At 40.5% G+C, this 235,907-nt stretch overlaps 8 protein-coding genes across 26 annotated transcripts in view; 6 read left to right on the top strand and 2 right to left on the bottom strand.

The window, feature by feature from the left end:
• Positions 1-47,311: 47,311 nt before the first annotated feature.
• On the top strand, positions 47,312-65,836 carry zbtb7c (zinc finger and BTB domain containing 7C). Of its 2 annotated transcripts, none has more exons than XM_030742883.1 (4): positions 47,312-47,449; positions 62,264-62,989; positions 63,071-63,738; positions 64,158-65,836. In XM_030742883.1, the coding sequence occupies exons 2-4, from the start codon at positions 62,279-62,281 to the stop codon at positions 64,777-64,779; spliced, it is 2,001 nt and encodes a 666-aa protein (XP_030598743.1). In that variant the 5' UTR covers positions 47,312-47,449; positions 62,264-62,278; the 3' UTR covers positions 64,780-65,836. The 2 variants fall into 2 exon arrangements, with proteins under 2 accessions (XP_030598743.1, XP_030598744.1); XM_030742884.1 differs by lacking the exon at positions 47,312-47,449 and adding an exon at positions 56,377-56,495.
• Positions 65,837-88,281: 22,445 nt separating this feature from the next.
• On the top strand, positions 88,282-91,977 carry s1pr3b (sphingosine-1-phosphate receptor 3b). The gene is made up of 2 exons (XM_030743377.1): positions 88,282-88,417; positions 88,847-91,977. The coding sequence occupies exon 2, from the start codon at positions 88,916-88,918 to the stop codon at positions 90,062-90,064; it is 1,149 nt and encodes a 382-aa protein (XP_030599237.1). The 5' UTR covers positions 88,282-88,417; positions 88,847-88,915; the 3' UTR covers positions 90,065-91,977.
• Positions 91,978-93,941: 1,964 nt separating this feature from the next.
• On the bottom strand, positions 93,942-109,624 carry shc3 (SHC (Src homology 2 domain containing) transforming protein 3). Its single transcript, XM_030742671.1, has 12 exons — positions 108,448-109,624; positions 104,401-104,471; positions 102,213-102,276; positions 100,920-101,039; positions 98,255-98,308; positions 97,908-97,959; positions 97,696-97,825; positions 97,434-97,581; positions 96,804-96,894; positions 96,517-96,708; positions 94,370-94,695; positions 93,942-94,226 (listed from the first exon to the last, which is right to left on the bottom strand). The coding sequence occupies exons 1-12, from the start codon at positions 109,084-109,086 to the stop codon at positions 94,098-94,100; spliced, it is 2,016 nt and encodes a 671-aa protein (XP_030598531.1). The 5' UTR covers positions 109,087-109,624; the 3' UTR covers positions 93,942-94,097.
• Positions 109,625-117,171: 7,547 nt separating this feature from the next.
• On the top strand, positions 117,172-120,845 carry LOC115789271 (cyclin-dependent kinases regulatory subunit 1). Its single transcript, XM_030742611.1, has 3 exons — positions 117,172-117,333; positions 118,952-119,079; positions 120,018-120,845. The coding sequence occupies exons 1-3, from the start codon at positions 117,275-117,277 to the stop codon at positions 120,062-120,064; spliced, it is 234 nt and encodes a 77-aa protein (XP_030598471.1). The 5' UTR covers positions 117,172-117,274; the 3' UTR covers positions 120,065-120,845.
• Positions 120,788-160,435, bottom strand: sema4d (sema domain, immunoglobulin domain (Ig), transmembrane domain (TM) and short cytoplasmic domain, (semaphorin) 4D). Of its 3 annotated transcripts, XM_030742610.1 has the most exons (20): positions 160,305-160,435; positions 152,194-152,310; positions 135,151-135,284; positions 132,489-132,634; positions 132,337-132,399; positions 132,004-132,102; positions 131,800-131,893; positions 131,547-131,663; positions 130,525-130,676; positions 129,893-130,068; positions 129,580-129,736; positions 129,217-129,439; positions 128,871-128,983; positions 128,532-128,704; positions 128,334-128,380; positions 127,492-127,863; positions 124,535-124,756; positions 123,477-123,689; positions 123,213-123,304; positions 120,788-121,471 (listed from the first exon to the last, which is right to left on the bottom strand). In XM_030742610.1, the coding sequence occupies exons 2-20, from the start codon at positions 152,229-152,231 to the stop codon at positions 121,442-121,444; spliced, it is 2,661 nt and encodes an 886-aa protein (XP_030598470.1). In that variant the 5' UTR covers positions 152,232-152,310; positions 160,305-160,435; the 3' UTR covers positions 120,788-121,441. The 3 variants fall into 3 exon arrangements, with proteins under 3 accessions (XP_030598470.1, XP_030598469.1, XP_030598468.1); XM_030742609.1 differs by lacking the exons at positions 120,788-121,471; positions 123,213-123,304; positions 123,477-123,689; positions 124,535-124,756 and adding an exon at positions 145,166-145,224 and having other exon boundaries at positions 125,916-127,863; XM_030742608.1 differs by lacking the exons at positions 120,788-121,471; positions 123,213-123,304; positions 123,477-123,689; positions 124,535-124,756 and having other exon boundaries at positions 125,916-127,863.
• Positions 160,436-163,805: 3,370 nt separating this feature from the next.
• On the top strand, positions 163,806-191,838 carry add1 (adducin 1 (alpha)). 15 transcript variants are annotated; one of them, XR_004020731.1, is made up of 19 exons: positions 163,806-163,945; positions 174,104-174,312; positions 174,511-174,673; positions 175,014-175,165; positions 175,997-176,077; positions 176,272-176,421; positions 176,502-176,645; positions 176,745-176,843; positions 177,229-177,402; positions 177,789-178,139; positions 181,053-181,148; positions 181,291-181,383; positions 182,767-182,853; positions 183,679-183,835; positions 185,551-185,916; positions 186,874-186,963; positions 187,788-187,821; positions 189,254-189,307; positions 189,671-189,769. XR_004020731.1 is itself a non-coding variant. In XM_030743408.1 (18 exons), coding segments are annotated over exons 2-18 (2,433 nt in total). In that variant the 5' UTR covers positions 163,806-163,945; positions 174,104-174,117; the 3' UTR covers positions 189,672-189,810. The 15 variants fall into 15 exon arrangements, 14 of the variants coding, with proteins under 14 accessions (XP_030599268.1, XP_030599269.1, XP_030599277.1 ...); XM_030743408.1 differs by lacking the exon at positions 189,254-189,307 and having other exon boundaries at positions 189,671-189,810; XM_030743409.1 differs by lacking the exon at positions 189,254-189,307 and having other exon boundaries at positions 187,788-187,825; positions 189,671-189,774.
• Positions 191,839-198,860: 7,022 nt separating this feature from the next.
• LOC115789276 (sucrase-isomaltase, intestinal-like) lies at positions 198,861-223,906 on the top strand. The gene is made up of 48 exons (XM_030742615.1): positions 198,861-199,081; positions 199,657-199,756; positions 199,969-200,054; positions 200,311-200,431; positions 201,085-201,194; positions 201,379-201,530; positions 202,286-202,457; positions 202,664-202,763; positions 202,895-203,007; positions 203,120-203,245; positions 204,732-204,863; positions 205,082-205,201; positions 206,359-206,472; positions 206,650-206,734; positions 207,077-207,194; positions 207,709-207,880; positions 208,207-208,323; positions 208,984-209,138; positions 209,805-209,889; positions 210,038-210,094; positions 211,412-211,536; positions 211,669-211,757; positions 212,089-212,138; positions 212,519-212,701; positions 213,119-213,253; positions 213,883-214,089; positions 214,174-214,328; positions 215,386-215,554; positions 216,152-216,248; positions 216,641-216,753; positions 217,428-217,553; positions 217,977-218,105; positions 218,250-218,366; positions 218,486-218,548; positions 218,667-218,783; positions 218,893-218,983; positions 219,118-219,256; positions 219,347-219,480; positions 219,588-219,622; positions 219,840-219,956; positions 220,225-220,373; positions 220,940-221,024; positions 221,118-221,174; positions 221,362-221,486; positions 221,814-221,902; positions 222,318-222,367; positions 223,264-223,431; positions 223,591-223,906. The coding sequence occupies exons 2-48, from the start codon at positions 199,657-199,659 to the stop codon at positions 223,666-223,668; spliced, it is 5,427 nt and encodes a 1,808-aa protein (XP_030598475.1). The 5' UTR covers positions 198,861-199,081; the 3' UTR covers positions 223,669-223,906.
• Positions 223,907-228,493: 4,587 nt separating this feature from the next.
• Positions 228,494-235,907, top strand: part of nop14 (NOP14 nucleolar protein homolog (yeast)) — a 12,286-nt gene continuing 4,872 nt past the window's right edge. Inside the window, exons 1-13 of one of the 2 annotated variants that reach the window (XM_030742567.1) lie at positions 228,494-228,657; positions 229,002-229,184; positions 229,987-230,121; positions 231,444-231,585; positions 232,712-232,863; positions 233,050-233,187; positions 233,295-233,417; positions 233,496-233,627; positions 233,730-234,021; positions 234,180-234,310; positions 234,390-234,475; positions 234,563-234,698; positions 235,905-235,907. The exon at positions 235,905-235,907 is cut by the window's right edge and continues 99 nt beyond it. In XM_030742567.1, coding sequence (XP_030598427.1) covers positions 229,002-229,184; positions 229,987-230,121; positions 231,444-231,585; positions 232,712-232,863; positions 233,050-233,187; positions 233,295-233,417; positions 233,496-233,627; positions 233,730-234,021; positions 234,180-234,310; positions 234,390-234,475; positions 234,563-234,698; positions 235,905-235,907 — 1,653 coding nt within the window. In that variant the 5' untranslated portion in view covers positions 228,494-228,657. Of the gene's footprint in view, positions 228,683-229,001; positions 229,185-229,986; positions 230,122-231,443; positions 231,586-232,711; positions 232,864-233,049; positions 233,188-233,294; positions 233,418-233,495; positions 233,628-233,729; positions 234,022-234,179; positions 234,311-234,389; positions 234,476-234,562; positions 234,699-235,904 lie in introns of both variants that reach the window. The other variant, XM_030742566.1, reaches the window with a different exon arrangement.

Raw genomic sequence — 235,907 nt, 5'->3', positions numbered from 1 at the left:
GAGCAGCATTGTTTTCTGTGAGAGAGAATTACTCAATTTGGTGTGGACTTTGAAACTTTGTAGCTCTTTTACAAAAACGGTTATATAAGACACTAAAGGAACAGAGGAAGAATAAATAACCATGATAATACCCTAAAGAACTCCCCTTTGTTTCTCAATTTCTTGGAAATACATACATAAATTAAACAAGAGCAGAATATATGTATAATGTAACCATGTGCTTGGTGCAGATTAATTTCTGCTACAATTTAACAAACTCGTGCAGCAGTATTAGTGCTAGATTTAAGAGCTGGTGACATTTTTTAATACAAGCTCACAAAAGAGTGTGGCATCATCTGTTAGTTCACAGATTACCTGAACAGAAGTAGGACCCCCTCCAAAAATGAAATAACCAGTGATTCAAATTACTTCAAACTCAACAATGCAGTTGTTCCAGCTGCCAGTAAATCATCTGATCTGATCTTTAAAATCATATAAAATATTCAAAGATTCACCTTGGTCATTTTATGAAGGCACCTGTAAAGATTGTGGTTCATAGGAATGGATCAAACTAGGACTTGATGTCTTTTAATAGCTTGAAGTTAATCAAATCACCCTTGGCCAATCAGCCTCAGCCAGTGACTGTCTAATATCTGTTATAGCCAATAAATTGACTTTACCTAGTTTGTTAAAGATTCTGTGCCAATATAATTTCAAGGAGACTGACACCTTAGACATTAGCTGAGTAAAATATATTTGCTATAACTTAAGTAATCAGTAGTCAAGGGAGTTGTTACCCAGAACGGGCAGGCAAAACCATCAAAATACAGAAGAATTCCACGTACACTCAAACACAAATTACCACAGATGATGCTTTGAATACTTTGAAGAGTCTTTTTTGTGTAGTCATGACCCCTTGTGGAAAACAAAGAAAGTGCAGTCAAAAATAGGCATCTTCTTTGTCAGGGTTTGTGTGTTTGTGTGCGATCCATTCGATGGAGATGTATATATTTTATGAATATGTAGCTGTACAACAGAGATTCATCGGGGTCTTTAGTCAATATGGTACACAGTTGGAGGAAAGAGCCAAAACAGATTGACTGGCAGTTTAATCTGCATAGAGTTAGACACACAGGAAAGAGACAGATGGAAAAACAAGCAATATAAAAAACAGATAAACTAATCTGCTAAAAGAGTGATGTATAAATCTGAGAGTGGATAGGTAGACAGACAGCCGAGTGGAAAAGCACCCTCTCTGTTCCAGATGGCTGCCGACTGTGAAACAGTCAGAAGCTAATTAATTGGCGTGATGGAGACTGCAGCGGGTCATTACACCCTCCTGACCCTATCTTCTTCTGCTTCTTCTTCTTCTTCTCAGTCTCTTGTTCCTTTTCACTCACTCTCTCAGTCCTATGCATATCCTTAGCTGTCCCATAATTACTTTGTTGTCCTCTCCACATCACCCACAGCACTCCAACCAATTCAGCCTTCCATTCCCACCCATGCTGTTGTGCAGCTTCCCCTGTGCAGATGTTCCATTTTGTTTGGTTTCCTCTCACGTGTGCTAAACCCAGAGCTTTCTTGTTTAGATATGTGTTTCAGGAAAAAGCAAAACCTATGATGTGGCATCATGAAATCTGCTCTAACTCACTGTGAGCTGAGGAAAATGTGATAAAACTTTTTCAATTACGCGGTAATCTAATTCAGTCCTGCATCTGTTTTAAACCAATGAGCCTACTCAACATTTGATTTAGGACTTTTGTAAAGTTAAGGTGTAAATACTGGTCAAAGTAATTTGTGCTGTTGCCAAGGAAACCATAATGTTGAACTGGTATGTAATTTAATTGTTCTAAAAATGTCAGTCAACAAAGTCAACAAAGCAAAGTCAAAAGTTGTTTCTATTTAACACAGAGAAGAGACAAGTCCTTTTGTTTTTGTAATTCATCAGATGTGAGTGCGTGCAATGTTATATTTATTTTTAGGCAGTACTAACTGCATGCTGAGTATAGATACATTTAAACACTGTATAATCAAACATATTGGTGGAGTGAGTTCTATCAGTGCTGCAGTGCAGAAATAAAATGAAAAATTCTCGTACAAAATGTAACATTTGGCTATTTATAGAAACATAAGCATGAAAATGTAAAGTACAAAATAAAACTGATTTTATTTGATTAATAAAAGGATTAACTATTACTTTGTCAGCATTACTTTGATATTGAAAATGGTATAAGGAAGGATTTCAATTCTTCAGTAGCTGTAAAAGTAGCAAAATTTGGATGAATCAGTGTACTTTGTTATGTTCCACCAGTGAACACGAGTGTATGAGTTTATTTTTTTAATCTTTTCACTGTAATGAAAGTTGCTCGTGATCTATATTTTGAAGCTGGTTTGATAGTAGTGCAGAAAATGTAGTCGAGTGAGAGGCAAAATCTGCAGCTGGCGCTGCTCCTCAGGTCACCCTGCACAGAGCTAAATCCTCCCCAGAGGGATGGTAGCAAGGCACCAATTAGCAGCAGAGAGGGCGCATGATGATATTTCCGTGTGCTTGTGGCCTGGGCAGCTCCGTCTGTGTGTGTTATAAAAGGCAAAGCCATAAACATGGAATTAGACAGTACAGGCCCCACATCTCTTAAGGTCACAGACGCTCCCCTCCTGCGGCTTCTGAGAGCAACGGTGTGATATAAACAACACCGGCCAGCAAACTGTTAGTACTGTATGTATGTTTTATTTTTTTTAAAGGGCAGCTGATTATTTGTGCCTGTCAGTCTGTGAAGTTCATTAGGCCAGCGGCCCTGATGCAGTGGTCTGCTGCAGCTCTGCTCTGTTATTGTTGGGTTGAATGGCTGCAGGAGATAGGTGTGGGAGAAAGATCACTGTGAACTAGATGGAGAGAAACTAGGTGGGTGGAAGTGACTGAACATCTCTTTGTGTAAAACACACATGCAGGCACACAAACACATACACATTAATGCTCGGACAAATAAAACACACCGAGATTGGCCGGGGCTCAATTTGTTGAGTAACAAAAACATGATAGCTTTCTAACCAGCAGGTGGGGGCAGCAGACAGATCATAGGACTGTGGTGTGAGCAGTGCTATTAAAATGTGCAGTAAGTCACAGATTTACTGTAACCTACATATACAGGGGCGGAAAGTAAAGATGGAATATATTAATGGAATCTAAAATGATCCCTGCTTTATATATTTATATATATATATATATATATATATATTTGACATTCTGTCAGGTAGGCATGTACTCAACTATGGGGCAAAAATTGTATAACGTAAACATAATTTAAAAAAATTCCCAAATGCTTTAAATTTGCGTGGTTAGAGGGAGTTTGGTACCATATGGGTCCTCACTGTATATCTGTTTTAATAGATCTAATAATCAATAGACCACATTTATAAAAGTGGGGCTGAAATCGACAGTTATTGATCTTATTTATTTATCTGGAAGCAGATGCTCCGCTGTGGTGTCCCCTAACAGCTGAAAGAATAAGAACATTTATTTATCTGCTGGTTATTTTCTCGACAAAGCAATTCATTATGTTCTTAAAAAAATGCATGAAACAAATGAGAAGGTCTGCCATAATATCATGCAAATTGCATTGTTTTGTACTAGTTCAAAACCTCAAAATGCCATTGAACTCCTACATTTAAACCAAGCTCTTTTGGCAAATTTACATAAATATTTATTATTTATAATTGTCTTATTTTTCCTGTCAGCTAAACACAGATTACACAGGTTGCAAATTAACAACTCCTTTCATTCATTCTGTATTTTATCCTTCACCATCCCTCCTGCAGGTGCAACAGCAAAGGGGCAGCTCTGCCTTCCCCTGCTCCCCCCATTCTGTCTTCTGATGCCTGGCACTCCCCCTGCTGTTGAACTGCGATAGAGCGCGGAGTGTCCGAGGAGCACGTTGACAGCTCTGGGCCGTGTGTGTGTGTGAGCACGCCTGCATGTATGGTGAGCACCCGTTGAGTAGGTGGGTCTGCTGGAAGGGAGTGGGAGAGGTGGGAAAGGGGCAGATGGAACACAGAAGGAAGTTCATCAACGGCACATAGAGTGTCAGAAAGCAGAGAGGGACGGAGAGGGAGGGGGTCAGAGGGAGCCGCAGGGACAGTAATAGGTAGGGGAGGCAAAAGTGAGAGAATGAGGGGACAGGCATGCAGAGAAAAGAGATAGGGTGGATGGGTAGCAGGTGGTATGAGAAAGTGGAAGAGCAAGACAGAGTAAAAGGGTGGAGAGGGGAACGGGAGGTGAGAGATGCAACAAGCAGTGGGGGCTGGAGGGAGAGTGACAGGTAGGGATAGGAGGGGAGGAATTGGAGTTTAGATGGGGGTGTTAATGATAGGAGGTGCAAGAAGGTACAAAGATGGGTAGTTTGTGGAAGATGGGAGGGGGGAAGAAACATACTTTTGACCTTCAAAAAAGTTTGATGGTTGGTTGTGGGGTAAAAAAGGTTTCTCCTTTACTAAAGGTTGTTATGAAGCCTTAGAGAAGCAGAAATACACAGATAAATGTGCAGAGTTGCTCAATCTGTAAGGTACAAACATCAAAGTAATAAGAAAAACACAGTCTTGAGGCGAGGGGGGGAATAGCATAATTGCTCCATGCTAGGTTTCAAGAAGAAAAATATCACCACTTCAGCCATAAAAACATCCCAGACCTATTCTCATGTAACCACTTTTCAAAAAACAGACACTGCCCAGTACAGTGTAATGGGTTTGTTTCAAACTATTAAACCAAACTTTTTTAGTCTGAGCATTCGTGACAGATGCTGATGACATGTTTCCTGCATTTCTGTTTATTTGCGTCACTCTTCAGGGATTTTTCATTATACCATCTCCCATTGTGTCAATGCACAGTCACTTTATTCTATTCTGGTCTCTGTCATTTATGGGCTATGTAGTGGAATTATGCTGTCTGGACATGAGTAAGTGCTGGCGTAATTGAATCCATTTGAAGACAAAATGAAAGTTAAAAAAAATAAAAGGGTGAGGAATTGCAATTACAGTCAAATATTGAAATACTTTAATTTAAATGTGCACGTGGCAACTTTCTGAAAGCAAGAAGTATTTGTTGATTTGGCTTTCAACCTCTGAGATTTGCCATAATGTCTACACTGCAGAAACCCATCAGGAGCACCTTTTTACCTATCTTAAGACTTTATGAGTAACTCTCACCCTCTCTCTTTTTCCCTTGTTCACAGATATGAACGAGGTCCACTATGTTGCTGCTGTTTCGATAAAAAGTAGCTTATTAACAACAGCTTCACGGTAACTTGCTTTCCCATGCATATTTCTCTGCATGATGTGGATACATTATTTGACATTCACTCTTTTTCCTTATTTGTGTGTGTGTGTGTGTGTGTGTGTGTGTGTGTGTGTGTGTGTGTGTGTGAGTGTGTGTGTGTGTGTGTGTGTGTGTGTGTGTGTGTGTTGAGCAGGAGGACTCCAACTAGGGGTGTTAAAAAAGAAATCTCAGCCCACTTACTGACCTTGTCTGAACTGTACAGTACACACAGTGATAACAAGAGGTGCCTTCGGGTCAGAGAAGGGTGTTAAAATTATGAAGCACAACATCTGTGTGTGTGTGTGTGTGTGTGTGGGTGTGTGTGTGTGTGTGTGTGTGTGTGTGTGTGTGCTTGTTTGTGTCTTGTCTGGAAGGGGGGAAAATGAAAGGAGGGTGTCTGGTTATACTGCATTCATGCCCGGCCAAACTACATCCCACACAAGGCTTAGAGACTGCTGGCTCCTCTGGACTATTTTTTTTAATTAAAACTCCTCACTTTGTGTGTGTGTGTGTGTGTGTGTGTGTGTGTGTGTGTGTGTGTGTGTGTGTGTATGGTTGTATCTATGTATGTGTGTGTGTGATACAATATATATTATATGTTAATACTTTAATCAGTAGAATGCTCAGCCAAAAAAAATGTAACAAACTGAAATATGAAACACAAAACATCACATAAATGTTAGAATGATTAAGGAATAACAGACAAAACAAATGACAGAAAATTCAATTCCAGTATTAAAACATACTTACTGAAATATAAATATTTAACATTTATAAATATTTAATATTTAAAATATAAATATTCTTCAATAATTTTGCATTTTTAAAGCTGTTCGTTTCCTGTGATTTCCATCCAGCTGCAGCCTTAAATATGACATTATCTTTTTTGCCATACTGTGTATTTGTTCTGCCACTCTCTTTATACGAGCAGATATGAACCGTTTATAGCACTTGACACTTAAAGTGGGCTGAATATTTTCTATTTACAAGAGAAATAAAAGTTATGGATCAAGCACTTCCATCAGATGGTTCACTTGCAGATTGAGCTCAGGCAGGTGAGCTCTTAAATCATAGAGTTGCTATGGTATTCGTTTGCATGCCATTAGTTACCGAAATGAGGGTTATTTTTAAAATCTTACCTGCGTCAGTGCAACACATAGAAGCCTATGTGTGTCTTTAAAAAGCAGTTACATTCAGAAATGAGTCAAGAAGTTTAATACTGAGGGATTTTTTTCTTTACAGTAGGTGCACTGATTAATGATTTGTTTCAGTGCTTTAAATGACTTAAACTCGAAGCCAGCGTATGCAAGATTGGTTGAGAAAAACACAGGACTAAGTTGTGTTCACTGGTAAAGAGACACTACTGTGCAAAAGTCTTGACCCACCCCTCATTTTTATTATACTTTCCTTCCAAGGAGCCTGACTTCCTTGTAAGTTTTTAAAGTGGTCTTGAGCAATAGTTCTGCAGGCTTTCTGAAGGTCTTTCAAAGTTTTCCTTTGGACATTGGCTACTTTTTCACTCTTTTTTTTTCTTGTTAAACCACGTAACACTGTTTCACTGAGTCATTCAATTATAAAAAAAGGCACCTAACTCAAGGGATGAACCAACTTGACAAAGAGCCAATTTTAAATTGTATCTCCAGGCACTTTATTACTAGCAGCCTGTTGCAAATTACATAATTTGTTCCCATTTCTTTAGTTGAATCCATCAAAAATGCTGAAGATTATATAGTTTGACAGGCGTAAAATAGGATTTTTGCACCAACAAAGTGATTTTTAAGAGCTGTTAGTCAAAAACTTTGCATATCTCGGCAAGGTGTGCTGTGAGACCTTAAAAAAATGAGGAAATGGAAAAGTGGAGGATAAAAGAACTGTCAAAAAAGATCGGGCAAATATTTATGAAAAAAAACCTGTCTTATACAGTAATAAATAATCATTTGAGGCAGTCCTTTTGCAAGATCATCAAAGTGCGCCTGATGTTGAAATATGCAGAACAGAGAACAGATGTCTATGCAGCACTCGAAATCTGATGCGGTTCGAGATAGTAAAGGTTAGTCAGCACGTAGAACGTTAAGTTAAATAGAAGCCAAAGGCCTGATTGAGATGGTCTGTGGGCCAGTTCTTGACCTGAAGCCGCATTTTGCTCATCTGTGGCTTAGAGAGGCAGTGGATTGGTGTGTGTGTGTGTGTGTATTTGTACGTGTGGTTAGCCTGTGGTAAGGGGTGGTTAGGGGGCTGTATTGTAGCAATGGCTAAAGAAGTGATATGATCAGAACTACAAACGTTTGTTGTGTGTAGAAATATCTTCAGTAAACCACCCCCATGCAGTTAAGGATGGTGCTTAATGGGTCGTACGTAAGGCAAGAATGGTGTGTGGGTTTTTTCTTCATCATGAACAAATGGTACAAAAAGACACCTATGTGGAAGGACACAGCAAGCTGCGTCCAAGTTTCACATTCATGCTTGGTAAAGTAAAATCTACATATACACCAACATAACATGCAAGCAAGCTGATTGGTGTTTATTGCCAATAATCACTAGTTCCAATAATCTGGACAGTCTGTGTTTGTGTGTGTGTGTGGTTGTGACTCATGTTGGAACATGCCTGCATTTCAGATTTCTGAGTTTTTTAGTCAGTCACGTTCTGTGTGTTGGCAGAAGTGGCAGTTTTAACATCGTCGCGAATGCACACATACATAAACAAACGAAGTCATCGTGTTTAAAAGAGGCCACATTTACTTTTCAGTGTATGGAGCATTTAAATTATATTTCATGGCTCAGTCACACAAGAGTGAAAATAGGATGGCAGAGTGAAAATAGGATGGCAACCTCCTTGCATCTAGGAAAAATGTGTAGTTGCCCAGTCATTGCACTGAATATTTTTCCATTAAGCAAGTGATTGCAAATCAGTGTGGTGACCAACTACAACACTCTCAAAACCTGGGTGACCACTTTTAATTGTAAGGTGATTAAACAGGTCGCCTGTCTCCAAACAATTGCAGTCCGACTCAGACTGTCTGCAATCACTCTCAGGCAGATTGGTGAAGTTTTGTAAATTGCCATCTAATTTATAGTAAATGCTGATTGCAAACACTTCATCTGAGCCAGTCTGTGCCAATGAGCTCAACTCGTCTTAGACAACTGCATTTCTTTGCAATAGGGCACTGGCTGTATTCTGGTTATAAAAGCAAGGTTGCTGAGCGCCTATGCCAATTTGCAGTTAAATTGTCATCCTACAGCAATTGCGTCATTATTTGTGGAGAAATTTCTGAGGAGGAATTGCCAACTTGGCCGCGTTCAATCACAAACTGACTTTCTTAGTGTGACTGTAGCCCTGCACACAACATAAGTAGTTTTGATGGACAACTTTGTTCCAAAAACATAGTTGCTATGAAAACTGTTCAGTGTTCCCTAATCCCTCAACCATGCCGAACAAAATTATGTTGTGCGGAATCCAAATCGGACATAAGTCCCTGTAGTTCCCCTTTTCTTTTTATCTAGGAAATAAGTTTCATGCTTTTGAGGATATACCCAGTAGCTTGTTTTAGCAAACCAAATGCCACTGGTGATTTTTGATAGAATTTTTCTTTTTCTTTCTCTTTTTTTTGGACTTTGTAACTCTAAAATGTGTGAACACTAAACTGTAAGTACAAATTTCTGATGATTCTTTCACAGAACTTTAACTTAATTACAATAATAAAGCGGGAATTGCTGCTTTTAACCTAAACCCTTATTCATCTCAAAACATGGAAAAAGAAAGCACACACACACACACTCACACACACACACACACACACACACACACACACGCAAAAAAAAAAACAAAAACACAGTTACTGATACCACTTCCTTTGGCAGGACCATCTAATAAAATTTGAGAAATGGTTTTAGATTGTGAGTGACGCACTGAAATATTTCTTTCACTCCGGGTTTGTGGGGAATGTTTTTAATAGCAGTGGCTGCAGGCCGAGTGGCTGCTGTGGTGAAAAGGCAGCAGTCAAGAGTCCCTTTTTTCATGACCTGTTTGGGTGAGGAGCTCTGCTGACACACCACCAAAAATTGTGCACACACATATACACTCGTGCACGGACACGCCCATGCTGCACGTGCGCGTACGTAGTGAATGCACCGCACCGTGTGCTCAGTTTCATCCCTACAAAACATGTGCGCACATGTGGACAGAAACAAGCAGAGAATGTGCACAGATGGATATAGACATCCATGCTTCTACACACACACACACACACGCACATATTGTAGACACACAGTATTTATTCTAAGAGTGTATCCCTCCCTGATGACCGGTTAGGGTGAGGAGTGCTGCCGGCAGAGCGGACCAATCCAACTCATTCTACAGTTGATTTACTGTCCCACCACCAGTCCACTACTGTGTAATTACCCCGACACACAGACACAGACACACACACACACACACATGCATAATTACAAACACAGTCACATAGCTCAAGCACACACTTACTGTACACACATACAATACGTATACACACGGATGAGACAAACATGGCTGCTACACTGACAGATCTTTTCGGCTTGTAGGGCTTTTTTTTTTTCTGGACTACTTTTGTGTACAGTTTGATTATTGCTACTGTTTGAGTACATGGCACAAGCGCGTTCATCTATTGTATTATTTTAGGTCACAAGGTTTTATATTATGATTTAAAATGGAAAACACTCACACGCCGCCCTATACTGCTGTATAATTTAACAAGTATTTATAAGTATACACCTGTACACTGGCCCCAGCCTGCATTCTGACTCTAATTGGGATAAATGGTTAAAAAGAAAATGCATGGGAAGATGGTATTTATGTACTTGCAGAAAAAAAGTCTAAAAAAAAAAATGAAATTTTGTTTCATATTCAGAATCAAAAGAGAAGGTATTGAAGAGTGAAACGATGAAAAAGGGCCATAATAATTTGAATCTTAGGAAAAGACAGAGTTGTGAAATTTGGAAAAAAAAATTGAAGGTGGTGCTGGGGGTGGGTTGCATAACCAGCCAGTCAAAGGTACACATCAAAAATCCAATTAAATACATTTTAAAAAACAGCACCTGCACAACCACTGTATAAGAAATTTGCAGATATGAATCAGGATGATTCAGACAAATTGTGTGAAAAGTCAACCATAAGCCCACAGTTGTTAAAACTGAATTTTTATTTATGTTTATACTTTGCCCTTTTCCTCAGCTGAGCAATCTTGTTCCTCGCGTGCAGTGTGTGGACTGCAGGGTATAAAACTGGTCAGGAAAAAAAAAAACAACCTATAGATCAATAAAGACAGAAAAACTCTCTCCTATTTGCACTGTTTGATAACAGCATCCACACAGGAAGGATCATGAGCTGGAGTCAAATCCATGATTCTTAAATTCCCATAAAAACATCTTAAATTCTTCAAACTTAAAATAAAATCGCAGCACTTGTGCATCACAATATCTTTCGTATCTTTAATGCTGTGGCAAAACAACCACTCCGCTATAGTGGTTTCCCCTTCTACTCATGTAATTTTGCCCTTTTCCTCAGCTGAGTCTGCCTGCCCCAGTCCGATTTGTCACTCTCAAACCTGCAATTGTATTCAAGGCCAAATATAGGGGTGGGAATGCTAGGGTGGGCTGTCTATGTGTCACACAACAAAGCTTCGCATAAGGGTGTAGCCCTCTCCCTTACATCCTCCCACCTAACCGCCCGGCATGGCCAAGTTGTTTGCATGGAAACGCGTCTGTGTGCATGTGTGTGCATTTGTGTGTGCATGTATGTGTGTGTGTGTGTGTTTGTGTGTGTGCAGCGAGGTCCAAGCTCTCCCCACCCTCCTCTCCTCTGGTGAGGCAGAGAGATTACTCCCTCCTCCCATTTTGTTGCTTTATTTGGAGAGTTTCTCAGAGATTCGTCTCCTGTCACTCCTTCTGTCTACAACGCTGACCTTCACAGTCACAGTCTTTGTTTCGCTCTCACATCCTCTTTGTTCGGCTGATGCAATTTCAGTTTCATCTGATTTTTACATCTACTTCAAATCACCGACTTAAAAAAAAGCAAATTTATGAAAAATCTTTAAGAATTTGAGCTCTTTTTTTTTTTTTTTTTTTTTTTGGTGAAACCGAGGGAAATAAACACCAGCGGAGAAGCGCCAGCTTTTTGATGGGCATGTGATTTGTACAAAGTTACAAGCAGTTGTAAGGCATGAATTGAAAGCTCCCTATTATTACATGGTAGAAAAAACGAGCAGCCTTTAATGTTGAGAAATGGAAAGGAAGATGATTATGGTTTATGTGCTGGGGCATCCCGATTATACGACCACAAAAACCCATGCTGAGTCACATAGGTCAGCATAGGATGTGAATGAAACAGATACACAAAGAAAAAAAAGGCACACAGTAAGAGACAGAGGAGGAACTTCCTCAGTAATAATTTCGTAACATGAGCATGTAATGTTTTTAGTTTCTTACATTATTTACATAACTGGAGTGAGAAAACATTCAAAAAAAATGTACGTGTTCTTTTTTGTATTTTAAGCTTTTTAATCCCCAGATGTTATAGGTTAAAAAAAAAAAGTGAAGTTTGTCTGTGTCACTATGAAACAATTATTTAACCTCAAAATATTATTTTAGGTTTTATTATTTTTTTTTTTCTTAAAAACTCAATAATCATTTGCTAAAAAGATATGATTATTATAGCTGGGATAGTGGAGTCAACATACCTTATTACTGCAGTACTGTCAGGGAAATGGCTGACAAATTTGGACTACAGTTAGACTTCACACAGCTATGTAATATATATTCTTTTTTTTTTTTTAGTTTATTATAATCCATAGTTAAGTTTCATTGTGCAAATATTGACATGAGGTGACACAGCCACCAAAGACTGAGTTGGGTAAGCAAGTCAACAAAACACTGGCCTTTAACATGCAGACAGCTGTTTGTTTTCCATTTTAAACCTGCAATCAACATTTTTTTTTTACCCATGACTCTCCCATAACCTCAGCTTTATGTTTATTATTGTTGCAACAACAACAAAAGCCCTGCATTTCCATTTCCATAAACCTATCCAAGTTGTTTTTGTGCCTTAACCCAATCAAGTAGTTTTTACTGTCTCAAAGATCATATTCAAAGCATCATGGTAATGACTATTATGGTTGTTAATGTTGGACTGTTAATAATAAAACAAGTAGCCAGCCTCCATCTTTGCCTGTCAGTCCATCTCCACCAGCCACCACATATTCCTCACATTTTGCTGCTCTCCCTCCATCTGCTCCCTCTGACTTATTTGGTGCGCTTGAATAAAATGTGAATTATTAACTAGACATCAAGGCCATAAATAACCATATGTAACATATTTCAGATTAAAACATGACCTTTCCACAGTGTGTTCCTGCACATTTCACAGTAAAAACATAAGAAATTAAAGGTTTCTGTCTGCTACAAATGCTAGAACGCTTTTAATTTGAAACAGACACAGGAAATGTTGAGTTTCTTTTAACAGCATAATGCCATAATTAACAGAGCAGCAAAAAGGCCAGTTATTTTCAGCAGCACAGGTAAATAAAAGCCAGTCACCATGACATGCGGTGATATGATATGAAATACAGAGTTCATATGAATGAATATTTTAAAAAAGCAGCAACACTGTTCTTAGTTTTAGTTAATTTTTATTATATTAAAAAACAAACAAACAAAAAAACCCTGAAGTATATTTTTTGCTGCCTTTTGGATTTCTAGTTAATTATGGATAAAAAAAATAAAATAAAATCACTGCTACCCACTGCTTTTAGATGAACCATTTTCTTGCTTGTTTCTCTTACTCAGCAGGGGAATTTCATATCGACAGGCTAAAAGTAAAAATTTGAAAAAAATTCCCTTCTTGGAGAGAAAAGATGTGTTGGAGCATGCTAGGCATTCCGGTGCACTCCAGCCAGCACTACACCTATTATACAAACACCATCCACACACATAAAATTCAATCTACACCGCAACCCAGGACAGATTCAAGAAGTGTGTGGGGTAGTTAATCTGGTGCAGGGAAGTGTTGTACCTGAAATTGCATACTTCCGTTAGTGATTAATACACTAAGTACTTCTTGTGTAGTACGGGAATTTTGGTAGTGTTGCCCAAATCAAACAGCAAGTTTAACACTTTTTGGAAATGACAAGTTTGATAGAGATCTTTGTGCAGTCCTTCTTATTTTGGTAACATCTGCAACTTGCTGAAGTTCTAGCTACACCAAATTTTAATATATAAAAAAAAAAAATAACACGCCAATACGTATAAACTCAAAAATAAAAAATGTGCCGCACACATTTAACATCAGTGCCTCAAACAAAATGTCTAGCTTTAGCTAGCTAGCTAAGTCACAATGACATTGCCATCACTGCTGAAGAAATATCCTCCTCCTGCTGGCTGAAGATTGGTGGCTAACAGGTTGGTTACTTAGCCATGTTAGCGAACACTGTTAAGCACTAACATTTCTTTATTTTCATGAGGACACCACCCATGTGTGCGTGCACTGAATCTGAACTTGCCTGTGCACTCAAAATAGTAAGTATAGATTCATGGGAACCCATCTCCTAACTGGCATGCTCACCATTTACTGTTATACATATCCTATAGAATACTATATGTCATTAAAAATGAACTTGCTACAACTCCAAACATGTCTCCAATCACTCTGGCTTGAGCGCAACACACTGGCACATTTATCAAGTGCAGGTAAATGCGGCTCCACAACGGTCTTCTTCTCTGAAACCATTCAAAGCATGTTGAACTACTTTTCTCTGCACACTTGTCTCTCAACCCAACTAACAGGTCTCACCTCTTCGAATCCACACACCCTGCTCAACACAATGAGACATCAGAATAATTTGTCTGACGAGCAGGGAGGCACATGGCGCGCCCCACGCCCAGGTGCCCCTGTGCACTGTGATGATACTTTTGAAATATGCAGTGTGTGTACGACAGCGGTTACACCTGCGACTCACCTGCGCATTTCTGCACCTCTGAGATATCCCTCACCCATTAACCCCCCCCCCCTCCCGCCCAATAACCCATCCTGCACACACACACACACACGCGCACGCGCGCGCACACACACACATTCATCTACAGGCCACTGACACCAACGAGGGCATGGGCTGAGGTGCAAGACGCCGCCTGCGTGCTTTAATTTTCACCTCCCCCTCCATGACCCTCTGCAACTGGTGACACAAGTGGCCTCCTGCTGCACGTCTCTCCTGTTTTCTCCGTCTGCCCCCTATTCCCGTCTCCTTGATTTGTTCAGATTTCCACCAGGCTTTACTTTTCTCAGCTCTACATTTGCTTGCATTCCTGTTAAAAAAAACACACACACACAAGCAATTTTAGTAAGTGTATACATAAAACAGATGACAAATGAGCAGCAAACACTTGAAATAATAATAATAAAAAAATGCACAAAGAAGGGATTTCTTTGGCTCATGTTTTTCCTCTCCCTCTCCTTTCCTCCCATCTCATCCACTGGCAAGGTTGCTCTTGTGAATATGCAGATAGTTGTTTAGTTTATTATTTTTTTTGAGTGTGTGTGTGTGTGTGTGTATACAGCTGATGCTGATCTATGCATGTGTACCTTTTTATACCTCTCAGATGCACTTCTGTGTTTATGTTTACATACTAGCATCTACATATGCTTTTTTAACGCATGCCTCTGCATTAGTTTATGCCCGTCTTTCATTGGGGTGTGTGTCTTTGCACGTTCCACAATAGTCATGAGTCTCTTCAGCACTATATGTGTGTGTGTGTGGTGTGTGTGTGTGCCTCATCAGCTGATGAGGTGTTTACTAGGTTCTGTCTTTAGCCTGGAGGGAGCCCAAGCACACTCTTGTCCCAGCCACCACATACTAGAGTAATTGGCCTTTTCACACTGTATAAGCTTCATTACCAGCACCCTTATTTGCATTGCAGAATGTAATGTGCCACAGAGTATAAGGAGTGAATGCATAAACAGTTTTGGTTCAATTGATTTTAGGAGGGTTTGGGGCGTGGGGCTTACAATGAATGATTTAGAAGGCCCACCAAGTGCAGCAAAATTTCCCTCCTGCATTTGTCATTAGGCCCACTCAGCTTCTAATGGTTCAGTTTCAAATCATTATATACGTCTCAGTAGGTGTTTGCCACATTTTTACCATGAGTAAGAAAGTCAGTGCGTCGAGGCAGTAATCAGTGAGTTAGTGCAAAGTGGAGTATCGGTGAGTTTCAAAACTGCCATCCAAAGCTGTAGCAAGAATTAATGTTAAGACGAGATAAGATAAAGCTTTACTGATCCCACGCCGGGGAAATTTACTTACAATCAGCTCGGAGAGCAAAAAAAGTAAAGTAAAAGAATAAAAGAGACTAAACAATTGTGACAATAGAGATTTTTTTAAGCAGATTATGTACAAAAAGAAATAGAATATATGTGCATATATATATAAATGTGTGTGCGTGTGTGTGTGTGTGTGTGTTATACTTTTATTAAAAGTACAGCAAGTAAATTAATCAGACTACCTCTGTTATGAGTGAAAACAGGATGGGATCTGTTTCTAACATGATATGATCTTTTAAACAGAGGGGAAAAAGGTATGAACGGAGCATTCAGTCACTTATGAAGTTTCTGTAGGTGGTGTTTTTTTCATTGTATTGTTTGCTCTCTGTCCTTTCTTGCTGCTAGGCTCTTACTTTGTTTGTTCTTAAAATAAACTGTTGATTTTTTTTTTCCGTTTTTTTCCGTGTATATGGCACTGAAAATGTGCTGCCACATTTAGTGAGATATATTGTGAATGTGCGTGGGTTATTATCCTAACACTGAACTTTATACTCACAGTATTAAAACACCATGAACCAGTGACAGTAACCACGTATATCTACTTACAGTAGGCGCAGTACTTTCAGCCACAATTTAAAGGTACTCCACTCCAATACATTTTAATATGAACTTTTGACTCCACTACATTTACTTAAAATACAGTGCACTGTTAAAAATTGAACCAGCGGTGCTCAATCTTCTTGTCTTTCACCACCTTACAAAAATATGTGTATGCTATGTATTGTAGCCTGTCTCATCCCCTCTAACATCCCCACTGGTTTCATTTAAATTCTTATTGCACATTAACTGAACTAGAATCTTTTTTAGCATATCTGTATGCAATTACCCACCCACTCCAATCACCTCCTGCTTCAAGTCATCCTTGAAACTCTGCTTACATGCCAAACTGCAATGCAAATACTTCGACCTCCTGGCACTAACTTAGACTGAACTACATAACTTTGCACTTGTGCAACTAAACAATTAAGATGTGCTTGTATTGATGTAATGGCCTTAGTCACACAGGTCTAGAAACCAGTTGACAACCCCCTGGCAACGTCCGGTTGCTAGGGAAAAATGTGTATTCCCCAACCAGTTGGCAAGTGGTAACCAAACTAGCAATTGAGAGGCAAGACAGAAATGGGGAATGTTTGCCTTCAAAGCAAAAGATGTGTCTGACCACTGAAACCAACATGTTTGAAAAAGGAGCAACTTTTACTTTAAAAGGGAAACAGTTTATTTCTATTTAACGTCACACTCGTAACAATTTCACTGCTTAGCAAGTAGTTGGCAAGTGTTTGCAGACAAGTCTGTGTCTTCTACACAAACTACGGGCAAACATGGCAATCTGCTAGCGACCAAACCAAAGAGATTTTTTTGTGCAACACTGTATACCTCTTTGTGGCCAATTTCCCGTAGCAAGAGCGAACAACCTCCTGCCACCACTTGTCAACTAGCTGGGAAATATATATTTGGTTACCAGTCTTTAGGCCTGTGTTACTGGGACTTCACTTTTAAGACCTATGTATAACACTTACTTATAAAACATTTGATCGTTATGCAAAAACAGGACATTCTAACACTGGTTGTACCTCTTATCGTACTGAACTACATTTGTTGCACACAAATGGAATGACCTACAAAGAATGAGAAGCTACATTCGCTTATCTACAATCACAGTTGTGCGTGCGTTTCGTCATTTCAGTAGAATGCACGTGTTTTTGTACACAGGTCCCGCTTGAAAAGAGATCCTGATCTCAGTGAGACAGCGTGCTTAAATACATTTCATAATAATAAAGATTATAATATTAATGTAAAGGTAACACCACCTGAGTAGAAGAAGTACCTTTATTCTGATATTTTACATTTTGCTGCTGATTCTTTTTACTGAAGTAGTGTTTTTGTAAGGGTGTAAATTTGAAGTATTCTTTACATGACTTTTAGACTCTTTTTTTTTAATGAATCAATGTTAAACAGTGCCTGCTCTGTCCGAAATCCTCCAGTCCTGCAGGGTGATTTGATAATGAAACTTAATGCTCCTTCTCCCTGCCAGACTCATATCTCTGCTTTTGTTACTTTATTATATTCTAAGTGCATACATCTAGCCCCACATGGCTAATCAAAGAGCTTTATCAGAGCACAAATATTTACTGTAAAGGACTTTTCCAGTTACGGAGCTTTCTGCTTGTTTAGTAAGGGTTTGACAAATCTTATATGCTATATTACAGTCCCAACAGAAACTTCTTTTACCAACTCCTCCCTGTTCTTTTCCCCACGTCACTTCATAACACCCCCCTCTTATGTCAAAATTCATTCAGCTGAACTGAGAGGTGACTTCACTCAGCTGTGTCACTGCTTATGATTTGTGGCATTTGCTCACAATTACTTGACTCTTTTCCCAGAAGGTTAAATGTAACTACTTACTTTTGCTCAGGTACTGTATATAAGTACACTTCTGCGGGTTTCTGTCTTGATGCATGCTCAATAATCCAGGTAAGGAAATCCCAGAAAGTTGACTGTTCATCTGGACCCAGCTTTTTCAGTGGGAGAAATTCATCACTCTTTCTTCTTCAATCATTTTTGCTACTCTATATTTAATGTTGCTCGCTACCTTTATGTGACAGCGGCTCCTTCCATTTCAGATTAAAAGTAAAATAAGATTATTAAATACACACACTGTCAAGAAAATAAAGCTAGCTGTTTTTGGCTCATAAACCCCTAAAGAGTCATTTCCTCTTTAGGCTTCTCACATGGTTTCAGTTACATAAAATTAATTCAGTGGCACTGAAAGGATAGTTTAAATTACTGAAAAAAGAGGAAAAAAGATTAAGAAGAATCAGTGCCATCACACCTCTGTCTTCCTGTTTAGTTTTTACCTTTTGTACAGATGTGCTACACCATTAACACTCTACACCCAGGCCTCTTATTAAAACAATGACAGACGGGGGGGCATGTGTGACTACTAATGGGGAGAGGATGTGAAGGCAAATAGCTGGTGCTATTTTAGTGCGAGCAGGGATCACTGGCTTGACTGTAAGACAGCTGGAAACAGTAATGGACAGCAACTCCTTGGGGTCTGAGGGTGAGGTCAGCGCTACCAGGGCATGTCTCTGCTTCTCAGGCGGACAGGAAAGACTTTTTGGAAGGGGAGGGGTTCACTGCAGGGCGGAGGGATGAGAACATGGAAACAGTAAAGCGAAACTGGACAAAATGTGCGCTGCTGCACGTGCACTGCACCTGCAAGAGAAAACACACACACACAGACACACACACACACACACACACACACACACACACACACACACACACACACACACACACACACACACACACACACACACACACACTTATCAGCAGCCTACGGTGTAGTCTGATCCTGCAGGACACAAAAGAGAAACGCTGTCACCATGGCAATAACACTGATCACATCATAGTTTCATGTGCACCATGGCAACCAGTGAAATATCACCAGACATGTGACCATCTTAATCGATAACTCCAAATGTGAGTCCTCCTAAACAACAGTAACAGAGCAGCTGATGTGCATAATTTTCCATAAAACTGTTTTCTGGACACGTGTGGATGCAACTTCTGAAATGTCCCTGTTAACACTTAAGTACTAGCAGCTAGATTTAGGGTGTTTTCACACCTGTGCTGTTTAGCCCATTTAAATCAAACTCTGGTTTATTTTCCCCTTTGGTGTAGTTCAGTTCTGCAGATGTGAACCTGGCAGTCACACCCAGGTGGAAAACAAAAGGTTCCAAATTGACTCCAGAACGGTTCATTTGTGGCAAAAATGTGATCCAACCGTGATCTGACCCAACTATCAGGTGAACGGTGCAAGTTTGAGCCAACTGCCTTCCGGTAGCCAGGTATGTTTTGTATTCTTGGTGGCAGCAGAGTACCGCAGGTGTGCAGAGTACACAAACAGCGACTAGCTCTTGCTAAGATTAAATTCTCCATGTTGTCCACTAGTCCAGAACACAGCACGTTTTCATGTGTTTACCCTTGTTTGATCGGAATTTTATTTTCTTTGTGAAAAGCAACCAAACCACTGAAAAAGGTGCAATTTTACTAACTCATCAACTCATTATAGGTGTGAAAACACCTTAAGACTGATTATTCATTACAGGAGCCTCGATCACTGTGACCTATTATTAGCTAAACCTGTTTTTGGTGATAGAAACGCTGGAAACCACATCACAGTCAAAGTCTGAACACAAAACAACTAAAGCAACCATCACCAGACTTCATAATTAAAATTAAATTGCAGAGTAGTTTCCTGTTAATATTTTTTTTCCTCAAAGGCACCAGAACCTATGCATGTATTAACAAAGAATGGCCCGTTACTATATAAAATTCCCTGTATTTTTACAGCAGATGTTTAAAGCCAGATGCTTTAAACATCTGGCTGGATTAAATTGTTAAGTCCATTCAAAGACATGCCAGATTAATGCTTCCTATCTGGTCCTGTAAAAGATATCACTTTGTGGTTAAATCAAGATTAATAATGTGAAAACAAATAATCAAACAAATATTACAAACATCGCACAAAACACACAAACCAAACACTGAAATTTGCATACCTTTGAGATTTAATTTCAGTTTACTTGAACATCTATACACAACTAAAGAATCAAGCAATAAGGGAAATGCATATATCATCAAAGACACAATGCATAGTAGTGTTTTTCCTAATCTAAAGGGGTCATCATTTACATATGCGCCTCATCTTTGCCATCAGTGTGTGACTCAGACACAAAGGCCCACCTGATAATGGTCTGATATGGTCTACCCACAGCTTTGACCCAGAAAAATTAGTCCCTTTCCATTCATCTACAAAGATGCCCCATGTAGCAAATCATTATACTGATCTTTACAGAAGAAGAAGAAGCACTATCTTAGTTTTATAAAAAAAAAAGAAGAAGAAGAAGAAGAAAAGAAATCTGCAGTGGTTACTTCCTGTTTTTGCAGGTTAAATCACTGTTAAAGTTTAGGAGAGGCAATGAAGCATATAGTGTTCTCGTTACCCACAATAATGACTCTGCGAGTCTGGTAAAAAGGTAAGGAGGTGTATCTAAACAATTTGGGAAAGTGATGGAAACTTTAAAATGTGCATATTTTTCTCCTGATCCCTTTTCTCAGAAGAATATCTTTGCTATCATTTCTTTCACTTTCTTACTTTCTTTCATGCTCGTCTCGCACTATGGTTAACTGCCAGCTGCGTGGAGGTAGAAAGGTCAGTTTTAATAAGTCATTCAGTTATAACTTTCTGAGTCGTCTGAAGACTGTGTGTGTGTGTGTGTGTGTGTGTGTGTGTGTGTGTGTGTGTGTGTGTGTGTGTGTGTGTGTGTGTGTGTGTGTGTGTGTGCGTGAGTGCGTGGGTGTGTGTGCGCGCGCGCGCGTGTGTGTGTGTTTTTTGTGAGTTGAAGGTGGATTGAAGGGTATTAACCTATTAAAATGGCCCAAATCTACAGTCTAGATCGAATTGATGCAATCCCCAAAATGCGTGTGTTTGCACATGTTTGTGGGGTATAGGAGGTTGTTTGTATTTGTGTGTGTGTGTGTGTGTGTGTGTGTGTGTGTGTGTGTGTGTGTGTGTGTGTGTGTGTGTGTGCGCACGCATGTGTGTGTCAGTGTTTTTGTGGTATTTAATAAGGTAGTGAAAGTCCCAAGGAAGGATTTTGGTGGTCCCAGCGTGGCCTTTTGTGCCGTCGGCCAGAGACTGATGCCCAAGGAGGTAAGCTGATTAGGGCTTGTTGGCACTACACAATACAGCACCAATGGCCACAGCAGGCAAAGACGAAATATGTGTACCAGTAAAATGTATGGACAAAACTGCGCAGCCAACTTTTTACAACCACTTGAATGAAATGTATTTTAGTAGGACACAGCACTTACAATATAACATATTTGTAGACTTCAAGGTCATTTCTGACCAGCTCCCTTTCCCCATCACTCATGGCATGTACTCGCTGTGGGGGGGCGGATGAAGAGGAAGGTGAAGCTACGAAGATTTCTATGTCAGACAAGGTATCTGCACGTATGGTATGCGCAGCATGTATAATGCAGCTATAAATAAAAGACTTGGAAAAGCAATGAATAATTTCTTCTTTTCTTTTCTTTTATGTTTTTTTAAAATCCTGTATCATATCCTTTAGAGGACGGTAAGGGGGCTGAAACCTATCCCCGCTGAAAATGAAAACAACGCAGGGTACACCCGGGATGGGTTGCCAGTCAGGCATTTTAGAGTTGCCAGTTAACCGTACATTAACTAGTACTTACATAAAATTATCAGAATATTATCTGCAAAATTTACTTGAAATTTTCAAAATGAAAAGTACTCATTTTGTGGAATGATGGTTTATCATTTTATTATATTATTACAAACAAAATCTGATTTATTAGTTGATAAGATCTAAAAACAGATTACATGGTAAATGGATTGCATTTATGTAGAAATTTTCTACTGTTATCAATGACTAAAAGTGATTCAAACTGCAAACTTTATTCAGAAATTTGCACACATTTTGCTTCTACTATGACAGACAAAGACCAATCAGGGCAATAATAATAATAATAATAATAATAATAATAATAATAATAATAATAATAATAATAATAATAATAATAATAATCAGTCATTTAGATACACAGTAACCTTTTAAGTTTCCATCATGTCTTATAAACTAATCAGATATTTTTAAATATATGCATAATTGCTTGAATAAATTAAGTGCAACTATAAATTAGCTTAAAATGCAAATTTTCAGTTAAAGTAAATTAAAACTAAATGTAGCTAAAATATGTGTGGTTAAATGTTTTTATTCAACATGCACAACATTGACATCACTTGTCAAAGATGGCCTCTGTCCTTAGCCTGTTTCTTCTTGTAATTCAGTTCATTGCTTTTTATGATAACACGTCACCAAAATTCATATGTAGCGAGTAAATACAGCAGCCTTGGTTGCTCTGGTAGAAATGACATTGTCTTTATCACAGCACGGTTGTGCATCCCAGCCTTAGCTTTCCCAATCACTTGTTTTCTTGTCACCACCTCATTATTTAACCCTGGCATTACACTCCGAGGCAAAGTACAGCGGTCAGCTGCACACAGCAGCCACAGCCCTTTCCCATGATGCCCCTTCCTTCCTTCCTTCCTTTGTCCTCAGCCTCTTCCTGTTCTGCTTTCTTCACTTTCTCATACATGCACACACATAAAAAGTACTTTTCTCACACTATGATTCACCCATATGGCAATAAAAACCTTCTGATTCTGATTCTGATTCTGATTCAATTAGTATATCTGTCTGCTACTCCCTTTTTTTTTTTTTTTTTTTTAAACTCCTTCATTTTCACTGATCTCACAAAGCAACACCAGCTCGTTTTCTAGTCTAATGCACATCCTTTTTTTGTCTCTTCATTTCCAGGCATTAATGTGGATAAAGTTATTCGTGTGATTTTTTAAACTATTACTTCCTGGGAATATTCAGTCTTTTCCTGGGATTTCTAGAATTTCTAGTCTACAAAATGTCCTTATTTTTTGTGCTACGTTTTGTGTATAAAATCCTTTCTATTTAAACATGTTCATGCTATTTATATAGTAACAATTGTGAAATAATTGCTGCAGAATGCCACTTCTTGTTCACAGTAAAATATATCAAAATAAACTACAGTTATAACACAAACTCTTGCTCTCCTTTTGTCTTGCACACTAATCAGATTTAACACTGAAAATCATAAAATAAAAAAAAAAGTGAACACTTCACACGCACTCATCCCCTCAAATGTGCACATGCTCTATTTTTCTCACTGAGATAACGACACTATCGTTATCAGAATTGTCCGAAGCCACAGCCATGAAAAAAAAAGCATCATGGCTGCCTTGCTTTTCACGTTGTTTTTCAAGATTTTCATACCTGATACAAGCGAGCCCTGACCTCAGTTACTGTGGGGGAAGTATTGATTTTACTTTGAGACTTCTTCCACCAAGTGTAAAGCTCATGATCTTGTTCGGTGTGTGTTTCTCTCAAATGCATGGGAAATGCACCTTTTTCTATATTTTAGGGCCCCATTGAGTAAATGTGTGGGAGTACATGGTAAGTACAAACCCAGTTCCATAAAAGTTGGGATGCTTTGTAAAACAGCTAAAATGAATACAATAATGTTCTCTTTTTTTCTTAATTACTTAAAAAAAACAACAACAAAAAAACATCTATACCATTTATGCACTACTGCATTCTTCAGGCTGCAACCACTTATCTAATATTGTGCAGTGTTCCCAAAACAAGATGGACAAACTGGAGGAGGAAACAATATAGAGGAATGATCAATGCCTTAGGCGCTTTATTGTGTTCCTTGAGCTGTTTTTGAGCAGTTTTTGTAGTGTGTCAGGGTGCATGCTACTGCTGCTGTTGATGCAGTGCTTGGTTTGTGGCAATGTTTAGGTGGGTGGTACAAAAAGTAGCATCCGCATGACTTCCAGGAACGAAGGATCCCTAGTAGACTATCATGTCACTGCTGAGTAAACACAGGTGTAATTAATAGCATTTGGGTGGGCCAGAGCAGTGGTCCTGTGCTAGCTCTGAGGATGTAGTCTTTTATCATTTTAATTTTATTTGGAAGTAAATGGAATAATGTTTGTAATGTGCATTTTTTTTTCTTCTTGAGCCCAAGTTTTAAGGATGGTGAAACACATCTGCTAAATCTCACCAAGAATCTTGTTAAGACCAAGCACCCAACCACCTCTGGCTCCATTATCACCAAACACTGACAATGAATGTTCAGCACAACCTATTTCCTGGGCAAACTCAGGGTAACAGTGCAAATATACTGTACATATAATTCAATCTTAGGGGAATTATTCTTTTTTGTCTTACCACGTTTCCACGTTCCTGTTATAGTCAAAGAAAAGGCTCAAGGAGACTTCTTAAACTCCACTGCGCTGGTTGACAGATCATATCTGTAAACGCTGAACCGCCCTGCTGAGTGTGACTTGTGTGATTAGCAAGAGTGAAATACCAGCACCATCTGTCGAACTGCCAAGCTACCTGACTGTAGGGGCATGACGTCTGCGATAGCGGGCCGACATCTTCAGGAATCTCAGTCGACTATTTTGATGATTTCATGCTTGTCTGAGCCCTACAATAGACTTATAACCTGTCTAGGGTCTTTTACTGCCTCCTGTCCATCGCATGCTGAGAAAAAACAAATCAAAACAAACAAAAAAAAAAAACAGTTCTTTTTGACCTTGAACAGTGAAAGAAGGAGAGACATCTCTTCATGGGTTTCACAACCTTGATAAATAGTTAAGGTCTTACAGTTAAGCACAAGCTTTATTTATAATATATTTCTTTTACACGTGTTCAGCTAAATGTAAAGACAACAAACTTAGTGTTTGCATGAAGAGGCGCAATCTCATGAAGGCTACTTGTTTGCTCTGATGAAGAGCCGTGGACGAAGCTTGCTAACGATATTTTGGAGCGTGAGCTGGCAAAACATACACACGTGAGCTGGATGTTAAAACTGTAATCAATGGGTGGAAAAAAACAAAAAAAAAAACAAAATTCAAATGCAGAAAGTTGCTTTTAAAACACTATCAATCATGTTAGACATAAGGTTAAATATATTATATTCTAACAAGCCATAAGCTCATGTCCTCTCTCATAAAACTACCACATAAGACTGGTAACAAGCCCAGAAGGTGAGTAAACTGTTGAGTGTTCAAGAAACACAACAACCATCTGCGATGCAGTTTCCTTTCCACCTCCCCCAGTTCACAGACGTCTTGCAACACAACTGTAAAACAGTTGCTTTTTCTTCTGCACATGTGAAAATGAGGGCGATCGATTGAGCTGGAGCTGAGTTCAGGGAGATGTTGATGGTGTGCGGTGGGCCCTGAGCGAGTTGTTGATAGGTCGTCAGGTCACCCACCCACCTACTCCTCATTTCCCATACTGCACTGCTGACATGGCAGAGCTCAAAATGGTAGGCGGTGCTTTTTAAGGTGAGTTTTGGGGTTAAGATCTATCTATCTATCTATCTATCTATCTATCTATCTATCTATCTATCTATCTATCTATCTATCTATCTATCTATCTATCTATCTATGCATGTGTGTTTGTGTGATTGCTTAAAACACACACATTTCTCTGTTTGTATATTTGTCATCTTTTCCGGTTATGTGTGTGCTTGTGGGCATAATTTTACCCACTTTTGCACATTGCATGGCACCATTTACAGCTCAGTTACTATAAGAATTGTGGTGTGTGATAAAAGTCTCGTCTACAAATGACTTAAAACCTTTTATGCAATGCCACTAAATGTGCCATTACATGTGCCTCTTTTTTTTCTCCAACAGACATTTTGAAATGTCACAGCAGGACTTTTACTAATCCTGCAAGTATTTCAAATTAATGATTGCTCAGTTCCATTGGGTGTCATGTTAACCCATTACAGAGACACAGACTCAATATAATGTGTGTGTGATTTTGTGATTCCCTCTTTTATTTGCAGACCAGTCCAAATTCTGATTGTTTTTTAGGATTTTTTTGAATGCACACTATTGTTAAGATCTTACAAATTTTCTGCATTTTTCCATCTACCCATACAATTCGTCCTTCTTCTTTCCTGATGTGTGCTTCAGCCTTTTGCAGTATGACGTCCGTGATGAGTAAGTAGGCAGGGTTAACCTTTATTACTCTTCTGGGCAGACCCTGCTTTCGAATCGGAGCAACACAGTGAGAACGTGCACCACCACCCTGATTTTGTGTAGTCACGTGGGGTGTGTGTGTGTGTATTTCTGCCTAGCAGACACACATTTTTTTGGCCTTTCTGATCTTTACTTGATTTCTGCAGATCTCCTTAAATGCTATAACACGATGGGCAGTGGAAACTAGGATTGAGGCATGTTGATGCCTTTTTATCGCTATTCCCTGCTTTGTAGGGTTAAATGCACTTTCAGGTCTTCAGTTTGCTCGTCACAAGGTTTTAGAGCCATTTACCAAGTCACTTTAACAATCCTTTACCTCTCTAAGTTTTAAGAAGTGAATATGGTGAAGGAATAAGGTGAAGAAGTTTAGAGAAAAGTAGTACTGTTTTTCCTTTTTTATGAAACAACAGGTGACAGGTCATTAACATTTGAAGAAAGACTCCTTTTTATTTGCTATAGTGTTTGTGTTTTTCCTCTCTTCTCTGCAACAATCAGTAAAAGCTCATTTGCCCTGGGGTGACCAAACTTTTGGATAAAGCTCTACATAACAAAGTTTAAAATGCATTTCCCTAAACTGCCCTTTTTTTTAATTGGGCAAAGTGTTTCAGTTCAATCAGTTTAAATCCTAAACCTACTAGTTGTCATATAAACTTTAAATCCTGCCTCGGTGTGTCTGAATTTGTGCGTGTGCAGGTTTAAGGGGGGAGCGAAGTCTATTTTTAGATGATGGAAATTGCTTTAAGGACACACAACAAAATTGGCATCCACCTCTATCACCGCAATTGTTCTTGCCATATCCAAAAAAGAGCCAATTTTGTCAATTTTGTTTGGCAGCTTCAGGAGGACAGCCGCTACTTCATGGACATTTATTATAAAGCTGACGGGAAGTGCTGAAGCTTTGTCAGCAGAGCGAGTTCGGGGAGTCTCCGAAAAATGTGACTGTAAGAACAAGTTTTTTTTTTTTGTCAATGAAAGACTGAGCATGACAACTAATCCCTGATAAACAGAGCACAAACACTGACTTCGTTTTGAGTATGAGCTGTTGTTGTGTGAGTCAACTCTGTTCTTGTGGATGACTTTTTCATCATTGAGTCATCTTTTTGTACTAATGGCTGATTATTTATTTATACAGTAATTGTATGAGTTCAAAAATAAAGGATGCTAAATGTGATTTTTATAGAGAACTCATGCTCTCAACTCACTGTAACATGCATTTTTGTTAAACAAATGATTAATTAAGACAATAGTCTTAGAATCAGACTTGCAGAATCTAACTGCAACCTTACATTTATGGATGTATATTCACCTCTTTCTGTACAGTGCCAAACCTTTACTCCACTCAGCTCATCTCAGTAAAAGCTGGCATCTTTAAGGAGACCCAGGTAGACCTTTAAATGGAGCTCCATCCATATGTCAACTCATTTTTCTGATGCTGAGACCTTATATGGGATCTGTAGGCTGTGTCAAGGTCCGAAAGTTTGAAATAGTAAGCGAAAGACTTAACAGTGTGAAGAGATTGCATAAAAATGAACACACTGAAAGAGGTGGGTAGTGGGTAACAAGTGAGGGAAATGGATGCCAGAGGGAAGGGAAGATTAGACATAAAAAGGATGGGATGGATGGATGGATGGATGGATGGATGGATGGATGGATGAGGGAGGGAGGGAGCTAGAAAGCGGTAGAAGCACAGAGAGAGAAAGAGAGAGGGATGAGGATGAAGTGTGAGTTTGGCTCAGTGAGAGCAGCTGTATAGAGGACACTGTGGGTGGAAGTGGTAGAGTCGTGGGTGAGCTCAGAGTTTAACTGCCAACCTTCCCTGGTCTCACAAACTGTCCGTCACACACACACATTGCGCACACACACACACAGTCATTCACATGCATACACACCAGCATGCAGAGTTTTAGCTTGACAACCTGGAAAACTTTCTATGTCATTTAGTGTATGCCAGACACGAGCGGAATCTGTCCCTGTAATGAGTCGTGTGCTTTTTGTGTCACCCCACTCACACTGGATGTTACATTGTTGGAGACAAGTTGGTTATACCAACAGTTAAGCCAATATTGGTGCATAAGAATGAGAGAAATACAACTGTGTGCATGGCTCTGCAGGACAGTTCAGACACAGCTTGTTGATGGCAGGATAAATGATTCAGGTGGGAGGGACCGGGTGAGGCGGGGGTTTGCTTGGTTTGTGCCAATTTGTTCCGATGCGTGTAGTGAATTGTAGGTTGCCTCTTCTTGCCCAGACTTCTGCTATGATAAATAATGAGAGCTCCAGATCCTGAAATAGAGTACCCCCCCTTCCCTTGTCCCTGTGGTCCGCTCTTGTGAAGCTCCCGTCCAGCCGTGACTTTTCCAAGTGATCCCCTCCCTGCTGCCTCCTCCGTTATGGTTAGCATGCCGGCTAAATCTGTAGCCGTGCGTCTGTAATTAGGCTTCGCCTTTGCTGGATTGAGTGCTACACACTGGCAGCTGGCAGGCCAGGCCAGTGCAAACACACACATGCACACACAGACACAAATACACGCACGAACAGTGACATGCATGAACGATTGCACACAGACACACTTTATCTAATGTAAAATAAGAGGATAGAGGGTTTGACAGTTACTGTACAGGGTGGAGTGCTGGGGGTTAAAGAGCAAAAGGAGCCAAAACACTGATCATCACCCACCTCTCCTTAGCCTTCATCATCCTGTTTCCCCTTCATCATCGTGATCTCCTTAATGCTTCAACTCTCTCCTCTCTTACTCTGTTCTTTTGTCAGTTTGTCTTTCGCTTTTCATTTCTCCTCTCCTCTTACCTCAATCCTTCCTCTTCCGTTCAACCCCTTCCTTCCTCTCCGTACCCCTCGCTGCCACGAAACCACCTGCCTGCCCTCATTTTCGTTCCCCAAATTCTTTCTATTATTCCCACTTCTCCTCTCTCACCTCTTCCCCTGCTCAACCCATCCCATCCCAGTGCTGTTGAGTGTAGAGTGGGTAGGTTGACCTGGCAACACTTAAAACCACAGTAGTTATGAGAGCTTTTTATTTCCAGCTATATATATTATCAAAAAAAGAAAAGAATGGAAAAAAAAAAAAAGAAAACGTGTGATGTTACCTCACCCTGTTGCCACCCAATGAGGGGGCTCCAGCACAAGGCAGCACGCGCATACAAAAGCACATGCTCATACACTGATGCAGGTATGACTGTAAGTTATAATCCAAGTGAGGTTTAAGTGAGGTCGACTTTGTTTTGTTTTGTTTTTAGAACCACAGGTTTAAGTAACTTTACAGATTGAGATTTTATATATGATCATATCATAAGACCATAAAATAATCTGCATTGTTATAGGTTAAACAATACATATAGTAGTTACAATTTAGTTACAGTGTATGACACTCAGCAGAGCTATTTTCCTACTCAAGCACTTTTGCTTTTGATACTTTTAGCAACCTGTGCATCAATCGCCTCATCTAAATGTTGGCAAGACAAAGAATCAGTCAGATCGGTCTATTTCTTTCTAAATAGACCATCTAAGGTTTCTTAGATGTTCCAAGAAACCTTCTTTCTTGGAACATCTAATAGCATTAAAATGAAGGCTCTGCTGCCCAATAAAAGTGTCTTTTTCAATCAAACGGCCATGAAGATGTTTAAATAAAACACTTCCTGTCCTTTCAGCAGCGTGTGTTTTTTCCCCTCTCGCTAGCACGGCTTGACACCCGTAACTTGTGCTTTTGTGGCCTATAACTGCATGCTTGTTTCTGACAAGAGTCTCTGATTCCTTGTTAAGATGAAAGGCATGAAGGCCAGTCATTTGTGTCAGCGTGTGGTTTCGTCAACTCTGCCAGGACACTCTCAAGTTTTGCCGGACCCTGTAGTCACATTCCCAACCAGCGGCGGGGCTATTTTAGCTGTTCCGAACTGCAAAACCCACAATCCTCTACTGACCAGCGCCCTCTCCTCTCTGCTAGGTATAATGACTATGTGGATATTGATAGACCAGGGGGATTATTATCGTTCACTGAATATGCCTTTATTTTGTCCCACATGTGACCGGCTCTGTCTGGAAAACAGAAAACAAGCAATCTTGTATCTGTCTTTCACTCTGTTTTTTTTCCTGTTTTTGCTTCATTCCTCTGTGACCTGAGGTTGCCCTAGAATAAGTACATTCATATCCAGATTTTTAGCTTAAGAATATGTGAGTATAACTAACAATCATAATCACCAAAACTGTCAACCCCCCCCCCCCGAAATAATCTATATAATATAAACAAATTTTTTCTGAAATGCACTAAATTCGTGAAAATGTTAGCTATAGTCAAGAAACAGCAGTATGCTCATACTTTGGAAAATATTTAATCCGAGTTAATAAAATCATCTGCCCAAATTGGCTGCTCTGCGGATCTGAGGTCAACACCATGCACTTTTGTTTGGAGAGCAAAATATTCACATATTTTTTTAGTATAAATAAACCATTTTAATACAAGCACTCTTGGCTGTAGTTTGGGGTTAATTGGACAGCTATGAGCTGGAATCTGACCTCTTGTGAACCAGCACTGTATGCTGCATAATATGAAAGTGTTGTAAAATATGTTTTAATTCCATTTCACTTTGATGTTATAAGAAAATGTGCATGCAAAATGCAGTAAAAAGTGTCAAAAAGTGTAAAAAAAAAAAAAAGGAAAGTGATTCTTCATGAGCCAACTGTATGTCTTGCATTTTACTGTACATTGTTCAAAAGGTACGCTATAACATAAACAGTTTTAATATCTATGGTAAAGAAATGTATTTTTATTTAGTTTTCCAGTGCCTTTTTTCCCCCAATGGGTACCAAAAACATTTTTGTTTTTGTAAGAAAAAAACAAAATCCTATTTCCAACCACACACAACTTTTTGGTTGTCTGTTCATCTAGTGCTACTATCAGGTTAAAATGCAATGTTCTTAGATTTTGGATTAAGATTAAATAAACTAAGGTGATAATCATATGCTGTCAAAATACATTCTATCAGTTTTATCTTGCTTTTGTTGCGTGCATAACTGGGTTCATTATTACCATACTCATAACGCTCAAAAGGGTATGTATGTAGTGATATATTTTTCCCAGTGTTTGACATCCTGGCTAGGCAGCTGAAGTACCACTATGGGAGTGTTTCAATTTTTTTTTTAATGGTTTGGCACAGAAGTCACCAAGAACAAGGCCCACAGAAAATCTGGTATTTAATTCAAAATAAAATCAGTGCTGAAAATTAGCAGATCAAACACTGAGCCCAATTTTCAGGCTTGTGTCCTATTGCAGATTTATTAAGAGTTTAAACATAATTTTTGTGTGTGGTAACTGTTTTGCAATGCTGGTATTTACTCATTTTACTTAAGGAAAAGTTATCAGATCAGAATCTTTTATTGCCATTATGCCAAAAACGCAACAAAACTGCGGTCCCATTCAATGCCAAGAAAGCAATCTAACTATGGTAAACTTTTATGCTATCTACAAAAATCAAAATGAGAATTTCTAATAAATAAATACAGTTTAAAACTATAAATAAAAATATATGTACATATATATCTATATGTGTGTGTGTGTGTGTGCTTGACTTATTGATTGCACAGGTTGGATATTGCACAGGTTAGTGAAGAGGGACATACCCTTCAGTGTTCATTTATTGTTTATTTATTATTGCAACAGCCCTGGGATATGTGCTGTTTTTCAGTCTTAACTTTTATTGTCCTGTACCACTTTCCTGAGGGCAGCAGTTGGAACAGGAAATGTGCTGGGTGAGATGTGTCCTTCAGGATGCTGCGGGCTTTACTGTGGAAGGGGGACCTTTACAGCCGATGATCTTCTGTGCTGTGCTGATGACCCTCTGGAGCGCTCTCTTTTCCTGAGTAGTGCAGCTGGCAAACCACTCTGGGTTTGTAGTACACCAGTACAGTCTCAACAGAGCATCTGTAAAAGGAGCAGCTCCTTGGCTAGGGGCGTTGTGTTTCAGGACCCTCAGGAAGTGGAGCCAGTGCTGTGCCTTCTCGATCAGTACAGTGGTAGCGGTTTTTCCAGGTTAGGTCATCGTCCAGGTGGAGGCCCAGAATTTTGAAGTCAGAGACCCTCTCCACACAGTCCCCATTGATGTAAATGAGCTGAGGGTCAGATCTGCTTCTCCTGAAGTCCACTATTCTTTAGTTTTTGTGGTGTTGAGGACCGGGTTGTTAGTTCTGAACCATGATGCCAGTTTTCCACCTCGTCCTCGTCTGCAGACTCAGCTCCCTCAGTGAGGAGCCCGACCACTGTTGTGTCATCCGCAAACTTCACAATGGAGTTGCTTGGGTGGGTGGGGGTGCAGTCATTTGTGTGGAGTGTGCACAGTAGGGGACTCTGCACACATCTCTGTGGGAAGCCGATGTTGAGGCTGAGTGTTGGGGAGAGGTGGGGCCCTACTTTAACTCTCTGTAGGCGGTCGCTGAGTGTATGTGTGTGTGTGTAAATATATATATATATATATATATATATATATATATACAGTGTATCAAAAAAGTGAGTACACCCCTCACATTTCTGCAGATATTTAAGTATATCTTTTCATGGGACAACACTGACAAAATGACACTTTGACACAATGAAAAGTAGTCTGTGAGCAGCTTATATAACAGTGTAAATTTATTCTTCCCTCAAAATAACTCAGTATACAGCCATTAATGTCTAAACCAGCGGCAACAAAAGTGAGTACACCCCTAAGAGACTACACCCATAAATGTCCAAATTGAGCGCTGCTTGTCATTTCCCCTCCAAAATGTCATGTGACTCGCTAGTGTTACTAGGTCTCAGGTGTACATAGGGAGCAGGTGTGTTCAGTTTTGTAGTACAGCTCTCACACTCTCTCATACTGGTCACTGAAAGTTCCAACATGGCACCTCATGGCAAAGAACTCTCTGAGGATCTTAAAAGACAAATTGTTGGCACCCAGGTGGCTTAGTGATGAAGCCAGCGACTACGTGCATATGCCGCGTTGCGGTGCGGGCGGCACGGGTTCGAGTCCCGGCCAGTCACCAATTTGCCCACATGTCTTCCCCTGTATCTTTCCCCCGTTTCCACTACTGATAAAAATCTGCTGTGGCCAAAAATTAAAAAAAAAAGGACAAATTGTTGCACTACATGAAGACTGTTATATAAGCTGTGCACAGACTACTTTTCATTGTGTCAAAGTGTCATTTTGTCAGTGTTGTCCCATGAAAAGATATACTTAAATATATGCAGACATGTGAGGGGTGTACTCACTTTTGTGATACACTGTGTGTGTGTGTGTGTGTGTGTGTGTGTGTGTGTGTGTGTGTGTGTGTGTGTGTGTGTGTGTGTGTGTGTGTGTGTGTGTGTGTGTGTATATATATATTAACCATATATTGCATATGATATCTGCATTCAAAATTTTGTACAACTGAAGCAGAAAAAAGCATAACATAGAAATACTTAAAGTGCAAGTGCTTACGCCAGTAAAGTCCTCAAGTAGATATAATGTAAGTTATAGTCATCCTGTCATCCAATGGTGCTGAACGCTGTAAGATCAACAGTACTATAGTCAGTGGCATTGTTGGGGGTGCACCAGAGGGGGCCATTCATATTTCAGGCGAGGCCATTGGTGCTCCATGCCCTCCTTCTGGACATGCCTCTGCACTGCTAACCAAATTTCATCCAGTGGGAGGAGAATATGTCAGCACCTATGGTGATGACAATACTAACTAGCTGACATCAGCATTTATCAGACATTGCAGTTGCATTTATTGTGGCATAGTTTAGAGTTTGTGCATGTTAAACTCATCTTCCATGTAGAAGAACTTAGATGCTGGGGTTTTGTCAAGTCATAAATGTATGTGTAAAGCACAGCAGCTAACATGAGAGAGAGCCAAATGATGCAATCATCATTAGGAATGAGTGCACAACTTGCCTTGCCTTTTACAAATGTTTTAATCAGATTAATCCAACTGTGTCTTTGACCTCTGTTTTTGTCTCCATTATTAACTCCTGACTGGCTCTTTAGCTGCTTATGACTCCAAATCTTCACCAAGTAGTCGCTAACTCTGCTTGTCTGCTATTTCCCGCTGAGCATTTAGCTTAGCTTTTCTTGTATTTTGGGTGATTATAAATGTGGGATAAGCTAAATGTTTTGCATGAATGCTAACTCAAATATTTTGTATGAGACAATGGAAAGAAAGTAGATCAACTTTCCCTCAGTCTCATTCTCAAGAGTTATCACATCTACACCAGGGGAATGAATCTGCTGAGACCCACAGATGGATACTGTTTCTGTTCGAGGGCCATGCTAAGACAACCACAACAGACTGATTGCAGGTATCAGCCTGCTGATAACAGACGCTCGAACCTTTAAAGCTGTCACTCTCTTTCTCTCTGTGGAGAGGAGTGAATCCTGAACCACATCCTGTCAACCCCACATGATCATGGCCTCAACAAGGCTGCTGCAAACATGAGCACGCAACAAAGAGAGCAAAAATGTGGGCCAGCTGAAGGATTGAAACCTGGAAAGGATACTTTCTCAAGTTTTTTTTTTTCAGTTCACTGAAAGCAAAGCGATAGAGTGAGGAATCGTGTTCACATTTACTGCTGTCGTCTTTTTAGTGAAACAGCCACACTGCGTGTCCCTCAGTGATGGCGTTACTGCCCAACCAAAGCTCTCCCACCTCCTCTCTCAGTGGGTCAGCTGAGCCCAGGGTGTGTGGGATGTTGCTGTATGTTGAGGGAGAGGGAATCTGTGTGAACACTGTGTAGGAGAGGCTAAGAAAAACATTACGGCCTGGCAGCAGTGTTGTAGGGAGTGGAGGATGAGGAGGAGATGGGGGGGGGGGGAGCTGGGGGTGTGGAGGGTGTGTGGGGGTGGGCATGGGCATGACAGAGGGGAATGGAGGAGTTTGCATGAGCATGTGTGTGTAAGGGGTGGGGGTGGCTGCTGCTGAGCTAATATCTCTGAGAGTGTGGTTAGATCATATTCTCTCCATGTCTTCTCAGGCTGTGGGTGGGGCTTTGTGGTGGAGCTGGCTGGACGAGAGGGAGGGATGGTAAAAAAAAGAAGGGAGAGAAAGAGGGAGAGGTAGGAATGGATCTGGTGAAAGACGGGTGGAGGGGGTTGAGAGATGGGCAGTGCCGACAATTCTCACTAAAGCAGCACCAGCGTTACACCCCTGAAGTGGCAAGACTGGTTCGCATGAGCTCTTCTTTTTTTTTCTCTCTTTCTTCTTTTGTTGCTGTCTTTTGCTTCCTTGTAGCTTTTAATTAAAGAGACACTTTTTTAAGAAAAAACACTATTTACTGAATATTTCTTAGACTGTGGCAACCCTTATTTCAATAGATTGCATTGTAGGTACTTTAGGGAATTTAGGGAAATTTGCTGTTGCCAAAAAAACATTTCAAACTTCAAATACACTATATAGGCAAAAGTATTGGGCCACACCTCTTAATCTTTGAATTCAGGTGTTTTAAATATAAGCAGCTAGCTATGCAGTCTGCCTTTACAAACATCTATGAAACAATGGGTTGTTCTAAACAGTGCAGTATTGTAGGATCCCACCATTGCAGCAAGTCAGTTTGTGAAATGTATTCCCTCCTAGATGTTCCACGATTAGGTGTAAGTGGTATAGTGGAAGGGTTTCAGAATCACAGCAACTCAGCCACGAAGTAGCTGACCACATAAAGTTACAAGAGTGGGGTCACTGAGTGCGTGAAAGTCGGCAACACTGCTGACTCAACAACTGAGTTCCAAACCGCCTCTGGCATTAACATCAGCAGAAAATCTGTGCACCAGAAGCTTCATGGCATGAGTTTCCATGGCCAAGCAGCTCCTGTAGGTGGCCCAGTACTTTTATCCATATTATGTATATTTGTAGCCATACTGTTATAGTATCACCACTTTGTGTTGGCTATGCAGTCCACCACTTTTGGTACAGATAGATCGCAGCAGCTATTATTTAGATTACCAAGAAATTTGGTACAGACGTTTATGTGTCATTCAGGATCAATTGTAAATAATTTGCTGATACCTTAACCTTTTATTTATGAGTTTCAAAAATGTAGGCATTCCTGGGCTTCCTGCAACAGCGCAAGTGAAATTATCGTAATAACCCTATGTTGGCTGTGAAGCGCAATTTCTCAGCTTTTAGAAACCATATGGATTTTTTCGAGGGGACAAACTGTTGCATGATGCAAAGTGCACTTGCCCAAACGCGTCAGCAGCAATACGCTGTGAGTTAAAGGCGGACAAAGGGCATGTTGGCCAGGACACATGGCACCATCATCAGGTCAAAATTTAGGCACATCAGATACTTTGATTTATGTCAAATTCTTTCAAGCTAATGATCAAATACAATCCCATCAGACTCATATATACTAAAGATGTTAGCATAAAAACAAGACTAAAATAGCAAAACTGGTATTACCCACTAAATGTACACATCTATTAATACAGCTATAGAGTCTAAGTCTTCCTTATGTTCTACAAAAATTAGAAGAATATAGGGAAGATTACTTAAATTCAGCCTGAGATTAGGATTTTTTTTTTTTAACTAAATGCCTATGCTAATACTTATGTGTCTGCTATGTGTAGTGTACCTGTCTGGATATATCCAGTTATTGTGGAGACTGGCACTATAGTTGCAGTTCTTAAATGAAGACTTTAATAAGGAGAAATTAATATGAACCTTTGTTATAAGGATTATTTTATTTAGTAAGAAAAATGTACACTTTTACATTAGCCAGAGCTAACCTAAATGAAGGAAATAACCAGTTTTTGTTGCCTCCTGCTGGTCTTTGTCTTCAAAAGTGGATGGGAGAAACTAAGGCCTGTAGGGTATCTCTAGTTTTACAGTTCTTCAGGAATAAAAAGCAAGTAGAGGAGAGTTTAGAATGAATGTTGAACAGGTAAAACCAAAGTTATATCCTAAATGAGTCCCCATTTACAGCACAGTTACTACATTTACCTACAGAATTTATAGTTTTACTATAAGGTGCCCATGCATATGCCACAGTAGAAAAAGTCTGTACACTACTTTCTGCTAATAATCCCACAATGACACAAAGTGCAGATAATGACTCAAAACAATAATCAGTGACAATGATCGCTCAGTTTTCAAAATCTCACTTCAGTCAGAGGTTTTGCAGACATGTAAGCGCTAACCACACGACATTAACTTATCAACAATGATGGTGACAGGATCAAGCAAATTAGACCTCACTGACACAGGCCTAGAGACCGGTCTGTGACCAACTGGCAGGCAACAGTTTTTAGGGAAAAATGTGTATTCCTCTACCAGTTGGAAAAAACTTCCTTGCAATTGGTTTGGTCACTCGCAGATTGCCACGGTTGCCCACAATTTGCACTGGAAACAGCAACTTATCTGTGACACTTGTCAGCTGCTCTCCAAGCAGTAGTGAAACTGTGAAAAGTGTGATACAAATCAGAAGCAGAGACTGTTTGACTTCAAAGTAAAAGTTGCACCTTTTGAAACATGTTGGCTGCTGCGCTGAGGCACAGCTTTTACTTTGAAGGTGAACGTTCTCCCTTTCTGGTTTGTGTTGCACTTTTTCAAGGTTTACTACCCCTCATCTAGTTAGTTACTTAAGTTGACAAGTGTTTGCAGGTAAATTGACATCTTTCATGCAGACTACAGGCAAATGCAGCAATCTGCTAGTGACCAAAGCAGTCACAAGGAGGTTTTGGGTGAAGCACCTAGTGACAGTCAGCAACTTCCAGGAACCACTCACCAAACAGCTGGGGAATATAGATTTTTCCATTCTGACCTGTTGTTTTATCAGGCCCAACATGGCAGACAGCTGTTGAGCAATGTACACATAATGCAAGAAAAGTCTCTGGGGAGCAGCGAAGAAGGAAGTGATGAACTAGTTTTTGGGTGGCTCCTGTGACTTCTCACCAGTCTTTATTGCTGCATCATCACATTTTATCAAATCTGAAACCACTGGGCATATAGATTAACAAAGCAAACTCCAGATTTCTACAAAATCCTAAGCTGGTTGCTGTGGTAGTAACACAGACTGAAAGATTTGAGGTGTTGTAGTTCTGACTGTTAAAAAAAAAAAAAATGCAAGTATTGACATAGAAAACACAGCAAAGTTTGGTTAGCTGTTTTTTTTTTCTATAGTGTGTAGATAGTGGCACTAAAGACACTAAAGACTTTTTCATTTATACTTGTTTTCATGCTTTTCTGCAAGAAATAGAAGGTGAAGAATCTGTAAAATCACCCACATTGTTGTGCATGTCAGAGTAAATGGATCTGTTGTAATCTCTGTTAAGACAGTTGACATAGTTAAGCCCTTAATTCTCAAACCACCTCTCTCCCATCCTTGCCTTTCCCTTCTTCTTTCTTCACCTCTTTCTTCAAGTAAAGTTGGCTTGCTCCCCATTTCTGTTTTGGTAAGGCACGTCAAACTGGTTTTATGGTGGTTATAATGCACCTTCTCCAGGAGGGTGTCTTGTTTTTTAAATGATGACTAGTGTTAGCCCCTGAACCTTTTTTTTTTTTTTACCTTATCCCACTTTGTCACGAACACTCACACGTCTGGGTGTGTCTGTTTATTGTGTGTCTATTGTATACTCATGACAAAAATGTGTATTTGATTGACTAAGCATGGTTACCTGGGCTGCCAACTGTGGCAGCTCACATAAGTAATCAAAAAGACCACAGTTTACTACACTTTAATGACAAATGACAAATTGAGATCAATGTCAAATGACAAGATTTATGTATTTACATATGATTATTCTTGTCCTATTCTATAAGTGTTTAACACTGAATAGGGCCTGCTTCTCACTGGAGTCCCATTACATGTATTTATTTTATAAATAACAATGTGTAGAGGTTGATCCTAGAGTCATGCTGGCGCTCTCATTTAACATTGACCACACCCCTCGTGACTCTGCAGCTACAGTAATAAATTTAGCTGAGCCAAAAACTTCTTTTGCCTTGTTTTTAAAACTTTTGCCTCTGTTGGAGTGCTGCTTTCAAACAGCACTAGCAGCTCAAGCTAAAATAGCACAGATCAGAGTAGCAAGCTCCAGTTCTGAATACTGGTCAGCACATTGGAGCACCGCCCTGACACTGAGCTGACTTACAGCAGGAAGCCATCTGTTTACACTGGTTTTATATCCACAAGTTTAAGACTATATAAAGATACAGACGGATTAATCGTCAATACAGTTTGCTGTCATTTAAGGGATAACACATTGTAAGCAATAAAAGCTACCAGAGCCTTTAAATATACATTTACTAATACTGACAAAACATGTCAGGCCCAGAATGGACAGTTTCAAAAGGGAGACAATCAATGCAATAGAACCGTAGATATCTTATTTTCATGCGCTCTTCTTTAAAACCTGGTACATTACCCACAATGCAACACAATTGCAGCTCAGCAGAGATTCAGCTGTGTTCTTTTTGTAGCCTCAAGCCTCTTGCCTTAAGCAGAATTAAGTAGCAAATTACAGAGGTCTATAAAATCACCCTCACATTTTTGCATATGAAAACTTCAGACCCAATGATGCTGACTCAGCTGACATAATTTGAGAGAATTTGAGGGGGTAAGTACCTACCTTTCAATCACCACTTTGATCAATCTGAATCTGGTGATCAAAAATGTAATGGAGAATATCTGATTTAGTTTTATTAAACTTACATGTACATACATGGCTACCTTTCTTCTGAAGAGGTTTTGGTGCTTAGTTTATCACAGTGAAACAGGACTCTCCCAACTCATCACATATGGAGTCCTTTAAAGGACCCCATGGGCATCACATTTAAATGCATCATTTTTCTGTGTGGACTGTTAATGTTGTCAAGGAGCATATTTAAATCCAGACCATAATCTTTTTCTAAACCTGACCAAGGACTTAAACATAACCACCCAGGGAAAGTGAAATCCATCCATCCAATTTCTGATGCTTACCTGGGTCTGGATTCTCCCAGGTGTTTCAGAGCTTCCTTCTGGCAAAGTGAAACACTTCACCTAGTAGGTGTGCAGGAGACATCTTGGTCATATGCCTGAGCCACCTCAACTGGCTCCTTTCAATGTGGAGGAGTAGCATCTCAAGTCTCTCTGGAATGTTTCTCACCTTATCTCTAAGTGAAAGCCCACACACCCTTTGGAGGAAACTCATATCTGCTGTATTCATGATCCCTTTCTTTTAGTCTCTACCCAGAGCTTGTGACTATAGGTGAGGGTGGGAACACAGATCCGCTCATGAACAAGATCCCAAGATACTTAAACTCCCCCACTTGGGGCAGCAACCCGGAGTGGGCACTCCACCCTATTCCAGCTGGGACCATGGCCTCAGACTAGGAGGTGCTAATCCCAGTCACTTAACGCTCGGCTGCAAACTGCCCCAGAGTGAGATGGAGGTCACCGCCTGATGAGGTCAAAAGAACGTCATCTGCAAAAAGCTGTGATCCCGAGGCCACCAAAGCAGAACGTTTAGCTGAGACCATAAAAGTTACAAATAGAATTATGAAAGGTGAAGTTAAAAAAAGGGAATTTAAACAGAGCTACATAAACTTCAGTCTTCCTGTTTGCAAACATGACAGCTTCGCTTTCCCACTCTGTCTCTCCACCCAACCTTCAAATGTGCACTTTGTCGCTCTTCAAAAGAGGATCGTTGTCTCTCGGCGTCCAGCGTTAAAGATATAATATTAAAGATGCCAAATATTGTCATAGCCAATGCGTTAACTCACTGAAGGCACTTTGTGTGGGATGAGAACACATTTACCATGCAGTTGGCAGTGGTTTCGTATGTCTAGTGGTTTACTGACACATCTCATGAAGTTTCTGCTTTGAAAACATTGCCAAGCTGTAACATGAAGAGGGACTTAACACGTTTTCACCCCACCCCACCCTCGCTCACGCGAAAAGGTGGAGGAGGACAAAGAAGTGGTTGATGTTTGTACCTCAGGCATCAGGTCATATATGTTTGAACCTTTGGAAGCAAACAGACCTGACAAAAATGTTGATGTTGTTGCAAGCTAACGTCTCCCACACACACCTACTCATCTCTAACCCACTGTTAGCTTGATGGACTAAGTTCACTTTTTACAGGAGGAGAAAAGGGAGGCTAAATATTTGGCAGATAGAAGAACGACAGACAGGATATATTCTAAGGAAATCTTTGTTTATTCTGAGACTCATTTCATAAGTTTTCGTTGGTCTGTGGTTGTTAAATATATTAAAAATCTTTAATTGTAATTTAACTTCATCATTAATAAAACAACTCATTTTCATTTTTGTCACAGTATTCAGTATGCACTCTATATAATCATCTCCACAGATTGTCCACATAATTCAGTTTACTGTTCTTATACTTTAAAACCCTCACAACACACACACACACAAACACACACACACACACACACAAAATCCTATTCATGAAACAGATTTCATCACCCAAAAGATGGCCTGTAAGCAGAAACAGGTCTATGTGACAGATTTGGTGGATAAGATGGTGACACCCACTCCACAGGTGGCAGGATGAAAGCAACAGCAGCATGTGGGTGTAACTTAGAGTTGATGTTCTGTGTACCGAAAGCCTTTTTTCTTTGTTGTATTCAAAGGGGGAAGTTTTGTACCCTGGACCCCAACTTCATGCACATAAAAAAACAGCGGGTAGCAGACGCACACAGAGGCATAATTAAAAATCCAGCTTTTAATCAGTGTTGGAGGTACTATTTATGCACGCCGTAGAGAAGACTTGTTTATACAAAAAAGAGAGAAAAAAAGAAGAAATTTGCACAAGATTATTCACTTTTTATCTGGCGAGGAATCAAAATTCTCAGAACTCCTCTTTTGCTCTGCTGCACTGCCCTTGATGTGTCTCGTCCTGCTTAAGTTTCTCAGAAACCCCGGTAATTAACAGGGTGGTAAACCTTGCCAACGGATTTATGCTAATGAATGTGAACCAACCCATCATGTTTGTTTTAAGTGGCTATGAAAAAAGTGTCGAATTTTTGTTTGTTTGTTTCTTTGAATGCATTTGTGTGTGGCTTTACAGAACTTTTACAGATAAATATTGCAGGTTATGTTTTGGTACATCATCCATAGCCGCTAACAGTACGGGCTAACTAAGCACTGAACAAATCATTTTGAAACTGTGCGGCTGTCATTTACAAAGAAAAAAGTATGACTCAAGATCCTAATAGTTCAACATTTCTGGAAATCCACTTCACTAATTCATTCACTGATATCAACGTTGATATCGATGTGCTAAACATGATGCTAAGATTACAAAGTTTGCAAACAACTAGCATGACACTGAGCAAAGGTAACAAAACCACCTCCAAGGTGGTTATATGTCTTTATCCCTCAGGTTAAAGTGGGAGCTGTCATCTGGACCACCTCAGTACTGACAGTAACCTCTGTAAACTCATCTTATACTACCATGCACCTGTAAAAACAAAGGAAATATAGGCTACATTTACTGGCCACTAATCAGCCAATCACATGGCAGCAACTCAATGCATTTAGGCATGTCAATATGAAGAGGACCTGCTGAAGTTCAAACCGAGCAACACAATGGAGAAGAAAGGTCATTTAAGTGACTTTGAACGTTGCATGGTTGCCTGGTCTGAGTATTTCAGAAACTGCTCATCTGCTGGGATTTTCCCACACAACCATTTCTAGGGCTTACAGAGACTGGTTTGAAAAACAGAAAATATCCAGTGAGCGTCAATCATCTGGGCAAAAATGCTTTGTTGATGTTAGAGGGCTGGTGTGTGATGGTGTAATGGTGTGGGGGATATTTTCTTGGCACACTTCGGGGCCCCTTAGTACTGACTGAGTGTCAGTCACAGCCAACTTGTGCACTGCTGCTGACCATGTCCATCCCTTTATGACCACAGTGTACCCATCTTCAGATGGCTGCTTCCAGCAGGATGAAGCACCATGTCACAAAGCTCAGATCACCTCAAACTGGCTTTTTTGCTGTTCTCAAATGGCTTCCACAGTCACCAGATCTTAATCAGGACCTTTGGGATATGGTGGAATGAGATATTTGCATTATGGATATTTAGCTGGCAAATCTGCAACTGTTTGATATGGATGAAAATCTCTGAGGAATGTTTCCAACACCTTGTTGAATCTGTGCCATGAAGTATTAAAGCACCTCTGAAGGCAAAAGTGGATCCAACTTGGTACTAGTAAAGTATGTCTGGTGAGGGTAGATTTTAACTTGTGGAAAACCCCAAATAAACCCCATATTTTATTTTTTATTTTAAATAATTTAAAGATTATATAAAAAATCAAAACCGTTACTTCAATGTTCCACATGTTCAGGCAATAGCTGTTGCTAGGTATTATGATGAGTGTGTTTTTGTTTAGTTTAGCCTCTCAGTGATGATCTCATAGCGCACCAGTAACTCAAACTTTCTGTCACTTCTTTCTTGTTTTGTTTCATCTCTGAGACAGTTTGGGGAAAAGCAAAAATTTTTTTGCTCAAGCTGAAATGTTTTTAACTCGTGTAAATGTGTCAGTTTTGTTTGCACCACTGCAGGCGATTTCAGCACTAATTATGTCTCGCTGCTGAATTTGCATGCAATTACACCACTGCTAGAATGCGGCGCATACCTGTACTTTTCATGAATTGATACTAGTGAGATTTTTTATTTTTTTTGCTTTTTGTGTAGGGATTGAAATTTCAGTGTTGCCTTTTGAAGAATGATTAAAGAAGAAAAAAAACCTGGGATCTTTAGCTGCACAGACAGATCAGCTCAGTGTTATTTGTGTTACACCTGCTTTTCTGTCCTTTTGTGCCATTTTTCTATGCCAAGAAAACAAGAGAAAGCAAATACTGGATTCCTCATTCCAAAGCACACTACAAGGGACAGGACACAAAATAATCAAACACATGCTGGGTGTGTACCAAATGCTGTGCTCTAAGAACCTGCAAAAGACAATACCAGAGGATGCCAGAGCTATTGTGATCATAAATCACGCTGGTATGTTCTTATGCCTAATTGTAGCTGGTACAAACAGTACTCTACCATGGGAAGCTTCCAATAAAACTGATGTTTTGATTGCCTGCCATTCTGCATGTGCACAACATAAAGGACACGCAGCACAAATATTTTGCCGCCCTAATGGGAAATTGCACGTGATTAGTAACAAATGGGTGATCTTGATTCTGGTTTTATAGGAAGCAAGCTTGTTGTAAACTAAAATCAAAGGTTGTACATTGATGAATTATCAAAGAGTTTGTTAGTGTAAAACAAATCTTGCTACAGATTTTTTTGAGAGCTAAATAGGTAAGTGCAGTCCAAGTGGCTCTTCCTCTGGGACAAAAAAAAGAAGCCAACACAGAAACACTAAAAACTGCACTTCCCCAAACGGCCACTTGGGGCTGGCTCGAAAGTGAGCCAATCTTGACAGGCTCCCACTTTGAAATGCTCAACTTTACAGCTGTAATTATTATGTTTAGCTATTTTCACCCTTTGTGACACCTTACAGTGGATGATGATTATTATTATTCTATAATTCATGCATTAATATTAAATTAAGACTTAAAGTTATGCATTGTGGGGGTTGTGGCTACTTTAAGTGGCTGCTAGCTGGCTACTAGCTGTCTATTCCAGCACCACCCTCTTATCCAAATATGGGCACTCCTTAGTAAAAACAAAACCACACACACACACACACACACACACACACACACACACACACACACACACACACACACACACACACACACACACACACACACACACACAGTAATGACCATAAAGAATCCACAAACCAACAGGTAACATCCACCTTTTGCAGTATATGCAGTTTATGGTGCTAACATTTTCACACATAGCACAACTAATACGTTTTCGACCCATATCCTAAAATCCGAGAAATCTTTTACACTATAATTTATGGATAAAGTTTTTCTAACCGGTATTATACATAATGCATATTCTTTTGGAATCAAGAATGTTGCTCTAATCGGAGGTTCAAATAATACATTAATTGGCTTCTGTATCTTTTCCCTCTCTCTAGTTTCTGTGGTGGCCATGGTCACGTAACAAGCCCTTGCGGCATCTTGAGAAAAGTTGAGCAGTTTGACAACAGAGCCACAAATCCATGAATATTTTCTCACTCTGACCTTGGTGGCACCTCTCTTGCTGTGTATACACTGAAAATAATGTAGCTGGCAACAAAAGCGCACTCTCTATGTTGTTAATCACACAAGATCCTCCTAGTTAAGAGCCACCGGATCAGGGGCCTAACTGTAAAAGAGAGGATTGTTCTGCTTATGTTCAGCTGTCCTTTCCCACCTTCCTGCCTTCCACACGATGTATTTTTGGGGCTCACAGAAAACGTACCGACACCGGGATCACTATTTTTGGTCACAAAACTAAGCAAATTGTGAACATATCACTGACAAATCATCACCTTTCTTTCCCTCTTGGACTCCTGTTAGTTAGTTAGTTATCACGTCTTTATGGGGTTTCTTTGGCAAATGTGCTGGCAAATATTTGCTCATCACACACCAAGCTGTTATTATCTTTATCTTTTTTTCTTTTTTTTTTTTAAGTCTCCACCAATTACGGAAGCACCTGACGCTTTAGCTGCTAAATTCCCCTCAGTGCTCACCAGCTAGTCCCAGGTATGTCTGACTGTCAGTCAATGCATGTTGCATGTTTTTGTTTTTTTTAAGTTTGTAAAAAAATTTTTTTAAAAACCATGCTATGCCAAAAGTGATCCAAAACAATAATGTTGTCAACCACACAGCAAAACAATATTAAACTCACTGCATAAAGCAGAGAGGAGCTGCAGGTTTGGATGAACAATGTTTTTATATCTCATGCTGTAAGAATGAGGAAATCTTTTCACTTTTTCATTTGATATATTACTTTAAAATATGAATTGTTAACACTTTAAACAAGTGATGTGGATGCTTTTCATAAGTGTGACATTCCTTTGTGTTAAATTGAAATGGACTGGACATGCCTGATTATTCACCCATTCATCCGAGCACTTTTTCTACACCTAAGTGCTTTCTATCTGCCATTCACACTCCAATGGATGCATCAGAGAGTATCTTGCCCAAGGATACGTTGACATGCAGACTGGAGCAGCCAGGGATTGTGCCACGAACCCTCCGATTAATAGGTGACCTCTCTTCCTGAGCTACAGCCACCCCTTAACTGAAAAGGAATACAGCCGAGCTTTTGCAGCGACTTTTTTCTGGAGCCTGTTTGACAGACATAGGACCCACTGATGCCTTCTGCCCCGTTAGTGCCCAGCAACATTTACATGACTGATAGAAACCCTCTTATTATATTGCCATTATGCTGCATTATAGGCTTCAGAGCAACACAATGGTTCCTACATCTTGCCAGGTACAAGCTGTTACAGTAAAGCACACGCCCAAATACATTCAGACACTGTCAACGAATCTTAACTACCGTACCTTTCTTAAACTCCTTTCATTTCTCCCCTGATATGTCTTTTGTTCGATACCTGATACGAACCCCCGGAGCTCTTGGTTGGCACAGGTAAAGGCCCACCCACTTTTTCCCCTTTCCCCTGCAGATCAGCCTCAGTATGATTATTTTATTCCCAGCTCCTGTCTCACTGCTTTGTGTTTCTAACCCATTCTCCTGGTTTGGCCTTACCCCAACTCTCCTCCAGTGCCATCTCAGGCTCCAGACCTTCAGGCACTGGTCAGGCCTAAGAGCAGTCTCTCAGCCCTAGTCACCACCACAGCTAAGCGCCGTCATTTCTCAGCCATAATCATACCACCCCGGTCAAACCTGCAAGCAGATTTTTAGGCTTGGCTTGTGAATGTTAGTGTGCATGTCACTCCCCTCCCCTAAGCACAGGTGGACTTGTAGGGAACGTTGCCAAATACTTTTGGTTTAGAGGGAGGGAGGGGTGTTGGCTGAGGCTGGTGGGTGTAGCAGTTTTTGTTTTGTTGTGTTTCTTAGATAACCACTTCGTGGAGCGGTACCTTTTCACTCCCCCAAATCACGGACACACCTTCAGAGCAAATTTGAGTCTGTATCGTGCCTGCTCTCACTTTCACAAGTCTACCAGTGCTGAGACAGTGTTGAGTTTCCTGACAGGGAGTGAGGGAGGAACTGAAATCAAAACTTCTCTTCTTAAAAGGTCAGTAACATCTTGCTGTCTCTTTTCATTTTTTCTGTTCTTTTCTCCGTCACACTATCATTTCTCATCATCCAAAAAGTCATAATGTGAGGTTTGTATTTTCTCTCTGTTCTGGCAAAAATTTCAAAGCATACACAAGCTGCCGGCTACCTACTGTGCACCAGAATCAAACTAACGGATGGCTGACCTTTTGCAGAACCAGGCTCTTCTGTGTGCCCATTTTAACTTGCAAATTGCAAGATGTTTCAAAGTTTTCATGATAGGATATACAGTTTAAAAAAAAAAGAAAAAGGAACTGCTCAGCTATGCAGAAACTTTTCTGCGCATATCTCACAACAGATGTGCGCACAGTGAAAGACTCCCCCCCTTCAAATAACAACCACACACTGAGAAGGAAGCAAGTGAAAGCATGACAGAGCTGGAACAGATTGAAAGACTGATATCATTTTTACTGTTACTTGTTGTTGTAGCAGCAGCTTGTAGAACTACATGAAGATTTATCACACGTGACTTTAATCTTACATCTGCGACTGTAAGCTCAGCCCGAATACAGTCTGAGTATGCGATGCCTCAAATTGACAAGATAATAATAAGCCCATCTGACACATGGGTTAACATCTGTCCAGCAGGAGTCTGTTTAATCAGCCAGCGAGCACACGCTCACATTTAACTGTAATCGTAGCTTCAGATTCAGTTTCACTGCGCAACAGATGTGGGGGCAGAGGTGTGACATTCAAAATTATTTCACTCTTCCTGTGACTCCCCATCAAATGCCATGAATAACTTCAAGAGTATTATTAAAGGGTGATAAGATATAATACTGATATCAAGGTACTGCAGTGTTCTTCAGATGTCATAAATGGATAATTTTGCAATATGTCAACTGTCCTGCTTTCTCCTGTTAGTAGGACAGGCAGTGTCCTAACCGATGAGTCTTGCAGGGTTAATGCAAACTTTCCACTGATTTCAAAGAAACGTGCAATCATTATATGTTTCATCGTGAGCATAAACCAGCTGTGGTTTCATTAACAGTTTTTAACAAATCATTTCAGTTCCCAGCACAGAACTAAAAACAGGCAGTTGTGGTCTAAAGCAGCTTCACAGCTCGTGGACCACATTATTAACAAGTTCTTACTTTAGGTACGCTGTTTGTTTCCGCTATCAGACACAAGGTGGATCATATGAAAATGAATGGAAAATGCGAAAAAAGCAGCTTCCTCAAAATGCAGCTCGAATGTGCTGCAAGGTAATAAAGGGAATGTAGCAAAGCAAAACTTCAAATACAATAAAGCGGCATGTACATCAGCCGGGAGGCTTATCAGCTTTCATCATTAATAAAAAAAATAAAAAAAAAAACCTATAGAGCTTTCTTTCCTGTTACTGTGAGGTTAGATGGGGATAAAAATCAAGTACACGCTACCACACCTATTCTCGTCTGACTACAGCCCCATGTCTGCGTCTTTCTCTCTCTCTCTTGGATTAGTGAATTGAACCTGATCCTCGCTGGTCTTTTGTTACAGGGCCCTGCTTACGTCGGCGTGTTTAACAAACATTACCCGAGACAGATTTCAGCCATGTTTGTACAACCTCACCTATAGTGTGCCGTGCAGATCATAACAAGCCAAGTTACCTTAGCGAACCAGCGTGTAAGGGCATAAAAGTGCTTGACTAAGAGATTTTAACTGTCGTGAATTCATTTGTCAAATGAATGAAGACACGGCTTCATATCTGAAAAAGAAAAATTATGCAATGTGTTCATTGTGAGACTGACAGTGAATGAGTCCACACGCCTTCTTCCCACCTGACAGCGTGTGGGCATGCCCATGTAACAGCATCCACGCGGGGATACACAATCTGATGCTAACCTTCTGTGACACAGATGTCATCATGACAGTTATTCTAAATCAGATTCAGTGTTTTTTTTTTTTTTTAAAAGCCTGCTTGGAAAGTAAGGACAAAAATCTGATCCGTTGGGCGCATACCCACAAAAACTTGTGCTCAGGTTAATGTGCTGCGTGTGTTTGCATGTCTACAATGGCAGAGTAGCCATTTTTGTGTGCATGCGTGCGCGTCCGCCCTCCTCCGTAGGATCGAGGTCCAGGTTTTGTTGTGTGTGGAGCTGGGCTGGGTGAGTAAGCCGCCCCTCACAGATGAATAGAGGATGGGAGGAGGCTTGAAGAGGCTGCCGTGGGTGGGAGGCCCGAGCCCTGCCAAAAAAGCTCCTTCTGTGGGATTTGTGTACTTTTGCGTTCCTCACGAAACACAGCGCCTGGCTCGAACGACAGAAGCAGCCAGGGGAGGCAGGCATTCACGCTCCCAGGGGTCGGCTCGATCACACCCTCTGCTTTTCAAGCTTTAATCCCATCTTTCCGTTTACAATTTCCACCGTTCATTTTCATCTCTGTCCAGTATTTTTCTTTAATAAAGTGACTGATTATGTTGACACACTTTAACTTCTAAAAGACTCACAGTTCCTGCTTACCACCTACCCCGACACCAAACTCATAAACACAATACAATCAAGACTTTCTTAGTTATTACTGAGCCACATAAATGTCAGTTTAGTTTTGAGCTGTGTTTTTTCCTTTCTTTTTAATCTCAAACCTCTCGCCTACCTGCAAAAAACCAAATTCAATCAAACACAGTAACTTGTTTCATGTTATAAAGTTCTATTAATAATGGAACACTTGCTTTGTATTTACTAAATCACAGAGGAAATGTGTCTTGTAGTGGTTTTTATGCTTTCCTTAGCAGGGTCATAGTCATCAGAGAAATATTTTTGTCAAACATTTTAACATCTGAAATGTCAGTGGCAGCCACAATTTGTAATGTGGTTGTGCAGTGAAGCATTTCACATCAAATTGTGGGTGTTTCCTGAATGTTACCTAGATAATACAAAATAGGCCCCTGTAACCACTAGCAACCCACCTAGCTTTAACCCGGTGACAAGAACAAACAGACACGACTCTCAGCAGTTTGGCTATCAGACAAAATGCCTGCCTAGTAAAAATCAGAAAATTAAAGCTCTACTTTGGAGAGCACAGCCACACATGCAATGTGGGAAACATGTAGAATATAGAGCCGCGTGTCATTCAGCGTCAGGGAGTTAGATGAAGAAAAGAAGAAAGGGAGAAAAAAAAAAAAAGAGCACGATTTCATAATGTCTAAAAGAAAGATCTGGGTTGAATAAGTGGGTCCACCCACCTGTGTGTGAGAGGCAGTGAGAGAGAAAGCAGGGCTGGATGGCAGTTTTAGAGACATGAGTGTGTGGGTTAGGCTAGCTGGCCTGCTTATGCTATCTAATCACTGGGAGAGAAAGGAGAGCAACATGCCTTGATCCACCCACCTACCCCAGACAAACAGCAGTTAGCCTGCTAAGTACTATATGTAGTCGCCTGCAGCTCGAGGTTGAACACGGGGAGATAAAATGTGACAGAGTGCGCAGGTAACACACACACACAGAACAATTATGCCTCATTCTGTGCTTCGGAGAAACAGAGACGTGTCAATCTGGAGGCCACTGTGGTTCACGACTGCACGTAAGGCAGCGTTTTAGTGTGAGCTGCCAAACACACAAACCTGCAGATTTCAGGTGGAAAGAATGCTAACGAGAGATCATTCACTATTTTTATCTTTTAAGCAAATTAGCCAAATTTATTTTCACCTGGTTCGTGCAGATTTAAAATCTCTTTGTCTCAGAATACTTGCTTTTCACATGTGGATCATTTTAAAGCCGCACCGTTTCCACTGCTTCTGTTTTGTCACAGATTAGTTACCTGTGTGATACCTGAGTGGGTGGGATGAGATTGGGTTCGCCTCTAAAAATAGCTGACCTATGCATTAGACTTGTGTATTTGTGAGTGCGCATGTGGTTCACTGTGGTCCACCACCTCGTGCATGTGTGTGTGTGTGTGTGTGTGTGTGTGTGTATTCATGTGTGTGTTCCATGACAGGCATCTGTCTCCCCTGCCCTGCAGCCTGACTGGTTTTAATTAGGAGGTGCCAGAGTGCCCGAGGGCTCTCCTGCTGACACACACACGTACACATGCTCTCTCTCACACTCACACACACAAGCATACATGCATACACACAGTACCTGAGGGCAGACAGAGGCTGTCCCACCAAGGCTGGCCTCCTTCTCGTTATCACCATAAGGAGTTGTCTTCATTCACCTGACGACCCCAAAACACGCGCAAGCGCTCACACACAAATACTGACGCCAAACCAATCCAATGAACACAACACAATGCATTGTGAAGTTGCATCTTGCTTGTGGGTGCATGACTCTTTCTACATTTTGTTGGCATTATTAGGGCTAGAATATATTCTTCAAAAAAGTGGCCTCAAACATTAAGAATAATCATATTTGCCTTTAAGAAAACACTCAGTGGGTTCTTACAAAGCAGCGCAGCCAACTGCATAAGACTATATAAGAGTGTGAATGTAAATCTGTCTCTCAGTCCTCGCAGTTCTTTACCTCCCTTCTGGCAAAGCTTCCCATATTTATTAGGGTGTTTGAAAAGAAGGCACAATGGGAGAAAGTTAAAGCCCAAACAGACAGGTCAGCAGACAGGAAACGCCCTCATCTCACTCACCCGAATGGCATGCTCCAAGGTGAGTTCTAATGACCTCAGTGCGATGACAGATGGGTGTGTGTCTCTGTGAGAATTTGTCTGTTACTGAGCGAGGCAGAGCTTGCAGTGGGTTTGAACACATTTAAACCTCCCTTTGTGTTTAATCAACATTGCATCTCCAAGTGCCTTGCTGTCCTTGGACTTCTGGAGGCAAGGGATGTTGACTTGGGAGGCTGCTGTGATGCCGTATCTCCGGACAGAGGGGTGGGGGAGTGGATGCCTCCCTTTCCTGCTTCTCTCCCACACCAGGCCACACCTGGCTTCTGAGCTGGGGTATGAATTTGGGTGGTTGTGTTTGTCTGCCTCTACAGTTTTTATAAATCCTGGGAAGGTCGGCTAAGCCCTTCCTTGAACTGTTTTATCATATTATTGGGCCATGTGTCTGAGTGCAGATTTATCTATAATTGGAAAGTGGTTGGTCACCTTTGCAGAGGTTAAATCCTTATTTTTCCAACTACTTTGGTCACTTTTGGATATTTACGAATCGATGAAACACTATGAATCCCTTCCGAGAGACACTTTTTTTTAAGGGTTGGCCATTATTCCAGCAGGTACTCTAAAGCAAAGTACTTCTAAAAGCTAGTCTGGCCACTCAGCAGCCATCTTTGTGATGCCTCTGCAGAGCTAGTTTAGGTTAAAAATGGTAAGCATCTATCTAAGTGAATGGGGAAAGTATCATAACTTATTGAATCACCAGTCAGATCTGATTTATGAGGGAAAGCTTCAAAGATTTTTCTCAAAACAAGGTTTCAAAAACTCTCCACAACATTATGGTTCAATAAAGGTTCAATCCAGAGTTCTGATAAATGCCTCTGCATCATCCAACAATAACCACCATCTTTGCTGTCACTGTATTCCTCAAAGATTTCTATTCAGGGCACTTAAAGGACAACCTTTGTGCACGAGTTTAAATTAAACAACAAAAAAATCAGTTTGTCGCCCTTTAGAGCAACACAGGGAAGCATTTTCTTATCCGACGCCCATTAACAGCAGGCCACAAATAATTTCCAAAAATCTTTGATAAATATATCCTAAAAATGACAATATTATGTCTAAGGTTTTATTATAAACTTAGTTAGGTTAGTTGCTTCCAAGCATTCTGTATCCTGACCTTTAGTTCTACTTTCGTCAGCTCATCCAAGTGTAACAGAAGTGCTGTTTGAGCTCTGATGGTGCAAATATTTGAAAATGGAAAGCAGTAATACTGTATGTAAAACAGGGGGGGAAAGAAAATCAAAATTAATATGTTTCAGTAACTGTGGAGAAAGGTGGTGTAGACAGGCCGCAGTGTGTGAAAAAACATAACCTAAAAGGCGAGAAGTCTAGGATCACTCTATTTTGTACCACTGACACATGCAGAATCCACTCTGTGGTATGTGGCTGCTGCGCTGCTACAAGACCATCTGAGATATGCTGATGAGATCTTGTCAGACACATTAAGAAGAGCCAATTTTAGTCGAGCTCAGATTCGCTAAAAATCCGATCACCATGTTTATGATACTGCGCAGAAGGCCAAGCTGAGTATAGCACCAAAGTTTTCATGATATCAACTTTATGTAATGATGCTTCACACCCCATCCCCCATCCAAAGTGCCAATCTGGTGCCCTTGTATGTGTATCTTGCTGGGAGCAGCAGGTGGCAGTAAACAGGTACATTGACACACCAGTCAGAGAGACAGACAGACAAAACAGATGACTCTTACTCAGCTCTCATGACTGTGAGCATGCAGACCAGGCGGCGAGATCCACCGCTTTTTGCTGTCGCCACACTCGAGAAAGGGGAGGAGAGGAATCGTTTTTTTTACCTACAGAAACGCAGAAGACTGAAAGACCGAGAAAACATTTGATTGCTCTTTGCAAAACTGTGAAAAAATATTGCCATTTTCAAATTTTGCCTTTCTAAACATTGTCATTAAGCTTTTTTTGGCCTTGATGCACATTTCCACACAAGATTTTGTCATATATGTAGTCATATAACTTTTTATGCATTCATGTACCATCGCTGCAGCACCACATTCTGACAGCAGTTTGTCCTGAAAAAAAAAATTATAGAGCTGAGATTGTACAAGCATTTTTTTAACAGTGCCTTACACCCCTTAAATGAAACTACATATTAATTGAGACATTTACGAATTTTCATCACAAAAAAGAGCTGCATAGCAAACCTGTGTATTTAACAAATTGCATGCCAGCGCCACTAGATGACTGTTTTCAATCTGCAGTTCAAAAGCCTGCAGTTTTTTTCCGAGTTTAGAACAAAGCAATCCGCACAGGTACCACTTACAGAGCGCTGCTGTGACGGCAGCAACGTGTTTGGAACAGATAGTCGAACTTTTAGGAAGACAAATGCTGTTTTTCTGGCCGTCTGGCTGGGCTGCTAGCAGTTAGTGGCTTACCCTGTTTATATATACTAGATGCCAATGTGAACTGGCCTCAGCTCTCACCCTGTACAAAACAGTGTAAACCACCGTGGGCATGGGCTGTGGTTTGCTTTGGTCCATTTTTTCCCCAAGTGGAAGTGGGCACAGCAGTCTGATGTACGCTCTGATGTATACTTGTTTGTCGAGGTTAACTCAACACAATTTGACTGCCTTCGCTGTCTGATTGTCGGTTTTGATATGTGGATGGTTAGGAATATTTGAGCAGATTTGAAGGTCCAGCAACCACCAAGCAAACAATGCCTAAATGCATATTCTACCTTCATGGATGAACATCTGCTCAGATTTGATTGCTACTGCCCGTACCAACAGCAAAACTGCCGCTCTCTCATATTTCTTTGGCGGCACAACTTAAATGAATAAAAACAGTTAAGTATGAAGAAGGGTGTGGTTTAATGATGTCACAGGAAAGCCCAGTGGCTTTTTCGACGCTGTGAATGTGCTTTGTCATAACATTTGGCTGGCATGTGAACGCAAAGGAAACACTTGTTCTTCCCTTTTTCTTTTCTCTCCTTCTTGCCATCACAAACATCTGACTCAACATGCAAAGCAGCTTAATAAGCAATCCTTACTCGATGTTTAATGTCTCCTCAAAACTCCTGCTGAACTGCGCTTCCTCCTCTGTGCTCAAGTCTTTACAGAATGGCTTATTTCTACACCTTTCTGCATGAACTTCTTCCTCCTCTCCACAGGCTGAGGTGGTGGTGCTCACCAACTGTTACCCTGCTTCTGCGCTTTCTGACTCAAAACAGGAATCTAACGTTGGCCGTCTGCTCTTCGCGGCCGGGTTTTTGAAACTTAGTTGAAACAACGGTTCAAAAAAAAAAAAAAAAAAAGAAAAAAGAAAAAGGTCTGTCAACAGATGCTTGTGGTATTTTTTTTTTGCAGTGTTTGTGGTCTAATTCTGTCTCAGATACAGACAGCTTTTAAATAATACAGCCTTTTAAATTAACGCCACTCACTGAATCAGCCAGTTTAATGGGGTTATGCATAGTCTGTCAGGTCAAAATAGGTCAATTTATTAGGTTATTTTTCAGAAATTAGTCAGTTCTTGCTGAGTATTAATTTCTATAGGGGGTCAGCGTGTGTCTTTCTGTGGAAATCCATTGTCCCTATAGCTTTTCATATACTAGTTTTATTACAACTTTCACTTTGAAGTAAAGCGGTTTTTAACAGAAAAGAGCGGGACTCCATTTAAAACAGGTGTAAGACTAAAACTAATCTGATTTAAGTTGCAGTTGCATTTCTGCTTCTCCTCGTCTCAGTTTGAGACTCACCAACTTTTCTCTCTCTCTCTCTCTCTCTCTTTCTCCTTTCCATTTTTACCCTCCCTCAGTCTCCCCAAACAACCCCTTCGGGTTTCTTTGCCCCGGTCCCTTTCTACCAAAATCCACTCTAACACAACTAAAAATTCATTTTGTCTGACCTAAATCAGAGGGTGTCTGCGCCATGGGCTTATTACACACTGCGCTTAAACTTGTGTTGTGGAGGAGGATGGGGTATTATTATCTTCCAGCTACCCACCCTGCTATAAAAACTAGTGGTGCGACATCTCCACAGCGCAGAGCTGCTGCCCTCCCTCCCTTCTTCCTCTCACTCTCTCGCTCGTCCTACATGAGCCACACACAACAGTGAGCCTGACTCTAAACTCCACACAAGCCACTCTGCTACACAGACAGACCCAAGAATCACACTCTGCTCTCCTCTGCTGCGCTGCTTTGCTTCTCTTCATTGGATATTCCTCCTGGGCTGTTTTTTTTTTTTTTTTTAAAGCTTTTTTTTTTTTCTTTTTGTGAATGGGCATCTGAACCCAGTGTGAGGAGCTTGTGAATGGACTGACTGACAGACGGGCAAAGAGCGAGGCAGCTGTGTTTCAATTAGAGAGAGCTATGCTGAGAGGTCAAGTGAGGAGCAGCGGAGCTTCTTAGTAGTCTGGAAATACAAAGACACGTGAGAGGAATTGAGAAACCAAAGGTACGGTAGGTGATGCCTGCTGAAATCTGTGGAATGCTGGGGAACGTATCAAGACATGTGTAAATCTATGTGGGTGCCAGACTTCTGGAACACGCACATGGATGCGTGTCTGTGCGTATATGTGTGTAATAATTTCTCAGTATTACAGAGTGTGTGCGTGTGTGTGTGTATGAATCAGCTTGCACTTTTGGGTTATATGCATCACTTAGTGTTTAAATGAGTGCTTTGGACCATAGAGGCCCGAAAAGGTGCAAACAGGTCAATAAAACCACTTAACGACTCATGTCATTATTTAGGCTGCAGTGTAAACACTGTGCTGTAAAAATGCTGGAAATAGCACGAGCATTTATAGCATCACAACACATCTCGGAAATGCCAAACATAGTAGTTTCGGTGGACTTAAGTGTCTGTTTTGTCTCCAAAAGTAATTACACATTTCAGTTTCCATATCTATATGACATTCTCCATTAAATCCAAAACAAATACTCAGGTAATTCATTAAGTTAAAAAAAAAGGGAAGGGGGGGGTGTTTTTGGAGCGCGGACAAAATAAAAAAACATGTTATGGATTTGAGGCTGAGCTGGAAATTATTGTTTACAGCCAGTCAGCTTATAGACCACTTACCTCATGAAGTTACAAAATGCAGTGACCTGTAGTGCCATTACAACTGTTTACCCGCTGTTGTTTCACTTGCTGTTTAAGTTTTTTTTTTTTTTTTTCTTCATTAAATTCTTCGTTGGAACCAAGAGTAGAAAATTATAAATATAGCTGCAGTAGAACTGATTTTAAGTGGCGTATTATAGAAAGCATTCATATAAAGATGCAAAATAAGGCCGTACTGTAATACTGAGGTGCTGGTGATAAACTACATGCTGCTACACACTGATCAGCGTCACACTGATCTATGCTAAACGTCTGCTTCGTCATTTATTGATCACATCTCAATAATCTTCACCTCCCAGTGTGTAGCCTAATAAAGACATTAAATATCATCCCCTTTAAATCCAGTGTATATACAGCCCGCCTATGCAGGGATAGATTTTACATGGCAGAAAAACACACATAAACATGAATCAATGCAAAATTATGAAACTGAAACTACATTCGAACTTCTGAAAATGCTGTAATTTTTATTATAAACTGTACCACCCTTACCCGTGGTGCTGACGGCAATCTGCCTCCGCTCATTTTTGGGAGGTCTTTACTCTGACCAAATGGAAGAAAATATTAGATGATTTAGAATAAGAAGTTCTCTGCCCATCATTTCACTCTGAATGATTGTGATGGGAAAAAAAAAATCTTTAGTTCTTTGGCAATCAAGTAAACTTTTGGGGTGACAGAGACAATGGCATGTAGCTGTGCCCCCCCCCCCCCCAACAAAAAAGAAAAACCCTAGCTGGACATTTGCTGAATTAACTAAGAGAATAATAAAATATAACAATGAATTTATTGGCACCCCATTTTACAACAAATCTCCGTCTCTTAAAGTTTACGTTTAAAGTGCACGGCTGTAAAAGTCACTGCAGCTCAGAGGCCAATCGTTTTACTCAAATGATAACAATGCTTAAGAAGAAAACTGTGCTTTTGTTAAAAAAAAAATTATCTATATGACTACACACACTAATTTCCTGAAACCCTGTTTGCTCTAAATCAGCAGAACCTGCTGTTAAATTCTCAGTTTTGACCCTGACATTTCACCATTACCACGAAGAGAAAAATAAACCCGTCATGATGTTTAACTGGCATTATGTCCTCCTTCCTCACCTGCTCTAATTGACAGCAATTAAGATAAAATATAAAATCTCCCCCTATGCGGCCTAAAGCCTCAAAACTAACAGTCACCATGGAAGTGTCTCCTCGAGGTGCACTGGTGTGTTTCACTGGCGATAATGGACTAGTTTACACAGTAGGTCAAATGAATGTCTTCCCTTAATAAGGGGGTGAATTTTGGCTGTCAATACTATAAATTATTGGCTGTGCAATTGTCCATCTGTGACAGTTGTTTCGCAGGTGTTTGCTATAGGCACTCAGTGACAGGGGTAAACTCTGGCTGCTGGTGATTTAGCATTTGGGTCAGGTGGATGAACGGGCCTGACAGGAATAAACTAGGCACTGGGTGTTGTAGCATACAGGCCAAATGAGTGTCTGCCCGTGACAAGGGTTGAGATGGACATTAGCTGCTGATTTGTGGCCTGAGCGGTCAGGGTTGGGGACAAGTTAGCCACTCTACTCTGGGCATAATGATGATACAGCTGCAACATAGACAGAGTAAGGTTGAGGAGAAGGAGGAGGAGGTGGTGGTGAGGAGGAAGAGGAGAATCATTAGGAGGAGGTGGTGCTGGTGGTCAGTGCCCGGAGAGCAGATGAAGTTCTTGGGAGGAAGACGACACTGGATGGAGGTGACACATAATTTGGGGCGGGAGTGCTGAGTTGAAAGTGTTAGTGACTAAGTGAGGCATGAGAGGAGATGTGGCCAGTACAGGAAGACAGAAAGCGAGGGAGACAGAAAGGCCTTTATTAGAGGTCAGTTTAGTAAATGAGCTGAACTCAGTATGACCTTATTTTCACACATGGAAATGCTTCCTTTAAAGCAGTGTTTTATTTTATTATTCATTTTTATTTAAAAATTTAGCCACCTCATAATTGCAGGTTGATAAATCTGATGACTACTTACTGAGTTTAGCTTTAATACTAAAAACTTGGACTTGCTTGGAGAAGGGATAGATTAAGAGCCACTCTGGGCCCTTTCTCAAGGCGTCGCCACCCTTGCTACCCTGATGGGTGGGTGGGGTGTGCCTGCGTGCGTGTAAAGGGTTAAGACTGTTTGGCTGATGAAATGTCGCTCCAGGACCTTGTGGTGGGAAAGCAGTGCCCTCCTCCCCTCCCTGTCTATGTGGCACATCCTCCTTAGATCCTCTCCACATTGTAATTAGGGGCCGGCCGCTAAGAGCTAGTGCTAGCTAGTGGCAGGCAAACAGTGGGAACAGGAGGGGAGTGGCGCTCGTTGGTTCAGCGGGTGAACAAACAGCAACAGCAGCACGTGTCCCATAGTTCCAGGAGTGGGTGGGATGGGTCAAGAGCAAAAAGAAAAAAGAAAAGAAAAGAAAAAAAAAAAAAGAATGAGAGACAGTGAGTTTGCCAGGCCCTCCCAGTCTCTTTCTCCTGCTCTTATCCACTCAGTGTTGTTCCAAGCTCTGCACTATTGTTTGCCTTGGCAGGCTGTTGCAGGGAGGGGCCCCTCCGCTGGTGTTTGTGCAACCTGTTAGGGAACTTTTAGGGCCATCTGATCTCTCCCTGCTGGAGATTCTCTCACCTTTTGCCTAGGCTATTACTTTTAGGGATGTTGTGCACATGGTGTGGAATACAATATATTAAAAAAAAGGATATTGTTCTATTCTTTATAAAATGTGAAGCTGTGGTGTGCGCTGCATACATCATCATAATTTCCATTTTAAAAATACCAACCAGTCAGCCACTGTAACTTTCTCTGCCGCTCGAGGTCGGTGCATGTGTCCGCGGACCCATATCCTACACTGCCACCTCCTCTATAGACATTTTAATTATGTCCACACTGTATCAATGGCATGAACATGGCAACAGTTCCCTAGCAACAAGATCGACAAGAATAAACTACATGTAAGATTGGTAAGGTATCCGAGTTGTACACAGGTACATCTACAGGTGAACTCAGGGATTTTCTGAAATCGTTTTCTTTTTTTTGTTCATCTTGTTTTTCCTTTTTCTTCTGGTGTGATTCACTGCAGGAAGCTCAGGAAAGTGAGACACTTGGGTCTGTGTGTATATGTGTGTATGTGTGTGGCTTCAGAGTTGGCCCATTTCGAGTCAGCCAACAATGCAGTTGTGGTGTGTGGGGCCGCTTCAAAGTATTTATCTACACATGCCTCCAGTGACCACCAAGTGCGGATGGCTAAGTTTGAGCTCTATTCATAGATGTGAATGAATGAGCACCCTGCCAGTGGAGGTTTTATCACTAGAACTGTAAACAACAGTACAGTGAATCAACAGGTAGGAACTCAGGCAGCTGTGGAGTGGGAATGTGAAGAAAAAGAGCAAACCGAATGGAGATTTGTCACTGCATTTAGACCTTAATCTCCTGTATCAGGCACTGTGCTGTAAGTGAAATGAGTGAGGATAGACTGCAAGTAAGCATTTTGACAGGATACAGTATCTAGAGTACAATCTGACCTCTTTTGTCGTTTTCTTCACTTCTCACCACATCCCAGTCACACACACTGTATTGTTCCGATGAACGTATCAGCTTGCTTCTTTCTCATATCTGATAGACACAGACAAGAGGGATGGACATTATAAACATTATCACAGGAAAGCTCTCACACACTTTTTTTTTTTTTTCTCAATCACACCTCGCAGTTTTCGAACTGAAAAACGTTTAAAAGCAAGAAAATCAAGAACTGCTTTAGGTTTTATCAAGATGACGGGCTTTCCTAACTCACACGCTTGCTACAAGAAATCGTGATAACACATTCAAGAATAAATATTATCCAACGTGATGTTTGCTCAAAATGAGACATGCTGTATTTACCACTTGTTGCCTTTGCTGCACAGATGGCACGCAAACAAGCATGCCTACAGTATATTTTAATAAAGCTAGACTGTCACTCATTGTGTTAACACTATCGGCCTCAGTGAAGAGCCTCCCCTTATTCGCATATGAAAGCTTTTTGAAAGCCTTCATCTTATGAATGGACACCGCTTGTCACCGGTGACTCGTCGTTTTAAACTGAGGCGCAGCCACTTGCCGCCACCGCTGCACTCTTTACGTCGGCGTTTCAGAACCCTGTCCTATTGTTTTCTTTAACAGGCCTTCATCAGATCCTGCTCCATCCACGTGAATAACTCAGTTGAAGTTTACAAGGCAGAGCCTTTACATGCCCGGGAAGCACGAAACCAGCTATGTGCATTTTAAAAGAACTATTATTCACTGCTTTCAGTCAAAATGAAAGTACATGTGACCAGTCATCAAATGCCAACAGGAAATTAAAACAGGACCCGTTTAAAGCAATCTGCATAATATTTCACACTTCTGTAGCGCGTGTCTCATACACACTTACACTACTCATTTCATGTCACACAGCAACACATGTGGGTTTTTTCCTGAAAGATACCCCCATATTCAAAAAAACACAAAGGGCTCTTCAACACATTTATTAATACTGAAAGCATTTTCTCATAACATCCAATGTGAGAAAAGTGCCAGAGGGGCTACTGTGATGAGTAAATCAAAGTGTTTACAAAGACATTCAATACATGCAGTGCATCTGAAACATAAACATGTACAGTAAGTGTTTTAAATACTTTCCAATATGGGTCATTACTCATTTGTTGTTTTCTTTTCTTTTTTTTAATGATGCATTAATATTTTCTGCTTTAAAAATTGAACAAGTTGTCACTGATGTTTTTTTTAATTAGAAAATAAAAGCAGCACCTTTGGGAAATGTTTTAGAAAGATTTTTTTTTTTTATTGTGCATTAGACTTTTATCCTGAAAATGTCCTCAGAATGCTGCTGAAAAACACACTGTGGTTTACTGAAACATTACCAAATGATCTATCTTTGCCTACAAAGTTGAAGCCACAACATAAAAGATGGAAATTTGAGCAAAACTGAATGTTGTTAAAATAAATATGAAGTTACAAGTTGAGGATAAGAGGATTTCTTTTTTATTATTATTCAGAATTTTCATCAGATTTTTTACTTTGATTGCTTTTGTCTCTATAACCATCATAGGTAAAGAGGGAGAAGATGGTTCACCACAGAGAGGAGGACCTGATCGGAATTCCCTTCCCGAATCACAGCAGCGACGTCCTCTGCAGCCTCAACGAGCAGCGTCGTGACGGGCTGCTCTGCGATGTCATCCTCATCGTCCGCGACCAGGAGTACCGCACCCACCGCTCTGTTCTGGCCGCCTGCAGTCAGTACTTCAAGAAGCTCTTCACAGTGGCCACCACTGATGGCGGAGATCCCAATCACGCTGCAGCTGTGTACGAAATTGACTTTGTGGCTCCTGAGTCTCTCACAGCCATTCTTGAGTTTGCCTACACGTCTACTCTGACTGTGACGGCGTCTAACGTCAAAGAGATCCTAACCGCGGCTCAGATGCTGGAGATACCCTGCATCATCAACGTTTGCCTGGAGATCATGGACAGCGGGGGTGGCGGTGGTGGAGGCAGGAGAGAGGTGGAAGGGGAAGAAGATGAAGAGGAGGAGGAAGATGAGGAAGAGGAAGAAGAGGAGGAGGACGAAGAGGAGGATGTTGGGTCGAGAAAGGACGAGCACGAGGAAGAGGAGGACAATGTCAGTGAGAGGTCACTGCAGTCGTCGGAGAGCAGAGGGGAGCAGACGCCTCTGGGGATGGAGGATTCGCCGCCTCCGAGCACCTCCAAGTACCACCAGCAGTTTGGCCTGCACAGGGAAATGCCCCAGTCGCAGTCTCCAGAATCCATGAGAAAGCAGGTACACTTCAGCGGACACATTTTAGTTGCTAATCTCTTATTTTTTAGACTCTATAACTAATGACATTATCTTTTGTTGCAGGAGGGTATTGAGACTCGAGCTCTGAAAGATTTCTCCATAGAGTCTCTCCTCCAGGAAGGGCTATACCCCCGCATGCCAACACTGGACAGGAGGTCCAGCTTTTCTCCTCTCCTCCCAGGCTTCTACCCCCCAATGTGGGCTGCAGAGTTCCCAGCTTTTCCCCAGCAGCTCCTAGACCCAACCCACCATCCCCACGCGAGAGCTTCACCGCAAACCAGGCTCCCCCACAGCTTCCCTGCCTCCGCACCACTTGAACCTTCCAGACCCCTCGATCTAGCTGTGAAACGAGAGATCATAAAGGAGGAGATGAAAGAGGAAGTCCCGCCCAGTATGCTCCAAGGTGAATTGCTGAAGGAGTTTGTCAGCTCGAGCTTGGACAGCGCTATGAACGCAGGGTCGGTGCCATCAGAGAATCACCCGCTGAGTCAGATTAAGGATGAGGCAGACTTTCGATCATACCTGAGTTTTCTGAGCTCTGCGTCCCACCTGAGTGCGCTGTTCCCCCCCTGGCAGCTGGAGGAAGAGAGGAAGATGAAGCCCAAAGCGTCACAGCAATGTCCAATCTGCAACAAGGTCATTCAAGGAGCTGGGAAACTGCCGCGACACATGAGGACACATACAGGGGAGAAACCATACATGTGCACAATCTGTGAAGTACGATTCACCAGGTATGTGGAAATCAAACCAAGTGTTTTATGTTAACAAGCCACATTATCTAGAGTTTTCATCTTGCATACAATGCACATATGTAGAAAAACTGCAGGGTTAACGGAAAAGTACCCCATGCTCTTTTCACTGAGGTTAATCTGTTTTCACCTCATCTGAATATCAAAGAAGTGGAAAGCCCCCTCTGCTTTGCATTAGTGGTATCTCACTTACTTACATCCTCCCACTTTGGCATAGTTTCCACTTTTATTTTTAGAGCAGAACTTTATTGTTGACACTAAAAGCAAATGATCTGCACTGGCTTTTTAAAAAATCAGTCACTAAATCAAGATGTAAAAGAGACAAAGGTGCAGGGTTTGAATGTTAATCTTTCTCCCCGGTGCATACTTTGTGAAAGCATGTGGTTTTGTTCTTTTCTCAGACAAGACAAGCTGAAGATCCACATGCGTAAGCACACAGGTGAGCGCCCCTACATCTGCCTTCACTGCAACTCCAAGTTTGTCCACAACTACGATCTGAAAAACCACCTGCGCATCCACACGGGCGTCCGTCCCTATCAGTGCGAACACTGCTACAAAAGTTTCACACGGTCCGACCACCTACATCGACACATCAAGAGGCAGAGCTGCAGAATCTCACGCCCCCGACGAGGACGAAAACCAGCGGCTTGGCGGTCAACACCTACAAGCAACTTCTTGTGTCCCCCTACTGCTGCAACCAACAGGTTTGAAGAGAACAGGTTAAGCCCTGCATACCAGGGGGTCAAGAGTCACGGACTTGGGGAGTTGCTCAGCCTCGGGAACAGGGGTCAGGGGTTTAAGAGTGCGGACGCTGCTGGCAGGGAGAGCAGGGAGGAGCTGCGAGGAGAAGGGAAGCATGTCACAGAGGAGGAGAAGGCGGGAGCGGGGAGGCAGAGGGGAGTGTTTGCCTTTGCCCTGGCTGGAGAAGAAGTGCTTACCCAATCTCCATATTATGCTGCGACCTCTAACCCCTGGGCCATGAGACTAGAGCGGGTTCCACCCATTCCCGAGCCGGCCAAATGAACACTGGTCTGTAGAAGACAAAAGAAAAAAACAAAAAGCAAAAGAAAACAAAGAAGATGTTTTTAATCTCTGTGTCTCTTCAGCTCCAGAAAGCTAAAGCACCTTTTTACACAGAGAGAGAGTGACATCAATTAATCATTTGAAGCCTGCTGATGTGGCAAAAAGACAATGTGGAACGCAAACACCAGTTAGATAATTAAATCAAAGACAGACTTTTGTCACCTTGACATGAGTAGTTCAACACAGGTCTCACTATTCACATTAATTACGGTTCTCTTCTAGTGTGACTAGTAACACCCGTGAGCGGCTAACCGTACGATGCCATTGCCGACCGCGATAAAAAAAGGTCTATTTCTTCAGCCCCGTGAATGTTTACAAATTCTTTCATAGCATTTACACAGAAGCAAATATTCTGACTCTGTTTATGAGGAATGCTGTTTCATACGTGTATATTATTTGCATTATTTATTTACAACACTGTACAAAAAAAAAAAAGGTTTTCATTTAAAAATGACATAATTCCATTCCTCTGAAATGAAAAATGAGGCTTTTAAAATGCCGAATGCAAACACATGATCTCCTGTACAAAAAAAAATTGATTTATTGGCAAAAATGTTATTATAATATTTCAGCCTCCCAAGAGAAGAACAGTTAAGCAGATGTAATTAACACAAAAGGAAAATGAAATATAAATAAATAAGTAAATAAATAAACCTTCACTGAGACAATTCCGTTTTATTTTATTTAGTTGTGTTTACGTGTTGGAAAAGAGCAGCGCTCTCAAAATAAAAGCATTTAAAATGCTTTGATTCTTTATTATTTTATAGTTTTCTAAAATAAAGGGAGCCCACTTGAAGACTTAATCAGGAGACCGGATAATGTGCTATTATCCCTCCACCGCCTTCCTTCTCATTTAAGCTCTTTTGTCTGCACTATTGTACATATAGACCCAAACTTTTGGCCATGGTGGTGTTAGTTACGGTTCTGTTGCTGATGTTGTAAAAAAAAAAAAAAAAAGAAAAAAAAATGAAAAGTTCTTTAAAGACTATGAGAATTCCATCCAAAGATGTGTGCTTTGATATTTCAGACTTGAATAAAATTTTGTTTTAATGTTTATGAATATGTGTCTTCAGAGGATGTATATTTGACTAATCGACTGCCGCCCTAGCTACACAGTATGCTTGTGTATTTTTTTTTTCCTGCTGCAACAAATCAATAATTTTTTTTTTCATATAATGTTCATCTCTGATTTGTGTATAAAGAAGTTCAAAAAAAAATTATTTGAATTGAAATGGGAAAGTATTTTCTTGCTATTTATGCGTATTTAAATGAATGAGCCTTGGCTATATTTTGCAAATCTGTTTTATAAAGACACTAAATGCAAAACTTTGCTTTTGTCTTTGAGTGTTTATGGTGGTGGTGGTGGTGGTGGTGGTGGTGGTGGGGGGGGGGGTAAACATGTGTTTGTACTCCTATTTCTTTTAGATCCTGATGACATTTTTGGAAAGCTTGGAAATTTGGGTTTTGCTGCGTTTTGCATAAAGTTAAGATTAGATAGGGTTTGGGTTTAGGTCAAGCAAAGGTTAACAATCAGGCATGTAGTTGGGATTGGCGTTGGGATGGGATTGAATGGAGTAAGAAAAATGCAGCAAGAGAATATAGTAAGAAAACACAGTATCACATGTCGGTGTGGGTCCAGTTATGGATGGTTATATATCAAATGGTAAGTGCTAATTTTGTCTTTTATAATTCTGTGACATATTTTAAGCACAAAGCAACACAGAAACACAGAAATAAACAATTGTACCATAAAATTATCATAAAATGTAATAATACGGGCGCTCAGTCATGAAAATAACCCTATTCCAGATCCATTTTTACTTCTGTGGATGAGGAATTGAACAGTCAATGGAACACCCCCCCCCCCCCCCCCCCCCCCCCATCCCCTCCACCCTCCACCCCCCACCCCTTTCAGGTGTCCGCAGACTCTAGAAACCCCGAGAGGTGCCACCGTATCACAGAATATTTTAGAGGCATGGCTATTTAGGCATTCATCCATCACTTTTATATCAGGCCATTTAATTACACTAACATTCAGCTTCTTAAGAATGTGGTGGTAGTGGGATGCTTTCAGCCTCCTGCCCAAAATTTTAATCGTGCTATTTATGCATCATTTCTGGAGGCATGGCTGCCATAGAAGCTGCTTGTGGCCAAGAAGTTACACAATAATTTAAATGTCTTTATTAGCATAAAAAAAGGGGCGAGTGAAATTAGTTTTATCCAGTAAATCAAGTGTAGGCTTTGTTATCTGCTATCTGCTCTTCATAATCTCTACTGCCACTACACTGTTTATTATTCACACCCACACAAACAACACCACAGAGCTCCTCAGCTGGAGTTTTATAGGTAGGCAGCAGTACTGTGATGTTGGGTTGATATCCCTGCTGAGGTCAAGAATATGATTGTATCCTAAGTAGTATAGATAAAACACATATTTGCCATTAATGAGACTGAAATTGAATGCAAACACAAAGAGTACATAGTAAAATGGATCTTGCAGTGAGTACTGCAGAGCACAGAAACAGAAAAGTGTCACTTGAGAAGTGACAGACGGAGTTGTTTAAAGTGTTACAGGAATGATTAACAGATTAACCCTTGATAAGAAAATGCAGATGACCTCGTCTAAGACACCTACATCCTGCTCCCTCTGCATTCAGCTGAACTTTAATCTTTCAGAGAAAAACATGGGTGCGGTTGACATATTAGAATATGTCTGCAAACGTACCACTGATAGCACGTCACAAAATCTTACACTTCAGTGACATTTTAACCAAACCCATGCATCACTGGGTTGTAAAGTGGTAAAGGCATCAGTTAATTATTCAGTAATATTTAATCACGTGTTCATCATTAACTAATAACTCACCTCACTGGCATTATAGCAGTATTTGCTACATTTTCATGCAGACCCCATGCAGGCGTTTTTAGTATTGATCTCTAAAACGTATGAGTGTCACAAAGAAAGTACTGCAACTTTTCACGAGATACAAGACCCCCCCCCCCCCCCCAATTCCATCCCCTCTCTCTCTCTATAATACTCATAATACACACACACACACACACACACACACACACACACACACACACACACACACACACACACACACACACACACAATTCAGCCTTTAGTTACCACACTCAACTCATGAAAAGCCTCTTCATGACTTCAAGTAAAAATTTCATCGACCGTTCCCTTCCATGTTTCCATATTTTTGCGCTGACCTCTAGTGGAGAGTTAAAGGTACTGTAAAGTGATGGACATCAAAAGGATATCTAAAAGTGCTTCCTTTTAAAATACAAACTGTGTAACATTTAATAAGTCTGACGTTTAAGTCACATATTAGAATGCTACACTGATCCCGTCTCATTTCTGCGACTCTAATTATCTTCCACCCACCGGCCCAGTGAGGAAATAAAATCTCATTGGTTGTTTGAAGCATGCCTTCAATCTGAATGCAGCCTTATGCCTCCAGAGGGCGCCAAAGGTTTAAGTTGAGTCTGCTCTGCCACACGTTAGGCCTGAAGGCAATAAAAAAAAGTTCAACAAAAAAGACCTTTGTGATTTATTCAATCCGTTTTGCAGAAGAAGTGGTGTTCTCTGTTTTATTTTTTAACTTCTAGTAATATATATATATATATATATATATATATATATATATATAAATAAATTCTTGACATGGGTCACACCACAACAGCACAAACCACATCCTTTCATGCGGAGCAAAGACTGTCTGCAGAAACTGCTCTCTGATATATATTTTTATTGAGCTTATTTAAATAATGATTCCCTGTTGTAAAAATCGTGCACCTAAAAAGGCTGCAGACTATTACAGTAAGTAATACACACATATATTGGGGCTTTTTTACTTTAAAATAAATGAAGGTGCTGATTGAATGTGCTGAGATAACCATTATACGATATGACCTCATCTAGTCAGTTTCCTCTTCCTTAAACACATACAAGGCTATTCTAAATGTTTCAATGAATAAAGAGAGAGAAAAAAAGAAGAACTATTTGGATTTCCGCAGCTCACAACAAATGCAGCTGCTCGAATCTATAGTTAATGTTAAGAGTGTGAATAAAGACTGACTCGCAGATTAATAAAAACCATCTAAAATGCTGATCTCATTTCTACTGAACCAATCAGGGTCACTGATATTGCTATTCCTCATCATTTCTTCTGTGAATTACTTGCTCTACGCCAAAAAGAAAGACAATGCTAGTGACTAACTTGCCAGCACACAGTGCAGCACTGAGCAGCCAAAGAGACATTTAGCTGACTTTCTGAAGCCCAAACTTTCAGAGGTGTGACTTCCAGGGTTCCTCTCCCTCCCTTTACTGACTTATTACCCTGATAATCCTCTGAGGCCTGCACTAGCACACGCAGTGACTCTTGTTGCATCTGTGTGTACAGTAGGTGTGTGTGCGCCTGCACACACAAAGCATTCCTAATGGAACATCCTCTGAGGAAGCAGTGTGACAATGCAGCTACACAATGTAGTTACAAGTTGAGTACAGGGGCTGTCGAAGGTAACACAGTCTGATGTTCTCTGTGGGGTTTCTGAGAGGCCAAAGAGGAAACGCCTTGAATACAAAGAACCCTGAAAAATAACTTCTTTTTTTTTTTCAAATACAAGGAACAATATGCATGACGTAGTCAGAAAACAGCTTCCCATTCATGTCGGTCCAAATTGAGTAAATGCTGTAAATATCTGGGTGCTGACAGAATAATTTAACACAGAATTGATCTTATTCTAAAGAAACTGTATTTAAATTTTAGTAATCTAAAATGGTTGTATGTTGAGCATTCACAAATATGCTTTGGGGAGAAAGGTGTGCACATACCACCTGGGTCAAAGGTGTAAGATCTGACAGGGCAGCCCAACCCAGGGCCCAGAATAAGTGTAGACGAGTGGCCCCTTCTCTACACTGGATACTCATATTCATTATGTTTCAGTAAAGTAGACACAATATAATAATTTGACTATTTGTTTAAGTCATAATTCTATCTTGCAAACCAAAGCTTTCCTTTTTTTTTTTTCATAAAGTATACATTTTCCTCATGAATTTAATTTTGGCTGCAAATCTTTACTTGGCCATTTTAAACACCACTGATTAAAATGGACGCCTTTTTTCTGAAAAGTTTTGATGATGGAGGGGCATGCTGGGAAATACATTACCTGTACTTCCTGACCTTTTTCTCTGTCATTTGTGCAAAATGTCTGCAAACCTGTTGAAGGCAAATATGCGATATTTTGGTTTTTGGCAAGTGTCTTATAGTGTAATTAGCCAGCACAGGGACATTTTAAGTTCTTTTTAGCAATTCAGTTCAGTTCAATTCAATTCAATTAAGTTTTATTTAAATAGCGCCAATTCACAACCTAAGTTGCCTCAAGGCGCTTCAAAGACCCTACAATATTTAAAAGAAACCAATCATATGACCCCCTATGAGCAGACACATGGCAACAGCGGGAAGGAAGAATTCCCTTTTAACAGCAAGAAACTTCCAGCAGAACCTGCCTCAATGAGGGACAGCCATCCGCCATGACCGGTTGGGGGTGGGGGGAAAGAAAAGAGAGCAGAGAGAGATGGGATAAAAGAGAAACTAGAAGAAGACAGAAGCAAAGCAAAAAGAGTGGCGCTAAAAAGAGGAAGGAGAGAAGAGAGCAGGAGGAGTACACCGCTGGATTTGAGCAGTGTTATCAATGACTTTGCTGAGCACAAGGTCCAAAAGATGAAGTTCTGATGGGTGAGTAGTTTGTGTTTTTATAAAGGCTGAAACATTGTTAGAACAATCTTTCATCGTGCCTGTGCTCAAGGTGTTGCCCTAACACCTCAAACACTTCCTCAAACAAAAAATGATGTCATGATAGCCACAGAAAATGACAGTTGTGACACATTTAAACACCAACTACCATTACTTTTTACATAGGTAACCACATTTCTTGCAGCAAGTAAACACTTTAAAAAACAGATAAAAATCTACAGGACACGTTGACGAAGCTTTACTTATTTACCATCATCTAGCAGATAGTATGTCCATTTTTTTACTATCCTTCAGACGCAGCTTTTGTCATGGTTCCTGTGGTACAATCATCATTCAAACTAGATAAATTTTGTGGCAACTGCTACAGAACAATTAAAAATCTGTCCACACATTATGGCTTAAGTCAGCAATCATCCAAAGAAAAATATATATTTGCTCCATTTTATTTGTTCTGAAATAAGCCCAAGTCTAAGTGATCTAAACTATATTGCCAAAAGCATTCGCTTGTCCCTGCACATGCATCCCATTCTTAATGCATAGGCTTTAATATGATTTCGGCCCACCCTTTCCAGCTATAACATGATCCTCAGGGAAGGTTTTCCACAAGGTTTAGTGTGTTTATGGGTATTTTTGACCATTCTCACAGAAGCACATTTGTGAGATTGGACGCTGATGTTGGATGAGAAGGCCTGGTTTGCAGTCTCCGCTCTAATTCATCCCAAAAGTGTTCTACTTTTACCACTAACAGTTGACTGTGGAATATTTAGTAATGCGGAAATTTCACAACTGGACTTGTTGCACTGGTGGCATCCTATCACGGTACCACGTTGGGATTCACCGAGCTCCTGACAGCGACCCATAAATGTTTGTAGAGGTAGTCTGCAGGTGCTTGGTTTTATACGCCTATGGCCATGGAAGAGATTGAAACACCTGAATTCAGTGATTTGGATGGATGAGTGAACACTTTTGGTAATATAGTGTATACATGTTCAATAATAATAAACAACATAGAGGTACGTTATGATCTTTTCCAGTATTCAAAAGTACTTTGTAAATTAGGTCTGAAGATTCCTTATAATAGATGGCGGGGCAACAGACATCTAAAAAATTAGATCTAAGTATTCCAAACTTCCTCAGATGTTTTAAATATATAATTTTAGTAAAGGTCACCCAATTGTGGCCACCCCCTTATCTTTCCAGTCCTTCCAGTATAAAATGGGGTTTTACCCAAGCTAAGCTGTTTAGTACTGGCAGAGAAGATTTGGCAAGTTTTTCAAGGGTGCAACCCACATACTCAACTCTGCTGCTCAACACACAAATGCATTTACCTTTCAAATGTGGCACTATTTAGTGGGATTAAACAGGCTTTTCAGCGGCATAAGATTTATTGCCAAGAAGCACAGTTACAACAAAGAAGTCATCAACCAAACACAAATTTCCTTACTTTATGTGCCAAGTTTAGTATGTTCATTTTTAGTCTCCTTCAGATGCAGTTTTTCATGGTTTCCATGGTATCCATTAGTTTTTAGTTTCTGTGTTAGTTATTTTATCTGCCTTCACAATCAATCTCCACCAATCAGGCTAAGCTGTCACATGAATGTGGTTATCAAAAAAAATCAATTAGAGTTTATCAATCTAGCTATGACTAAGTTGGCAGTATATGACCAATCAGAAATGTGTACAGGTCTACTGGCAGCAGAGTACTATTAAAAAAAAAATGAAGAAAGCAAGCACATAATACAAGATACAGCTACTCAGTTGCTCAGTGCTATACAGCAAGAAAGTATTAAAAGGCACTATGAATATGTGTTCCCTAAGCACTGCGATCAGTAATAACAGAATAGTGCTGTATTAATGCTGACTCTAAGTTAGCAAAAGGCTTAGGTGCCCTGTTTTATGAGCGTGTCACTATATTAAGGCTCACAGAAAAATGATTTAAACTCGCTTTAAGGAAACATAAAAAAAGAAGGAATAAATTTGCCCCTAAAAATCAATTTCTTGATTGATGCTAATAACAAAAAGACCAACTTCAAACTGCACCTGTACACTAAGGTCCATGGGATTTTGCATGAATGGACATGCAGAGAACCTAGTGATCAGTAGGAGGTGATTTTGTCCGTGATGCTCACTTATCTTGAACATGACGCGCTCCGGCAAAAGATTAGGACTAGGTTACCATGGTAATGTACCCTAGTAAAAGGTGACCCACCTTTGTAGCACTGAAGACCCAGGGTTAACCCTGAGATTACCTCACTAATCCTGCTCTGTAGTACAGGCCTTTGTACTTTCCCTTTGCTTTTATTAGTTGTTTGTTTGTGCTCTGTGTGTTTTCCTACTGTTCTTTGTGTTTTCAGTACTTCTGTTTTTTATACTTTCTTTTTCTTATCTATCTTTGTGTTTCTGTTTTTTTATTTTATTTTTTTTCTGGTCTGCCAGTGAGGCTCATTTTTTGTTTTTAATTTAGCCTGCCTTCAGTGGAGCTCAGCTCAGCCCAGCCCACCATGAGATCTAATCTGCTGTGTCCTGGGTCTGCTCCAAGGTCTCTACCCTGCTGGACATGCTTGAAGCTGAGTATTGTTGCTGACTATGTCCATCCCTTAATTTCTTTAGCATGACAATGAGTTCAGTGTACTCAAATGGCCTCCACAGTCACCAGATCTCAATCCAGTAGGGGACCTTTGGGATGTGGTGGAATGAGAGATTTACTGTATATCATATTCAGCTGACAAATCTGCAGCGACTACAGACGTGGACAAAATTGTTGGTATAAGCTCTTGAGGCAATCACTGCAATCAAGCCATTTCTGTAACTCTCAATGAGACTTCTGCACCTGTCTACAGGTATTTTGGATCACCCCTCATGAGCAAACTGCTTCAGCTGTCTCAGGTTTGAAGGATGCATACTCCAGACTCTACGTTTGAGTTCCTTCTTCCACAGACGTTCAATATGACTTATGACTGGTGTAGCTTGACCTTGGAGTTCACCTCTAATCTCTTTGGACGTTGTTCTGGGTTCTTCAGTTACCAGTCATATTCTCCATCTCTTCAATTTGTCCTGTTTCAGCCACATCCAGGGAGATCCTGTAGACCTTAAACTTCCAAATAAGTCTCTGGAGCTTCAAAAAAGGGTAACTGGACTTCATTTTGTTTCTTGAAGACACTTCACCTCTCATCCAAAAGGCATCTTCAGTTCTCAAACCAAAAGGTGGAAAGACCCAGGTATTTAAATCCCAGTGGGTATAGTCCCCTGGAGGTGGTTGTGACCCACTATTGCTTATGTGCATAATCACATGCACGAAGGTGTGAAATGAGGTGTGAGTCATTACATTCAGACTGCTATGACCTGGATGACTGAGAACCTACACAGACATACTTTCAAATAAGATGTGCAACTGTAGTCACAGGAACATGAAGCTGCTTGGAAATGGTCTTGTAGCCTTTACCTTTAACATGCTTGTCAATAATTGTCTTTCTCACCTCCTGAGACAGCTCTCTCCTGAGCTTTATGTGGTCCATGTTCAGTGTGGACCACTTTTCACCCTTTAAATAGACAGACTGACTGATTAAAAGTTAGAAGGCACCTGTGATGCTAATTACAGGACATGCCTTATTTTCAGTATTTTCTGGAGGTACCATCATGTGTGTGTGTGTGTGTGTGTGTGTGTGTGTGTGTGTGTGTGTGTGTGTGTGTGTGTGTGTGTGTGTGTGTGTGTGTGTGTGTTTTTAAATAATCCTGTTGAATCACTACTCAGTTTTCAGTAAGTGTTTATTTATTATTACTTTTGTCAGTTTCAGGTTATTTCAGTTATCTTTGTGGGGTTTTCTTTCTTTAACAGAGGGGTACCAGCAATTTTGTCCATGTCTGTATGTGATGCTATCATGTCAAAAAGGACCACAGTCTCTGAAGAATGCTTCCGGCATCTTGTTAAATCTCCGCCATGACAAATTAAGGCAACTATGAAGGCAAAACGGGGCCGAGCTTGGCACTAGTAAGGTGTACCTAATAAAGTGCCTGGTGAGTGCAAATTAACATTAGTGATTATGTTGTTGTATGTAGCATAATTAAATTACAGCAAGTGCTGTATCTTTCTAGACTGCATTTTGTCAGCTGCCCTCTCAGACTTGTTTATCAATACTGTGACTCCCAGACCATCCCTCTACAGTCATCAGTGGCAGACTAAACTATCTGTGTGTGTGTGTGTGTGTGTGTGTGTGTGTGTGTGTGTGTGTGTGTGTGTGTGTGTGTGTGTGTGTGTGTGTGTGTGTGTGTGTGTGTGTGTGTGTGGTCTGAGATAGTCAGGGTCAAGAAGGCACCAGTCATATGACTACTAATGAAATATTTATAGGAATACTACACTACAAGGTTTCACTGTGCAGAACAGCATCCCGGTGGATACCTGTATCCGTGATGACAAGTTCCCACATGTGAATACAAAATGCAGATGTCCACAAGAAAATATAACAATAAGGAGTGTCTTGATGAGGAGTGGTTCTACTTTTAGTTTATTCATATTTATTTTTAACAATGAGGTGATGAAGCCACCTTTCAGTGACAATCCTGTGTGAGGTATTGTTCTCTTTCAGGGAACTAGACCTAATGTTATTCCCTGGCTAAAAAGGGATTTAAAAAAAAAGAAAATACAATTTTGAACCTCTTAGCGATCCACACACTTCCCCAGTCATGGTGGACTAAATAAGGGTTTACTTTATGTCACCCTGTCTCAGCAAATACAAGCTGGACATTTTTTGGTTTTGCTTTTAAATCTAACAAATCTTGACCTCCAGCTCTTGCAGAAGAACAACTGAACTGTTTTCCAGCTGATGACTATACACACTTTTTAAGTAATACCCGATTTACATAGCTTCCTGTGTTGACAGTATATGGTGAGTATTTTGTGATCAGTGTTGTCAATTCTCTGGCAGACGTGGACAAAGAGACCCAACCACCTGACAATTTTTGTGCATGTCTTTTTTTCCCAGTTTCGATCATTAGGACTCAGGCACCTGCTTCAGTGAATATCAAAAGTTTAGCTTTTCAGAAGCAGCAGCTAAAGGGCATACTTAGAGAGCTTAGGTCTGAGGGCATGCAAGCTACATATATACTGGCATGGATGTTTTCCATCCATCACTGAGATACACAACGGGATTCTGTGGTATAATGTCCACCTGGAGTTAATTAGAAAAGCTATAATGGTTTCCTGTATACTTACTATGCATCTTAGAAAGTTGATAGCTAGCTAAAGAGCTATTTTATTGATTACAGCAGGAAGCAACACATGATGCAACATTTCTTCCCTATCTCAATAGGTGTTGTTTTGATTTTTATTTTGCTGGTTTCACTGCGTTAAGGTGTTGTAAAGCTACACATTTTTTTATGGTTTTTATCTTCTATGTTAAGCACATTGAGTTTACATGAAATGAAATGTGTTTAAATAAAATTGCCACTGGAAAGCATCAGCTCAAATCATGCTGGTAACAGCCTGCACGAGAACTGTATTTAATTTGGAGTTTGCTGCTATGGGTTATGAGCACAGACAAAAACACAGAAAAATGGAAAAAAGAAATACTGCATCATATTTTACAGCAACACCACCTGGCTGCTGGAACACCTAGATGTCTGGTGGATGCAAAACATTGATCCAACAGAGCATTTACTTGAGATAATACTATTATATAACACTGATGTTGTCTGCCTTGTGCTTGGAAAGCTATGATGATGCTACCTGAGGCTTTCACTGGAACATTTCAGACATATCTGATTTTAAATATGCTCTTAAGGTAATAGCACTTAGGTTATGAGAAATTAATAAAAAATAAACAGCCATGATGACAACAATATTGATTTGAAATGCATTTTGAGCCTAGTAAACTGGCTCCTCAGTATTGAGTCACCTTCAGTGACTTTTTTTGGAGACTTCATAAACTATTTAAAATTTCTTATTACATAAAATGAGAAACCCTTTAAACCCATTTAACTGTATACTGAATTGATTCTGAACCCAGTTTCTAAACCTATTTGAAATTAATATTTTGGCCTATTATTGCACTGAGTTAATGAGACCTGTAGATGACAGAAGCTTTTACTCATTTAAAAAGTGAATAACCCCAGTGAAATTAGTTTGAGTTGTCATCGTGGCCACGTCCAAGGCACTTGCATCCATTAGGAGTTAGTCCAAAGGTCCTGCATGTGTCACGTTCTGCTGCAGCAGGCAAGGCAGAGGACCCCAAAGTAAGACTCATGAGGCTTGAATAATGTTTAATTTAAACTTTATTAAATAAACTCAAAATACCAAAAGCTGGACGGGAGCCAGCTACACAAGAAAAAAAATGAAAACTCAAAATACAAAGCACACAGAAGTAGCCAACATTTGAGGCTAAACAGACAAGGATGCAACAAAGAACTAAATAACACTGAGACCTTAAATACACACACTAGGTAATCAGGGCAAGTGGAAACAGGGAACAACAGGTGAAACAAATGAAACTAATAACACAGAGGAAGCAAAACTAAACACAAAGCACAGGGAACACGAGACTGTCAAAATAAAGCAGGAAGTAACTAAAGGTGGTACATGCAGACTAAACACACAGAAACCTGACACACAGAGGGAATCTAAACATATGACTAAACAGACACCTACTTGAACACACAGGCTGACAACACGGAGAAGACAGACACAAGAGACTCCAAAACACACGAGGGAAACTAAGGGAAAACAAAGGGAGAACTAAACTCTAAAGCTAAACACAAATCACGGAACAAGGGCCAAGACTTATAACCAAAAACAGCATACAAAACTACAACAACTGAAAACCCAAACAGTGAGAAAAACTAAGAAACACAACCCAAAAAATACAACAAATTAGAACTAAATAAAAAGATACTCAAAACACTGGGCCAGCGGCTCAGGACCATGACAGCATGGTGGTACCCACTGCTTCTAGTTCCCTAACAGGGATCAATAAACATACACTCCTCAAAAAAAATGAAGGAACCCTATGAAAACACATCACATCTCAATGAGAAAAAAACATGCCAGATATCTGCACTGATATGGACTTGGCAATGTGTTAGGACTGAAATGGTGCCACATTGTTCGATGGAAATCAAAATTATCAACCTACAGATTGCTGAATTCAAAAACACCCTGAAAACCAAAGGGGGAAAAAATGACCTGACAGGGTAGTCCATTTTGCCGAAATTTCATTGCATCAACTCAGAATGGTACTCAGTAGTTTGTACGGTCCCCTGCCCTCATGAAGTCTGTTTCTCAGTGTTTGGTCAGAGACATTCACACCAGTGTCCTGCTGGAGGTCATTTTGTAGGGCTCATCCTGTCCCTCCTTGCATAAAGGAGCAGATACCAGTCCTGCTAATGGGTTAAGGACCTTCTACGACCGTGTCCAGCTCACCCACAGTAACTGCCTGTCCCCTGAAATCTCCTCCATGCTCTTGTGACTGTGCTGGGAGACACAGCAAACCTGCTGGCAATGGTACATATTAATGTGGGGAGCTGGACTACCTGTGCAACTTCTGTGGGATCCAGGTATCGCTTCATGCTACCGGTAGTGACAGTGACCCTAGCAAAACGAGTGAAAAATTAGTCAGAAAAGATGAGGAGGGGAAAATGTCAGTGGCATTCCACCTGTAAAAACCATTCCTGTTTTGGGAATTTCCTAATTTCCTCATTGCTGCACCTCTAGTGCAGTCCTGTTGCAAATTTCTAAACACCAAAGCAGCTGAAACTGATTAACAGCCGCCTCTGCTACTTAACTGACCAGATCAATACCCCAGAAGATTGACTTGATGCAAAACTCTGATTAAAAAGTTTTTCGTTACATTTTTTTGAGCAGTGTACCTAATTTCTTCTTAGCATAAAGGCAAAGCTTAAAGATAGATGTGGTCCAACTGATGAGTACAACATGCTGATGGGTTGACTCAAGGGACATACAATCAAATGAAATACAATCAATGAAAAAGAAAGTTCTCACAGGACTCTATGCAGTCCCAGAAAAAAACAGAAAAAAAAAAAACTCTCCAAAACCAAGCACACACTTTTTGCTTCCATTGGAATAAGGGGATAAGTAGCAATGTAGATGCTGCTAATCAAATGCGCTTGATTAACTGATCATCAGTAAGTGTGAACACCTCTATAAAAGCAGATGCTTTGTCAGTTTCCAGGTTTGGAAAATTCACCACAATCTTCCCAGGAATATTCCCAGGAAACTCACCCAAAGGTCAGACCATGCAATGATCAGAAAATCTGCAAAAAACCCAAGAGAAAGATTAAAGTACAGCTTGTTTCGAAGAGCTGCCAGGAGAAAACCTCATCTCTCAAAAAAGAACATAATAGTACAGCTTAGGTTTCCAAAGATACAACTGAACAAATCACAAGGCCTCTGGATCAATGCCCTTTGGACAGATGACACCAAAGTGAAGATGTTTGATAAAAAACAAACACAACATATCAGCACAAACATCTCATACCAACTGTCAGCAAGAAGAATCAAGGTGTTGCAATGGCCCAGTCAAAGTTCAGACCTCAACTTGATTGAAATGCTGCGGTGGGACCTTAAGAGAGCTGTGCAAGAAGAGCGAGTCAAAATTCCTGCTCAACAATGTGAAGGACTTATAAAGTTATACAGAAAATGATTACTTTAAGTTATTGCTGCTAAAGGCGTTTCTCCAAGCCACTGAATCATTGGGTGTACTTAGTTTTTCTTAGGACTGCACAGAATCCTGTGAAAACCTTCTTTTCTATATGACTATATCTGTAAAGTTTTGTCCTTGTATCGTGCACTGTTGCACCAGCACCTCTACATACTGTATATAATTTCACCATTGTCATACTATAAGTTAGGTTAATCAAGACTGTCACATTCTTAAGTCTTATTAAAGTCATCATCTGCTGGAACCCTTATCTGACTGACAAAAAAGACAAGAGGTGAAGCTAGAGGTGGCAGAGTTGGAGATGAAAAGATTTTCAGTGGGAGCAGAGATGAGTATATCAGGGGGACAGCTCAGGTTGAGCAGTTTGCAGACAAAGTTAGAGAAGAAAGGTTGAGATGGTCTGGACATGCGCAGGGGAGAAATAGTAGATATACTGGACAAAGGATGTTGAAGATGGAGCTGCCAGACAGGAGGAAAAGTGAAAGACCACAGAGAAGATTCATGGATGTACAATGGGGGAAATAATAAGTTCTAAGTCTTGTAGTTGGTCATCAGGTTTGCACACATCTCAGGAGGGATTTTGGACCAGTCCTCTTTATAGAAACTCTCTCAATCCTTTAGGTTTCCTGGCTGCCACTTGGCAACTCAAAGCTTCAGCTCCCTCCACAGATTTTCTATTGGATTGAGGTCTGGAGACTGGCTAAGCCACTACACGACTTTAATGTGCTTCTTTAGCCACTCCTGTGTTGCCTTGGTGGCATGTTTTGGATAATTGTCATACTGGAAGACCCATTCCCAACCCATCTTCAGTGTTCTGGCTGAAGGAAGGAGGCTATCATCCAAAATTTTATGGTTCATGGCCCCATCCATTGGCCCCTCGAAGTAGTGAAGTCATTCTGTACCCTTAGCAGAGTAAAACAGCCCCAAAGCATATTTCCACCTCCTTGTTTGACTATGGGGATGGTGTTCTTTGGGTCATACTCATCATTTCTCTTTCTCTCAACATGGCAGGTCGAGTTGATGCCAGCGAACTTGATTTTGCCTTCATCTGATTGTAGCACTTTCTCCTAAGCCTTCTCTGAACCATTTAGATGTTCACTGGCAAACTTAAATTCATACATGTGCGTTCTTGAGCAGGGGAACCTTGCAGGCATTGCAAGACTTAAGTCCATTACGCCGTACTGTGTTACCAGTGGTGTTCTTGGTGATTGTGGTCTCAACTGCCTTCAGATCATTAACAAGCTCCTTCCCTGTGTCATGTCGGGCCATGTGGCAGAAGCAGGGAGACCCCAAAATGCAGAACTCAGAGGTGATGAGATTAGTGATTTTATTGAAAAGAAGGTAATAACAAAAACTGGGTTGGGCTGAAGCCAGAACTAAACTACAGGAGACGGCTCACACGCACGACAGAGGCAAAGACAACAACACGACAAAGAACAGAGGAAAACTGAGGGCTTAAATACACAGCAGGTAATCAGGGCAAGAGGAAACAGCAGGGAGCAACAGGTGAAGCAAATGAAACTAATAACGGGAAGCAAAACTAAACACAAAGCACAGGGAACACAAGACTGTCAAAATAATACAGGAAGTGACTAACCAAGGTGCACGCAGACTACATACTGGGGACTGGCACACAGACACGGGGCAGAGACGCAGACTAGTCACAACACTAGGAATAAACTCAACATGAAAACACAGGAGGTCAGGGTCTAGACAAAATGACAAAACAGACAAGACCAAGGAAGCAGGGACAAAGGGAACAAGAGTTTTAAAATAAACTGAAAATAACAAAACTCAGGGAAAGTAAAGCTAAACACAAAACGCTGGGCAGACGGCCCAGGACCATGACACCGTGTAGTTTTGGGCTGATCTACCACCTTTGTCATGATCATCCTCACCCCACGAGGCAAGATCTTGCATGGAGCTCCAGACTGAGGGTGATTGATGGTCATTTTATATTTCTTCCATTTTCAAATTATTGCACCAACAGCTGTCACCTTCTCACCAAGCTTCTTGGTGATGGTCTTGTTGCCCATTCCAACCTTGTGTAGGTCTACAGTCCTGTCCCTGATGCCTTTTGATGCCCATGGGCACTTTGGTCTTGCCCGTGGAAGTTGGAAGAAATTGATTGTGTGAACATGTGTGTTTTATATGCATAACAAGTTGAAATCTGGAGTATCTGTATTTGATTGACTGAAATCTGTGTACCACATGGGCACACAGCCAACCTGTAGGAGCCAGAATTCTGGCTGGGTTATAGGGGATCAAATATGTATTTGACTCAATGACATGCAAATCAATTTATAACTTTACATGATGTGTTTGCTCTGGATTTTTGTTTGATATTCTGTCTCTCTCCATTAAAATAAACCTTCCATAAATATTAGAGACTGTTCATTTCTTTTTTACACGAGCAAACTTACAAATACAGCGATCAAATACTTATTTCCTCCATTACAGTGAGAGAGAGGACATTGTTGGTGTGAGGAGAATGTTAGGGATAGGGTGAGATGGAGGCAGATGATCTGCCAGTGGCAATCCCTAAAGGAAGCAGCCAAAAGAGGAAGAGGAGGAGGAGGAGGAGGAGGAGTGAAAATGTGTAAGCTATAACCACATGCATGGTGTACACTAACTACAATTAAACTCAATGCAGTGGCATCCTTTTTTGTCATAACTGACACTGAATGGACAACATGTGACTAATTTTGCAGCATATCACATCTAAGTTACAGCAATGGCTGCATCTTGGCAGTTTGCCAGTCCTGTGGTCTAACTGAATTTCTGTTGACTATGTAACTTCAAACCTGGTTTTACAGTGTGTCTCACAGACTACTTTTAGCAGGAACAATTTAAAAAGACGCAACTTAAAAGATATTGAGAGATTACAGATTTATTTATTATTTTGGATTTTGTTTTCTAAACAGAGCAATGTAATAAGGAAAGATACAAGTCCCAAATTAGAGACCTGTAAATAATGAATAAAATACATGCACCACTGAGATATTAGGAGGGCCTATTAAGAACTTTCTGGTTAATGTAATAGCCATCCATTCAGCAATAAGTCAGACAATGACTGACTGTTGGACATCAATACCACACACTCTAAGTACTGTAGATCTAATGGACCTGAGAGAGAAAAGCACTTCCCAGCCTTGTGATAAATGTACTCCTGCATACACTCACATTAACTGTCTGGACAACCAAAGCAACTGCACTCAAAGAAAAAGAAACAGCTTTGCTCACTACCTGATCCAGTTAAAGCACAGCAGCCCAACAACATATCAGGGTCCTAATAAAGTCTCAACAGAGGTGAGGACAAAAAATTAATAGTTAATACTTTTTTTTCTTACAGTACTGAAAAAGTAGTCTTAAAAGCCTACTGTGAGAAAAACCTCAGTTCTGAGGAAAACTGTAGGACATTACCATTCAGGTCCCTTTAAGTTCTGAAAACTAGTATACTACTACTCTCATATAATAGAAAATGTTTTCACAGAGAAACACCACTTGCCTTTAGATGGTGGATCAAAATCAGACGATACTTTTCTGTACTCATAATTCCATCAGTTTTGACGAGATCCCACTGGTTGAAATGCAGCCCCAAACCACGAGAGAAGTTGGATTGATCACCCCAAACGACCTGTTGCCACTGATTTTCAGTCCAATTCTTGTGTATTTTGGCATACCCCAGCCATTTCTCCCTGTTTTTCCCCTTCCTTAAGAATGGCTTCTTGACAGCTACCCTTCCACTGAGACCCTTTCTAATGAGGCTTTGGCAAACAGTAGGTGGATCATCTGAAGGGCCATACATCTCTCAGGTCCTGTGTCAGGTCTTTGGATTTTTTTTCTTAAAGACATGATTTTCAGATACTGTTCGTCTGCTGTAGATTTTTTTTTTTAGGCCTGGCACCTCTGCTTTTTTCCTCCACTTGTCCAGTTTCATCACTTTTTAAAGGACACACCCCATCATGCCAAGATATAAGTTTTCAGCTAATAGTTCTTTGGGAATCCTATTGTTGGTTCAAAAATACTATTTTATGACTGTCAAATTGTGTTATCGTTGGCATTTTTCATTGATTCAACTACAGAAATGGGGAAAGAAATAATATGTTTTTGCAACAGGCTGCTAGTAACAAAGTGCCTAAAGATACAATTTAAGGGCCCACCCTTTGCTGCTATAACAGCTTCAGTTCATCTGGGAAGGCTTTCCACAAGGTTTAGGAGTGTTTATGGGAATTTTTGATCATTCTTCCAAAAGCATTTGTGAGGTTAGACACTGATGTTGGATGAGAAGGCCTGGCTTGCAGTTGCCACTCTAATTCATCCCAAAAGTGTTCTTTTGGGTTGAGGTCAGGAGTCTGTGCAGGCCAGTCAAGTTCTTCCACACCAAACTCTCTCAGCCTGGTCCTTGTCTCAGCCTGGTCCTTGTCTCAGCCTGGTCCTTGTCTCAGCCTGGTCCTTACTTTGTGCACTGGTGCGCAGTCATGTTGGAACAGGAAGGGGCCATCCCCAAACTGTTCCCACAAAGCTGAGAGCATGAAAATGTTCAAAATGTCTTTTTATACTGAAGCATTAAGATTTCCTTCCACTGGAACTAAGGGACCGAGCCCAACTCCTGAGAAACAACCTCACACCATAAGCCCCCCTCCACCAAACTTTACACTTGGCACAATGCGGTCAGACAAGTACCGTTCTCCTGGCAACCGCCAAACCCAGACTCATCTGTCGCATTGCCAGATGGAGAAGTGTGAGTTGTCACTCCAGAGAACATGTATCCACTGTTCTAGAGTCCAGTGTTGGCATGCTTTACAATACTGCATCCAATACTTTGCATTGTGCTTGTTGATATAAGGCTTACAGCTGCTCAGCCATGGAAACCCACATGAAGTTCGGAGGTCTGTAGCGATTGTCTGCAGAAATTTGGTGACCTCTGCACACCATGCACCTCAGCATCTGCTGACCCCGCTCTGTGATTTTACGTGGCTGTTGTTCCCAATCATTTCTACTTTGTCATAATAACACTAACAGTTGATTGTGAAATATTTAGTAATGAGAAGATTTCACGACTGGACTTGTTGCACAGCTGGCAACCCATCATGGTACCACGCTGGAATTAACTGAGCTCCTGAGAGTGACCCATTCTTTCATGCCTAAGTGCTTGGTTTTTATACATCTGTGGCCATGGAAGTGATTGTTACATGAGAATTCATTTATTTAAATAGATGAGAATAGGTGAGGCAATATAGTGTAATTAAAAACGATGTGTGTAGCCACTGCAACATAATTGCATTTGTTTCCAGATTTCCATTCTGGAGCCTTGACTTTGGCATTTAAAAAAAAAAAAAGATGATGAATCAGTGACCTATCCAGGGTGTACCCTGCCTCAATGACAGCTGAGCTCCAGCCCCCCCTTGTGACCCTGAATTGGATAAGCAGTGAAGAAAATGGATGGAGGGACTACTAGATTGATCTTATAATGACATGTTATGGCTTTAAATTATTTTCTGGCAGTTATGCACTGGATCACATTACACTGAACTGTATTATATTTTGTTCCCTTATGCATGTATGTGGAGGTACACAAAGCACTACATGTACACTTACATGGAGCAGAGCTTGCAGCAACCGTGGCTGTAAATCATATAATTAATACAGGGGGGCTTCAATAGAACTATACAATACAAAAATGTGACTTTTAGGGTTTATTTTTTACACATTCAGTGTTAAATGATTTCACTCTGTTAAATTTATGCTTTTATAGTAATGTCAGCCAGTCTGACAATGGATAGCCGTTGAGAACCCACTGTAGTATCACTGACATCATATCCATTGGCAGAATTTCAAAGGAACCCATCAGATTACGCTTGCAGTTGGAAACAAATGAAATGGAACATTAAAAGTGCTGCGCTTAACAGTTAGAGAAGGTAAAAGCACTAAATATCCCTGCAGCCAAAGGAAATGACAGAACTAAAGACCTATTTCTGTCTGTGTGGCCTCCTGAAGTTGGCAGATCCTAGACTAAACTGTGCCACAGCTGAAATTATGCCCCAGAAACCTCTCCGAGGTCTTGTTCTGTTAAGAGACCGCCATGCCTAGAAATACTGCTGCCACAAACCCACAGGGCAGGAGGGGACTGTCCGCTTCAGATTTGCAGCTCAGACTCACGGGGTGTGTTTTTTTGCCTCAAAATGGTGAGGGTGAAATTAAAGGCAGTGCCTTCATGTAATTGCACATGGATGTGCCCACTGCCCATGAATCCGACCCCAGCTCTTGCACTCTAATGAAAGGTTGAGAGCTTGAACAAGGCAAACCCTGGCAAAGTGATGGCTACAGGGATTTGAGCCAAATAGATTTTGTAATGTGCCCATAGTAATATAGCAGAGGGCCCTTATCTTTATTCTATCCGGCCATTTTCATTTAACCATTAGTTCTTCACTTTGAATGAGAGGCTATTGTGTTAGCAGTCAGAACAAACCTGCATTATAATCAATTATGAATGTCTTCAGGATATGTTGTACAAATAGGCATTTGTAAGCATGCTTTGCTTTTATCCAGCATTGTTATACCTTTAATAATGGATGTCTTTATAGATTTTGGCAAGTCAAGTTAAATTGTTAGTTAAATGTTTCATATATCTACACAGAGCGAGTTGACCCTGTGCAAAGCTACTTAAAAAAGAAATCGACACATCAAACCTTTGATGTACGTATTATTATACTGCAAGCCAAAATGTCCAGATGTATGTAAAGCAGTACTAGCTATTGAACTGCCTTCTCCAGCTGCCATGTTAAACTGATGTTATATGGTAAGGTCTCAGTATTTATAAGTGAATAATGTAATAGATATTAATACACTAAAACAGGGGTTGTAAGTACTTCAACAGTGTCGGACGCGCAGCTTTTACCTAAATAAAGGATGCTAGTATTGATCACATAAAACTATATACTATAAACTGTCCAGGGGCCGGCTGTAGCTGAGCAATGGAAACTTTCCCCGAGGAATGGTCTTACCATCTGTGAGGCCAGCTACTCTGCGGGAAGCAAGGTTATACTGTACAGTGCGTTCAAATGATGGGTTGCAGCTTGTAGGTTATACTTAAAAAATATGGCATTATAATAGCAGGAAATTGCACATATCACACATGCTGCATTGATGATTTAGGGGAGTCTCAAAACATCAGATGCTGAACAGTGGAAGATGCACAGACGACTTATTTAATTAGTGTTCTGCACACAAAAAGATGACAAGACGATTCACCCTGGTTTGAATAAAAGAAGCGGCTGCCTACAAAGGAACATTTTAGTGAGGGTGGTCTTGAAAAAGTGAAAAGCCCTCCACCCATGCTCCTCTTCTGCAGGCTATGAATATACATAAACATAGACTCACTCTAACCACATATTATGGGTTAGTACTTGCTGATGGTTTCATATTTGGAACTACGTTTATGTAAATGCAGATGTGAGCCCCACATCACTGCAGTTTGCTGAAAAACCCAAGGTTTTTCCAACCATGTTCCCCGTCTGTTAATCCAGCTGCCTTTTCGTACACCCACTCTGTGATTGGTCCCAGATTTGCTGCGGGTCCGGAGTAACTATTTGGCTTTTTCCCTGAATTTTTCCCATTGCTGCTGGCACAGTGTGACCTGCAGGAAATGACTGCGAATTGTGACTGTAACAATGCTAATGGACCGATGCCAGACCACAGCTGTTTATTTAACCACACAAAACATTCCACTGGGTTAATAGCCACAGACACTCAAGGATATTGACTATTTAATGATTTTGGTCTGTGACACAGTACAGTATGTGCTTGGTTTGGGGGAAAAAATTGCAAGCAGCTAAATGTGTGGCACCATATCAAGTAAAGCAATAATGTTCTTTGCACTGGAAGTAGTGACTCAGTTATTCTGGGCTCAAGCTGCAGACTTTGTTTGAAAATGGAGCTTTGTGTTTTAGTCTTACGTGGTTCACTGTGTGTTCTGCTCTAGTCGGGGAAGTCTTAAAATCACCTCAAAGCTCTTTGTCACATCTGTTTTAAAGAGTCATCATCTGTCAGACTGCCTCTCAGACTCTTTGCTGCCAGCCCTGCCCATCCTTCCTGGATATGAGGTCACAAGAAAAGGACCAGAACAAAGGATGGGCTGCAGTCATAAGCTCTAACAGCACAGCTTTCTCCTTTTTAGTCCACGTCACATAGAAAAAAATGCATCTGTGAAAATGTAAAAATAGCTACTGTAGACCACTGCAGGCTTTTGTTTAAGTCTGATATATGTATGGTGTTCAGGTAAATCTTTAATTTTGTGTATATTCTTTTGTGTAGTTTTTATTCTCCTAATTTAATTTACATTCTGTTCACAGTTTTTATTAGTGGTTCAAGCCTTATTGTTTTTGGCTTGGCCTTTGATTATTTATCTTTTTCTTAATTTTTCTGACAAACCACTGACCTCTCTAGGGTGTACCATGCATCTTATCCTGTGATAGCTGGAATAGACACCCCCCCCCCCCCCCCCCCCCAATTGCTTAATTGGATATGTGGACAAAAATGGATGGATTTTTTTACTTTTCCTGATTAATTTATTGTTATAATTAAAAATTAACTGTAGAAAAATGCTACCAAAGCTGTTTTAAATCATTAAAGTTGGCTTAGTTAAAAGCTAATTAAGCAAAATAACCCAAACCACTTCGATGTGCAGATAAATACTTTGCACCTATAGTTACAGTTAATTAAACCCTTTATATAACTGTTTTGTTGTTAGTATTATAATGAGCATAGCTGAGGGTAAACTGTGAAAATAAATCTTTGCAGCTCGTTTCCACATACAGTACATACCTCCTGGCTGTGATGCTTCTGACCCCTGAGCAGCCTCCCCTGCGCTCGCTGTCCGGACTGAAGGAGGGAGGGAGGGGTGTGACTACCAGCAGAGCGTCGACAGCTCCGGAGTTTCCAGAGCTCGGTTTAAAAAAAAAAAAAAAAAAGAAAAAAAAAAAGAAAGAAAAAGATGAGGAGCTGCTCTCTTCTACTGAACAATAAAGATGGACTTAAAGTTCAACAGAAAATATAGCAGCTAAGAAACTCGGCAAGGAAATGTGTGGCCACCAGTGCGCGATCGACTTTAAACAGAAAGCGACCTGCGAGCATCCAGCGGTAAGTTACGTTAAAGCTGATATTTTGGAGCGCTAGACAGCTTGAAGCTGCAGAAATACTGACCACTTAAACCTGAGCTGTCGATGAGATGAGGCGAAAACTCACAGATCACGACTGTAGTCATGTCATGCATAATTTGTGTTTTCAAATGAGCTTCTTTGCAGCTTCAATTTTTTAAGATTCCTGTTCTATAAAAAAAAAAAGGGGGGGGGGGCAAAGCACAATCAGAGTTTATTTGAAAGTGATGAGTGGATTTTCTTTTAAAAGTAGCCTTTGTTTTTAAAAGCTTTTTTCCTCGTGAATAACCTCTTGTTTCCATAACCAGTGGAACTTAATCATTCAAAACAATAATCTTAAAGTACAATAATGGCAACGTGATGATCTGTAAATTGGCTGCACTCTGTGATAACACTCAATCTCCCTCCGCAGTTGAACACAGTGGACACCGCACTCCCTGCTCAAGTCTGACCTCCAGTGTCGGCAGCTGGTATTTTGACAATGATCAACCCTCAGATAGAGCTCCACTACAACTACACAGGAAAGCTGGCCCACCGGCCCAGCGTTGGCACGAGCCCTGGCACTGTGGACACCAAAACCATAGTTTTCCTCATTATTTGCAGCTTCATCGTCTTGGAGAACCTCACTGTGCTTGTGGCCATATGGAGGAACCACAGGTTCCACAACCGCATGTATTTCTTCATCGGTAACCTGGCGATGTGCGACCTGCTGGCTGGAGTCGCTTACCTGGTCAACCTGCTCCTATCAGGAGAGAAGACCCTGAAGCTCTCACCTGCTCTCTGGTTTGTCAGAGAAGGAAGCATGTTTGTAGCACTTGGAGCCTCCATTTTCAGTCTCCTGGCTATTGCTATAGAGAGACACCTAACTATGATCAAAATGAGGCCTTATGATGCGAACAAGAACTACCGGGTATTTCTGCTCATAGGGACCTGCTGGCTGATTGCCATATGTCTTGGAGCTTTGCCTATTCTAGGCTGGAACTGCCTGGATAACCTCCCTGACTGCTCCACAATCCTCCCCCTTTACACCAAGAAATATGTTGCTTTCTGTATCACAGTGTTCATGGTTTTGCTCTCAGCCATAGCCGTCCTGTATGCCCGCATCTACATCTTGGTTAAGTCCAGCAGCCAAAAGGTGAGCAAGCACAGCAGTTCAGAGCATGCCATGTCCCTTCTGCGCACTGTCATCATTGTAGTTGGGGTTTTCATTGCCTGCTGGACACCCCTCTTTGTCCTGCTCCTGATGGATGTGGCATCCAAGCAGAGGTCCCCTATCCTTTATGAAGCTGACTGGTTCATCGCTCTGGCGGTGCTCAACTCTGCGATGAACCCAGTCATCTACACTCTGGCCAGCCGCGAGATGAGACGAGCTTTCCTGGGTCTGATTTGTGGCAGTTGCTACAGGGCGAAAGTATCTGTAAATGGAAGCGGGAACAGGCAGTCTCTGGAGCCCAGCCGCAGCAGGAGCAAGTCGTGGAGTAGCCAGAACAACCCAAACCAGAACCAGCAGAGCCCCAGGCAGACAGAGCTGGAGACGGGGCGGGAGCCAGACAGGGGCCACGGAGAGGTTTCAGTGGTGGCTGGAGCGAGCAGGGGTACCGCTGAGGCTACGAGTGACAGAAAATATTAAAAGGAGAGAGCTTGTAATTTACAGTAAAATCCTGAGCTTACGGGCTTGTGCAGTAATCACAATGAAAAAATTGATTTAAAATGAAGGATTCTTTAAATGAAGGGCCGATTTCTGACGTTTGCTGCAGGGCAGTGGGTTCTCTTTGCTAAATCTTCATCATCTTTAATGTTTGCCTCTTTGCCAGTCTCCAGTGCTAAAAACTTTCAATTTTGGAGTTACATAGTGTTTTTTTATGTTTTGTTTTCTTTGCTGGATAACAGTCATTGCCACAGATTACTGGTGCTCTTACCCTGAACAGAAAAGACATTTACCTCCGTGGTTACGGCTGTGACCGCCTATGATAAATAAGAAGTGAACGTTTGCCTGCAATTACCACATAAGTGCAGTTACATCACTTCAAAAACAATGTAATGAAGAATGATTGTAGACTATTATTACTGCAATGACAAACAGCTGAAGGTATTTATTAATCTACATAGTCTGTATTTACTCAGTAATCCTACAGTATGCTGGGCAGTTAATCTGCATTGTATAATAACTGAGGCAAGAGTTACACATGTTGAACTGGTGCTTTTTTTTGTTGTTTGTTTTGTTATTTTTGTACCATTTTGTTCACAATCAAAGAACTGCTTTGTAGCAGCCAAAGTAGTTTTAGTGATACTCGGGCTCCATCTGTTGGCCATACTCAGAACTGCAACAGCAGCTCTACATGTATTTTGTTCAGGTTTTGCTGGAACCTTAGAAGCATGAAACCAGTAGGCTTAAGACTTAAGAGGCATGTGAAATAGAAATAGGTAGCTAAATGCAGGTATACATATCAGATTTTAAAAAATTACAGCTTTGACTCAATAAAGTAAAGAGAAAAATATTACATTTACTCTTTAACAACGCTTCATCGGGTCCACCTTGTGGACAGTAGAGAGTGCAGCTCTTATAGCTCTTCATAGGTCAGGATTTAGAAACATGGGTGCAGCTTTTAGCATGCCTGGTTGAGCAGGTGACACGCATGCCGAAGGCTACTGCAGAGGTTTTGCTCTGAGTCTGCCCCCAGACAATTTTCTGCATGTCCCCCCCCGGCTCCCTTTTCTTTCCTGTCCACCCTCTGTGCTGCACCATCTAATAAAGGCTGGAAAAATAAGATGTAGGAATATTCTGTGGTTTTAAGATTTCTGCAGTCAAACACAGCACGTTGAATATGTACTAAATTTTCTTTTGCTTATGTGATCATTAAAAAAAAAGACATCTATTTCCAAAAACAAGTTCCACTTACTGTGGACAATCCACATCTTATTTTCATGGGAACTTTCTTTATTATAATATATCAATAGTGCGGACTGTGGATTACCCAGAGTAACACTTACACAGAGACATGGTTACAAATTCTTAAAGCAAAATCTGAACACTTGAAGCGTTAGAAGAACTCTCAAAGACGAGTATGCGTGAATCTGGGTAAATTAAAGCAACCGGGATTATGAATCATGAGCTGAGATAAAATATCTGTTACTATTACACCAGAGAAACAACAGCGATTCTACACATTCACGGTTTTATTGCCAACAGTCATACAGAATAATGATTAACTAATACAACCAAAAGATTAAATCTGTAAACATCATTTGGACTTGTTTCTATGTTTTTAGTTGCTTTTTTTCTCTTTTTTTTAAATGCCTGTCCCAAAATAGTGAGTTTCTGTGTGATTTCCTCTGACAAAGATTTATATTTAGAATCTGGAAATGATACATTTATAATATATAATAGAGATTATGGGAGGGGGGGGGGCAGATAGTGAAAGGGAACAGTAGTCTCAAGCAGCAACACGCAGCAGGGCAAAACACAACCTCTAGTGAACAGGCATGCCCCATTGAAGATCAGCTATTGCACTTTGAAGGAAGAGAGAAAGAAAAAAAAAAAAACAACATTGTACAAATAAAAGGCACATTTTCATCAACAGAAATCTGGAAAGACGCCATGTTCTTATTTTTACCCCGGCGAGTTTGGTAATTTCTTCAAATCTCAAAGCCGATCTCATGTTATCGCACAGACTCAAGTACGGATGTTTTTGATATTTGCTTTGTTCAGAATTTTGCCAAATTTAGTCTTTTTTTTTTTTTTTTTTTAACATCAGCGTGGTGCTTTTAAATAATTTAGCACATTATTCTTTCTTCAGAGTTGTTAGATTTGATGAAATTATGTCCCAACGAACTGGAGAATGTAAAAGTAAACCGAGGATAAACATTAAAGAGTGACAAAACTCTTTAATGACTCTTTGTGTCCTTCTCCACGGGACACAATGAATCAAACTCTTTAACCAAAACGGATGTGGTGGATGTTTTTATTCTCAGTATGACCCCCCCAGTGCTGTGGGTTGTGAGATGCATGTACTGTACACTCCCTCTTGCAGCAAAACACAGGCACATTATATTACATTGCATCTGTCTCGTCAAACTCATTGAACACATGCTGATTTGGGTTCAACTGAAGTGATCCGGTGCATATCAAATACAATGCCCCATTCATTTGGTATCCATCAGTGTCCTGACATTTGTAACGATAAAAGCATTAAAAAAAAAAAAAGTCTGTTTCCAGTGCTGCTGTGTATCATTTCTATGAGCCTTTTCAAAACAATCTGGATAACATAAATACTAAACTGTTCAGAGGAATGGTTGTGTATAGTGGATTGCAAACTCAAAATTAATAACTAAAAACTTGCTCCTTAAGAGCTGTATTTTCCTTTCAAATGCAGCAATGTTGCATCCTTTCTTACTATTAACTAAAGTGGATGCAACTGACAGTAGGAACTACGTAACTCTATGGTGACACCTTATGGCAAAACAGCATTATTACTACAAGATGTTGACAGAAATAAAACCCAACATCAGTAACTGAAAGCGATCAAAAGCATGTTCGGCACAAAGTGTGAACGCAACCCTTCTCGTCTCGTGTGACACGTGTGAATTAAGTGACCTAACTTTTGTGTTTGTGCTATTCATTGCAGATCCTTCAAATTAAAAATAATATTTAAGGTTTTAAAGGTTCACAAAAAGCTAAAAATGTTAATCAAGAATGTGAGAATATCCGTTGCAAGCCCCAAAACTAATCACCGACTACACACCTAAAAGAATTCAGCGAAAAACCAATTCAGAAATAGTTTGAAAAGCTTTTTTTTTTTCCATTTTTTTTTTTTTTTTTTTTTTTTACAGTGGCAGCATACATAAGCACCTCTTTCAAATAAAGGGGTATCAAGGTCTACGAACATGGCCACAAGAACAGTTGATTTTTAAGTCATGCGACTGCAGTGACACGAGAAAATACTTCATAAAAAAGATTATCTTTAAAGCCATTGACAGCACTATGAAAGGGTGGCTGTTTGCACCCCGACAATTTGTGACAACTGCAAAGCAAAAAACACATTCAGGTCTAAACTCCAATAAAAGCAGCTTTTCGTATAGTGACTAATTGAGATTAAAGGACATTTTTCCCCAACGTAATTTCATTACAAACAGCGTTTCTGTTTCCTCAACATCTTAGCCGACAGTTCCTGTAGAAATGTGGTTGTGCTTGACAGACAAAACTAAAGTTTCAGATTTTTATTCTAAAATACTCTTGTTAACACCTCCTTGAGGTTTGATTTGCGCTTTGTCTAAACTACAAGAACAATAGTCTTTTTTTTTCATCTTTTTAAAACACCAAATTGAGATATTATGTCAAATGCACCTGTCTTCTCAAAAATATAGCATTTCAGTCATCACAACAAAATAATAACAGTTTATATATATATATATATATATATATATATATATATATATATATATATATATATATATATATATATATATATATATATATATATATATATATATCTTTAACAAATCCTGTATCTTCCAGTGACTCCAGTTAAGTAACTGCAGATCAGTTTATCCCAATAACTCTTTGAACTGAGCCTTGAAGCATCGACTCATGTTTCATCTTCAAGTTCCATAGTGAGAGGCCATTTTAGAGCTTCCTATTATCTATGAATCCGGCATTGCAAGCATCACTGTTTCCTTCCCACAGGCTGTAGGAGACACAGTTCACTCCCAGCTGAAACAATCGGCAGATTGTTGTCACGATGATGGCCAATAAGGTGGCTAATGCTGTCAAATATATGGTCTTTTGTCCGTACCTTTAAAAATAAAACAGAAAAAAGGGGAAGAGAGATATTCAGAGTCTTGTTTTAGTCTAATGACAGTTTCATCTTTTTACTTTCATGCATTCACAAGAGAGTTAATGAAACAAACTCTGTATGCCCTGTTACCCCCGTCTTACCGTGCCTTCAGGGTCCACCAGCAGTAGGTGTTTGGCAATTCCATTGTGCATGCCTGTCAGTACGTAGGACCCTGGGTTGGTAGTGCTCTTGCGGACGAGAAAGTCCCCGTCATTTTTCAGAAGTTTCTCAGCTTCGCGGCGGCTCATTTTGCCGTGGTACCACATTTGGCCCTCCAGCTCTTCCTGTGCCCGGAAGGCCAGAGAGCGCACGAGCAGAGGACTTGAGTTATCCACAGATGCTGCCTTGTGAAGACCGGATACCTGGGACTGGGCCTGCCCCTGGGACAGCGGCTGGGACTGCGACTGAATGGCATCCTCGAAGGGCTCTGGCACAGTCAGCGGAGTCCCAAAATGGTGAGTTAAGAGAGGAAGAGTATGAATAGGACATTAAAAATTAAAATCAGCTTAACTTTTATCTAGATAAAAAGCATATAAATGTGTTTCTGACACATAGCTCAGAGTTAACATTTGTTCCATTGACTTCTGTACCTCAGTGCAATTTCTCATCCATCATTTCCCTTTTGATTTGGGAAAATTTAAAGCTTTATTTTTCCAGATTCAGAGTTGATCCCCAAACTGCAGCCATACAGTGCTGTGAAAAAATATTTGCCCCCTTCCTGATTTCTTATTTTTCTGTGTATTAGTCACACTTAAATATTTCAGATCATAAAGCAAATCTTAATAATAGACAACGATAACCCGAGTGAATACAAAATGCAGTTTTTAAATGATGAATTCTCTTATTAACTTGGACCTATGTGAAAAAGTAATTCATGCTCAAAAACTCTCCAACGTGGCTGAATTAAAACAATTCTGCAAAAACGAGTGGCCCAAAATTCCTCCACAGCGACGTGAAAGACTCACTGGCAGTTACCGCAAACGCTTGACTGCAGCTCTTACTGCCAAAGGTGGCACAAACAGTTATTAGGTTTAGAGGTCAATAACTTTTTTACACAGGGTAAGGTAGGTTTGGATAGCTTTTTTTCCCATAATAAATAAAATCTTCATTTATAAACTACATTTTGTATTTACCCAGGTTATCTTTGTCTAATATTAAAACGTCTCATGATCTGAAATATTTAAATGTGAGAAATGTGCAAAATGCTTTTTCATGGCACTGAACGTGCCTGTACTGTGTGCCATATAGCATGTAAACTGATGGGATGATACACTGATGACACTGTTTGACAGTGTGACCAGGTGTCCTAATTCATATGTTCCCATTCTGTACACACATACTATTACTCAGGGTCATGGAGAGAGCGCAGCAGGACTGTCAGCTGCCGAGAAAGTTAACAAAACAATTATTCTAATATCAACCTGACAGGCATTTCTTTGGATTGTGAGAAGAAACTGATGCACAAAGGGCACTAAGAGAGCATCTTCATCTCCGTCTTTGTAACCCAGAACCTTCCTCAGATGAAATAATGGAAATACCGAACTGTTTTGCAAATGTTGTAAATGCACTAAAAACATATTTCTGAAATAGAAAGTTAACACAGTATAGATTTTTTGCACTGTATAGTTGAGTATTCTAAATCTCCAGTTAAATATTAGACATAAGTACTGGTTTTGGTAATTGGGAACTTTTGCTGTTTAAGAACTTATAGTAGGTGGACATTGAAGACTGAATTTTAAATTTCCCAAAAAGAAATATTCACTCTTAAATTGTACAGCCCACGTTTTACATGTAATTTGAGCCATGGTTTCTTCATGTGTACGCCTGTGATCTTCCATGTGTATTAATAGCAAAGCTAAAGTTGATGTTAAAAGGAGGAAAGGGAAAACCACACTCTGCCATTATCGCAGTCGTCCTTTTGTCTTCATGCTGACATGATGTTATTATGACGCCGAGCTTAAGTCACTGAGACACAAAATCTGGGAAACCTCTATAATTACGAATTCTAAAGTCATCTTACAGTTTTATTCTCAAGGTTAAGTGCAGATACTATTCAGATTCTCAGCATACAAGTTTTAAATTAAAGTCGTGAAAGGTACAGAGTGAAAATAAATAAAAATGCCCTGGCAAATGTTAAACCAATATAAATTTTAAAATTTAATATAAATCAAAGAGTACTTCCAAGTGCACTATCCAAAGCAGGTGATAACATGAACTGACTTATCAGTAGAAGGTAACCAAGTCTTACTCATGTCAAACAGGTCCTTCTGTGGGCTCTCTTTGGCTGCAGCTGCCATGCCCTTTGTCACATTTTCAGCCTCTGCCTGGAGTGCTGCGAGCACCTGGGCATCGATCTGCTGGGTGTTCACATAGGTGGGCATTTCCTCTGTATTTGGTGCTTGACCTTTAGTCTCAGGCAGACCACTTATATCAAATGATCCTAGACATTTGGAAAAACAACCAGTCATACTTCTGAAGTGATCAAATTAAGCAGAACTGAATATCTTGCATAGGGGACTGCATGGATGTTCTTACCCTGTTGCATGAAGAATGTCTTTCTTTCATCTCCCCAGCTTTCACAGTGCCGCCCTTGGTAATATGTCTGATCCACAGACCCTGGACCCATCTAATGACATGCAGAAATACACTGGACATTTAAGATTATTTTGAAATAAAAGATGACGACTTGATGCGGTTTGAGACTCATTTAAGAACTGTTGGCTTTTTATACATACTCACAGGCCACTTTATTAGATACCTGTTCAACTGCTTTTTAACACAAATATCTAATCAGCAAATCACATGGCAGCAGATCAGTACATTTAAGCATGTAAATATGGTCACAAAGACCTGCTGAAGTTCAAACTGGGCACCATTGCTGACCATGCCCATACCTTTATGACCACAGTGTACCCATCTTCTGATGGCTGGCTGCTTCCAGCAGGATAATGCTGGATTTCACAAAGCTCAAATCATTCAAACCTGGTAGCAGTAAAGTGCTACTTATTTTGTATAATTTGAATATATTGTGTATATGCTTCCGACTTCTTTCCCGTAACAGTTAATATAACAGGACACAGAATGACACATTCAAAATAGCCCATCAGTTTGTATAAATTTGTTTATGAAAGAAACACAAAATTAACCAGATAAACTGAGCTGTACCTGGCATCCATCTGCATTTTGATTGGTCAGCCGGGTGTCGATGAAGCCTCCAGGGGGCGGCATCTTGCCAGGGACGTTGTTATAATAAGGGTGCTCAGCTGACTCCTCCTCTTCCTCTGTCCAAGGTAACTCCTCCATGTTTAATACCCTAAATAAATACTTTATTCATAAAACTTAACGCTGCGTTGCATTGTATAGAATTATCCCTCCCTGTAAGTGCTTATGTTAGTGAACAGGCACTTTTTTTGTGTGCTACTTTTACCTGTCATGTGTGGAGGACAGCTTGCTTGAGGGACATTGCAGGTACTGCTGGAAGCGAAGGTCAAAGGCCTGGCCAATGGTACTGATGACGTCCTGGGCTAGTCCATCAGAGCACTCCAGGATGTGGCACGCTGACAAGGGTCACAGCAACACATTTTCATAAGCATGACGCTGCAGGCAAGTCTACAGAGCATTTAACAAATTAATACTCACCTCTTCTATTAACTGGGTCCTTTGCTACATAGGCAACATAATCTGTTGTATCCTATAATGAAAGTAAAATTCCACTGATATATAATTCTTGTAAAATTCCACTGATATAATAAAACAAACTATTGCTATATAACTAGAAAGATCTATATAATTATATAATACATTCTACTATAAATAAAATATCTTTTTGGTTGGTTCGTAGTGTAAAGTATGTCAGGAATTATAACTATATTAAGATCATTTTTAAATATATTTACCAAACGTTTAAGGTTTTTTTAAGGTCAAGTATCACTCCATTTTTTAAAATAAAGGTCATTAAATTGTGTTCTATTTTTTTGAGTACTTACAGGGTCTCCACCTGATGCAAAAGAAATGGACTGCATGTGATGGTTGGCTATGATCTGTCAAGAATAAAATATGAAAATAAGTGCATATGTATTATCACATGCTTATGCATACAAGCACACACCGTAGTCACCATATAGTACAATAGAAGCTGTTCCCTTTTTCAGAAGGGGTCACCAGAGCAGGTATTCCCTTCCTGATGTATCCCCCAAAGGGATCTGTGTCTCCACCCAGGATCGAACCAGGGATCGTTCACTTGGTGGGCAAATATGTAAACCACTATACTGTGGTTTCAAGCATGTTTCATGATTCAGCGGTTTGTTTGTTTTTTCTCCTTTGCACCAGCTGTTTCCAGGTTCATTAGAGCATCAGTAGTGGCCTGTTTTCTGTTATCTTCTGCTGCCCACTTTCCACCGTGATCAGCCAGTTGTGAAACAGCTGTCTATTCAGACGCCCAGAGAGAAGTTGAGTTGCACTGCAGTCTGACACACATGACATTATGTGTGTTATTTGTACAGGTTTACCATGGAAATATTCTAGGTACTGCTAAACTGGAGGCGATTTTAGACTTCCCGCTGTGCTCTGCATGCTTTTTTTTTTTTTTTGCTAAATCTCTGGATAATAATTTGTGTATTCTGCGTATTCAAATAGATTCATGCTGCAGTTAATTAATTACAGTGTTGTCTGACAATAGCTTGCCTTTTCCATATCTAACCCTCATAGTTTAATATTTTTCATTGGCTTTCCAAGCTCGTGCATGCTGTTCAGCTGACTTTATTTAAACTTGGTTTGTGGTTGTTTAGACAGGCTGTCCAACAGCCTACAAACAACTGCTTGTTGCTGATTTGGCTAGCTAGTGGGTCTGGATTGTAAAAAAAAAAAACATTTTCTTTAACAAACACATTATGACCACCTGCCTAAAACTGTGTTGGTTCCCCTTTTGCTGCCAAAACAGCCATGGCCCATTGAGGCATGGATTCCACTAGACCCCTGAAGGTGTGCTGTGTCTGGCACCAAGATGTTAGAAACAGATCCTTTAAGTCCTGTAAGTTGTGAGGTGGGCCCTCCATGGATCAGACTTGTTTGTCCAGCACATCCCACAGATGCTCGACTGGATTGAGATCTGTGGAATTTGGAGGCCAAGTCAATACTTTAAACTTGTTGTTGTGCTCCTCAAACCTTTCCTGAGCCATAATTTGCTTTGTGGCAGGGCGCATTATCCTGCTGAAAGAGGTCACAGCCATCAGGGAATGTTGTTTCCATGAAAGGGTGTACATGGTCTGCAGCAATGCTTAGGTAGGTGGTGACCCCCAAGGTTTCCCAGCAGAATATTGCCCAAAGCAACACACTGCTTCTGCTGGCTTGCTTCTTCTCATAGTGCATCCTGGTGCCAGGTGTTCCCCAGGTAAGCGCGCACACTCACCCGGCCATTCGTGTGATGTAAAAGAAAACGTGATTCATCAGACCAGGCCACCTTCTCCCACTGCTCCGTGGTCCAGTTCTGTTACTCACGTGTCCATTGTTGACACTTTCAGCAGGTGACGAGTGGCAGTATGGGCACCCTGACTGGTCTGCTGCTATGCAGCCCCATACACAAAAAACTGTGATGTACTATGTATTCTGCATCAGTGAGCCTTGGCCGCCCATGACCCTGTCGCTGGTTCATCACTGTTCCTTCCTTGGACCACGTTTGATAAATACTGGCCACTGCAGATGGGGAACACCCCACAACAGCTACAGTTTTGGAGATGCTCTGACCCAGTCATCTAGCCATCACATTTTGGGCCTCGTCAAACTCACTCAAATCTTTACGCTTGCCCATTTTTCCTGCTTCTAACAACTTTGAGGACAAAATGTTCACTTGCTCCCTTTTATCCACTTCACTAGTCTGTGGTCATAATGTTATGCCTGATCCTTGTATACGTTCATATTCATCCAGTGCAACAATAATACAAGCAAAGCATTAAAGGTGTTAGGCAGCATCAGCTATTGAAGAACGAGCTCACGTTTCAACATACATTTGCATTGACAATGAAAGCAGACATCCCTGCTAAAATTTCATTTTCATTACACAGCAGGAACCAATGAATCATATTTCATGCTTGGACTAAAAAGCTTTGCTAGCATTTGTCAGATTTGTTTCTTGGATGCTGTTTTTATAGTTCTCAGACAACAATGGCTGTGCAACAATTCAAGGGGAACTCTAACATGGTATTGCTTCACATAGGTTAGGCTATGTTTTTAGTGCCATTTGTCTGTATTACTGGACTACTGGACATCCAGTACTACTGGGCATCTGGTTATGCAGGTAACTCTTATGTATTTACCGCACCTTCATGTGTTAGTCACCATTTTTTTTAGTGTTAAGTGCTTCAATCATGTCCCTCAAAGTTGAGATAAGTATAACTAGACCTGCTCAGAGGTTATTTTGCCTGTCACTGTTACAATTTCTTTGACTTTCACTGGTCTCCGGTTGCCACATTGCTGCTAGTCTCTTCCTGTGTGTACACCCCTTAGCAGTAAAACCTTTCAATAAAAAAAAAAAAAAGATCACTTCCTTGGTGTTATCATCTGATTATTTTCTTAAGCAACAATCATATTATTAGCAGTAGTATCATGGATTTCTTCTACATGTTCTGTGATTGTTAACAGAGGTTGCAGGCTGACCTGTTTGCAGTCAGGGGTCATCAGGTTGAGGCTACTTGTGGAGATGTTTAGGTTGATGGACATGCCGGCAAACTGCAGATTGCTCTTCCCCAAAATACTGGACAGAGCTTTGGATGGTGGCTGCGAGGATCAGACACAATAAAACACAAATAAAAACCAGTTTGATTTCACTTAGAATAAGTAACAAAATCAGCAGGCCAGCACCTCTAAAGCTCACCAACAAACATGTAGGCTCTGGAATATTTAGCATGCTGGTACTTTCTGAAACATCTACTGGTTTCCTTAGGGTTGTTCCCACTGTTTATGCAAAGCTAAGCTAACCAGCTGCTGGTTTTATTCTCTAACCCTGAAAGATCGCTCTCAAAGGAAACATAAAATGGTTCCTTTAAACAGCTCATTGATGCATAAGTGAACTACTGTTGCATAAATTCTGTGGCAACATTATAGTTCAGTGCACTTCTCACAAGCATGTGCACTTCTCCGGCACTGAAACTCAGGCAGATGTGCTGCCAGTAAAAAAATAATAATAACTGGGATTGTAAAGTGTTGTGCATTAAAGATATGGCTGAGAAGGGCAGGATTCAAAGAAGCTCGGAAAAAAAAAAAATAGTCAAACCCATTCAAAATTCTCAGCATGAAGCTGATGTCACAAGTGTGCGTTTGTCACACAGCCTAACCAGCATCACCTGATACCATCCTAAAAGGAAGAAAACCTAGCCTGCTTGGACTTTGTGTTATATACTCTTCCCTGACATTTGAACAAGCTCTGGAGAGAAGAGTAATGCTTCATTTCACACCCCACATTAAGACACAGATCCTCACAGGCTGCAGACGCACACCATGCGAACACACACATGCGCACACACACACACTAGCTCAGCGTCCTGATCACAGATATTGTGCGCTACATGAGTCACTAAGCACTGTGTGCGGTGTGCAATGCATCGTGGGCTGGAGCTACACCCACGCACACAGTACCATACCTCCTCATCTCTCCCTCTTCTCTCCTCAGCCTCTCTTCTCTAAACAATCTCCTCCTCTATCGCTCTCTCTCTCTCTTCATTTTCCCTCTCTTTTTACATGAACGAAGGAGGGAAAAGAACGTACAGAGGGGATGCTATATATAGACTGTGCATGGGTAAATTAATATGTAATGCTGTTTCCCATTTTTTCCAGCTACTATATATCTTACTAACATTCAGGTCTTGCAGTGTGGGCATTACTTTTCCTGTGATCATGCCATTCTTTTATCCTTCTTCCCTCCCTCCTTTTCTGTCCATCCATGCAAGCTACCTTTCTCTTCCGCAGAGCTCCTTTGGTCCCTGGAACAGCCTCACACACCAGGCTGATGGCTTCCCTAGAGGGAGGGAAAGAGGAAGACGAAGCCAAGATGGTAATTTTGGCATTAAGTTGGATTTTATTTACAGTCGCAATCATACACAAGAAACATATTCTGTAACTTGGTACTAAACGCCTTCAAGCAAACATGCCCGCTGTGGCAATGTTAGTGTAAACAACAGAATATATTACAAATACTGTTGAAAGCCATACATTAGAGGGAAATCTAAACATGGGAAGTAATGGCCTTCAGCCATAACCACATGAAGACGTTTATGTGGATCAACTAGCGGCTAAAGATCGAGCGTCTATGATTCTTCTTTGGCTGATTTTGTGACACACCAAGAAATGCTAGCTTCTGTAGCCTATCTGCATGGATAAATCCTATTCAGTAGTAAAAAGTCAAGGTCAGAAAAAAGAAGTATGCTTTCTTTCCCTCTTTTTTTTTGCCATGCCTCTCTTTATTAGAGAGAGAGAGACATGAATACATATACACAGTCACTGAGAAAAAGCCTACTACTGCTGTGTGTTAGCTAATGTTACCAACTTCAGGAAGTCAAGCAGAAAAGTAGACATGACACAAACCAATTTGCTGCCGGCCTTTCCCTCACTGCACACTGGTCAATGATTTCAGAGGGAGAAAATTCCATGTCAACAAACTGTGCATCCTAAATGTACTCTAAAGTCATATATTCTTTAACAAATCACATATTCTTAAATGTAGCATTGTCTTCATGCAAGTTTAATTGTACTAATGGAGAAGGTGGTCATTTTGTTCAAAAGGTGTACAAAATCTGTTTAATACAAAAATTAATACATTTATTAATGAGAAGTCTTGTGATATATTTGGCCACAAGCAACTGCTCAGCAGTTTTATTCTAGATACTGACCGCAAATGTTTGGTCACAACAAAGATTTTCAATCATGAGTTTGAAATTATAATATAACAAAATCTGACTTACAGTCCAATTTTGCTAATATCTGCTGATTTTCCTCTCTTTTTGTCCTATGACTGTATTTAGTTGAATTATTTGATCATTTTAGAGCAGATGACAGCTTATTTTATGCCTGCATACACAACAAAAACAAGTAAAACACACGAGTTAATTTAATAACAATCCTATAAAATATCGAGCATTGTGTAATATCATCAGGTATCATATAAATACTGTGTCATGAAACCACATCAGGGGAATCAAACATATGGTGTGGGAGCTAGACACAGCCCACCAAAAGGTTAAATCCGGCCCACTGGAAGGCTGTGGAGGAGGGCATAAATTTCAGACGTTAAAATGTTTTGGTCAGTTTTACAGACTTCTTACTAACAATAACATAAACCATGGCCTGCCATAAATCACCAAAGTAAGAAAGTACATGATAAACTATTAACTGGCATGACATTTTATTGTTCAAATTGCATTTAAATAACAGAAAAATTCACAGCTTTTCACTACTTCTTTTATACTTAAGTTTTTCACAGTGTGTCCACAGTAAGTTCACAGGACAATCCTATTATAATAGCCTTTTATTTTATTAGGACGTATTGCACTTATTAGTCTTAAGACATGTCAGCGTGCCCACCATCATCAGTTTTATAAATGGATGGTTTATTAAATGTGTATTTAAATGTCTTTACATAAAAGAAAGATGCTATTTACAATTTTTTAAAATAGACTATTAAGCAATAGTTTTTGTGGTCCAGTCCATACAAGATCAAACTGGGCTGCATTTGGTCCACAAAGTATAACAATTAATAACTATTTTTCCATAGATTTATCTGAATTGTTTATTAAAAATAAAGTTGTGGGGGTTTTTTTGGCAAATAGTCTTAAATGGGGAAATTGCTCATTGTTAAACAACTGTTCAAGAACAAGATGTAAAATTTTCTCCACCTGAAACCAAAAATAAGTATTTACAGTTAAGATTTCATATGCATCGTCTGTGATGAGAGGCAACCTAAAAGTACAAAAACTCGAGTGTTACATGATTTTCTATCTACAGGAATGTGTGTGTGTGTGTGTGCGCGTGTGTGTGTACGTGACTGTTTCAGTATTTCATTAAATCAAAATTTAAAATTTTAACTTGTCTAAGACGCATGTTGGTTTTGGCTCGTCCTTGAGGGAATTAAAATGCGTGCACATACCTTGTTATTTGCGACCTTGTAGTGAAATCCAGGGATCTCATCGATCTAAGGACTTCTACGCAGCCCAGATACTGCAAAGTAAGAATGAAAACCCTGTTTGAAATAAACAAAGACTACACATCATTATGTACAGAATAAATCTCTTTGTGTTACCTTTTAGGGCCTAAATAAAAATAACTGCAGTCTTTGAGTGCATACAAAATCACCACACACACACACACACACACTCACACACATGAACACACAAGTTATGACACCACGGGCTTGTTCTAGAAAGTAAAGAAACGGACCCATTGTTAAACATCTGGCGTGACACCTTTATTAAAACTTGTGACTCATGCATGACTTTCAAACTAACTGGGAGCTTTAAGTCAAGTTATCTTTAAATTGGATTAGGTACTCTTTAACAACACAACATTAAGTTTGAGTTGAACAGATTTAATTTGTTTAGAAAGGAAAAATACTGAAAATATAAAATATTGATGTCCTCTAATTTTACTTAAACATTCACTGGCCACTTCCTTAGTTATATCTTGCTAGTACCAGAATGGACCTTCTTTGGTTTACAGAACTGTCTTAATTCTTTGTGGCATAGATTCAACACGGTGCTGGAAACATTCCACAGAGATTTTGGTCCTTAGACCTGACCAGTGATAAACCTGGTCAGCAACAGCTCTCAGACAGGCTGCAGCATTTAAATAATGATCACTTCGTACTAAGGGGCCCAAAGTGTGACAAGAAAATGTCCCCCACATCATTACAGCAGCACCAGCCTGAACCACTGATACACTGCAAGGAGGGTGACTGGAGCCTATCCCAGCTGTCATAGGGTAAGAGCCAGGGTGCACCCCTGGACAAGTCGCCAATCCTGTCGCAGGGCTCCACCTGAATGTTGCAGCAGAAATTGAGACTCATCAGACCAGAAAATTTTTTTCCAATCTTTTGTCCAATTTTGGTGAGCCTGTGTGAACTGTAGCCTGAGTTTGATGCTGCTGTAGCCCATCCGCTTCAAGGTTTTTTGCGTTGTGTGTTCAGAGATGCTCTTCAGCATGCTTTGGTTGTAATGAGCGGTTATTTAAGTTATTGTTGCCCTCCTATCAGCTCGAAGCAGTTGCACCACTCTCCTGTGACCTCTAACGTCAACTAGGCAGAGACCTGCTGCTCACTGAATATTTTCTCTTTTTCGGACCCTTCACTGTAAACAGTAGAGATGGTTGTGTGGTAAAATCCCAGTAGATCAGCAGTTTTTGAAACACTTAGACCAGCCCATTTGGCACCAACCATCATGCCATGTTCAAAGTCATGTGGCATGTTCTTATTAAATGATAAATTAGGATTACACCAGCAGTTAGTTTCATAAACAAGCCGATTGTTTTTCTAGTTAAAAATAGAAACATCCAGTTAGACAAGAAGTTTACAAAGTCTGATGCAAACTTAGAAAAAAAGAAATCAAGTCGATGCTTATTCACCATAAAATGATAGTTTTATAACCGTGCTTATGCCATTATGCCATTTTCAGTACCGCGCAGCCACTCACATTGCAACACCTTTTTAGATTAATACTGCACAGACCAGGAACATTTGGTGCTGATGAGTTCCTGTCATTGTTAAAATCATATTCTGAATCCAGACACATCAATGTTTTCACTCTATCCTTTAAAAAGAACCAAGTCATGAAACTGACTTATTGCAATCATAAATTACCTTTTACAGCTCCGTGTCTTTCCGGCGTTCATAGCATTTTGCCTGCTCGCTCAAACAAAAATATTATTTTTGTCAACGTGACGTTCACAAAATTTTTTTTATGTTCTCTATTTTTATAAGAGTGTGTTTGAAGTACTTGCTTCAAGCAGGGCCAAAAATATATCAAGGCGTTCCAAAATTAGCAGAGCTCTAATCTGAGCACACACAGGGATTATTTTTCCTTATGTTGTGCAAGAACGCAAATTGAAACTGTGAAACTGGACTTTAGATTTTCTCTTAATGATCCAGGAAAAAATAAAAATTGTAATTGGTTGCATATGTTTAGAAGCAAGTCATACTGTTTTGTATATTGGCTAAAGTTGTTCCTGCTACAGTTTTGATCTAGTGCACACTGATCTAAAAATTGCTTTCGTCATGGCAAAATGTGAAAAAGGCTTGAAAAAAGTCAGTTTGTTTGTGTTCATGGACACAAATTGTCCCATCATTTCATGAGAGTCTGCACAACTTTTAAGAAATAGGACGTGTATTTGGTGTGCGCAGCATGTATTTTCTCTTTGGAAGAATCACCCTGGCAACCAAGAAAACAGCTTATGGGATACATCTTCTGCAGTGTGGCCATAAGTAATGATTTAATGTAATAAATATAAAGCACACCAATACTGGCCAAGCACATGTTTGCCACATCAGTGTTGCAAAGCATCGATACACCAGCATTATGTGGTTCTGAAAAAGGTCTAAGAAATGTTGAAAGTGACTAGTTAATTGCAGCTTTACAGATCTGTATTTCTTGTATTGTTTATAGGAACATAGTATACAGTAAAAGCTACTCTATACATATTATTCTGTTAATATTAGTCACACACTGCACCTGGAAGTACAATGGTATGCATAGTTTTGAGTGCTTAAAAGGAAGGCAATCTGGATTTCTTTAGGTCCAATTGCCTTCCTTTCAAGCACTCAAGACTACCACGACCTGGATGACTGAGAACCTACATAGACAGTGGTATGCATAATAGCTCGACCTCTGACCCCACTAAAAACACAATGAAACGGCAGCAAAAGTCCCTGTTAAATGTGCTTGGAAAAAAAAAAAGAGTTGCTACGAGAAAACACTGACATATCTAATGTTAATTTTTTTTAAAAAAACACAAGACTAGTGTGGGTTAAAAGTGAGAGTGTAAACAGCGTCACTGTCAGTCAATGCCGCTTGGGAGTAATGGTGCGTGATGTGCGAGGAGTGACCACATGACGCTAATTAAAAGTGCTGTGAGCAGAACACCACGCTGAACTCAATACACACGGGAGTGAAACCACAGGGAAAGAAGGGGGTGGGGGTGAGCACAGGACGGACCCATTTCCCCCCTCACACAGTGTGGCTGCTTTCAGCTGCATTGACTGGACAAATAAGTGCTCTCTGCCTTAATGCAGTTAATGGAATGTCACGCTGGTCACAGATACTGTAGGCTTTGTTTGGGCTAGCTGTATTAGGTGTCATATGATGTCAATTGTAACTTGATTTGGTATGTAGCACATTTTGCCTGGCGATGCTCTAGATTTTCATTTTTCTCCAAAAAAGCTGCATTTCTCTTTTTGCTTGCAGCACAGTATAAGAAAAGAGAAAAGTATCTTGTAATGTGTTACTTTATTCAGTGAAAATGGTTTGCCCCCCCCCCCCTTCACACCTTAAAGAGCTAGGACTCAGCCTCATCAGTCCTTACGCTTGTGACTCATTGCCGGCATGATGACATTCACAGCTCCTGTAGTTGTGCGCCAACTTGCTCACCTTTAAATGATGTATGATGGTTGAACGACATTAACAGGAGCCAGTGGTGTGATAAGGCAAGCATGCTCTGAATATCTTTTCCCATTCAACCGATTCACTGTTGGCAAGCTAAAGCAGCCACAGAGGTGCACAATGTACAGAAATAACTCATCACCATGGTTACAAAAGCATAATGTTGCCTCTCCATATACACAAGACTGGCCAAAATACAGGAGAAATTGAAACGTTTGCAGCATGTTTACACTGACAATTGCTGTTTTTAATTTGCCATCATGAGCTTTTCTCCTCTACTTTTCCCCTTAATGGTGACCTTCTCCTTTTCCTGAATTATTCAATGTCAGTTTTCTGCTTGCTGCCATTTCGCTCAGCCTTCTGCTTTAGCCAGCCTACATACACCCACTCAAGGGCATGTTGTTATGTGCAGGGGAAACTACATTATCCTTCCCTTTGCAGGTAGCTAAACTCGAGTCATTCAAAGAAAAGAGAGAATGGGAAATGACTGGAAAAAAGGAGAGGACAAAGACCGAAATGAGAAATGAGGAAACAGTGAGCCCACCAACCTTTACAATGTATGTGACTCCTGGACCAGAGATCTTCTCGTTTGAGTGTAGCCATCCTTTGGAGGGTTTGCTCACCAGCCCACCACCTCCACCTGGGTTCCAGTCCTCTCCGCTGGGTTGGTGCTCATCCAGCCTGCTCTTCTTGCTCATGCTGACAGAAGGTTCCAGCTGCGAGCAGGGGGTTGAATGGGAGGCCGAGCTGCACAGAGAGGCACCCACACCAGAGGCTCCTGCCGCTGCTGTAGCTGCACTGGGACTCAGGCCACTGGAGCTGCTTGAGCCTGATCCCCCACCCCCCTGCAGCTTTGACACAGCCAGGTCCTTAACAGCCGAGGGCAGAGCCTTGATGCCGAGCAAGCTGCCTGAGTTGCTGAATTTCAGGCTGGACACCTTGTTGATGAGGGTACAGAGGGTGGTGCCTCCATCTTCCAGGTGGTCAGAGCCGTGGCTGGTGGGGTTGCTGGAAGGAGTGGTGGTGGTGGAGGAGGGCTGAACCTCAGCCGGGGGTGTGTAAGATGTCTCGGCTGCAGACTGGGGGGTGGCCGAGACCTTGGGGTTCATGGACAGGCCGTGAAGAAGCTCATCGACAGATGTTACTGACTCATTTCTGAAGCGGTTGTATTTGGTACGGTGAAGCATACCCTTCTCTCTCTTGCTCTCTCCCCTCTCTCCACCAACCAACACGCACAGCCTGCCTCGTTCACAAGCGTGCTGGCAGACGTGGCTGAGCGGTGCTGATTACCCTCTCCTGTAACATAGCAGCAACGGTACAGGCAGCAAACGCCTTTTAGCAATCACAGGCCACCTGACTGTAATTTTCTCTATTGAGGTTACAGTGCTGGTTGCGTTGAGCTGCTGCTGTCACCAAAGTCCAATCTGTTCTCTGTAAAATCCAGAGCTGCAATCCAATCCGTCAGAGAAAAAATATACAGGCACAATCCATGGAAACAACACTGGAGCAGAGGGAGGGGGGGGTAGAAAGGAGAAAGATCTCTAAAAGGCTTCCAGTGCAGCTTTTAGGTTCCAGCGGTGATGCTGCTGCTGATTTCCAGCCCAAAATCCAAAAAGTAAAGAACCGAAAAAGATCTGTGTTGTTGATGATCACGGACACTGCAAGGGAAGAGCAAATACTCTCTACTGACTACTGCCTGCCTGCCTGCCTGCCGGCTCAGAGCTAAAGCATGACTCACTGATCTGAGAAAACCTTCTCAACAAAAGGCTTGCTGAACACTGCAAATCACTTCCTGTTGGAGGGACAGGAAAAAAAAAACTCCCACTTACAGCACACTAGAACCAATCAATTTTTATATTCCCTAGTCTCATATTCATGCTCCATAATTCTTTGCTCCTTATTTGTTTTTCTGTTAAAAGGAAATGAATAATGAGAGGAAACTTGATTGTCTAACTCAGTAAAATAATCATTCATAATTTGCTGGAATTTACGCCTTAAACGGTGTCATAAAATTGATGATCTAATAAAAGTTTGATAAACAGATGACACATCATAAACTAATCACTTAGATGACGTAAATAAAGTGAAATATGTAATGAAAACATCCTTTTAATTCAAAGCTAAGTTAAAGCACCTCCCAAAATCTTCTGGAGCAAAAAAAAAAAAAAAAAAAAAAAATAGACACTTCTTTCTATCTCTATTCAAAAAAGAAAGAAAGAAAAAGATTCATAAATCATCAAGAGCAGCAATTTTGCAAAATTTTTGTATGATTAGAAATATGTCAAACATTAATATATTGCCCATGTTAAAGTATAATTGCATAATGTGAGCAGACATCAGTCCTGGACCCGTTCTCCAAAATCTACGACCAGTTACCGCACTTGTTGTTTCCACAGCTATTTATATTCAAGCATCAATTTAAAACAAGAATGAAGCAATTTTATCATTTTAAACATAAAACTGTTGACAATCTGCAACAATAAAAAAACAAAATCAGTTCAACAAGGAAGCAGAAACAGATTCACAGCCAGTCTAAAATACCCAGCAACTGGTCCAGGCTGAACTACATGAATGATATGACTCAAACACATTCTGAACGGCATGTTTCTCAGATAAGTCAATGAAATAGCCAGATGGATAACAGAAAAAAAAAAGGCTCAAGAGTCTCCTTAAAACCAACAGCAATGAAGCATCTTTGTCTCCCGGCAGCGGAAAGCACGCATTCATATAAAATGTCCTCAAGAGCATCTAGGAACGCCGAAAGACTGACACTCATTCATAAGCAGCTTCCGCTCTCACTGTGCTGCAGATTTCGCACTGCAGTCCCTCCCAATATCTCCCTTTCCTGCCTGGCAAAAAAAAAGAAAGAAAGAAAAAAAAAAAAGCACGTCTGCCTTCTCGCCTCAGAAACAAAGGCAAACAAAGAAGCAGAGGGAAAAAAAGAAGGCAAGCCCTCGCAAATCAAAAGTGAAGGCAAAAGGAGAAAGGAGAAATGGAGCAGTGCACAAAAAAAACATGCAATATTTAGTCTTTTATGTGAATGAAATAGCAGGCTGGCATACCAGTGTTTCTGTGAATGGAAGCAAGGCCTTTCTGCCTCTGCAAGGCAATCCCTAGGGATGGCATGGTCTTATCCAATGAGGAGCTAGCTGGATGACTCATTCAGAGGAGGCTAGCAGAATAGTGGAAGAGACCATTCTCGACACAGGTGTACGTTCTGTTTTCTCTTAACTGGTCCCTTAAAAAGGCTACGTGCATCATCAGACATGAGATGTTTGCATAATTAAATAAGATTGTGCTCTGTTAACAGGGTGAGGAACATGAAAAATATACAGGAGCTAAAAATAGAAAGAGCAATGCCACTCCCATGATTTTGATTGTCACCATTATCACTTTTTCCCCCTCTACATTCATGACGGACAGCTACCACCTACACATTTAATTAGTAATTGACTGTTATATATATAAATATATATATATATATATATAAATATAAATATATATATATATATATATATATATATATATATATATATATATATATATATATATATATATATATATATATAAAATATATATATATATATATATATATATATATATATATATATATATATATATATAATATATATATATATATATAATATATATATATATAAAAAAAAAAATATATATATATATAATATAATATAATATATATATATTATATATATGTGTGTGTGTGTGTGTGTGTGTGTGAGGGTAGGCAGTACAAATGCACTAGAACAACAAATATATTGGTGCTAACAAATATTTGGACTTTGAAGATCTGTCACCTGAAAATAAATAATTACCATCCTGTTAAATTCTATTTGGGCTTTCATGTTATTGGAATGACAATCCTGATGATATGAATGATGATAATATTTTATGGGGTTTTTTTGTAAACATTTACTTTAAACATTCTATTTTCTTATTTGCCCCCAACAAAAATATTCATCAGATCATCCACTGATTGATCTGCAAATATTACTGGTCAAATACAAGCATTTTTCACGAACTGTTCTTGTTTACATTACTTACTATGAAGAAAAGACTACAGATTTGTATGGAGAAATTAAAGCTTTTGCTTTCCAATTTTAGGCTCCAACCTAACTACTGTTGTATCAAAATTCATGTTTTTTAAATTTGTTTTCAGTTAAACAAGCCAAAAAAAGTCTGTCAGTTAGTATGGAAGTTCAGGAATGCCAATATTAAAATGAAATTAATTTATCAAATTAAAATATAAAATGATGGTATTCATCTACATTTTTTGAAATGTCACTATTAGAAAATGTCACCATATATGTGATGCAGGACGGGACAAGCCAGCCAAAGATGCAGACTGAGAATCCCAGCTACACACAGAAACAGTCAAGCAATGACATAATCATGAACCAGATTTTCTGATTTTTTTTTTTTTTACAGTTTCATCTTAAACTTGCAGTGTGTAAAATGTTCACTCATAGATGTCAGCAGATTGCTGATTGCAGTCAACTGAGCTCTGTTTTCTTTCCCCTCCCAATTCAAGTGCATAATCCTAACTACGGTGGCTGCTAGAGGATAACTTGTTTTTCGTTAACCAAGAGAGATCAAAAACATTAAAATTAGGCTGTACCTCATAACGGCTGTGGCTGGCATGTTTCTACTACTGCATAAAAATTTTTTTTTTTGTAAACAATATATTTAAACATATTTGAATAACCTTAACACTTATATTAGAAATAAATCAGGAAATAAAAAACGGATATGATCAATTAAATATCTTGCCACCCTTCATCTGTTGAGAGCAAGGGTGGCCAACTCCAGGCTTCGAGAGCCGGTGTCCTGCAGGTTTTAGATGTGTCCCTGATCCAACACACCTGAATCAAATGGCTGAATTCAGCCAATTGATTCAGGTGCATACTGAGGAGGCTGAATTACCTCCTCAGTATGCAGTCAAGTTCTCCAGAGTACTGCTAATGATTTCTATATTTGACCCAGGTCTGTTGAAGCAGAGACACATCTAAAACCTGCAGGACACCAGCTCTCGAGGCCTGGAGTTGACCAGCCCTGGTTGAGAGTGTACTCAGACAGCAAAGTGACTCCAGACCAGAATTGACTCAGATGGGTCCAGCCTATTTAGCACAAGCATGGCCAAAGCTACCACAGGTAATGCACAGTCACCACAGTGAAGCACACAGCTGGGAGTGTGATGATATGGGGCTGCAGGAGAACAAAACAGGTTGGGGAGGTGACATTTGTAAATGGAACCATGAATACCTGTGTGTCCTGAAGCTTGGCAGAAGAGGAATTTTCTAGCACAGTAACGATCCAAAACACACCGCCAAAATCACACAAGTTTCACAAGACTTTCCTAAGGTGGAAAAAAGTACCACCTTGCCAAATCTTGTGACTTGAATCCAATAAAAAAATAAATATTTTAGAGAGAAAAGTACAGCAACACAACTGTTTCAGCAAAGTGCAGCTAAAAACTACTCACTTCTGTTTTATACTATAACACAAATGCTCAAATACAAATCCAGAGCTTCACCCAAAGTTCAAAGCATTAAATGGATATAAAAGTCATTTCTGTAAGTAAGAACATTGTTGCAAATAAAATGTGACTTAATATCAGTTTATAATTTTCATTTTTCAGACAGGTTAAGGGTGAAAAAGAAAGGAGACAGAGGAAAATGAACATTCACTGGTGAGAAAAGAGACGTTTCTCCTCCTGACTGCTGTTGCCAGGTTACCAAAAACATTCAGTTATTTTCAGGCTGGCTAGAAGGAAAATATCCAATGTTACAGAAAGGGCAGACACATGCAACTGGTAAAATGCAACAGGCTTTTGCTTTTCACAAACGAGAGCAGGTTCACCCTGAGCACATGTGACAGATGTGTAAAGGTGTGGAGAAGCCGTGGAGAACGTTATGCTGCCTGTAACATCATTCAGCATGACTGGTTTGGTGGTGGGTCACTGATGGTTGCACAGACCTCTACAGGCTAGGCAACGGCACCCTGACTGCCGTTAGGTATCAGGATTAAATCCTTGAACCCATTGTCAGAGCTTACGCTGGTCCGGTGGGTCCTGGGTTCCTCCTGGTGCATGATAATGCCCAGTCTCATGTGGCGAGCGTATGCAGACAGTTCCTGGAGGATGAAGGAACTGATACCATTGACTGACCTCTCCTGACCTAAATCCAATAGAACACCTCTGGGACATTATGTTTTGGTCCATCTAACGGCACCAGGTTGCACCTCAGATTTTCCAGGAGCTCAGTGATGCCCTGGTCTCAATCTGGGAGGAGATCCCCCAGGACACCAACTGCTGTCTCATTAGGAGCATCCCCTGACATTGTCAGCCATGCATACAAGCACATGGGGCCATACAAACTACTGTGTACCATTTTGAGTTGCTGCAATGAAATTGCAGCAAGAAGGACTAGCCTGCTGCATCATTTTTCACTTTTTTTAGGGTGTCTTTGAATTCAGTCCTATGTATGTTGATTATTTTCATTTCATTTCCACAACAATGTGGCATCCTTTAGTTCCTAACACATTACCCAGTCCATATCAATATAGATTTTTTTTCCCCATTGAGATCTGATGTGTTTTGAAAGTGTTCCTTCAATTTATTTTGAGCAGTATCAAAAAGAAAGAGTTGCAGATACTTTTTTACATGATTGCCTGACATGAGAACAGCCTGAAAACACTGACTGCTGTAATATTTCACAGTGACGGGGATAGCGTTAAGTGCCATTTAAAAACGGGTAACAAAGTGCTGACGGTCTCTGGAGAATAAAGCCTGTAAGTCTATTCAAGTGTGTCTAGCACGATAGACAAAAAAAAAAAAAAAAAAACAAGTTTATGAATGAAAGTAAAAACAAGATATGAAATAGCTCATTTCTTTAATGAGGTTGATAGCTAAAGTAATATCAAACTAACAAACCAAAAATGAAACGAATTGAATTGCTGATGATTTGAGTTGTCACACTCATTCATTTGTTTTACTGCTGGTCACATCCTTTTTTGACTTCTGTGACAAAATAGTCAACTCCATCTACATTCAGACTACATACGTGGACCGATGGCACCAGGGCATTTGCTGACAATATAAATAATGGTTATACAATAGTTGCCATGTTCACACTGAATGAAATTTCATTTTCCTGCCCTACATCTATCTATGGTCTAATTCCGGGTCCATTTGTGCCTATATTTCAATAACACTTTTGCCTACAGTTATACAATTGTGTGTCATGTTTCTAAAAAACTCAATGAAACACAAAATGATGAATAGCAGAAGGAAAAAAATATTGACTGCTTGGCTGAAGAGAGCAGAGTGATGTAACAATTTCCAGTGTGACCAATAAAAGCCTTTAGAACTGATTTTCATAATCATGTCAGGGTCATTATTTGAGCTTTTTGTAAGCGGCTCATTAAAAAGCATCAGAAGCACAAGAAGATCACAAGAGTGCGATTGTGTGTGTAGCTGTGTATGCACCTTAAACTTATAAATTTCGTAACATCCGAGCCCCATTCTTGACTCAAAACTCTGGGTCCTGACAGATGTAACTCTTGGGTTTTTGCAGTTTGTCTGACCATTGCACTGCCTGACCTGGGGTGACATCAACTAGGACAGGGATCCTCAAATCCAGGCCTCGAGGTCTGGTGTTCTGCAGGTTTTAGATATGTCCCTGATCCAACACACCTGAATCAAATGGCTGAATTACCTCCTCATTATGCAGTCAAGTTCTCCAGAGTCCTGCTAATGACTTCTATATTTGACTCAGGTGTGTTGAAGCAGAGACACATCTAAAACCTGTAGGACACCGGCCCTCGAGGCCTGGATTTGAGGATCCCTGCACTAGGATGTCCACTACTGGGAACATTGTGGCATTGTGTTAACACACACCTGTATTCTCTAGACCAGCAAATTGCCAAAACATCTGCTTCTATAGAGGTGCTCACACTTGCTGATGATATCAATCAATCAAGTGCATTTGATTAGCAGCACCTGGCTACTACACCCCCCCCCCCCCCCCCCCGCCCCCCCTTATTCCTATGGAAACAAAAAGGGTGGAGTTTTTTTTACAGGACCGCATAGAGTCTTGTGAAAACTCTCTTTATCACATGAATATGCACTATATTGCCAAAAGCATTCACTCACCCATCCAAATTATTGAATTCAGGTCTTCCAGTCACTTCCATGGCCACAGGTGTATAAAACCAAGCACCTATGCAGACTGCTTCTACAAACATTTGTGGAAAAAATGCATCACTCTCAGGAGCTTAGCAAATTCCAGTGTCCTACTGTGATAGGATGCCACCTGTGCAACAAGTTCAGTCATGAAATTTCCTTGCTACTAAAGTGGAAGTGAGCGGGTTTGATGTGGAAGGACTTGACTGGCCTGCACAGAGTCCTGACAGAACACCTTTAGGATGAATTAGAGCGGAGACAGCGAGCCAGGCCTTCTCATCTGACCTCACAAATTGTGCTTCTGGAAGAGTGGTCAAAAATTCCCATAAACACACTTCTAAACCTTGTGGAAAGCCTTCCCAGAACCCAGAAGAGTTGAAGGTGTTATAGCTACAAAGGGTGGGCCTATATCAAATTAAACCCTGTGCATTAAGAATGGGATACCACTCAAGTTCATATACTTTTGGCAGTATAGTGTACATATAAAAATGGCTGTAATTCTTAGTGTCGTGGTCCAAATACTGATGAACCTGACTGTAGATGCAGTACTTTATACCATGTAATTATGCAACTATTAAGAAACAGAAGAAAGTATCATTATAATAATTTTTCATATTACTATACTATGTAATTAAAAAGAGGAAGTACTTCCCGGTTGTGACAAGAAATTTGCCCCACTACAGAGCAACTCTGGGCTCTCCAAAGCTTTGTGTACACGACACATGTTTAGATTTGTTCTATAAAATCTATATATTGTGTATTTGTTCTGCCAGCTGCTGGCAAAAACAAACATTCCTAGCAAAATCAAATAAGATGCTAAAAAGACTTTGTTTGAGGAAAAGTTGGGTACACCACCAGAAATACCGCCAGTGTATTTGCCTGCGCTATAAAAAAGTATATGCGAGAAAGTATATGTGAGAAATAACATGCCTCTTTTGTGTGACGGAAACAGTTACTGCAAAAGAAGGCTCTGAAAACAAATACGACTCACCTGAATTTTTATGATGGGTCAAAAACTACCAACGCAGAAGGAAATTCTGGTCACATGACCCAAATCGTCCAATCAGAACCTTTGTGCAATCTCCACGGAATAAGCTAAACTTGAGTTGTGCTGTCATTCGATAAACTGTGCTGTGGTAAAACTCTTCTAATAAACCTGATTGTTTTTTGGGAAAATGTCTCGCAACCAGATATATTATTCCGACAGGTACAGTGACGACCAGTACGAGTACAGGTGAGCAACCTTTATCACTAGTTATGTGTATAGTTAACTTCCAGCCCGTTTAACTCTTCTAACGTTAACTAACTCTTCGCAACAAACCGAAAACGCCTTCAGCGGCCTTTTTCTAGGAAACGCGAAAAATTGAAGACACTTTATGAAGTGTAACTCTTACCTTTGTCTCGGTTGTCCAAGCTTAAGCTGACTTTGAGTCATGTTAATGTGGCACCTAACCGTGTTTTTTGCTTTAAGGCGTTTTTAAAAAAAAATATAAATATATATATATATATTTTTTTTTTTGCCTATATATATATATATATATTTTTTTTTTTTTTTGTTGCCTATATATATATATATATATTTTTTTTTTGCCTATATATATATATATATATATATATATAGATAGATAGGCAAAACAATATCATGAAGTGATGCCGTTCAATGAGAATACCATCACGAGTGTAACATTTGGATGGAACCATAGACCATATACTAACTGTAAAATTGCCTTAGCCCACAGCTCTGATTAATGCACAGCTGCATTTAGTTGATGTAAAGTGAAAGTTTGGCCACCAGGTGTCGCCAGAACAGTTTCAGTGCTCCGTGGCATTGATTGTCAGAGGGATGGAAAACCACCAATCCAAATCCCAAATTTCCCTGATGTGTTAAAGTGAGTTGAAGTGTGGTGACTGCAGGGCGGTCATAGTGTATGATTCACTCAATTGTCACACTCATCACATGACCCCTGTGGATAGGAAGGGATTGTCATGCTGGCTACAATAACTTTGCCACCCTCATCAGAGTGGAAAGGTTTAGACCTCTCAGCCCAATTTTGTATTGATTTGCACTGATTGGCTCATCCCTGCAAAGGAACAAGTTGACCCAAGCCATCCCTCCAAAATACCCTGCAGAGCCGTAAATGTAGGACTTAAGCGTTTAGATTTTTCCATTAATTTGCCACCCATGTGCCATCAATCCATACATATACACTATATTGCCAAAAGTATTTGCTCGTCTCCTTTCACACACATATGAACTTGAGTGACATCCCCTTCTTAATCCATAGGGTTTAATACGTTCCACCCTTTGCAGCTATAACAGCTTCAACTCTTCCTAGGAAGGCTTTCCACAAGATTTAGGAGTGTGTTTATGGGAATTTTTGAGCATTGTTCCAGAAGCGCATTTTGTGAGGTCAGACACTGATGTTGGATGGGAAAGCCTGGCTTGCAGTCTCCGCTCTAATTCATCCCAAAGTGTTCTATTGGCAGCTGGAGAAGCATCACTCCAGAGAATGTGTTCTTGAGCTAACAGTGTATTTTTCAGTTCATGTATGGATATAACTTTTGAGTTGTGATGGCAAAATGTGTTCCTGGAGACACCTGTGTCACAGGATCTACCTCTGAATCTTTGAATCCATTGTTTACACATCTGTCTCTGGATAGTTTTTGTCCACTTCACAACTGCAAAATCCAGTCAAGACACAAATTATATCTTGGAAAATGGGCGTGGTCCAAGAACTCACTGACACCACCTCTAAGTGTTAGGAATAAATACCTCAGACCTTAATGCGTATTTACACTCTACATGTCATTACTAATGATTATGAAAAATCTTTTTTTTTTCTCATCACTAGGCATGTTGTTTTGCCTCGGGACATGGTCAAATATGTCACAAAATCTCACCTGATGTCTGAAAAAGAGTGGAGACAGCTGGGAGTGCAGCAGTCCCAAGGATGGATCCACTATATGATACATGAACCAGGTAATATATGTAATACCTATAATTGTGCCTTGCTTTTGAGCTGCTGAAACGTTGAGCCAAACCTTTAGAGAGATGTGGTAAATAAGAATGCTGAGTAGAAATCTGTAGGACAGTAGAGTGCCACAGGACTGAGTCTTAAAACACAGAAATGAGTTAGCATTTTGAACTTGACGCATCCAAAGTCGATGGGTATTCTGCATGGTTTTTTGTTAGGTCTGAAATAAGGTCTGGTTAGTACAGACATGTTTCACAATATAAAATATATAAGTAAATACTCCTACCTATAGCCAAATGTTAGTGTTTACATTAACTTGATGCTTAGGTCATAAACGTTGGGGTAACATGGGCAGATTATCTTGTGGAATAAAACCTTCAAGGATCATAAACTTTAATTTTGCACAGAGCTTAACTTGTGCAATAATCTAAAAGCCCACTAAATAATCCAATTTTTTTTAATCCCCCCATCTGCAATTTCTGGGTTTTCCTATAAAAAAGGCCATTAAGGCACTTGCACCCCCAAGAGCCACTGCTCTAGCTAGCTGTGTGTGTGTGTGTGTGTGTGTGTGTGTTGACTGTGTGGTAAGGTATCTCTCTGTTTTCTGGTTGCATGAACTTGACGATGTCCACTGTAAATAAATCCATTATGTTGTGATGTATCTTGTAACCAAACCTTGTAAGTTACATTTGATTGTTGATCCTGTACATGCAGTGCTGTGTCTGGGTGACCAGTGAAGCAAAAGTAATCATTTTCTCCCAATTCATTTAGAGAGGCGCATCAAATTAAATGCCCACATAACTGCCCAGATGTGTCAACTGCAGAGTCATAGGACTTTGGCTGTAACCACTGTGTAGCAGACCACTGTGTTGACAGACGTTTAAACACACAATGATGGCCTCGGGTTACTAACTTCATATATTTGTCTGCCATTGTTTTGCAGAGCCACACATCCTTCTGTTCAGAAGACCTCTACTTCAGAAACAATGACACAACCCGTGGTCACTCTGAAAGATTCATCCTGTGCTATTTTTTTTTAAATACATTTTCTAGCTGGTTGCACATTGCTGCTTATGAAATTATCAGTTTATTTAAGTAATCTGCTTTCTCTGATACAGAAACAACCTGCTACCTACCTTGCGCCCCCCCCCCCCCCCCCTTTTATGTTTTTGGTTTATGTTCCTATGATTGGCCACAAGAGGGTGCTGTGGATCCACTTTTGTATGCTGTGACAACAAAAACTATATTACAATGTTATGCTGAGATCCAGAAATGTGCCTTAGGAAACCATATGTAATATTTTCCTCACCTTTTTCTCATACATTAAATGTCATGTGAAATACAACTATTTAAAGCCCAAGGTATTAATCTTCTTGGTTAAAATTATTAAATGGCCATTAGTCTATAAATCTGTGAGGCTTATTTCTCAAAATCAGTTTAGCGTATTTATTAAATTAAGTTTGTCCAGGAAATGTATTTACGTGTGCGTGGGTATGTACACAACATTCAAAAACAATGCTTGGAGATAAATACAGCGATTATTTCATTAGTCCTTTCCTGTTCCTAAGTGGCAACTGTCCAAAATTTCAGTGAGACAAGAATGTGATGCTTGTGTGTTTAAGATGATAAGCAACAGATTAACCATTTAAATAGTTTATTTCCGCTACAAGATCAGTCACTGTGTGACAGCGAAGAAAAAAAAAACAGTGAATCTGAAATAACTGATGCTGTACTTGGACTGAACTGCATTATTTTATTTTACTTTTTAAGATATGGCTTTCACATTTTGGTGGTATAATCTCAATATTAAACCTAAGAGGCATTCTGTGGTTAAAAGCAAACCTACAGCTGTAGTACCTGTATTCCTGCCATCAAATCCTTTGAATTGGTTTTGGGCTTAAATATTAAAGACACTGTGTATAATGAGTTAAAGTGTCAAACTCCAAGGTAGCTATGAAGGACCAGACAGAAGGTTTTGAAGTGCAAACATCTTAAGAGAAATCTCACACATCTGAACTGTTGCCTCAGTTAATGATAAACATTCCTTATAAGCACTGCTTTCAGGATATTTCCCAGAAACATCCTGAAACAGAGGCAGCCCACGTGTTTTGAGAGTGATGAGCTTCATCTCCTTGCAGAGTTTGGTAGGAGTCCCCACACCATAACTGCAACCAGTTGACTCCTCCCCCCCCTCAAAATCTGCAGGAGGCAGATTGTGAATTTGTTGCTTCATGGTCCCCCAAACTCCCATGTAAGAAGTGACACTGGGGCATTATGTACTCCACTGTTTGATAGTTCCAGTGTCAAAGGTGTGGTCCACCTGAACTGAGGACCATGTTCACAACCCGATCCAACCAACTCAAGTCTTCACAGAGCTCTGTGGCCATCACAGCTTTCCTACGGGGAAAAAAACACAGCTGTGCTACACAAGCAGTGCAACATACACACACACAGGAGAAATGCTGAGTGTGATATTGATGTATTCTACTACTGTACATACAGTGGGGGGAAATTATGTGATCCCCCACTGAATTTGTATGTTTGCTTACTCACAAAGAAATGAACAGTCAAATTTTTGTGGTAGTTTTATTGTAATGAGAGAGGCAGAATATCACCCAAAAAAATCAGAACAAACATTACATAAAAGTTATAAATTGATTTGCATGTCATTGAGTGAAATAATTATTTGATTCCCAAGCAAAACATGACTTAGTAGTTGGTGGAGAAACCCTTGTTGGCAAGCACAGCCGTAAGACATTTCTTGTAGTTGGTCACCAGGTTTGCACACATCTCAGGAGGGATTTTGGCCCACTCCTCTTTATAGAAACTCTCTAAATCCTATAGATTTCTTGGCAGCCGCTTGGCAACTTGAAGCTTCAGCTCCCCCACAGATTTTCTATTGGATTGAGGTCGGCAGACTGGCTAGGCCTCCTTTGTTGCCTTGGTGGTATGCTTTGGGTCACTGTCCTGCTGGAAGACCCATCCGTGACCCATCTTCAGTGTTCTGGCTAAGAGATTCTCATCCAAGATTTTACAGTCTGTTGGCCCCTTGGTGCAATGAAGTTGTCTTGTACCCTTGGCAGAAAAATGCATTATTAGCGTATCAGTATTCTGGCTGGGTTGTAGGGGATCATATACGCATTTCACTCAATGGCATGTAAATCAATTTAAAACTTTTATGTAATATGTTTTATCTGGATTTTTGGTTAATTTGGATTCTGTCTCTCCATTAAAATAACGCTACCATAAAAATTAGTGACTGTTCATTTCTTTGTGAGCAAACTTACAAATTCAGCAGGGGATTAAATCATCATTTCCCACACTGTAAAGCCACAAGGAATGTATTGCATCACTGACTATTAGAAAGCCTGTAAAACCACTACACCCATTTAAATTTTTATCAGCTATATTAAAATACTAATTTATTCAGACTATCTGGCAATAGTTGAGCAAGCGCACCTTTTGGAAACTGCTTTGCAATCATGCAATCTGCAGATATTGTTTTCTGTGTAGTTAAACACTTAATGCACTCAAATCTATCTATGAAGACAAACTGAACAGAGCGGAAAAACACTGCTGATGTTTGTTAAATTAAGAAAAAAATGTTAGAAGGTACGAGACAAATATCTCGTGACGTGCCACAATGAATTCAATAAGTTTAGTTAAATGCCATAAGACACATTCCTGTTTTGAAGGGGGACTCCCATTAGTAACCTTTTTAAAAAGAACAAGTTTTTAGTTAGCCACAATTTGCAGAACGTGGTTATGTGATGCAGAAAATGTAGTTAGAATAATAAAGCAGAAGGCATTTAAAGTTGAAGGAAGGACAAGTGATTCATTTATCTGAACTAATGCACTTCAAAGTTTGCACATCACTTTTTGCAAAGCCCTTAAATCAGACCGTGGAAATCACTCTACCCTCATTTCATTTGAACTAGCTTTTACTTTGTATCCCTCATTATTTGTTGTTGCCACAATAAAAACTGGACTTTGCACTTCGAGTACTCTCGAAGGAAACAAACGGGCAGCCCAAAGCAGAACATGCAGAGCAGGTTAAAACTGTTGCGTAATGCAAGTCAATCCAGGCAACTGCGTAGTACTGTTTACGACCGGGAGAAAATGGCACACTCAGACCTACCCAGGCCTTTTGCCATCTTTTTAGCAGCTGCTCATGCTCTGCGAGTGCACCTCTCCACTGGTTCAAATCTCGGGTTGGAATGTTCTCTTCATCTGTTGAACAACAACACGTATTATGGAAATAAAACCATTGCCACTTATCCACCTTTGCCAGTGCCAGCAACCAGTCCAGGATACTCCATTTCCATTCTGCATGCAGGACTACAATACATTTTATCATCAATCTCACATCCATGTTTTGTTTTTTTTTCTTTCCACCTGATACCTCCAACAGAGAGTCGAAGGTCAACTTCAGACACGTCATTTCCTGTGCTGGCCTCAGCAACACAGTTGTACCGCGCATCCTTGATCAGCGGCCCCTCTCGGAGCCAGCTGCTCACTAACACCTCCCTCTGACCCAGCGGCCGGCGGTACTCCATTATGGGGGTATCCAGACTGTGCCCGTTTACTAGCCAGTGAATGTGGACATCACTGGGACCTGCGGGACAGAATTGATGTTGACCCCTGATTTTGAAGGCACCAATAAACATGTACGAAGTGGAAATAGTCATCAGTGAACATGCATACTGCCTGATCTCAGGTCTGATGTGCAGACATTTTCAATTTAGTTTTCTGTTTTTTTGTTGGGGTTTCCTTTGCATTTATTCTAACTATGGAGGCCACATCTTTTAAAACTGATGACTAAATTAACCAAAAAAAAAAAAGAAAGAAAAACAAACAAGGGTTGAAAACATTTTACACTTTTTTTAATTTTGCCTCCCTACCAAGAGCAACAGCCCGATTTCAACACCTAGTTTTATGTACATCTCCAAACAGTATTTTTCCATATATACAAATTAATTTACATTTGTTTACAGGCACAAAATCATCCCGATAAAGAAAAGTGAACCCATTAAAATTTGTTCTGAGGAAAGATTCTCAGCATCCTGGATAAGAAGGATCCATCTGTCTGTCAGAGTGTGGTTGCACAAAAACTGTGGTTTGACCTGATCACAGACTTCCAGCTAAATGAAGCCCAGCTTTATCTTTTCAAACATTCACATGTGGGTTTTTTCTTTTTTGCAGTACTAAAAATGGAGAGCAACATTTCTCCACAAGCACTTTAAAGCAAAAACAAAGGGGGAAAAAAGCAGGGTGCTAACTCGTTATGAACAAATCCAGTAACAAAACAAAAAAAAAAAACACACTCACTCTCAATTAGTTGATGTTTGCTAACGTGAGGGAATGAGTGAGACTGATGCGTTAAAACGTGAGAGGAAGAGATTTCTGAAAGATTTAGATTTGGGGTTTGAGCTCACACTACGTCGCATGCACCACACTCACCCAGGGCGAGGCAGAAGAGCAGGAAGGCCTCCTGGGCATGAACCCCCCAGGCCTGGTCCTTCAGCAGGGGAGGCAATAGTCTCACCTCTGCCTCCCGAGCCTCCACTCTGTGGGGCTTCGTGGAGGAGGTAGGGGAGGAATGGGAAAAGGAGGAAGGGAGAGCAGAGGGAGTGCTACCTCCAGAAGAGGACAGGGAAGATGAAGTGTCGACAGGAGAGGAGGCTGTGAGAGGGAGTGACGGAAGAAAAAGTACTGAGGAAAACAGGACATTCAAAGAAGATGGCATGCAAACAGATGAAAGGGGAGACTAATGAATGACCTAAAAAGATCAAATCTGCTACAATAAATAAAAATAAAAAGAAAGGAGGAAGATCAGAACTACTTAGACAAAATGTTACCACAGATGTGACCGTCTGTGTAGATTCTCAGTCATCCAGGTCATAGTAGTCTCTGGAGCTTGAAAAAGGCGACTGGACTTCTTTTTGTTTCTTGAAGACGTTTCACCTCTCATCCGAAAGGCTTCTTCAGTTCTCAACCAAATGGTGGAGAGACCCAGGTATTTAAACCCCTGTGGGCGTAGTCCCCTGGAGGTGGTTATGACCCTCTATTGATCATGTGCGTGAACACATGTGCCCAGGTGTGAAGGGGGCGTGGGTCATATTTAATCAGTGGTTTCAGTTGAAACCAATTTAGGACTCCGCTCCATTGTTTCCTGTGGCCTATTGAGGTCACTGGAACAAAGGTGTGAATGGGGGTTGAGACGTCTGGGAAGGGAGCTCAGGACAGCACTGTAAGCGGGGGAAAGTTGGTGACGTAATCCACCTCCTCTGTTCAATGATGGTTGTTCACAGTGGACATAGATGGCTTCTTTCACTCCTCTTTCAAACCATCTGTTTTCCCTGTCCAAAATGTGAACATTGGCATCCTCAAAAGAGTGCCCTTTTTCCTTCAGATGCAGATGTACTGCTGAATCTTGTCCTGTCGAGGTGGCTCTTCTATGTTGTGCCATTCGTTTGTGAAGAGGCTGTTTGGTTTCACCAATGTAGAGGTCCGAGCACTCTTCACTGCACTGAACAGCATACACTACATCGCTGATCTTGTGTTTGGCGGGTTTGTCCTTGGGATGAACCAGTTTTTGTCTTAGGGTGTGACTTGGTTTGAAGTATACTGAGATGTCATGCTTGGAGAAAATTCTTCTGAGTTTCTCTGACAAGCCCGACACATATGGGATGACAATGTTGTTCCTCTTGTCCTTCCTATTCTCTGTAGTTTGTGTTTGGCCTTCATTCCTGTGCATCTTAGCTGATTTGATGAAGGCCCCAGTCTTCAAGAAACAAAAAGAAGTCCAGTCGCCTTTTTCAAGCTCCAGAGACCACAGATGTGACCCTTTATAAATAATAGTTATCTGAAAATGTTCTAAGACTGAAGACTTTATAAAATTACAATAAAAAACAAAAACCCCTCAGATGTGGCCCCTTTTTCCAGGGCTGTTTATCACGTCACACTGTACATTTTTACATTATTAACAAACCACATAAGTGGAGCTCTCCGATAAGGGTTACTACACAGGACGACCAGAGCTGTATCCATGTGGGAATGTTGATTTCACAGGAAGGAAAAAAAAAAAAATAAAAAAAATAAAAACACGAGTCTGCACGCAGGAAACCTCTACAGTGGTACAGACAATATTGTGATTTATTCCAGCATTTCTCCAAAAAAGCAAGTCTTCCTCTTGTTTTTCTGTCATTGTCAGCTCACTGGGAGAGATTAAGGCCCACATACCAGGTGCTGCAGGTGGTGACACTGTGCTAACCCAGGCTACAATATATTGAGAAAATCGTCCCTGAGAAATTAATGTAATACTGAAGCATTAACAGTCTAATAAAGTATACACTGTTAAAAAAAAAAAAAGAAGAAGAAGAAGACGACGCAAATGCTTCAATTTTTTTTCCTCCCCCCACTCAGGCTGTACAGAAACGTGGCTGCACTTTGGAAAGCATCACAGTAACTTACCAATTTGGTAAACAATGTTTCCAATTTGGAATGTAAAGAAATAGCTTTTCTCGCTGGACTAAGCTGAAGGGGTGCAGCTTCCTTGAATACAGTTTTTGCTTGATCATCATTAATCCTAAATCACACAGCGGGGGTTTAAACGCTACAACCAAGCGGGATGCCCAACTTGAGCCTTGTAATGATTACGCTTCACGAATGTACCAGCCAAAAACTGTGCAAATGCAGAAAAATCGCGGCCCCCTGCACTCTCTATGCTAAGAGAAACAAAAGCAGAAACGAAGAAGAATTAGTCTCTTCTGGCCAGCGTTAAGGATCTGGATCTGCATCTGCATACTGAATGTCCTGAGATCCACAGTCCACATCAAAAGGTTTCTCCTTGGAGGGGCTGTCATCTCCAAAGCTGAGAGAAGGGATGCGACCGTTCCCGCACTCCGGCTCGGTCTCGTACCCGGTGTCGCGGAGTGCCCGGAGGTTTTGAGTCGTTTGGCTGCCGTTCTTGGTCAGTTGCTCAGTCATGTTAATTTTATCGATTGCAGATGTTTCTATTAAACCTGCTTCGCAGGCCCTGTACTCGGGCTGATGGGCGCTCTTGGGGCTGCCCAGCAGAGTGGCCCGTAGCCTCAAGCAGGGAGCTGGAAGGTACTGCATGTAGCAGTTGTACACCAACGCAGCCATGAAGAGAAGGAAAAACAGGAGAAAGAGGAAGAGGAGGGCAGCAGTGTTGTTGTGCTGCAAATACTCCGCTGATGGGTCCCGACTGTCTGGATGGGGGACTCTGGAATTAGTAGGAAGAAGATTTGGCTTTGGCTGAAACTTGATTGTGCTGCTTGGGGGTGGGGTTAGTGGTAAGTCAGTTTGGGGAGAGGAAGGGAGGAGGACTGTCTCTGTGAAGCTGGGAGGGGCAAGGGCTGAAGTTAGTGAGGCTCTCTCCATCTCTACTTTACCTTCAGCTGCATGTGTGCTAGATGCCTCGTGGCTGCCGAGGGTGGTGGTGACATGTCCCGCCTGGTGCGGCGGTCTGGGTGGAAGATCCAGAGTCAGAGTGTAACCAGCCAGGAGGCGGCTAAAGTTCTTGCCAGCAGCAGAGGCCCATTCCACGGACCAGCACTCATAGTAACCTTGATCCTCTGGCGCCACACTGTAAATGAGGAGCCCATATTCGGCTATGAGGTGGAAGCGAGATGCCTCTGTGAGAACTGAGCCGTTGGATTTCCAGATCACCTGGGCTAGGTTGGAATGTACCAGGCACGGCAGCTCAGCAGAGCTACCTGGTTTCACCATCACACGCTTGTAGTCCTTCTGAGACAGAAGTGGCACTGTTTTTCAAAAAAGAAAGAAACCAAAGAGGAAACAATGATTTTTACAAAGCTACAGTCTGGTCTAGTGAGGACAGGTCAGTGCAGTGATTCCTAATAAGGGGTACAAGTACCCCCCCAAGACAGCTTCTGCAGTAGTCAGGAGGTATGTGGAAAGATTAGCTCAACTAATCTGAATAGAATTACAGGTTGATTAAATAACTGGGTGGATCTGAACAGGTTTTAGTTAACTGTTAACTTTTCTGCTAACAGTAATGGATAAGCAATAGAAAATCGCAGCCAAAGGCAATTTGTAAATGATTGAAATAGACAAGTAATGGTTAAAAAGAGGATAAATGTTTGACATGGCATGCAAAAATTATGGGTAAGGTAACTGTCACAGTCTCTTCATCTAGCCATAACTCTGCTCGAGTCACAGTTTAAATCACACAGGGTTGTCCACTTAAAATGAAGCTTGTGTTGATCCCTACCTGAAGGACAGACATCTGCATCACCTGTCAGATTCTGGATCAGCCCCCTGCAAAGCATGCATTGCTTTCATGAGTCAAAAACATGCACACGATATCCAAGGCCTGAGACTGTAAGGCACGTCAAGCTGGAGGACGAATCAGTGAGTTTTTTAGCTTTTCCTTCACTGAGGTTTAGCGGTAGTAAGAGTGAAAGATTACCTGAGCGTTTGGCTGGCAGGGTCAAAGATGTTGACACATCTGGCAGTTCTAGGGTGCCAGGCGCAGTAGGGGTCTCGCGCTAGGATGCAGTCTTCGCACAACGAATACCTGCCGCAGAAAGCTGTAGGAGACTGAACTACGCCCAAGTCTGAACCAGCATACAGGGACTGTGTCTGTGGAAACGCACGTTAAATCATACGGTTAATCCCATAAATATGCAAGTGGCTTATGAAAGTGAATCAATGTGATGTATGCCTAACATTCTGTAGTTCCACATTTTCTAATTCTTGTTCTTCACTTGTCTCTTTAAAACACCATTAAAGATAAAAACAAACTGACCTCGGAGGACAGCAGAAGGTTTTTGATGGGTTCAGAGTTCTTCAGGAGCTGGATCTCTTCTACAATATGAACTTGTCCTCTAAACAACACTGATTTGTGTAGGACACCCTTATCTAAACAAAAGAATGCAGAATAACTTAAATTTTTACCAAAGATAAAAGCCAGGAAACATGACTCTCAAATTTATTTATCCACAAATTTGTGTTGAAACGTGGATCTTGAACCGCTGTCGGGCAACTAGCACAGACATTCAAAGTCCAGTGACTCAGATTTGCATATTTGCCTGATAAACATGACAAGGAAGTGCCTGTATCTGCTTCATTTTCATTTCCTCTTAAATGATTACCTGTTCCAGTGAAGATGACATCATAAATGTTTCTGTCAAGCGCTTGGACCCTCTCCACGACAATCTGAGTGTAATTGACATCTTTGGTGATGAGCCGGGGGCCGTTGCCGATAGGCAGGACGGGATCCTCCAGCAGGGGGTGGTCCTTAACGAACTGAAGGGTTTTGTCAGGCAAGTGGAGTGAGTTGTTGATGTTCTGCTGTCGCATCTGGTTGTTAATGCACTGGTGTGGAAGACAGAAATGGCGATATTAGTCATGATGTATTAAATATGATGTGACAAACATGCCATTTTTTTCATGTAATTTAATATGATTACTCCATTAAGTATATCACATCTTGATTACTCATAACATCTACTTACAGCTCCAGGACGTGGAGCAGGAGTGATGCCGTTGTACCGCACCCACTTTGTGTGTGACTGCTCCACTGTGGCCTTCTGCATGTACTTGCCCTTGGAGAAGACCTCTTCCACTGCCTTCATGTCGTAGGCGCACACAGCTGACAAACCCACATTACCCCTGAGCGAACAGGGCAGGAAGACGAGAGAAACAAGAGAAAAAAAATGAGGCAGGGGGGCAAATTTCAAGCCCTGCATTACACTGGGTGTGAATACTGCTTTTTTGCTTGCTTGTTTAATCTAACTGATCGTAGCGGGGAACCATCAAACCACTGACCACTGAGAGGTGAAGACACCGTAGATGACAGTGTCTCTCTGGTCTGTCCCCTTCAGGGTGAAGACGTCATGAACTACGTTGAAAACGAAGTTGAGCTCAGGCATGGAGCACACCAGCTTGGCTTTCAGAAAGGATGTCCATTTTTTCTGCAGAGTGCGCTGTCCTCCAAGGTCACCCTGTGGTGGGATATTGAAGATATTTAGCAGTGAGGGATGAGAGTGGAACTGGAGCAAAGACAGAATTCCCACTTTTTCTGTGCTTTCCCAAATCTGCAGTCGACAGACGTGCTAGAAGTGAATTTAGGTAGGAATAGTACAAAAAAAAAAAACCCTCTACAAAAGCCTCCACTAATTTTGGAAAGATTTAAGTATGTAGGACACTAAGCACTATATTATCATGATACAAGTGCTTGTATTGGAACAGTGTTTTATATTGTCTTAAAGGTCCACGTGACATGTGCCTCTGCATGTGCATGCCACAATTATGTGCTAAAGTTAAATTTAAAATAAAAAATGAGGAAAAGGGAATTGGAAGGAGGAAGAAAAAAACTCGCTCACACACATGCGATAGGAAAACAGTGGCTAAAGGTGGAAAGCGCTGCTATGTGCAGATGGTGCGCAACGTGTACTGACCTTACAGACGCGCGCCACCCTGGGGATGAGCAGCTTGCCAAAGAATTCGTACTCCACCGACACCTCAGTGAAGAAAAAGTAGATTTTGTCGTCCTCGCCATCTGCTCTGTTTTCCCCTTCTCTGATCACGTCGGCAAAAACGAAACTGGGCTCTGGGAAGAAAGCAGAGAAAGTTATTGGTAAGGGAAAAAACAAACAAAAAACAAAAACACTTTTGGCTGTTCCCTTTTTTACCCATGGGGTCGCCACAATGGATGGATCCGCATGTCTCATTTGCTGGATAACCTTCCTGACAACCCTCCCACTTATCTGGGCTTGGGACCAGCACCAGGAGAACACTAGCTTGTGACCCAAGAGAGATAATTTAGGGATCTCCCTGTGGTAACATCTGATGCTGTGTTCATACTACCAGCAACAAAGTCATAAAATAGCCAAGGCAGCGTAGCCAGTTATAGTATCATTCTTCACCCTTAGGCATGTGTGCGTGAACAGGGAAGCACACAGTTGGTGGCTGTGAGCTTAAAAACAGTCGATTTGAGCAGAGCCACGTGGGAATGGGCAGAGGTTTTGCTCGTGGCGCTAGAATTGCAGTCTTGCAGAGAGCACTTTAACTAGTTTAATTGCGGGCCACCAGCAAGTCACCCACAAATTAAGTGGGAGCTCATCGGCTGTTCAGCGCTCACTGCTGGCTGACAATCATAACCTGCTGGCTGAATGTTCTGCAAACAGCTTCTTACAAACAAACAAAAGGGAAGAGATTCTGTGCGTGTGTGTGTGTGTGTTTTGGAGTCAGTGCATTTTGCCAACCTCTCTGTCAAGTCACTAACAAGGATGCTGCAACACGAGGTCAATAAAACGCAACAAAGAAGGGCTCAGATTAATGCAGATCCATTAACATGATCATCATGAAATCTTTTTTTCCAGCCTTTGGAAATACATTTTTAAAAGCTATTCTCCCAACATCCTGACAATCTTTTAGTTGATTAAAATAGAGCACGTGGTCTCATATTGTCTCAACTCACCATTAAGCCATGATGTGGAGTACTCTGTCCTCAGCAGAGACTGGGTTGGGGAGTATCTGGAAATGATCGGCTCACTGCCTAAGAAATTATAAGCTGTCCCTGAGTATAGCACTCCATCTGATTGGAAAACAGAATAAAACGTCAGTAAATGATTCTCCCTCCCCTCCAAAAGATTACAGGGAATTGTTATGCATTTTCCTGCAGAGATAACCTTTGTGGAAAAAAAGCTGATCGAGAGCTGGACTCAACTCACCAACCATGACAGTAGTAAAGCTTTGCGAGGGGTCAAAGGAGCACTTCCCTCTGCCGTCTTCAGGTTTACCCTGAAGTGAAAAGTTGCCAAAGTACTGAAAGGAGAGATTACATTTCAGTTAGAGGTGATGGTGATAAGCAAGTGTAAACATGTTTATTTGTCAAGTACAGTGTGCTGATAAAGAGGGATTGAACATTAATCTACCAGGTAATCACACTGAGGTTGAAAGGCGTGTGTGCCGCAGACGTACAGCCGCGTGTCATCTACTGCTTGGACCACTCGAATGTAGTTTAGGCATTCCCTCTGAAAACAGGGAGCAAAACAAAGGAGAATTAACACCGTGTGGTTGCAGTTTGACATTTTGGGAGGTCACAGTAACCTCTGATCGCTAAATTCTAATCATCTCATCCTGAAGAAATTCCTTTTAAGGGATTCAAAAGACAGATGGATGCGTGCGTGAGTGAGCAACAGCCATGCATGCTCGTCCAGCAGGCAACACTTAAACAAGAAATATACTGTAACAACTATTAAACTAACCTCTTTCGATTTTCCTTTAAGTGTGCACATATTCATGGAGTTGGCTGTAACTTTCCACTGAACCTTAAATAAATAAATAAAAGCATAATTCAGATTATTCAAAGCTGGTTTGTCTTTTATCACTCATCACAAATCTTCTCACATTTAGATACCTTCTTGTTTCTGACTGTCACATTCTTCTTGCTGAGCTCAAAGATGGCCTCCCTTGCTCCCACATACAGCGCATCCCTTTCCTCACTCAGCAGTAACGTGGAGTAGTTGAAGATGCCCGGTTCTGAAAACTCCATAAGATTTAAATCTGGAAAAAAAAAAAAATATATATATATAATAAAACAAGAACATTTGGTCAAAGTGTGTCTCTCATTTTTTACTCAATAACTGTATTTCACTGCAGTCAGAATTTAATCTAAAGCTGATTAAATGAGCGCACTTGTGGTGTAGAAGTAGTTGCTTGGAGCTATGAACCCACAGGCAACTAAATAAATATTAACCAAGTCACAAAACTTTCAGCTTTCACTTTTAGTCACAAGGGACCAAGTGCTAAAACCCACTGTACACGGCTCTGTTTAAATTAGTAACTAGTAGGTGAACACTGCTGAGCATTTAGTAGCTAAAGAGTCAAATGTTTCTTTGGCGGTTGAGGTAAATGGTGATCAAATGGGTTTTCATTCACTGTAGAGCCAGAAACACAATTTTAAGTGAAAAACAATGTTGCTGGATGTATGATCGCTCTTTAAAAATGGCAGCATTGCATTTATGGTGTTCCTGTGGCCAAAAATAGTTAACACAGCTTTAAGCTGCACTTTAAAGGAGACCTATACGTCCAGCTCCTTGTTTTTGTTTTTGGACTCTACCAGAGTCGCTCTGCATGATTCACAGTGCTAAATGATCCTTATATATTTTATCACGAGTCTCGGATGCAGCCCCTCAGTTCAACCACTATCTGAAACAAGCTGCTTTGGCTCCTCCCACTTCAAGCTGACTTTCTTCTGATTGGCTGCCCAATTACAAACAGACTGAGTATACAACATGTGGATGGGACTGCTGCTCACAGCCAGAGCTGGCCATATTAAGTATACCTCCCTCATGAGATACAGAACCAAGAGTACAAAATACTCAAACCAAATATCATTCAAAAAGCTGGCTACATTTCTTTTTCCTTTTTTTTAACTTGTTTGTGTTTCCTAAAATTTCAGAACTTCTAGATTAACATGCAAAAACAGATTTAATTTCTCCATCTTTGTTTCTGTTCTATAATTTTTTTAACTTGAATGTGTAAAACTGTCCATCATTTGCATTGTTACTGAACCACCAAAGTTCAAACAGATGCTCACTTGTAGCACATTCTTAGAAACTCCTCTCAGTTTACAAGATACCATCAAAAGATCACAATATACACCACGTTATTGCCACATGCTAAAGGTGGAAAACCTGTCAGTATCACCAAGGGGACAAATTTCACTGGCTGCCTGGCCAGGTCGCACACCCAGGCACGTGTGGCTGCACTGAGAGTTTTGCTGGATGAGGACCCAGGGCAAAAGGGTGTGTTGTCTATTTGAAGTTTATTCATCAGAAGCTGGCCAAAGAACTTTATTTTTCTGACAGTTTTGAGAGATATTGCAGACAGTGAAGGCAAGATAAATACTGGAAATATTGCAAGATCCTGCTGTTCTTCACCGCGCCCTCATTGGCCGTTTTTGTGCAGAGGTGTGATTCTGAAACAAGATTTGCAGGGATTACCTGCACACATGCTGACCTCTTTGTATGGAAAATTGGTTGTCTTTATCACAAGCATCCACCGCTGTAACAGTATATACACCAGAAAATAAGGAACCACGCTTTAATACGGAACAGAGACATGACGCCAGCAAACACTTTTTTTCTCTTCTGTACTCGACCTTTCAACTTTAGTAATATGTCTGCATATATGGGCTATTCCATCTGGTGATATTGGCAGGACAAGTCATGTGTAACTTGAAAAAAGGGCAAGACAAAAACGAAACACTACATCCTACTACAGATGCATCAGGGCACGTTATCATTTACACTACAAAAAACAGTCAAACATGTTCCAGCCCCACCTTGTCAGCAGTTTTTGTGATCACATTACAGTGCATCCCTACAGCCATTCACCACGGATAGGGTCACAGATTTGGGCATGTTTGCGCATCTCCAGGTACTCCGCATTAGAATTATATAAATGATTCTCTCATTTCACTTTGTGTTGCGATGGATGGGAAACCCAGGGGAGAGTTTGTGTTTGGATGGCTGTGCCAGGTGCAAGTGGGCTCGGGTTGCAGGTGCCAGGTCATAAACAGTGCCATGCTGAAAGCAAATACCCTCACTGACTGACTGAAATGGTGACTGTGACCCAGCGAGTCGAGAAACTTGGTTAGAGGGTGAGCTCTGCTTGTTCTCATGAAGAGACAGAGTTACTTGAGCTATTTCTGTAAACGGCAGCATGCAAGCAGAGCTTCCGTCAGACAAAAAGGGCTTCAACTTGAGAGTCTGTGGTGGGACTGATGGGGTGGTCTTAAGGTAAAATTAAGCAACAGGTGTTAGCAATCTACTGTGACGTAAAGACATTAAGTTAAAAGAGAGCTTTGGTATATTATAAAGGGCTACAGAGAGTGAACTTTGAGTTCACGGTGCACTGAACTGAATGAACTCTAGCAGGTATTCATGTTTCTTGCTTTGAGATTGTGAAAGCTCATAAATACCAGTTCAGACTAACAAGCAGGCAAAATGTGACCCATTTAAATTCGCCGATTACACCACAATAACCAGTCGACAACCTGTTAATTCCCGCCTTACCTTGGTGTCTCCAGGAAGTGCGAGGCACACCGTGGGGCCCATGTGTGGAAACCTCCAGGAGCAGCCCCAGAAACACCCCCAGCACGCCAAAGCCCATATTAGACTCTGATAACTTCGGAACGGTGAAGTTTCCTCTGCAGGGACACAGAAAGAGAGTGAGTAACGCCACGCACTGAAACCCGCAGTGACAAAGCATTTCATCTCATGCCACAGATAGATCGTATCTCTCAACACAGACGCTAAAAAGGAACAGGTGTCAAATCTAGTTCCCTCCTGCTGAATGCTAGCAGAACTCACCATCCTCACACACAGTGCAAGCACGCAAACACGTTGGAAATCAAAAGTAAAAAAATCAGTTGGACATTTTTTTTTTTTTTGACTTGGACAAAATGATTAAGTCAGTCATTTGAAAAAAATAATTTGCAGGTAAATTAGCTGCAGCAGTAAATTACCCTTAAGTGATTATATTTTCTGTGGGAAACATTTTGTCTAACAGCTGGGATCATATGAGAAAGGAAGTAAACTCAGTAAGGTTACTGAACTCTGCCATGCACAACACCTGTCTTCCACTTCAGTGCACAAGTGAAAGACCTTTTTTTTTTTTTTGGTAACTGACTGGTTTCTGTGGGGAAAATGTGGGGTTAAATAACAAAAAAGAAAAACAGATGTGTGGAGCTGAATAAGGTATCAGAGGAGCCAGCGAGGAGGAGGCAGAATGAAGCGGCTGCATATGAACTTACAGAAAACAGCCCACTCCGCTCTTGTTTGTAGTAAGTACAAAAACACACACACAAACACACCCTATCCGGCAGTTTAATAGTGCATGTGGTGTGTGATTTTCTAACTATGCTCTGACATTTTCATCTGTTATGTGTAGACTGACGTGCCACTCTTCACCGTGTTATTGTTCAAGACACAGACAGGCGTATCCGTTTGCCTCGGGTGATGATGATTGTGACAATAACCAGAGTGATGACAACATTCCTGGTAGCTACCAGCTCTTATCACATGCGGATGTTCTTTTCTATTTGTCAATCTGGAGATCACCGTGATCCATCTTCCTCCTAACAGCGCACGCCTGATGCATTCACCTCAGGATGAGCCTGATAAAGGCTCCATTAAGCCGCTCTGTGCCATTTACGCAAATATAAATGTATCCAGGCCTGCCTCAGGTGGCCGATGCTGTCACACAGAATAAAGCCTTACAAATCATATTCTGTGCACAGCACTGAGCTTTGGACGTGACATAATACCCACTGCTTCCTTTCCTTGAAATGCTGTGTCATGCGAATATAACGAATGACATTCTGACGCTTTGGGTCTTTTTGTTGGGATTCATTTTTATCTGAAATGGTTAATATCTGATAGTTCAACAACCCATGTTTCAAAATGGCAGTTTTAGGTCAGCAACAAAGCTGGGGTAGAAAGCATAAGCTTTAAAGCTTAAGTAAAATATTAAAATAAATCTCTAAATCTGTTCTCAATCCTGCTTGTAAAACAGAGCGTTTGCAGAATTTACCGCCCCGCAGAGCACAAAAAAAAGAGAAAAAAAAAGAAAGAAGATTGTCAACCAAACTCATTCTGACAGGGAACACAGACCTGCTTTTACCTTATAAATATCAACACTGAAATGGCAGTACCTCAGAAAGTGATTAATTGACATACTGCATTTGTAAAAGCTCAAGTTCTTCCTATCACAAAGCTGTGTTGAAAGGTGTATGTGCACAACTCCATCTTGGTACCCTGCTTTCTCTCTCATTTAACACTGATGAAGCTGGATTTGACGTAATTGGAGAGGACTGCTTACTGAGCCCTGTGCTGCTCCCGTGTTACCTTCAATGAAGACAATATTATTGTAATAAACAGAAAGCAAGCGGGTCTCACTGGTCAGGTGGTTTGCACGGTAGTTTCCTGAGGAAGTAAACTGATCGGGCACAAAGCCGGCTTTTCTGGTTTTCATAATGACATGATGAATGAAGCGGAAATGCCCACACAACACCATAACAAACAAATTTTAAAAAAAATGGGTGGAGTAGTCACGCAAGGAATGCGATTAAGAGTTATCAGGTATCATGTAAGACAAGGATTAAATCTCAGGTAAAACGTAATGGGGGGAAGGGAAAAAAAAACAAAAAACTCACAAGGCATCATTTTGAGGAAAATGTGAAGTGTTTAACTGCTTTATTGGGTCATTTGTCTTCATTTTTAGACCTTTAACTAAAATGACAGAATACATTGTAAGCTCACAGAACAGATAAATCACTGTCTACTACACTTTAATGACCTACTAGCACCATTATGCCACATTCATCTCAAATATAGGTTAGTAATTAGTTATCCAGAGGAGAGGGGAGATGTATCATATAGCAGCACATACAGACAATCAATGAAGTCCACCTTGGCTGCAGAAAAAGAGGCGGGATAATAGCAGATTATTGATTTGGTTTTAAATGAGAACAAATGGTCCTAAAGGCCGTGACCCTCTTAAAACAAGGATTTTCTTTTTAAAAAGGTTTCCACCGACCTAATCTGGCAAAGATGGAATTCCACCCTGGCTTCAGGCATAGCCATGGACTCCACTCTGCTAAAGAGGGGGTCAAATACACAAGGACCTATTGTTTACTGAAGATGAGAGTAGCCTCCACTCTACTCCCACTCCACCACCCCCATCACATCCACATCATCACTGCAGTGCAGCCAACAATGAATAGTGAGAGAGAGAGCGGAGAGAGACACATCACTTCTCCCTCTCTCTTCTACAGTCTGGCCAATGTCTAAATGGCAGGGCAGCTTACCCATGAGGAAAGCTAGCGTTTTCAAAGATCACAAGTTCAGGATCTTTGGAAGCATCCCATAAAGATAACGCATAAACTGGTGGATGACAGCAGCTGAGACCGTCTGTGTTTAATAGACGGAAAAGGACCGACATGGCAACAATGTGAAAGGATGAGATAACAATGTTTAATCCACGCTGAAGACGCCGAGCACACAGAAATTTTGTTTTCGTGCTTTGAAAAATATGCTCTTGTTCCAAATTCCATAAATTAAAGTCTCCAAATACATTCAGCATCCTATCTGTGCATTCCTGATGCCCTCAATCAGTCTCACTATTCGGATTCTCATTTAGGGCAAAGCTTAAGCTTCAAACCCCAAAGAGTCAGTGTTACAGTAGCAGAAAGAGCATACTGGCAGCTAACTCTCTGCTGCTTTGAGATTTAGAGGAGTGGCCATACTGGCTGGGGACATTTAAGACGTTACCATGCTGGCAGATCTCTTTGAGGCTTTTGTGTTCTCCTCTCAGCTCCTTTGGCTAGGCAGGGAGGTTGACACCTGCTTGGGGCCTTGGTGTTCCCAGCACTGTGCTGCTAAATGGGCAGTGATATTGGCAGGCAGCCCACTGAGGACAGAGAGGCAGAAACTGAAGCTGAACATATCTGTGCATGTGAACTTTAAATGTCTGAGTAAGACTAAAAGGAGAAGAAATAAGCCCCCTTTAAAAAAAAAAAAAAAAAAAAGAAAGCAACAGGCGCAATTGGAATCACTTGGGGAAAACACAACCTACAACCTCCAGGGTTCAAAAATGAAGTTAACAAACACGTTTAAAAACTGCTACATTCCTCTGTCCTGGTTTGGAGTTATTCCTCACTCATTGCCACATGAGTGTGAGTGTTAGCTGTGATTGTGATCAGTGTCTGAGGTGGAACTGAGTCAGCAAAGATCGTGACTCATCCTTCATGATCAATTTGGATGAACAGGCTGACATCTTTAATGAAACGGCAGGCTGACGCAGAAGCTTCACCACTTGCCACTTCATTTCCTGTGCAGAGAGCCCAGACAAGAGGCTCCGCATCCTGCGTGCAGAGCAGCGGGGCAAAGATTCAGAGCGCAGTCGAGAGTGATGTGAAGGAGTTGGACATTCAGTGCCTGCCAACAGCTCCAACCCCTCACTTCTTTTTCCCCTCGCTGGATCTATTTTCCATGTACTCGCCCATCATCAGCATCAATGCACAGAGATGCTCTTCTTCCTTTTGCCGCAGGACGCCAAGAGGCCGCGACTCATTTTCTTCTGCTCCGTTTGATGCTATAATACCAGTGTGCCTAACCACACACAAAAACTGTGCAATGGGAAATGTGCTCTAAGTAGCTCATTTTGTGGGGAGAATGTCTCTTTTGGGGATTCAGTGTAACACACTGTGCTTTTTACCTTATTATCCCTTTGGTACGGGTGCCACATGACAGTCATGGAAACCTTCACTAAGGCTGAAAATTCTCTCCACACCACACATGAAGCCAGCCCTTGGATCAAGAAGGATACCTGGATCCAAATTAATTTGTCATATTTCCTTGAGGATAACAAAATAATGTCTCTTTTTCTTCCTATTTCAATTCTAGAAATTTTTGTAAAGATACAAACATGAAGAGTCCAATGTTGCCCCAGCTCACAATGCTAAAGAATCCCTTGAATAATTCCTGGACTCCAACCACTTCTAATATGGGCCAAGCTCCAACTTTTAGAAATATTTGAATGAATCGACAACTAGCCACAACTTTGAGTATTCCCATTAACAAACAAACCAATCACATAACCTCCTTGACAGAAGCAATCAGCAGGACCATCTGTACAGTATCCACCCAGCTGCGGGAATGGTGATAACGCAGCACTAACCACTCATGATAATGAGGGAGCTTCACTCAAGGCTTTGTAATGGACCTGCTCCATCACTTTATGTCAGCCGGTAACAATGTGATGATCATACGACTGTCAGCACATGTTCCTGCATAAGTTAATCGAGGGGCTGGACGAAAGACCTTATTGTGAATTATTGAGAGGATGATCACATCAAAGCAATGTATGATGTTTTTAATCATTCACGCCTCTTAGAGATCTGTATAAATTGTAGTCATTTACAGATTAAACCACATCATTACACTTCTCAGGTTATTGCCCATGAAACAACACCTTGACCTTGAGTTCGGGTGAAGACCCATTAGGTGGATCACTCAGTGCAACTTTGATTAAATTCTGATCAATACTATAGGAGATGGAGTGATTCTTGACATGTTGTGCTATTGTGAGTTACCATGACTTTTTTTTTTTGTTGTTCTTAAATTTCAAAGTGAGTGGGTGAGCCAGAGGTCCTGCATTTAAAATAAAATACTGAGCCCACAGAGGATGGCACGCTGATGGGGACAGATGTCTGCTTCAATGTCATTTACAGATTAAAGGAGTTTAGCTATAAATGTGCCAGAAACATGAGCTTGCTCACATGTGCACATGATAATGCCATCTGTAAGCATCAAACTGCTCTTATAAAACCTGACAAGGACCATGAGGCCATCTTAAAATACTGCCAGCTGCATCTGAGGTTTGGGTTGTGTCTGCTGCTCGCAGGCTGATGAACCGATTTTGACATTCTGAGATGGCCAAGGCTTTGCAGACTCAGTACTGGCTGAGCTACTGGCATTGCAGCTCCAGCTATTACACTTCCATCAGATGATCACAGATAAAGTATATTTTGTCCCCAGTTTTATGTTCTCCCTTGCCCTGCTAATGGGAAATATCTTAAAGGACTATACCACTGATTTAGCATTACAAGGCTATAACAATCCCAGATAGGTTAAATCAAAAATGCAGCAGAACAAGAAGATCTTCTTATTTCATGTGTTCTTTTTCATTTTCACAACATGTTGCACTTTAAATATATATAATTTCTTTGCTTAAATGAAATGAGAGTATTAAGACTTAAAGTATTCTAGCCTTAGGGTGTTGGTCCAAATCAGTTGATGAGTTTGTAAACTCGTAACTTTTTCCTGTGGTTTGGTTTTTAAGCGAAATAAGGCCAAAATGCGCCACTACAAATCACACGACAACGTTCAGTCTACTGAGTGGTCAGAGCAACAAATAATTAGCCTCATAGCATAATTGCCTAAGTCATAGTTTGGCCAAATTGAGAGATCTGCCTAAATAAATCTAACAAAGTAGTGCTAACAAAGTAGAGCCAGGCGAATCTCTCAATTTTGACTTAGGCAATTATGCTACGAGGCTAACGAAGTGTGAACACAGGAAGAAGGTGCTACTCCTAGCATTTTTATTTATGTGGGTAATATTTCAGACTGCACATGTATGGTACTCCCTGAATGCATCCCAGAATCCAAAGCATAGCTTACTCCAGGAAACCTTTTAGCTAAACGTTGTAACGTAGATCTGGTAGTTGGGTCACATCAAGGTCGAATAATGTTCGCACCATAAAACAAACCGCTCTGGAGTTCGTTTGGAGCTGAAGTGAGATCAGCTCCAAACGAATGTAATGTAATGAGTTCATGTCATTTGTCCCAGTATATTAAGTTAATGTGACGTATCCTTTATGATTATAGTTACTACTCAAAGTAAACCGGCTCTTGTAACTCAATCCAAGTTTGCCTAATTTTTCAGAATCTTTCCTAATTCAGCTTATCCAGCTTATTATGTTTACAGTGCACTTAGTTGACCAGTAATTAAAGTTGAACCGCTGGCCCTCGTGACACGATTTGGCTTTGTCATAAACAGTCTATCAAGTTAGCCGCCCCCCCCCCCCCCCCGCGCAGACAGACTTTGATGTGATTAACTTGGATGCGATTTGCTTAACTTTTCAGGATAAACCAGCACAGCAGTTAAAACTGTAGTTATGGTTCAAACCATCTGGACATCACTGAGGATTGACTTCAGCCTACAGCTCAGACTTACAAAGCCACCTAGTAAAAGCCCCATCAATTGAACATAAAGTCCTCTGAAAGCGCACAGCTGTACGATCTCTGCAGCACAGCTGACTATTGGTCATATGGGGGGGGGGGGGGGGGGGGGGGGGGGGGTCATCTTAAAACTGCAACAGATGATACAGCAGTCATTCTATTTTATCCAGGATGAACTCACTGGGAGGGGTGGGTTTAAGATCAAGGATTACCAGCAGGATCTACTACATTCACTATATCCATTCACATGTAGGCTGAATAATGACAAGGTGTCCACGATTCTCATTTCTGACCCAAAACAGGCTGAAAATCCATCATTTCCTCGTTTCATTTAGTTAAATGTAGAATTAAATTCTAGGTAAACCATCAATAACAACCCAAATGTCTAAATTGAGGAAAAGAGCTTGTGTGAAGGCAACACTATACAGGGGATGTAAAATGGAAGCCCTGCTATATAATTACCAGTTTTAGGGCCCCTGTTGAGTTAGCCTGTCGACCTAAAGTGGCCACAGCAAAGGCAAATGAGGGGTCAGGTCCAGTAAAGGGTATATTTAGTCTGCCGATGGCAAGCTTTTTAAAAACAACACGCCCTTTCCCTTAGTCACATGGTTCTGGAAAAACTTCCCTATAAACATACAGGCAAGTGAAGTAAGCTAACTAGAGGAACAAGGATTACTGTGTGGTGTTCCCTGTACAAGTACTGAATGTGCCTCTGTAGTCTAACATGAAGACATAATCACCAGGCTCTTTTTCTTATAATTAAAAGGAGGGGAAAAAAGTGGAGGAGTTTTACTATTGACATCTGTACTGGCAAAAAGAAAAAGGAACTTTTGGTGATCACTAAGAGAATATACTTATAAATCTAAAATGTACTTTTTTTTGTCACTATTTATGTGTTCAGGAGTTTTTTAAAACAGGGATGCAAGCCTTGCCTAAGTTGCAAATTGCTAATATTAATAATACAGATATATATGCTGCAAAATGCCAAACTAATGAGAAAATACATATAAAATCAAACTTCCAAAACACGTGATACTGCAATACAATGTACATATGTTGCACTGAAAATCTAATTAAGCGCTGGCACTCTTTCTGAGGTGAATAGCTGTAATCCATAATATAGTTCGGGGTCACGAAGATGCCACCACTCTGAGTAAAGTCATAAACCTTTCACTTGATGTAGTTTCCTTGAGGCTGCTGTGATGGCAGCTAGTCCTTGGGGCGCATAATGTGAGACTATTTTAGGCAGGCCAGCTGAAGGTCTTGCTGTCCCAAGCTGGTGAATGGTAGTCACATTGGTGGTAGTTTTTTTTTTTTTTCTTTGTTTGTTTTAAACAGCAACAGCCAAGGCCAGGTGACTTCAGCACCCAGAGTGGAATACACCTCTGCAGCTGGTTTCAAATTAAACCCCCCCAAGTAGTTAAGAAATACGATGAGATAAACTCAAATGATCTTCCAAACTGCAGTTACTAAGGCTTTCCCACCAGTCAAGGAACATTTGAAGGAGCTGTAAAATCACTAAAACCTTTCTATATTTTCTCCCATCCTTTCTGCCTTTAAAGAGGTCTCCTTTCTCTCCTGCTTCTCTCTCAAAGCAGTCTTCAGCAGGCACCGATTTCACGGTGGTAATTTTGGCCCGGGGAGAGACAAAAACCTCCTTTGGAGTACTGTGTGAAAACTCACCCCATCACCCACAGGATGCCACAACACTAACAGTGTGCGCTCCTGAACTTGGCATACCAGTACATAAAACACTCATTTCACTGTTTCCTTCGCAGCACCAAGAGGGATAAACAACACAAAGCCAAGAGTAAAACTTTAAACTCCTCTCACACCGATTTCTCGTGATCTGGCCTGAAGAATTAGGTCAGGTGTTCAATTCTCACACAGCACATATACAGTGAAAGTGGAAGATTAACAAAAGGTTAAACTGTCACCTGCTAAATTATATGCAGATGACTTACAAAAAAAATAAAAGAACCATATAAAAAGGTGTTTAAATATTCAACCGATTGCTACATGCTAAATGCCCCCTGCTCTAGCACGCCCCATTATTATACATACTGTAGATAAGATACAGGGTCTCCAAGCGACTGCATGTGATGCAGTCTGGGGTGGGAAACAAACCGCAGTCATATGATATCGTCATCATGGGGGGAGCTGATGCATCAAAGTGTATTCACCAACCAAACTGACCCTCAGTTCTAGAGATTTGGTAAATAGGTCATGACTGGTTTAAAACTAGCCCTACAGCAATAAACAACCATTTTAATGCAGATTTTTGGTGAGGTGCAGGCTGATGGCTGCAGATGGAAACTACATTATTTTGTTAGGCTTCTACCTGCTGAGAGGAAAAGCAAACATCCCACAGGTGTTCAGATTCTTTGCGTAAGCTCGCGTAGATGAGCGACACATCCTGTACAGCCAGTTTATTATTTCTGCTTTTACTGGTTCTTAGACAAGAGGAAAAAAAGCTTTGTATGTGCTGCTTTGTAGATGCTCCTAACTGATTTTACTACACTATCAGCAGCTTCTCCCACATTTGGTGATTGTGCTGCTCTTAAATATAGCTTTTTTTTTTTTTGCAATGTAGACTGTAACCCCACAAGCTCATAATACACTCCTTGACTTTAAAGGTTGGTTAGAAAGGTAGTGAGCCGGGCACACTAACATTTAAATATCATGGCTCTTTTGTCCATTTCTTAAACTTCTGCTCAAGTTTCAGAAAGCTGATAAAAAAGACGCCACCCTCCACACTCTTTCAGATGCCAAGTTTCTCACTATCTTGAGCCACACGGACACCGCTTTGGCATTTGGAGAAATTCAAAGCCTGACAGACCTGCCGTGCCTGGTTACAGTAGCTAAGCTATGACTGGACAATTACTGTCTCAGGGGTAGAGCCTGAGTAAAGCCAGAGTGAAAAGCATGTGTACACAATGCCTGTCACTATATGGATCATTAGATAACAGTAATTAAAGGCAACACAGACCAATAGCTTGCTTCCAAGCAGACACAGGACAGAAGAATTGCAACTGGAAAAACAAAGAAACACCAAGCCTCATAGTGAATGGCACGGGGAACGATTCAAATCAGAGTGAGGTTGTCCAGGTGAGGTCATGCAAGGGGAACAAAAAAAAAAGTGAGTAAAGCCCCAAAGTGGTTACAGAGGAGAGGGGGGGAGAAGCATGCAGCATTCGTGTTGACGCCTGCAGGCCAGTGAGCAGCGCAGTGTCCATCTGCACAGCAAACAGGGTGGGAAGGAGGGAGGAGTAGGAGAGTTTCTGACCTGTGAATCCTTAAAGGATGCGACGTTCTTCCTCCGGAGAGAATTATAAAATTCTCAAGCTAGGGGAGGGGGGGAAGAAGACAGAGAGATCAGACATGACACTTATGCAGTATGTGTGAGAGCCTACAAGAGGAAGAAGGTTGAATGTAGTTAGTTTTTTTGTTTTTTTTTAGACCATGGTGACAGATGAATCAATGAAAAACATGTTGCATATTAATACTAACAGTAAAGAACATGTACAAAAACACGAAGCAATATTCACAACCTAAGCACGCACGCACACACACAGAAGGTAGATAATCAGTCTCAAAAAGACAAAATAATTATATAGCACCTTAAATATCCACTAAGCCTGTATTATGGTGATATCAGGATACGAAACTATAAGCAAGGGCAGAGAAATAGCGAGCAGCCACTTATAACCACTGACTTGTGTGAGGGAAACCTCAGGTAAGGCATGTGAGCGTTACATAACTTTCCTCTTCCACTTCCTTTTCAGCCTTGCGTGTCAAACAACCAGATGTAAATAAAGATGAAGTATTTGCCCTTCCACACTGAATTTTATTTGCTTTACGTGTGCTAATCCCACAAGCGATCAGTCACGGTGTACAGGGCTGTGCAAAAGTCTTGAGTCACCCCTCATTTCAAGGACTTTAATCATTTAAGTGGTCTTGAGCAATAGTTCTGCAGGCTATCTGAAGGTATTTCTTTCAGTACTTCTGCCTGACCATTTTCAGAGGAATTTCTTTTGTTTAATAAGCCACTTCACACTGATCTTTGAATCATTTATGTATAAAAAAGAGGCACCTAGCTCAAAGGATGAGCCTATGTTGTGTCTACACATAACACAACTTAGCAATCAATTTTAAATAGCATCTTTAGGCAATGTGTTATTAGCAGTCTGTCACAAAAACACAGTTTGTTCCAATTTCTTTAGTTGAATCTATGAGAACTGCCAAAGCTAACACAGTTTGATGGCATAAAATAGTATTTTTGCACTATCAAGGTGATTCCCAAAGACCGATTACCCAAAAACTTGGCATGTCTCAGTGTAGAATGTAATGTGTCCTTTAAAAGTTTAAGCAGGGGACCAAAGAAGAAGTGGCAAGCCTAAAAGATTATCTACAGCAGAATAACAGTATCTGAAAGTCATCTCCTTAAGAAACAGGAAAAAAAAAAAAAATCAGAAGACCTGAAACAGGACCTGAGAGATCCATCAGGGTTTGGAAGTGCTTTGGAATGTCCTTCAAAAAGCCTGGAGAACTATTCCTAAAGTCGGTTAAAAGAAATTACAAGAAAGCAAATATACTTCAATGTATATTTGCACATATTTCAGTAAATCCTGGACTTTCGCACAGCACTGTAAACAGGATTCATCATCTGGGAACAGTAAATGTTTACTAAATATTAACCTGTTGCTAGCGCTACACTGACTGCCTTGTAAAATTATTTTAAAATTAAGTTAAAATTCTCAACTCATCTGCTTTATCTGGACCGTCATCACATTTTGTATCAAGCATTACTACAATCCTTATCAATTCTTTAAAAGTACATAAAATATCCATTCAACCACTGGAAAGAACATAGTCAAAGCAACAAAAACTCCCACAGCTGAAGTAACTTTAAAAAGGGAAAAGCCTGCAGCAGATTTTTTTTTTTTTTTAAGAATTTCTAAAGTTTTGTGCATCGTCAGCACTGGTGTTGTGCATCACTAATGAAACATAAAGCGAACAAAGACATTTGGGAATAATATGCAGCCAGCTGGAAAATTATTTCCCTTTTATTTTTAGTGCAGGAAAATAAGATTTCATAAGTCAAAGGAATGAAGGAAGAAATCTTATTGTCACTGAAACAGACGGGTGGGCCTCCATTCACAACACTTTCCAGTCGGTTCCCTCAGACTGCTTTTCTGAGCAAAATGAAAAACAGGCCGAATTCATTCTTCCTACACGAATGGGCCAGCTTTATTCACACAGTCCTCTGAACTCAGAGGGGAGATCATGGCTTACATGTTTAACTTGCTTTGACTAAAGCTCATTGTGTGACTCAGGGTCAGTTTCAACAGGTTCTTTTAAAGAACCAATCTTCGATTTCTCTTTAAACAAAGATAAGCAAATATCAGTAAAACAATAATAATAATTTTTAAAAAAAGACTAAAGCTATCGGTGCCGGAGAAGCACCCAAATCTGTCCTAGAACAAGGAGATAAATGTTCCACTCAAGTGAATCCAGGTCAACTAAATCAACCCAAATATGCAGATTCATTAGCATTTGCTTGGTAAGCTACTATAATGGAGGCCCCCTACACTACTGTATAAAAGAATAATCAGATTATGTTAAGCAGTGATGACTACGAGCATGGTTAGTTCTCTGATCACACGAATAAAGCTTCAGCTGTGCATGAACATTAACAGCATATTACCACTCTTTTCAGGTTTCACGCTTATTATTATTCAGTATTCTGTAATGAGGTGGGAGATGTCTGCCAATATTTAGACTAATACATTTCTTTCTTCAGGTATCGATTTTTATTTACCATAAATTATAGCACATTACTTCAGATCAGTTTTATGATTCTTGGAGCTCTAGACAAACATCAAGGTCAATGCACAATGTATCACTGTGTTTCTCACCCATCTTCTTCCACTCTTTACCATTCTTCACTACAACACACACACACACACACACACACACACACAGAAAACCCTGTATGCAAACAAGCGACAATGCATGCTGCATCATCTCCCTGCCTCTCTGACAGCATCAATGGAGCGCTGGGAGTAGATGACAGACGTAAGATTGATGAGCCGTAGGCCAAAGGGTGCATCCCCCTCGACATCTTCAGGAAGCACTTTGACTTGGCTTTCCTCGGCTCCCACAAAACCCCCTGACAGATTATACAGAGTTTTTAACTGTGCACCCACGAACCCCAATGACACAAGTGACACCAAGCCTTCACATGTCTTAATTCAGGATGTCCTTAGTGGGTGTCGAGACTGGGTGCGAGCCCAGCAGTGCCCCAAAACACGCCCTTGGTGACACGCTGGTCTGGAGAAGGGACAGAGAGGAAATGGAAATGTCACGGGTCTGGGTTTTTTAATTGATGAGTGGACCTGAATGAGGATGGGGCATATGTGACCTTCTGAAGACTCTTCAAGCCAGAGCAAACGTTTTAATAGCCCTACTTCAGAAACCCACCCTATGGTAAACATACTGACAGGATGGGATGGGCTATTGAGCCCTTCTTGTCAAGCCCTCTAGTTAACAGTGATGAATTCAGGTACTTTGAATAAACTACTTCCACTAGCTGCACTCTTAGATTACACTAGGTTGACAAAAGTATTGGGCCACATATCTTAATATCTTACAGTGCACGTGTCATAAACTTTAAACTGGCAAGAAATTCAACAAGTCAACAGTTCAAGCCAAACCCAAAAGTTTGTTTTAAATGTCTCAGATGTCTACTTTAGCTCCCATTCATGAAAATACGCAGTAACTCACCAGTCATGCAAGCGGCTTTTGGCGAGTCATCACACAAACTTTGAGGCTACAGGTACAGAGCTACTCTGAATAGCTGCTTTCCACATGCTGACACAATTCCCGAAGTAAAAATGTTTATTTTGAGCGGGTATTACTATATTCATCTTCTTAGGTTAGCATGTTAGCCTGCTAGCATGTTTCAATCAGCACAAAGTGCAGCTGAGGCTGATGGAAGTGTCATTAGTTTATGTGATAAATCCAACTGCTGGGCAAAAAATTCTGACCTGACTGTGACACAACAGGGAAAACGAAGGATTAAAAGTGGCTGCTGTTCACCTTGAACAGGAAATGTGCTAATTTATTGTCAATTCATCCCACAGTTGTTGAAACAATTTGCTCAAACCTACAAATGTCACCCCAGAGGGAAGGTCTGGCCATTATTTAACTGATCAGAATTTATCTTATGAGGAGCAACAAATTGGGCATAAATGCCCACGATAATCCATCCAATCCTTGCTGAGATATTCTGGTCTGGATCAATGGCATCGGACACTGTTTAAAAAAATTACTACTGCATGATAATATGACCAAAGATGATGAATATTCCTCATTTTATTCAGGTGGCTGGAGGAGACTAGGAAGTGTGCACTAATTAACCTCCAATAAACAAGTCAAACTGCAGATTTGGAGTGCACTACAAAACAAGGCCTTTAAATATCTTTACTCACAAAGCTGCAACATTTAGCACATTTCTAACTGGCACTGTGGTTTTCACTGTAAGCAGCCGTTTAACACAATCAGCTCCATCCTCACTCCCCTGAGATGTGAACGCATGCATGAGGCCTAGACTGATATAGATAAGCAAATATATGCACTAGGCTGGCAAAACATCTCTATAGCAGTGTGATCATTCTAGTAAATGCCCCCAACCCTGTGTGCATGCACACTGTACAGATACCATTACTGTCCATCTATAAACATCCCAAGTCTCTGACAAGGCTGTCAGCGAACACCACCACAGGTGGGGGAGGGAAGGAAAATGATAGCAACAGATGAAGAGAGAAAAAAAAACAACTTCGATATGTAGAAAGGGAAGAGAGGATGAGAAGAATGAGGAAAAATGAGTAGGTGGAGGAATCTGCTTATGGAAAAAACAAGAAGGGAATGGTTACAGAAAGAAACATGATAGTATGGTTTGAGGGCTTAAGGAACAATGCATTTTTTTGATCATGCTGTCCCTGTTTTCCTTAAAGACCAGAGGCACCAGATGGAGATGCAATTCACAATGAAGAGCTTACACTTAGCATACTTATATCTGTATCTCTGTGTCACTGTGATTCTCTTCTTTCCTATGTGATGTAATATAGTCAACCCTGATGCAACTCTTTAAAGGGGAAAAAATTAAAATAAAAATAGGTGAAATTCCTGTTAATTTAACATTCACGGAGGGTGCATGGACTCTGCACTTTAGCGCACATACATACACACACAAAGCACTGTGTTGTAGAGGATTATGCAGGCTTGAATTTAAACGGGGTGGGAAAAAAAAAAAAAAAAAAAAAAAACTGCCTCCAAGCACCATGGAGCAAATCTGGCTTTAGAACCTTTCCTCATCCCAAAGCATCCTGGTATAAAAGGAAAATCCAGCAACTGAAACATGTTCATGTCTGAGGACACAAGAACACATCTGCAGATGGATAATCAGCTTCTGACTCAAAAACACAACCTCTGATTGGAAAGCACAGATCAAAGCCTCTTTGATTAAAAGAGTGCCAGAAAATTATTGCTAACCCCACAACACCAAATATTCTATGAGTTTCTCATGTTTCCACAGGCCAGCTTGGATTTGGGAATAACAACTGGAATGCACATGTCTGTAGGAATGTCCACTGATAGCCAGCTATGTGTAAATGTTTGCTCATAAGTGAGCTAAGAAAGAGGAAAAAAAAAAAAAAGAAGTAGGGGTCATTAGAGAGAGAGAGAGTGTGTTGGAGAGAAAATAAGTAGCTGTCTTCTTCTGTCTTTGTGTGAATCTTAAACAGACCCATGCAGAGGGACGCTTTGTTCGCCGTTACCGTCGGGGGGCACGTCCTCCAACTTTTCCCCTCACTTCCTTTCAGCATAACATTTATCATTCATCCCAGTCAAACAATCATCCTACAACACAGGCGAGCATCTAGCACACAATAAGCTACCCCCACACCACCACCACCACTACTTTCTGGTTGCTGGGATACCTTTCATCCAGCGGGGCAGCTTGTCAACATCATCATCTCTTACTTAGAAACTCCCATTCCTCACTACAATTGATTCGGTGCAGCCGAGGCTTAATAAAAACTCTGTCGTGTCTTGTTTTCAAAATAAAGTTTCCAAGTATATCTTATTTTCTTTATGCTGCATCCAAATCATTATAAAAACGACTGGCTCTGCAAAAATTGCAATGCATCCTTAAGGGAACCTTCTAATTTGCAAGGGAAATTCCCCTACGGGCAAATATGGGATTATTCGGATTTACTAAACTAGATGCATGATATTTTACGCTGACATTATAGAGTGCCAGTGAAAACCAGGGGAGACACCCAAAGGCCTATTTCATATAAAGACAGAATGATTCACCAGATCCACCCTTTTCCTGTTGCACTCTCAAAAGGGTTAACAGGTGCATTAGCAATAAGTGGAGGGACGCCGGAGGCACTGACTCGCATCTAAAAACATCTTATCAGCTCTGCTCTGTGCATATAAACATCTGTCTCTTTACCAATTCCCACACAAGCCTCATCCATCCTCTTTCTTTGGTTTTGTTACAGGCCAATTTTTTTTTTTTCTCTGTAACTCAAGCACGTAATAGTCCTGGCCTTGTTTGGCCTTTTCTTTTTTTGCAGTTTTTGTGCCTGCTGACTGACCTGCACCACTTTATCTAATGCTGACAGCAGATTGTTTTTCCTACTGCACCCAAATTCTCCATAGATCTCTACAGATCGAATCCCAACAAACACTAGACTGAGAGGCAAAGGCCGAGTTGACAATAGAGACAAAAAAGAGAAAGGAGATAGACAAGTATAGATAGAGACCTGCAAAATGAAAAGGGGGAAGGGAAACGATGAAGAACAGAGAAGAATGCAAAGAATGAGCAAAAGAAGAGGCAGTATGGAATAGGCTGAAAACCCCTTTAAACGAATGTGTTTTGTCGTGGAAATAAAGAGCAGTTAGCAGCAACAGCAACATGCCAGCACAGTGAACGAGAATGCAAATTAGCCCCGATCCAAATGACATACATCTACGGTGGCAAAACAGACTGTCTTTTTACCACCAGCCTCCCCCCCAAACACAACAAACCTCTCTCTGCGTGATCTGAACCCGTTCCTCCTCGACTTCTGCATGACAACACACTCACAGGAACGCTTACTATCTGGTGCAGAGCAAGAGAAGCACAACCACAAGAGCAAGCATCATCTGCTTACTTCATACTCAAACAAAAGGCCAGAATACAGTGAGCCCTTTGCACATCTATACACCAACCAACCAGGAAAATAAAGATAAATCACTTACTTGTCGGTCATGACATCGGCTAGCGAATACTGATTCATTAAATCTTCTTTTCACTTTCCTTCACACGGCTGAAACGGTTGAGCGAGAGGCCCGGCAGACAAAGGTCACAGCACAGGTCTACAAGAGAGTTTAAAAAACAAAGTTGGGTTAGAGTAAATCATTCATTCATTACTGCAGTAAGTAGACAAGATGACATTCAACATGATGCCCCAAATAACTGTTTTCACTTATTCTTTTGTGTATAAATAACAGTGATGAATGCAGGTCATGATGGGGCTGAAAAATAAAGCCAGTGCAAAAGTGCCAAAAATTGCAGTTCTTTGAATGACAACTTGAGACTGACTCCAATGAGTCAATCCCCATAGACTCCTATGTTCAAATATCTAACTTTACAGCAGTAATAAACATTTTTACAAAAATGCTGCTTTGGTCTATAATGATAATTTACCCACCCATGACAACCATACCAGGTATGATTTTTTTTTTTAAAGCAACCCACCCTGTTAAAATGGCATGCAGTCCTGGTCAAGATGACCTGCTGTATTTCAAACTGAGCATCAGAATGGGGAAGGAAGGTGATTTAAGTTACTTAGACCAGTTGGCACCAACCACCATGCCCCATTCAGAGTATTTTACTGATGTACTGGGATCTTCCCACACAACCACCTCTAGGATTTACAGAGAATGGTCCAAAAAGAGAGAGAAAATATCCAGTGAGCAGCAGTTCTTTAGGTGAAAAATGCCTTGTTGATGCCAGAGGTCAGAGGAGAATGGCCAGACTGCTTCAAGCTGATAGGAAGGCTACAGTAACTCAAATAAACACTCATTACAATCAAGGTATGCAGAAGAGCATCTCTGAATGCACAACACATCAAACTTTGAAACAGATGGGCTAAAGCAGCAGACAAACACATGAGGTACCATTCCTGCCAGCTAAGAATAGGAAACTGAGGCTAGAGTTCACACAGCCTCACCAGGTTTGGACAACAAAAGACTGGAAAAACATTGCCTGGTCTGATGGTTTCTTCCAGCAGGAGAACACTCCATGTCACAAAGCTCAAATCATCTCAACCTGGTTTCTTGAACACGACAGTGAGTTCACTGCGCTGAAATGGCCTCCACAGTCACCAGATCTCAATCTAATAGAGCACCTTTGGGATGTGGTGGAATGGGAGATTCGTATCATGGATGTGCAGCTAACAAATCTGCAGCAACTGTGTTCAAATTTGGATTCATTTATTTTTCAGTAAAATTAGCCATCTTGTAAAGTCATTGTCCCCACAAATTATGATCATTATTCCATTCTGTGTGTGTAAGTCAAGCAACTCAATTTCTTTATGAAAAAAGGTTGAGTTCAGCAAATGTTTTAGTTCCAAAAAACACAACTTTGTGGAGATAAAAAAACAAACAAACAAAAAAAAAAAAAAAAACACCTAAGACACCATACTGCAGGCTGGGACTAGATCTAAGTTTTGCAGACACGCTTCACTTGCTCACAATTAGCCAAGCAAGGCCTGGTCTGTTCAGATTTACTGTTTCCATAGTTACCAAAGCAGCCAACCAGCCAGCTAGCTAGCATAAATAGAGTGCACCAAGAAGCCCACCGGGCAGTGAATAGACACCATGAAACGGTGGAGGATCAGTGGGGCTGATTATAAATCCAGCATCAAAGGATGAATAATTCATCAATCATCAATTATGAAAAGGTCAGAACATAATGATCAATATGGTGAGATTATATATATAAAATAAAAATGACACCTCTAATGATGCACATAAGTCATAATCAGCAGATTAACTTCCCTGCCAGGATTCTGAATCTGAAATTTTAATAAGCCGATCAAATGAGGCCCATCCTGCCTGTGTCCCGCTGACTGATGCTCAATCTCCAAACCTGGCATTAACTCCTCAGCTTATCTGACTTTAAAAGATTATGATTGCACATTAGAATTATAGATTATGCTCGGTTATGTGTTAACATAACACAGACTGCAACATGCAAGAGTGGGATTTAGCTGCTATAAGCAGATAAACATTAAAATACCAATGTTAAACAGTTAAACGTACATGAAGAGCTGAGCAGCAAAAATAAGGTCTCTGCCCCACCCTGTCCAATCCAACCACCCTCAAACCCAAAAGATGACCAGCAGCAGCCAATCAGTCTGTGTGCAGACCATGGCTTTTTCCTGCTCCTTTTACCTATGCAAACAGCTACTGTTCAACTCTGTCCTGAACTCTAAACTTTACATCTGCCGGGCTTCTTTTTTCTCTCCGGTGCATTGATTTCATTTACCAGTCATATAGAAGTTCACTGAACTTTTGTCCGTCTTTTATCGGCAGGGCAGAAATGTGCATTATCTGTATACACCCAAGTAATTGATGGTAATCGATTTAGAGGCCATTTCCTCTGCTCCCTCAGTGGCTGTTGTTATCGGAATTATTTTTCAAAAAGGGATAAAAGCCGATATCACAACAAACAGACCTGATATTTAAATGAATTTGGGTAATAATTTTGAATTCATCCATAACACCAGGATAAACCAAATGTCAGCGTTTCTTTCAATATTCAACACTGAACTTCCCAAATATGCAAGAGGCCACTCTTTTGCACACTGTGGCATCCACCCAAGTATGAAACTGCTCCATGCTCACTGTGGTGATGGACCCATTTGGTGTTTTCCTGCAAAGTGAGGAGTTCCTTACCCAGAACCCCAAATTAAACTGCCTTCTCCTCCTCATGCAAACAATGATGGAGTGCCTGGATGCTGGCTTAGTAACTGTGCTGCTAGAAATTTGCAGCTAGTGGCGGTTTGTTGGTTTCCACACGTGCAAAGCAGAGAGAGGACCTGCTCAAAGCTAGAAGAACAGTGAAGGGAAGTGAGAAGACACATTTGATCTATCTACAGCTGGCACTCACAGAAAAATCAAACACAGCATTGTTTCTCCAAGGATTTAATGCCCAGTTAAAGAGACCAACTTGTGGCATGCTACAGGAAAATTTTAAATGTCCAAGGTGAGGCGGGGGTAATACCACTCCTTCCCACCTCGAGGGAGATTTATCAACACCCTGTAAGAAGACAAACTCTTTCCACACCTGACAAAAAAACATTTACATAAAAATATATCATCCTTTTCTAATTTACACAGCCAAAGGGAGACAAAAAGCAAATAAGGTACAGTGGAAACTCCTTTACTGCATCCCTCAGCACACTGAATTATTTACCTCTCAGAGGAAATTTGGGTAAAAATAGCATGCACCGTTTTGGCCACTCTTTCCACCCTAATGAGCAAGCTTTGAAAGACATATTCTGCTATTGCAAAAAAACAAAACAAACAAACAAAAAAAACACAAAGGGGGGGGGGGGTATCATTGTCAGAAGGCAGCTGTCGATACAGTTGTCGGTGTCAACACAAGCTCTGTGCGACGTGCATCTTACCATAATCTGAGTGGGAAGATCCTGCAGGTTGAGAGGGAAAAAAAAAACGCAGTGGGAGAGGCTCTTCCAACCTGGCTCTGTCACACTGTTATTACTGGTAAAGTCATCAAAGGTTTGCATGACAAATGGAAAAAAATAAAATAAAATATGACCATCCAGCACAACTAGTCTGTCACCTCCTCCTTCTCTACTCCCCAGTCAAAAGCTTTCTGTCTCTCTCTCTCTCCATCTAGCATGATCAACACTGAAGGGGAAAAAAAAAAAAAAAAAGAGAGCACAAGATGCTGCAAAGGGTGGAGAGACAGTCCTTGCATTCAAGACCTATTTCACTTTGGCGCATGCCAGTGACAGGCTGTCTCCATCTGAGTGTAACGCGAAACAGCCAGCATTCCCGTTCCCCCCTGTCGTAGCAGTCAAACACTTCTCACCAGCGGAGAGCGAGAGCACGGAGATCGCGCCTCTGGAAAGCATCAATGCACACAATTGCTGAGGAGGGGGAGGGGGACAATTTGGGGGTGGCGGGTAAGGGGGAAAGAAGATGGGGGAAGGGGAGGTTAGGGTAGTGACTGTGTGTGTGCATCTGTGGGAGTGTGTCTATTGTTGAGGAGACATTTTTTTTTTTTGGTCACTCCTTTAAGGAGTGAATGGGGACTGCAGGTTCAGCCAGTGCACTCCTTCAGTGCTGCATTCAGCCTCGAGTGACAGAAACACGCAGGTTGACTGCAAAGACAGTTTACATCCTCAGGACATGAATAAGAGGTGCTGGGACTTCTTCCTGTCTATGCAAACAGTGAACTATCAAACGGTGAGTGACGTCAAGCTGACAAAAGAAGACTATCCTCTATAAACAAATCCTACTGTGCACTTGACAAAAGAACAGCTACTTTGTTACAGATGAAAGATGGACCAAATCACCTCTCCTGTCAGCTGTGTCACACGGTGATATTCTCCAAAGCGACAGAATGTACTGTATGTAGGCTCACTCTCCCATCTCCATTCCTTTCCAGCTCCCTGCTCTCAGCAACACGACGCTGGGAACCTTTTCAAAACATTAAGTAAGCTGTCGATAGCGCGGCAGCGCTGGATCAGTAAGCTTCCTGCTCTCTCAGCAATATCAGTCATAGCTGCGGGGGCCAGCATCTTGGGAATTTTCACAGCTTTCCTGTACAGTTTCATTATCGTGATTATTGTTGCCACACTCCCTAACTTGTAACTAAACGCTCTGGTCCTTAATTCAATTGCTACATTTAGTGAATAAAAAAACCATTACAGCAGCCAAGCCTTGAAGGGTGTGGACTACTATAGGAATATTTTATCAAAACACGCTTAACAAAAGACACGGAGCATGATTTCACACCCAGTGTTTGCCTTCGGCCACGCTGACTCAAAACCACCATTCAATCATGAGACGATTTTGCTGAGCAATCTCTGGAATGCAGTAGTGCATTATTCACGGCCAGTAACATGCATGCAGACATAAAAGTGCCTACACATGCCACTGTCTGCTGCTGATGTGGAGCCAGATGCTACTCTGTAGCCAGAATGAAATTATTCCAGCCTGAGGGATACTAGGGTGTGGCTGGGGGGGGGGTGGGAGGGTCAAAAGGAAGAAGGAAGTGGGGAAGAGGGGGGGGGGTCGCCACAGATGTCCATTTCACTGAGCACACCTCAACATCAGAGCAGCACAAGCTGGCCCCTGACCCCTACCCTTTAACTCCTGCAAGACCAAAACAATGAGCCATACATCAAATGCACCCACCTTATTTCCATAAACACTGACTTATGAGTGTTCTAAGACTTGCAGGTCTCATCCTGCAGCACCCAGTGTGAAGGCTGTGCTTTAAACAAGGAGAATCATGTTTACAGACTCATCTGCCTAAGGACAATTGGATTGCTAATTAGGAGGAGGGAACAATGAGAGTTGCGTGCATCATCAAAGAAAACACCTTTTTACAGTGACATCCACAGCAGGAGGGGGAAGGTGCCACTGCCCAGATCAATTGCAGGTATTTTTTTCTTTCTTTTCAGAGAGATGAGCTGGCAGGCAACTGGGGGCGGGGGGGGTGCTCAGGTCAAATCAATTAAGAGTTTATTCAATTACGTGACAGTTTAGGCATGTGAAGAAAGGTGGCATGTCTAAAAGTGGGGTCTTTAATTTGGTTGAATAATTGCATTTGCATCTGAACACAAACGCAGTATGTGTGCTTAAAGTGAGCGTCCTATATGGAACACTGGATACGCTCCAGCGAGAACCAATTTCAATACTTTTTAGGAGAGAGAAATTTGACAAACAGCCAGAGCTCGGTCTGAAACCCAAACAAGGCGTCCAAATAAATATCCCCTGACATCCAAAACAAATGCCATTTCTGCACAAAGTTCAAGTTAAAACAAAGCCGTCTTTCAGCCATGCAGTCCCTGATTGAATGCCCCATATAATATAATATATATATTTTATTAAAGGACTCTAAAGATAGGTTGTGCATGGTTATCATTAGCAAGTCCTGCGTGATTTCATTTAGCACATGTGAATCTTGTGCTTCAAATTAAAGTGTGTTTAAGTAAGTGAGTGTGTGTGTGTGTGTGTGTGTGTGTGTGTGTGTGTGGGGGGGGGGGGGGGGGGGGGGCTTCTGAAAGCTCAATTTTTCAGCTAACAGGAACTAATCACCCATCCAAATCTGCTATGAGAAGATAAAATAAAATATACTGTAACCTCCCAACTTTTAAGGTCAATATTAAATCTACATTTACCTCTCTTTCCAACAGATGTTCCAAAACCAGGAGGAGCACTGGCAACCTTAAAACACAACTAAAACCTCTAATCCAAGAGAAAGTCAGAGTGACAGACAGAAATGCCTGACCCGCTCAGCAGCAGGCAGCCAGTGGTTTAATGATTTGTCTACTGCTGGTGAATGATCACACAGCAATATCCTGTTCTGGCTAGCTCTCTGGGCCCCCTAAGGCCCTGGCTGACATGATTCTGGCTTCCTCTGATGCCAGCCAGCCCATCATATTGACAAGATCCGGGTGGTTGCCCCCATGCCTAATATGACCCTCCGAGGACCTGTGGAATCAAAAGCGACGAGGCAGAAGAATTACATATTGAAGCCACCAGGGAAGGCTGACATGCTGAACGACAATGAGGGAGAAGGGCGGTGGGTAATGTCACAAACAAAGCGGTGAAAACACCACGGTGGCATTTCAGGGAAAAGAAAAAAAACTACAGGGATGGCACTTTCCAAAATTCCACAGTGCTCATGCAATATGAACCAGGCCTGTATATTATAATATATCAGCGACAGTTCATTACTCTCAAGTGAAGAGCATTCGGTCATTAAAACATTTTCTATCAAATCAAACGATAAAGGGCAAGAGGTAAGACAAATACTGCAATTTATCATGACTTAAGCTACAGCTAACAATTATTATTGATTAATATACAGATTATTTTTAGAGATAAACAGCTTTCAAAAGAGACTAGAGTTATAAAAAAAGAAGGCATTTTTTTGAGCCAAAATACTGAAATGATCTCATTCTACCTTGTCATGCATGTGCAGCCAGTTATTCTTTTACATTCTCCAGTCCATAAAAAAACCGATGAAATTATAATTAAAGCAATAATTACACTAGTTATAAAACTAGTTCCCATTTAGTTTTCTAGCAGACATTTCAGCTCCCATCAAAAGAACAACTCGAGAGGCCACCTGTTCCTATAAGTTTGCCCTTCCCTCCATGCTTACAGAAGGTCAAGAGCAGGAATGGGAGGCTCATGCAAAGAACCAAAAACAGTCACAGAGAGATGCAGTTAGCCAGGTCAGAGGGCAAGGAGGGGCAACACTTCATGCAATCTGCACACTACCTAAGACTAAACAGGCATGCAGGTGAAATATGCTGATGACACCCATGTGCAGTTACCTGCCCCCCACCCCTAATTCTTGGTACAACATGCCCTCAAAGGTAGAGAACTCCTGAAACTCCCAAGAGGCCTAAAAGTGCATGCTGCAGGTATTTATTTCACTCGGTGACATTTGGGTGTTCTTCATATAAACTCTGGTTACGTGGCCGTGCGCTTCGGCGCTGTCAATAAAGGGCTTTTGTTGCTGCAGTGAAAGAGCACCCTTGATTTATGCATGCCAAGAGGTAGAAACCCTCGATTGACCTCTAAGGTGCCAGACTGGCATTTAAAAAAAAAAAAAAATGTGCAAGAGGAAATGAAGACTTTGAAAGATACGTGTGAGCTGGTGGATGCGCGATAGTAAAACACAGAAGTTTGTTTTGGTTTTTTTTGGGGGGGGGGGTTGCGCTTAAACGAGAGTAACAGCGTGGACTCCGCGGCCGCCTGCTGCTAGCATCTTATTTTCTGCTTTGAAACGTCGAGAACAAGTAACGAACAAGCAGGAGAATTAAAAAAAAATACATATATATATATATATATATATATACTTATAAAACACACTACATCGATGCATTTTCCCCTTTGTCTCTGTTGGGGTTTAAGCTACAGTGCAACAAGTGCAGCTGAGCTTGAAGTCCGCGATGGCACTCACGAGTACGGAGCGGCGAGGCTCCAGTCCCGAATAAACTCCGGAGTTTCAAAGAGAGAAAATAAGTACACATGCTACTTTCACCGACGACCTAGCGCAGGTTCAACACTTCACTGAAGTAAAAGGCACTCACTGTGGGAAGTTTTCTTCTTCGTCCTGGTGCGTGCGGAGATGAGGGTTGAGACAAAGTTTGGTTTGTCGCTCTCTCTCAGCTCAGCATGGCGGCGACTGGGGCCACAGAGCGGATTCAAACCTCTCCGGGCTGAGATATCCGCGGACAGGGGGAGGGTGCGCAGGGAGGCGGCGAGACACTTCAGAGAGCGCTCAGGCACATTCAGACAGGTCTTTTCTTTTCTTTTCGACTCCGTGCAGTCTGTCTAGACTGAAGAATATCATCTTAAAATACTGTGCGTAAATACACGTTTGATTATGATTAATGATTATATTTTGCTGTCCACCTTACATTTATTTTACATACTCATATTTTATTATCAGTATTTTATACTGTCAGTAAAAACTTCAGTTTTTGCTGTATATTCTTCTACTCGTCTACATGTATTTAAAGTATCTGTTTATGTTTGCTGTTACTTATTTCACTGTTGATTAAAACTTTCATCCAAAACTATGACTGGATAGAAAGATGTTAAAGAAAATTGGCAAATACTACATTGGTATAGGTAAATTAGGCTTGCACTGCTTTACTGTATGCATATTAGAACACGACTTTAATATCCTTGTAAACAACCCCTTACCTTGGATCTGTAGGTGGGGCCAGTGGGTTTGAAAGGTCACTGCTGAAGTTCAAAGGTTGCACAATATTTTCTTGAAGGAGAAGTGACTTGAAAACACACTGAGGGGAAAGACAGACTGACCCTTGTCTCGTTGTGCAGGACAGAGGAGGAGGGGAGTGGGGCTTTCCATGGCACCGCAGGCTGAAAACAATACCATCTTTGAGTCAACGACACATTGCTGCTGCCACAAGATAGAACAGTATCACAGTCTACCTCTGTGACTACTTTGTGGATTCACTGACTAACAAATGCCAAGAACTTTACCTGCCCAGCTGAGCTGCAATAAGCCTCTAATGGCCTTTATTGCAATGAGAAATAATTAGGCCATATCCTTAAATATGCCGGGCATCTTCTGGTCAACTGCAAATTGTTTATTTTCATATCAGCCCCTGGTGATTTGAGAGCTTTGAGCTGAAGGTTGGCTGCAGTTAAAAGGGGACGGCCAGTGCTGCCCTGAAATGAATACGAAAAGCAGCTGGGTTTATCTTCACTCACTCTGTGACATGTGCTTCTAAGAGAAAACAGGTGACCCAGGAGGAGGAATGCGTGCTGAAACTTAAATGTAATACTGGAGCTCAAAGGATTCTCATTATCACATAGCAGACCTTCATTTTATGACATATTTTATTTACTAATCTGATTGATATATGTCATAATTCTTTGTTTTTGAAGGTTGTTCTCAGCTTGTCTGCCCCATCTTTTTTTTATTGTGTCACTCTTTCATGTACAGGCAAACTTCTGTTTATTAGTGTTAAAAAAAAGAGGGACATATGGATTAAAGAAACTTATTTTAATGCTGTAAATAAGAATATCAAATGAATGCATAAAATCCAAAAACTAGATAAGTGAGTGTCAGACTACTAAGTAGACAAGTAGACACACACTCACACATAATAGATGGGAAAAATTAATAGAGTAAGGTGTAGAGTTCCACTATAAGTATATGATCTTCATGCCTGAGCCCTTCAGACACACTGGATGGATATATTTAGAGTCCCTCGTTGGTGTATCCATGCTACAAGGCAGACCGCAATTATTCACAACAGTGGAAGGGCCAGTGCTGGTCTGAGATCAGTAAAGAGGAGAGTGTATGTGTGTCAACTGGTACAGGACAGGATTAACACTACAAGAGTCAGAGGGCAGGCCCAGTACTCCATTTGTATTAAAAGTAATCACGGTAAACTCAGAAAAATTAAGTGCAATATGTTTTTACATTCTACACAGTATTACCACGGTGGGCACAGTTTAAGGTAGTACAGTTCTAACGAAATAAAGCCTGAAACCAATACCCGGAGGATGTATGATATCAGTACATGAGCAGTCTAACAGTGGAACCGGCTCACTTCACGTTAATAAAATAATAATAATAATTGAAAACCAACACATAGCAGGAGAGGAGAGGTTTGCTTGTGATTTATTTTTATTCTTCTGGTAAGCAGTCTGTGGGAAATTGCACCCTTATGCTGCATTCACACAAGATGTTATCAAAAGCATGCAGAAGTGGAAGAGGGAAGGAGTTTTCTGGGCTTCTTATTTATGTTGCAGCTTACAGCTTACTCTGCTTTTACTTTTTGCTCCTACTTTCTTATATGCTATGTACAATGAAATGTATAATGAAATGCATGGTATTTGTTTTACAGTAAAGCACACTTATTTGCCTACATACTTCCCTGAATTTAGTGGCCTGTTATTAACACAAAACCAAAACAACTAAGGCAGGTAAAGCATTTGTGGGAGGCAGTGAGGCTGTGGTAAGTATGTGGTGCTACATTATATGTATTTGCCTAATTTATCCTACACTGAGACGCAGTAATTGAAACTCTTGTCTGTGCAATGCAACGGCACTACAGTGTCAGTGCTTCACCACCTCTACAAACCAGTATTACTTTACAGCAAAGCAGGTGTCTACCTCAAGTGTGACAAAGCAGTACCATCTAGTGGTGAGTACTGAACAAGTCATTATGTTTACATGAACCATTACCCTCACACGTGCACATCACTTCTCTATTGCCATAGACTGTATGGAAAAGACAGTCTGCTGCAGTTATGGCAAATGAATTAACTGCGCCCCCTGGCTGCCGACTATCTGTCCAGCTGTCCACAATTAAACCCTGCAATGGCTCCAAAACCGCCGTCAACCCTACTCCCTGGTAGTGTTATGTAACTGGCGTCCAGGGTACCATGAAATCAATTTGACTGCATGTTTGCTGAATGCACGGGATCAAAGTGTAACCGTATGCATCTGAGAACTGTTTTGACTTATTATTATTATGAGCTCAATTCAAGTTTTATTTATATTCAGCCCACAATACTAAATACATTTGGTAGGCATGTGCAAACCCCACGCATGTTTAAATTATATAATTAAACCACAGCATGACCACAAACCTCCAAAATAGCTCCAACATCATTGTCAGCATGTTTTTTTTTTTATTTATTTTCAATCACATGCACAACGGGTAATGAATGAATGTTACTACAAATCCTCATTAATCAAGATCAGCGAAGCATCCACTCACACAATCCTGGGAGGTCAAAACTGATAACAGTACTGCTCTCAAAATATCTACTAGCTACATGGCATTCACAGTATATATTCTAACAACCTGACATTGCAGTGTAGTTCTATGAAGGGCTGATTAAAAATGAACATCTGCGACACGCCTCAACCGCGTACCTTCCGTTTTGAAAGCTTTAAGTTTTTGCGGTGAAATATAAATCCAGCCATTCCTGCGGGGCGGGCTTACAGCCAGCGCTCCAATCAGCGGCCACGGTACTTCACACGTGATCCTAAGTGACCAATAGTGAGCCGTAGATTTGCCCGTTTGCCGCACCCAAGCAAGGGATGATGGCGGCTGGGCGGAGCGACGAAGCGGGGACAGGCGGCGCAGAGAGATAACCCCACTGTGAGGAAAAATAGTGAAAACCGTTGTCCTGTTTTCGCCGAGTTCTGTTTATATTTCACCACTTCATCAAAGAGAGGGTAAGCGGTGAGATAATCGATGCGGTTTGCTTTTCGGCTGCTGCGTTTATTCGTGGCGGATTTCTTGATATTAGCGTCTTTCTCGTTGTGTTTCACTGTAGGCTCAGCTCTGTTTTGCTAACATGTTGCCATTGAGCGGGGGAGTCTGCTCAGACTGTAAAACGACTTGTTTCTGCGTTTCACTGTACTTTAAGACATTCACATTGGCTCAGCTGGGTCCCTGGTATAGCCGTGGACCACACACGTTGTTGCTTAGAGTGTTTTGCCCCCAAGTATCGTTAGCTTTGTCTCCGAGCAGGCCTTTGGTGGTGGTGTTATTTTTGCATTTCACTTGCGCACAGATACAGTGGCGTTTTAGTATGAACCCCTGAGCTGTTCGGGTCGATGGATTTAGGCATGTAGCTGCTCCTCACTGTGCAGGTCTGACTCTAGTCTGGGTGTGTTTCAGAGAGTGGTGGTGGTGGGGAATTTGGGTTGTGTCCAGCTGTATGTGCTGGTGATGGAGCAGTTTCCTGTGTGAGGTCAGACAGCTCTCTGTCCTGCATGATAACATGGGTGCACACACACACAGTTTTAAATTATAAGCAGGGTTTGCAAAAGGGAACAAGAGGAAACGGGTGGGATGCTGCATTAATTCAGATGGAGAACTTTAAATATACAGTACAAAATGACAGTAGAAAAATGTTATGTCTTAATGTGCATGACTTATGAGAATGGGCCCACACTAAAAAGAAAATGTAAATCATTATTCATGAAGGAAGAATTGAATTTATTGGTTGATACAAGCCTCTCAATGGCTACTTAGTGTGCCTTATATAACTGGAAATTGTGGTGTTGCTCAGGTAAAACCCACAATTTTACCCACAAAATAGCGAGTTCCTGTAATATTTGTGCACTAAACCAATAATAGAAAATATACAGTTCCAGCCTTAATTGCTCACTTTAATTAACAATGTTAGGAAGATGACTAAAGGTTCATATGAAGTGCAATCTTAGAAAAGTGCTTCACTGTCTGACAGTTGCCTGTTTGTTTTAAGGTCCATACTTTCGAACAGAGCCCATAAGCTGTGGCTGTGTCTGGCTTGTTTATAGTCTGCAGGGAAGTCCCCCACCCCCCCCCACCCCCACTGTATGAGGATTATCAGAGCCAAACTGCCAAGATAAATTGTCTGTGAGTGTATGTGTTAAGGCATGGTAACTCCCTGGATTTGGTAACTCTGCAGGAATGAGTGAAACTCCCAAAGGATGGTGTTAGCTTCGTCCGTCTGCTGCCACCCTTGGTACACACTGAACGACTACGCATACACGCTTACTGTAGATGCAGAGCTCTCCCACTCCCCACGCCTACACGCTTGACTACAGTGCAGCTGAAAATGTGTTCCTCATTTCAGCTCCACTCTGGCCGTTTCACTTTTTCCTCCCTTCCTCTCCATATGTGATCACTTAGCAGCATCTCAGGTGGTAGTCAGAGATGTAAAAACAGTCACTGGTGAACTTTCATTCGCACCGTAGAGGTCACCAAAGATCACGTCAGTGTGATGCTGCTGTGTTCAGATCGCATATTTAGCTGGCAGATACACACACGCTACACAGATGCACACAGGTTAGTGCAGACAATAGTGTAACACCAGGGAAGCTGCACAGGAATGGGTGTGCTGTTTCAGAGAGCGGTCTTCCACCACTCTGTCCCATATGACATGCGACAGCCAGATGAAGCTTGAACTGCATTCATGCAGTAACACTACAGAGCGTCTTGCCCGGCTACGGAAGTTGCAAAAAGATGCAGTTTCCATATGATAGACCCATTGTGGGTGATGCATTTAATGTTGCACACAGTAAATGTAGCACTGTCAGCCTGCTGCAAACACTCACTGTGAGGCACAGATGGGACATAGGAGCTGTGCTGGCAGAGGTATATCACTGCCTTCACACTGGGTGACATGAAAGAGGGAGACACTAGAGAGTTTAATGCCCACTTTTACAGCCTGTACCAGCAAGAGAGCACCGATTCACCATTAATGTCTCCACACACAGCAAAGAACAGTCTAGAAAAAGAACAATCTAACCATAATTGGTGGATGTACATCAGCTAAGCAGGTAAATCAATGTAAAGTTTGATCTGCCAAGCATTTGTTTTGGTTATTTATCCATTTTTCAAAAAGCCTCTTTATCATTTTATGAGCTACATTTATGTCTCAAATGGCTAACGGCATCAGTAGGTTAATAAGATAAAGGTAATTTATACCTGTTATAGTTTCCACTCTGCTTCAGTCACAGTGACTTAAATTTTGACTATAGTTAATTGGTGTTTGCAATAAAGTGTGATTCCCTCCCATGTATGGGGCTTTTGCATTTAACCAAATGCAAATGATTTTAACATTATATGTTAGATTAGGTGCTGTTAGTTTGTTTTGTTGATACGGCTTCTTTAATTTTTTTTTCGTGTAGTGCATAAGATAACGCAGCATTCTCTGGGCAGTGCTAAAATAACAACTGATGCATTTCCTATAGTTGTAGCAGTTAAAGATGGAGCTTCCACACACAGAGAAACAAACAATTACTACCAGAGTCTTCATCCCCAGTAATGACAGGCATCCAGCTCGGACGTATAAGGAGTTCTTGTCTGAGTGCATCTGTCGAATGTCTGAAAACTGATTGAAACTGTATACATGCATACAAAACAGTACTGTCATAGTGCCCCCCCCCTTACAAACAGATCTTTTCACTGACTCTCACTTGATTGGCATATTTTTGGACAGAAAAAAATACACTGTTTAGTCTTAGCTTAGTCATGCTGAAAAGATGCTTTTAGTGCAAACTTCTGTGTCTCAGAAGTAAATTATGATAACGCTGAAATGTGTACTAACACACTGAGTGGTTGGGAGTTTATAAAGAGTCGGACACATAGAAAACAGAGTGCCTGGGGCTGCTCTTCATGCTCCATTTCTTCTCTGTTTTTGTTTTTCTTCCGATCATTGTCTCATCAGGTCTCTGTGGAGAATGGAAACATCTGTATTGGGTGGTGTCAAAGCACGTTCAAAACATCAGTCATCAAGAGAAAATGCAATTAATTGTTTAACAGCTTGCTGTTCATATTCCTGTTGAAGGGTACAAATGTAATAGAAAGTTGTGTGTCTAGGATTTGGGGTATTTTGCTGTGATACTTTAAAATTATATATGTAATGGGATTTGTATTGTCACCAGCATTTTTTCACATTGTTGATACTGTGGACAGGATGAGTATTTCTGTCTGTGTCAGGCTATTGTCAGCTCTTGGTGAAAGTTTTGTAGTGGTAGTGTAGGATTGTACAGGACATTAATTTGTCAGGTACCTTTTTTAAACTTCAAAACTGCAGAATTTTTCTGCAGCCAGTTTTTATTTTTACTGAGTAATTTACAGGGGTTTTTTTCAGGATTATTTGTTTGGTGTATAACAAACCAGAAAATGCCTTCAAATCACACGTTGCTCAGTCAGTGTGAAGCCAAATGTGATGTTTCATCTGTTGAAAGAAAGACCTCAAACAAGGTGATTTTTGGTATAACTGTAGTCAGTGATAAGAGAAAGTCTGACACTGTTTATCAGTCAGAGCCTGCCCCAAAGCAGAGTTTCTTAGTCTCCAGACTTTGCTGCAGGCTGGAATTAACATGGTTGTTTTCTCTCCAGTATGTAGTATAAAAAGATCATTATTCACATCTCCACCTCAAAGCTAGTTTTCTAGAGGCTAATAAATTTTTTTCCCCTAAACCTGTGTGGCCTTTAGTTTTAGTTAAAACAAAGAACACATTGCTGAGATGAAGTGATGGTATGGGTAGCCATAAAATTCTTAACATTTGCAGGGTAGTGCATAACAGTTTCAGACACACCCAGAGCTCTGTTCAGTGACTACAGAGTGCTTTCCAATACAGATTTTCTAATGGGTGTTGTTACAAAAGTCGAGCTGTTCCATTAATTCCATTACTGCATGTTTTCATATTAAGTTGATTCTAGCAAACATGGAGGGGTGGAGAAGCTGATAATTTTTTTTGCTTTTATGACTTTTAAAAATGCAGCTCAATGATTGTGTCAGTTCACTGATGCAGAATGAACCGAGACCCTTATGGAGTTGAGTGTTAGGTTAAAATCTTAGTAGAAGTGTATTTATGAAACAGTAAAACTGCTTTCCTTGCAGGTTAGTCTCGTTACACATGCATCCAAAGTAATTCCTGTAAGATTAATTTTAATTGGGATTTACATTTTTACGCCTCAATGTCAGTGACAGCTATGGCTGGAGGCATAATGTCTTGGGGTTGCCCAACCATCACCATTCTTTTTATATGGTGATATCCGTGGAATGCTCTTAGGATATTTCTTCAAATTTCACACAAACGTGCAGCTGGATGAACTGGATAGATTAAGGCCACTGTGACCTCACAAAACTTGTTTTTATCCATAACTCAAAAATTCATACATAAATCATGATCATCAACTGTATACAGGTGGACTCGGTTAATTCTTTGTCACCCCTGTGCGGTCCTGTTTTTAAAAAGCGTAGTTGACCTTTTTGGTCATCTTGGCTGTGGGGGCTGACTAAGAAACCAAGAACAAAAACATATCCTGATTTACTGATCCCAATTCAAATGAGAAGTAGGGTTATTTTCTCATAGACATCTGGTCTGATGGTGAATTGGCCAAACAGATATTTGGAGCCCGCTCATTTTGTTTAGTCTGGATAAACATTGATGTAAATGATATGCCCATCCACCCTGCAGTCTTCGATATGATTTTGGTTTTAATCTTAAATGGGTGGCACATCATGTCAAAGGTGTGTGCTTTGTGACACTGACTGGCTTGCATTGTGATGTTGGCCTACAGCTGTTCTTGCATAACAGCAATCTTTAGAGGCTGTCCTGTGTTTCCATGGTGATGTGTTTGGTTTCCATAGTGACTGTACTCCTAACAGGAGAGGAGGCCAGCCGGGCATGTGCACCTACATTTCTGAGGAGTGACGAGAGCAGGGCCTGGTGAAACGGCAAACTTTCTGTGTCTGTGGCCAATGATACTTTGCTACTCTGTCCACAGGACAGACTGGACAGTCTGATCTTTTGTTGTAGCATTGCTTATAAACACCAGAAACACCAGTGAAGCTGTCCCTGCTGGAATTTGTAGTGTCTATTATTGAACAGCTGGAGGGACTCTGTTAATGTTTGAGGTTTGAGTGGAACAGGAAATTAGTTTATGCAAACAAATGCTTTTGAGATAGCAGTGGAAGTGATTTGTTTCAGTGCTGTTTGTGGGTTTTGTTAATACACAAAATGATGTATGTTCCTTTTGACCTCTCTGTGCTTTGTTTACGCAGGTACGGTGGTTTTGAAAGCTAGTAGATTAATGTGTACCCTGTGTATTCTTTCTCTAGCAGAGCTCCTGCTGTCATCCTCCTTTATGCGGTTTGAATATACTTTAATACATACTTGATACCCCCCCTTCCCCGGTATTTGCAGCAGTAAGCAGATCTTGTGGTATTGTGCATTGCAGGGTTGAACATCCATCTGGAGTGATGGCAGCCTCAAACGAAAGGATCCTATTACGCTGTTCCTGTGGCGCTTTAATGCACAGATGTGGGTCAAAATGAATGAGATTAGCATTCAAATCAGACCTAATTTTTTATTTATTTATTCATTTTTGGCTTTAGTATATTTCCTGTGTTCCTGGTGAAGCTTCAAAATGCCTCAGGATCTTTTTTCCCATCTCAGCCTTATTAACGATTAATATCTGTAAACCTATTTTTTAATAAAAATCACATTATGCAAATTCTGAAGTTTTTCAAAAACGTAAGACATCACCAGCAGCCTGATTAGAAACTTGAACAAAACACAATTTTCTTCCATTACCTCTGAGTGCTAATGGATTGATAAAGACACACAGTTAAAGCTTTTATGAGCAATCACAATTATGGTATTGATTTTTAGGGCATCAAGCTCAAATGGATAATGCTGATAAGTTCCTATCTTGCAATAAAATGCTGTGGGCCATTAGATATATATATTATGTGCAGGTACTTTTCTTAGGCAGGACCTAAGTGAAAACTGTTAACAGTCCAGTTTTATCAATCTTTTTTTTTTTTAACATATTCTTTCTGTGAAATGTCAACACTTAATTATTTTGTGGTCTTTGGTGTATTGTAACAGAACTGGATACATTAGTGAAAATGCTGGCAACACTGTTTCCACTTCTCAGGTGGGCGTCTAAATCAGTATATTTTAGTCTCTGCATGAAGAAGGTCAGTTGGAAGAACAACTAGATTGTTTATTTCTGTACTGTTTTGTTGCTTCTTTTTCATTCGTTGATTGTGGACACAATTGCTTTGCCTCACTGCTGTTAGCATGAACAACCAACAGCTAACTTGTGGTTTTTCAACAAGTCAAATCAAAGAGAATAAGATGTGACTAGGTGTCTGGAAGCATTAAGAGCTTTTTCCCCACCCTGACATGGGTCAGTCTTTGAAGAACTGCAGACACTGCAGTGTTGTCAGCTTTGCTGTGTGTTAGCTACATGCAGAGTTGATACTCTCAGAAATGAAGTGAAATGATTGTACAGTGTGACTTTAAAAGTATATGATGTTGCATAGATTACTCTGGAAATGGCTGCTGTTTTGCAGCAACATGGAACAGCTACCTTGGATGCCAAGTGGTGCAACTATTTCGCAGCCTGACTTGATTAATTTGGCACATGGACATCAGAGCAGCTGGTACGGTGCTGCAACTTCAGCAGAGGGGATTTTTATGTTTATTGCGACTTCAGCAATATCTGCCTACTTTCAAACCACAGCTCTACTCTGTATCATCAGTGCTGCTTCCGACTGTGTTACTGCATGCTCAGCACTGATAGGATTTTATTCATGATATATAAACAGTCAGGTTTTCAGGCGGCTCATCGGGTGGGGCATCAGTAATGAGCGCAACAAAGAATGTAGATACAGATAATTGGAAAAAATATCATTCCAATTAGACAGTGTGATAATCGCACAGTCCCTACATACATGCTTAAAATATTTTATTTGTTGCACCTTTTTAAAGGACGTTATTTGGTTTGGATGTGCTTCTTGCAGTTGATGCTGTTCTTGCATCAAAACTAGGGCTGGAATCGGTGACAGAAGATCAGAAACCATTTGTACTTTTTCTAGTCCTATTGAGGCTGTATCTGATTGGTTGATGACTTAAGACTTCATTTTGAATGGTTCATCAGCTAGAGCTCTTCCATAATTTGAGATATAGGTTAAATATATTTGCAGAAATGCATGATCAAACCTTCGCTGCCAACAAATTCTATTAGATGTATAAAATTTAATGTCACACATAAAAAATAGTATGCTTTGTTGATGGAAAAAAAAAAAGGACTATTTGGAGATTCCCTTGCATCATTAGCAGGCCCGGGACTGAGGATCTCTCTCCCTAATGAGTGTGTTTGGCACCAGATCTCAGTGCTTGTCTGTATTCCTCTCTCAATAACTCATGTCCTAGTTGCATGACTGAGACAAAACAGAGTTTGTTCCTGAATGATTGCAGCGAGGAGTATGCAGGCTACTTTTTAATTCTTAATTGCAACTTAAGTTGGTGTTTATGGCAAAAGGAAAGCAACAGAGAGGAGAAAAAAGTGATTAACATAAAAGTAATTAGATTTTAGGAAATCGGAAACGAATGTTGTTACAAAGATGGCGGCATCATCCTCAGCTGTCTCCTCTTTGGACAGAGTTTGGAGTTTTCTAAGACGTGGAAAGCGTAAGATTTATTGACATTTTTATTATTTTTCTCAATGAGTGATGGAAAAAAAATATTGATTGATGTTAATTCTATACAGAATAACTGGATAGGATGCACAAAATGTAGAAACTACATATTTTATCCTAAAATAAGTGTCTTTTAATGCTGTGCGTGTGTATAATGCTAAATAAAAGCGCATGTATAAAATTGCAGCTAAGAGATTAACCGAACGGTAAAAGCGACAGTTACTTTCTAGCCTGGAGTGAGATATCCACGGGAAGCTTTGTCTAATTGAGATTCATAAGGCATGAGCAAATTGCAGTGAAGTTAGATATCCCACAAACATTAGTAGCTAAATCAATTTGTCGAACAGCTAAACTAGTGTTACTAAAACATAACTCTTTTAGCATCTAGGACTGACAGTAACGGCTGTCTTTAATGAGTTTTTGACTTCTGTGGTGTGGTTTGCTGTATTTAAAATTACATGTTTACACACTTGTTATCATAGACTAAAGACAGCGCAGGTTTAGGGCTTATCTGCAGTCTCTGTGGTCTTTTATTTTTATACTGTTGGTCTGAATAGACAGCAAATGAAGGTATTACATCCTGTCTATCTCATATACAGTTTAAGTTTACTGAATAAAAAAATGGACAAAGCATTCTTGGCCTAGAATTAGCCAAACGGCAAACAAAGTCCTGATTTTAAAAAAGTGACCTCAGATCAGTGGAAATGTTGGTGTTATTGATGTGGAAAACACTAATAAAAGCGAGCAGGAAAAGAAAAGAGGGTCTGTCAGGCTCCCTCTGTGATGCTGGATGCTTTGAGTTCAGTCTGCAGTTGTCATGGCAGTTTTGGCTCAACATTTGTATCGATTTGAATTAATGGGCTGTATCAGTCTCTACCAATGCGTGTGCGCACATGCATGCGTCTCTATGCTCATGAGTTTGTTCAGTGACAGACAGCTGCAGACTATTTATCCTTACAGAGAGCCAGCAAAGCTGAATCGATTGTAAATCTGTCTGTAAATCTCTTACTGTTGTCAGTTAATTGTTTTACGGCAGCTGGTTTAGGTAATAGGTCAAGCTGTAAGAGGTAACTGTTAGAATTAGCAGTGTATATGGGATAAGTTATGTCAACAACATAACAGACGCTGTATAGCTCACAGGGTTGAGTGGGCAATGCATATACAGTGAGACTGTTGCATGTTTGTCTCTCTGTGTATATCTTTATATCTCTGTATAAAATAACAACAGCATACTACTGGCTGTACAGTATTTTCAGTTTTTGTTTCATTTCCTTTGCCCAGCATTGACACTGGAGCACTGTTGTGATTTCAGGAAACACACTGTGGAAATCAATGATAACCTCTATGGGAAGAGCAGTCACATGACCACAGCAGGATGTAGGGGAAGCAGGGTTTGCATGATTGGCTCTCTGGTTTAAAGATTATTCTCATTTCCTCTTTTACAAGAGGAAACTTTCTTAAATTAAAGCACTTTCTAACCAAGCCTAGAAAAGCACTCTGTAAATAAAGATGATGATGATGATTATAATGGAAATTTACAAATCATACAGTATATAAATTGAATTGTTTCTGTAGTATTTATTAAAACATTAAAAATGTTTTATAATTCTAACATGGGGAATTTAAAGTGTCATCAAACACAAACCATGAAAATGCAAATTTTGTTTGAAATTCTAATGAAAAGCCAACAAGATATGAGCGGCTGAAGGATATAATTGATTGTTCTGAAAGAGATGATGGAGATGAGTTATTCCTCTGTGCTCCTATTTTGGAAAGTAGACGGGCTTATTGTATAGTAGAAATTCTATGACCAACAATACAGGAACCCACTCTTCATCTCTCTACACTATACTAAACTATAATTTTAAACTGGAAATAAAAAAAACCCCCAAAAACAATACATCTGAACCACAGGATGAATATACTCACAGAATACATAATTTCTTGTCCACCACAGAAATAATATAGTTTTATTGAGTGACATCATAGACCAGTTTTTGACTTATTTTTGTTTGTATTAGACACCTGGAGCTAAAGCCACACACAACTCCACAAACACATCAAAAATTACATAACGACTTGATGATGTTTATTATTGATTGTCCTTGTTCCAGTAATAATAATGTTTGTTGTCCTATCAGTATTATTAGTAAAACTATATTGTTTTTGTTGTCACTAGTGTCAAAATCAATATTAGTATCAGTATACATCAGTATACATAGAATAATATATATATATATATATATATATATATATATATAAAAAAATAATACATGCCTCACCATTGTGCCCTGGAGGATTTTTAAACTATTGCTTTCTTATAGACTAGATTACGACTCTGTTATTTGTTTTACAGTAGTAGAAGATATTTAACAGTAATCTCTGACACATATAGGAGGCCAGCCCAGGATGAACGGCGAGTCAGGTGCCGGTGTGGTGACGGCCCCCCCTCCCACCACAGCCCCCCACAAGGAGCGATATTTTGACCGGGTAGATGAGAGCAGCCCAGAGTACCAGAGGGAGAGGAATATGGCGCCAGACCTGCGTCAGGACTTCAACATGATGGAGCAGAGGAAGAGGGTCTCCATGATATTACAGAGCCCGGTCAGTAGGACGTACTCATTAACTCCGCTCGTTCGTGTAATCGAGATCTCTTTGCAAACATTTTTACATGTGAATACATAGTGTAAAGTAAAGCGTTTTGACATCACATGATGGATCCATCACATGTTGATTCATCGCCAGCAGTTTTTGTTTGACTTGGTGAATGTCTGTTTCCGTGTCTGTGTTGACAACCTCCAGGCATTTTGCGAGGAGCTGGAGACGATGATCCAGGATCAGCTGAAGAAGGGAAAGACGCCCACAAGCCTGTTGGCTCTGCAGCAGATCGCAGATTTCATGACCACCAGCATGCCTTCCATGTATCCTGCGGCACCACAAGGAGGCATGGCAGCGCTCAACATGAGTAAGCAGAGAAGAGACTGGCTGTATGTGACTTCTTGACCTCTGCCCTGCTATGACTGTGCTCACAATGAGCAATGCAGAGTATGCCAGAGTTAATTTCAGCACAAAGACTCCAGTGAGATTTTAGTAGGCAGTACTCCTCTAATTATTGTGAGATTTTTTTTTTTTTCCTAACCAGTTGGTGAGGAAAGTGTCTTTTGTTTTTTTTGTTTTTTCTTTACGGAGCATTTTTTGTTTGTTTGTTTTGTTGTGTCTTTTTCTCCTTTCATTATTATTTTTGACCTCATTCCTATGGATGAATGGTTTCTTTCTGACTTATGAATTTATCTCTTTCCTCTCAGGTTTGGGAATGGTGACTCCAGTCAATGATCTGCGTGGCTCAGACTCCATTTCCTACGACAAAGGCGAGAAGCTGCTGCGCTGCAAGTTGGCTGCCTTTTATCGGCTGGCTGACTTGTTTGGCTGGTCTGAGCTTATCTACAACCACCTCACAGTAAGATCAGTCTGTCTTTCTTTACATGGTCAAGTTGATATTTTGGCATCCAGCATCCAGGCTTTTTATATGCAGTCTGAGTCCAATACATCTTTTTTTTTCTTTTAAAAGTAGCTCATATTATAAACCCTGGTTTATTTATTTTGGGGTTTAAAAAAATGTTTTTTTGCCAGCCAACAGCTTTAATTAGTTCAGCCAAAGTCCTTTTAGGAGTAGGTGCTTCAATTCTACAACCATTTTTGAAACAAATCTGAGAGAGTTTGCAGACTTTTTCCTGGAAGTTACACTTCTGAAGTTTCACCACGTGATGGCTCCAGTAACAGTCCAGAATGCCAACCTAAACAGTGCCACTGTTCACCTGATAAGAGCACTGACAACATGCTAATTGACATTATTGTGGAATAAGACCGCCCTCTATCTTTGCTATGATAACCAGCATAACGCTCTAGTCCTTCTAGAAGCAAGTCTTGCAACTCTGCAGCCATTTTGAAAGTCTGCAGGGCACCTATTTGGGCAGTTACTTTGAGGCACTATCTAAATAACTTTAATGTTGGTGATCACTAGGATATTAAAAAGTACATATATAGACTCACTAACAAATCTAATTAGAACCCCTTAAAGTTTGCTGTCTCTGCATCCGTTTTTTTTTTTCTTGTGGATGTTATCTTTCTACCACTGTCTTTTGCTGTCATGAATTTGACACCTAGATTTCTATTCAGGATTCTTTAAGTGCTGCATTTCCTCCTTCATATAAGGAATCTTGTTGAGGTCAAGTTGAGCCAGTCTCAGGGATTTGTTGTAATCTAACATTAATATCTTCTTGTCTCACAGGTCAGAGTGAATTCAGACCAGGAGCGGTTCCTTATTGTTCCCTTTGGGCTCCTTTACAGTGAAGTTACTGCCTCCAGTTTGGTAAGAAGCATTTCAGATCATTAAAGGAGGCTTATTATTATGTTTGCTCCACCTTTGCTTTTGAATGAAGCCATTTTCTCTCATATTTTAGTACCTTGCGCTTGAATGAATTCACTTTGTTTGAGATAAAAATTTCAAAACTGGTGTATACTGTTGTTGTGATTAACTTTTTTGTTGTCTCTCGTGCTCTCCAGGTGAAGATTAATCTCCAAGGTGAAATAGTGGACCGGGGTAGCACCAACCTTGGAGTCAACCAGGCTGGTTTCACTCTCCACTCCGCCATCTACGCCGCGCGCCCTGATGTCAAGTGCGTCGTGCATATACATACACCTGCAGGCGCTGCGGTAAGGAACAGTGGTGCGTGCTGTAACTTTGCCATGAAAACATAGCTCGACAGGTGTTGTCTGACTCCGCTTGTTTGCAGGTGTCTGCCATGAAATGCGGACTGTTACCCATCTCTCCTGAAGCCCTGTCCCTGGGGGAGGTGGCCTACCATGATTATCATGGCATACTGGTGGATGAGGAAGAAAGTACTCTCATACAGAGAAACCTTGGGCCTAAAAGCAAGGTAACAGCAGTGTCTTGTGTGTATTAAAAAAAAAAATCAAAAGGAGAGAAATATTTCTAAAGCAGGTAGGGAATTTTTTTGTTTTTGCATCTGTTCCAGGCGCTCATCCTAAGGAACCATGGCTTGGTGTCAGTAGGTGAAACAGTGGAGGAGGCTTTCTATTACATCCACAATCTGGTTACTGCCTGTGAGATCCAGGTAGGATACATCACAGTGAGCCACTTGGGAATAATGGCATATTGACATTTATTAATGTCAAATGATCTTTAAAATTCTGGCTTTGTTGTAATTGTTGCTTGAAACCATGTTTTTAATTGTGGTTGTTGTACATGTTTGTCTGCATGTTTCACAACTAATAATGCCTTTGTCCTTTGTCTCTCTACATCTGTGTATATGTTCATCTGTCCTCGTGTTGATGGCTGTGTCCATGTTGGATATCTGTATCGTTGTGGATGTGCTCCTATCCTCTTGTTTTTGTTTTTTTTCCTTCTTTTCTTTCTTCTTCAATATTGTGGATCTGTCTTTGATTTGGTCTGTTTGTATGTCCCCCCTTGATGTTTTTTTTTTTTTTTTTAAAATAAAGGTACGCACACTGGCCAGCGCTGGAGGGCCAGATAATCTGGTGATGTTGGACCCTGGGAAATACAAGTTGCGCCCACGGGTCCCCGAGCCAGCTGGCGACGGGTCCTCAACACATCCCAAGTGGCAAGTCGGGGAGCAGGAGTTTGAGGCTCTCATGAGAATGCTCGACAATTTGGTAAGCACAAAGGGAGAAGGATGATTTATAAACTGATATGCAAGATGCAGTGGGAGGTTCAGAGAGGATGTTAATACCCCTTCTGTTTGGGCACAGTGACAATCTAATCAGTGTATCGAGCAGGAAAATATCCTTATTACTCATCCTGATTACAAATCATTTAATTAAAATGCTAACCAGGTCTGTTCTATCTAAGTTTAAGTTTCTATGTTTTGAAAGGATTTGTTGCTGATGTAATTTTTTGAATATGCTTGAAGCTTTTGGCACGTGTGTCTGATATGGAGATCTGAAAAACTGTTAAAATCCAGCTGTGTCAGCACAGACCCCTTAAACTGTTGTAACCATGTTGTAACCTTGTTTTTCTTCTACGTCTTTTTTCCCCTCAGGGCTACAGAACGGGCTATCCTTACCGCTGCCCGGCCTTGCGAGACAAAGGTAAAAAGTACAGTGATGCGGAGATCGCCTCCTCTGCCCACGGTGGTTACTCATATGGGGAAGACAGTGACTCAGGTGCTCGCTCCCCGCTGAAACACAGCTTCCAGCGCGGCCAGCGCGACAAGACCCGCTGGCTAAATGCCAGCGGCCGCCCCGATGAGCCCTATGAGGACGGGCCCGACGGCAGCAGCCCCAAGTCGAAGCCTAAGGTGTGGACGAACATAACACATGATCACGTCAAACCCTTGCTGCAGTCTCTCTCGTCCGGTGTCTGCGTGCCAAGCTGTATAACCAACTGCTTGGTCTGTGCCTACCTTATTGTTCATAGTATAGATTTTACAGCTACCTTGTTGGTGGTAACGGGTAGGTGGTCGGCATCCTGAGGGTCTGGGTAAAAGAATGCTACAAGTTTCTCAACCTTTCTTACACAACTGCTTGCCTGCTAAAATGCAAGGCAGTACAATCTATCCTTTTACTGCTTTTCTTGCCTAGTCTTAAATGCCCCAGTAACCCATCTTTCTAATGCAGTCTCTTTAATGACCTCACATCACAGCTGTGGTGATTTCTCAACTATTTTTTTCTCTTATTCCCTTCTGGTCTCCTAATACTTCATGATGCCTGGCCAGCTGCCCACAGCATGCCCCACTGCATGTGTAGTAGTGAAATGCATTGTTGGTGTTGATGTTTTTCTCAGAGGAGCGAGCAGCAGGGGTGTGGCATGAGTCCTCAGGTAGGCAGGTGAATGTGGCACGACCAGGTGATGTTGCTGCTTACCCACACGATTGCTCACAATCCCTATATACACCTTGATACGCAAGTGTTCTCTGTGCATCGTGACGTTGGCTAACTTTGTCGCTTAAAGAAGAGTCAGATGATGCAAAAGCAAAACAAAATAGTTCAGTGAGTTTTGAGGCTTCATTAACCAAAACTTTACTTTGCTTTGTGGACTTTTAGGAAACTTTATTTATTAGACATGTTATAAGGCAAAGAAGGAAGGTGGCATGATGCTGAGAGAATTTATTTTTCCTGAATAATGGTACTTTATAAACACTGGATTATTACAGATTATTTCACTAAAGAGTTATGCAGCCTGCTCCTTTTTGTTTTTCTCAAACACATGCAACTGGTCCCAGTTGTACGCTCGTGTTTCCTCTTATTATTCTTATTCTCTCTGATCTTCTGGTTTCAGTTTTATTCCCAAAGTGGCTTTGAGCACCTCAAAGCCTGCATGAGTGGATTTGTTTGGGGCGGGGAGGGAAGAACTAAAACTTTTGAAATTTGACCTGACTCTTGAATTAATTATCTCCTGTTGGGAAAGTAGGAAATGTTGTGTTGTGAGACTCTTTCTCAGTGAGTATATTGTGTTTACATGTTCATCTCATACTCAACCAACCCAGTCCAGCTACTTCCATCAAGAATCCCTTCCTCATCTAGCTCCTGATTTTGCGGCTAAACAGTCAAGCTTGTAGTAAACACAGGAATGAATTCATGAGCTTATGCTTATACATGCCTAGTTTTCAAAGGTTGAATTGAACATTTTGCATGAAAGCTGAAGATTTGATTTCTGTATTCACCTGCTGCTCATTCAGTTTGGTGCAGAAATGGGTTTTTTCCTTCAATCACGCTGAGCATTACCAGGTTTACGTTAACTTTTTTTGTGAAACAACCACAGGGGTGTTTCTTCACATTAAGAGGAACACATTGTTTAGCAAGCCAGCAAACAGTTTCATCCTCTGCAGGAAAGATATTCTTAGTCTCTGGTGTTGTGACAATCGATTTCTTTGTCCCAACATGGGCGGGTGTCCTCGGGTGTATTTCTCTCTTATCTCTGTCGTCCTTGTTGTTGTGTATCAGCCTGGAAAATGACTTTGGTGATGCCAGCTCACCTCTCACTGCCACTCTCGCTTCGTAAGCCAGCCTCATCGTCTCAGTCACCCACCCCAGCCACCCCGCCATGTCTCACTTCTCCCTCACAACTAACCACCACCCAGCTCCTTAGTTTTCCTCCTCCTCCCACCCCTCCTGTTTTGTTTTGTTTTTTCTCCATTCTGTGATGTTTTCAGTTCTTATGCTGTTTAAAATTACAAATATCAATGATGATGACAAATTACTATTATTATTTATTTTATTTTTTTTACAAAAGTAGCACCATGGTGACTAACGTGAAAGGTGTCACACAGTGAAAGTCTTTTTACCAAAAATAACCAGAGACAAAATTCTGACAGAAGTTTAGGATGACCTAACAGTTTCACTGCCGCTGTGACCTGCAACCAATAGGTCCACAGCACAAAATAACTCACCGATCAACACGACACTTCAGATTAAAAAAAAAAAACAAACTTTTACACAACATGGAAGTAAAACCAAATGTTGGAATCCCAAAGAAGAAACTCGAGTTGAGTTATGGAAGCAAAAATCAGCTGTTTTTCTTTAATGACTGCACCAAGGAGGATGAAGCACGACTGTGTCATCATATCAAAGTTTATTAGATCCATGCCACACAATGTGACTTGCAGTAAACTTATAATAATAACTTGAACGACTGCTTAAATCTCAAACTGTGTAGGCGCCTTTAAATATTTTGTCATGAAGGATGTCATCTCACAAGCAGAAAAGCTTACCCCCAGCTGAATGATGTTAAGCAGAGTGTTTGGCCAAAAGTATATAAAATCACCCATGATTTCACATTTACCTTCCAACAACCTACTGCTCATTAATCTAAAAGTTTTTAGAGACTAACCTAAATAATCATTTCCAAACTACACCCATCAGGCATTGGAATAGTGCAGTGAAAAGTGCAAAAACATGCTCTATGGTCACATTTCATCTCTAGTTTCCAGTAAAAAAAAAAAAAAAAAGTACATAATATAACATCTAGTATTTCTTCAGTCATTCTGTGCAAATGAAGCATCGGTTATTATTCTGTATTATTGGAAAAATTCCCTTGCATAATCTTAGGTTGATAAAGTAGCCTCGGATAGATTGTCGGTTACGGTGTAAATTAAAGTGGTACAGGTGCCTCATCATCATTGGTTCACTTTTTTTCATTCAGACCTCTTCAGTCATCCGGTTTTGTCAGTTTCAGTTGAGCATGATTTTTGTATTGTGAAGCCTGCATAGTATTCTGTCTGAATATATTTTTGTGCTTGGGTTTGTCATTTTCATTTAGTGTGTGTGGTTTTAGCTGGTTTTAACTCTTTACCTGATGTTTACAGTGGACAAAGGAAGATGGGCTCCGCCAGGCTGCTGCAGCCAATCAGTTCATCCCACTGAACACCAACCCAAAGGAAGTCCTGGAAATGAGGAATAAGGTATCACAGCTTTCTTGTTTGTTTGGTGAATTTTGCTTTCCTTTTACTGCCTGTGCTTTATCGCCCATCTAGGAGCACACTGGACAGGATACCATTTATGTTTGTTTTTTCCTTTTTATGAGTTAAATATTTTTGTTTGTAGATCCGGGAGCAGAACCTGCAGGACATAAAAACAGCAGGGCCCCAGTCTCAGGTTCTGTGTGCCAGCACTGTGGTGGAACGCACCTTTAGCCAGGTCAGTGCATGAACTGAGCATTTTTAACACCTCACAGCTACAACTCTCCTGACCTGGAGATGAATATGTATTGTTGAACTAGCTTGGTTTGTGTCATTTAGTGTCTTCTATTGAGATTGGCTCTATTAAAACAAAATCTTCTACATTCTGTCCAGGTCTGGAGTTTCTCCATAAACCAAGAGTCTGCAATGTGTGAATATGTGCATGAAGTTGTAGTGGACACTGAGCTCTAATAAGAGATCTGATTTCTGACAGAATAACTACTAATAACATAGAGCAAAAATGTGTCATTCATTTTGTTTACGAGAGCGTGGGGTGACTTTGTATCTTTAATTATTCTTTGACCACAGAGTGTGTCAGTGTGGCAGGTGAGTAGTAAGTGGGAGACGACCAACTCTGCTCTCCAAACCTGCCAGCTCAGGCTGTGTCCATATTCATACATTGTCATTCCTGTGTGGTTTTTATTTACGGTTGTTACCTATCACAGCATTTGCAAGCTGGCCATTTGGTTTCTTAAATTGCAAAACAAAATTCCACATTATAATCAAATAACATTTTTTTAAGCAGTGCATGTGTGAGGAAACAAAAGCAAAAAATCATTGGGAACATGCTAAAATGTTCCTCTTGCCTTTTGTATGCATGGCTCATCTTCCCCGTTCCAGCGCTGGCTTTTAGACTCTGTTTTTCCTCATCTGGTAGATGAAACAGAACAAATTAAAACAGAGCTATTACTTATTTTCTTGAAGTAAGATAATAAAGCTTTAAGGGGTAATTAAAACTTTCCCAGTGCATCAGCAGGACTACTAAAGGAGTTGATGATTAACTGCTGTTATGTACTGTGTAGCACCCCCTTGTGTGGGTAGTTTGCCTTTGCAGTGCATGCTTCTGGCTCTCTGTTCCATCACTGCAACCCTATGACTATTTGCAGAAGCATCTCTCCTTGCATGGACTTCTAGTATATGTTTGTGTGGTATGTGTGAATGCAGAGGTGGAAAGTCATTAAGCACAAAGATAAGTGAAGTATTATTAAGCCAAAGTAAATGAATACAGCATTGTTGAGTTATTGTACACTGAATTATGCTCTTTGTTAAAGCTGCGCCCACCAGTCAAGACCTTTCCTTTGTAGCTGAACAATTTTAAACACAATACAGTACAATATGACAACTCTTATACTCGAGTGAGCTGTTGCCATAGCCTTTCCCCCTTTGTGTGTGTGTGTGTGTGTGTGTGTGTGTGTGTGTGTGTGTGTGTGTGTAAGTAAGGTGGTATGTTTATGAATATGTGTGTACATTCAGGACTGCCTGAACCAGTGCTAATGTGAATGTGCTAGTGTTAGAGCTGGGTTTTGCCTTCCCCCCCTCCTCACTGGGTTTACTATTGCAGGACGCCCCTCTGTCTGACTGTACAGACACTATTGATGGCCTCGATGTGTCCGAGGGCTCCTATAGTCCTGCTAAATCAATTAGAAAGGTACTCACTGCTCAAATCACCTTTTCACCTGTCCTTCACACCATCATCCAGTCAGACTTCTGAGCCTTCAGATAGGCACTTGATATCTGGGACTAAGGAATAACAGGGCTAGATTACAGCTATTTTATGTCTTAGTATGTTTGTTGGATTTTGTGACTGGGTCGTTTCTACTCTAGAGCCTTTTGAAACTTGTAATGAACATTGTTGTTTTGTTGCTAGTGAGGATACTTCATGATGATGATGATGTTGATAGATGTTCAGTAGACCTTGCTGTTTATGACTTTTTTTATTATTTGAAACTTTTGTTCTTAAATTGAGATGAGTAGTGAACTGTTTTAGATCCAGTGATGATGGTGTCACTGTGTGAACTGTACAGGATGTTTAACAAATTCTGTGATATTTATAATTGACTTAAAGTAATATTTGGCTAAAGTTATGCAGTGTAGTGATCTGCGCCTCACTCGTCACAACATTGTCTGCAAGTCAGCACACAAAGGTCATAAATATTTGCATCATTTTGACTATTCTCTGTGTTATGCTGTTGGCTTGGACTGCTCGAATTGGATTCCTCAGTGCTTTGCTGTATCAAAGTTAATAAAACTGGAGGGGGTGGGGTGGGGATGGGGGCTTCTGGAAACTTTGTTACTTTTGCTTCACATTTATGAATTCATGGCTGATGTTTCTGCCTGCCTCTTACCTAATAATCATGTTTCAGAGTACATTTTGTTTGCAAAGAACAACTACAGAAATATTTTTATAAATAGCTTGTTGTTTTTTTTAATCTACTGATTGTTGTCCTTTCTGCCTTCCTTCTGTGTCCTAAAGGGCGAGCTGGTGACCGCATCCAAGGCAATCATCGAAAAGGAGTATCAGCCCAAGGTCATCATCAGCAAGCAGGGTCCCAACCCCTTCACCAAACTCACCGACCAGGAGCTGGAGGAGTACCGCAGGGAGGTGGAGCTAAAACAGAAAGGAGGTGAAGGTAAAGGTGATGAGCAAAGCAACGTGAAATTCTTTAAAAAGTTGCCAAGAAAGTGTTTGTTTGTTTGTTTGTTTTCACTCCCCTTTTACTTTGCGGTCATAGCCTTGCTCTTGAGTCTTGGCAAATCTGGGAAAAACATACATTTTGAATGCCTACAACAACATCACTTGAATTTCACCCACAGTTTTCAATATTCAAATTGTTTTTCAAAAGGATAAACTGACAGATTTGCTTCCTTAGCTTTAAGATCAGACTTTGATAACAGCACATTAAAATATGTCTGTGAAGGTTCTCAGTCATCCAGGTCATAGTAGTCTCTGGAGCTTGAATAAAAAGGCAACTGGACTTCTTTTTGTTTTTTCAAGACGTTTCACCTCTCATCCAAAAAGGTTTTACCAGGGAGGACACCAGGGATAACAGGTTACATTCCTGGCCTGTGTGGTGCTTATTGAGGAAGATGGAAGCATCAACATTGAAGTTCACCTGAACCCCACACACACAGACCAGTACCTACTCTTTGACTCCCACCACCCTCTGGAACACAAACTTGGGGTGATCAGGACCCTGCAACACCGGGCAGAAAGCGTTCCCTCTGAGGCAGAAGGGAAACAAAAGGAACACACACATAAAAGCAAGCCCTCAAAACATGTGGTTATCCCAACTGGCATGAATTCCCATTATGCTTCAAACCAAGTCACAGCCTAAGGCAGAACTGGTTCATCCCAAGGACAAACCCCCCCAAACACAAGATCAGCAACATAATGTGAGTGAAGAGCGCTCGGACCTCTACATTGGCGAAACCAAACAGCTTCTGCACAAACAAATGGCACAACACAGAGCCACCTCAACAGGACAAGACTCAACTGTACATCTGCATCTAAAGGTCAAAGGTCACTCTTTTGAGGATGCCAATGTTCACATATCGGACTGGGAAGACGGGTGGTTTGAAAGAGGAGTAAAAGAAGCCATCTATGTCCACTGTGAACAACCATCGTTGAACAGAGGAGGTGGATTACATCACCAACTTTCCCCCGCTTACAGTCCAATCCTGAGGTCCCTTCCCAGACGTCTCCACCCCCATTCACATCTTTGTTCCAGCGACCTCAAGAGGTCACATGAAACAATGGAGCGAAGTCCCAAATTAGTTTTATCTGAAACCACAGATTGTAATGACCCGCGCCTCCTTCCACACCTTGGCACATGTGATTATGTACATGAAGAATAGAGGGTCATAACCACCTCCAGGGGACTACGCCCACAGAGGTTTAAAAACCTGGGTCTCTCCACCATTTGGTTTGAGAACTGAAGAAGCCTTTTGGATGAGAGGTGAAACATCTTCAAGAAACAAAAAGAAGTCCAGTCGCCTTTTTTCAAGCTCCAGAGAGCACATTAAAAAAACAAAACAAAAAACCAACTGCATATCATTGCTCCCTTCTTACTATAAGCCTGTTTACTTGAGCTTCTACAAGATATTTTTAATTATTAAGGTAAGCCAATAATTTTAGTGTTTGAAGTCTACAGAGCAGAGAATGAAGCAGAAAATGAGCTTTTATGACCTCACAAATGTGATTGCAAAAACGTCAACAATGAAACTTAAAGTATTTTTAAAATCTGCTTTTTAATATTAAAAAAAACCCCTACATAATAAACTTCACACTTGCCATACTGTGATGTTATCTCTCCACACACACACCCGCATTCACACGGATTCACAGTGCAGGGGCCAGCCACAGGTAGGGAGGGATCAGCCGCTGGTATACCCAGCCCGGAGCCTCAAACAGCGCAGATGGGTCAAGCCTCCACACCTCTGCAGTCTGCAGCTGACTCATCCAGCTTAGAGAAAGCCCAGCCTACAGCTGCCACACCAGCCTCTGAGCAGGGCCTCTCTTCTGTCGGAGGAGCCGAGCCATCTCAGAGCGGAGCAGACTCTGCAGGGACGCTGGCAGATGATGTTTTTTCGACTGCAGATGAGGTTTTTTCAGCTCCAGATTCTCCACATAAGGACTTCCACTGTGCCGTGCTGCGAGCCCTCAGCAAGGAGTCCTCGGTGGTAGATGCGGCTAAGGCATTTCAGGCTCCAGGTACACCAGATAAAGTGGAGTCTTGCCTAAACTCTGGCCTTCCACTTCCCACCTCCCCTGCTCAGCCCTGGCCCATATTGCTACATACCACTGCACTGGGAGACTGGGAATCCCCGCCTGCTGTGTTTTCTCCTTCTTTTGAGGGTTTGGAGTCTGCTGCAATTGTTTTTACCATGCGCAAGCACCCTCCATACCCACAGTTTAATCTCTGAAGCCTTTGCTTGATTATTTTCCTTCCCATCCCCTGTCTCTGATGTTTTATCCAAAGGCATCAGAGCTTTGGCAGATCAGATACCTTTCTGCAGTTTGATTGGACGAGGGGCTGAGGAGCGAGGATGCTTAGAGTAGAGCAAATGTTATATAAAGATATAAACCTATCAGCTCTCATTCAGGGTTCTTGCTCTTTGAGTATAAAAGCTTTTTTTTTTTTTTTGCTCTATAATATTAACTCTTGAAAAAGCTGCATCTGAGCTCAATCATCCAATCAGAACATCCCATGTGTGGAAAACAATGGTCATTCTCTTTCTGCTAACCTGTCTTGGATATACTGTATTATTCCTCTGATTCTGATTCTGATTCTGATTCTGATTCTGATTCCTGGTGGTGTCAACTCTCCCTTCTGTGCATCTGACTAATTTCCATCAGACCTAATGATCTGAATCAGGTCTTGGGGATCTTTTTAAGATTGATTTAGTGGCATCTGTGTCAGTAGGGTTGCAGTGCTCTCTTGATTAAAGCTTAAATCCTGTGTTTCTTTGTTTTGTGTGTTGTCTTCCCTTTCCTTTGTGTTGCATTATGTGGGTGTTGGCACAGAATGACTCATTGACATAAATTGTTACATTTAATTGCATATTTAGGCTAAAAAAACAAACAAACTGCAATGACAACTGCTGATGATTCCTTATAATCTGGGGTAGCACCTGTTTACTGTTTCATGTCTGCTGACCTTTCTTTTAGATCCAGGGCAGCAGATAGAGTCTGAGAATGAGCCCAAAGACCCCAAACCCACATCCACACCACCCAGTACCCCCATCAGAGCAGAGGAAGGTAAGTTGGCCTGACATACTTGGTTCACTCTGTTCCTACCTGGTTCAGCATGGGTTGCTCCAGTCCTGTGACTGGAAGGTTTGGGTGTTTTAGGGTCTACAGCGGGAATGCAGAGGCTCCTGCCTACCCACCTGCTTGTCTGTCTCTGAGTCTGTTGTTGCTGTGGTCTTTAATAATACTACTATAAGTGTTGTGCTTTGTTTTCTGTAATAAGAGGCCAAGAGGTTTTGTTTATTTGATCAGGGAAATTACAAGGGCTGATAATCTGCCAAAAGGTCAGGAAATAGTTTGGAATGGCAGAAAGGGACATATTGAATAAAAATAATCCTATTTAGTAGATTTTGGTGGACCACAGAACAGACCTTTTATATATTTTTTTGATCCCTCTTGGTCTTTATTACTATTGGATTACACCTATGTCAGTGGTATCATTCCTAATGATACTAGAACTGACCTTAAAAGCAGGAAGTTATAATAATTTTTACATTCAGCAAACTCAGTTGAAATCTGCTTAAGGGGGAAATGGGGTACGTAGCTTTTATTGCAGGTGTAATCTAATACCAGAAATGTTGTTGCATAACGTGTCTCTCTGTACAGTTTCTCCTGTTCCCCCCTCACTTCCATTCTCCATCTACTTGGAGTCTATCAAGAATGGTTCCCAACCATTCTTTCTTTTTGTTAATCTTCTGGGATTTTTTTTTTTTCTCCTCTTTTACATTTTTTGATTTCCTTTTTTAATTTAACACAGTGCCTGTGGTTTGATCTGCATAGACATTTGTTTCTACTTGTGCTTTTTCTTTTTTTGTGCCTGCGATTACAATCAGGAGATGGAAATACAAAAGAGTACCTGTTACCATAGTAAGTATGTACTGTTCCACCTCCTCAACAACCTCCTAATTAACCTGTCACCCTCCATGCCTGCGTTTGAGCATTTACCCTGTTTTTTTTTTTTTTTTAAATATATTTAAGTTTTTCTTTGCATGGCTTCAGTAGCAGAGCTGTATTCTGTGGTCTAAACTAACCCTTTTGCCAGGGTGTTCAGATGGTTTAAACACCTTTGAATCTCTTTCTGGGAGGCTGGTGGGCAGTTATTTCAGAGTTCCTCACTCATAATTTGTGTTTTTAGTTCATGGCAAAAATATATATTTAAATAAATTAAAAAGAATGACCTTATCAAAAAAAAAAAGAAAAAAAGTCCTGCATTCAAGTTCCAAAAGATATCGATTTGGTCTAAACAAAAGTGGAGGATGTTCCTGAAGTAAACCTCACAACCTGCCAAGTGTTTCACATTAAACCTCTTTTCTTCCTGCTGACTGTTCACTGTCAAACCAATCTCTCTCTCGCACTTTAGCACATTTCTGTAACTGTTATATGACTGTTACATATGTGTTTGTCTCCTGGGAAAAAAAAAAAAAAATCAGGTAATGTTTTGAAAATATCTTTGAATGTCGTTTGTCTTCCAGACGAGTCCTTTACCAGGTACACGAGTGCTTTATTTAACTGTGGCTTTCCAAACAAACTTGCCATTGGTGTTGGTTTAGCTGGTTGAAGCCCAAAGCTTGGCTGTGTGGTGGTGATTAGTCTCCATTAAAATTTTTATTTATTTATTTAAATGTGTGTTGGTCGGCCTTATCTCTGTACTGACAGACGTAAAAATATGTAAATTTTGCATGTGACCAATTTAAAACATGAAGTTGTAGTTGTGTTGTTGCTGAATGCAAAGTGTGAGCTTGTAGCAGTACTTCTAGTTTGGTTGTGCCAGTTATCCCTGAAGGTGAAGCAGCACCTTCTGTGATACAGCACCCCCCCCCCCCCCCCCCCCCCCTTTTTTTTTTTTTTTGCTGGGAATATTTATTTATTTTAAATTAGACCATCACCTAAATTAGTTCAAGTTATTAGAAAAACCTTGCTGAGTCAGTGGTGACTTGTAGTAATTTGCAGTTTTAAAGCACTCTCATAGACACGCCATGATTGATGGATTATATGGGCCAAGTTTAGTATTTTTGATGACGCAATTTCCTAATTAAACTGGATCTTTTGTCAACAATAATGCATCTGTGGTTAGTTTATTCACTCCCAGCAGCTTGATTAATACTGTACTTACTGGTGGCTCTTGTTGATAACTTACTGCTTCTTGAGAGCTGGTCCAGTGTTGAATTAATTTCCCTTTTTCTGACACAATCTAAAACGCTTTTTTTTTTTTTTTTTAATTAAAATCTGAAAAAGCTGTGGCCTTTTCTCAGATATGTACGTGCTCTGTTGTATTTCATTTTCTTTTGTTTGTACACAGGGTACAAATGAACAAGAGAACTGCACTCATTAAGATTTCCCTGTTTAAATGAAGGTAAAACAAAAATGCAGAGTGCCAGCTCAGGCCTGTCAAAGCGATGGAAAGAGAAGGTTTTAGCTTTTGATCTGTGGAAAACTGCAAATTCAAAGTAGTGAATTATTTTATTTTATTTTATTTTAATGTAACACTCTTTTGGCTTTTAGTAGGAATATTGCCTGTGGAAGTGTTAGACTTGTGTGCACTGAAGCTTTCTTAGACTAAAGAATCCTAAGTCAGTAGTGTCTTGGATGGATTTATAGACATAAATGTCACATAAATAATGATTGTAGTAGCACCACTGTCTTGTAAGCACAGCAGTGCAGATCCATCAGTTTGTCCCCTGAGACCACTAACTCTCTCCATCCACCCCTCCGTCAGAGTCCTTGCCAGAACAAACCTTTAAGGACGAGAGCGACGCGGCCACCCTGAGACAGACCCTTCCAGATTTGACACCCGACGACCCCTCAGATGTTCCAGCGCTTCCTGCCGAAGACTCCGCCCCCACCACTGCCGACACAGCCGAGGGGGAGGAACCCGGCGACGCCGGCGACCAGGAGGGTGAAGAGTCTCCCAGCAAATCCCCCTCCAAAAAGAAAAAGAAGTTCCGCACTCCTTCCTTCCTAAAGAAAAACAAAAAAAAGACAGAGTCCTAGATTGAAGAATGTTGGATTGGTCCTCAAGGCTGGCTTCTGCCTCTTTTAGTTTAGTTTAGTTTTTTGTTTTTTTTAGTTTTTGCTTTCTGTCTGCTTTCATCACACCCTTCAAGCAAGCCACAGTTACGCACCGTTTTTATTTTGGTATTATTTGCCGCTGGCTTATTAACCTATTTTTCCTTGCGTGTGCCAATTTTGTATACAATGTAAAAATGAGTAAATGAGTGCATAAGGTTTTTAATTAGTAGCGGCTTTTAGTTGTGATTGAGTGTTGCATTTTTGTCTTGTCCACTACATCTGGCCTTTTATGCATGTCTCTTTCCATGGGCCCACATACTCAATGTGAGGTTATTATTATTATTATTATTTTTATTTTTTTTTTAAAGATTATTACTAAACCATTGTAACCACTAGAATGTAATGGGATTGGGGCAAAATATGTAACAAGTGTCTTTTAGGGGAAAAAAAACATTGAATGCAGAAAGAGAAGCTCGTACCCTGTCGTACTCACTTTAAATTCTTAGACCTCTGAAGCTGTGCAGCCATATAATTACACATTAACAGAGCAAGAGGACGACACTTGCGATTTTTTTTTTTTCAATCGAGGATGTACCCATGGAGAAGTTGTCCTTATTTTTGAATAAATCATTTAATTCGTTAAATATTAAACACACCTGGATGTTGATTTGCTTTTTTTTTGTTTTTTTGGTTTTTTTTTAAGAAAAACAAACAAAAAAAATACCAAACTCTAAATACCCACAAGGTCAGGTATGTTGTAAAGTGCTTTCTATATTGATTTAATGTAGATGTTTAGTTTAATATTTCACAAACCGGCTTCATTAAATTATCCATCTCAGGTGCTGCAAAACTGCAGATGGTATTTTTCTGAAGCTTTGAGCACAGTTCATGGCAAAGTGTGAGTCATTGCTGGAAGTGTGGGCAGGCATTCTGCTTAATGATTATTCTAAGGGTTAATGTAATGTATTTGCTACTGGCTGTGAGGTGTAAGTATGAAGGAATGTGTAAAAACAAATTCTCAGTTTGTGGTTTCCATTTTAATCTTTTTTTCTTTTTAGCTTGCCTTTGTTTTGCATTTCCCTCGGTATAAAGTCTGTGACATGACATACTTTATTCTGCATAAACTGTTTTCTTTTACTCCCAGAGTAGATTGAGCCATGGTTACTTGGTGTGAGAGCACTGTGAGCCTCCTTTTTTTTTTTAATAAACTCCGATCACACTCTGCTTTGAAATAGTCGGTCATAGATACAGTTGTTACAGAACGTAGAAACAGCTGTTATGAAGCATGTCTGGACCTCTGTGTAAAATGTCACTCTGAGCAAACATACTTTGTCACCGAACACCTTCACATGTTTCCAGTTGCACAAGACACAATGCACACTGGAGAAGCGGTTCTATTTTTGTTAACCTAATGTACTCTATAGATCGGAAATGAGTGGTGCTTGAGGTTGCAGGGCATTAATATTAAGGCCAATTCCATGCTTTGCTTGACTTGTTTCTTCATCCTGTTTTAACATACAGTAAGCCCAAAAAGCACCTCTGGTGGTTTAACTTGCAGTGCTACACGTATAAGCTGAGAAGTCCTAAAGGACTGCATGAGAAGAGAGCATTACTATAACTACCCCTTTAGATTTGATTTGTATTTAATTTTAGTTGTAGTGTGCTGATAACAATAATAAAGTTCCTGTAGTCATTTGAGTCTACCATGTTTTTTATTTTGTGATTGCTTAACTATGCTGATTTGTATCCTCCGTCTGAACTGCTTCCAGTTTAAATGTCTTATCATAACATGTACACACTTAACACTTCACCGCTTATTTGTCATGGTTCTGCCTCTTTCTACAACCATGAATAAAAACACTACCTTGAAAATCACTATTGTGTTTTAGTAGTCCTTTACGAGGGATATTCCATGATAGATAATGCAGAAGATGATGTTGATACACTGGGCTTGTAAAGAATCAAGAAGAATTTATTGTCATTATATGTCAAGACATATAATGAAATTATGTTCCAGAACACGCATCCAAGAAATAAAGACAAACATGGGGAGATAGGTGAACTGTGTTCATGCTGCCCTCTTCTGGAGCGCTGCCATTAAAAAGACAGAAACAATAGCGAAAACATATAAGGATGAGTGAGGGGGAAAAAAATCACCTCATACTTTGAATACATACACACATACACAGTATAAGTTTCCAAAAACCTCTGCGATAGTGCAGGAAACATGGCATATAGCATGGGAGCACTAGGGTGGGGAGGGGCATGGATGGGAGGAAACCAGCGGGGGGGGGGGGCTACTGTGGAGCTGACTCAAACTCCCCCCCTCGGCTAACAGTTCTGATAAGAGGTGGGAAAATGTTCGGAAATTTGGCTCCCCTGGTGGCCTTGGACTGCACCTTATCTCAGTTTTTCTCCTGGATGTTTTGTAAACAGCTGCTCTACGCCCCTGCTGTCCTGCCTTCTTCTGATCTGTGTTGGGCTGATCTCCCTTGACCTAGCTGCTGATGAACATTTTTCCACCTCTTATCAGAACTGTTATCCCCACTGTGCCACTGTGGGGCTGACTCAAACTCCCCTCCTCGGCTAACAGTTCTGATAAGAGGTGGAAAAATGTTCATCAGCAGCTAGGTCAAGGGAGATCAGCCCAACACAGATCAGAAGAAGGCAGGACAGCAGGGGCGTAGAGCAGCTGTTTACAAAACATCCAGGAGAAAAACTGAGATAAGGTGCAGTCCAAGGCCACCAGGGGAGCCAAATTTCCAATTCTATGACTTGTTTTGCAACAGGCTGTATTTGTTGACAGCCTTCAGTCTTTCTGGCACCTCTCAGTGGCGAAAAAATCCAATCCTACCATCCGAATCCTCTTGGTTCAATCCTTCGCTGTGCAGAAACAGGTACCTCTCCAAGATCTAATCCCTCCAATTAGCTCCAGAAATACTGAGTCTGAGTTTGAGTCTGTACCTTTCTGCTTAACCCGTCATAAGCAGCCTTACCACGGCCCAACAGCTGCCCAGACTTCCTGAATTGTAACGACAAGCCAGGTGTCTCCAGGTCCAATTTGGAGAAATCCCAGTGTCAATAAGCCGAATATGCATGTCCTCCATCGACAGTACGGCCAGACACGTTATCTTCCACCCACACAGGAATCCATAACGTAGCCAGCTGGGAATGTCAATTGGATAAGAGGGAATAGGGTTCTCCTTTCCCCAATCCCCCATGGTGAAAATTTGATCAAAATAATGCAGTTGAGAGACCAGCTGACCAGATCCATAATTATAAATTCTAGTTCAGAAGCTTTGCGAAGAGAGGCTCTAAGCAGCAAAGCAGGATAAAAAGGAAGGGCTGGGGAGAGAAGACAAGTGCGTCCGTCTCCGCTGAGGAGCTGAAGAAAAAAAAAAAAGTAAATCAGGAGAGAAAAATACTTTTTCTTTCACTGCAATTTACTAAGCATTACTGTGCAGAAATCTTGTGCTACTCTTCATTTCAATCAATACATCTTCAAACTCCTTCATTTACATTCCACCTACGCATACAGTACCAGCTTAGATAAACAGCTAAGAGATTATATTAACTTTTAATTCTGGGATCTGACAGAAGAATTGGGGGAAACAGAAAGAGAACTAAAGAATATTTTATGTGCACAAACACACGAGACATGCATGCACACAGGCATCCTCTGCTAAAGAAAACAGATATGAAATAATGAAACACTGACGCTCTACAGAAAGTGTATCAGCATCTAAATAAAATAGATCTCAGTGGAGAACATGAGCTTTTCCTCTATTTTTCGCTTTTCTAGTTTCTGCGTAATATTTTTATATTCCAGTGAACGGCTGGTTACGCTGTAACAATCCTTCTGTTGGACCATTTTAACAACTCGATTGAGTGAGTTTCTGTTCTTTACAGATAAATATCCAAACCACAACACAAAAGCATGATACAAACACAAAAGAATGATAAAACAAAATCATCATGGTTTCATCAGTGTGGAAATGAGAGTATCCTCAAACTTGACAGGTGGTGGTACACTGGTACCCTTTATGCACACAGCTTCACGGTTTGCCTAAAATATGAGTTTGAAGTCAATACCGTATTTTGCGTATTATAAGGCGCACTATCAATGAACGGGTCTATTTTCATACATAAGGCGCACGGCATTATAAGGCGCATGATAAAACATATGTAGAATGAAACAAAAGCGTCAGGTAAGTCGAACTTTATTCAACTCATTCAAAATAACTCAGAATATTGTTCAGTTGTAACAAATACAGAAAAATACACTCACATTTTAAATCATTCATCTTCCACAACTCCATCAAATTCCTCATCTTCAGTGTCTGAGTTGAACAGTTGGGCAATTTCGGCATCAAGCATACCAGTGTTGTGCCAAAAAGTGATGGTCTGCCAGAAAGTGATTTTTTGATGTTTCTATGTACTTTTATGTGTAATGTCTTTGCTTATATTGGTGAATAGAGTGTAGTCAATAGGATTTATGAAGGGCTTAGATATAAAATGAAGAAATGATCTGTTATTCAAGTATGTTTATGACTCTGCATTATTGCACGTACATTATAATAAATCCAGTCCTCTTTGGTCACTTAAAATATCTTTATAGAGTGTAATGTCATATTTGTTCTGATTTCTGCTGCCCTCTTGGCCACATATCTCTTTAAAATCTGGCCAATCACAGTTTTTACCCTGATAAATAAAGAATATATAAAAGTCGCTGCCAAAAACTGATTGCAGCTTCTACCTTGTGACAGAAATGTTTCTTACTCAAAATGACTTGATATCATTCACGAGAGATATGTTTGACACATTTTTCACAGATTATAGGTCAGCAAGTCATTTACAACAGTTTAAATATGGGCAATCATTTTCTGGCTATCACTTTTTGGCAGACGATCACTTTTTGGCACAACACCCGGCCACCGATCGCCAGATTATGCAAAAATATCCGGGCCAGCATAGATGAAAACAGGCCAAATCCATCATCGTTTTCTGCAGTTTACTGTGTACAGTTTCCATTTTTGGAGCAATGCTTCCACTTCTTGTTGAATTTATCTCTGGCAGCTTTGGCTGCTTTCCACACCTGCTGCGCCGCACTCACAGCTTGTTCCTGTCTAATATCGTCAGTAGAGTCATTTTGTGAATCGATGATGGACTATTTTAGAGAATTCAATGAGGCCTTTGAACTGATCTGCCAGACCGGAGGCCATATCGCTGCAGACCACGGAATGGTGCAGTGGTGTGGATGCCTCGGCCATCGGCGGTCAGGCGGCAGCGCTCAACTATTTGAAAAGCGCATGCTGGGTGTTACCCCCCCTCCCCCCTGTCGTACGCTTTGTACGCTCTGGAAAATGTCGACATTTCTGATGCGTCCCTTACGAAAGTCCCACCAAAACATTTTCAAAGATTTTTGAGCGCGGTGTACCACATAAAATTGGTTCAAGGTCAGTAAGCACAACAAGAACTCATACATAAGGTGCACCGGATTATAAGGCGCACTGCCGATTTTTGAGAAAATTCAAGGATTTTAAGTGCGCCTTATAGTCCGAAAAATACTGATATTTATAAGACTGAATACGTTCCACTATCTGACCCTTAATGGACATGACCTCAAGTGATAGGACTCATAACACCATTTGATAAAATCATCAAGGCCCAGGCTGTAGCTGGTCGCATTGTCTTCAAACTGACTAACAATAAGAGTCATCTGCAGGCTTGAAAATGGTCCTGTTTCCATCCCTGCTCTGACACATATTTGTACACAGGCTCAATTCTAAGGGTGACAGCACACAGCCCTGTAGGGAGCCAGTCAAAGAGCAGACCTGATTGGACAGGTTTGGTTTATCTGGACTCTTTGAGTCCTGTTCTTTAAAACATCAAGACTCCAGCCTTGTAGATTTTTATTCAGTGTGAATTGTTCTAAAAGTCTTCTGATTAGAATATGAGGCTGAAATGTGTTGAAGAAATAGTAATCAAGCATGAGAGCATTTTCCCTCCAAGGAGTCACAATCAGGTTCAACGCAGTTACTGTGGCGTCTTCTTCTCCTCCATTTGGTCAATGAGCAAATGGGGTCAAGCACATACTCACTTCACTTTAAAATCTCTGACTTAACCAGTTTTTCAAATATTTTCAAGTGATGTAAGGGTGACTGCCACTTCTTTGGACTTTCACTTGTTGCACAGCATGCTGATATGCCAGGATTTCAGCTAATAGTTCTTTGGAAATCACCTTGTTTGTGCAGTAATACTATTTTATGCCTGTCAGATTTATCGTTGGTATTTTTCATAGATTCAATTAAAGAAATGGGAACAAATTTTGTGTTTTTGTGACAGGCTGCTAATTAAAAAAAAGTGCCTAAAGAAACAATTTTAAATTGTTTTTTTTGTAGACACAAGTCTTCAGATGCCTTTCTTTTGGTTGTATGTATCAGCACATCGGATCTAGTTGATTTTTGCCAAGATTTTACAAGCCAGCTGAGATTGCATTGCAAAACATTACTACTTTGTTCGAAAGTTGACTTCAACCTCTTGGAGACTTTGTGGTTATGCAACAGTGGAATTACTAAGCATTGATAACGGTAGGGAAACTGTATCAACAGTAATACTTTCAGTCAAATACACTGGTAAAAGTTTATCTACTTCATATTTTGGCTATGTTTTAACGTAAAATGACCAGTAATAACTAATATATAGTGCAGTGGACGTGTAACTAATTCACTTCCCTGTATCAATCCAGTCACTTTAAATGTAGACAACAGTAATATTAAGATCTGCCAGCCAACAAAGTTATGAGTGCATGTGGGTGTAGAAAGTGAACATGCACAACAAATCTGATAACCAGTACCTTGATTATGTGTATGCGTCTTTTATTGTTGATATTTTAAAACCATTCTCTTTTCTTAGAGCACAATAAAACACTTTTTTTTTTTTTTTAGTGGAGGATTACTCTAGAGTGTAATCTTGCATCAGTTCTCTGATTATGTTTTTATTACAAATTATGATCACCAACAATAACTGTCCTATTAGTAATTGACCAAATGAATATGCCATAAAGACTAATGCGTTTTACTTTCTATTGTGCGCTGCGGTGGATTTTTCCATCGTACGATACTCTCCATTTGATTAGATTAGCTTACAGTTCTTTCCACATGTGACATGACAAAAATGATTATCATACTAGGTATTGCTGAAATCTAAATATCCTAATTCAAGTCTGTTATACGTGTTCTCTGTATTATGAAAGTAATATTTTGGAATTATTTTTATTTAATTTTTTTAAGGACACACTGCACATTATGCTGAGATATACCAGCGAATTTGGGATAAAAACTCTTTGGGAATCACATTATTGATACAAAGATATTGTTTTATTGTATTGTAATATTGTAAAACTGTGTTATCTTTGGCATTTTTTGTAGATTCACCTAAAGATATGGGAACAAATGATGTGTTTTTGCGACAGACTGCCAGTAACAAATTGCTTTACTATATACTATTTGCCAAATTGTCAGTTATATGTAGAAACAACACTGGTTTCATCTCTTGAGTTAGGTGTCTTTTTTTATGCCTGAATGATTCATAGGTCAGTGTCAAACAAAAATCATTTCCTCTAAAAGTGATCAGGTACAAAGACTCGATTGAAAAGGAGTGACAAAGCAGCCAATGTCCAAGGAACTTTGAAAAACCTTCAGAAAGTCTGGAAAACATTTGCTCAAGACCTCTTAAAAAGAAAAAAATACAAGGAGGTCTGGCTCCTTGGAATGGAACTGCTCTTATTATAATTATACTTGCTTATAAAACAAGTTTGGACACACCTTCTTATTCAATTTTTTTATTTTTTTTCCTACATTGTAAATTAATACTGAAATCCTCCAGACTATGGAGGAACACAAAAGGAATCAAGTATTAAAATTAAAAGTGTTAAACAAAGCAAAATATGTTTTATATCTTAGTAGGCACCGCTTGCTTAATTGACAGTTTTGCACATCTTCATATGTTCTCAGTCAGCTTTATGAGGTAGTCAGCTGGAATGGCTTTCAGTTAACAGCTGTGCCTGTCAAGAGTTAATTTCTTGAATTTCTTGCCCTCTTAATGTGTTTGAGACCATCAGTTGTGTTGTGAAGAGGTAGAGTTGGCATACAGTGAATAGCCCTGTTTGAGTAATGTTCTAATCCATATTATGTCAAGAACTACTCAACTAAATAAGAGAAATGAGAGTCCATCATTACTTAAAGAAATGAAGGTCAGTAAATCTGAAAACTTTTGAGAACTTTAAAAGTGTCCTCAAGTTCAAATAGCACACACATCTCAGAGAGAATGACTTGGATCAAGGAACACAAGGAATGGACATGAGACCAGTGGAAATCTGTCCTTTGGTCTGATGAGTCCAAATTGGAGATTTTTGGTTGCAAACACCATGTCTCTGTAAGATGCGGAAACCAAAAATAAGACAAAGAAGACCCAGAACTGTTTAACACCTGGAATCATATATCAGACAAGGATGGGAGAGCATTCCTCTCCTGTAAGTCCAGCAGCTGGTCTCCTCAGTTCCCACACATTTACAGACTGCTGTTTAAAAAAGAAGAGACGTACACAGTGGTAAACATGGCACAGTTTCAACTTTTTTGTGATGTGTTGCTAATAAATCAGCTAATATCTTTCTTAAAATGGTCAATTTTCTTATTCGCACATTTGATATGTTTTCAACTCGTTACTAACAGCTGAATATGTGAGAGTCTACTCCAGTCTGTTAATTATTGAAAAGAGGAAAAGATTATTCTTGCTACGTCATGGCTTGCATAATCCATCAAAAATACACAGTAATCTTTAGTTAAATTATAACCATACATGCATGTGTGTGCAGACTCAGCAAACACGATAATGGGGATATTTTAACAACCTGGTCAGGAGAGTTTAGGCTGCACGTCCCACAAGCAATAGATGGTTATCTGGCAGTTTATGGCTTTTGGGTCTGCATGAAACACGCACTTACCCAGGGGGTAAGCGCGTGCTTCAGGGGGTTGAGCCCTCGTGATCCCTCATCTTGTGGCTTAAAAGGGTGCTACTGCTCTTGAACACTTTACCCCTACCTGTGGAGAGAACCAAGGTAAGAGGCAGGCTGTTTAGCTGTTCTACTAAAAAAATTATAATCATACTATACAGTTACTGTGCTTTGAAAAAAGGTACACATTATTTGTAGATTGCATTTTGAAGATACTGCATGAATAACAGTGTTGTGCTGACAAAAAAAAACCCCATTATTGCTGTGATGCTACTAGGATTCATTTCAATAAGCACATCAGCATATGATAATGTGAATAAATGGATGTCTTTGCAAAGACTAGGCTAAGCCTTCTGGACAGTTTCTGCAGTCTCTCCTTCATCCTTTACTGTATGAATTTTCTGGGTCTGTCTCAATTTTGTATGCCTTTTGCAGAAAATTCAAGGTTAATAATATGTGTGCATATTTAATATGTTTCTACTGTTTTTCTTTTTTTTGTGCATGTGTCTGAGTGTGCCTCCTACCAATGTGCCTCATTAAGCAGCAAAGTTTTTGTACTTTTGAGACCTAGCCTTTAGTAAACTTGGTATCATTACTGGTATTACTGGCCCTTGTAATCACTCTATATGTATGTGTGTGTTTTGTTCATGTGCTTGTCTTTTTGTTCATGTGGATGTTAGATGGGGAAAAGACGCCTCTCTGGCTTGGGTGTGAGCTTAATGGACCTGTTTTTTCCGACGACTTTGACAGCAGTTATACTTCTGTCTGCAGTCAAAGGGGGTAGGTGGACCACAGCAACATGTCATGAGGCTCGAGGTCAGATGCCAGTTTAGTGGATCTTTGTTGTCATGCATATTATGCATAGGCCACCTGCCACTGACCCCTTCATCCACCTCTTGTTTGTTCTTTACTGTAATAACATAAAATTGCTCCGACCTTTGCTTAAAATGCTGATTTGCATTCCTTTAAGGAGATATTTTATCTTTCGTCAGAAACTCTGAAAGCATTTGTTCCTGCGTGTCCCAACATTCCTGTGGGTGAGAGAGTAGACTGCTTCCCCGATGCTGGAGCTTCACAGGTATGCACTACCATCATTTCTTAGAAAGTAATGTGTGGGGACACCCCCCCCCCCCCCCCCCCCCCCAAAAAAAAAAGACCCTGCACGGAAAAAACAAATGAAAAGAAAAAAATATCATTAATGGACCACAGTCAAACTAAATGGGGATTTAATTGTCCATTTAAAAATGTGCAATGGTGATAAAAAGAGTTTCTAACAGTATCAGTAATGACACTAATGTGGATAATTATAATGATGCCAATAATACACTGAACAGATGAAATGTGAGGAGCGCGGCTGTTGTTGGAGCCCACGGGATGAGAGTAACATTCCTTGGTGTTTCTTCCCAACCAACCATGGATATACGGTGGAATCACAGGACGCATCAAGCCCTCATGGTAAAGCCCCTTCCCCTCTTTCTCCCCATTTTTCAGGCTCCTGTGCTCACTAACTGATGGAAATTAAGTGGCTTTGTACTTAGCTTAAAATTCATAACTGCTCCACATTCCTTCAGCTTGTCTGTCTTTCCCGCACTATTTTTATTTTTCACTCACTTTGCCCAAAGCATGGATTTTGGTACTTTAGAAAACAGCAGCCTGAGTATTTTAGCTACCAGTGTATGTTTTCTATTTTCTGTTAGCTCAGTGTGTAAAAGCAAAAGAACACACTGGGTGTTTTACACAAAATCTGACATTTTGTTGACAAACTACAACATATTTCTTGACAAACAAGCTCCATAAATTGAAAATACTGATGCTCAGAATGAGCGCAACAGGCCAGCCTGAGATATGCATCATGACATGAGTTTAACTGACACATAAAAATGAAATCAATCCTTTGTACCACACACTTTGAAACACATTTGGTATTGCTTATAGCTACTATGCAAATGACGTACTGTAAGTACATCAGAGCTAATTAAGTACTCTATAACCCTCTACTCTAACCCTGCACCCTTTTATGCTTAAATGACTAAATAGGCAATATATATTGTTTAAATACATTTAAATAAACTTCTTAATATCATATTGTCATCTGTTTAATTTTGCAGTTTTGAAAGCAAACCTGATAAGAATGGATTCTCCATCTTTATTTGGTGGGGCGATAAAAGAATTGTCTCTCGAGGCAGAAATGCAGACAGACAATCGTCTCCGATTTAAGGTGAACGCTCACACTAACAAACACCAACTCTGACTTTAATTTTCAAAGGATTTGTATTAATTAAAGGATGTTTAATGAAAATCCTGTTGGAGACAAAAATCTGAATATACTCAACAAAGCATTACCATTAGCGTGAGATGAGGCCAGGCTCTCACTGCGTGAATGGTTGTATCCTTTCCCTCAGATCTATGATCCCAACAATAAGAGGTTCGAGGTCCCTCACGAGCACATCAGCAGCCTCAACAATAAGCCGTCCAGTCCCATCAGCAGCACACTGCAGATCACACAGAAACCCTTTGGCCTCACTGTACGCAGGAAGGAGAACCAAAAAGTTGTGTAAGTGCTCACTGTGTGTAGGTGCTGTGTGTATTTGTTGTGCAGGGTGGGAGATAGGGTTTTTTAATTACAATAATTGCAAACTTTGTACATGCCGCAGTAAAGAAAATCTAATATAAACCACACTGACTGGCTGAATATTTAATTTAGTCACAATTATTATTATCAGAATTCAGTCACCTCAGACAACTGAGAACAGAAATTTACTAAGTGATTCTGTGCATCTTTTGAAGCAGTTAATAATAATGCATCATTGCCATAAAAATGACAGGTGACACCTTTCCTTGTTACAAGATAGTTCCCCATGAGATAAGTAATTATTTTCATGTAAATACGGGGAATGCTTGCTTGGCCCTAGGTGACACTGCAGTGATCACCTACTCATTAGAAATGTTAAACACAGACAAATGGAGACATGGAAATAATAGTGTATATTTTCTACAATTATAGCCTTTACTAAAGTTTGACAGCTGTTTGAAACTTGAGCAGCTGAGGTATTTCAGCAACCAGTGAATGTCTTGTTTTGAAGACTAGAGAAATGCTGGAATTTAATGGGATTGTCTGCCTTCTCTGTCTTCTGGTTTTTTTTTTTTGTTCTGTTTCTGCAGCTCCAAATGTCTCTGTCTTATTTTCACCCTCATTTCCTTCCTTTGCTTCTCTCTTACCCGTTCTCCCTTTTTCCACATTTACTAATGTCAGCCTGTCTTTTCACTTCTCTGTGATCATTTAGTCTTTTGTTTTCTGAATACATTTAGCTTCGACACTACAATGGCTCCACTGGTGTTTGAAGACCAGTACCTACAGCTGTCTGCTCGGCTACCATCTCATAATATTTATGGTCTGGGGGAGCATGTCCACAGGCAGTATCGCCATGACACAAACTGGAAAACCTGGCCAATTTTCACCAGAGATGCTTTCCCTAATGGGGTAAGGACAGAACGTGCACACACTTTAAAAAGTGCTGTGGACTGTGTGTGTGCCCATCTACAGTATGTCTGTGCATGTTTACAGTGTATTTGTCTTCTCAAAGGGCTCATAATTGTATGTCTTATAAGCTGATTATGCCATATAGTCACCCCCTCAGTTTCAGTAAATCTCACACATTCCTTTGTGCTGCTCTGGCTTCTCTGCAGGGAACACACAACCTCTATGGACACTATCCCTTCTTCCTCTGTCTGGAGGATGAGAGTGGAAAGTCATTTGGTGTCTTTCTCATGAACAGCAATGCTATGGGTAAAGACAAATGCAAGAACACCCGCTGCTTTAAAGTGATTTACAGGAGTATTTTGGAGTTGCAATTAAAAAAAAAAAAATTCAATATAACATAAAAATGTTACAATTAAACTTTTTTTTCTTCTTCCCAGAGGTGACACTGCAGCCTGCCCCAGCCGTGAGCTACAGGACCATTGGAGGGGTTCTCGACTTTTACATCGTCTTTGGTGACACGCCAGAACAAGTGGTGCAGGAGTTCCTTGAGGTGATTTTCTAAATTCAAAAATATGTGGGGAACAGTTTCTGGCCAATACTGTTGTGTAAAAAGTGATCCGTTGACACCATAATTAATTGATATTTCCAATTATGCTGTTCAGCTCATTGGCAGGCCTGTCATTCCTCCCTACTGGTCACTGGGATTCCAGCTTTCTCGGTGGAACTACACCAACCTCGATATAGTCAAGGAAACAGTGGAGAGGAACCGTGCTGTGGGCATCCCATACGTAAGACCAGTCAGCTATTTTTTTTTTGTAATGGTTATTGTCAGGCTGTCTTTATGCACCATCTCTGACAACATTGTTTTCAGACCTATTTAAAATTGCTATCAGCGCACCGTTGCTCCTACAAACATCTGGATTTTATTATTTTATTCCTCAAAATGCTGAAATGCTTTGGTTAGAGATGTTACTTCCACCATATCACAATATTATATATTATATGTTACACATTTCTTGTGCATAAATACTCACACAGTAGTCGCTTTCAATATCTTCACACTATATTGTGAATCTGTAGCATCTAAATTTTACAGAGAGGGATATCTTTGGCTGCTGCCGCAGCTGTATAGCTTTTAGAGGCAGGTTGATCGATGCGTCACATTGTGTACCCCTTGTTAAATTTGTAGTGCTCATGCATCACTATGTGGGTTGTGAAGTAGGAACCTTAACCACTATGCTATCTGTGGAGACGTGAACACACAGAAAATGATTGGAATGGCCTTCAGCTTACACAGCATGATCCAACTTTCTGTCGAATAATGAAGAATCTGCTGGGTCGTATAGGTTCAATCGCGTAACCACTATTTTTCAGACCTCACTGAATGTTGATTATCTCATTCATGCTGATCTGAGTTTTGAAACTACTCCAGTGTCTCTTCCTTTCTGAGCTGCTGCACAGATCAGTTCTAGTTGACATTTTCTTGGGAAAATAACTTTACTGCTCTTATTTGTTGAGCCTTGAGAGGTGACTGTAAAAAGCCTATTCAGTATGGAGCAATGTATTTTTCCCCCCTTAGTTGCTGAGGTAAACACCTCTCTATCACTCTATCACAACTCAACAAACGCATATTAATGGTTCGCTTTTATGATCTCCAATCTCTCTTTCATATCCAAAGGTATCAGGAGCTGGTAGGATATTAGGAGACATTAGCATTTGGCAGATACTTTCCTTCCTGCTGTACTCAGGCACATGCTTGATAACCATTATAAAGACCACAGAGGGTATTATCACAGCCTCCCTGATTACTCTGATTAGAGGAGAGATCTGGCAGAACCCTCCAAACCATCTGTTCCATTGACATGAAGTAGATTTTTGCAACAGACAGAGAGCAACCATAAAGTCACACACTGGCAACTGATGTTGTGATATGGCTCTACTTAAATAAAAATGAAATGAATTAGATATGCTAAGGCGGAAATATATCATGTGAACAACATATTTAAGTCATGCTGAAGATGTTGATTTCTTTGGCTGATGTGTCAAAGTTATGCATAGAAGCAAAAGCACGACTGGTTACATTTAAGAGGCATTAAGAGGGATTTTGAATTTATTACACTGCAACGCTGGACGCAAATGTGATTGTAATACATAAAAGTGATGATAGAATTTTAGCACTTCAAATTAAGCATTGAATATCTAATGCCATATAACCTGTTTGAAGTAACCTCAATTTCAGAATGGAAAATTGCATGTTTTCTTCTTCCCATGCAGGATGTCCAATACACCGACATAGACTACATGGAAAATAAGAAAGATTTCACCTATGACAAGGTGAACTTCACTCAGCTTCCCGAGTTTGCTGACTATCTTCATGAGAGGGGGCAGAAATATATCCTCATCCTGGTAAGAAATACTTTGGGTCTATGAATGGAACTTAAAATGATTACAAAAAAGTCATTTTTCAGCTACAAATAAAAGCTGTCAAATGAAACATAAACACCAAAGTGCTTAAATGATTACTTCAACTACACAACAACCATACATCAGCCACTCCAAAGAACAAGTGCATTTACCAATTTAATTTTAACACATATTCTTATGATTGCATCCTTTTCCCCCAGGATCCTGCAATAGCCACCAGCAAGAGGGTCGGGGATGCTCCATATGACTCTTATGATCGTGGGACTGTGAAGAATGCTTGGGTCACTGAATCAGACGGGAAAACTTCTCTGATAGGAGAGGTGAGCGACATTTGTGTACAAGCCTAATTCTGGGAGAGAGAGCATGCAAAAAATATGACTAAACAACTTAAACCGTACTTTTAAACATAATGAATGAATTATGCTTGAATAGTGCATCAGTTTCAAACAGCTTAGAGTCTGCATCATTTTAAGGCTTATGAAAGTAGGAGATGAATTTAACCATTTTGTTCTTTCAGTTATCAAATTTGGTTATTTATGCTAAAAGCTTTCAAACATTTCAGCTATCTTTAACCTCTAAACTCTTTTAAATCACAGTCTGTTATTTAAACTTATAAAGGGATACCTTCATTATTAACTTTACACAACTTTTTAAATTGTACTGATATTTATAAATGTACTAAATTATCTACAGTGAAAAAGAAAGATTTCACTCTATGACTCTGTGCTTTCCTGTGAAAAACTGGTACATCTCATGTTTCAGTAGCTCATAGCACCACCTTTGCTCACTGCATCAGAGTGTGTGCGTACATGTGTGTGTGTGTGTGTGTGTGTGTGTGTGTAATAGTGAGACAGAAAAGAGAGCGAGAGAGAAAGACGATGTAAAATGCATGACTCAGGTTGTCTGGATCAAAAGCTGTTTGTGGTTGTTTGTGGTTTGTCAGTGCACACCGGTGTGTTGGGTTATTATTGTTTATTTACATATTTAGAGTTATTCTGGTCATGAAAACAAAAGTGTGTGTTTGGTAGACCTCTGCTGTTGTTGCCTTTCTAATCAGGGAGCTACAGAAATAGACCTGTTGCATATTCTGCTTTTAAAATAGACAATAATTGCTTGGAAAGCCCTGGATAAAAGCTTTTCCTGGTGGCATTTATGTTTGGAGTGTGTGACTAAATTCATTGCAGGACCTCATTTAAACAGGTGGATATTTCTGTTCAGGCCACGCAGGTTAAAATACACAGGAAGCAAGAAATAATGAGAGAGGAGAGACAAAATAGATAAACGATCAGGTACAGACAGAAAAAACGCACAAACAAGACAGGAGATAGAAAGAGACTTTGGAAAGGAGGCAGGCAGAGGGACTGATAGGGGTGGAAGAGAGGAAAGACAGGGGCATAATGCCATAGATAAGCAGAAGTTTGTTTGTTTTTTTTTGGACAATTTTAACAAACATCATCTCACATTCACTCTCTCCAAGGTGTGGCCAGGGGAGACTGTATTTCCAGACTACACCAACCCAAACTGCATAGATTGGTGGGTGGATGAGTATGAGCGATTCTACAAGGAGGTCAAACACGATGCACTTTGGATTGTAAGTCAGTTTTAAATACGTAAGATTAAGGGGTGACTTAATGGCTGCAATTTGTAGTCTCAGTTACTCAACTCTTGGGTTGAACATTGGGGGCAATAACGAGCACCAAACAGAGGAATTTACCTCTTTAGTTTCTCATCTTTAATTGCAAACACACTGAAACACATGCACTTGCAGGACATGAACGAGATTGCTAATTTCAAGCAAGGATCAGCAAAGGGCTGTGATGCTAACAAACTCAACTACCCTCCCTACACTCCAAGTAAGAGATACTGTTTTCTGTATTCTGAGCCATCATCATGCTAAATATGTGATGTTCCTGACCGTTCTAATAGTCACAAATCTGTATTTTGTGAATATGATTAAGACTCCATCTTTTGTAATGTCAGCATAATTAGTTTTCCTTTGACATTGCTTTCTTTTCTCTCATTTTCTCAGCACCTCCACTTCCTATTAAAGCATACTGCACATCAGTGCCTGTCTCATTCTTCTTGTCCTTGTTGTTTGTGTCGATACCATCGCTCTCTTTCCTTCTCTGCACCCTGTTTTTTTGTATTCTCTCTATGTGTCCTCCAACTTACCTCTTATCTTTTCTCCCCTTCAGAGATCTTGGACGAGCTGATGTACAGTAAGACTCTGTGTATGGATGCCAAGCAGACCTGGGGAAACCATTATGATGTCCACAGTCTGTACGGCTACTCCATGGTGCTGGCTACTGAAAAGTGAGTGCATCCATAATCAATGAAGGAGAGGTTCTTGTGCTCCCCCCGACCCTGTCAGACCAGCAAGACTTTGGCCAGCTCAAAATGAACAATGCACACATAATCTTTAAAATCAGGTGTTGTAGAATCAGAAGTAACTGTCCTATGGTCCTGAGACAGAGCTGACATACAAATATAAAAGTTCAGACAGGTTGCAAGTTAACTCCAATTTTTTTATTTTTATTTTTTTGCAAGGTTGCAAGGAATCTCCATAGTCTCCAATTCCATTTATTTCACACAAGGCAAAAGTAGTGTCAGTTGCCACAATTTTAATATGGACCAATGGTAATGACACGAGTACCTGGAACCTGCCTTTACAAAGCAGTCGATACCTGCACTGACAGATTCTCACCTGATGGGAACCTGGGTATCTTTTCCCCCCCTGTGCTCTCTCTCTCTCTCGCCCTCTCTTTTTTGATCTTAATGACCCTGCATCATCTGGTTGTCTCCTTTCTTTCTTTTTTCCATCCCGCAGAGCTCTGCAGCGCGTGTTTGGAGAAAAACGTTCCATGATGCTGACGCGCTCCTCCTTTCCAGGCGTGGGAAAATATTCAGGTCACTGGCTGGGGGACAATGCTGCCACTTGGAATGACATGAAATGGGCTATCCCTGGCATGCTGGAGTTTGGGCTCTTTGGAATACCCTATGTGAGTGGCAAATGTTAAAATTATTTGACAGAGAAAAAACAAAAAAACTAAATAAACTAAATAAAATAAGTAAAAGAAAGAGTATGCTTTGTCTCCTCTTTAGCAAGGCATAAAAGTGTGATAATATAATATTATAATATCCTTTGACATAGGACAACTGCAGATGCATTCAGACTGTATAGTACCATTCAAAAAGGTGACTTTGTCACGCCAATTTTACGTTCCTCAGAAGACACATGCTTAAATGTTATTCTAGTTTCATTTCTCCAGCACAACAATATTCCTGATACACTTGAATTAGTGGGTTCTGACTAAATGTGTTTCAGATTGGAGCTGACATCTGTGGTTTCTTTGATGACTCCCCTGAAGAGTTGTGTCGTCGCTGGATGCAGGTGGGGGCGTTCTATCCTTTCAGTCGGAACCACAACGCTGAAGGATTCAAGGTACTCTAAATGCACCCCCCCCCCCCCCCCCCCCCCCCCTCCGACACACACACACACACACACAAGTCTTATATTGGACATCAGTTTTTGGCTGTAAAGTGCTGCATGGTGTGCATTTCATTTTGTAACACTGTAGTAAACTCAAGGTGAAAGCTACTGAAACACAATAACATTTGAGCCAGGTGTAAAGCATTGCTCATAAGCTCAGTGGCACAATGAAACTCAAAGAGATTGATTTCTTAAAAAATATCAAACAAGCTCCATCAGACCTCTAGTTTTGATAGCATTGAATGTCTTTCCTTGTGTCCTGTGTTTCTGACTGGACAATCACTCTTCAAATGAAGGGTTTAGCAAAGAGTCGGTAATGTTAAAATCTTTAATATCTTTTGATTTTTGTCTTTACAAACTGGGTAATTTAGGTAATTTGGTGATTATTCATAATGAATAGGGTTAATGTGTATTTGTTCATGCTAATTTTTGCACTCTCATCCATCCTCTTCAAAACTTTTTTTCCTCTAATTTCCCCCCAGGTTTTCCTTCCCTTGCTCTTCTGTTATTTGATGACTTTCCCATTTGTCGAAAAGACAAATGCTTATTTATATTTCCCCATTACTTCTTGTTCATTAACCCCATCCCTTCAATCCATCTTTCCGTCTCCAGCCTCAGGATCCAGCTGCGTATGGTGCCGACTCACTGCTGGTGGCAACTTCTAAACATTACCTGACGATACGTTACACGCTTCTGCCTTACCTCTACACACTTTTCTACAAAGCCCACACTACAGGGGAGACTGTTGTACGTCCTGTCATGCATGAGTAAGTCATTCATTATATTGTGTTAAGTCATTATAGTGTTAATTCAAAGAAGCACAAAATAACTGCAGTTGTCTCAACTTGCTCATGGATGCACTTACATCATGTAAGTCGCTTCAACATCATCTGGCAGACCACATTTATTATAGTGACCAGTTCACATAACATAGCTCATATTTAAACCAGTTATCAAATATTGCAATTATTTATTCCTTTCACCTTTCACCAAGAAACACAGATTTTGTCAGATCATCTTAGACACCAAGCAGCATTAACAAAAAAAAAACATCTAAGTAACAGTATGTAAAGTCCACGGGAGACTTTGCAAGCTGCTGTAGTGTTCAACTGTGAGAAAATGATTGAAGCCACACAGCTGGAATGAACCAAAACATGCTGGAAAGCCTGAGGCATGATTAACCAATGTAAGCACAGCTACACTATGAATCATAAACTGAAAAATTAGACAAATTAAAAAGGGGAATTATTAGCAAATAAAGACACAGTAACAATAGAAATATGATGTTTATCATTGTAACAAAGCATCTGTTTCCTAAGGTTGTCAATAAACAGTGGAACATACAAAATACAGACTTTAGACTAAAATGTGTTTTGGCTGGTCACAACATAATGGCAGATATCTAATCTTGCCTGGATTCTTCCTTCTGCAAGATTCTACTCTGATAGTGCAACCTGGACTGTGGATCGCCAGTTCCTCTGGGGAAAACACCTGCTAATCACACCTGTACTGGATCCAGTAAGCGAATACACACACACACACACACATGCACGCCTGCACAAACACACCCATGCCAGAAACACAAACTATCCCAGAATAAGTGTACAGACGAAGATACTCAGGTTAGTCAAAATCACTCAAAGTCTTTTGTTCTTGTTTTGTTCAGGGTGTGGACACGGTGCAGGCATATCTACCCGATGCTTTGTGGTATGACTATGAGTCGGTAAGAATATTTTCAGGTCATTAAATGTTTCCTCTGCTTGGTGTTTACTGGAAGTTGTCCAAGTTAAGTGCACTTTCAAAAATGCTGCTCTTTTTAATGATAGCACAGTATGATAGTATGAGTCACTGTTACAATGTAGCTAACCCATTTAGGGAGGCGAATTAATAAAATATCTTCAGTGTAATCTGAGTCAAAAACAATTACCATAAAAAATCCCATTGAGCTGAATTAGCACAATAAGCACTGTAAATATAATAGATAAAAAAAAACAGATCAGATGTCACAAAAACATTAAAAAAAACATGTTTCACATGAAAGTCGGTGCCTCGAGTTCTTTGTTTGAGCCTGAGAGACTAAAGTGATAAGACAGAGCCAGAGAGAGGACAAAGAGCAAGAGAGGGGACAAGGAGAAGAGAAGAAAGTGACAGCGAGAGGTGCTAAGCTCCTTTGGGACCTTATTTAGGTGTCACAGTGGTGATGTAAAGCACCCAGTGATCAGATGAAAGATTAGACTGGCTGGGCCCTTGTCCTGGTTGGTCCCCTGTGATTATCTAGGTAGGAAGATGGAAGAGTGGAAAAGCAATGATGTGGTAAAAATGACCATGAAAAACAAGCTACAGAGCAAAAAAATACTGGAAAAACACATCAATGGGAAAACAAAAGAGAGGATGAGAAAAACACACACACACCCATACTACACTGCATAAAATGATACACACACACATGCAAACACACCCTCACAGCTCACTGGAATGGAGGAAAACAGGATAAAAAAAGCCCACCACAAGACAGAAAAGCAGGACTTGGAGAAGGAAGTAAGTGGAAGGTGAATAAGAAGAGATGATTGTGGGATTTCTTTTTTTTTTTAGACTGCTCTGAGGGTGTAGTTTTCAGGTGATCAGACATTTATTGTACTATAAGTGGACCGATAATAAAAAAAATTAATGGAGGGGCACATTAAAAAAAAAAGGATGAAAGAGAGGAATTTGAGGGAGCCCAGTCTTATTTGACATAATATAAGTAAGTCAATTTTGTGCACTTATTCCTCTTGTGCAAAGTGGACCAAAATAGTTAATCTCCGAATTGGATGTTACTTACTGATTTGTGCATGTGTGACAACTGATGCATCTAAAGCAGAAAGGGGTGACCTGTTTGGGGTTACAATTGCTGATGACGACTGATTTATGGGACCAGTGCACTCTGAACAATTGAACAATAAACTAAAATACAATAAAAAAAAATACATACACAGATTATCTTGTGCACAAGATGGAATTTAGGCAAATTAATATTTTATACTTCTGTCCTTCTGATCAGATGCAAAAAGTATCGGTCCGCAGAAAGCATGTTGACATGTATCTACCAGCTGACAAACTTGGATTACACATCAGAGGTGGAGCTATCCTCCCCACACAGGAACCTGATGTCACCACCACATCCAGGTGCACACATTTTAATTTTAAACCGCATGGTTGTATCTGTTCTTTCATTTTATTCACATTTGTGCATTTGATTGCTGAATTTGTTTTTTTACTCACGTTTGTGATTTTATGTGTTTGTGTATTTTTAACTAGTCGGCAGAACCCCATGGGTCTGATCATTGCTCCTGATGACAACGGCAATGCAGCTGGGGAACTTTTTTGGGATGATGGCGATTCCAGAGGTATTGTCCCTTTTCTCATATTGTGCCTTCTTTTTTTTTTTCTTTTTTTTTTGCATCTTTACAAATGTGTGGTATTCAGGGGTGTGTCCAGAAGGGGCAACACTGTGAGAGCATAGACAGGACCAGCAGGAATGTAAATGACATAATAAATCAATCATGGGACACAGCTGCCCCCATTTCTGCTGATTACAGGCATCCTTTTATGTTCATAGAATGAAAGTTCTTAGTTATTAGCCAATTAACAAATAGAAGCGAGCTATTTTGCTGTGTAACTGTGCATCACTTGTGTTCAACTACAGTGAAAAAGATCTCCATGTGCTTCTCTTTACAGACACAGTTAAGAATGGGAACTACATCCACTACAAGTTCTCTTTTACCCAGGTAAGTTCTCCTCACTAGACCATGCATCACTTTTTTCAAATCCAGCTGACATATTCCTTTCAATCTGAGCTGAAGTTCAAAGTTCAAAACCACCTGAGAATTTTGACTTTTCCAGTCCATATTACCATCCATGACCGACCAACACTGGGATGCTAAAGCATTGTTGGATCAAAGATGTTCCTGCTTCAAACTGCACTAAGGACTTACTTGCATGTTTAATGTACACATTTGCTGTTTGTTAATGTTACTCTAGGGTGGGAGCCTCACAGATCTATTTATAGCAGAGACAAAAAAAAAAAAGTATTGCATGTTGCATTTTGTGAATCTGGGATAAAATTTAGAAGGTCAGATTATGTGATTGTGTATCTATTGTCTTGTAGGGAACACTGATAATGCAGGCGGACCATGTTGGTTACAGTGACCCACACAACCTGAAATTTGACAACATTACCATCCTTGGGATACCTGTTCCTCCCACGACCGTCACTGTAATTCATGTTGACGCTAGAAACTCTACTACTACGTTAGAAGGCAGCAATATACACCATGATGGAGATAAGAAGGTAAATACAAGAATGTGCATGGACACAATAATGCACAAATACAAAATAAAAACAGCAACCATTATTGATTTTATTCATATCAGAGGGAATTCCATTTCCAGAAAAAGGAATTAAAATGTTAATGAACAAAACCCACACTGTGATAGTCACCAGCAACTCATCAGTTAAGGATGCATCAGATAGTCAATGTAGAGGCAGAAGTGAAAGATGATTTCCAATATTATTGTGACAATAACTCATTTGGGAACATTACAAATGATTCTGAAATGAGTGGAAATGGATCATCATCATCAAGCCCACATTCTGTCTCAAGCAAGCAGGTCTGAGCTTACTAGCATGAGGAAAATTTTCATACAGCTTGGCCAGGATGTTCTTACATGGCTTCCACAATGACCGTACATTTCCTCCAATACAAAGGTGCTGTTTCTGCGTGACCTCAGACTGACCTTGGGGGAGACCTATGTGCTGGAGTGGAATGTGATCCGCATTGACTGCCATCCAGAGGAGCATGCGGATCAAGCTAAGTGCGAGGCCAGAGGCTGCATCTGGGATGTAAGTAGTGACTTTCTCTAAAAATAGTCATAGACTCAGATAAATGTGGGTTTTTTTTTTCCATCAACAAAGGATAGTGTGTCAAATGTAAATGACAAAAAGTATGAATATTTTCTACTAATTTTTTAAAATCCTATATTTAATTTGAAATCATTAAAACATAACATATTTGATGTTTTAGCTTAACTCCAGCGCATTTTAAAAAATGTTGGAACATTGAAAATAAAAGCTGTGCATAAAAAGAAGATTAACACTCTGTGAAATACTGTGGGCACATAATTTAACAATTTAAGAAAAATATTTCTACTCTTCCATTTGCAAAAGATTTAGGGATTACATCCTTTATGGCACATGACACCAAACCTGTTCTTATTGCCACTGTGTCAGAATTTTCCATTTTATCAAAGCTTCTGGTGCCTTAGAGATATGAACAGGTTGTCTGTGGGAGGTGCACCAGTCATGACAATAGTGAGATGTGTGTATATTGGAGATAAAATAACATTTCAGTCTGGATATTGGAACACAAGTATAGGGTTTAGGTGATTTAATAAAAAGTACCTCCCAGAAATTTTGGAAACAGAGAAGCATATTCTTAAAATCCCTACAATTTCTTTTATTTCCCTATGCAGCCACCCGCCACTGGAAAAGGCCCGTGGTGCATCTATCCACAAGACTATGGTTACACTGTCACATCAGTTGTGGAAACTAGCTCAGGCATGACACTTGACATCACTCGGAACAACAAGTATGGAAGCAGTGGTCGTCCAGAGTCACCAGATGTGGACACACTCCGTGTTGAGATTCATTATCACAGCAGTGAAATGCTGCAGTTCAAGGTCTGTACTTATTTACTTCCTGTTGGACGTGGTGGTGCAGTGAATACATATATACTGATGCAATAACAATTCTTTCACATCCAGATCTCTGACCCAAAGACAAAGCGCTATGAGGTACCAGTGGGATTGTCACTTCCTAAAACTCCTGAGACTGATGAGAACAAGAGGCTTTACAAGGTCGTCATTGCCAATGACCCATTCGGCATCCAGATAATTAGGAAAAACACGGGAACTATAATGTGAGTATCTTGGCTGCAGGAACCCGTTTCCAAAAATAGCTGGGACTCTTTGTAAAATGTAATTAAAAACACAATGCAAATATATATGTGCAATATATATGCAAATATATATATATATATATATATATATACAGAATCTCCTCTTCTTTTAGCAACAGTCAATAAACAGTGAGGAACAGAGGAGAGCAGCTGCTGGACTTTAGGGAGAGGAATGTTGTCCCATTCTCATCTGATATCAGATTCAAGCTGCTCAGCAGTCCTACATCTGCTTTGTCATATTTTCAAGCCCATGATATGCCAGAGTTTTTTGTAGATTGATGAACCTTTGCTCATCTTTATGTCTGAGAAACTTTTTATACCCAGTCACGTTACCGACCTGTTGAGAGTTACCCTAACTAGTTCCAAAATATTCTTCCAGCTGCTTCTTTTTAGTACCATTTACTTTTCCAGCCTTTTGTTTTATGCTCTATTGTAAAATGGAGTTTATGAGCTTTGCAATCACTTTGAATAGATAGATAGATAGATAGATAGATAGATAGATAGATAGATAGATAGATAGATAGATAGATAGATAGATAGATAGATAGATAGATAGATAGATAGATAGATAGATAGATAGATAGATAGATAGATAGATAGATAGATAGATAGATAGATAGATAGATAGATAGATAGATCTTATTTTCTTTTACTGTTATTTATGTGTTAATTAAGTTATAGGCTACATGTTTTTCATCCATTAATCACAGCAGAGAGGTTTCCTCCTTCCAATGAGGATTAAGTAAATATTAATGAATCTTAACAAAGGATTAAATTATCATGTCATAAGTTAGAAGTGTAGGTTGAAAATGGATAATGGATCTTTGGCAGCCCTTTTCTAGAAATGAATGCTCAGTTAGAGGCATTAATCACTAAGTGGGTCATTACTACCTTCCTGCAAATACCTGTCCCCATTATACATCGATATATCAACCATATTTTGAATAACTCCCTTTTCTCCTCCCTCCCTCCTGCCCTCTCTTTCTCTTCTCTTATTGGTCCAATCCTCATTTCTTAGTTGGGATTCATCTGTGCCAGGTTTCACCTTCTCAGACCTTTTCATCCAAGTGTCAACTAGACTGTCATCTCAGTATGTTTATGGTTTTGGGGAAACAGAGCATCCCACCTATAAGCACGATCTCAACTATCATACCTGGGGTATGTTTGCCAAGGACCAGCCTCCTGGTGTAAGTGTCACACTAACGCACACACTGTAACATCACACAGAAGTATATGTATGTGTGCAGTTCATGTTAAGTAATTTCAAGATGGAACACTTAAACACTTGCAAAACACCTAAAAAATAGTTGCTGGATACCTGATAAACCAGAATTTTGCTATGCACTGTGGAGAGGGCATCTACAGCCAATTAGCATGTAGAAAATTGGAAAGGATTTAAAGGAAAGATTTTTAAAGGCACCAAATAAACTGGTTATTCCAAATATTTTATTTTTAAGAGCACTCAGAGTTGAACTGTTAGTATCTATGTAAATCTTTCCAGAATGAAAATCTGTACTTTTGCATTTGTTATGACAGAGATGTCAAGAAGAGCCATGAGACAGAGACCACAAAGCTTCATTCCCATTGTTAGTGAATAGTCTGGTGATCTTTCTCCCTCTTAAGCCACACTTAAGGACACACTAATACTTATGAAGAAGAGGCACACATCTAAACAAAAGTGACAGAAATGTACTGTATGATGAAAAGACAACAACAACAACAAATGATGCACAAGTCAGCATGAGCACAAACCTTAACCAGCATTCACTTGTTTCACATTGCAGTACAAGATGAACTGCTATGGAGTCCACCCCTTCTACATGGGCCTTGAGAATACAGCTCATGCTCATGGCATGCTTTTGCTAAACAGCAATGCAATGGGTGAGAGGAAAAACGCACACATCACATGGAATTTGTGCATAAACACTAAACACTATCTATCTATCTATCTATCTATCTATCTATCTATCTATCTATCTATCTATCTATCTATCTATCTATCTATCTATCTATCTATCTATCTATCTATCTATCTATCTATCTATCTATCTATCTATCTATCTATCTATCTATCTATCTATCTATCTATCTATCTATCTATCTATCTATCTATCTATCTATCTATCTATCTATCTATCCTAGTACTTACACACTATACCAATATAGTGTTATTCTTCCATCTTTTCTGCTTACATGTATAGTGGACACACACATATATACACATCACTTCATATAATTAAGTAACACAAATGCACTTTTTTGTTTTGTTTTAGACGTGACTTTCCTGCCTGATCCAGCGTTAACCTACCGAACTCTGGGTGGCGTCCTGGATTTCTACATGATCCTGGGACCTACGCCTGAGATGGTGGTGCAGGAGTACACTCAAGTAAGTCTTCTTGGACTTTGGGTTTGTTTGTGCCTGTGTGTTTTGTGCCTGTACCACGCAGCAGGATTTTGTCTCACCCAAGCAACTTCAGAGTTGACCCTGGGTTAACTTACTGGGGTATATTGCAATGGTAACTCATACCATAGACCTAACCAGCTTCAGAGCAGGTTATGTTCCAAATTAGAGATCAACAGTATGAACAGTATAACGGTATGAAATCACCTATGCCTACAGTTCCTTGACGGACCTCTGAGCTCTGTGCAAAATGCTACATTGCTGCATTTTGATACCTCTTCATAATATCTTAAACTTAAACTCAAAACAGTACACTTAGCCGTAAGTGCGACTTGTCAGATGCTGCCAATGCCATCCTTTTCATTTAAACACGTTGGTAGCTCAATGAGGAAACCCAGTGTTAACTTAGTGAGCTGATAACCAGCTTTATCCCAATTGCAGATGTTGGGATAAGTGAATCCCTGGGTATGTTGCACTTGGATCGTAGTACAGGGCCCCAGATCTACGCAGCTGTTGATGGACTGGAGCAGCTTACTTCTTCACTCACACAATCACCATACAAACACTTTGTGTACACAATCCCTATCTCATTTTCCTGCAAAACACTTTTTTTTTCCTGTACTTAACCATTTTGACTTCATTGTTTTTCTTTTTAACAGTTGATTGGACGACCTGTTCTACCTGCCTATTGGTCTCTTGGGTTCCAACTCTGTCGATATGGTTATTCCAATGACAAGGAAATAGCAGATCTATACAGAGACATGAGGGCAGCTGGTATACCCTATGTAAGTTCCTGGAGAGAGGCTTTTTTGAGATGAGCTAAGAGCAGCACCATACATGAATGCTGACTGCAGTTCTGTGGAACAAAATATTGAGTGGAAGAGCAAATGTGCGCACACATAGTCATCTTTTATTTTTTTACTTTGAATAAAATAGCTTTTTTTTAATCTTGTGAAAGAGAAAAAAGTCTGCATAAAATGTGAAAACGGAATTTTTGAAACATTCGTCCAAAGGAACCAAAATATTTTGATGCATAGGAATTTCTTAAAGCAATAAAATGTATAGCAGATTTTACATATTTATTAAGCTAAAACCAATATTAAAACATATTGTATCCAGTCACTCTGTAATGTGCATAACGGTGAATATGCAGCAAACTGTAAAGTTAATTTAACATCAGTTCATTTGAGCTTTTCCATCTGCTGCAGGATGTGCAGTATGCAGACATTGACTATATGGAGCGTCAGCTGGACTTTGTCCTGGACCGAGACTTTAAAGGACTCCCTGCCCTGGTCGACAGCATGAGAAAAGAGGGCATGAGGTTTATCTTCATCCTGGTAATGATGAAATGTGGCACTTCACTAGTAGCAGGGCAGATGTTTGAATGTAATGTTAAATGAAGTGTCAGTCATTTTTATTTGTAAAGGATAAATGTCACTGATGCTGCTGGATAGACAACAGTTGTGCATGTTTAATTCTAGGATCCCGCCATCGCAGGGAATGAGACCCAGCCCTACCCAGCCTTTGAGAGAGGCAAAGCAGCAGATATTTACATCAAGTGGCCCAAGCAGATCAGTGATGGAATTGTGTGGGGCAAGGTAAGACCAAATGAATGGACACATGAAGTTAAGCAATATGTACCTCAGCATGTGCTGTACTGAAAAAGAGAATTCTTAAAATACTGTGTGGGAATATTATTTGTGACCTTTTTCTACAGGTCTGGCCTGATTATCCCAACGTCACTGTAGATGACAGTCTGGACTGGGATACCCAAGTAGAGGTACAGCAGTTTCAATATTCACCTTGCCACCATATGTATCATTAATATGAGCCTAAACTTTAGACATACCAGTAGGCATGGGAACTTTCAGTTTTCATAATTTCCTTCTCATCTCCAGCTCTTTAGGGCATACACCGCATTTCCAGACTACTTCCGGCCCGAAACAGCAAAATGGTGGCATCAAGAAATCAAAGATTTCTATGAGAAAACTATGAAGTTTGATGGCATTTGGATTGTGAGTGTCCTGAAGTTAAAAAAAAAAAAAAAAAATCTAACAATCTCACCATATTTCGCACCTGATGTTCTTTTCACTTTCATCACCTATACTTTACCTTTACATGAAGGACATGAACGAGCCTGCAAGCTTTGTCCACGGTACAGTTGGAGAGAAGTGTCTTGGTGATCCAAGACTAGAGAACCCGCCTTATATGCCACGTAAGCTGAATATTGTCCCTGTTCATCCTGTTTAATGATTAGGTTATGTAACTGTATTTTTTAAAATTATATTACAGCATAAGCAGCATGCCTTAAAAAGGATTCTGTGTTTATCTATGTTTATCATTTTGCAGCCTTGGAGTCAAAGCACCTTGGCTTAAACCATAAGACTCTGTGCATGAACAGTGAACAGATACTCAGTGATGGAACAAGAGTCAGACACTATGATGTCCACAACCTCTACGGATGGTCCCACACCAAGCCCACCTATGAGTAAGTGTATATGCATTCATATATGTGCCTGTGTATGTGTGTGTATTTCCAAGTCTAAGACAAATCTCCTGGTCCCTCTCCTTTGCACAGTGCCCTCCTAGATGTGACAGGTAAAAGAGGAATAGTGGTCACCAGATCTACCTACCCCTCCAGTGGAAAATGGGCTGGACATTGGCTTGGAGACAACTTTTCTAGTTGGGATCAGCTTTACAAATCCATTATAGGTACATGCAAAGATGTTTGTTATTTGTAATTGTTGATGAAATGCTGCAATAATTGGAAAACACTAATCCTCATTTTCCACAACTTCCCATATCCCTTTGCTCTACAGGTATGATGGAGTTCAGTCTGTTTGGAATCCCTTATGTAAGTATCATCATCTATCCTGGCTTTGATAAAACCTTCTGGTGATTTTTGTCCTTACTGAATACCGTACAGTAGCTTGAATTATCTTGTTTTGTTATGGAGAATCATTTGCATACTCACAGCCCAGCTACATTTATATTATGCCATGCAAGGACATTTGACAAATATGATGCTTGCAAAAAAAAAACAAAAGACAGACTCTGACTCTCTCTTTCAGACCGGAGCAGACATATGTGGATTCTTTAATAGACCTGACTATGAGATGTGTCTTCGCTGGATGCAGCTGGGTGCCTTCTATCCATACTCACGCAACCACAATAGCAAGGGTAACCCGGTGAGTGAATTTAAAATACATGCACAGAGATGTACTGTGAATTTTTAAATTTGATTCCTACTGCTTATTTGACTTTTGCATGCTTCCATTTGTGCACTGAAGAAAACCTGACTTAACTTTTAAAACAATTATGAAAGAAATGTTTAAAATCTGTTTATATTGTGTATTTTTTGTACTTAAATCTTGTAATTTACAAGAGTCTGAGAAGTGCCTGTGGTAACACAGGAGTTTTGCTAGTGTCATAGACGTGGTTTCTCTTTTCTTTCAGAGACAAGATCCTGTTTCTTGGGATAAAGCATTCGCCGATGCAAGCCGGGATGTATTGAACATCCGTTACACCCTCCTGCCCTATCTGTACACGCTGATGTATGAGGCACATACGCAAGGAACCACAGTAATCAGACCGCTTTTGCACGAGTAAGCACGATACCACAACACACACACACATGGCTGTTATCGTCAATAATGACTGCAGATTTAGTCACTTTATTAAATAATTGAATTATTAGCAGCATGGATCTTTTGCCCTGATCACTGGGAAGATGACCTGATTTTATGGTGCACTGCTTCTCATTAGTAAGGAATGTGCAATATCACATGAAGCAGTTTCTGGATTTAAAAAATATATATATTTAGGAGGAGCTTTCATGTGTTTTAAACACAAGCATATTTTAATGGCCAGTAACACTAGTTATTATAATTATTAGAATATTATAATTTTGTTTGCATATCCATGAATTTTGTAGTGAAGTAAGGTAGGCTGGTTTGAGAAATTTGCCCATGAAAATAACTTGAAGTGGAAAATGTCTTTTGTAAAGTCACAGATGGTATTTAAGAAACTGGCAGTGTAAGTGTAAGTGGGTTTAATTAGCTTCCATCGTGAAACCCCTGAACTCTGAATGAGCACTTGAATAGTGGCCTGGACTGACGATGGTAACGTTTCTTTCAGTAGGCTTAATGACTTCTGTGCTGCTGTGTCGCAGGTTTGTGGATGACAGAACTACCTGGGAAATCTACAAACAGTTCCTCTGGGGACCTGCCCTACTTATCAGCCCCGCACTGGACCCGGTACGCTGTAACACAAAAAGTTTTTTTTTTTTTTCTAAATTTCTACACTTTTAGGGTTGGGACTGATTGTGTTTGTCTTTGATTTCCTGGTAGGGAGTCAGAAATTTGACTGGCTATCTTCCTAATGCACGCTGGTATGACTTCCATACGGTAAGTACTCGTTTACAACAATAACAGAATGGTGTTGATTTAAAGGTGCCTACATTTTAATGACTTGATGGTTTCCACAGCCTAATATCATCCCTTACTACCCCCACCCCCACCATCACTGCACACACATACCTGTGCCTGTAGTATTTCTACTACTTCAGTAGTATGTAATTATTTCTCTCATTAGGCCAAAGATGCTGGAGTGCGTGGCCAAATGATTAATATGCCGACACCCTTGGACCATATTAACCTTCACATCAGAGGAGGCTATATCTTACCCTGGCAAAAACCAGAGAACACTACATATTACAGGTAAGCGTGCACACATTATGGCTCATACAGCTTAAGATCACACAGCTTCTGCATCCTGTGTGTAGTGTGAAGTGTGTGTGTGTGTTTGTGGCTTAGTGCCTGTGCAGCGATGCAGAGGGGAACACACACTGCATGTGTGTTTTAATGTTTTCAAGCCTGAGTGGGAATGACAGTGAGAGGCAGTCAGGGTGTGATTACTGTTCCAATAGCAAGGAGCTGACATGGATCGCCTCAGCAGGCATCTGTTTATTCTCAGCAGCAGGTATAAACAAACCTTGTCCTTTAGTAGTCTGCTATAACACCCCCCGCACCTTTTTTTTTTTTAAGTCGGAAGAATCCTCTAGGACTGATCGTCGCCCTGAGTGACACTGGAACAGCTGAAGGATCGTTGTTCTGGGATGATGGCGAAGGAATAGGTAAGTGAAAGGTCCCTCTTAAGCACCTACACCCATAAACTCACCAAATAGCATACAGTATGGAGTTGGTTATTCATGATAACTGAATAACATAGTCAACTCACCCACTCTAACACATGCATATACACACAAACACAGCAAACAACATGTCTATTTTCATAGTCCCCACTCCTAATAGCTAATGGTCGTTATCTGGCTTTGCCTCTGGTGCTGTCATAAAATTTATATTTGTGGATTTAAGTGTTTCAGCAACTAATTGAAAGATCATTATAGTTACATGATAAACAGCCACTACACTACACTACACTACACTACACTACAACCACTTTTTTGTTTGCATACCAACCATTGCCATGCATTTCTAAACTCCCTCTGTCAGTTGTTGTGTAGTCACATACCTATTTTCCCTCCTCAGACACGGTGGAGACCAACAGATATATTCTGACCTTATTTTCAGCACAATCGGTGAGTTCAAGGGGAAATTCTGTGTTATGACTTTTTTTTTTTTTATTGCCATCATTATTGCTGATAACGCATGCTTTGGCATTCAGAAGGGCTGAGGTAGGTGGATGTCAAAACTGTTGGAAACCACTGGCAAAGATCTGTGGCTTGAAATACCTTTTGAGACAAATGTATCACTTTAAAAAAAAATGTTGATACCTACATTAAAAAGAAAAAATGCTACCAGTAGTGACACTGACCCTAGCCAAATGCTAAACTAGTTTAAAAAAACCAAAAAGAAAAAACACAGTCAGAAAAGAAGAAGAAAACCATTCCTGTTTTGGGGGTTGTCTCTTTGTTGCACCTCTACTTTACCCCTCCTTTAATTTTTTTGAGCAGTATGTTTCAGTTATTAAAAAAAGACAGGTATTTGGCAAGACTTGAGTTATGGCTTTTTCACAGAAACAACCATAAGCCAAACCAGTACCACACCAAAGGGCTTGAAATGCCTTCCAGTTAACAGCCACAAACACTTCATTTCATGCCACAGGTGTGCATTCATAAAACAATATGAAGATGGTCTGAGCATCTGTGAGATCAGGGTGGCGGTTTAATGCCAAAATGTGCACCAGAATTGCAAATTACACGCTTATTAAAAAAACATGAGCTGTGACCATTGACAGCCCACTGACTTTGGTGCACATGCTTTCATATGGAGCCAAGACAACACCAATCACTTTAAAACAGAAGCTCTGCCTGTGCTTGTGTTACACATGCACCATTGCTGATATTGTGTATGCACAAGTCTGTGTGGTCTCTGGAAAGGGTCAGTTAGACTAATCAAATACCACAATCTTTTGCATTACATATATTTGATTCCTAGTAACCCTCCTCCTTGTCTTCAACACTTTCATTTGCAGAACACCTTGTCCAGTCAGGTGGCCCATCACGGTCTGGTTGATGATGATCGGTTGAAGCTGGGTGTGGTGAGGGTTTGGGGTGCAGGCAGCACTCAGATCACAGAGGTTACCCTAACTGTAGCTGGAGAGACACATCAGCTAACCCCAGAGCACAACCTTGCCTCGCAGGTCAGTACATTTCTGGAAGTAGATATCTAAATACTGTATGTTTCTATATCAAAATGTAATTAATTAAGTAGCTTCATTTATTAATGCTATTATTAAATGTGAACTACAAATGTGGAAGTATGTTAACAAAGGCATGTCTCCCTCTTCCTCTTCTTACAGGAGCTGATAGTAGATGCCACTTCAAAGGGTGTTTATGTGGATCAGCCTTTTACCATAACATGGAAGACCAGGGTCTGAGTGCACTATTTGCATTCACTGGTAATTAAGATATCTATAAATAATTGTCCATTAATTTAAATTAAGATGTGAGGAAAGCTTATTGTTTTTGAGCATGAAATGTGAAACATCAATGAGGAGCCTTTGAAACTGAGTGAAACATTCGTTTTTACCAATAGAACGTGCCTCTGACCCTTTATCGAGCAAGTGGCTGTTGTTGGTTAAAAAAAAAAAAAAGCCCCATGCATTTCTGTCCTGGTAAATAAATCAATAAATTGATTAAAAATGTGTTTGTTGTTCTTCTCCAGTTATGTGCTTTTTCATCTTCATATTGGTCATATTAGACTATACAAATGTTTGAAATTTCAGTTATTACATAATCCATTTAACAGTAGAGGAAAGAAATGTTGACCTAATTTGTGTCTACAATACAAGCAGGCTCAGTAATATCATGATAACATCCCGGCAAACAGCCACAAATTAATGACACAATGGAAACAGACCTGTACAAAATCTTGTGATTTTTTTGATAGAGGCAAATGCTTTGGTTTGACATTTGATATTTTGTAACACTGTAATTAATAAGTAGCTATTAACAGTAACTGAAACAAATTCTCATTAACAGCATTTAGCTTTGTGTTTTGGCACACAGCAGATATGCACACAATTTTACATGTGGGTTTATTTGTGTGAGTGTGCAAGGACCGGTTTATAGGGCTCACCTGCAGCAAGCTGCATCGTCTCATTAACTTCCCCAACCGATGATACAGTCATCATTCATTCCTCATTCAAACCTAATGATGTCAGGTTAGCCATGGGAACCTCAAACTGATGTCCACTCTTATCACCACTCCATGGGAAACAGTGTGGGGGTCGATCTGTGACGGTTCATTCTAGTCCCTGTTTTCAGGTTAGATGTTATTTTGAAAGGAAAAGTTTCAGACTTTAACTGTAAAAGCATCCTGACGTTGGGTGCCTCTGGGACTAATTGAACAGAGAATCTGATGAGGCATTCTTCCTGGATTCACACTGAAGTTATTACTGGTGTAAGAAACTGAAGAGAGATGAAGGCTGTGAAGCAGCCCGGGCTTTTGAATTCTTCACATTCCTTGTAGTTTCTGGTTTAAATGGTTCTTTAAAAAAATCTGTCATTTTGTCAAGAAAAGAAAGCTTAATAATGAATTTCCCCTGACATTATCATCTTCAGAATTTGTTGTGAATGAGGCTTTCTTTCTCAGAAATTTGCTAAAGCTGCATTAATTGAGAACAACGTGGGCTCTGGCCTTTTACTTTGACATCAAGAAAAACATCCATGGATGTGGAGACACTTAGTGCACATTTTGTGTGATTTCTTCATCGTTGCATGAATCTGTGAAATTTATACATTCCAATATGGTGTATATCCCACGCAGGATATGACCCTCATGGATAAGTTCAGTGAGGAAGATCTGTGTTCACTCCTCTGCCTCCATTCCTGGTCATTGGGATGTTAGTCTGCTCTTTGTATCACTTCTGTTGTCTTATCTGCTTTCTACAAGCCAGTCAGCCTCCCTTCAGTTCTACATGGATGTAGCGCCACCTGCATGTTTTGGGAAGTACAGCTGGTTTGCAATTAGTTCACCGCTAGAGTTTTCTGCTCTGTCCTATGCAGACGCTTTCCCTGACATAATGCCACAATGTCCTTTTTATTCTACAGAGGAAGCTAATGCAGAATGTAACATAAAAAACAGCTCAAACAGTAATTATAGGTCAGAGAGTGTCCTTCCTCTCGCTATAGCTCAGACAAATTACAGTCCCATCTCCTCTCCTTACGGTCTCTTCATGTCAGATACCAGATAATGTTCCTCCGGTGCTCCCTAAGCAGCTTCTGTAAAGCAGGTGCTTCTTGTTCAGTAGTTATACAGGGTATTTGTAATTTACGCCTTCAGCAACTGGGTTGGTCAGTAGTAGCCCATTCTTCATACATCAGATGCAATTCAGATGTAATCTTCTTAGCTCAAAATCTATCAAAGCCTTAAAACCTAGTAAATCCACGTGTAACTACTGGTTGTGTCCATGTTTTTTTCTAAAATTATCCATATTTTCTTCCACTGTGATTTCTGCTTTTCCTGTTCCTAAGTGCACAGTTCTCCACAGGAGAGGCTCTCAAGCCTTTATTGCAGATTTCTGTTCGGTCTCCTGGCCTGGGATGACCTTCAAACCTTCATTGCTGGCTTTCTCTTCTGAATTCTGCTGTCGTCCCTCTGGCCCAATCATTCTCTAGCTTTCCTTCTGCATGTGAGCCAGTCAGCCTCTGTTCTCTGTGCTGTGAATTTGGACTTCTGTTACTCATCCACATTTCTACCAGCAGCAGCAGCAGCATCTAGACTCTTATGGGTCCTGTACTACTTCTTACAATTGCTGGGACTCCTCTGTGCTACACAGCTTCATTGTAGTCTAATCACTAACTAGTTTACTACTCAAACTCTATACTTCAATGAATTATGTTCAGTCCTTTAAAATGATCTCTCCTGTAGCCTCGAGCATTTGTCTCAACGGTTTTTAATGCTGTTCACAGCAACAAGATTACACAATAATTATATAAGAAAAACAAAAAACCTAGAGTTTATAGAATACATAAATATTGTGCTGTATATATGAATTCAAATATTAGGAAATTAGGATTAGGAAAATTCAGAAAGCTTCTATACAAAATACATAATTTAGAATAAATTAAATGCATTGCCATGAAGCTGAAATATCTGATTGCTTAGCTCACAAAAGCTCGACCTATTAACGAGTGCAGACATTTTACTGTGTTTTAGTTTGTGCTGCGAGTGAGTGGACAGTCGTCCACACTGCCAGTTTTACTAGAGCACCTCATTACTTCACTGAAGGCCTTTTACTCATGAAGCCTCAGTAGAGTGTTTGAGCTGGCTGGACAGGGATGTAGAAACAAGCCATCATGTGATCTTCTTGCTTCATAATTACATTTTTAAATATAATTCACCACATAACGTTTTTGATTTGATGGTGTAATTTTCTGTCTCTATTTTACCTGATCACAGGCAGGTAAAATAGAGAAAGAAGGGGGGTTGAAAGTAAAGAAGGAACAAAATATGCTCTAAGTATTTTTAAGCCAGTTAATTTAGTTGCTTCAGAGTTGAGCAAAGGGTCACTGAATATTTGAATGGTATGAAAAGGATGCAGATCCAAATTATAGTCTTCCCAGATCTCAACCCATAATGAAAACCACCCGGCAGGGGACTGTCCTCTCTCCCTTTCGCTTCACCCTATACACCATGGACTTCAGCTATTGCACAGAGACCTGCCACCTTCAGAGGTTTTCTGATGACTCTGCAGCAGTGAGATGGATCAGAGAGGATGATGAGGAGGTGGTGGGCAACTTTCTTACATGGTGCAAGCAAAACCATCTGCAGCTTAATGCAGCAAACACTAATGAACTGGTTGTGGACATGAAGAAAGCCAGAATGCCGCTGACCCCTGTTTCCATCCATGGGGTCTGTGGGGGAGATAGAGGAGGATTACAAATACCTCTGTGTTCACACAGACAGTGAACATTATACAGAGGCCCTCTACAAGCCATCTCTATTTCCTGAGATAACTGAGGTCCTTTAACATCTGCTGGACCATTCTCAGGATGTTTTATGAGTCTGTGGTGTGCTGGGGCGACAGACTGAGGGGAGCTGATAACAACAGACTCAATAAACTGATCAGCAAGGCCGGTAATGTTGTGGGTGTAGAGCTTGACTCTCTGAGAGAGCTTTCAGAAAGGAGGACGGTGTCTAAGTTAGGGTCAGTATTGGACAATTCTTCATACCTTCTCCATCTCATGCTATACAGTCACAGGACAGCAGAAAATTCCACCATGATGCGCCACAGAAAGTCATTCCTGCCTATGCCCATCAAATTTTACAATTCATCATTATGACACCTGGACTATTTGTACTTGTAATAGTTTTTCTATACGATACATAGTATTGTTTTAACTCTGGAACATCCATCCATCTACTTCCGTTTATCCCATTCAGGATCACAGGAGGGTTGCAACCCATCCCAGCTGTCACAGGGTGAGAGGCAAGGTACACTCTGAACAGGTCACCAGTTTTAGAATCACCAGTTAACCTGTTTTTGGACTGTGGGAGAAAGCTGGAGTACCCAGAGAGAACCAGACATGGGGAGAACATGCGAGCACCCCACAGAAAGACCACATACTGTGCTGCCCCTACTTTTATCTGACACACACGCTCACACCCTGACTGGATGAATCAGGGGCACATCAGGGTACTTGCCCAATGATACTTCAACACATGGACCACCAACCTTCCAACCCCACAATCTACTACCTGAGCAATGGCCAAACCTGTAACTTTTAAATATTTATTTTATTTATTTAGCATTTTGACATGTATTTACTTTTTTTTTTTTTAATATAAAGAGTTTACATTTTCTGTTTTTCATATTTAGATTTTAAGTGAGCATCTGTAACAAAAACGTTCCTGCAAAGGCATTAATGAAGTATTCTGATTCTGAAAACTTATGGGAAACTTTGGATCAACATGTTAGTCAGTGAAGGCAGGCAAGGTCCTGGGTTTGAATCCACCATCTGGTGATGGCCTTTCTGTGTGGAGTTTGCATGTTTTCCCCATGTTTAGGTTAACTGGTGGTTTTAAATTGCCTAAAGGTGTGAATGTGAGTAGCTGTCTGTCTCTCTGTGTCAGTCTGTCTGCGTGTACCCTTCTTCTTTATTTTGAAGCGTGAACTTCCAACTTTAGACGCTAGAGGCGCTGCAAGGAGTCGTCCCGGCGGAAGTGGCTCTTGTCAGCTTCATTGTGGTGAACTTTCACCTCAGGCTGTGCACGCTGGAAAAAAAAATTGAAACTCAGTGAAGCAACGTGGGCAGTAAAATATTGAACAATTATTTATTGAATTACGCGTTGTTAGAGGTTTTCTCACTCATGTTTTGTTCCGCCTGGATTTACTAATTCGACTCGTCACCGCGGCTAAACGGTAAACGCCTCCCGTCTGTGAAAATGTGAGTTTGTTTACAAGCTGCTGACGGTTCATAGCGAAGCTAATTGTCTAGAAAGTAGCTCCACATTTTTCCCTTTTGATATTTTACCTACAGGTGTGTCTCTTTCGTGAACTTGAAATTCTAAAAAGCTAGTTTTTAGCTAATATTAACTGTGTGGTATATTAAAGTGTACCACACAGTAGTCACAGGAAAACAAGCGAGACTTCAAGGAAGGATTTGTTATTTTTTTAAAACCATTATAGGACCTCAAATTCAAAATGTAAACAGCCACAGGGGATGTCGAGGCAGTGATGTTAGCTCATACGTTGCTTTGTTACAGATGGGGAAGGCGCCTAAGAAGAGGAACCTTGCTGATAAGGTCCGAAAGACCAAAACCTCCGCTGAGATCAAAAACAACCCGTTTGAGGTGAAAATCAACAGAAAGAAATTTGATGTTCTCGGGAGAAAAAGCAAGCATGATGTGGGTCTGCCCGGTGTGTCTCGATCCAAAGCCATCAGTAAGGTAAGAGACAGGCTCGTGTTTTTAATGGACTCTCTGTTGAGCTTGTGTTCAGGTGTGAGCTCGCTGCAAAGGGTTATAATGAAAACGTCATACATTTGCTGGTGCTCAGTGCTGTTTTATTAAATTACATTCATATTTTTGACAGAGTAGTTACACAACCCTGCGCGACAGTTCAAAGAACATTAGAGAAATAGGTGTCAGCACTAAACATCATGTAAGTCATGCATGAAATTAAGTTAAAAAAAAAAAAAAAATCTTTGTAATGTTTTGTTTCTGGCACCAACATCCCTGCGATGATATGGGAGCCTGTTCTTAAGTCCCAAACTGAAGCATTCCTGCTAACCTGGCAACTTAAAGAAATACTCGCCTTACCTGTTTTGATAACTGTGAGCTCTGCTTCTTTGGCCAAAATCTCCAAAGATCCAGAGTAGTGCAGCCACAAACTTTTCTGTTGCGGCACCGTATCTGGCAGTCGTTGCTCACAGCTCGTCGTGCGTTCAACACTATCTGTGCTGTGAAGCCTGGCGCTCACAGAGTCATGCTGGGAGAGGGACTTTCTGCAGGAGTCACTGAGAGGATTGTAAGAACAGAGAGAGCTGTGAACCAGTCTAAATACAGGCAGAAGTGTGAAGAAAAGTAAAATCTTCATCATTTTTTGCTTCTAATTTTTGTGTATGTGTTTGTTTTTCTAACATTGCATGGTCTTAAGGACACAGAATGTGGAGAGAACTTGTGTGCATGTTTACCTGAGAGGGAGCCGATATAACTCATAAGCAGTTCTTTTTTTATTTTTTGTCTGTAGAGAAAAGAGACCCTACTGAAGGAATACAAACAGAAGAACAAATCCAGCAAATTTATTGACAGACGTTTTGGAGAGTATGACACCAAGATGGCACCAGAAGACAAAATCCTCCAGAGGTTCACGATGGAGAGACAGGTCAGTGATGTGATGTGCATTTATTATCAGGTTCTGATTTACAGGTTATGAATGGATAAAATAAGGCAAGCATGCAGGGGGAGGCTGATGTGTTTTATTTTTCTGTTGTGGTGGATATAGCACTTTTTATCATTAGTTTAATAAATCAGTTTGTACATCTTACATGATTCATTTACAATTCTAAATGAGGCCTTTTTGTCACTTACAGTTAACGAATGAGTAGTTTTATGGTCAGGTGAGACCTGTTTCCTCATTATTCCATGACAGATTAACAAGACATAATTTCTAGAGTTGATTCGAGATGTGTCAGTGAAAGCACAGAAACTGTAAAGCCTCGATTTTACTCTGTTGTGGACATGGAGGCACGACAGCCGAGTAGCTGCTTGTGTCATACTTATTTTGAAGACTGCCGCCTGGGGTGCATGTGTAGTTGGCGCATTTTAATGTAAAGTCTCAGTGGATGAGTCCGCACGGGCACAAAAAATTGGCAGGTATGCAGACAGACCTTCGCACTCACCATCTGATGAGGAAATTTACGTAACTCGTGCCCAGACTCAAAGATGCGGGAAGTATGACCAAGAATTAAGAGTGGCCAAATCAGCAATCTAGCACATTCTTAAAAAGAAGGAATGTGATGGCCAGCTCAGCAACACCAAAAAGCCTGGAAGACCACAGAAGACAATTAAGAAAGATGATCACTGAATTCTTCCTTTGATTCAGAAAAACCCATTTGTAACATCTAGTCAAGCCAAGGACACTCCCTTTTTACTTCCAAAGTTATGCTGTAAAACCAGTAATATGCCTCACATTGCAGATTAATAATGATGCAAAACATGCATCAAAAGCATCCCAAGACAGTCTCAAGGCAAAAACTTTGATTATGGTCACATCAGTCTACTGACCTCGTCCCAACTGAGTATGCTGTTTACTTACTGAAGACAAAGTTGAATGCACAAAGACTCCCAAAACAAATAGCAACTGAAGGTGGCTGCAGTAAAGGCTTGGCACAGTCATAGTAGATTATCTAGTTACTTTGAAACCTATAAAAATGAATGCCCCCAATTTCTTTAAAAACGGTGAATTGAACCACTTGAATTAAAGCTGGACGTTAAGAAGACAATATATATCTTTTGTGCAGGCTTAACTGGTTAATTTCTAATCTATCCACTGAGGCAAAATGTGAATCGTGTTCAAATACTTATTGACCTACCCGGTCACGCTAAAGCTATCTTAAATGCGTAAATGAAAAAAGGGAAAATAAACTGGCTTATGTGCAGATGTACTAAACCTACACCTTCTATTATTTTGCATTTTATCGTTAGCGTGTCCACGAAAAGAAGGACGTATACAATCTGAATGAGGAGGAAGAGCTGACTCATTATGGCCAGTCTCTGGCTGAAATGGAGAAATTCAATGACATTGTGAACAGTGATGATGAATCAGAAGAAAAAGGTCTATTGTCTGGTGAGTCTAAGCACAGAATGAATGAATGTTTTCTACATGCACATGGTTGTTATAGTCTGTGTGTATTTTTATGCACGCTGGAATATATATATATATATATATATATATATATATATATATATATATATATATATATATATATAATATATATATGGAATGCCGTTTAGGAAATATTATATATATATATTAAAGTGAGAGTCTGAATATATTGAATGAAAGTCTGAATATTCAAGTTTCATTCTATATATTCAGATTCTCATTTTAATATATATATATATATATTATATTTCCTAAATGGCATTCCATATATATATATATATATATATATATATATATAATTTCGATTAATTAATTACGGGGAAATTAACGCGTTAAAAATTTTAACGCATTTTAATCGCACTTTGAACCGTGGAACGTTTCTCAGTGCACGAGTTCCCGGCATACAGGTTATATCGACGCACAATGTCCACCTCTGCGTAGCTCATGTCGCCTAGCAACCGTGAGTGTGAAGCACAGCTGTGTAAAAGCAGCTGGTTAAACGGAAAACGAACTTTTTCTCCTTTTTGTGGTTTAATTTTAAGTCTTTAACTCAAAATAAGCTGTTAAAACAAACATAACACATTTCAACATCAAGGAATACAACTGAGAGAATGATTAATTTCCAACTATAACAAGTGAGACATTAATGTTGAATAAAACTATCCAGTTATGATGCTTAACTTTAATTTCAGGAGTTTGCTTATCACAGGAGCACTTCCACCCTTCATTGGTCTGTGTAGTAGACTGTAGGGAAAATAAACAAAATTTTGAAGTTTAAGCTTATGTATATTGATTCATTCATCAACTAAACTTAAATTAATATTTATCATGTCAAATATTGAAATGCGATTAAAATGCGATTAATTTCGATTAATTAATTACAAAGCTTGTAATTAATTCGATTAATTTTTTTAATCGAGTCCCACCCCTAATATATATATATATATATATATATATATATATATATATATATATATATATATATATATACCCAGCCCACAGGTTTGAGTGAACACAAGTGTTATTATGTTATTAGAGATTTATTTTTTGGTATTTATTAGTGACAATATTTTTCTTTCACATGTAGCTGAGCTGACTGCATCCCACTTCGGAGGAGGAGGGGGTCTCCTCAGGAAGAAGACATCAGGGGAGCAGCAGGAGGAGCAGGAAGGAGCCCAGAGGGCCAAGACCAGGCAGGAGCTCATTGAAGAGCTCATCCAGAAATCCAAGCAGGAGAAGGTGAGCCTGTAACACAGCCCTGCTGATGGATTTTGTTCCATTTTGTATGCCATATTGTTACTGATTAAAGAATGTGCTAAACTGGTGAGGCATCTCTGGCTGTTGCCTTTTCTCTTAGTAATGATTGTATTGATGTTCTAGAGGAGATCTGGTTTCAAATGACTGATGTTTTGGCTTTGTTCTCAGAGGGAACGCCAGGTGCAGAGAGAGGAGGCCCAGGAGCTGACTGAGAAGCTGGACCAGGAGTGGAAGAACATACAGGCTCTGATGGTGAAAAAGACGCCTAAAGCTGAACGCGCTGACAAACCGGAGGAGAAACCCAAAGTAAGAATGCACAAATGATTCTGCTAAAGGTCGTTCCACCCAAAGGTGTGCTTTTTTTTTTAAAAAAACATAAAAGCCAGTTGCTTCCATTTTTTTGTGTTTTCTAGCGGGACGAATATGACATGATGGTCAGAGAGCTCGGCTTTGAGATGAAGGCTCAGCCCTCAGAGAAAATGAAAACTCCAGAGGAATTAGCCAAGGAAGAGAGAGAGAAGCTGCAGAAACTAGAGGTATGTTTAATCTGCAGAAATTTGCCTCATGTTTGCAGCTGTCGAGCACTTTGATGTTAATGCTCGATCTTTCTACAGGCTGATCGCCTGAGGAGGATGATGGGAGACGAAGTTGGGGATGGTGCACAAAGTCAAATCCACTTGTCTGCTGATGACCTCAACGATGGCTTCATTCTGGATAAGCATGACAAGAAGACTCTGGCTTATCAGGTGGGGTGGGAGTGGGGGGCAGCACAATATGGAACAGTTATTTTACTTTGGGATATTCTTTATTTTATGTTAATATGGAGAGAGTTTCATTTCTGTCTATAGGATGGAAAATGGAACCTTGGGGAGGAGGAAGCAGAAGAAGATGAGGGTGAAGATGAAGAGGAAGGAGAGGGAGACAGTGGTGAGGAACAGGAATCGGATGCAGAAGAGGAGGATGAAGTTGAGGAAGAGGAGGAGGGAAGCGATGAAGAAGATGGTCACTCAGATCTTGATTCTGAGCAAGAAAGCGAGAATGAGGAGGATAAAGAAGCTAGCGCCAAACCGAAGAAGACCAAAGAAGAAATGAGAGCCCAGCAGGAGGCAGCCAAATCAGAGCTCCCATACACATTTGCTGGTAATGGAAATGATTACTTACTAGATTGTTTTTAATGTATTTTTTTTTAGGTATTTTCTCTCTTTAATAGTGATGCTCAGTTGAGCTTTAATCACCATCTTTCCCTCACAAAATATCCAATATTGTATTGTTCTTATATTCTTTTTTTCCTCTCATAGCCCCTGAAAGCTACAGTGATCTGAAAAATATGCTATGTGGTCACACCTCTGACAACCAGCGCCTCATTGTGGCCAGAACTCAAAAGAGCAACCACCCTAGTTTGGCTGTAGGCAATAAGCTCAAGCTGCAGGTACAATACAGAGTTGGATGCACGTGTCCGTAGGCAGATTTCAGTGTTCTGTGAACTTACAGCGCTCTCTCTCTTTCAGAAACTGTTTGGCTTTCTGTTGGAGTACATCGGAGAGCTGGCCGTCAGGAGTCCACCCGAACTTACCACCATTGATAAACTCATGCCGTGAGTTCAAAAGGATGCTTTACTGCTTTAAAATTTTTAGTCCTCGAAATAAACACATTTCTTTACCTTTTGAACCTCTTTCTGCAGTGAGGTGTACGCTCTGTGCCAGATGTTTCCAGAAGCAGCCTGTAAGTCTATGCAGAGCATCCTTGGAGATGCTGCTCATAGCATGGAGGAGGTGATTGAGGCCAAAGGTCATGCTGCTTTCCCTACACTAGACATGGTAGGGATTACTTACTTTGAATGTGGTAAATGTGTTTGATGTTCACCAGGGTGTGTATAGATTTTGGAGGCTTTAAATGTCAGTTGATTCAGAGAGTGGACAATTTGCAGGTCCGCACTGTTTTCACTTCAGGTAGAATCAATGCTGGAATCAATGTTAAGACCTTCCAGTGTTATATAGAGAAAGCATGTGGTGGATAGAGCTTGTTGTTGTTTTCTTAACATTTGATTTCATCACAACTGCTCTTGATCAGTGTCTGTAGATGGTGAATGTCATGGGGAGGACCGTGACCTCTAAACACACTACACAGTGCTTTTAACTTGGCTGCGTTGTGTGTGTGTGTGTGTGTGTGTGTGTTTGTGTTTGTATTGCTGCCATGTTAGTCATGAAATCCTGAAGAGAGCCTAATCATACCGCTAAATATATCTACATTTACATTACTGTTAACTTATTACCATTGTCTTTGAATGGTATTTAATTGTTATTTCCTGGAATGGGAGGACCTACTGACTATATAGACAGGAGTTGCGTGGTGAGCATGCTGCAGTGTACTGTCAGGGGCCTCAGTGAATGAAAGTTTAGCCTGGTGTAAATAGTTTCTATAGCAGTTTGATTTAGTTTTGAATAATCATCTTTAAGTTGTAAATACTTAGTTATTTTTCTTTTGTTTTCTAGTAAAATTCTTTTCTGAGTTTGAGTTTTCTTTAGCTTAGCCAACCAGTCTGCGCTGTAAATATGGCTCACTAATCCACTGCTGTGAAGGGAAGGGGAATAATGTTGAAAAGCCTGTTTATTTCTGCCTCCACTGCTCAGCCACCGCTCACAGTGAAAGTTAGCAAAGCATGCTTCTAATCATTTACTCTGCTGCCCCGAGCCTGGGGTAAGAAATGAAGCTTACTTTTTATCAGCTCCTCTCTTTGCCCATCTGTTTCTGGCAGTTCAACAGTTGGAGACTGTTTAAAATTATATTAATCAAAATGAAGCTGCGACTGTGGTAGAAGTGCATCTGTTCTTCTAAATAATTTGGTAGGCATTTAATAGCAAATGTCAGTAAATTTTCTCAACTTCAACATTGCTTATTTACTTCTTACACTTTGTCCCATCTGCTTTGAATTAGGATTATAAATAGGACGTTTCTTATGTAAAAGGACTTGTTATTGGTATGTGCTGCACCTTCATTTGTATATATATTTTTTGTGTCTTAAGCTT

Source organism: Archocentrus centrarchus, chromosome 12 (genome assembly GCF_007364275.1).
Source record: "Archocentrus centrarchus isolate MPI-CPG fArcCen1 chromosome 12, fArcCen1, whole genome shotgun sequence".
NCBI lineage: Eukaryota > Metazoa > Chordata > Actinopteri > Cichliformes > Cichlidae > Archocentrus > Archocentrus centrarchus.
The sequence above is the reverse complement of the archived record's forward strand: the minus strand, read 5'-3'. Positions and strand labels throughout refer to the sequence as shown.

What these genes read in the sequence shown, in the direction of transcription:
- zbtb7c (XM_030742883.1), top strand. Translation starts at nt 62,279, where the DNA reads ATGGTTCACCACAGAGAGGAGGACCTGATCGGAATTCCCTTCCCGAAT. An exon ending in CAGAATCCATGAGAAAGCAG is followed by an intron (nt 62,990 to 63,070) that starts GTACACTTCAGC and finishes CTTTTGTTGCAG; the next exon opens with GAGGGTATTGAGACTCGAGC. An exon ending in TGTGAAGTACGATTCACCAG is followed by an intron (nt 63,739 to 64,157) that starts GTATGTGGAAAT and finishes TTCTTTTCTCAG; the next exon opens with ACAAGACAAGCTGAAGATCC.
- s1pr3b (XM_030743377.1), top strand. Translation starts at nt 88,916, where the DNA reads ATGATCAACCCTCAGATAGAGCTCCACTACAACTACACAGGAAAGCTG.
- shc3 (XM_030742671.1), bottom strand. Translation starts at nt 109,086, where the DNA reads ATGCTTCACCGTACCAAATACAACCGCTTCAGAAATGAGTCAGTAACA. An exon ending in TTGCATCAGGTGGAGACCCT is followed by an intron (nt 97,960 to 98,254) that starts GTAAGTACTCAA and finishes CTTTCATTATAG; the next exon opens with GATACAACAGATTATGTTGC. An exon ending in GACATTCTTCATGCAACAGG is followed by an intron (nt 96,709 to 96,803) that starts GTAAGAACATCC and finishes CCAAATGTCTAG; the next exon opens with GATCATTTGATATAAGTGGT.
- LOC115789271 (XM_030742611.1), top strand. Translation starts at nt 117,275, where the DNA reads ATGTCTCGCAACCAGATATATTATTCCGACAGGTACAGTGACGACCAG. An exon ending in GACGACCAGTACGAGTACAG is followed by an intron (nt 117,334 to 118,951) that starts GTGAGCAACCTT and finishes TCTCATCACTAG; the next exon opens with GCATGTTGTTTTGCCTCGGG. An exon ending in CTATATGATACATGAACCAG is followed by an intron (nt 119,080 to 120,017) that starts GTAATATATGTA and finishes ATTGTTTTGCAG; the next exon opens with AGCCACACATCCTTCTGTTC.
- sema4d (XM_030742608.1), bottom strand. Translation starts at nt 152,231, where the DNA reads ATGAATCAGTATTCGCTAGCCGATGTCATGACCGACAA. An exon ending in GCCGATGTCATGACCGACAA is followed by an intron (nt 135,285 to 152,193) that starts GTAAGTGATTTA and finishes GTGTCCCTGCAG; the next exon opens with AGGAAACTTCACCGTTCCGA. An exon ending in CCTGCCAGCCAAACGCTCAG is followed by an intron (nt 128,381 to 128,531) that starts GTAATCTTTCAC and finishes CATGCTTTGCAG; the next exon opens with GGGGCTGATCCAGAATCTGA.
- add1 (XM_030743404.1), top strand. Translation starts at nt 174,118, where the DNA reads ATGAACGGCGAGTCAGGTGCCGGTGTGGTGACGGCCCCCCCTCCCACC. An exon ending in TTATCTACAACCACCTCACA is followed by an intron (nt 175,166 to 175,996) that starts GTAAGATCAGTC and finishes CTTGTCTCACAG; the next exon opens with GTCAGAGTGAATTCAGACCA. An exon ending in TAAGGCATTTCAGGCTCCAG is followed by an intron (nt 185,917 to 186,873) that starts GTACACCAGATA and finishes CCTTTCTTTTAG; the next exon opens with ATCCAGGGCAGCAGATAGAG.
- LOC115789276 (XM_030742615.1), top strand. Translation starts at nt 199,657, where the DNA reads ATGGGGAAAAGACGCCTCTCTGGCTTGGGTGTGAGCTTAATGGACCTG. An exon ending in GTCTGTTTGGAATCCCTTAT is followed by an intron (nt 219,623 to 219,839) that starts GTAAGTATCATC and finishes TCTCTCTTTCAG; the next exon opens with ACCGGAGCAGACATATGTGG. An exon ending in CCTTATTTTCAGCACAATCG is followed by an intron (nt 222,368 to 223,263) that starts GTGAGTTCAAGG and finishes TTTCATTTGCAG; the next exon opens with AACACCTTGTCCAGTCAGGT.